General features: G+C 37.6%; 15 protein-coding genes and 1 long non-coding RNA gene across 29 annotated transcripts; 7 read left to right on the top strand and 9 right to left on the bottom strand.

Moving 5' to 3' along the window:
• Positions 1-15,302: 15,302 nt before the first annotated feature.
• On the bottom strand, positions 15,303-22,306 carry LOC106169839 (somatostatin receptor type 5-like). Its single transcript, XM_086994652.1, has one exon. The coding sequence runs from the start codon at positions 19,645-19,647 to the stop codon at positions 18,589-18,591; it is 1,059 nt and encodes a 352-aa protein (XP_086850778.1). The 5' UTR covers positions 19,648-22,306; the 3' UTR covers positions 15,303-18,588.
• Positions 22,307-36,898: 14,592 nt separating this feature from the next.
• LOC106169838 (equilibrative nucleobase transporter 1) lies at positions 36,899-46,786 on the top strand. 5 transcript variants are annotated; one of them, XM_086994262.1, is made up of 10 exons: positions 36,899-37,046; positions 37,652-37,938; positions 40,227-40,684; positions 41,611-41,657; positions 42,161-42,330; positions 42,630-43,209; positions 43,649-43,759; positions 44,740-44,908; positions 45,464-45,587; positions 46,191-46,786. In XM_086994262.1, the coding sequence occupies exons 3-10, from the start codon at positions 40,338-40,340 to the stop codon at positions 46,329-46,331; spliced, it is 1,689 nt and encodes a 562-aa protein (XP_086850388.1). In that variant the 5' UTR covers positions 36,899-37,046; positions 37,652-37,938; positions 40,227-40,337; the 3' UTR covers positions 46,332-46,786. The 5 variants fall into 5 exon arrangements, with proteins under 5 accessions (XP_086850388.1, XP_013404919.2, XP_086850389.1 ...); XM_013549465.2 differs by lacking the exon at positions 37,652-37,938 and having other exon boundaries at positions 36,957-37,046; XM_086994263.1 differs by lacking the exon at positions 36,899-37,046 and having other exon boundaries at positions 37,127-37,938.
• On the bottom strand, positions 46,537-59,297 carry LOC106169837 (uncharacterized). Its single transcript, XM_086994266.1, has 10 exons — positions 59,148-59,297; positions 57,806-57,944; positions 57,419-57,514; positions 51,117-51,367; positions 50,269-50,606; positions 49,677-49,785; positions 48,947-49,310; positions 48,545-48,715; positions 48,018-48,090; positions 46,537-47,187 (listed from the first exon to the last, which is right to left on the bottom strand). Exons 2-10 carry the CDS (start codon positions 57,921-57,923, stop codon positions 47,082-47,084), a joined length of 1,626 nt encoding a protein of 541 aa, XP_086850392.1. The 5' UTR covers positions 57,924-57,944; positions 59,148-59,297; the 3' UTR covers positions 46,537-47,081.
• Positions 59,298-60,711: 1,414 nt separating this feature from the next.
• LOC106169836 (uncharacterized) lies at positions 60,712-66,461 on the bottom strand. The gene is made up of 4 exons (XM_087018775.1): positions 66,126-66,461; positions 65,881-65,920; positions 62,171-62,374; positions 60,712-61,387 (listed from the first exon to the last, which is right to left on the bottom strand). The coding sequence occupies exons 1-4, from the start codon at positions 66,459-66,461 to the stop codon at positions 61,143-61,145; spliced, it is 825 nt and encodes a 274-aa protein (XP_086874901.1). The 3' UTR covers positions 60,712-61,142.
• Positions 66,462-67,951: 1,490 nt separating this feature from the next.
• Positions 67,952-83,362, bottom strand: LOC106169835 (replication factor C subunit 1). Its single transcript, XM_086993966.1, has 24 exons — positions 83,055-83,362; positions 81,912-82,403; positions 81,653-81,749; positions 79,761-79,853; positions 78,943-79,148; positions 78,520-78,615; positions 77,962-78,394; positions 77,579-77,739; positions 76,982-77,086; positions 76,315-76,494; positions 75,859-75,972; positions 75,223-75,523; positions 74,845-74,945; positions 74,154-74,265; positions 73,448-73,542; positions 72,979-73,116; positions 72,385-72,480; positions 71,850-71,948; positions 71,461-71,615; positions 71,020-71,137; positions 70,469-70,614; positions 69,825-70,038; positions 69,119-69,328; positions 67,952-68,778 (listed from the first exon to the last, which is right to left on the bottom strand). Exons 1-24 carry the CDS (start codon positions 83,055-83,057, stop codon positions 68,692-68,694), a joined length of 3,852 nt encoding a protein of 1,283 aa, XP_086850092.1. The 5' UTR covers positions 83,058-83,362; the 3' UTR covers positions 67,952-68,691.
• Positions 83,363-86,461: 3,099 nt separating this feature from the next.
• Positions 86,462-107,564, top strand: LOC106174146 (uncharacterized). 2 transcript variants are annotated; one of them, XM_013555567.3, is made up of 9 exons: positions 86,462-86,772; positions 88,817-89,678; positions 96,171-96,363; positions 96,688-96,841; positions 99,029-99,209; positions 102,161-102,223; positions 103,166-104,381; positions 105,072-105,262; positions 105,780-107,564. In XM_013555567.3, the coding sequence occupies exons 2-9, from the start codon at positions 89,097-89,099 to the stop codon at positions 105,969-105,971; spliced, it is 2,772 nt and encodes a 923-aa protein (XP_013411021.3). In that variant the 5' UTR covers positions 86,462-86,772; positions 88,817-89,096; the 3' UTR covers positions 105,972-107,564. The 2 variants fall into 2 exon arrangements, with proteins under 2 accessions (XP_013411021.3, XP_086875029.1); XM_087018903.1 differs by lacking the exons at positions 86,462-86,772; positions 88,817-89,678 and adding an exon at positions 90,823-90,950.
• A 3,551-nt stretch (positions 107,565-111,115) lies between these two features.
• LOC147760442 (uncharacterized) lies at positions 111,116-112,851 on the bottom strand. The gene is made up of 3 exons (XR_015335658.1): positions 112,670-112,851; positions 112,196-112,446; positions 111,116-112,036 (listed from the first exon to the last, which is right to left on the bottom strand). It is a non-coding gene; the product is annotated as an uncharacterized LOC147760442 (long non-coding RNA).
• Positions 112,852-112,893: 42 nt separating this feature from the next.
• On the top strand, positions 112,894-119,572 carry LOC106174144 (TLC domain-containing protein 2). The gene is made up of 5 exons (XM_013555561.3): positions 112,894-113,476; positions 114,119-114,186; positions 117,528-117,610; positions 117,953-118,127; positions 118,589-119,572. The coding sequence occupies exons 1-5, from the start codon at positions 113,262-113,264 to the stop codon at positions 118,834-118,836; spliced, it is 789 nt and encodes a 262-aa protein (XP_013411015.2). The 5' UTR covers positions 112,894-113,261; the 3' UTR covers positions 118,837-119,572.
• A 620-nt stretch (positions 119,573-120,192) lies between these two features.
• LOC106174160 (thioredoxin domain-containing protein 5) lies at positions 120,193-131,241 on the bottom strand. Its single transcript, XM_013555581.3, has 9 exons — positions 130,967-131,241; positions 129,072-129,224; positions 124,714-124,822; positions 123,872-124,069; positions 123,374-123,460; positions 122,589-122,729; positions 122,208-122,290; positions 121,831-121,957; positions 120,193-121,467 (listed from the first exon to the last, which is right to left on the bottom strand). Exons 1-9 carry the CDS (start codon positions 131,128-131,130, stop codon positions 121,342-121,344), a joined length of 1,188 nt encoding a protein of 395 aa, XP_013411035.2. The 5' UTR covers positions 131,131-131,241; the 3' UTR covers positions 120,193-121,341.
• Positions 131,242-131,372: 131 nt separating this feature from the next.
• On the top strand, positions 131,373-133,857 carry LOC106174161 (uncharacterized). Its single transcript, XM_013555582.3, has 4 exons — positions 131,373-131,573; positions 132,056-132,257; positions 133,335-133,388; positions 133,684-133,857. The coding sequence occupies exons 1-4, from the start codon at positions 131,502-131,504 to the stop codon at positions 133,695-133,697; spliced, it is 342 nt and encodes a 113-aa protein (XP_013411036.2). The 5' UTR covers positions 131,373-131,501; the 3' UTR covers positions 133,698-133,857.
• A 348-nt stretch (positions 133,858-134,205) lies between these two features.
• LOC106174145 (uncharacterized) lies at positions 134,206-140,719 on the bottom strand. 3 transcript variants are annotated; one of them, XM_087018902.1, is made up of 5 exons: positions 140,628-140,719; positions 139,087-139,246; positions 136,024-137,133; positions 135,144-135,239; positions 134,206-134,582 (listed from the first exon to the last, which is right to left on the bottom strand). In XM_087018902.1, exons 3-5 carry the CDS (start codon positions 136,915-136,917, stop codon positions 134,253-134,255), a joined length of 1,320 nt encoding a protein of 439 aa, XP_086875028.1. In that variant the 5' UTR covers positions 136,918-137,133; positions 139,087-139,246; positions 140,628-140,719; the 3' UTR covers positions 134,206-134,252. The 3 variants fall into 3 exon arrangements, with proteins under 3 accessions (XP_086875028.1, XP_013411017.2, XP_013411020.2); XM_013555563.2 differs by lacking the exon at positions 140,628-140,719 and adding an exon at positions 137,701-137,781 and having other exon boundaries at positions 139,087-139,474; XM_013555566.2 differs by lacking the exon at positions 140,628-140,719 and having other exon boundaries at positions 136,024-136,998; positions 139,087-139,474.
• Positions 140,720-140,838: 119 nt separating this feature from the next.
• On the top strand, positions 140,839-154,615 carry LOC106174142 (tRNA methyltransferase 10 homolog C). Of its 2 annotated transcripts, XR_015335691.1 has the most exons (4): positions 141,097-141,315; positions 141,970-143,050; positions 144,756-149,761; positions 152,714-154,615. XR_015335691.1 is itself a non-coding variant. In XM_087019192.1 (3 exons), exons 2-3 carry the CDS (start codon positions 142,008-142,010, stop codon positions 152,799-152,801), a joined length of 1,131 nt encoding a protein of 376 aa, XP_086875318.1. In that variant the 5' UTR covers positions 140,839-141,315; positions 141,970-142,007; the 3' UTR covers positions 152,802-154,615. The 2 variants fall into 2 exon arrangements, 1 of the variants encoding a protein (XP_086875318.1); XM_087019192.1 differs by lacking the exon at positions 144,756-149,761 and having other exon boundaries at positions 140,839-141,315.
• A 384-nt stretch (positions 154,616-154,999) lies between these two features.
• LOC106174153 (sialin) lies at positions 155,000-169,989 on the bottom strand. 2 transcript variants are annotated; one of them, XM_087019191.1, is made up of 12 exons: positions 169,842-169,989; positions 168,695-168,966; positions 167,436-167,641; positions 166,416-166,643; positions 165,770-165,857; positions 165,305-165,394; positions 164,805-164,932; positions 164,201-164,350; positions 163,824-163,956; positions 163,200-163,355; positions 158,483-158,568; positions 155,000-157,524 (listed from the first exon to the last, which is right to left on the bottom strand). In XM_087019191.1, the coding sequence occupies exons 2-12, from the start codon at positions 168,738-168,740 to the stop codon at positions 157,279-157,281; spliced, it is 1,557 nt and encodes a 518-aa protein (XP_086875317.1). In that variant the 5' UTR covers positions 168,741-168,966; positions 169,842-169,989; the 3' UTR covers positions 155,000-157,278. The 2 variants fall into 2 exon arrangements, with proteins under 2 accessions (XP_086875317.1, XP_086875316.1); XM_087019190.1 differs by lacking the exons at positions 168,695-168,966; positions 169,842-169,989 and adding an exon at positions 168,249-168,393 and having other exon boundaries at positions 155,002-157,524.
• Positions 169,990-171,622: 1,633 nt separating this feature from the next.
• LOC106174158 (uncharacterized) lies at positions 171,623-186,843 on the bottom strand. The gene is made up of 9 exons (XM_013555580.2): positions 186,496-186,843; positions 176,615-176,760; positions 176,201-176,264; positions 175,787-175,884; positions 175,369-175,456; positions 174,872-174,948; positions 174,455-174,520; positions 173,732-174,267; positions 171,623-173,535 (listed from the first exon to the last, which is right to left on the bottom strand). The coding sequence occupies exons 2-9, from the start codon at positions 176,693-176,695 to the stop codon at positions 173,145-173,147; spliced, it is 1,401 nt and encodes a 466-aa protein (XP_013411034.1). The 5' UTR covers positions 176,696-176,760; positions 186,496-186,843; the 3' UTR covers positions 171,623-173,144.
• A 1,484-nt stretch (positions 186,844-188,327) lies between these two features.
• LOC106174157 (neuroglian) lies at positions 188,328-227,229 on the top strand. Of its 4 annotated transcripts, none has more exons than XM_087019042.1 (16): positions 188,328-188,474; positions 208,650-208,712; positions 209,133-209,209; positions 211,018-211,135; positions 211,636-211,823; positions 212,151-212,363; positions 212,778-212,906; positions 213,214-213,337; positions 213,693-213,880; positions 214,014-214,151; positions 214,639-214,788; positions 215,203-215,335; positions 216,029-216,219; positions 218,959-219,099; positions 220,034-220,112; positions 222,699-227,229. In XM_087019042.1, the coding sequence occupies exons 3-16, from the start codon at positions 209,146-209,148 to the stop codon at positions 222,910-222,912; spliced, it is 2,070 nt and encodes a 689-aa protein (XP_086875168.1). In that variant the 5' UTR covers positions 188,328-188,474; positions 208,650-208,712; positions 209,133-209,145; the 3' UTR covers positions 222,913-227,229. The 4 variants fall into 4 exon arrangements, with proteins under 4 accessions (XP_086875168.1, XP_013411031.2, XP_086875170.1 ...); XM_013555577.2 differs by lacking the exon at positions 218,959-219,099 and adding an exon at positions 218,065-218,193 and having other exon boundaries at positions 188,329-188,474; XM_087019044.1 differs by lacking the exon at positions 188,328-188,474 and adding an exon at positions 194,927-195,080.
• A 1,145-nt stretch (positions 227,230-228,374) lies between these two features.
• LOC106174163 (organic cation transporter protein) lies at positions 228,375-244,102 on the top strand. 2 transcript variants are annotated; one of them, XM_013555585.2, is made up of 11 exons: positions 228,375-228,563; positions 235,482-235,733; positions 238,108-238,315; positions 238,720-238,826; positions 239,097-239,251; positions 239,779-239,947; positions 240,282-240,497; positions 241,231-241,454; positions 241,772-241,956; positions 242,298-242,452; positions 242,819-244,102. In XM_013555585.2, the coding sequence occupies exons 2-11, from the start codon at positions 235,591-235,593 to the stop codon at positions 242,931-242,933; spliced, it is 1,677 nt and encodes a 558-aa protein (XP_013411039.1). In that variant the 5' UTR covers positions 228,375-228,563; positions 235,482-235,590; the 3' UTR covers positions 242,934-244,102. The 2 variants fall into 2 exon arrangements, with proteins under 2 accessions (XP_013411039.1, XP_013411038.2); XM_013555584.2 differs by lacking the exon at positions 228,375-228,563 and adding an exon at positions 233,010-233,251.
• The last annotated feature ends 492 nt before the right edge of the window (positions 244,103-244,594 follow it).

Below are 244,594 nucleotides of genomic sequence, written 5' to 3'. Positions count from 1 at the left end.
TACAGGCCTTTGTAATTAGCCGATGCACACCTGGTTAAGAGATAAAATCGGCCTTAATATAACTGCCGATCGTTATCTGTGATCGGCAATTTTACAGCAGAAGATTTTGAAAAGGCAGTGCTTGACCTTTTGTGTCTGGCGGGTTGAATCATTTACCTGGACTAATGAGTAAGCAGGCCTTTGTAATAAGCTACTGTTTAACTTGTTACGGGATAAAATTGGTCTAAACTGCATACGCAAATGTCCACCCTAAGTATATACATGTACAATGTACATAAGTTGGTGAAATAGGAATGGCTTCTTAGAACGTGGATCGTAAGAAAGGCCTACAAAATGTGCAACACTGAGAAGTTATTAGAATAAGATTTCTACAAATTGTGATTAAATCACCTGCTGCTGCAATAGCCAGGGGGACGGGATAGGGGCAATGTCATCGGTCCCATGGCCTCTTTGGTCTGTATACAGTACATGAATATTAATGCAAGCCTGGAATGACAGCATAAACAGTTGCTTGCTAACTTTTTGGAAGAGAAGACACGTGGTGTTTCCTGTATTAATATTGGCAGCTACGCGTCTATGAGTGTTAACAATCTTATTGTGCACTTTTCTGGTACGAAAATTGGCGAAATATCATGGAAGACAGAACGCTAAGTTTCAAAACGTGCAAGGTTAAAATTAAATTGAATAACAAACACAGTAATAAAGCTGTATGTTATTTTACCAGTTAAGGTCGCTTTTTTTATGGCAACTTTTTTTATTTTACTTGATAACTTAAAGATATAGACATTAACTCACAGGTTTGTCAATATACTGACGTACATATTTTTTCTTATCTTTAAACTCAATCAACTTACAGCAAAAAAGTTCGACGTTATAGTCCATTAATTTTAACTAAAAGAATTGATATACCGTCACACATGCCAAAACAAGATGCAATCTCAATTTCTTGTAAATATTACTTATTAATTCCGGTAACAAATGACAAACATAAATACCAAACAAGGTACAATGACTTTCTCCCTCTCTATAATAAAATGAACTATACACACATACACAAATCTCGTAGTGCATGTATAGCTATGACCAAATCTTGTTTCGATCAACAATCCCGTATTTAGTCACGTCTGCACAACCTATAGCCTGCAACAGTCGTTTACTTTTCCGTTGATCTTTGAAATTTAACAAATCCCATTAGATTTTATCAATGTGTTGGTAGTGTCACCTGGTACACAGCAAGCTTCCACTATTTAACTTTTGTACGTGCCTGAGAGTTAAACGGTACCTGTGCAATTCAGTAGGCCTGCAAAATCTACTCGTATGTGTCAGCAATATGCAACGTCAACAGTTATAAGTACAATTGAAACCTTCCTTGATAATATCAGTTGCTTCCGTATGGTTTTCTTTTCAAAGAGATGTGAATATTATGCTCATCCAGGTAAGCAAATGAGTCTTTGCAATCTACCACTGTAAGATTCCCGATCACAGATAACGATCGGCAGTTAAGGCCGATTTTATCTCTTAACCAGGTGTGCAGCGGATATTTACAAAAGCCTGTAAAGGAAATCGACCAGGTAAATAACTCATCCTCACTGACACAAGTGGTCAGGAACTGTGAAGTATGATATCTTCGGACAAAGTCTGCCAACTTTTACATAGTAGTCAATGCGATCCGCCATGTTGCCCGATTTGTTTTACCCCAGATGCCGGTTGCTAAGGTAAAGTGCCCGGATGACCGACTGTCCCTATTCAGGTAGACACATCGTACTACATGTAGTTGGATGTGTCAAACTCTGCGGGGGTTCTTGCTTAGTGCAATCGGCTAAACTGAATGTTTCCCCTCCTCGTTCAGTTATGGGTAACCCTGTAATAAACTTTCGTGTGCCTTCGACTTAAATACCCCCTACCAGTAGCTGCTAGAGAAGGCAGGCAATTAAAATGATTCCACTGATTGCACTGAGCAAGAATCCCCACAAAGTTGGACCGACAAAGTTGGGCCCTAACTGAGTTTCCACTGCCAGCTGGTAGGGTTGGGCCGGAGTTTTTACTGCCACGAGGTCGCCACCGTCGCTCGTACGAAAGACAATCTCAAACGTTTCAATCATTCACTTTTGGTCACATTTGGCGCTATAATATCGCCAGGCTGAATGCAAAGCAGACCGAGACGGAAGGAATTTTCGACATTTCCAAACTGAGTAACAGTAGTATTTAATGATCGTCCTGAAAAAAAGTTATCATTAAACATATTTTGTTCATGTTCCCCATCGATTTTTCAAAGAATAATGAAAGGGTTCCCGGGTATATTTCTTCATTAAGTCTTGTAAAATATCACATAAATCCTGACAAACAAAGCAATTCACCTTAGGCATACGAGTAATGGGGTTCTTAACGTCGGCGGCAATGTCTGCATGCTGTTTGACCAAAAATTATTCCCTCCGGCAGAGAAAGATATTATTGGAACATCTGAACCATCACTAATTTTTTTTTTTTTTTTTTTTTTTTTTTTTTTTTTTTTTTTTTTTTTTTTTTTACTAAATGAGCTTCCATTTGGGCGTCTCTTGGGTTTCACGCCCCTCTCGGTAGTGTGCGACACTATTCCAAACTGAATCACCACCGCGAGGTCACCATGACCTCTCTTTTCGCAGTAAATGTGTATTTGTCCAGTGGATATCATTTGTGGTCTAATAAGTAAAATGGATTCTCCTTGCAGGTTATCTTATTAATGTATTTTATGTCATTTTATTGGGGAGATTTAATAAGGCATATTAGGAAAATGGCAATTTGGTAGAAATGCGCGATTTACGGTCTTCCTAAACATAGTAATTACTGATGTTATTCTAACTTGCCTCTGTACAAGTACGTTCGTTTGAGATCAGTCTGTGTTTAATATTTGTCTTATTTTCCCATGTGACGTACATGATGTCATTACTGTTCATTAAGTCATTTGGCATTACCGCTCAAACGAGTGCATTAATTTCCTAGTATTTGAATTAGTTCATGTATTTGATTTCGTGACTATTGGTAGAAATGCGCTATTTACGGTCTTCCTAAACATAGTAATTACTGATGTTATTCTAACTTGCCTCTGTACAAGTACGTTCGTTTGAGATCAGTCTGTGTTTAATATTTGTCTTATTTTCCCATGTGACGTACATGATGTCATTACTGTTCATTAAGTCATTTGGCATTACCGCTCAAACGAGTGCATTAATTTCCTAGTATTTGAATTAGTTCATGTATTTGATTTCGTGACTATATATATATATATATGTCCCACTATAGGGAGAAGCACAATACAGCGACTTGCAGCAACTCATGATCACCAGACAGGCTTATTTTAAGACTAAAACATTTATCACTTTGATCGAAAAACAGGGCTACTATCCTGCTATAGGTTAATATACCCTAAAGTGTAGCATTATGTGACCTAGTTTGAGTTATTTCTTTTGTGTCCATACATATTCATGTATCCATCAATCACGTATGGCATATCCTAAGGACCTAAGCTGATTGTCGCGTTATCATTGTGCTTAGTTGTCAGTTTTCCTGGTTAAAGTGCTGGTACCTGCAAAGAAGCGGTTTTTATTTATTTATTTATTTATTTATTTATTTATTTATTTATCACAGTAAAATGCGCATTGCCCATACCTCTCCATTGGGAATCAAAACTTTTTATACCGGTGTAACGTAACAACAAGTCCCCCATGATAGAAAGACCGCTTCCCATTTATTTGTAATTTTGACCCACTTAGGTCATTATTACATGGTCATTAACCATTATACCAGTACATGTCACTAAATGGAGAGCGGACTTTCTGTTACACGGACCTTCAGTTTCATTACATCGGTGCAATATACATGTTTCAATGTGTCTACCGCGCATTGTATGCCTAGAAGTATGTCTTTCAAGCGTTAGAATATGATGTGATGGTATACACCTGACGGACTTGACATTTCTAACCAACATGCAACTTAAATCACACTGTAATAATGTTGGCCTGGTTATACGCAATATAAAAAAACGAACTCTTCTTAACTCATCAATTCTGGCGAAGGACTCAGGGTAAAATTTAAATATCACCTTTAAATACTCTTTAAAGAGACCGTCAGGATGTTCCCAGGCTTCAATTCAGCGAACTTCCAAAGATCAGTGTTTGGCAGTAACAATCACAAAGGTGTCAAGATTTATGGATATCAATCTGGCATCCGTTAATAAGAACACGGTGAGAATTTGATTAATATTCTGTCTGTTGAATGTCTATGAATCTGACTGTGACATGCAATTAATCTTTCCTGTCAGTCTTTTCATCACCCCCTTCTCCTCTGGATATCAAGTTTGGCTGGTTGACTGTCTGTCTCTCTGTCTGTCTGTCTGTCTGCCTGTGTGCCCCTCTCTCTCTCTCTCATGTAGGTCTGTGTTCAAATAACTGAAAGTTTACTTGACGGTACATCATATGAGGAATTGGAAAAAAAGGGAATAAGAGAGAATGTATTAATATAGATTTGCAATTAATTTATAGATTTTAGAAATAACTTCTGTTCCGTATGTGCACATAAGGAGGCAAATAAGGTATAAATGCTATAATGTAAGGATAAATCAGTATTTGGTCTCAATAGGTTTCTAGTATATTAGAGTATTTAACATTTACATCCGTTATATAATGTAGGAATATTTACGTGCACCGCCAAAATGTAAATAAAAATTGCACTTTGTGGGGAACCTCTTTCAATTTTAGGTCATTCTTTCCACTAGGTCATCCTTTTCACTGGGTAGGTTTTTTTTTTCACTAAGTCATTCATTGCACTAGTTCATTCCTTTTCACTAGGTCATTCTTTTCACTGGGTCATTTTGTTCACTAGGTCATTCCTTTTCACTAGGTCATCCTTTTCACTGGGCCTTTTTTTTTTTTTTTTTTTTTTTTTTTTTTTTTTTTTTTTTTTTTCACTAAGTCATTCATTGCGCTAGTTCATTCCTTTGCACTAGGTCACTCTTTTCACTAAGTCATTCTTTTCACTGGGCCATTTTGTTAACTAGGTCATTTTTTTCACTAGGTTACACTGGGTCGTTCCTTTTAACTGGGTCATTCCTTTTCAACAGGTTTTTTTTCACCAGCCCATTCTTTTCACTAGGTCATTTATTTTACTAGGCCATTCCTTTTCCCTAAGTTTTTCCTTTTTACTGTAATCATTAAAACATAATTGCTTCAGACGGGCACTGATTGATGATGATTTGGGGACGCTGTAGGCGATCCATAATGTAGACACTCCAATTGGTCTTAGGGTGTGATCTATTTTTTTTTTTCTGTTCTCCAAATGAACGAAATCTTCAATGGTTTGTATAAAAGTTGGATATCATGATTAAAAGAATTTTATTTTATTTTATTTTATTTTATTTTATTTTATTTTATTTTATTTTATTTTTATAATAATGATAATTATTATTATTATTATTATTTTTTTTTTTTTTTTTTTTTTTTTTTTGCTAGAGCTAGTCAACAAAATTATTGTTAAGTTTTATCTCACTATGCAATTATCATACTTATTTTCCCCAATCAAAAGTATAAGTTATCTTGTCGCATATCCAGTCTGTTTAACGTCTATCCATTTATTTTATTTTTCATTAATTGCCTAAGTGCAGCCATTCAAGAAATATAACAATTTGATTATCCGGTTGTACGCCATCAATTGCGTTAGTTGGGACATGTGTAAAATGCGTCTCATCCAATCGCAAAGCGCAATCGATTGCGTCGTTTGAGAAACACTGTTTTATCAAAAGGTGGCGCCTAAGGTTAACAAAACGTTAACCAAACAGTACATTCCATACAAATTTTTTAAATCAAACAACGATATTCGTTTCCTTTCGCGCTTCACTATTTGCCTACTCGACAAAACGCTGTCGATTTTAAACAGGCATTCAACAATATATATATATATTATACATTGACTATATATAAGCGTCACAAAAAACTTTCTATTTCACGTGCAAACCCCATATGCATGTATAAGTATGTGCGTGTTGCTTGCGTCTATGCGCGTGTGTGTGAGAGAAATGTGTGCCAGAAGGAATATACTGTATGTGTGTCTGAGGGAGAGAGAGAGAGAGAGAGAGAGAGATTGAGATTCAGTGAGTGAGAGAGATTTTCACTGAGCGTGTAAATGTAGAATCAGTCAGACTGCTTCCATAATTGTTATTACTCACTGGCTATCTAATCCATCAATAATACCAGGCGCTATGTCTAGTCTATTTGATTGAAAGATTATTGAAAATTTATATTTGGATCATCTATTGTACCTAGATCCCTTAAGGCCTCGAGCCATCATTAAGATTTTTTATCTCCGAAAACAAACGCGCTTTGCATGTCATTCTTGTACACATGCATACAGGCGTGCTTTATGATACTAGCACCACTCACAACTGATACATCTACGTGTCTAGACTCAAATGTCCGTGAACAATATAGATGCATTTATAAAGACACAATTAAACAATGGTGTATACTTAAATAATGCAGATGCTTTGTGACTTGACCCCAATAACTCTTATTAACTATCAGCAGCTACAGCGTTGTCTTAAAGATTTTTTCTAATAATATGACATAAGGCTATAACGCAGGCAAGGCTTCGTTTCTTTCTCAATTATACATTTTTATATATTTTTATACAAGGGACCTAGAAGCAACGATGCGGTTACCACTACTAAGTCGCACGAAACAATTCTGTGCAGCTCCAGAATACACGCTTACCATTTCGGAATACGAGCTCGCGCTGAACCGTGCGGTACAGCCCACATTGCGCCAGACATTTGCTACTCTAAATGACATGAAATTGCAGTTGACAGATTTGCAACGCACAGCGCTATTTTTCCGATGGCAATATGTCTCCTAGACGTTAATTTTATTTGAGTTAGTATCACCTTAATTTAAAATCATTACTAGTAGGGATTTACAACCAATAAAAAACGTATTTTATGCTGCAGTATTGCCCCCCGGTCATTTTGATCTACTTGATCTTTATTTCTTTCTTTCTTTTTTTTCTGGCAGTTATTTGTTAAATTTTACTGGAAACTAATTACGTAACTTGGATAACGGCAGACAACGTCGATTTTCCTTTTAACTATTTACAAAGGACAACGCAGGAAAAAATTGATAATAGCACAGAAAATCAATCATGCTTCCGTATTGTCTGCTTAGTACGAAAGAAATATAATTTTCTCTCCAAGGCTTGGTCAGAAAAAAAAAATGACTGTTTAGTGATAATTGATTTCCAAGACAACATTGGAGGCACTTTCCCAAATGGCAAGATGGCACCAGTAGGACCACCTGCCTTCGAACATCAAAGTCATTCAGATCCTAGTATCCGAGCTCAACGTCTCTTTTTTTCATCTCCGTGACAGTTAATAATGCAGTAGTTCATTGACTTCGCTATAAAGCTAATCTGGTTGTGACATTAGCATCTGTGAGTACAGGAAAAAAAGTGGAACATGTGATTGCTTCATCCTTCTCCCTTCAACGTGGATGTAGAGATGAAATTACAGTCTCAGTGCTCATGAAGCCTGCATGACCGTAACATTATATGACATTAAAATTTACATAACACACATTACGCACATGCACTTTCATTAAACTGAAAATGAAACGCCGACAAAAGGAAGCCCTGTCGTTTTAACCTTTCAAGTAATCAAACATTGCTTGGCTTAGTCAGTCGCCTCCAAAACACTTCATCACAATTTTCAGAGACAAATGGAGCAATTTACTCAATTACGCAACACTTAACTTCAATTCAACGGCAAAATGGCTTTCTCTCCTGAACAAAAAATGTGAAAGAGCAACATCTGTTGATACAGTCACAAATGATGACAGTTTATCAGCTCTTGCTAAACTACGTCTAAGACCGCTTTCAGAACAGAAGACTAATTAGTCCGAGGATCAAATATGGCCGACCCACTTGAATACTTCCCCACGGGGACTCCTTTAGTGTCTAATAGCGGATTAGACGGCAAGCCCTTAGTGGGTCGCCATATTTGACCTGCGCACTAGTTACTCCGCTGTTCGGAATGCGGCCTAAGTGATCATAATCTCCAAATCCAAACAGGGCGGTACACGGGGCTGAAAACTGAAAGGTGCGGCACAATCTATCGACTGTGTACCCAAGGGGCAATTTAAGATGAATGACTTATTACACTTCAATACCCAATGACCCATACAGACCAGAGACTTTCTGTAGTAAACCGTCAACCCTAAAAGCTGATACAAGGTCATCATTAAGAAAATTATACGAAGTGTTTAGTAACAGTGCCAACAAAGATAAATAAGTCTTCTTTTAACGTCCCCTTTTTTTCTTCTCCGTGACAGTTAATAATGCAGTAGTTCATTGACTTCGCTATAAAGATAATCTAGTTGTGACATTAGCATCCGTGTATACAGGAAAAAAAAGTGGAACAAGTGATTGCTTCACCCTTTTCCCTTTAAAATGAATGTAGAAAGGAAATTACAGTCTCGATGCGCATGAAGCCTGCATTACTGTAACGTTATATAACATAAAATGTACGTAACGCCCATTACGCACATGCACTTTCATTAAACTGAAAATGAAACGCCGACAAAAGGAAGCCCTGTCTTTTTAACCTTTTCAAGTAATCAAACATTGCTTGGCTTAGTCAGTCGCCTCCAAAACACTTCATCACAATTTTCAGAGACAAATCGAGCAATTTACTCAATTACGCAACACTTAACTTCAATTCAACGGTAAAATGGCTTTCTCTCCTGAACAAAAAATGATGACAGTTTATCAGCCCTTGCTGAACTACGTCTAAAACCACATTCAGAACAGACGACTAATTAGAAGTGGAAGGAATTGCCTCTCCTGGTAACTCCTAGCATACATGTATAATTTGTAAAATTTTAATTACCCAATATTATGTTACATACAGGTACATACACTGCAACTGCACAGTGTAAATGTATGCTGAATGATTTATATTGATGAAAAATATTTGAACACACCAAAAAATTGAATATAACCATTAAGTTATACTATTCCATGAGTAATTTAACTAGTACATCTGCCAATTTTTAAGGCTATATTTGCTCATTCACATTATTTTGCTCTTTTTATTATAACATTATACTTTACAAGGCCATGCTAATCTACGTACAAGTAAATAAACTGAATTGAATTGAAATAATTGTTCCATAAAATGGCTTATGTGTTATAATTTACCCAGTACAATATCATAGAATAACTGGATAGCACGTACAGAACTGGGCTTTCTTTGCTCTGTTTACTGTGACAAGACAGATAACATAGGGACGATTCAGATCGAGAAGAGACGAGGTCTAGCTAGGCCGCGACCTTAATATGGCGGACCTACATGAAAGTAAGACCGCTTAATCCTGCAAAGGTCTCTCCGCCTCTCACACTCCTCCCCACGCGTCGTCCGCGCAGGGGCACATTAATTAAATCTCGGCTCAATTCAACCGGTCGAGGGATGACGCGTGGGGAGCCGTGTGAGAGGCGGAGAGACCATTACAGGATTAACCGGTCTTTCTTTCATGTAGGTCCGCCATATTTAGGTCGCGGCCTAGCCAAACCTCGTCTCTTCCCGATCTGAATGGTCCCATAGATACTGGAAAAGATCGACTGAGGGTTTTTAATCAGTTCTATCTTGAATTGCAGGCTTTGGTGAATTTGATGCCACAGCTTCTCTATAAAAATGCAAATATCACTTATCTTCTCATGTTTTTACAACAATCCCTATCGTATGTACAATCTCTGAAAATAGGATGGTTTTGGTGGTGAATGCAAAATACTTTATTATTGGTCCAAAAGCAACAAAAAAATGAACCAATTCCGTTCTGGCATAAACATTATATATATATATGTTATCGAATCTTTTTTAAAAGAAATGCTGAAATTGTATTGTGTTTCTTGTTGATTCACTGAGAGAGTTCCAGCGTTGATGGCAGTCGATTTCCCTCTCAGTTCTGGTTAGTTTCTCTGGTCCACTACGCCTATAGTGACGGCATAAAATCTTAGCTAGGCATTGGGGATATTTACGTCTCTAATAAATATCAATTAAGGATACTACTGCAGGATCTGTTTACGATGGAAAGCATTGGGTGGTTGTCATTTTATTCCATTTACAGTTGTATGTATAAATTGACTCTGCTTTGTCCAGTATTGCTGGCCTAAGACAAACAATGCCTGTTTGTTGCTTATATAATATTGATAACTTTTCACTTTTGCTGTCACGAGTGAAATTCGCTAACCCGCACCAAGGCCACAAATTGAATTTTTCACCAAGTATTGAGATTCATATCTCTGGCAAATTCTTAACATTTCTTTAACTCTCCAGCCAGAAATTTTGCTTAGAATTAATTTCCTCGCTCAGCTGTTTTCTGTGAAAGATTTGATAATTTCCTTTCTCTGTGATAGCTCCAGCACTAATGAAGGGAAAAATTTAATGCTGAATCTCACTTCAGTGAACAGTTCCTGGACATAGTATACCATATAGTGTCTGTGGGGAAATAGTGCCGAAATATCCAGACAACTGCATTTCTCCTATATTAATAAGCCAATTATGTTCCTCATGTTTCTTAAATATGTCACAGCCCTTCTACTAGTACATGTTAGGCATGGTCAGGACTTGCTTTTTACTCTTCCATTCGATATCACACTTCGGGGCGCTGCATATAGTGTGTATAGCTTCCAGTATCTTTTTTCAAAAAAGATTCTGGCAACCAAAAAGAAAAAAAAAGAAAGAAAGATTCCAGCGCTAAAAAATAAAAATAAAAAAAACTACTGGTAAGCTGGTGTCGTTTTTTCAAAACACGGTTCTGACAATCAGAAACTGGAATCGTATATTCGTGTGTGAAGGTGAATTGGTGGAAAGGATTGTACATACGTGTAATGGAAACCTCTGGGTGTCTCGACTTGCTCTGAGGAGGATTTTATGAAACAGTTCAAAAGAGTTCTTCTTCGAAAAAAAATAGCAAAGCATTTCATTATAATTTGGGCACAACAGACTTTAATTCTGCTACATCACACATAACGCCAAAAACATTGGCACTACATTAACCCCCCAATTTCATCCTGATTTTCCCGTACACCACATATCTCCAAGATTTCTTGGTAAACCAAGTAGGACCGGCGTGATAATTTCCTCGTAGGACACAGGGCAATTTGTTAGACGTAAATTGCGATCCGATGGCAAAACAAATTGACCGTTAGCGACGAGCCCCGAGTGGACATCGCCTGATTACCAACGTTAAGGGAAATTTGTCCGCAGCACGGATTTCGTGCATTGAGACCATACGGTTGAGCATTATAGCGGCTCCGTTGTGCCAAGTTGCGACGAAGCTTTGTAATTGATAATTCTAAGCACCACATTTGCGACCGCGTGGCTTTGATACACTAGCATATCGATGGTCTCCCGGGAGAGTGGAAATGGACATGGTAATAAAAGGTTCAATAAGATAGGCGTTTAGGCGAGGTCATCAGGTTTGGTACAGGGTAACAACGCTCCTACTTTTCACAGTTTCATTTTACAGGGGAAAAGATTGGCATCGCAATTATATTCATCATTTTTCTTCTTATAATATGTTCCTATTATTGCTATCCTTTGCTATACGTTTATCATCGTCGCCTTCTTCTTCGAATATTTTTTTAAAATTTGTTTTCTGTCACTATCATTATCCCTCCTTTTCTTTATTTATGTATTTTATGTGTTATACGTTCATTCAGGACAGACAGGACAGATATCTAGTGCAAGAAATCGAGTTATTACAATAAATATTACAATAGGATTATGTCAGAATCAAGTCAGATCATCCAATAACAATAAGATCTTATCACGCCAACCAATTTACAAAAAAAATTCAAATGCCCTACTACATTGCTATTATATTACTTATCAGAGTTGCAATAAGATTTTGTAATTCACACAGCATGTCAACAGACTTAAAACAGGATAAGATAAGAAAACAAATATCGGCTCAAATTTGAGTTTCTCTCTGCAGGGGTTTGGCGTCTTCTTCCACATGGTCGTCGCTTATGCATTGCACGTCCGTATTCCCGTTGCAATCTCGGGTTGTTTCTTGGTTAGCTCTAGTTTTAATCTTTGTAGAAAATAACCGAAGCGATTGTTCTGCAAAAAAAAGAAGCAGCACCAGCAAAATTCAAAACAACCAAACAGTGTGTTCAAGATGTTTTCTAGTAAATTTTCATGTAATGTGCATCGATTATATGTGAAAACAATGAGGGCTTCATGACGAGGTAATTGTGAGATGAAAGCCACCGAGATTTTGTTTGACTTCGTCGAGCAATTTGTATGGCTTAAGCACCCAAACAATGCTGAGCTTTTCCTGGATGTGATTTAATGACCACGTTTACCGCAGCTACCTGAAGCGAAGCAGGCAGTTGTATGGATTATTTGCAATATTAAACTAATGAGTGAGTGTGCATGTGTTTGGGTGGAAGAAAAAAAGCTACATATTCGAGACACAAGCATGACTTATTTAAACAACAACAAGAAAGGCCTGAGACAACAGAAACCCTATAGGACGACTGCAGCGAGCGCCCTTATGCAACTTACATGTATAAGTTACGCACGTTCCCCCGAATCTTCTTAATACCGGCATATCTCGGCTGCAATATGAATGAGCATAAAAAAGCAACAAAGTAATTTTTCCTGAGTATGTTTTCCAATTAACCTTTTTCTTGAATATGTTTGTCTATTAACCTAACAGTACATCCTCGGAAATGAAAACCAGCTTCCTTCTACATTGATTAGGAAGTTCCTTATAAATAATCAGTTTAGAGGAAATGAGGTAAACATGAAATCTACCTTTCCGTCTTTCACTGGCGTAATTCGCGAATGGTCAGTGGCACATTTCCTTGAACTGGCAATCTGTTCGAATTTCCCTAGATTGATTAAATGAAATCCCGCGTGGAATTATAACCAAGACCAGGTTCGAATGACAAGGAAACATAAGTCCGATCTCACTCTTAAATTTGAGTAACGTGTTAGTCAAATTAATTTTTAAATATATATAACGTTAGTCTGTCTTACTCCCCTGTCTCAATATGACCACGGAACCTTAGAGTGATTAAGATCAGTCATACTGACTAAGTTCCTTTTCCCACTTAGTTGATTATATGGCTCATATATTGAAAGAAGAAGACAACAGTCCAAGTGTAACGCAGATATTAGAGCGTATGCCTTATAACATGAAACGGCAGTTATGTATCAGCAGGAATTCTAAGAACTAATTTGAAATGAAGTTCAAGACTAAAGCCTAGGTCCCAACTACGTTTTGGACGCACGGTTTTTAGGTTCCTTGCGTCCGGCTAGGACGTAGCTAGATAGATCAAAGGGAAGGAATCAAGTAATTGGTGAAAAGTTTCTACGTGCTGTTTGCGTCCTCCAAAAGTCGCACGATGGACGTGCTCCTCAGGCACGAACTCCCACGTTTTCCCCATTTTTTTGGCCGTAGACCACACGTAATAGCCCGTACGTTCGGTTGGGACCTAGGCTAAACACATTATGTTGCGTGCAGGGAAATATGTGGTTCAGCACAACTGAACACATTAACAATGTGACGTTCGTGTTAATCCACCCATCACCCACACGGATCAACCACTAGAGACTAAATCAACCATCTTACAGCCATATTAGAGCTTTTTTAAAGTATCAATAACCATAGATAAACAGCGGGTTAATAGACAGAAGTACAATAATGCTTTGATCTGGAAATACCCATCACCTACACGAATCATCCATTAGCGACTAAATTAGCCAGCAATATAAGAGCTTTTTAAAGCATTAATAACCATAGATAAGCAGTGGGTTAATAGACAGAAGTACAATAATGCTTTTATCTGGAAATAAACCACGATGACCGCACGCAAGAAATGGCTACCGAAAACAAAAATGACTGCACTATTCATAATGACGGATGTTTCTAATAAGTAATCTTTGGGCTTTTTGTAAGCTATACGGTACTATGAGCATATCTTTTGAGTTGCACTTGCTGTCAAAAATAAAAGCAGAAGGCAGAAGCTGAGTACGATTAGAGCCGTAAATGGCGCCATATTTTTGTTTTGTATTTTGAGTTTTCCTGTGCGACGCATGCGTGAGTGTTCAAAACAGGAAGTTGAACCTGGAACTTTTCAACGTGGGATTTGGTTTCGCTTAGCGTGTGTGAACAAACCAGTGAATCGAATTAAGAAAAAAAAAGGTTTTTAAATGACAGTGTAAACGGGCTAAATGAGCATATGAACGGTATACATACCAGTAATCTACATGTAGTTGTCAGGTCACAGGTTGTTGTTACCTGTAGTCTGTCTTTCAACATATGTATCTCTTTAAGTGTATGTAAACATTAGTTTCTAAGGGTTGTATGGGGATGTTAAAACTGTTTTGAAAGCAATTAGATTTAAAGTTATGCTTCGAAAAGCATTTCGACCTAAAACTGTACATACATCGATTTCAAAAGGTATTCACTATCAAATTGAAAAAAATCAAAGGTTAAACCAGTGTAACTGTTATCTTTATTAGCATTATTAATGTTACAAATTCATGTAGCTGATAGCATATGGTCGCCGACAAATCCAGGTAATTACTGTAGCCCCCTTTGTTGCAGTTTTTTAGCAGATACCGTTTTCCTTGTGAGCCGCTCCCCCCCCCCCCACAACCCTCAAAATTGAGATTTTGCCTAATCATGGTTTTATAAAGGTTCTATATCTTTTATCTTTTACCCAACTTCTTTGCTAACGAAGGGGTAATAAATTCCCGTTATTGTATATTTATTGGCCAAACAAATATGTATGTGTATTGACTAAATAAATCTACATCTTATCTCTGGATTTCTTGATCCAGTCTGATCCCAATCACTGTCTGAAATGACTCCGGAAAACAAGAGCAATGATTGATACCATGAATTGCCAGCGTTTGCACATGCGCTAGAAGTTGAATTTAATTGTTCCTACATTTTCGTGGCATTTTACTTACACGCACATAATGACATTTAGAATGTTTGCAGTAAGATATGTGCCTTGTATTTAAATGCATTTAATGTGGTTGAGATGAACCGTCTTCATAAGGTAAAAATGATCAATACCAAATATGCATGATCTGCAGTATCTTTAACGTAAAATGACATTAACGTTACAATATGGTGTGTTCATTTCAAGTATATCAAGGGGTTGGTTTTATATCCGTTATGTGAATATATATATATATATATATATATATATATATATATATATACCGATATTATATATACCGATATTAGCTAATGTCAAAATCGCGTGCTTTCAGTGTTAACAAGATTAAAAAAACAGGAGTACCATAAATATTTCTCATTACATTCAGACACGCGTCGTTCTCTTTCCAGTTTTCATTTAACAAAGAGTAATCCTTATAAATGATCGTAAATTTCCTAATCAAGATTTATCTCAAGTGAATTACATTGGTATCTCAGACTTTTTGGGCAAATGTCCGATAGACGTGGTATATTATGAAGAGCCGAGACCTTACGAATGTGTTGCTTTTTTGTGCTTCCAAATATCAAAAACTTACTGGCAGTTGCATGGATATTGTTCAAATCAAAGTTCTACATGATATGAATTTTCACCATTAAAATATTGGAAAAGAATCTAGATAACCAACAGAAGAACTGCACAGGAAATTGATAAGAAGTTCAATCGGCGGATTTAAATTGATGACGCACTTCACCATGACTCCATGACTAATAATGCAGATACATATCAAACCACGCCAAATTCAATGCCGTTTGTTTCCTGTATGTCAAACTCACATATGTTTCAATGCCTCTTCATGTCTTTAAGGCGTTAATTAAAATCGGCTAGCGCTGATGGCTAGCAGACAAAATGAAGCTAAGTTGTTGATAGCCCTAGGACATGGTTTCATGCAAATCCACATTCATCAATAGGGGCTATAGGAATAAAGCAGTTCTGTTTTATTCATCATCTCATATTTCTTTGCAGAGCTAAGGTCCCTGGGCAATTTCGCCACAGGGATCCGAAGTCGAGGGTTCGCCTCATTTGAAGATTAATCCCGAACGTTGTTGCAATATAAATCTACTTTATAAACGTCTTACAAACAAAGCTACCGCCTGATTAAAACCGTTTAGAGCTTTGTAAAACGGATCTTATATTCCCATAGTCTGTCACTTGCCAAGTTTATTTTTGAGGCAATGTCGCATCGTGCTCGAGTTGTAAGCTAGAGACACTTTGTGACACTTTTGACTGCGGTAGACTTCTGGCCAAATATTTTACAGTGAAATGGCTGCTGCTTGCTTTGGCGTCTTGAAAATTGTGTGGATGTTTTCATTGAATTACAGGTTTTTTCTAATTCTAAACTATCAACTTTGCCTTCCAGGCAGTTATAAGCAAGCGTGAATGATCCTCTGGAATAACAAACGAGATAAAATGGTATCAAAACCTAAATAGATCGTTTCAAGGCAAACATATGTGCAATTACCGACAATATGCATTCATTGAAACTGGTAACTGGTATGAAATAGCTGCTTAAACGTGATAATGAGTACGAGATAAAGTACCAACATGTCATATCTATAGTACTTTATAGGCCACTCACGTCAGTCTGATCGCACTCAGGCGTCATAAAATGATCCCTTAATTATCAAATTAAGTCTTAAATGCACTGATGAATATGGTGTTATCATCACTTAAATACCTTCTTATATGCACAAATGATGCAGATTGAGTTTCAGTGCAATTTTCATAGAACTAAGGCAGTAATGGAGTCATTGGCATTGCTATGGTATGGCTGGGTTTCTGTTTCAGCAAGTAAATAGAAGGGGGGGGCTTTGAATTATTTAAAGGGATAATAACTCTTCGTATGAGATCTACATTTCACAATAAAAACATTGTGAACAACTCATAGAAATATAATATATTCTGTTGTACCACAAAAACGGCAGGTACAACTATTATTCTGATATCTGAGCTTGTTTTTAGACCACGTGACCTCCATTGATGGCTATACTCTGTTATAATCTCTCACGAGATTATTACAGAAAAAAAAAACTTTTCAGATAAAAAAACAGGGACTAACTTTGAATGTAAAAATTGGATTCATTAACCATTGGTAAGTATGGGACAATTGTTGTTTACTCCAGGAAAATTCATTTTTGGGCCAAAACGAAGAGTTATTATCCCTCTAATAACAATAAAGCTAGGATTGCTTTGGTTACCCATGATGTCACTTATCTCGTACCCTCTACCAGGTCCGCAGTTATTATTGTGGACATTTTTGGCTGAATCAGACCAAAACGACTGTCTATTTATCTAGAGACATATCTGTGAATATCTGTGGAAAATCAATCTGTCGCCCTAGTACAGGGTCATATGTAAAACGGTTGGATTACAGCAATCTTAGGTGCAAAATCTGTCATTCCATCAAACAAGAGTGGTACAGGACTATAGCATGCACTGCTAGCTGTAAGCCTATAACGCAGCAATTTTTCATTTGTCTGTTTAATTTTAGACTTATATTTAAATGCATGTCATAATTTTAAGTGAAAGAGTCGTTAATTAAAGGGACACGTTTTACAAGAGATACATGTTGCATCTATCATATCTTCCGGTACTGGTCCAATATTTCATTAGGTTTCAGTGTCATCTTATTTTATGTGTCTTCCTATCAATATATTAATATATTATAGCTCACGTACGCTGCGAGAAAGGAAACAGTGAATCTTCATTATATCAATTGAGTACCTGACTACATGGAAGTTTATGCCTTAATTAAGAAGTAGCTTCCATCCACTGCAGTGTATCGTAAATATTACAAACCATGCAGTACAAAAAAAATGAGAAGGGTGAGCGTGTATATCTCTAAGGGTGAACGTGTACCCGACTCTATTGGACCAAGAAACTGTTGTCTTACCACGGTCGTATACATAACTTACACAGCGACTCTGACATCTGCATGTACACACAATGGACAATAGAAGTGTCACCCTCCTGAATCAGAGTAATCAAATAATAATCAAGTAATCAATTATCAAAGTAGGCAGATCTTGAGTAGTTATAATGCCTGGTCTACATTTTTTTTTTTTTTTTTGTGAAATTTGATGTTAATAAAATGATACCAGGAGCATATTATTCCACAGTCATTTATCTCCCCCAAAGTATTGGTAAGGGTGACATTTCTATTGACCGTTTGTGTACCATGGTCATACATTGTCAACTAATAACAGCAATGTCTTTTAAATAACATCTAAATTTAAGCAATATATGCATGTAAATGTAAAAACATGTGCAGTCCAAAAATAACAAGTATTGCACGGTTTCATTACTAAAGGAAACTACTGCATTTATGATACAAGTTGTTGTAAGTAAAGATAGCGTTAATCACTTAGGATGAAACTACTTCAACAATCCTTATCCATCAAAGAGACAGTTACTGACAACTTCAAACAAAAGCGACGGTTTTCCATCTATATGCATGGTAAAACTGAACCCATGTTAATGCATTTTCAGGTAGGACAATTCCAATGTGACGTCATATGACGTCATTCTTAGGCTCGAACCAATCATATTTCACACTGGGCACGTGGTTGATGTTGGTGACCTACACGAGTATGACGTCACATTAGCATTATTCTGCCTGAATATGCCTGAAAGGGGCCTCAGCTCAAGCCCAGCCTCGTGGTCCGTCGGTGCTTGACCCATTGTTCGCATTGCCCTTAGCGTGTTCCAAAACGCCTGGCGGAACTCCAATGAAGCCAAGTGATACACGATTGGATTCAGGCACGTGTTTGAGAGGCCCAAAACCACGGCAAAATTAAACACAGCGGCGTTTTTAGGACACGCATTGTCATAAACTCGAAACATCGCAAGTAGGTAGGCGAGATGGAAGGGTCCCCACGTAAGAACGAACACGAGAAGGATGCTCAAAACAAGCCGAATGAAGCGTTTGTTAGTTCTCCTCAGTGCTGTACTGCCTTCGTGCACCTCCTGGCGGTGTACCTGAATAGCTATCCCCAAAGTGATGCAACAAATTGTCAACACCGGCAAGGCAAAGTCTAACCCAAAAGTCAAGCCTATGAAAATCAGGTACTGGTAGTCGTGTTCTGGGTTTAGGCGGCAGACGTCGCCATCCGCTTCTTTGTAGTACCACAATAGCGGTGCATTTGCCGAGCCTATGGTGGCCCATATGAAGAAGGCCAGAATAACTGCATGACGACTCGTTATCATACAGTCAACGGGATGTGTGATCGCAATGTACTTCAACAGGCATATTCCAACTAAGCAGTTCACGCTTACCCCAACGGCAACGTACGTTAAAAAGTGCACCAGTTTGCAGAGTGGGTCCGTGATGGCGACTTCGTAGGACGTGATGTAGCGCACGCAGAGCACGGGAATACATACCAACAGTAGAAGCAAGTGCGCCAATGCGATGTGAAAAAACAGAATATTAATGTGTTTGTTTTTCTGTACGATGTACAGCACCAGTGCATCTCCGAAGAGGCCGATTACGAAGATCAACCCGAGCAAGACCGGGAGACCGATAATAGAGGCCTCGGTCAGGCGGAATTCGGTTCCGTTGTCACAGCTGGGGATAAACTGAAGAGAGTAGTTGGCTTCGATATCGTCCATGGTGACCAATGTATCAATCAACGTAAATGTGCGAATTTATCATCATGTTTGCTTTTGGAACTCGGCACGGCGCTCCTTGTGTCCTATTCGTTCGGTTTTATATCCGTCCTTGTTCACCTTCAGTAATTCTTGGTGGCAAAATAACTAACACGTGCACGCGGTATCCAGATGTCATCCTTCGGTGTGATCACTGTTCTAATACAAGCGCTGTTTGCTCTGTGTATTTTTATCCACTTGCTCGCTGGCACTGGCTCTACGTAGCAAATGTTCGCAGTAATCGTTATTCTATTTCAATAAATCACGTTTCAGTGTCAATCCACTGTGGACATTCGCACTAAGAGTGGAGTAACACTGCAGTACAGTGCTCAGTTCCTCTGCCTAGAATCCGTCCATAATAATTAATGGGTTTTAATTAGAATAATAATGCAATGAATATAAATACCACCTATTTCATTGATTCCGTTACGATTCTGTTTCCTTTATTAGCATGTTTGTTGCCCAAAGGCGTGCATTTCCCCCCTTAATATGCGTCATCACCGACTTTTTCAAAACACGGGCCTAATGGGTTCACTGACACTAATAATAGTCACAGGTATAACACGAAACGATAATTACCTTCGTTGTTCTCCTCGTTATTCTTATAAAATCAGAACATGATTCTGTCACGATTGTTCCTTTTTAAGCCGCATACGTGACGCCGATTTCCCTCTCCTACTTGTTCCGCCCAGCTGTGGTGAATTGTTATTTTCGCACAAGGCGAATGAAACGTTACAAGGCAGTTTTTGGTCATCAAACTTGATCTCAGAAGTTGCTTTCAATCGTGGAAAGCTATTTACAAATGTATCTGAGCTTGATCTGCATATCAATAGAGTAACCAATGTTTCTAGAAATGAAGCGATTGCGTATACAAGCAGTGATTTCTACAACAATCAAATATGCATTAAGATAAGGGCAGAGAGTTATAACTATTTGGTTCATAGTCCGTCGGATTTAATAACCCAACACAATTCCTACATGTGACTAAACAAAAATATGCAACAGTATTTGTGGCCTTTTTTTCCGTAGAAAAATATATTCCCACTCTTTGCAATTCACAGAATCGTCGGTCCAGAGCGCTGTGTTCCCGTGACTGTTTTGATGAGTTTGGTTTTAATTGCTGTCTCCTTCATTAGATGCTGTATGTCTTATAGTTGCTGATGTTGCTGATGTCAGTGAAAGCGTTAGCTTGTTTGTATGCCTGTACCAGCATATGTATGTAGTTCTTCTCGCTCGATCCTTTTAAGTTATTAACCCATTTACTTCAGCGTCCGTGATATAAACGACTGCCAACAGAGAACGCCCCCGGCCCACTCCGCTGATTAAGTATTGAGACGTTCGAGATGCTGTGCATGCTGCTATGTGCCACGATATTAGCATCCCCTATATACTTACTGTATCATTTTACTGGTTGGCATAAGATACGAAAACGTGAGCGAGAATAAACAGCGACGCGCCTATCTTAGCCATTAATTCCAAATCACAGCTCTCAATGAAATCTTGAAGAACAAAAGCAAACCTTTCTAAACTACGTTGCTAACTTATTGATTACTACGGCTTCCGTTATCACATCTACCACGTCCAACAGTGGGCCAACACGAAATCACCTAAAAATAGTCTGTCAGTGATAAGTGGTGTATTCCACCACAAAGTATTGCTTTCAAACATTCTTCTCCTACCTCCTTGACAAATCCTAGAAACTTAGTCCTAGAAACTGGGCTATTGAATTCGTGTGTAAAGTCACCTCTGTAGGTTTTTTACCCATGTCAGTTAAGGTGCCAAATGTTTTCTGGTCATATTTTCCCCATCCACGACAGAAAAATAACTGAGTGAGTGCGTTCTATCGACTATTAGAGTGGCTCTGTCTTCTGCGGTCTAAATTTTAGTTTTGTTTCTTGGCAGCATCCCGGTACTCCAGTAGAAATCTTCAGATCGGCCATCAAAACATCAATACTCTTTATCCTCATGTGACAATCACAATTCCATGCCAGTATCTGATGCTATGATTTCCGCGAAAACTCTGCAAAGTGTAATGGTCTATTCGCAACGGTATTTTAGCATTTTTTTTTTTTTTTTGGAAAAGGATGCCAGAGGGGCAATTTCCTTTAAATTGGATATTTCCTTTTCATGAACTCACTTTCCTCGAGATTTAAGGAGGTATAAAGCTGCTTATGCCCCAAGACATGCATTTGTGCTATGAAGTATTCTTTGTATGCCTTGCAGTATTCCCTTGGGCGGGGTCTCCTTACTTAATTAATAAAAGATAGCTAAACGACAATTTACCAAATTGCTTTCACCGTTGATATTCTATCCAGAAGTCTGACACCCTTTAATTTTCAGATGGACTCTGCACCTTGCTTTAGTCCATTCCCACTTAACACAATTTCTTGGCGTTTCTAGTTTAAGTGTCACTAGATCGACATAATATTACCTGCCACTGTCGCTGAAACCATTTCATGGCAAGAATTCGTTCTAAGACTACTGCAGCATCATCTGCTAAGCTGCCTGTGTGTCCCGTTCATAATGGATGCACTGCGTTTTTCTTGGAAGAAATAAAACACTGCCGCCCTGTGAGTTCTTGCAGCGACGGATCAACCTTTCGTATGGAGGGTATTTCAATTACTGCAATATTAAGCAATAAAACGATGTTACGTATTATGCACCCCTCAGTATAAAATAGGTCCGGGGTTTAACGTGTAGTTAACCTCTCTGTGTATATAAATTCCTCTTAGTCAAACAATGCCGTCAGTATCCATGAAACACGTAACTGCAAGCATAAAATATGTTTTAAATTGCATCCAGTGGGCATCCTCATTGGTCATAACAGTTTTGACCATGCAATCTACTAAAATATGCCCTGCGCTGTATACACCGGAAAGTGTCTGGGTGAAGCAGAATGAGCAGTGTCTGTCTACGAGTATATACCGCCGGCCTAGCTGACATCCATTTATATACCGTATATACACACCTCCGACATGTACAGCCGACACCTCCTCACATCACCGATCACATGCTCTATACCTCAGTCCATTTATGTTTCATTATTGTTTAGCCAAATAATCAATTATCGTTACCCCTTGAGAAAAGGTGGGGGAATTTGGGTCGCATTTTCAACGTATTCCTTTAATGCTCTTATTCCCAGATTTGAGCAATTTGATGCTGAACAGTCGCGATTGATGTCATGTCCTTATCCTATTCCTGCTGTCTGGAACATTTGCATACAAACAGATTTTTTTCCTACTATGCATGTTCACTTCTTGTAGGCAAAACATTTTCATTGTCTCTCTACAGGTTAATAGGAAAGCCATCGCTAGACAAAAAGCGTAAATGTAAGTTCGCATGAGAGAAAGAAACAAACTAATGCTGCAGCATATCGTAAAACAGAACTGGAACTAAAAATGCTATAAAAAAAAACAAAGAAAAATATTAATTCAAAAATCGAACAGAAATCCCAGTCCAATAATGCAAAGGATCTTTGGGACCACATTGCTCTTGTCACTCAATATAAGGGATCCAGACGTGCCGTCGATGCAGAGGACTCCTCACTCCCTAACAAGTTGAATGGGTTTAACCCCCTTTTTTGAGAGGACCAACCACACCCCTGTTCCCACACCCACCCTAGAAGCGCACGAGCCATCATTTACATAATGGCAAGTTAAAGATGCATATGAAGTCAGTTTTTTGCCACAAAAGTCAACCAAATCCAGTTTCAAGTAGTGCCTGTATAACTTAGAAAATTACCAAAAGGTATTGTTTTATTTTACTCAAAAAACGATATTTGAACGGATTTTTCTGCTGGCATTCTATGCTGTATATCAATGGGGCAGAAAAGTAGGTCACGAAAGTAGGTTAAATTTCCAACCAAATAATTAAATAAAGGAGCAGTTTAAAGCTCCTTTATGGCTGACCGAGAGATTTATTCAGTTTATCCCTTGGCAAGTCTAATTTATTTGAGTCGTATAAGAAACTAGTAGGAGTGGTTTATATATGTTACTGGGAATCCACGGTTCATATGTACCTTAAAGTGTCATTCCTTGACCTTAAACATCCATAAAGCCCCAGGTCCGGACGGAATATCATAAAGACTATTCAAGGAAAGTGCAGGCCAGCTATCGGAGGTGTTCGCTGATATTTTTAACTGGCCAATAGAAATGTGCAAAGTGCCTGACATGTGAAAGACAGCTACCATTATACCTGTGCTAAAGACTAAAACTGAAGAGAATTTAAATGATCTACGTCCTGTTGCCCTTACACCGGTGACTGTGAAGATATTGGAAAAACATGTTCTGTCTGTTATTAAAATCCTAGTGCCAAACAGCTTTGAAAACATTCCAATTTGCCAACGGTGGTGACAGATGTGTAGATGGCGCTCTTTCCAAGTGTCTACACAAAGTTTTCCAGCATCTCAATTGTAAAAATGCCTATGATAGATTTTTCTTTGTTATAGCTCAGCATTTAATACCATGATATTCCAAACAAACTGTATTTAAATTTTTGAATGATTTGAGGGTTTTAAAATTTCCACCAGCACTCTGTGATTGGGTTTTAGGTGTTATTCTGAATAAAAAACAGTCAGTAAAGGTTGGTTTGAACTTTCCGGATACAACGAATTTAAAAACTGGCAGAACTGGTTCTTATTGCCTTGTTTATATACAGTACATTATTCACCCACGATTGTGTGGCAAGGGAAGAAAACACATTTCTAATGAAGTTCGCCGATGACACAACCGTAGTCAGCCTGATACATAACAATGATGAGACTTAATTCGTACAGGCAGTCGGTGACAACTTTAGTAAATTGGTGTACAGACAATGACTTGATACTGAATGTGAGCAAAACAATAGAAATTATTGTAGACTACAGAAGACATCAGAATTGTGAAAGCCCCATTGAAATTAACGGCAAAACTGTCAAACAGGTCTGTGAACATAAATTACTTGGTATCCAACTGAACAAGAGACTAACCTGGAGTGAGAACACCACGAAAGTATTGAAGAAGGACTTAGGAAATTGAAAGCTTTTGCCAGGAATGTGTCTATTTTAACGAACTTTTATAGGTGTTTTTTTACAGTATTTTAACCTTTGCAGTAACTGTTTGGTATGGGCGTGCAACTGTAGAGGATACAAATCAACTTGAAAAGACTGCCGAAACTGCAGGTAATGTAACTGGAACGGATCTTACCTCCATCAATTCCATTTCTCTCGATAGGGTTCAAAATAAAACAGCTTCCGTCATGACTGATCCACCTCACACCCTATTCAAATTTTAACCAGTATCTCGAAGCTTTTAGTTTCTAAGGGTAGTAAGCGATTTTATCTAGCTTTTATCCTTCAGCAGTGACTATTTTAGCACTAATACGTAATTTAATTTTATAACATTGTCAAAGTTTTTTCAACAATGGCGCAATCACAGGGCAAAATATCCCCGATTTTATGCATTTGTATTTTATTGTTTTAATAAATTATTATCTTATCTTAACAACACCCACTTGCCACATAAATTCGTTTACCTCAACCCTACCATTGGGACCTAATGCATCGGCACCATTATATAATCGACGTTCAACTGTACTCTACCTTAAGGTATCGCTACCATGGAACGTTTCAGAGAAAAACCACCGCCCACTCTTTCCATCATCAAGTTGACTTCCTCGGACCTTAAATCACGACATTTTCTAATAAACACAATTGTTGTATGAGTGTTATTAAAAACGTGCAGGCGAATGTCGGCTTCATAATTCTCTTTAGAGGGATACAATGGCATACTAACATAATTATCCTTAGTGCCATTTAGTCATGTAGTTACATCTGGGTATTGGCAGCAAGTGATAATGGCATTGTTGAGTGCGTTACGTCATTTATCATAAATTCATGTGTTCAAAGTTATGGTACAAGAAACAAAGCTATCAGCTTTTCGACACGTGTATCACAAACCAGTCGTTGGTCCGTAATGAAGTAAGGATCGTAAAAAAAGAGCTCTTGAAAAAGAGGCACCATTCAAACAACTTCAACGCAAAATGAAAGAACAGTTGCACTTCCTTTGTATACAATTAATGCAAAAAATGAATAATATCCTTCCTATCTACATCTGAAAAATTTACTACCTCCAGTTTTAAGGCTTTTTCTGCAATCTTGACGGCAATACCTGTACCTTATACACTGTAAGAGCCACGGTGAAAAAAGTCATTCGTGTTTTGCATACATGTAAATCCAAAAATAATTTTTATTGTAAATGACCTAAAGCGAGGCAAAGTTGTTAAGTTGGTTTAAAAAACGACATTTCTCTCAAGGCAAAGCCTGCAGTAAAATGTATTTAAATCATAAAAAAGCAGTTAAATGTTTTAAAAGGTTGATTGACCCCGTTGGATTTAGAACGTGGAAAAGAACAACAGTGAGGTTTTCTCTGGCGTCAGTTGTAAAATTCTACCACTTGACAACCTAATAGCCAATACATTTCAACAAATGCATGAATAAAAGATAGGTGCCTAAAAATCCGATATTTGTCTAGACAAAACGCCTCTTCAAATACGCGACCTTTGTCTAGTATACAAAGGTATAATAGCACTCCTGAAGCTTACTATACCAGCGTTCAGTATTTGTTGAAGTGATTTCACGCAACGTCATCATTAGTTTCAAAAACCATCTAAAATCATTCCTCAAGGGCAATATTACAGTCAGTATATGATTGAATGCTATCTGTGTCAAATAAAGGGGAACGGACTACGGTTCCTAGCGGACTACCATTCCTGCCAGACCGGCTCCTACTTCAAAGAGCAACTGCGTCTTTGAACACGGTAATATTGCGACTGAGTTGTTGACCGTGTTAAACAGGGCCCCGTAGCTGGAAAGCATCTCGAGTAGCGGTATCACATAGAGGTTACAGTGTATTATATGGGGCGCGTATGGGCGAGTTACGGAAACGAGACGCCTGCGCACGGTCGCAATACGAGATGCTTTCGAGTTACTGGTCCCAGAGCAACGACCTATGCTAACATCGTGGGGGCTGTTTTCATGCCATATGAAAGTACCATCAGTGGTATAATGTTAAGTTTGTACCAGAAGTAAACGAAAGGGCAGTTGAAAGCCGATATCAAATTACATAAAACCGATTCTAAAAACCTGTCCAGGGCCGTAGCCTGAGCAAATTGCCAGGGGGGGGGGCAGTAAGCGGACACGAGGGGGCGAAGCCCCCGAAGGGGGAGGGGGTGTCCCCCTACCAGTGTGGAAAATTCTAAATCCCAGGGGGGGCAACTGCCCCCCCTGCCCCCCCGGAGGCTACGGCCCTGCTGTCCCTTCCACCCTACTTTTTTAGTTGTCGATCGATAAAACGACGCCACCAAGTAAGAATCATTTGTTTAAAGGCCTTAGATCAATTTGATGAAGTATATTTTCCGTCTCCAAAACTAAAGAAACCAACGCTTTTGTTAAGTCTCAAGTTCATCCCTGATTTTCAAAAACGTAAAAAATATATAGATATGATTTAAGAATTATATAAAATGGTTTTCATTATAGTTCCCCATTTTCACAAAAGTCCTAAAATGAAATGGCTGGAAATGTATATTTATATCTATTAAAAGATTTGTGTTTAAACATGGGCGTGGTTTTCATGAATGCCCTTGTTACATGTACTATAACAAACTTAGCCAAATTGAATCTCATTTTATCTCATCATTTTTCCCTCAATATTTTCCTCTTAATAATTCTATCGCTATCTCTGGGGTGTACAGAGACAGAAACCGTAACCATCAGCAGCTACAAAGTACAAACTGGCAGCCAGAAAGATAGGCACTGCCAACCTCACCTAGTTCTATATTGATGAAGGGCCGGGGGTGTCACTGCTGGCACATACACTGTAGATCCAAGATTATCTATTTATTTTTGTGTGTGTGTGTGTGTGTGTGTGTGTGTGTGTGTGTGTGTGTATTGACAGGCCTTGGATGCAAAGCCGACCCTTGAAGTGGGGCTCGGGGTCGCTCAAGGGCCCCGAAAACTTTTGGTGTTTTGGAGGGCAAACGGCACCATTTCGTATGGTATGTAACTATGAATCAGCTAGTCAAAAGAGGAGAACATTAACCTTTGTATTAACCTTTAAATTACCCATGCAACCAATTATGTATGGAGAAGCAGGATGAAATAAACTAGTGCTACACAAAACTCTTAGAAATACGGTTGTTTCACTTGCTTTTTATACAGGCTTTTAACTTTTAGGGTTGTTTAGTATCTGCTAGTAGTCCTGTAGTGTTGTACATAGTTCTATGCCTTTTACTTTTCCAAACGAAGTGAGGCAAAATATGTTATCTTTGCCCCCTTTCCCTCTACAAAATATAGGATCTGCTAATGGAAAGGATACCGGTAGGATATGATAGGATAGGAAAGGATAGGATAAAATGTAAACTGACCAACACCTCCTTGGATACAAATAATAATATAAGTAATGGCTTTTTGGGGCTAAATCCCATTTCTTTTGTTTTATTGGTTACGGAAACGTCAACAAAACTTGACAGGTTTCAACTGGACTCATCACAGAAACCACTTCGCTGGTAACGACAATTATAATTATTTCCTTTCGCAATGGTCACAACGAGCGCCGAAAATGACTTATTATCGATTCCATTAATTGGAATTCAGCATAGTATGTTATGATATGGTCAATTTTCATCCAGGGCATTAGCGTCACATAGTGTCAGTCAGATCTGGGCACAGCCGTCCTTGTGTCTGGCTAATCACAGAAGAAAAAATTATCAGCAATTAATGGGTCGCAAATCGATTGTCCCATATGATTCTGATTATCAATAACGGCTGAATGCAAACCAAAGGACGTTTTGGCTGGTTATAGCCCCTAAGTTTATGCAGTTTTCAAAGCGTTCCCATGAAACCCTGACTATTGAACTGCGTCTATACATCCAGGTACTCAGCATAGAATGTATGTTTGGATATTTCTTAATGTAAATGCAGAACTTCAAACGACGAAATCGCCTGCTTTTCACAATTATCTGCCTCGACGGAATTTTTTTCACGCCTTAAGCTTCACCGTCGTGATTGATGATCTTAAACCCTTATTTATCATCTGCACACCTAAGCAAAAGAGTTCATTTTTCATATCGCTCAAGAGAGAGAGAGAGAGAGAGAGAGAGAGAGAGAGAGAGAGAGAGATAAGGAGAGAGAAAGAGAGAAATAAAAAGAGAGAGATAATGTGCGGAATTAAAAGATCAGACAAAGAGACACTACCAATCCATATCTTACAGAAATCTAGAAACCTGAGAACAAAGCATGATTAAAAACTCGTATTTGCTTACTGGGGTGTTATGCATCCATGTAAAATGGGTCTGCAATGGTCAATGGATGTATATATGATCAGACCAGAACGCAGTCAGATCAATCTGGCTTAAAACACGCCCTGACATGATGGATTACACATCGTAGCGTGCTAAGACTGTCCGCAATATTGCAGGCAAACGGGTATTCATCCAGGCGTTGATTGTTGGAATACACAAAATGGTGAAAATATGACAAATTATCTGCAAATGAAGATTTTTATTGTTCTCTAGGGTAGAAAAGATAAAACTTCAATCGAACTGATACAACATGTAGAACTCTTATCAATGGTCCATTTGGTATTAAAGCTGCCACTTATCTGCTAATCTTGATCGCACCATAGAACAAACTCACGACGCGTTATGATTGATAATTGTTTCATTTGTTTTCAGACCCGACATTCATTAATATCAGTCTTGTAAGACTGGGAAATAAGGGGAATGGGGCATCTCTTAATATTCTGATAAATTAGTCGGAATCTGTATGTGATTGAGATACCGATTTGTCAATTACGTAATGGAAAATGGATGCTTTATTTATTTATTTATTCATTCATTTATTTATTCATTTATTAAGATAAATGTGATTTATTTCTTACTTTCTTATTTGTCTGGATGTAGATTAGTTAGTTAATTAATTGATTAATTAATTTAAAGTAATTCATCTATGCAGGGGCGGATCCAGAATTATTTGAAGGGGGATCCGGGTATGCGAAGCCGACCCTCCCCCCCCCCCCCCTTGGCCTGGGGTTTGGGGCCCGCTGAAAGGCCCAGAAAATTCTTGGTCTTTTAGAGGGCGAACGGTACCATTTGGTACGGTTTAGAACTTTGATTCAGCTAGGCAATATTCGTATTTCAATATTTTTATACCATTGGTGTGAATTTTTTTTCAGAAATCGAGGGGGCAGGACCCCCCTGACACCCCCTAAATACGCCTTTGCTAGGCCCCTATTCCTCAGAATTTCTAGAGGGAGAGCGCTATGAGAACAGAGAAACGGTTAATTTAAAAGTCAGCACTGAGCCAGGAACCTTTTGTCATCTACGAGTAGTATGGAAAAATGTCAGTGGATGGCGTTGTCTCTTCTACGCTCTTATCTTACTGGTAGAACACAGCAGATATCCATCAACGGTGTATTTTCAGATCTTGAGCAAATGCTTTTTGGTGTTCCACAGGACAGCGTTCTTGGACCAATTAAATTTTGCATTTACACACTACCCTTGGGTGCTATACTACGATATCATCAAGTTGGCTACCACATATATATGCAGACGACACCCAGTTGTACCTTAACTGTGATATTCTTAAGCCTGGAGATGCAATAACTAGAATGACCTATGCCACTTCAGATTTGCAAGAATGGATGATCAAAGGTAAACTAAAATTAAATGATGAAAAAACAGACTTCATGGTCATCACTCAACCTCACTCAAAACACTTAGCTGAAGGACTACCTCTACAAATTAGATCTGCAATAGTTGGGGTTTCTCCTCATGCAAAAAACCTGGGGGTGTATTTTGATACTACTTTAAACATGGACAAGCAGATAGCCAACGTGAAAAAATCTTGTTTGTATCACATAAGAAACTTCAGTTCCCTACGAAATAATTTAACAGATTCTGCCACTGCCACGGTCATTCATGCCCTAGTAACATCAAGGCTTGATTACTGTAACTCCTTGCTTTATGGATGCGGCACAGAAAGAACAAAGAAAGTCCAACGCATTCAAAATATATCAGCACGTCTTCTTACCCGAACTTCTATGGAGAATCACATGACACCAATATTAAAACAACTTCACTGGCTACCTGTAAACGCCCGGATCTTATTCAAACATTAAACTCATGCTCATGCGGCTTTTTATGGACCTGCACCAGATTTTATCTTGTATCTCATTACACACCAAATCGTACCTTAAGATCTAAGGATCAATTATTACTAAAACCACAGAACGCAAGACTAAAATCTTTTGGCGAAAAATCATTCCAGTACGCGGCACCACATGAGTGGAATAAATTACCTGTAGACTTGAGAAGCATTAGCTCAGTGAAGGATTTTAAAAAAGCTTTAAAACATACCTTTTTAAGACATTTTATTAAAGAACATTTTATAACTCGGAAATATTAACTGGACATCATTATCTTAACTCAGACTATTAAGTCATAATTGTATTAATTCAATTCATCTTACTGTGTTTTAAGTTTTTAGTTTGTTAAGTCTACAGAACATATTTTATGGATTTTAGACTTTAAATAAATATATTATTAAATATATTTTTATTATTAAATTTATTATCAAATGTTGCCAAGTTTTATACTGTATTTTCCCATTACCTACTGTAAAATGCAATTACACTATTTATCTTTTAATGATTAATTGTAAGTAAATTAAATAAGCTCTAAGTGCATTCTATATAACTTCAATCTAAACATTATTTACACCAGCCAATTATTGGTTCCGTAAGTGTTTTCATTACTGTCTCTGGCTGTTAATTAGTACCATAACATGGTCTTATTTTGATGAATTTTTCGAGATAGGCCAGAAATGGACAAACTTACAATCGATACGAATTTGACGAGCATCCTATACTTAATTAATGTCTAATTACAAGTTAATTATTTAGCTTGACGGAAGTCAGTGCTCTCGGTTATCCTATAGTTAACTGATTGCATTGTCGTTTTTTTTTTTTTTTTTTTTTTTTTAATGAAAATGTAAACGCAGTAACAGAAAGACGTCGGACAGATATATTTTTTAATTATTTATTTTACTGCATATGTCTAATTTGCTCTTAATGCATGGAATTGAGACGTTAAGTGATCATTTGCTTTAATTGCTATAAATGTTCAAGAACAATTGTTATCGGCGCTGCCTTTTAGAAGCCGTTTTACCTGAAAGTTGCTCCTCGGTCCTTTGATAATACGATATTCAAATATGAATAGTACACGGTCAAATTGTTCAATATGCAGCATTTGCGGTGTGATTTTCTTTCACATACGAGACCTGCAACCGTTGATAAGAATGTTAAATAAAAACCGTCATGTCACATAACAGTCATCGCCACCAGACAAAGAAGGCAATTCTATGCAGAATGACACTAAATCTGAAAGGTTGCTCTAGTATGCGTTTCATTTCACTGAGCATTACGCCAGAACGGTTACCATATCTTGCATAGAAATCTGTTAGAGAACTGATTTATTCTACACGGTGTGTTGTGAGGTGTCCTATTTCCGTATTGCCGGTGGTAACGTGTGATAACACTCATACGTGAAATGCATTTTTTCAGTGCTTAGGCAAACACATAGAGTTAAATGAGTATATGCATGTGGGTCACATAATAAGGGATCCCGTAAGCATCCAGTTATAAATGGGTTAACTTACCTTTATGTAACTGCCTTTAAGGCAGCTAAGGTAATTGCATTGTTCTTCTTAAAGAGATGCTTGCAACGCGCTACAGAAATGAGCGATAATTTGTAATACAGGGATACGCTTAGAATGGGAATTAACAGAAATAAAGTAAAGACGAAGATATAATTGTACAGGTGACATTTGATTCTGCTCATATGTGTCACACGGTATGCATATGACACTATATAATGCATAGGTTTGACAACCATATTCACAGGGAGAATTTTTTCACTAGATATTCTGTGACTCGTGCCTTATAAATTTGTCTCTTCCTATGCTGACATAGTGTTTTCGATAGCTTATCAGTGAGTTTTTGCGTTGTTCTTGGTAAGGCATTTGGCTACGACCGTGTCATATATTTAAAAGCATTTTCTCTGTCTATTCGTCAGTTGTATGTATATGTCAAGTGAGAATTCTTCTACACGGCGTCATCGCTCAGACTTGACGTCATCACTCAGACATGACGTCATATGACGTCGTAACTGGCTTCCAGCACAGAGGTTAAACTTTCTTCGACAAAAGGAAGAATGTCGTCATAAACGATGAAGAAGAGTAAAACGGAATAAATGCGTGGTAAATTTGAAATGCTACGACATTATGACAAACTCATCAAAGATGTCGCTGCCAATATGACGCTCCACTTTGCTTTCACGGGTGTGCATGTGAACAATTATGTTTAGTTTTATCCTTTAATGGCCGAAATGTATATGTATTTTGAGCAATCATTACCTCTGCTCTGTTTTTTTTTTTTTTTTTCTGGTTTTATGCGCAAGACTTACCGAATTATCTAGCTCGAGACTGAACAAGATTTTGAAAAGACTTGACAGGGTTAAGGTGGAGTTGAATTCTGAATCCCATAGGATTTCGTTATGGAGTGAATAATTAGATTTGTTAGACGAAAGATATTCAACCAATATACCCCTGAAACCGTTGTTCTACGTTGACACAATAGCACAACATTTGTTATTCCGTACCCTTTCCAATAACACGCAGTAAAACTGTCATATCCCAATCTCCATTTTCTAATCGGTTTTCCCCTTATAATGTCGTTATACGGATTAAGCCGAAGGTGCGTTTTAGGTTTAAATATGTTATTATCTTTACCTATGAAGGTGGTGCATCGATAATGCATGCTTATACGCTATGTTATCAAACACCCAATATATTAGTGGACATACACATGTCGTGGGCTGAAAGACTGATGAACCATGAGTTTCCTTTATATTCAGATAATTTGATTTCGTACCTGAGGATCAGGTTTCCTTAAGCATTTGATTTCCAATTTGCTACATAACGCATGTTAAGTTTGGCTTCAAATTATTCTTTCAGTTTCATTGTACATGAGTAACAAAATGGTGCAAGGTAGCAATAACTCTGCTGGAAGTCTGCACGTACTGGGGTGGCTGCAGTCTACGATAAATCTATCGCTTGCTTAAATTCCCTGTAATTGCAACGGTATAGGAATGCATTTTTTTTATTTTATTTTAAAACAGGAGAGGAAATTTAAGTTGACGAAGATGCGGATGAAAAAGAGCTGATTTAATAATACATTTCCTACCAAAAGTTGGAACGTTTCACTCCTTGCAGGTGTTTTATTTTTATGACCACTCACCGCGTCATCTGAGCGGTTCTATTGAAAACGGCTCATTTGTATCACCACGGCTGGAATGAGAGCCAGTGAACAACATTATGCTCAGTATACTGTGCAGAAAATCAAGGGGAAATAACGCACTGCAATTACCATCGGACAAGCAGAGCAGGATATGGAATATTCGAAGACTACTCGTCGGTCTCTTTGGCACCAAAAGAGAGTCAAGCGCGAGGCAGTAATTTTAGCACTGAAAGCAATTTTTGCGTTGAGCAAATAAAGCTTTTCTTCAAAATATATTCGTCACCGTTACAGTTTATGAGGCATATACACGTACATGTATATATACACGCATTTCAAACCTTTATATTGGGTTTTTGAAGGGTTGAGCTGCTGTTCTGGAGGGATGGAGAAAAAGTGGACAAAAAAAGTATTATGATTGTTAGAAAAACAATAATAATTTAAGTTTTATAATAATAATTATTATTATTAATTAATTTTAATTAAATTATTAATTAATTTTATTAATTAATTATTATTATTATTATTATTATAAAAAATAAAAGACCTAACTTACGGACAAATTGATACACAGAATGAAATAATGAGTTCCCTCGCCCAGTGATTCATTATTTGTCAGTATAACTACCTTTTCCAATACTAGCATGGAAAACGAAAGGAAAAGTTATGCTGCCATATTAATTCAAGCCAGTTATGAAGGAAAATGCAAATAATGTTTTAGGCATGGAAGATATTCAGTGTTTTGCCCTGGTCATTAAAAGAAAGACACCTTTCACTTCAGTGTTCACCAGGTGCGGTAATGACCCATTACTTCTCAAACTGACCCACTGACATTGAGTCATGATAGGTCAACGGCCCACAGACCTGATTCCGTCAAATAAACCCGTATTCCCTTTGATGACGCTATTATCGAATGATCAATATGTGATTGGCAAATGACCCATTAAGCTGTTCATTATATTTAGAGTATTTACACCCTGGGCATATTCCTCATCCTACACACATGTTATATACTAGAATGCCATTCTAAGCTTTCTCCAACAGATGCTTTTTATTACCGCATTTTTTATCTTGGTTTGAAACATCATCTGCCCATTAACCCATTAACACCCGAGGTCTCTCGTCGCTGGCTGCAGATTGATCTATGATTCGATTCAATCCGCCAGCAGATTTCCATGAATGCTATCTTCTGCCGCACTGATTTGCTATCTAGATCAGCCTATGACATCACATGCCTATTATACTCCGTAACATATACTCTACGCTGACTTCACGCAATCTGAGTTGCGTAGAAAGCGTGCACTGATGACTGGATTTAGATCCATGAGGTCTTCAGCTCAAAAGCAATTATATAAAGTGATATCTCTGCTTAATTTAGTCTAAAGTGCATTATATAATGCCCATCGGTATTCGTTCTAGATCATTTTTCTGCATTTTTTAAACTTTCAAATGGTATGATTACTTTCCAAATTGTATCTTTGATTGTGTTTGTTGTGCTGCCAATATCATCTGACGCAATGAGGGTTGCACAATCAAATGAACGTGGCATTTGCATGATTGTTACTATCCAGATCAGCCTATGTCATCACATGTCTGTATACTCCATAACATAGAGCGCATAAAGAACAGCGGAACTAACAGATCCGCGGATCAAATATGGCGACCCACTAGAGGTTTGCCACTTAATTCCCGATTAGACAATAAAAAGGGGGGGGTCAGGGTAGGAAAAGTGTTTGCCAAACCTCGGTATATTTGATTTTGAAACTATCATCGAATACTACTAATGCTACCACACTTCATAATAATAATAATAATAATAATAATAATAATAATAATAATAATAATAATAATAATATTCGTTTGAATTACAGATTTCTTTTTATCTACCCTTTAAATGCAATTAATCTGTTTGCGTTTGTTGACCAAGATGGACTTTGAACTTTTTGAAGGCAGAGCCCAAAATGATTTCTGTCGGACATGTGACCCTGTGTTTTTTCAACCCAATTTAGCGATCGTGAAATAAAAAGATACAAAATCCACGCTGGTTGTGTTGGCAGGAATGTGTTGATAGACGTTTCAAGTAAACAGAGCAGACAGGGAAGAAGCAAGTGCCAACGTTTAAATTAGAATGTTTTCTTAACATGTCCATGCCACTTTCTTTAACCAGTTACGAAAAACCTGACCTTTTTACGTTTTATCTTCAGTAATTCCTTGTGTAACTTCGACTTCTTGGTTACTAGGTGCATGATTTCCATAAACTTATCATTAATATTTATATGTAGTAGTTGATACAGTAATTAAAATCAGTTTTGACACACTCTGATTTGCATTTATGTACATTATTAATATCATATCATTTATTCCACAGGTTGTCCTACTTTAGTAGAATATGCGGGTATTTGTGCTGTGTGTTGATATAAATATAATTTATGTCTGTATACTCATCCAGACGCTCGTCACATAGAAATCTTTGTTATCTTTGTAAGCGCGTTCAGACATAATCAGTTCGGTTTCGGTCTGAAACGAACCAGAAGAAAAATGCATTACTTGATCTCGATTTCTGGACAGTGTTAATACATGTCTACGACCAACTACAACTCTCCTTGGACTTCGCCTCACGCATGAAGCTATATCACTCTTTTTTTATTTATTTATTTATTTATTTATTTATTTATTTATTTATTTATTTTTTATTTATTTTTTTTTTTTTGTGTGTGTGTGTGTGTGTGTGTGGAAAACAAAAGACGTATTTGAACCACAGTGCAATCCTTTATCAATCAAACTCGTGGTAGAAAAGCTTTACGTGTAATCTCTGAACATTTATCTTGGCCTGGTTAAGTTGAAGTATTGGTGAGGTATGTTTCCACACATACAGTATTTGATAAACTTACCAGGACACGATCGATCGATGTGACCTAAATATATGCAGTGTACGGGGTACGTATACAACTGATATGTGCTGAACACTGGTACGTGAAAGTACTCCACGTCTTGCTTCCAGTCGTGAACCGTTTACGTCACTAAAGCCAGAAACAGGTTAAACAACAGCTTTTATTTAATTAATTTGTGCCTGCTGAATGGAAACGGATTCAAGTTAACTTGTGATCTTAACTCTAAATTTTGATGATCATTAGTGACTTATATTAAAATCTAAAACATACTAACGTGTCATTATGTCTAGGATAGAAATCAATTAAATGTATATTCTTATATTTCCTAATTAGGTTATAATTTCTGTTATTAATATTATTACAGTTCGCTTGTGTCGGTCTTCGTTCAGATGCTAAATTGCTTAAATGCTAAATACTAAAATGAACGACTCCTCGTTCCGTCTGGCTTTCAGCACATTCCAAGCGAAGACGTTTACATTTTCATTGAAAATATTTTCATTTTTCATGTGTATACTTTTTGTCTTCGAGTGGTATTTTGGTCTACGTTGTGCTTGGTCCCTCCGTGATGTAATGGAATCATAATTAAGTTCGCACATGCCTGTGTTAGAACACGCTGTATGTATCACGAATGGCCGACTTATTTGATCTAGTAACATCGAAAACCCGACAAACGCGACACTGTCATCATAATGAAATGAATTTAATTTCATTATATCTCATACTCTGACTGAAATGACAGTTTAAATTTAGATACATCACAGGCTGTGGTATATGCTTTGGGTAAAGCAATCAAGCATCTGTGTGAAGGCAGTATTTTAAGCTCCGATCACGGGGTCGTCCCCTTCTTCAGTGGACCGTGTGAACGTCACGTGACGCCAGTCTGTGTGTAACCTCTGGAAGACAATAGATTTTCAACAAGAACGTGCAGACACGCAGCAAGACTCTGGTTGTGCAAGCGCAGAGCGAGCCCCTTCAAGACTTCACGAATATCTCAATCCAAGGACGAGACAGTAAGAGGTATACGGATGCAGTTGCAGGTACGTCATCGGCTTTTAACCCGAGAGTCGACCTAAAACTTTTAAATTTTTTGAACTCGTAAGCCCTTATCATTATTAAAATCGTAGATGGCATTACACAGTTCCCGTCCAGGCATTGTTGTTCTTTGGACTTCCGGTAATCATGCTCACGGTTGAACCTGTTGTTTAATTGCCTCTTTCCTTTCCACTTTTGTCGGTTTAGGAGGCATAACGCATAGTAAAGATGTTTAAAATTAAGTGTATTCCATTTGCTTGGATTGTAAATCGTGCTTTTCCTTATTCTGGCCCCATAGGTAAAACAAATCGCATGGGGCTACACCTGCAAAATACCGATCTTCAAAGAAGCCGCATGGAAGGCGTTCGGTAACTGCTCAGAAACTGAAAGGGCTCTGCGCGATCACGTTTCCATTGAAATACCGATTTGCCCCTCGTGAACTCAAGGTCATGTCGGAAAAATGGCCCGGCACCCGCACTTCTTGTAAATATTCATTAAAAACTTGCCGTAGCCCGAAACTAATTGCGATGCGGCGCCCATGACTATTTCTAGAGGTAAAAAGAAGCTTATTATACAAAAAGGAGATGAATACAGCCCACTCTGCCTTCTCTGTTCCCCTTCACAGCCATCTAAATAGGGCACACGCGTTAGATTTGTTTTAAAACTTTGCCAAATAAATACTAGATACCAAAAGCCATGGGTGAATAACCGAAACGTTGGGGCCAACCTTATCATTCAGATGACGAACTCACCGGGCCATCCTCTAACCTTTCGAGACAGAAGATGTTGACAAAAGATAGCAAAAATGATAACTGGAACTTTGAGAGCCCTGCACGTTCGTGCGGGGTGAACTAGGCCTAAGGGACGTATTTTAATGTGCAGTGAAAAATTAGCAACACGCGTAACATGTTTTAACCCTATATAAAACAAAATCTTTGACAGACATCTGTTGCGGAGTGTGCAGGCTGCAGACCGACGTTGTTTTGATACGCGACGACTGCTGAATGTGATATGTACAGTCTTTACAACAGCGTGTAACGTAAGTGAAACCTGGGGTTGATTGTGGGGGGAAAGCGCTCTGGTGAACATTAAGAGATCTTGGACCTTAAAGGCATGTTCAGGAATGCGACTTAACTTGCTGCATGTATGGTGTCCAGAAAACGAGTAGGTATACAAGACATGCCGTCACACATACACGTGAATAGAATGAACCTTGCTAGAAAGCGCTCGATGAATGTTTAAAAGGATGGGGGTCCAAAAAAGCATGCGCTGGAAAGCCAATTAAATCGCTATCGGTATAGGTGTACGCAGTACGCAGTCATCTGTTTAGAAATAAGAAGGTAGGAATTACATCACTTGACCGCACGCACACACACACGTACACACGCACACACACACGCACATAAATAACCTAAATTTGAGCTTCAAGTCAGCTTGGTTTTGATAGTCCAAAGACCATTATTGCTGCATAAGCAAAGCATAATAAAGCTGCAGTTGTTAGCTTACGACCATCCTGCGTATACAGGTAGATATTACTAACTGACGGTCAGACGGTCAAGCGGTCATCACCACTTTAAATTATAGCTGCCCGGCAAATTATCCCATACCCCGTCTGCGCTTATTTGTAGAATGGGTCTTCGTTTCGAAATATTGATATTATTTATATCGTCTGCAGCAGTCTGAATATTAGTCGTTATCTACCCACGCAGACGTTCAATTGCATGGAGGCAGTGCAGCAGTGCAGTCTAAATGTAGCAGTGCAACTGACAAAGACGTGGCATGCGTGACCCTTACGTTAATATTTTACTATAATATGAAAACCAAGTGGCAGCGCTGTTATAAAACCCGGTTAAATGTTACCTCATCGCAGGCCCCTAGCCAGCAATTTCAAATGGGGGGTTCGTTTTCTGAAAAAGTGGACTTTTTACCATAAAACCTTCTTGTACCTAGATCAAATTTTATCCAGAGTGGACCTTTTCCCAGCAAAAAGTGCTGTTCTTTCGAAGCCCCCGAACCCCCCCCCCCCCCCCCCCCCCCCCCCCCCCCCCCCGTCGAATTAATAGCTTAGGCCAGCAACGTTAAGCATGCTCACGTACGACCCTTACAGTAAAACATACGCAAGTCAATGCCCACCCTGCTTGCTAGACTAAACTCATTAAAAACCCGTTGTATCATCTAAAGGGCGCTGCATTTTTTTATCAACTGCAAATTCTGTTACACCCTCATTAGAGTCATCACAGCGTGTTTTTCCAAGGTAAACAGAGCAATGTTTATATTTCATTTTTATTACCAGGGACTCGGTGAAACGAACTCAACAACACCACAACAACACCACTATTGATCGGCCTTCAGCGCAGTGGAAGGGTGATTTGAACCCGACGCTCAACGCAGTGAGAGAGAAAAAATGGAACGCATGCCTGAGCGCCTGTACAAGACGCTGACGGTGACCCTGGTCTTACTAGAAGGTACCCTGTATTGCGGGAGCCTCCAGGGATGGCCGGCGCTGGTGTATATCTTCAAAGACTCCCACTTATACTCCCACCTCTGCTCCAACTCGACAGCGGCGGTCATCAGCAGGTACAACCGCTCGTACGGGGAAGACTTCGACGTCAGGATCTCCCACGAGTGTCCAGAGCAGGAGGAGATGCTAAACTTGGTCTTCACGGTGGCTATCTTCATGCAGGTGCTGATGCCGCTGATGGGGTATATCTATGACCACTGTGGGACAGCGTGTGTTCGGGCCGTCAGTATGTAAGTGTATTGGTCCCCATGGTACATGTAGGTGTAGAATACATGGGTGTGCGAGATAGGAGGGAATCACACCACCACCACCACCACCACCCCCCCCTCACACACAGACGCGCGTGTGCGTGCACACACACATACATTTTAAAACTGGCTATCAAACACGTACAACTGTAACTTGTAAGCGCAGGAAGCAATGTCGTCTGCAGGATTCTCCCCTCACTCATTTCTGTAGACATGTACTACCCTCCTCCCCCCCCCTCCGTCACGTGCACACTCACGCACTAACACACAAACTCCCATGCGTCCGCGCTATGGCGGAGTCTACTGCGCTCTACCAGACATTTTACACCAGGTATGCACAGATATATCTCTGGCTAAGTCTGTGCTCATACATCTGTGTTGTGAGACTTGTTACTCAGAAATCACCCTCTAACCCCATTGCCATCTGTTAGAGAGTAGAAGACTACCATACGCTTTAAAGCTTGCTAGCTGGCCACAACTGTCGCAGTGCAATAGCTGATCAATATAGCTTTCTATATTTTACCGCCGTTAGTAACATCGATTAAATGTCAAATGTCGCAGTCAGATGGGCGTTCTGGTTCGAAAGACTTTCTATGAGATAGATTTACAACATGTCGTGCATTAATAATTGTTTTCAACTGTTATCTAACCTATAATGATAAATTGAAACTAAAGATGTCTCCAATTATTTTGTCTCATGTCAGGTAAGGCTGTAGATTGGCATTAGGCATTCAAAGCACAAAGCATGGCATAGGCATAAAGGGACTATTCAACGCCTCCAATGATATGAAGACTACGTATATAATACCCAGTCACCGTAGTCCTAGTAACAGTGAAACAATTCCCAGAGACACCTTTAATTTTCCGTTAGACAATGTATAACATGTTGTTTTATTTTAATTTTTCAGCGCATTCAGCGCAGGTGGGCTCATCTTGATGGCGCTGTCTAGACCAGGTAAGATATACTGCCGCAGGTAATATATTCTACACACGTATACGGGTCATGTTGACATCACGTGGAACATGTTCAAGATACATTTACAGCTCAAATGTCGGCGCATTAAAAGCTGACAATGTTAGCACAACTAAAATAACGCAGCCCAAGGTAAAAGTGGCATGTCGTCGGAAGGCATGCATACGCATTCTTCTGCTGACAAGCTCACAATGAAGAATCAATATAGCAAAAACAAATTAAGTATTATCTTTTTAGTTTTTTTTTTAACTTTTTTCATACACTGTAACAACCATTGAAAAAAGAACATTTTCTAAAACGATTTTTATAAGAGACAACACCTAATGGGCGCTTTAAATATCTCTTAAAAATCCTTAAAGGTAAAATGAGCGAATGGCTGGTGGACAATTCTACGCCTACATGTATTTCTCTGCCTGTTTCCATATCAGTGACATATCTTTCGTTCTTTCCACCTCCTTTCACTTAAAAGCTGTGCGTCTTCTCAGGCTTAGAATGGGTGCTCTTCCCGGGCGCCTCCTGCCACTTCGTTGGAGGTGCGATGTTACTGTCCACCGATATGACAATGCCTCTGCTGTTTCCAACAAGAAAATCCACTCTGCGGTCCTTGCTGAACGGGGTGGCCAACATGAGTGCCTTCAGTCTTCTGCTGGTCAAAGTAATGGGATTGATACGATGAAGAACACTTGATCCTTTATATTTTTATAGAGAATTAGAAACATAGAAAGGCTAATTCCCATAAAATAACAATAACAATAATAATAATAATAATAACAACTTTATTATTATTATTATTAATATTATTATTATTATTATTATTATAATTATTATTATTATTCTACGGTAATCATATAACGAGATTTTGTTTAGTTCTCATCAATGGCTTATTTACATAGAGTTAAAAGACTATAAAAATGCAAAGAACTAGAAAACAAAATATCCACATTACTGTTTCAGTTGGCCTATGACAATGGTATCCCGTATCGATGGTCACTCATATTTTTCGGCGCCTTGACGTGCCTGATTGCCGTTCCAACCACGCTAATTCTACCTCCACGTCACTACGTGCATGCCGGAAGTGACGTCACATTTGACGATAGTGACGTCAAACAAAATGGTGGTCACCACAAAAAAGACAGTGACAACAAATGGGATTTTTGCTTATCGTCAAGCAGTTTTTGCAGATGTCTGTCTACGGTAACGGTGGGGAGAGGAACAGAGAAAAAAGTTGGAAAAGGAGAAGGAGATAGAAGTCGTGATCTTAAAGCAATTGAGGGTTTGTTGACAGAGAAACGGTCCAGTGAAAACACAAACGGGGGTCACACAGACTGGAAAGAAAAAGACATGGAAGAAAAAATGACATTTGTTGAGAACTCGAAAAGTAACAAAACTACTATGTCGTTTGTATCCATTTTAAAACAGCCAATGTTCTGGTGGAGTGAACTTTGGTTTGCCGGTAACTTACTTCTCGTCATGATGTACTTTGGGAGTTTTAACTCTGTCGTAGACTACAGATCGAACCAAAATATTGAACAGGGTAGGTGGTTTAAACTGCAAAAGTTTTATCTTAGGAAATACCAAAGTTGTTTATCCTAAATATTCTAAATCAAATTTGCACTACCTTATAGACAGCCATTATGAAAGCATAAAATAAAATAGATTATCTTATTAAGATAATCTTAGATATAGATTATCTTAGTCTTAAGGCTCATTCCCAAAGAAATTATCGTTCTACGTAGATCGTAGTTCCAACGCTGAATGAACTCTCGTTGAATGCAATAAGATTAACAGATTAACACGCCTCCTCTTGTTTCAAACGTACTGGTATAATTAAAAGCTTTTCTTTATTCTATTCAATACCAGGAAGAGGCGTTTTGATCTGTTAATCGGCTTGCATTCAGAGAGATACGGACTTGGATCGATCTACGGAGTTTTATAGGAATGAGCCCTAAATCTATTCGTTACTTGTATTCCAGTTAGTCTGTATACTAACGCGGTTGGCTACGTTCAAGTCGCCATCAGCATTCCGTCCGCCGCCCTGGTGGGTTACCTGGTGGACAGACAGCAGGAGGTGGGGGATGGTCGAGGTATTTTGATGTTCTATCCCTATCTGTCCCTCTTCACCCTTCTCTCTCTCTCTCTCTCTCTCTCTCTCTCTCTCTCAGACACACACACACACACACACACACACACACACACACACACACACATCTTTCCACACACACGCAGGAACATACAGGGTCGCAAGCACACAGGCACACACACACACACACACACACGCAAATGGAGTATCGAAAGAAAACTTCTTGTAACGCTTTAATCGTTTAAGACCTGCTGTGTTTTGCCCTCTCTCTTCTTTTTTATTTCAATGTTCAGTGCGGGCGTGCTATTTGGGTTGCATTGCAATATTGCCTACATTTAACGTGCTTCTATAAGCCTAAGAGCAGTTGGAAAGAGACACCGGCTGTGTTCCCCGTTCTGTCTTCCAAAAGCGGGGATGACGTCACTAGTAGACACAGCATGGTAAAAAATAGTGTATCGTTACATAAGGGATTAAAACGCGCTTTTTCACCTGTGAGGCTTGATGAATCAATCCTTCACCAAAGGTTCTTGATTTTATAACCGAGTGGTCGCTATGCGGTCCGGAAATCTGTCAGACGTACTGCATGATGAATGCATTTCTGTTGTAGGCTGAAACACTAAGCGTCATAGGTAGAGTAAGAGTGCATTCCCAGAGATTTAGATCGATCCAATTAGATCGACCTAACTCCCTGGGGGTTCACGCTAAATAGCTGTCAGCCAAGCGCGCACTAATAGTTAATTACCCCCTTATAGCTTTTAGTAGGCGGGCCAGACATTTAAGCTGGCTAAGCTGACAGTAATCTAGTGAGACTCCCCACGGGGATAGTTCGATGTAAAATCTGTGGGAATGGGGTCTAACGCGTTCAGTCTCTTTACAAAAGACTAAAGCCTTAATGCCTTATTACGTTACCATATTCACACAAGAGGCCATTAAAACAAAACCTTACCATTAAAAACATATGAAAATGAACTGCACACTTTTCAGCGGACCCAAAGACGTTTGTGCCTTCGTTCTTAATCACCAGCGTCTCTGGACTGTTGGTGTGGATACTGTGTGCCATCCCGAACCTAGAGATCCAGTTTGCCGCCATGATGCTCCACTGTGTGTTGAGGTCGTCTGCTTTTGGGGTTTTCACAGCGTTCATCGCATACGCGTAAGTTGTTATATTCTTATTTGATACGTCACCTAGAAATATTTCAGTATTCATTTATCAATGAATTAACAGGGATGTAGACTGGGAAATGATACTGGAGGCAAGTATTGAAGACCAGCAATACAAGTAGAGTATGATTCTGATCTACATGAAGAAGGTGACTGGGAGAAAAGTGGGAAACTTCTGATGGACTTGAAGAAAAAAAAACTGCCAATTTATGTGGAAGAATAAATGATTCATCAGAAAAACACTGGCCCCTCCTCTCTTTGCAGTCTTCGGTGCTGATAAACTATTACACCCACGATATTGGTTATTTTTTTATCCATGCATACATCGAAAATGTATAGGCACATTATTCAAATCACTATTTTTACGTGCGGATTCTTTTTTAATAATAATATTTATAATATTTATACATTTGCAACTAAAAGTTGGAGGGATCATTTAAAACTCAAAAATGATAGACCCTAATTATCAGAAAGATATATTGGATATTCTTATTATTATTATTATTATTATTATTATTATTATTATTATTTTGTTTGTTTGTTTTAGATTCCCTATCAAGCATTTTGGCAAGGCATACACAGTACAGCGTGCTCTAATGGCGCTGTTCTGTGGCCTCCAGTTTCCATTGTTTTACTGGTTGAAGAACGATTTAGAAAGTGACCCTCTTTATGTAAGTATATAAATAATGATAAGAGAAAATAAATACGTTACGTTGAACAGAATCCATGTAGTTATAATGCACAAAATAAAACATTTCTTATTCAAGAAATGAAATATATCCAAAGAAGCTTTTCAAACAAATTCCTTTTTGTATAAAAAACGGATACAGTTTTGAAGTTAAAATAGTTATCTGACAATTACGTCTTGTTGATCAATACCATGCCATTTCTCTTCACTAATAAGTTAAGGTTGACTCGGGAGTGGCCCCGTATCTCTACCATTTTACCAGGGTCAGAGGGAAATTTCTGACATTTTTTACCAATATTTCCCCTGCCATACACAAACTGCACACATTTTTGTCCAGCGTGACGTCATCACTTACCTGATCCCTGATAGACAGTATTCGTACGTGATCTCAGGGCATCTGGCATCCAATTTTTTTTTTTTTTTTTTTTTTTTGCTTTTTGGGGGGAGGGGGGTCGCGTATGTGTATACTACACGATGCAGTTCTTACAAAATTTGATAGATAAGGGCGTACTCTTCCACTTCTTTAAATATTCATAGACTTGCATTCTTAACATTATATTTGATCCGTTTTTCTCGTCTTTTTCAGTTCAGTTTGGTGATGATTGGTATATCCTGCCTCACGTTCAGTCTACCTGCCTATGTTGTTTGGAGAAAAAATAATGTTAATACGGAAATGGACAGCCATAGCCAAAAACTGAAGGCGATGGGTCTGGACGTTGTTAAATGAACGGACATGGTTGTCTTCAACAGAAATCGTTGACTTCTACCAGTAAGCCATGTGGACGGACTAGTATTTTGAATGAAATAAAAAATACGAAAAACGCATTATTTCATTCAATACCATAACGCTATTTACAACTAGTCACTGGCAGAAACTATTGTAGACTTTTGTTGGAAAAGGTGTAAACTAACTACATGTTATAAGACAAGACTTAAACTGAAACAATCCTTTTATTATATAGTTTCCAATTATATGAATAACACTTGATTTGTTTCATTATCGGTATGATTTTGCCATATTAGTGCAAAAGACTCCAAGAATTAGGAATTCTTTGTACATTTTCGGGTCGCCTCTTTTCTTTGCGGATTTCACAACACGCATTTATGACCATCTCTAGCCAAACATCCCCCGTGTACTAGTAAACTGTTACCTTAATAAAGTTATTATGTATTATTATCATATGTTCCACTGTCCGTAAATTGATTGTTCCTGGTATCTTTATGACAAAGTGAACTAACGTGAATATGATTCTTTTTATATTTTTAATAACGTATCGTGCTGTACATGTATCTTAAAAAGAAACTAAGGGCATTTTATAGATTATCAGTTAATCAATACATTAGATAAATGCAATCTTACCATAAAACATTTTAATTAAAATCTCACGGAAATCAACCGTTATTTCAGCTCACGTAGATTTAAAACGAATCTCAGTTTTGGGATTCCGTATACAGCCGTAATTAATTGGTGGAACTTTTAGCCAATAATACTCTCAGGAACTTTCTCTGCTTCATCAGAGCCCACGCAGTGCAAGCAGGTAAACCGGTTGTTTGGATCCCACTTCTTCTTGATGGCTAGGAGTCTAAAATGAAGATCAAAATGGACAGGCTTGAATAAGGTTGAAGCTCTGTCTGTCCGGGGAATAATTTTACAATGCCTAACTTTAAAGGTACATACGAACCGAACATCGGTGGAGCGTGGATTCCCAGTAACACATGTAAACCACTTCTACTAGTTTCTTATACGACTCTAATAAATTCGACATGCCAAGGGATAAACTGAATAAATCACCCGATCAGCCATAAAAGAACTTTAGAGTGCTCCTCTCTTTAAATTTTTGGTTGTCAATTTAACCTACTTTCTTTTCTGCCCCATTGACATACAGCATAGAATGCTAGCAGAAAAATCTGTTCAAACATCACTTTCCGGTAAAATTAAACAATGCCTTTTGGTAATTCTCTTAGTTATACTACTTAAAAGTATATGCTGGCATTTGTTTGGTTTTTATGACAAAAAATTGACTTTGTATGTATCTTTAAGCTTCAATCCATTTCCCTACCATCCTATTCCTCCTACATGTATCTCTAGCCTCTATAATCTAGCTATCCCTAGTCTCCCTTGAGGTTCATGTCGTCATAGATAGATCGTTATATTTCCCTGTTTTCATTACCTTCCAACAAATATTTCAAATTGACTTACATTCAGTTTTCAATTAGTCGAGATGACTTTTTTCTTTTTTTTTATATCTTTTTTTATTTCATTTCATTATTTAATCTAGGCCTATTTTTTAAAAATTAACACAACCACAAGTCTTGGAGTCGTCTTATTATCAACCAGCTTTTTATTATTATTATTTTTATTTTATCATTATTATTATTATTATTATTATTATTATTATTAACTAGCCCATACCTGGGATATTTGTCTCCCCAGTAATCCACCTTCCAGTTGGCCAGCACGGACGACGGTTCATTGTAGTAGACACCTGAAGGGGACCAAATGTTTGGATTTAAATAGAGGAAGGAAGGAACAAAGAAAGAAAGAAAAAAGAAAGAAAGAAGTAACGGAAAAAGAAAGAAAAAGAAGGGGAGAATGAAATAGAGAAAAATAAATCAAAAAAGAAGAAAGAAGAAAGGAGGTTTACAACTGTACATGTAGGCGATGGATCTAAAAAATGCTAATGTAGTTGAGTGCATGGACCGTAAATAAATGAATGAATAGGTCACAGGCCCACTCCCAATCCAGACAGGTTCTAAATCCCACTATACAATCCAACTCATACTAGTACCTCCCATAACTTGAATTATGAAATCAAACTTGGAAACGGAGACATCTCTTTGGTCGTATCAGGAATATTGAGAACCCAGTCACTGTTTTTATATAGTTCACACAAATTTACCATATCATCTCTAACATATAACATACAACCCACTACATGCCTTGGCCGAGTTTTACGAGCTCCTGATTCCACTTCTGAAGCAGTGATATGATGATGTTGTCAAGGTAACTGAGACTGTTGGGCCAGGACACACCGCAGGAGAGAGCCATCAGGCCGTTCCTTAGGCCAGGGCCAACTGAGGAAGAGTCGGCCGGAAACTCCGTCACCTTGCCTTATAATAATAAAAATAATAATAATAATAATAATAAATAATGGGTTATAATATATTAATATCTAAGAACTCATTCAGCGGGCTTTGAAATGAAAGAACATCTACAAAAAAAAACTCAAAGTGAAACTCGAAAATGAAAATATTGCTTTTGCATATATTATTTAAAAACTTACTTCTATTTCTTTTACGACTAGTCCTGGGTCAAACCATCTTTTTTCTTAGAACACTCACCGCCAATTAAAGTCCCAGTACAGGTAGGCACCAGCCTATTCAGGTACGCAGTGCCCATCCCCTCGGTCATAACCCGAGTGAAGTTATCATTGAAGCTGTCCACCTGCAATAGCGAGTCCCATAAATAGGTGCGCCCAAAGCCGCCGCGGTCGTGAATATTCTGCCTGTAATCCCACCATTTCTTGTACACATTTGGTTGACAGGTGCCCGGCCACTTGATGTGCCACTCCGGGTGGAAGTCCATCACCTTCTGGAGGTACGGCTTAGCCTTCTCCAGCCCGCCCCAGATTTCAAAGGCGACCATGATCATACCTGGGGAGGCAGAGGTGTTGTAGGTTGGATTGGCCTGTGCCGGAGCCGTGGACTAGGGTGGACATTTTTAATTAAAATATCAATTTAAAACTTATCATTTCTTTTGTAATATATGGTGAATGATAATACAGGTTGGTTGCTGTAAAGGCAAAGATATGAACAACAAGTTGTTCAGCTTGAAAAACGGACAGAGAACGGGCAGGCAGATATGGAGGCAGACAAGGCAAGTGGAGCAACATACAGACAGACAGACAGAAAGGCAGACAAGCACACTGATTGATTAAAAGATACAAAATCTGCCTAATGAATCACTTAAAAATATAATTGGAGAGATGGATGGATTAGTCCACATGCGCATGTGAAAATAACTAAAATGAATGAATAACTGAAGGAATGAATGAAGAATGAATTAACTTACAATGACGTAGCCTCCAAACTCCGGGGGAAGGGTCACAAGGAAGTCGTTAAGTGCGTTGTAAATGTCATAGGCATGAACATGAGTCTCGTTAGCATAGTACATGGCGCACCTGAAACGTTATATATTTTATTAGATCAAAAAAATTTATGCTTTCCCTTTTTTGGTTTAAAAAATCATAAAGATATGTCATGGAGTACAATGGGCTTAGTCCAGCAATTTGGTTAAAACATTTTTTGTAGAATGACCCGTAAATAAGTGTTTTGAAACAAACTGCATTTTGTTATTCAAATACTGATACGTATACCTACAAATGTTACTGGTTACGCTTAAATAAATAAGAAGGCTTAAAAGTGACTACTTGTAATTGATCTGCAGTATTGGATTAAAAAATGTCATAAGAAAATCAGATTATGGTACAATACATTAAACAAACTAACAGCGCTAATTGTACAGAAACGGTATTAAAATTGCTACTATTTCATTTTCAATTCCAAACGTTTTGTAAAATGTTTTTCTGCAATGTGCTTCAAATATAATCCACGTAATTTAATGAGTTTATAATTTAATTAATCCCACAGACAGACACACTTACGAGAACTGGACAAAACCATCACTCGGCGGCTCATGGACTTTATACTTGAACCGTGTCACCACTGCGAAGGTGCTGCCGCCTCCTCCACGAAGAGCCCAAAACAAGTCTGTATCCGCCGTCAGAGACACGACCCCATCGGCGTTCACTGAGGTGGTCCCCGAAGGGGTGAGATGGACGATGTCCCCATTGGCAGTGACGGCGTCTATCTCTAGCACGTTGTCGACGGCGAGGCCAAGTTTTCTGCTCAGGGGACTGTGGCCCCCGCCCATCGTGTAACCGGCCGGGGAGACGGTTTCTGAGCTGCCCCCTACAATCAGTTTGTTGTATTTGCCGGCAACCTTTAAAATTTCATAGATAATTACACGTTTATTTATCTCGTCCAGCTAACGTATAAATACACATGCCTCCGTTGTACGCAATCAGTTTTTGTCTTGTACTACAATGAACATATATATTTTAGTTAAAAACTTCTCTCTCTCTCTCTCTCTCTCTCTCTCTTATATATATATAAATTGGCCTTCTGTACAAGATGATATTTTTCACTTCCTTGTAGAATGTTCAAAAATTTCAAAAATATGAAAATTAATAAACTGTATAAAACTTAGTAGAGAAGAAAAAAGCACAGTATGATAAAAACAACATAAGCACAGTATAATAAAAAAAATAATACTGACGATAGATAATGAGAGCAATGACGTATAAGATAAACGTCCATGATGTGGTACATTTCAGTCAAAATAAAGATGTCTAAAACCCAACACAAAATAAAAGTACTGTACCAGCACAGTAGCTTAATTGAACACGTAACAACTCTATACGTAAAAAATTCTACAAAACATGAAACCTACCTCCGCATATATTTTGCCCCATAAGTTCCCAACCTCGGTGGTAGCTGACATGCCTGTATCACTGGAGTTGTCCGCCAGGTTGACATTCAAATATTGCATTTGGGACATGTTGATTTGGAGGCTCCCCTTGGCTGTATTTCTACCAATGAAATCGTGCCCTGATGTCACAATGGAGACCCGGATGTTGAACTCATTGGCCAATAGAATGCTGTTCTGGACATCCTTCGGGCTATTAGCATAAACAATCATTCCTAAAGAAGATCATTATACTTACTGGACTAAATCTGCTTATTTATCAGCATTAATAACACAATTTCAATTATATTTATTGCAAATTATGACAAATCATTTGCTGTGTTATATGTTTTTCCTGCACATCACCAAGACAAAGCATTTCGTTTTATTTACACTGTTGCCCGGGGTACTGTATCACCACATTAACAGTCTTGAGAAGCAAGGGCCCAATATGGGGTTGGGGAATAAAAAACAAAACAAAACGTATATATGGGAAAAACAATATCAGCGACGTGACTTTTGAAAAAAAATCTTGCTGTTTTTTTTTTTCACTTATTCGCCAATTGTACAGATTAAAATAAAAGATAATGATGCACAAAAGTGCCTTGTTATCAGTTCTTTCATTTCTAAATTTATACAGATGAATGATGAATTCGGCAACCATTATTTTTGTACATTTCTCTTGATAAATACATGTATATGTTCACTTTTTTCTTCTCTACTAAGTTTTTTACAGTTTATTAATTTTCATATTTTTGAAATTTTGAACATTCTAAAAGGAAGTGAAAAATATCATCCTGTACAGAAGGCCAATTTCCTATGAGTTCCTACAGGAATTCTTATAGGAAATTATATTAAAAGCTATTAAAAGTTGATTGCCGCATTAAGTTAAGACGTCATAACACAATTAGGCCTACACATCTTCCAGCCCACTACAAACTAGCGATATCAAAACACTGGCTCAGCAACCACAATTTACAAATTGAAATGGGGAGACATACATCTCCTAAAACACCATTGGAAAAACTAAAATTCTTTGTCCACACTGCAAAAATGTAATTGAACACAAAAAGAAATTTCACCTGATCTGCACTCAACGTGAGCGTAAAAAAATGTTATATTTCTGGTCAGGATTCTCTGGTCTATTAGGCACTGGTGATAATAGCAAAATAATGCAAATCTCAATCCACAGTGTCGTGCCTTGTAACAGCCAGGAACGTTCCTAGTGAGATGACTTCGGATGCTTTTATTTTCATTTGGTTTTGCGCTGAGATAACGTTTGGTTTCACCTTTGACGTTGTAGAGCACGATGACGTCCACAGCTGTTCACACCTCGGCAGTTTAAATATCGAGTAGTCTTTACTCTTTCAAATGTCGACTGCAGACTTGCCCGGGGTACCGTATGAACACATGAACAGTCTTGAGAAGCAAGGGCCCAAGATAGAAAAGGAGGGGCATAAAAAGACAAAACGTGTGCACGCTACCGACTGCTCCGTGACAGACCCGCCAACCCTCAGTACGTTCGAGATCCCTCTTATAGTAATCAATCGCAATTTTTATAAAAGTAATTCTGGCAAAAAGAAATGACACAGTAGCTACTGGGACTCGAACCAACGTCCGAGTGCCTGCATGAATGCAAGACAGCAGAGTTACCACGCAGCCACGACAGCTTCGTTGACTGCAGATGGTCAGATGAAAACTTTCAACCTCGTCACGGGGAGCGCCAGATTGGATTTACATGTGTAGACCTGCTGTCCCCATCGGTAATCCGGGTGCTGCATTTCAGCCCACGCAACCCCAGTCCCCGACATGAACGGTAATGATCATGATGTACACGAACTGGTGTTTGACAACCCGACTCGGAGCTCGGAGTTTGTTTTATACTAAGATTGATTTTGGCTTAACCCAACATAATAAAGAGTACAATGGAAATTTTGATTAAAATATATTTGGCAAATGATTCCGCCGAGGAGATATCGTTTTTCTACCGAACACGGTTAAAAGCTGGTATGACGTGCTTTAATACCGGAAAAGCTACAGAATCAAAACAAGTTGGATCGTATTCATTGAAAGACCTGCTCTGTACGATGACTTCGGATGCTCTTATTTTCATTTGGTTTTGTGCTGAGATAACGTTTGGTTTCACCTTTGACGTTGTAGAGCACGATGACGTCCACAACTGTTCACACCTCGGCAGTTTAAATATCGAGTAGTCTTTACTCTTTCAAATGTCGACTGCAGACTTGTCCGGGGTACCGTATGAACACATGAACAGTCTTGAGAAGCAAGGGCCCAAGATAGAAAAGGAGGGGCATAAAAAGACAAAACGTGTGCCTAATAAAAAGAGTAGAGGCGACGCAACTTTTGTAGAAAAAATCAAAAGTTTTCTCTCTGATAATCCCTCCAAAAAGATAGCACATTTCGATGAAATACAGAACATACGGAATTAGCTTTGGCTCAATTTAAGTCCAAGATCGTGGCACCAATATAAGGACTTTTAACTGAAGAGAAAGGAAATAGAATTGTCGAAGCAGGTGTAAACTTTCTGAAGTATACCGTATTTTTATGCAAAAGGTAATTTGCTAAGTCCCACGAGAGCCCTCATTCGTTCTCGTCTCGTGGCATCCCGATTCAGGGGCCATGTCGTTGTCGTGACGTGCCTCATCCGGGACTCGAACTCGTGACTTTGCGTTACCAAGGTTGATGACGCTTTGGATGTCTCATTTGCATCCATGCGCGCTACCGACTGCTCCGTGACAGACCCGCCCACCCTCCGTACGTTCGAGATCCCTCTTACAGTAATCAATCGCAATTTTTATAAAAGTAATTCTGGCAAAAAGAAATGACACAGTAGCTACTGGGACTCGAACCAACGTCCAATGCCTGCATGAATGCAAGACAGCAGAGTTACCACGCAGCCACGACAGCTTCGTTGACTGCAGATGGTCAGATGAAAACTTTCAACCTCGTCACGGGGAGCGCCAGATTGGATTTACATGTGTAGACCTGCTGTCCCCATCGGTAATCCGGGTGCTGCATTTCAGCCCACGCAACCCCAGTCCCCGACATGAACGGTAATGATCATGATGTACACGAACTGGTGTTTGACAACCCGACTCGGAGCTGGGAGTTTGTTTTATACTAAGATTGATTTTGGCTTAACCCAACATATTAAAGAGTACAATGGGATCAGAGGCGGTTCACAACGGGCGTGTTTTACTTTAAGCGAGACCCAAAGAGGAGAGAATAAAAAATACATTCAAGTGTTTAATTACTGGTGGGATTGCAGCGATGGAAATTTTGATTAAAATATATTTGGCAAATGGTTCCGCCGAGGAGATATCGTTTTTCTACCGAACAAGGTTAACAGGTGGTGTGACGTGCTGTTATACCGGAAAAGCTACAGAATCAAATCAAGTTGGATCGTATTCATTGAAAGACCTGCTCTGTACGTTCCTAGTTAGATGACTTCGGATGCTCTTATTTTCATTTGGTTTTGCGATGAGATAACGTTTGGTTTCACCTTTGACGTTGTAGAGCACGATGACGTCCACAGCTGTTCACACCTCGGCAGTTTGAATATCGAGTAGTCTTTACTCTTTCAAATGTCGACTGCAGACTTGCCCCGGGTACCGTATGAGCACATGAACAGTCTTGAGAAGCAAGGGCCAAAGATAGAAAAGGAGGGGCATAAAAAGACAAAAAGTCTCCCTGATAAAAAGAGTAGAGGCGACGCAACTTTTGTAGAAAAAATCAAAAGTTTTCTCTCTGATAATCCCTCCAAAAAGATAGCACATTTCGATGAAATACAGAACATACGGAATTAGCTTTGGCTAAATTTAAGTTCAAGATCGTGGCACCAATATAAGGACTTTTAACTGAAGAGAAAGGAAATAGAATTGTCGAAGCAGGTGTAAACTTTCTGAAATATACCGTATTTTTATGCAAAAGGTAATTTGCTAAGGCCCACGAGAGCCCTCATTCGTTCTCGTCTCGTGGCATCCCGATTCAGGGGCCATGTCGTTGTTGTGACGTGCCTCATCCGGGACTCGAACCCGTGACTTTGCGTTACCAAGGTTGATGACGCTTTGGATGTCTCATTTGCATCCATGCACGCTACCGACTGCTCCGTGACAGACCCGCCCACCCTCCGTACGTTCGAGATCCCTCTTATAGTAATCAATCGCAATTTTTATAAAAGTAATTCTGGCAAAAAGAAATGACACAGTAGCTACTGGGACTCGAACCAACGTCCGAGTGCCTGCCTGAATGCAAGACAGCAGAGTTACCACGTAGCCACGACAGCTTCGTTGACAACAGATGGTCAGATGAAAACTTTCAACCTCGTCACGGGGAGCGCCAGATTGGATTTACATGTGTAGACCTGCTGTCCCCATCGGTAATCCGGGTGCTGCATTTCAGCCCACGCAACCGCAGTCCCCGACATGAACGGTAATGATCATGATGTACACGAACTGGTGTTTGACAACCCGACTCGGAGCTCGGAGTTTGTTTTATACTAAGATTGATTTTGGCTTTACCCATGGTATTGAACACTACAATGGGATCAGAGGCGGTTCACAACGGACGTGCTGTTATACCGGATAAGCTACAGAATCAAAACAAGTTGGATCGTATTCATTGTCGACTGCGGACTTGCCCCGGGTACCGTATTAACATGTGAAGAATCTTGAGGAGCAAGGTCCTAAGAAAAGAAAGGTCATGAAAAGACAAAATGTTTGTCTGTTGAAAGCAACAGAGGCGACGCGACTTTTGTAAAAAAATAAAAAATGTTCTCTCTGATAATGCCACCGAGAAGGTGGCACATTTGGATGAAATGCAGAACATACGGAGTTAGCTACAGCTTAATTGAAGTTCAAGATCTGTAGCACCAATATAAGGATTTTTCACTAAAAAGAAAGTAAATATTATTGACGACGCAGATTTCTGCTAATGATCAGCAATATGTGCGTTTTAAATTATGTGATTTTAAAACGATCACATAATGTAAATTTTCCAAAGTATACCGTATTTTTATGCAAAAGGTAATTTTGCTATGACCCACGAGAGCCCCATTCGTTCTCGAGCCATCCCGATTCAGGGGCCCGGTCGTTGTCGTGATGAACTGGTGTGTTTCATCCGGGATTTGAACTCGTGACATTGCGTTACTATGGTTGATGACGCTTTGGGTGCTTTATTTGCATCCATGCACGTTACCGATTGCGCCGTGCCTGTCCTGCCCACCTTTGCGAGTTTCCTCTTACAGTAACCAAAAGCAATTTTCAAAAATTAATTCTGGCAAAAAAAGGCACTCGTTCTGCTGGGACTCGAATCAGCGTACGAGTGTCTACATGTAAGACCGGAAAGTTACCACGGAGCTACGACGGCTTCGTTGATACCATATGATCAGATGGAAACTTTCATCCTTGTCACTGCGAGGGCCAGATTGGATGTACATCTATATATCTGCTATCCCAATCGATAATCCGGGTGCCGCATTTCACCCCATGCAACCCCTGTCACCGGCCATGGTTTATCATGAACGGTATCATGATGTATAGGAAGTCGTATTTGAGAACCCGAGACGGAGCTCGGATTTTTTTTCCCTTTTTTACTGGGATGAATTTTGGCTTTACCCAAAATATTAAGGAGCACAATGGGATCAAAGGCGGTTCATAACAGGCGTGTTTTAGTTTGAGCGAGCCTCTAAAAAGAGAGTATATAAATGTGTAATTAGCAAAAGCAGCGATGGAAATTTTGATTAAAATATGTTTGGCAAATAATTCTGCCGAGAAGATATAGTTTTTCTGCTTCATCCTGGATTCGAACTCGTGACATTGTGTTACCAAGGTTGATGACGCTTTGGGTGCTTCATTTGCATCCATGCTACCAACTGTGCCGTGCCTGACCACCCAGCCTCCGTACGTGCAAATTTCCTCTTATAGTAATCAATTGCAATTTTCAAAAATCGATTCTGACCCAAAATAAAATAAATTAATAAATGAAAACTTCATTTTGTATCTAGATCCTCAACCCACGTGTAAGTGTTTTCCTGTTTCCACGACAGCGGAGTTACCATGGAGCCGTAGAAGCTTCGTTGATTAATGTTTGATCAAACGGACAATTTCTACCTTATCACAGAGAGGGCCAGTTTCGATATACATGTTAATATTTGCTATGACAATCGATATCGGTAAGATATGATAATTTGTAGAATATAGAATGCCAGTATTTGTGCGGATTGTAAAAAAAAAATCAAAATACAATGACAGTGCTGGTTCACTTACCAGGGTTTGTGGTGTATCTCTCATTGTAGATCACTCCCTTGGTGGCGTTAACGAAGAATGCGTCGGTTGGAAGAACAAGCTTCCCTTTTAAAGTTCCTTTACAAAAAAAAATAATAATAATGATATAGTTTTAGACAAAAAAATTTTTGCAACTTTATACAAATGAACTTAAAGCACTCAAAAGTGCAATGATGAGATATTTTAACTCTGATTTTCAATTTTTGCAGTACAATGACAATGATCACTACACAGAAAAAATAATTCTAAAAAGGTAGCGTCGGTATTTAGAATGGATGAATTCCTTCTAATAGATATTCGGCTTAACGAACAAGCATAACTATCATCCGTGTTATTGTGTATTTGTAGGCACCAGTTCCCCTGCTTTACCTTTGAATTGAGCCAGTCGATCTGATGATGGCCAGCAGTTTTGTTCTGGCATGCAGTACTTCGCGAAACAGCCCCCAATGAAAGCCAATCCCACGAGTAGGACAATTGCTGCCCGCATCTTTATGTGTGAAAAACAATACTGAAAACAATATCAAAAGCAGATAATAAAAAATTGTGTATGGAAAACAATACTGACAATACTGAAAATTTTATATATTAAATAAAAAAAGTGTCATGTAACAGTGCTACCTGTTTTAATATCAGCCTTTCATGGAAGTCCAGGTACAAAGATTCGGATACTGTTCTTATCATTTTGGGGGATATAAACAGCCCCTGAATCATGAATGCCAGTGCATTCTTCACACAAATCAGATGACAAAAATTCACGAAAAATTTAAAAAGCACATATTTTTCTGTCTCGAAGGTGTCTCCCTTTTTCTTTTTCATGTATTGACGGTTGGGGTACGTAGAACTTTTAATTTTTATTTAATGTTCTCCCAAAAGGTCAGTTTTGCTTTAAAACCTGTCTTCCATAGATAAAAATGCACTTGGCCTCTCCGCAAATGCTATTGCAAAGACCCTCTTTTATGAAACACTGAATATACAGATGCCTGCATGCTTGTTGCCTTGCTGGAACACCGATCTACCCGACGACAGGCAGATACAAACATGGATGACAGATTACAGTTCATACGTTATCATTGAACAAATATCGATTCCTTCCCCAGGTGATGGGTCGATTTGATGGTGGTGCTCGCGGCGTTGTAACACCGATGTAACGTGACAGAGAGACCCCCATCACAGAGAGTCCGCTTGCCATTCATTTGTACAGGTAAGCCTTGCCTTAGATTTTAACCCACTTAGGTCAGGCTAACCCTAACCATTATAACTAAATGGATGGCGGGCTTTCTGTTACCCGGACCCTTAGTTCCGTTACGTCGGGACACAGCAGCCAACTCATAGTAGAAAACCATTGTCTCTTGAAATAAACGGTGCCAACAAGTATGCAATATACGGAAAGGGCATAATAGTCCATAACATTTCCTTCACATCCTTATTTCTAAGGGTAAAATGAGGTTTAATTTTTTCTTAACAAAAAGAAAAGGCAGTTCTATTTCTCTACCTCTTTTCGATTCCATGGGTAGAATGTGATTAAAATGCCACTTAAAAGAATAAATCCCAATTCTCCCATTTAAGTTCAAATAAAATGAAAAAAGGAACTTTCCCCTGTGTATTTTTTTTTACCTTTTTTAATATGTATATTATCTAACTACGAATATAATACATTATTTTCTAACAAACATCACTTTTCAAAACAGTACGCTGAAACATAAATACTTACACTTTTGGGGCACAGTCTATCTACGATGTGGTGATTTCAACATCAGAGACCTGTTTAAATACGATGACAGAGGGTGATCACCCCTTGGATTCCAGATAAAAATGTAAACACGGGCAAACAAATTAAGTATAGGCAGGATAAGAGGATAAGGTTACCATATTTCGCAATGGGGCTCATTTCCAATGAAGCTATCGATCTACTTGGTCGATTTAACTCCTCGGGGTCTCTCGATACAATAATTTTTGTAACAAACTATTAGCGGGCCCTGTGCTCAAAGAGTAATTCAACGCCAAGAGGAGCTGCTGTGTTTGTCTGTTAACCTGTTTGCATTCAGCGAGAATCCCCGTTGGATCGATCTACGCAGAGTGCTAGTTTTAATGAGGATGGACCCCTATTGGAGGTGTTTCGCAATATGCCGTGACATGCCCACGGTCGCGGTGACCTTGGTACATGTATTTCTGCACATTTTTAGAAACATCTATTGATTTTGAGGGCAGAAAAACTTCCCAGATCTCTTCAGCATTACTTAAGCACAAATCGAACATTTAACTGAAAGCCGCGAGCAGTGTGTGCGTGTGTATGCGCGTGCACGCACATTCACACGCACCAGCTTACACGTACTAGTCTATTTGGCGGTTTGGTGAACTGTTTTTTTCTTTACTTCAAAACCTTTGGAACCTATACATTTAAAATATGATTAAAATTGAACTGTTCAATTAAAATTAATGGCAGCATGCCCCTTCAATAAATTACTTTATAATACAGAGGCAACATAAGCCATGCCTATACAAGTGGGGGAACATTAAACGTGTTGATTGGAGTTCTTACTTACTACTGTAAATATTTATCGATGGCGAAGGTTGCCGGGTGTGATAAACACAGACTCCCCTTGTTCGAGTACATATACTGCCTTGTGTTGTTGTATCAGTGTACCACTAGAGTGGCTCCAGCAGTTATCAAATAACAGATATAGAGAAAGTTCGTGTTGCAATAACCACTGCAGACGTATTTAATCTTTGAAATTTGATTTGAATTGCAAATATTTGTTTGGTTGCTTGTTTGTTCTTATGGTATCTTTAAATATACAGTGATACATGATGGGACGGGACCAAGAAGCGGAAGACTATTGAGAGAGAGAGAGGGGGGGGATACGGGTTCACGTTAACTGTGTAACTCAAACAGCAGTTTTTCACTTTGTGGCACTTACTCAAACTCTATGTTATTTGTAACCAACCAAGTCAGAAATAAAGCAACTGAACTGAAGAAAATTTATTTATCATATTTGACTTAAATAAATACAATTAGGGATACAACATTTAATTAAAATAAATTTATTCAAATTATGTTGAATTTAAAAAATCAGCTATTTCATCTCATCATCAGAGACGGAAGGGTCAAGGCTGACCCGCCGTGGCACATGCAACGGTACGCCTCCAACAGTCCCGGTCCTGAGCAACCCTTGCAAAGTTCAGCCTTTGTCAAGCCCACTATCATCTTGCAGCCACCGTCGCGGTCTCCCTCTCCTTCTAGTTCCATTGACCATGCCTGTCAGGATAACCTTCTGGCTACATGCCCCATAAAGGACAGTTTCCGCTTATTGATGCTGTTCAAAAGAGTCATTTTTCCAATTTTATCCAAGACCCATTCATTTGTTTTCCGTTCTTTCCTATTTCATCTAGTCACTAAAAAAGTATTTAAAACTACCAGAGTCGTAAAATTTTGGATATATCTTTATTTTCAAAAAAATTGGTGTTTAATTTATTTAGAAACTTTCTAAAGAGGCTATATTTTGTAGAAAAGTGGAAGGCTAGGGAATGCCATTCATTTGGTGCAACAACTTTAAAAGAGTCGCTCCTACATGGTGCATGTGATAAGATTTGGTCGTTGTTAAAAGCAGATGGGAAGAGAAGCGTTGTGTTTGTGTATGAAAACGCCAATCTCTTTGATCTTCATGGCTGTTAATGTTGTATCAGTCAATCTCATCTTAGTTTCACATTATGGTACTGGTAATGGAATTTCGCACAAATACGGAAGGGGCGCATTACATGCTGTGTTTATCCAACCGCCTTGAACGGGAGAGTATGCCAAACAGAACGTGCTTGCCAAGGCTTCCGGCTGTCCTGCAACCCATGGTGGTGACCCCATACCGGAATGTGGGAGAGGCGTACTCGTGGCCAGCCACTGCCAGTCGTGATTGTTCCCCGCAACGTCCTTCCCTCCAAGAAACATAAGCGGTCTATCTGGTGAAAAAGTGATTGAATTAGTTTACAGAGTGTTTGAGTATGAATTGATTTTATTGCAATATGTAATTTGAAAGGGGGAAATATATTGGTTTTCATTTATGTTATGTAGAGCCCACCACGTGCATAAAATGCTGTTAGGTTTATAAGAATAAAGTGATTTTTGTCTTCGATCAGCAGCTCAATATTAGTTTGCCTCCAATGTTGCAAGGTCTCATAACATAACACAGCTGATGGATTCTTCTCTGACTTGTTATGATATAATTAGTAATGGTTCAGGCAAACAGCTTTAAGGTTCAACATCGAATACTTCAAATATCCAACAGGCTATTCTGCAATTAGTTTCGTCAATGAAATCCGCATTCGGCACGCCAATGGTATATTAGTTTCGGAAGAAGTATTTTCCATTTCTGTGAATTCACAAGAGCAGGCTACTATTATTGTAGTCACAGTATTCAATTAGATTTTTTTTCTGTATGTGGATATGATAAATAAAGAAGTCGTTTAGTACATTAAATTCGTGCAAACACCGACCATATTAGTGTGCCAGCAAATTTCATTTTTGTTTTCAACTGTGAATTTTGATTTTTGATAAATATTTATTTGATGAATGCTATTCATCATCCATTTTTTAACAGGTGAAAGTATCGAATATTAGCTGTGGTTTTAGACAAAGTCGAACATCTTTGCTTAAAAATCATAAGACCCCCCTTAACCCATCCTCCCCTCAGCATGCAGACTGGAACTTATCAAAGAACCACTTTTCCTTAACATGCCACCTACTTCTCAAATGAGGTTCAACCCACTCCCATTCTCGCATGGTCTCAAATCCCGCGAGATCTGACCGCCACGTTTGACCACTCGGTCTTAGGAAGTCGCAGTAAAAACGCCCATCGTCAAACGTCGCAGAGGCTGCCGAAAATATGTAGCAGGAACAATCTTGGAAGTTGTAGATGCAGTCAGAGGGATACTGTTGACTTGTCAGCACTGCAAAGTGAAAGCAATCTACCTTGTTTACCTGTGATAAAGGAAACGTAATTATTTTGAAGACAATATAGACGTATCGGCTCTTGGATTTAAGTGCAACGATTTTTTCTTGGGGGAAGTGGGACATGCAGACCAATGAAATATAAACAATGAGCAGTTTTAAAGTTTTTTCTGCTGATCAAATGGTGAATTCGGTTTATTCTTCGGCATAAGAGTTTATTTGAGTTGCCTATGAAACTATTAGCAGTGTTGTATATGCATTATAAGAAATTCATGATCGTTTCTACCCTGAGTGTCAGAGCAACGTGAAAGTTAGTTTGTTTAATATTTAATATACCTTGGAGTCACTTTCACTAGCTCGAGCCTGGTATTGCGATATGGGTTATATATGAAATCAAGATCGAGCTGGCAATACCGGAATCTAGAACCTAGGGTAGATCGCTAGAAGTTAGGAATGTGGTTTTCGACCTGCAAATTGAGAGGCGTTATATACTTTTTAATGTAATTTTTTTGGATGAACCTTGAACATTTTGAGGCGCAGTCTTAGTAAGCTGCTATTTTTAGCCACTGACTGGGTCCGATGTACAATTCTTGCTAAACGTAGCAAGAGCTGTACACAGGAGCTGTTTTTTAACTATTTACTCTGATTGGAATTTAATGACGACCATTTTATTATGTAAAACTTGTTGATATTATAATTTCATCTCGGACCTTTGTAAGCAAATTTTAATGACGATTATAAAAACTTGAAAACCCAAAGCAATGTTTACGAATTACTGCAATTTTTTAGTCTTAGTAAGCTGCTATTTTTAGCCACCGACTGGGTCCAATGTACAGTTTTTGTTTTCGTACATCAGCGACGTGGACAAATACTACCGCTCATCTGGTACAACAACAAAGACGTTGAACCGATGCTGGAAGCGGTGGAAAAAATGTTCGCCTTCTACCAAGAAAGAGGTATCGATATGTTTAAAGACGGTATCAGCGTGCCGGGTTTAACGTTGAAGTACCTCTTTCAAAATGTAGGTGACGCATTTTTTACCCTTTTCGACGATAAGCACAGCGATCTTTACTATCTTCTGAAAAACGCCATCGTGGGCGGTCCCAGCATCATCTTCCACCGCTATCACGAGAAGAATGTGACCTTTCTTAGAAAGGCGAATTCTGAAGCGCCCAAGCTGTGCAAAAAGATCGTTGGGTACGACGCCAACGCGCTATACCTGTGGTGCCTCATGCAACCTATGCCAACGGGCACGTTTATCCGCAGACGCGAAGAGTCCGACTATACGCGCGAATATTCTCACCCGCGAGGACGCGAGGCAACGATGTGGTTGGACTGGGTTGCACACTCCACAGGTCAGAAAATCCGGCATCAGTTCAACGGTACAGAAAAGCGCGTCGGGTGCCGTCGGCTACCGGTGGATGGGTTTTGTCGAGAAACGCAGACAGTGTATCAGTACCATGGGTGTTATTTCCACGGTCATCGGTGTCATTTGAACCGAAACAAAGATGGCACCTACAGGGAAATAAACGATACGAAAAAGGTCACTATGGAATCTTTACGCATCGAAACTGAAATTAATAGCGAGTACATTCGGGAGTGCGGCTACGACCTCGTCGAAATGTGGGAGTGCGATTGGAAAAAACTTCATAGCAAAAGCGATGAAGTGAAAACTTTCAGAAAGCGGTACACGCTCCCCACGGAGCATAGGTATCGGCTCACGTTCGACGAGATCCTAGACGCCGTCCTCGGGGACAAACTGTTTGGATTCGTCGAGTGCGACATAGAGGTCCCGTCCAACCTCAGACACAAATTCTCCGAAATGCCACCCGTTTTCAAAAACACGACTATTTCTCGCGACGACATCGGTCCTTACATGAAAAACTTTGCCGAGGAAAATAACATTATGAGTGTCCCGAGACGTTCGTTGATCGGGAGTTTATTCGGAGAAAAAATCGTTTTGGCGACCCCGCTTTTGAAATGGTACTTGGAACACGGTCTTTGCGTGACGCGCATCCACCAGGTAATCGAGTACACCCCGAAAGCCTGTTTCGAGCATTTCGGAAACGCCGTGAGTGACGCTCGCAGGGAGGGAGACAGAGACAAGACCAAAGCCATCGTCGCCAACACCATGAAGCTCATTGGCAACTCGGGCTACGGGAAAACGGTGACCAACAAAGAAAGGCACCGCGACACCGAGTATTGCGGTGAGGCAACAGCCTCTCGTAAAGTCAACAGTCACCGTTTTCGACGTTTAGATCGAATTACAGAAAACGTGTATGAGGTCGAGCTAAACAAAAAAATCATCAAATTAGACCTTCCTCTACACATAGGCGTGATGGTGTATCAGTACGCCAAGCTACGCATGTTGGAGTTTTACTACGACTTCATGCAAAAATTCGTGGATCCGTCCGATTTCCAATACTGCGAAATGGACACGGATTCCGCTTACATCGCCTTTTCGGCTGATAGCTTAGAAGACGTAGTAAAACCTCACATGAGAGCGCAGTACGAAGCCGAGAAACATCTGTGGTTTCCGCGTACTGATACCCCAGAGCACGAGGCGTACGACAAACGGACGCCCGGGTTGTTCAAAGCCGAGTGGGTTGGTGACGGTATCGTTGGCCTGTGTAGTAAAACCTACTACTGTTTTGGGGAAGACACCAAATCGAAATTTAGCTGCAAAGGAGTCAATAGAAATTCCAATGTTATAAATGAACAAAAGTATTTAGATGTACTTTTAAATAAACAAAGCGGCAGTGGTATAAATAGGGGGATACGTTTATTCAACAACACGATGTATTCCTACGTTCAACGCAGAGATGCCTTTAGTTATTTCTATTGTAAAAGAAAAGTGTTAGAAGACGGTGTGTCCACTGAACCCTTAGATATCTAGTGTCTTAAAATAAAGTATTCTTAATAGTTCAACGAAAAACAATTGATATGTTATGTAAATGTATCTAGTGCATTAATAAATAATTCGTAAACATTGCTTTGGGTTTTCAAGTTTTTATAATCGTCATTAAAATTTGCTTACAAAGGTCCGAGATGAAATTATAATATCAACAAGTTTTACATAATAAAATGGTCGTCATTAAAATTCCAATCAGAGTAAATAGTTAAAAAACAGCTCCTGTGTACAGCTCTTGCTACGTTTAGCAAGAATTGTACATCGGACCCAGTCAGTGGCTAAAAATAGCAGCTTACTAAGACTGCGCCTCAAAATGTTCAAGGTTCATCCAAAAAAATTACATTAAAAAGTATATAACGCCTCTCAATTTGCAGGTCGAAAACCACATTCCTAACTACTATCGCTTCATATGTAACTCTAAAATTTTGTATAATTTGAGAAATTATAGTACCTAGGCTACTGTCACCAACATAATTTAGGCTACCGGGTAATCTCGTACATGCAATCCGATTATCTTCATCCAAGGATTGAAACACAAAGAAGTGAAAATGCACTAGTAATCTAATAACACCTAGGCCTACATCACGCTCTTACCAAAATCAGTATCCCGACACTGGCTGTTGTCATGTCGCATCTGAAGTACACAAACATCAAACGCAATGTAATAAAATATCTGACACAATGTTGTTGCACGTTGAGTTTAATGCTATTAATGATGCCACAACATTAGACAACTTCAAGTGCTTCATTTTTTTTTTTTTTTTTTTTTTTGAAACGTGAAAACCTTTGAGAAAATTTTGAAAAAAACAAATCACAATTTTGAGTTGCTGTATACATACCCTTTCGTAATAGACAAAACCAGTGCGATTCACAACGCCGCCGTCCGGTTTACGAGCAGACAGGCGCATCACCTCGCAAGTTGAGAACTCGCCGTCTTGTACCCCGTACTCGTAATTAACAGAGAAACAACAATCATCCTTCGCACACAGACCAAGACAGGCATACTTCCCCCTCACCAAGAACTTCTGGCTCATGCAGAAGGTGGAGTAACTGCTGTCCAGCCCCTCGGGTTGACTGAAGTACCCGGATATGAATTTCTCCTCGGCATTGACAAAAGTGCCCATGATGGTTGCAACGAACGCCAGGATTACTACCGCTGCAGGGCTGGATGCCATGCTTAGAATTTGTATATATTTTTTTTATATATAAGAAAATCACTGGAAAGATTGCTTAAACGGTCTATGTTGTAAAATGAGTGGTTTGCTAACTTTCAATTTGAATCGCGTTAACTATAAACACTATGAACAATGATGTTTATACATGTAGTGCCCCTGCGGTTTCCTTGCGCAGAATTCATTAAAATGACAAACTAAATTGTTTTTATGCCTGATTTAAACATGGCCTGTAAAAAGAAGTGTCATAAATGATATAAGAGCTGTAATATTTTTTGATTTGTCAATTTTATGCCATTCGCTGTCACTGGAAAGAACCATTCGGTCTTTCACCATGAAAACGATTGACATTCACGCAGTAAATGGCACTCAATTTGTTCGATCCCGAATAATCACCACCCGTACAAGAATGAAGTATCTAACTGGTAAGCAAATACGTTCGTCGATGCCATAAAGTCCTAAAGAGTATTTCTAACGCGTCGGCCTTGGTAGTTTTACTTCGTGTTAAAGCACTTCTGGCCTAGCTGGGTCTGTTTGCGTCATCCATACAGTTGATTGCCATCCAGTTGATTTCTGCAAATCTTATCTTCAAAACGTGGAAATGTATTTGTAAGTATAATTCCTATGAACAAAGGCGTCTATACGGTCATATCCCAATCGTTTTCATCGTTTCCAGTCTGCAGGATAAATTGTAAAAGGTAATCTCAAGTTGAATTCGGCGTTGTGTCCTACGTTTCAATACATGTTAATGACGCAAAATCTAGAATTTAAAAAGTATCCAGCGTTATCAGTACATGTACTTGGTGGAAAAGAAGCCAAACCACCCTCTCCAGACTGCACATCGGAATCTAAACAGATTTAACAGAAGTTATTCGTTTTCTGGGCAGTAAGCCCATCCACAGCGTTTCATCTTTTCACGTCAAAATTACCCACGGCCATGCGGGTTCTAGTGCCAAATGTTTACGCGTTGGTGGCGCGCCTTATCTCAGTGTGCAGTTGTCTCAATGAAATCACAAAACAGATCACCCTGAGAATCAGACTGCGTTCAACGAAGTTACTCTGAACTAGGCAACTAGGGTCGTGACCATTTTGGCTTGTGGGACCCAGGTTGTAAAGGATTGACGGCTCGCCAAAAACGCAATCTAATCGTTATTTTAAGTGCAGTTGAGTGTCTTTGAGATGCCGGAGAGCGATTCTTGACAAAGCCGATCTAACACGCTCTATAATGTTCGAGTTGCGTGGTGGAAACTTGAGCGCCTTCCAGTCTGAGAGAAATCGCACGCTGGAACCACAATCGATGTCGTATCTCTGAACAAATGTTCAAATCACTGACAAATATTAGGCTGACATTTTTGTACAAGGCGACTTGACCGACATAATCGCTTCTCAATAATAAGTACAGATCTAGTTTTTCATCTAATTTCCACCTAAAATAATCAACACCCCCTCCCAAACACAGATCTTTTTAAAACTAAAACACAATATTCTCTCCATTATAGTACATATTTTTATTCTCTCTTGGTCACATTATCGAATAACATTGTTAATTGCATATATCTTGATACTTCAACAAGAAAACCCAGTGCTGTACAATTCATATGGTTAGCAGTTGCTTTTGCATGTCTTCATGTCTATTACAACACTGGTATAAGGCAATGCATTGGCCATAGCTGTTTTATTGGCCACAGATGTCCGTTTTATAGCATTAAACGTCCAATCTCTCCAGTGTCACTTAACCCCGACAGAAAATCAATATCCATCTCAACAAATCACTGCAAAAGTCCGTATTATTATCCTGGCCTTGCTCCTGTAACTCCAATGCTTTCAACTGGTATTACAATTAACGTGAACATCTATGGCGATCCAGGAAAGAGTTAGAGGGGAGGGGGCACAGTGGGCCTCCTCCCCCCACCCCCCCAAAAAAAAAAAAAGGATAGTTCCATCTCTATTTTCTACAACGTCATGTCTTATAAATTTGTAGGAAACATCAGTTGTTTTTAAGTATGCAAGGACGCCAGCAAAACGTGATCAAGTATCATTAATACTCGTTGTTTTCGTTGATTCTTCCTACTGAATCTCGCAGGAGGTTGTCCTCCTTTTGTATTTACCATCCATAAATTATCAAAATTGTTTGTCGCTTCTTCCTTGATTTTTTATACCAACTTTTTGAGGCGTCAATCATTGTATATATCTATATACATAACTCATTTGTTAATTACTTTGACCCTGGTTTTTATGACTTCTTTCCACGACCTTTGCCCTTTCCTTGACCTTTGCCCTCTCCCTTTCCTTTGCCTTTAGCCGCAGGTGGCTTTTTAACCTGAAATAATAATTGCATATTTGTATCAAAACAATTCTACAATATACAAATCTATGGATTGATTTTTCAAATCTAGGATCCTAGAGAAAGATAACACATGAAAAATTTTATGTTTTTTGTAATTGTTATCTAGGAGAGAGTGAAAGAAGGTTATTTAGTTTGTGTTTTTATTTTTGTTTAGGAAAAAAGTATTTAAATTAAAAAAAGAAAAGCGAACAAAACAAGCACACAATTGGGCAAAATTGTAAGTAAAGAAATCACCCCCAATTCTCCAATTGCCCTACAACACATAAATTGATCACCGTAAATAGACAAGAAGGCCAGCAAATAAAAACCATACCTTAATCATTGCATCAGCAGTCACTTCTTCCTCCTCTTCCTCATCCTCTCCTCCTCCTCCACCTCCATTCTCTCCATCTTCCTCCTCCCCCAGCCCAGGGTAATCCTCCGCACTGCTTACACTCTTCTTGCCCTTCTTCCCCATGTTAGACACAGCGTAGGGCGTCATGTGGGCTTCTTTATTGTAGGCTCGGGTGAAGGCAGACTTCACCTGGGTTATTGATTGAAAAAATATATAATAATTGAAAGTATTGTTTATGATTATTCTATAAAGGAAATAATATAAGCAACAGAGAGAGCAAGTCTGCGCAGTCAAATTAACACAGGAAGACAAACCATTTGAGTAACATGTGTGCCCTTTGGGCTTTACGGTACAGTGTACCAGTTTAATCCAATACTGTAATGAGGTACCATCTACGCCTGAGGCTCATCTTACAAGTGACTTTGAGGCAAATTTCACACACCTGGAGTCAAAGGCATATCAATCAACTAACACAGCACTGCTGCATTACACATGCAAATATTTATAGTTCTTGGTACTAGTATAAATAACTACAGTCTGGCAGTCCCAGGATAGCATCTTGGAAGGGACAAATGGGCAATGGTGTCCTCCCATCTACTCCACTGGGTCACTTCTAGTATATTTTATAGTATATTTATTTATTATTTATTATTATCCAGAACAACAAAGTATGGTAGTGGGGTACCTTGGAAGGAACAGAGGCCATGGGGTCCTTCCGTCCACTCCACTGCGTCACCTCCAGAATGTTATCAAAGTCTTCTCTCAGTAGACTGTACTCGTCCATCATATGGATGACATCGGGGACACCGTCCGCGTCTCCTTGTACCAGGGGCTGGGTGAGGGAGGACCGCAGGTGGGGGAGATAGTCCATGGCCAGACCCTCTTTGTTGGCAGAAACCCTGAAATGATTATTATTTTTTAAATTGATTTTTGTAATCAATTGGATGGTATTTATTTAAGTAAATGTGTTATACCCTGATTAGAATCATTCATAATTACGCTCTTCTTGAGGGAAAAAAACCTGAAACTTCTTTTTATTTTTAGTTTAAAATCAATCAATTTAATCAATTTGTTTGTAAATATTTTTAAAAATTTTAACGAGTATAAAATCCATAACAACTCGGAAGACACTCATGGTTTTAAAGAAAATTCCTTAAATTTTAGTTGAAAGTTAGTATGCAAATCCATTTTAACATGTCATACCATTCTGGTTGGAGAATAGCATTTAAATTCAGAATATAATTTTTCAATGGCACCTTATGATTTTGCAAACTTTTATTCAGTGTTTCAATTTATACGAGATTTTTTCACACTAAACTATAAACCTACTTGAGACACATGTGAGTCCTCAACTCCTGTAGAATTCTGTCCACTTTATTTTTGCTGGAGTTTTTACCCAACCAGCTTGGAAATGAGACCATCTGAGGGAGAGAACCCCTCATTAAATCACCAGGGATAACACTAGAGAAGATGGACTGAAAGGAAGAAATAATGGGGAAAAATTATACATTTTTATTCAAAAGCACTTTTTTGCCTCCCCCTCCCCACCCCACACCCCGTCATCAACAGTACATTACACATAGAGAGTTCATGGAAAAAAATTACAACTTAAACAATGATTCTGCAAATTGTGATGTTCTGTTAGTTTTGCAATATGGTTTGTTTTCTTTTATTTTCTTTTGGATAAGCAGATTAAACATGTTAAGAGCTACCCATATCAGTTTGGCAGACCTAAACTAAAGCGAATCATTTTTCTAAATGCAGCTGATAATCATACTGACATTGTTCTTTCAAAGTATTCAGTACATAACAATATTATCGATTAAAGAATATAACATTATCAAAACTCCGAGATTCACACCACTAATTTTTGACTTTACCTGACTTGTGAGCAGGCTCCACCTCTGTTGACCTCTGATGACCTTTGACACCATGTCACCGTCACACATGCTGTCAACAGCCTGGCTAATCAGTCGTAGGTGCTTCTTCATATTACCTCTGAAATAATTCACACCAATAATTTATCTTTCAACATCTCACTTATAAGGAATATGACAAAATATCTTTACTGGCAACAGTTAACTAAAAAGTCAAAATTTCAGGTACTTTAATTTCTTAAAATTCCCATCCCTGCACTATGGTAGCGATTTTTCAAAAATTAAACAGAAGTACATTGAGACCCAAAATGCTTGTGCCCACACAAATAAACATAAATATACAAAATTTTCAACTAATTCAGAGTTTTCCATTCACCAGGTGGCAGCAAATCACAAAATCCCACCACACTACCAGATGGCAGTTTACATCCAAGACAGACTTACTGTGCAGCCTGGGGAGTTGTCGACAGGTAGTTTTCATGGACAAACAGAGGGGTGAGGTCATAATCCTGGAAGAACAGGTCCTGTTTGTCTGCCAGAGTCATTCCAGCAGTCTCCGCTCCTCCCACCAACACCTTACGGCAGATGTCAAATGGACCCTGAACACAGAAAAATAAATAAATAACTACCTTAACGTCAATAAACATAAAAACTAAGGAAAGGAATAAATCAATGTATTAAATAAAAAAAAATAATAATTAAACTAAATAACTGTTTCTATTGTTTTGTCCTAATAAATAATTTACAAAATATCTTCAGGATATTAAAAACTTATCTATCAGTAAATTAGTCATAAATACTTCATTTTTTCTTTTACAGAAAATTTCCCTTACAATCTTCATGTCTTTCTTGGCTTGGTTGGCATCAGATTTTGCTTGCTCATATGTTAGGCTCTTGTCACTGGCACTCCACATGGCCAGATTGTGAATTATCTGAAATATGAGACACAATTTTATTGATGATCCTCTTTTCTTCCATTCTAATTTTTCAACACAACATTTTGTTTAGGAAAAGAAACAACCATCAATTTTCATCTACCACCACTAGCTTGGTACTGCCTGACACAAGTGGAAAGGAAATTACATGACAGGAAAAAATATGATTCTGATGTGCACTACTCAAAAAATTGAAATTGACCCACAAACAAATACAAAGGGTATGTCTGGCAAGGAACATGTTCCTGTTCATCACTAAAATTCCAACAGAGTTTGACCCAATTATTTTTAGACAGACTACCAGGGGACCCTGTGGTCAGAGGGGAGGATCTTCTCATGATGTATTTCACCATCACACATTCTACAGTTGTCTACTCGAAGCGTGATTTTAAAAGAAGACGCTGGAGAGAAGGACAACTGTCCTCACACACACCTGTCTGATATCGTGGTTTGCGCCAGCTATGATCTCATTCAATGCAGGAGGTGGCACTTTTATCTTCTCCTTGAAGCAAAGGGACAGCATGGGACCCTAGAATAAAGGAAGACATCTTAGGATTGCTCCAGATAACTTGCTAATGATGTGTGTGTGTGTGTGTGTGTGAGAGAGAGAGAGAGAGAGAGAGAGAGAGAGAGAGAGAGAGAGAGAGAGAGAGAGTCAGTCCTGTGTGTTTATGTGAGGCAGAGATGTGTGCGTGCGTGCATGTAAGAGTTAGTGATAGCAAGAGAAAACAGAAGCTTATATATGACAGAAATAAAGAAGACATCACACTTTATGTCCAAGAGAACATATTTTTCTGCTTGTATTCATCAATAGCACCGTCAACAAGATGAATGTCACAGACTCTTTAGGACTAGATACACTACAGACAAGCGATCAAATATGGATGCATCGTGTGCCTTTTCTACTTATAAATACTTGAAAATTTAAATGTTGTCAAAATAATGATAACTGACACAAATTAATGAAATAATTTACACAAAATAAATAAATATATAAAAGAAGTCGAGCCTTCCTGCCTTATCTCACCTTAATCTGTTCCAATCTTGGTTTATAAAATCTTAAGTCAAAGCAGTAATTGGCTAGGGTCCTAATCTTGGGGTGATTCCTGTCATTGCACATACATATTATAGGAATCTTGGTCTTCTTCAGCAGCTGAACCAGTTCCTGTTAAAATAAAAAAAAATCATATAAAAAGTTGCATTTCACTCTACTGCATATTGATAAGATAAGGAGACACCAAAATCTTAACAATGAGTTTTCACCCATGTTCTAATTTATTAAACAACTGTATAACAGTCACTACCATCATGTTCACCACAACAAACTGATCTAGATGGATTCTGTATGGTAAAAATGTCCCCCCAAAAAACAGAAGTCTGTTGAATACTATACATGTTAATTTCACATGGCAAAATTTCACTCCAGACCTAAAATCACATTTTTACAAGAAATGTTACGCTATGAAATAATAATGAAATGACAGAGGTTCTCCCACCTGTACTCCTCCCCTGTCCTCATTGCCGGCCATCCCGTCTACCTCGTCCATAATCAGGCAGTGCTTCTGACCACTGGAACTGCTCTGACCACTGCCTGTAGGACGGAGAACAAAGATATTTAATCACAATAATACTACGATACATAACTGGCAACATACAGTGCATAACCAAAATATCATCATACCACAGAATTTCCCTTCAGACCGAAAATCACATTTTTACAACAAATGTGACGATATGAAATGATAATGAAATGGCCGAGTGCTACTGACCACTGCCTGTAGCATGTATGACAAAGAAATTCAATCACAATACTATGGCCACATTCATAACAGCAGACCAACTAGTCCGTGGATCAAATATGGCTAACCTAATTGAATGTTTGTTGCGTAATCCGTGTGGAGAATCGATTCATTGTCAATTAGGGGATAAGACTGCAAGCTTTGAAGTGGGTCTCTATATTTGAATGCAGCATATGATACATAAAAGACAACATACAGTGCATAGCCAAAATGTTATCATTTGATATGTATATAAATGACATTTGAACGGATTTTTGTTTTAACACCTGACCTAAATATAAACATAAAATTGAAATATAGGACATAAAAAAACTAAAATCTATAATATTATAAAATAAAACACTTATCCAAGGATAAACCAGCATGTCATTTAAAGTGAATACAGTTTTTTTTTCAAACTTACCAAAGAAATCGACCAAAGTGTGGTTACTAAGTGCCTCCGCCACCTCCTGCTCCAGACTCTTCTTGTTCCTGGTGTCAGACGCATTCAGTTCTATGTACGAGAAACCTGCCTCCTGGAAGAAAAGAGCGCTGACATGTGGAAATTTTTCCTGGTCATAAACAAAACCGACTGTCTTCATCAAAGAAAACTTAAGCCTCAGAGAGCAATGTTTTTTAGGGATATGTTGATCAAATACACTGTACCAATGTTACCACATAACATATGAGACGCAGTATTTTTCGTTGTCAAATATTTCATTGAGTTAGCTTTGATACATAAAATGTGGCAAACATCATACAGATATTTGGCTGTAAGAAATCCAATTCAAGTGTAAATCCAGTAATAGATATACACAGTTACAGTAATCAAGCTGAAGAGGGGAATGGGGGGGAGGGGGGGAGTTTGACAAACACAAATTTGGTAACAGAGGTTTATTTGTCAAAGATACTATTGCCTCATAAGCTGATAATTTACAAAGAGGTTCCTGGAATAAACATTACTCAAATTTATGACAATTTTGCTGGTTCTATTAACATATTGAAATGTTAATTTACTTATGCGTGTTTGTGGGTGGAAAGGCAGGTCAGGGGTGGGGTGGGGGGCTTGGGGGGGGGGGAGAGGGCGAGGGGGGGCGGGGGGGGGCAAGCATTACCTGGCATACAACAGTGGCTGCTGAGGTCTTCCCCACTCCTGGTGGCCCTGATAACAATGCTGCTCTGTACCCAGCACCATCTGAGTCAAAACGACTGAATACTGAAAACAAGCAAAAGCATAGATTTCTGGTTTCATAAAGTCTATATAAAGGACCAAAAACGATTCTACTGAATTTTACAAAAGATTGATGTTTTCATGGAACAAAATTACATAAGTATTCAGTTCTAAATCATATAAAACAACTAATTATTTGTAGTATTTTCAAAGAATAAGAAAAAAATCCATAAAACAGGTTATTTTTCACTGGCTCATAAATAAACACATACCATGCCAGTAAACAATTATTAGAACAGTCAGAAAATTAATTCCAACACACCTGGCTTTTTCCCACTGGCAATATTCTTGTGCCAATTATTCAACCAATGAAACAACTTCTTAGCATTACTCTTGTCTCCTTGTTGACCAATCAGCTGCTTCATACTTGTAGGTTTGTACTTATCAACCCAAAGTAAGCTCTCTCCTGGTTTGTCAACACCAATTTTGGCTTCTGATTGGCCAGATTTTGTAGGGGTGGACTCTGATAAGCTGGTTTTTCCTGGTGTGGTAACAGAGGCTTCTTTTTTGAGAGATGTCTTTTTCCCTGAAGCTTCATTAACTGCCGATTTGTTTAAAGAATCCTGGAATAAACATTACATATAACATGAAACAGCAACGGCAAGCTTTTTAGTTCTATGAACATATAAAAATCTTAAGTTACTTCATTTTAATTAAAATCAAATTCGATCATCCACAATACAGTTGAAACTAATGATCTGTTTCAGTTGTAACAGCTACATTTATTTGTAATATTTCCATGTTAAGTGTTGGTTAACATTTGAAATGGACGTTGAGAGCTGTACAGTACTGTTTGAAGTTAATCAAACATTTCACTCTATCCTTTTTATAAAATAATGTCAGTGATATCAAAAGTACATTAAACATTTTAAATGATGATAAAACAATGAAAATAAACCTCTTTGACCATCTTCTCTGCTGCCACAGTGTATTTGGACTTCTTTCCAGGAAGAGTTTTGATTAAATCCAGTACACCATCTTCATCCAGCTGCTTGGTGCCTAACTGCCTTGCCTTCAACAGATTTGAAGGAAAAATATTAAAACCAGATTTACCAATCAAGTACATTAAGAAACTGCACATCATTCAATGTACCTGGAAACAGCAAGTGCAAGGAACACTCGAGTTGGCCATTCTCCACTTTTGCATAACATAAAGTGATATTATTTTCAAAACATTAAGGAGAGAGAGAGATGTTTGGATAAGGCAAGTTAAAAGATTCAACAAACTCCTAATTGGTGTAGGTGCATTCATACACGTAAATATCTCTATTTTATTACTTCTGTGAGAAGTGGAGTGGGATATAAATAGGATGACAAAATTATAAAGAATAAATAATGACAACTATATCCCTACCTTAGACAGCTTGCTTTCCCCTGCGTCTCTCCCCACCACCACATAACTTGTCCTCTTACTGATGCTTCCCGTCACCTTGCCGCCATACTTCTCTATGGCGCTCTTCATGTCATCGCGTTCAAACGACTCCAGGACACCCGTGATGACAAATGTCAACCCCTCCAAACAGTTGTCACCACCCTGAGAATGAAAACTTGTGTCATCTTCATGTTTAAATAAATAAATAAATACAAAAATAATATAAGTCACACACTCAAGACACACACACACACACACACACACACACACACACAGAGCTGAAACCTGAATAAGACACCCAGACTACAAGCCTCCATGAAAATGGAAAAATTGAGACATCTTCTTGATTGTATAAGCTAATAAATTGTATAAACTAATAAATAATTTAATTAATTAATTAACTGATATTTTTGAAATAATTAATGAAAAAACAAATCAACACATAATTAAATAATCTAATTAAATAATCAGTTAATAAACATCTGACTGGGCAAAATAGACAAATAAAATGATGCAATCATTTTCACATCTAACATATAAAAGAATTACCAAAATTAATGGAATCAGTTATCAAATATTACATTAATGAACAAAAGGCACGGGAAGGACCCCATGCCCTTCCCCAGGGTCTATCCCTCTAAATACACACCTCAGGTACTTCCTTGGCTCCCAAACTGCTGGGGCCGGCTCTGGTCAGGTAACTTTTATAACTGCTGCCCTTTCTCTCCAGTGTGGCAGGAGTACCGGGACTGGACTGGAAGAATGACGACTTGGGTTTAAAGAGATGTAACCAAAAAGCTGACTGGACTGTTTTTCCATTTATCATATACAAAATGTGATTTTGTTTTAAGGAGATGTGATCAAAAAGCTAAAATGAATGAGTTTCTCCATTTATCATATGCAAATATTTATCATAATGACATACACAGACTATATACTTATCATATATAGAAATGTACAAACACTAAAGTAAATATAATATGATTTAACAAACTTGACTAAAAAGCTGACAGGATCTAGTTTCTCACTTATCTTAAAACTTACATCTAGAATCACTAAAGTGATAAAAAATTGAAAAAGATATACATACTTTATTTTTGGTTAATCGCACAAACTGAAATACAGACATCCATATAATGACAAAGTTGGTAGTACAGTTTTTAAACTAATTTCACAATCTTGTCTATTAATCTTAATTGTCCCCAAACACCTGTGTTAAATTTGACATCAACATGACTTTACTTACCTCAGTTTTTTCTGGAGTAGCTTTCACTGGGGTTTTGGCTTTTGATGGGGTTTTCTTCTGAGGTGTTGATTTCTTTAATTCCTTTTCTTCTTCTTCTTTGGTGTTCATGAGTTCCCTTGACCTAGCTTTGGCAGCTAGTTTCTTGGCCAAGGACGAACTTTCTAAAAACAACATGTTCAGATAAATAACCATTACATACTAGAATATGAAGTACTGTATACTAAATGATGTCCTATTTTAATACACAGTAATGATATAACCATCCTCTTTAAAAGTAGAGCATGTTGACCCAATTAAAAATTTATCCAAGTTCTCTATGAAAGGTCACTGTAGTTTTTCTTTTTGGCTAGGTTCATATGAAAGAAAAGCTGTGGTCAACTTACCAGTTTTACTTTCATTTTCTTTCCTTCTAGGTGACTGTCGAACACTTTGCTCACTAGATGTATCCGATTTAGCTGGAGTACATGACCTTGACCTTGAACGTGTCCTTGGTGATGACCTCTCTGGTGTCTCTTCAACAACGCTGACCTCACTACGAGATCTCCCTTTAGAAGACGACCTACTTTTCTGGGGTGTTTGATCTGATGTCAATGTTTGTTTCTGAGGCGTCTTTGAACTTGACCTGGATTCTTCTTTGCGAGGTGTCCTTGAACTTGACCTAGATTCTTCTTTCTGGGGTGTTGTAGTTCTGGAACTTCTCCGAGGAGACTCTCTGACAGGTGTTTCTGCCACTGTTATTGATTTAGATGGCGTGCTGTCATGTCTTCTTGACTGACTAGATTTGCTTGGCGTGACCTTTGTGCTTTCTATCTTTGTCTATGTGGCAAAAAAATATGTATGATAAAAATAACAGTACCATGTAGGTAATACATATATATAAGAGAGAAAGCAACAAGACGTACTTAATGCACTGAATAAAAAATGAAGGAAGTCTTAATCACCTTCTTAGCCTGTTGTTCATCTAGTAATTCAAGTGTCCTTTGGAAGTCTACGTCATCGTGCTCTTCCTTGTCCATACTGGGGGTGTCCCCATCAGGCTGAAATCACATATACAGTAATGAATGACAAACTTAAAACTCCTTATATAAAACATTTTCCATAACTGTAAAACACTAAGAAAACCACACATTTTGACACAATCCCAACTTGCTTTCTGGTGCTAATTGCTGGTAATTAAAAAAATATTTCTAGGTATTACTTGTTAACAAAATGCTGTTGTGAGAAAAGCAACAAATCACTTTTTTCCTGAATTTAGCAAGTGATTCCTAAAATAATATTGTAAAAAAAAACATCTAAAGGATACTAAAGCCAAATCAAGAGCAACGATGAGACAGGCAAATTATCTTCCTCATGATCACACTCACAGCTTTTCTCTTCAACGCAGCCGTTTTCCTCTCAGATTTCTTGACACTGCCCCCTCCAAAGAAATCTGAAACACTGATTTGTTTTTTCTTCTCCTCTGTTGATTTAGCTGGAGTAGTTTTCTTTGGTGTCGGAGCTTTCTGGGCCTGTCGTTGAAAGGCGGCCTTGATGGGATCAACATCAGGACTCCTGTCTCTACTCTGATCATCTTAAAAATAAAATCAAACACAATTATTAAATGAGGAAATTTAATTCTAATCAATTTTTTTACCCTTTTAACCCCACTAATCAATTATACAGAATTCTGAAAATCTTAAAATCTACTAGCCCAAAGCAAAAATTGGGGCCTGTGACTGGAGGAATTACAGACATGATGAAACTGACTGCTTGAAATGCCAGTGGATTTTTGATATCACAGATCCTCTGGACTGGCAAGGATTATGTGGAAATATAATACATAATAATAAAAAATCACATGAAAACATAGGCTAAAAGAAATAAAATATTTAGTTTGAACCAGCACAGAATTGGGAGGACCTGCAGATTACATGTACTTGGAGTGCAGTTTCCACTGACCTTCAGTACCTCCAAAGTCCCCACCCCCCCACCCCCACCCCCCATGTCTGGAATTGAGGAAATTCCACTAACCTACTACCCACTTTACTACCAACTGGCATAGAACCAAAGGTTAGCATTTAACAAAAGTGTGTGCTAAAAGAGAGCCTCTCTGTGAAAAAGTTTGATCTGAAAACCAACCAATAAACCACCTTTACCATCATGAGGCTGAGGCCGGGAATGGTAGGTTAGTCTTCATACCCACCTGAATCTGAGTCAAGTGTCACAGGTTGTTTCTTGTGCTTTTTACGTCCTCTGCCTTCATATTTAGGTTTAACTGCAATATCTTCATCAGATTCTACAAAGCAGAAGTGTTAATGTTTAAAGTGATATAAGATTGTGCCGATATATATATATATATATATATATATATATATATATATATATATATATATATATATATATATATATAATAATAATAATAATTTATTTATTTCAAGTCTAAAATCCATAAAATGTTCAATAGACTGTCCAACATAAAATACAAAGAAGTTTATAGATAAAAATGGTTAAGATATATTTTATATAAATAAGAGCTAAACTAACTTAATTGTAATAAACAGTAATTAAAAGTAAAAAATCCAAGGTTTCTTTAAAATTATAAAATTTAAGATTCATGAATAAAATGTCTTAAAAATATGAGTTTTTAATTCCTTTTTAAAAGATTCTTGTGATTCTATTTGTCTAATAAAAATTGGCAACTTATTCCACTCTACTGGTGCAGCTACACAAAATGATATGTCACCATATGATTTTAACCTTGATTTTGGAACTTTCAGTAAAAGTTTGTCACCAGACCTCAGGGATCTTTGAGGGCTATAATGTTTGACTAAATCAGTTATATATGGTGGAGCTAGATTATAAAAAGCAGCATGTGTAAAAACTAAAACCTTAAATAAAATTCTGGCCCTAACTGGCAACCAGTGCAGATGCTTTAAAATTGGAGTGATATGGCAATCCCTAGGCTGTAGCATTAAAAGCCGTGCTGATATATTCTGGATGCGTTGTAATCTTTTGATCTTATCATCTGGACATCCATATAATATAGAATTGCAATAGTCTAGCCTGGAAGTTACCAATGAGTGTATAACAGTAGCAGCAGCAGATTGATTCAGATGTTTCCTTATGGTACCAATATTCCGAATGTTGAATAAACAAGACCTTGTGATGTTGGAGATCTGATTGTCCATTGAAAGTGTAGAATCAAAGTATACTCCAAAATTTTTTACATGGGGGGAGGAAAATGCCATACTAGCTCCAATTTTAAGTTGCAAGTTATGAGCAAGGCCCTTGTTGTGGGGTTGAGTAATGACTAAAAAATTCTGTTTTTCCATCATTTATCTTCAATTTGTTTGAAATGAGCCAACCTCTGAGGTCTGATATGCAATCAACAATTGTGTTCACAGACAATGCTGGATCATGGATGTTACAAGATGTGTACAACTGGGTATCATCGGCATAAAAGTGGTAACCTATCTTATGATAACGCAGAATTGCTCCAAGGGGTAAGGTGTAAACACAAAACTTAAGCGGGCCAAGCACGCTCCCCTGAGGAACACCAAATAAAAGCTGTGAGAGTTCAGAAAGCACACCATTTATATTAACTTGATGCATTCTCCCAACAAGATAGGATCGTAAAAGATCTAAGGCCTTATCTCTAACCCCTACACTCTGCTCTAGAAATGTCAATAAAATATTATGGTCTACTGTGTCAAACGCAGCAGACAAATCTAACAGTACCAATAACATAGCAGAATGTTTGTCAACACCACTTAACAAATCATTTTTAATTCTCAAAAGTGCAGATTCTGTGCTATGATTGAATTTGTAGGCTGACTGCATTTCCTCAACAAGATTGTTTGCTTCTAAATGCTTAAATAGTCTAACTGCTATAACCCTTTCTACTACCTTAGATAAAAATGACAAAATATATATATATATATTTGTATCTATTAAGAAATCTATTTTCTGACAAAAGAATTTTGCTTACCAAATGGTGCATGGCGTATTTTTGTCCTCTTTAAAACTTAACTGATTCTGAAATGAAAAAAAATATGGACCATCTACCATAAAAAAAATAGCCTGAACAATTCTTACCTGATTCAATCACATGGGTTTTCTTTGCCTTCGATTCCCGGCTTTTCTTGCTCTTTTTTACTATAATTTCCTCCTCCTCCTCACTGTTACTTGATATCTGAAGATTAGTAATAATAGTAAAAGATAATTCATCTTTCTCCAAAGATGTATGCAAAATATGATCAAAGAAGATATTGTGCTTATAGAGGTTTGAGTTTATTTTAAATCTACACAAAACTTTTGCATGTTTTGAATGATACACATGTATCCATTTCCAAACCTTTTTCCTTTTGGATCCAGACTTCTTTTCTTTTTTCTTTTCTTTTTCTTTCTCTCTATCACTTAAGTCACTGTCATCAACAATCATAACACTGTCTTCATCTTCCTCATCTTTTCCTTTCTTGTTCTTCTTGCCACTACTTTCCTTGCTGCCAGTCTTCTTTTCTTTCTTTTTCCCATTTTCTGAACTTCTACCATTTTCTACTACTGGTGTTTTTTCACTCTCAGACTTTTTAGAAGAAGTCTTTTCATCTGAGTGCTGCTTTAACTTTTTAGGGCTTTTGTAATCTTTAGTGTTATCATTGACATCTGGCTTAACAGATTTGTTACCACTGGTTTTCTTTTCTTTTGATCCAGGTTTTCTGTTCACTGATTTGTCTGAATGTTTTACTGGTTCTTTGCCATCTACTTTGGGCTTCTCTGGTTTTCTTTCATCCTTCTTTTCTTTTGGTTTAAATTTCCCAGCTGCAGGTCCAAAAAAGTTCCTGATATCCTGTAACGGGTAAAATGAAAAACTCATGCATCGAAAAAATTAATTGTTTTGGTTCTTTTTTAGATAAATCTTACAATTGGTTTCTTTCCCCAACAAAGTTGGATACCAAAGTTAAAGTATAGGGGATGCAAGGGGGCGGGGGGGGGGGGGGGGGGGGGGGCAAGTGTCATATTATTAAACAAAACTAAGGGTGACAAGGTTAAATTACCTTCCTGAAACATCTGCTTTAAACTCTGTTATTCAAAATCCAGTTCCGAAATCATTCAGTAATGGATCACAATGCCAGTAGACAAAGGGGTGGGTGGAGAGAGACAGAGAGAGAGAGAGAGAGAGAGAGAGAGAGAGAGAGACAGAGAGAGAGAATGAGGGAGGTACATGTAGCTATATATAGAATATTAATCCAATTAAAAGTGTGAGTTCAACAAAGTCTATCTATACACAACACAGGTCTGACATCTAGGATGAAGAATTTGTTTAAAGCTCACAAACAAGCAAAAGTTATCCAAATTATGACCGACGAACTAACACTAATACAAATAATTTTAGCTAGCAAGCATCGGCTGTGAAGAAAGGCCTGTGCCTCATCTCACAGAGTAAAGTTTTATGGTCTCAATAACCAGTACGATGCTCATACTTAATGCCCATACCTACCATGCTTGAATATGTCACCTGCTGCAAATCGTGGCGATTAAGCGGAAAAGACCATTTCAGTTCGCATCATGTTTCATTTCGCGCCACTTTAAGCAATGCGCATGTTCGATGACCTATTTGTAGTCTCGTCTCGTCATATTCTTTCACGGCAAACAATGGCTATGGTGACACATTATTTTGCTGTATTAAAGTGCATAATTTTTGGGTTGCTTAAACATGATTCCACACGTCCAAATTTCAAATTCAATCACCACAGAGCAGCAAAAATAAGGCTGTATACATCAGGGTCGTGTGCATGGATGGCAAGATAACACCGATTATACATCAAGTGACTTACTGGTTGGGAAAGACGAGAGCAATGCATTATCGATTAATTCACTTTTCGCAAGGTCAAACACACCAAATCTGGTCACTGATATTCGTATTATTTTATTTACAACTATGAAGACCTATCTAAGACCTATCATCAGATTCCCATTATTACCTTGTTCTAAATCAGTGCTGGCACAATATTCCATAATGTTAAAAGGCCGGTAGGCTAATACATTCCGTTTTCCATAAATCAACTATTTCTGTTTGTTTTGTAACAGAGACTTTGCGAGACGAACGGGATTTCCATTTCCGTATTTGAAAGTTTTACACGGTATAAGCCTAACATTCTCCATATATTTTAAACAAATTAATTTTTTTATCAAATAATTTTTCTTTTACCAGAACCCCAACAATATTGTATAGGCCCCTAATTTACCTTGTAATTTAACCCCAGAGGTCGCGCGCACTACAGGATATCGTCAGTGGGTGACCCAATCATTAAAACTTCTACAGAGATTCCCAAAATTTACCGAGTTTTAAGTACAGGTCGGCTATACTGATCACATAGCTAGCAGGCCTACCGGTACGTAGGCCTCGGGCTCAAACCCTGCACATGGAAAAGAATTTAACGACTACACGTTGTAACTTCAACAAAATGATATTTTACTGTACTAAATTAGTGGTTGCATCATGCAAACGTTGTCAAGTCTCCGATCCGGTCGATTAATCAAGATCTCCACTTTTCTGTAAGATTTTTATACACAATTATATGAATCAAAATGTCAATCAACCACGTTTCCATCAGAAACTGCATATGATTGGTTACTTGCACACAGTTCAACCCAGGCCCGCCCCAAGAAGATGGATACACAAGGGCTTAATTCACTTTATCGAAATTTAAAGGGTTAACAAGTCTAAAACAAAGGCCATAAAATTAATTTTGAACTCCATAGGTGTGAAATTTAACTGATCTATACACCGAAACAATATTATTTAGTCTACAAAGTACCTATACACTGAAACAAATAAAGACTAAGGCTTCGTTCACAAGGAAAGTCTATTTTCTAAAAAACTATTTTCTATTCGCGGTATATCTTGTGATCACGGTCTGTGCCCTGAATATCCCGCGGCGTAATTACTGGCTTTGTGTAAGTAACTGGCTCGCGCTGCCAGTAATTACGCCGCGGGATATTCAGGGCACAGACCGTGATCACAAGATATACCGCGAATAGAAAATAGATTTTTAGAAAATAGACTTTCCATGTGAACGAAGCCTAAAAGACGTTAGCTTCCATGCAATTACAAAAATATTATACCGATATTAACATTTTATTGACAAACAAATTTAAGTATACAAAGTAATCATCATTTTAAAAAACAACGTTAAAATTTCACTGTTAATTGTCGAAAATACAAAAAAAAAAAAAGCCACCAATATGGAGAAAATTCGAGATAACACGTGCTAGCTACATTTAGCACGATCATCATCGAGACAGATGAGAATGATTTAATTGGACAGGTGACAACAACAGCAACAAAAAGTATAATTGCATGAAAACCCTGTCAAAAATTGATTGATTGATGAAAGACCTACAAATGTACAGGTACCTGTACACTGCCTACACGTATATGATCACCTGATGCACAAGTAGCGCCGCAAGATTTTTTTCGTCATCTTGATCACTTAAAATGTTGGGATGACAAGTGATCGTTCAAGTAGTTATTAACGTTATCCACGTGAACAGTAATTCAACTGTGAGAATCATGTAGGCCATATATACCTTGTAGTATGAATACCTAGATGTGTGAATTGTAATGCTTCTTGTCATAGGGCCTATATACACGTACATATATGCATGCACTAGGTAGGCCCGTATGCGTTGCATATATACTCATGTATATCATAACAAAGGCGGGTCTAGGGAGCACACATACACGCACGCACCCACACATACACGCACGCACGCACACACACGTAGCACGCACAAACACACGAGCGCAAACACATACACACATGCACATCTATCTATAAATCTTTCTATCTATTCATCCATCCATTAATCAATCTATCAATCTAGCTATCATTTTTATTGATCGAATTATGCATTTAAGCATTATTCACCAAAATGCCTCATTACTATCAACGTTACTATGGAAATAGTGGTTACAGTGGAAACAGTACTATGCCACAAGTTTGCGGTTTATGTTAATTCTATACCGAGAAGCGTGAGATGTCCTCTTGGATTTGACTAGTGTCTTTGCAACATTATTTCGTTTACTAATTAAGGTACTAAGGAGCGGGATTCCAACAGTTTTTGTCACTTCCTCGTACGTTGATGTCAGATGATTGTGACCAATGACTCGTATCTTAATTAATTACCTCCTTCTCTCTCTCTCTCTCTCTCTCTCTCTCTCTCTCTCTCTCTCTCTCTCTCAAATGACCATAGATACATTCAAAGGAATTTCCCAGCAAACATATAACGTTGTAATAACCAATTACCATAACATTCATATTGCCAAGTAACGTTATGGTAACGTTATAATAACGCTGTATGTTGGCTGGGTTAACTGGTCCGTACAGGTATCATAACAGTTATAACTAACAACGCATGAGCCTTGCATGCTTTATACAGGGACGGATTTAGGCCGTCTTCTGAGTCTTCCGGAAGACGATCAGATTTTCCAGTTAACATTGACGGGTATTTAATTTTTTTTTCTGTCGGAAGACGGTCAAAACTGGCAGATCGATCGACAAAGATAATCCGGAAGACTGTCAGAAAATATTTCTGGATCCGCCCCTGTTATATGTCCGATAGGCCACGTGTGACGATTCTCCCTACCCCCCACTCTTCTATTATTTTCTCTCCATTGCAACCTTGCTACAGATGTATGCCAATTACTCTAATATTTTCCCTATAAATCACCTGAGATCGCAGTTCACCCCTGGGAGTAGTTAGCCGACTAATAATAACCTCAGGTTGCTGCTATAATTGCGCGTAGAAAAACGGTTTGCGCTATATTAAGCTTAGAAGGGGATTGGCAAAGACAAAAATCAATAGCTATTCTCGGAGATAGAAAGGTTAAGGAGAGACACGACAAGCTTTGGGCTACGACAGAAGGAGTCTTGTTTTATAGACAAAAATGTCTCCAGGTTAATTCTGCTGATGCTAACGAGACTGAGAGAATACTGGGTGTTTTCTGATCAGAAAGCGGATACCCGTTAAGATATTTATATCTCAGATAGCGACGTAAGATGTATATAACAAGATTTGGAAATCTCTTAGCAATCATTCTGATCCGATAATTGCCGTCATTCTGCCAACTGGTCGTCGTCGGAGAAGGCCACGTACGTCTATTTCGGAGAAAATAAAACGGCATTGTGATTTCACAGAAATTATCATATGCGGTACGTAATAATTTTACAATACTTGGGCATATTCTCTTTTTCACCTTTGGGCTAAATGCCCGTGCTATATCATTTTCTTTAGTTTCGGTTGAAAATTATCGCGGAGGTTCTATCATTGGTCATCCTTGAACTTCTCTATTTTCTCACACAGCTGTGACCTTTTTGCAATATTTATATTTGCTCTGTGAAATATTTTATTTTATTTCAGTCATTATAACAATATCATTATTATTATTATTATTATTATTATTATTATGTGAGTCATTCACCATTTAATTACTCCCTTTGTTTTTAAATAGCACAAGGCTAACCTTTAATCATTCGAACAATTTCCAATACAATCGGAACTGAAAAGTTGAATGAAATATAATCTTGAGCAAAACGCAATATTTAAAAATAAAACCAGAAAAGCACACATTGATCGCATACCTCCGCCAAGGCACCTTAATTCTCATGATCAATTTAATAATTTATGGATCACCGTCAAAAACTGATCACCTCTAGGCTAGACCATTTCTAATGCACCCTGATAATTTGTATTGATTTTTTCGTTGGACGTACAAACCAACAAAGGCAAAGGCACAACCTCTTTAGCAGAGATAAAAAAGAAGCACAGCTCAGCAACGCAATCTAAATTAGTTGTCTTCAACGTCGTATATAAAAAGGTCGTCTACAGCTGCTGTCACAGATGAAATTCGGCATGCGACATGTGAGGGTCCCATTGGGTATTTTCGTTACCCGTGAAAGACACCTTTTCTTTTCCGAGATGCATGAAACGGTCATTTTATTTAGCGTGCTTTGTGAGGTACCCCACCCCCGTGACTTGTGAATGCAGTTTTTTCCCGCCCTTTGTGAAACGAAGTCATGATACTCTGGGATTCGTAATTTTAAGGAATTTCGACACACATCAACTGTGAAATATATATAAAATATATATATATTATTTACTGCGATTTGTGAATTGACTATTTTATTTCCCTTGAACTGTAATCACTACCCCCCCCCTCTTTGGACCCTCATATGTGTCTTTGCTGCGTGGATTCAGCTATTGATTGCCATATTTCCTAGCTTCTCCGTGAATAGAAACCCGTTCATTGTAAGCTGTAGGGTATCTGTACCTACCCATTCTTCTATTCTATTCTTCTATATTCTTCTATTTGTACTCCGCATATCTCACCCAATGTCCATATACTGTCTGTCTGTCTATCTATCTATCTATAGGTATATGCTTATATATCTAGAAATGACTGCAGTGAAGATATAAGAGTATTGCTACTCCTTGGTTGTAAGCATATAGTATCAATACTCCACTGATTAGCTAAATCAAACCCATAACAAACTGGTGGTATGATTGACTATATAATTTGGTTCACCATGTGCGTATGCACTATATATCAGATACCTGTGGTTAATAATTGCTACATGTACGTGGCATTTGTCATCCATTTGGCGTTACGAGGCAATTAACTAACAGACCTTTCTATTTAACTGAAAGCTTCGTTCAAAGCGAATATATACAGGTTTTTGTTTAGCTTTAATAACGTTTTAGTTTTAATTACATATTATTCATTGTGACTTCGTTGATCGTTATCATCTAAAACATATTTAATATTTATAATCGTGGGAATTAATTTGGAATAAGAGAGAAAAAGTTCTTTCCCCCTTCAGTTATGATTACGTGAGAAATGAAGAAACTTCACACGTGGTTTCCCAAAATACGAAAAAAGAAAAACTGTTGTTCCTTTATCAATGGTGGAGGTCTCCCTTCTAACCCCCAGGGAAATATCTTTGCATAAACTTTGGAGAACCGTAAAAATAGAGACATCAAAGTGACATCACTCACCGTTTAAATTAATGATGTGCACGTTTTGAAATTATGAGGTAAAACCTGACATAGAATGCAGTAAATGTTTAGAGATTGCCGCGTATGATGTTTAGCGTTAAAAAAACATAAGATACTGTTTAGCATTGCACTCTAGTTGTCACAAGTCTATAATGAATCTTCAAAGCCTAAAGAAGTCGCTAATTTCTCTCTCCAATTAAGTTTCAGACAGCAATTCGTTGAGAAGGTAGATTTACAACGAAGCAGACAGCAAAAAAAAAACTTAAAGTAACTGAAGCCAGAATATCGTCTGTCAGCCAAGTCTCAAAATATGTTCGACGTAGGAAACTGCTTTGGTCATCGTGGCAGCGTGTCTGAGGAAAAATAGTTCGAGTCGTTTCTCTTACGCAAGGATTTCTGACTCACACACGTAGTATGCCAATGGGAAAGTTCTTTCGTTCACACCTGCGTACCTAACAGGCTCATTTAAATATATAGGAGTATGCATAAGGCTTATAATAGGTACATACTCAGGAAATCGACTCAGAGAAAAATGAACACAAGCAGCAGCTCGGAAACGCTGCCACAGGATTCCAACTCTGAACAAAATCCAACAAAGAAATCGTTTTGGTCTCGCGGTGGAGGCGGGAGCGGGGAAGTAGGCTTCAACGTTGTTGCATCGTCATCGCCAAAGGGAAACACTTCCAATGTGCGCCGAAGAGAGAAAGAGAGGAGACGCACGCTGCACGTGCAGGATATCTCGCAATCTTTCACGGAGCTGTCGACTAGCCAGTCTCCACGCAAGATCAGCTGTGACGATCCTCCCACCACCGTCAAACATGCATACGAGCCTTTCGGTACCACGAGCGTGAAGCCCTCACCTCTAAAAGATGACGCCGCACTCTTGTCAATCTCCGTGCACCCACCTGCGGATTCGGGTCATGTTATATGCGTGGGGGACAAGCCTACCAGTTACCAATACGGAGTTTTCGAGGATCCTACTTTCCCGCCAGACAAAACGTCCTTGACCTACGTCTACAGCGGGGACGATAGGTATGAGAGGATGACCTTCCAAAAACCCTCAGTAAGTACAGCACTCTGCATATATCCCTACCGGCTTCGGTAGAGTATACGCTTTAAAATATTCCTTCTATTATTGGTCTGTTAATTTATTTATTTGTTCGTTTCTTTATTTATTTGCTCCAAACAGCAATGAGAAACACTCGAGACGACCGAGTACCTTTAAAGATTATATAAAACTAGCAATTTTGGTGCTGTAAATAGTCCAACCAAATGAATGTCCTATAGTGTTGTCCTCCCAGACGGTATATCAAGATGTTACATTGATATGAACGGATATTATTTGATATAGACTGAATCGAGGCTGTAAGCACTTTGTGTCGTCATACGATCTAAGAAAACGCGCGAGACTCTGAGTTTGGTGGAGCGGACAATGTAATTGTTAACAATAAGGGTGAAACTCTGTTTATGATGTACCGGTAGTCTGAGATATGAAAGCAATACAAAGGTGATACGCAAAACTCAAACATGGTAAATTGACACTCTTTTGCAATAGCCTGTCAGCGATGTGAGAGAGCTTTAGAGAAAACAACTAATAATTATATCCTTGAATAAGTTTCGTCAGCTTTTATTCGTTCTCGCACTGCACTTGCTAGTCTGCCATTATTTCTGGTCCTACACTCCTTCAAATCCCGCGAAATCCCGCTTGATGTAACGCTAGAGTGCGAGACTGCAGGCTCTCCGGATCCCGTTTGGTGCCCTGTGTGTGCTGTAAAATCACAAGGCTGCTTACTGTATTTTACTGTTGATGTTGGAATTAAATTCAATTGTTATTTATTTATTTATTTATTTATTTATTTATTTATTTATTTATTTATTTATTTATTTATTCAGGGTTTTGTTATAATTTACCTTTTTATAACTTAAATCTTTGATTGCAAGTTACTGTTAACGTTGCCCTCGATGTTTCATCCTCGGGTTGGAATTGTTCCAATGTTTTTATTTCTTCCAAATAGTACAGAAGATACAACAATAACAAACCCCAAGTGCCATTTTGTAAAATTCAAAACTTGTCTTGTTCGCTTATATTATTAACCGAGGTGTATCATATTTCCACAGTACTTGCGTACAATCGGTGACATATATGCACAGTCGTTTAGACAGACAGACAGATAGATAGATAGATAGATAGATTAGACAGACAGACAGACAAATTTAAACAGAGAGAAAGACAGACAGATAGGGAGCAGCGTTGTGCGTGGTCTCTTTAAGGGTGTCACTATAAGAGTAGCTCAGCACTCGCTGGACAACCACAAAAATAGAACCAGGTTTAACGGTACGTACATTGTTTGAGAGAACCTGTTTGCTGTTTGTTTCTCGCATTTCTACCTGTAAACAACGTACATGTACACCGATCGAGTCTAGAGAGTATAAGATATGATAAATATGTCCAAAGTATCGAATTCAAAGACAAAAAAGAGTGACTAAAACACAGAGAAACAGGAAAATAAAAGAAAGAACCGTATTTTCGTTTCTAATTAATTTGAATCCCTTCAGCACGATAATCGCAGGGATTGGGGACTTACTTTAATCACGCAATGTTTTGCTGCCGGTAGAAATCTAATTTCCCGGCTTGATCTAATTTGTACATGTAACGGTAGTCATCGTTAATCTGTTGGTTATGATCTGGTTTTTGGGCACAGCATATCGCCAGTTTACCATCTACCAGGGACACGGATGGATTTTGCTGATTTTGCGGGTTTTGACATATGTGTCCCTGACTTTATACATCATATATGTATAATTTTAAAAAATTATTTACTATTATTACTATTATTCCATATATATATATATAATATATATTAGGCCACACTTTTTTAATTTTATGGATGACATCCTGCGCGCGCACGGATTTTCGCCCGTTCTCCAAAAAAAAAAAAAAAAAAAAAAAGCCCCCCCCCCCCAGCCCCCAACGAAGTCGGTTGTCGCAAACGTTGTTATTGAATTTGCAAGGAAATGAGCTTTCTGCGCATGCGTATTTTCGCCACGTGGAAATGCGGCCACTTTGCTGTCAAATTCATCTCTAGGATTACTTTCAAATTACACAACAATAAAAGTCATAAAGAGAACGGGCGCCATCGTTTTGGATTGGTATGCCATTGATATTGGGCATGGAGATATCACCTTTTTACAATTGTGCGAAAGGCTGGCGGCGGCCGAAACATTTCTGTGACATTCTGTATAAAGCAGCACATTAATACCAGGTTTTCTGTAGCGAAAGAAGGGTCGACAAGGGCGTCGAGGTATTTGGTGGGCTGAAGGTCGGACAGGCCACCTGACAGTTTAGCTGCTTCGTGTGAGTTGAAGTTGACAAAATGGCATCGTCTGAAATGACCTTTAATAGATTTGGTAGTATTAAGCATATCTTTGCATCATTTTTTAAACATTTCTGTGAAGTGATCAAAATGTTTTAATATTCTGAGAATACAAATAAAGACACACTGTTTGATTGATATTTGTTTTATTGATTGCTATACCAAATGAATGCATGAAATAACCTTAAATAGATTTGGTAATATGAAGTATATCAATTCATGACGTTTTTTACATTTCTACGAAGTATTCACAATGCTTTAATATTTTGAGAGGATGGATAAAGACATATTGTCAGTTTGATACGTGTTTCTGTGGTTAAATTTGTGTTTCCAGCTGTGTACTGACAGCATTCCTTTACTTAAGCAGTTTTTTTTTTGGACTGTTTTTTTTTTTTTTTCGCCCTCTCGCACCAATTTTGGGGTACTCAGAGGATGTCATCCATAAAAATAAAAAAGTGTGGCCTTAGTTAGAGAGCCTTTAAATGTAAAACATTTCTGTGCTCAAGAAATTATTATTATTATTTCCCTGGCTAATTTATATCCCAATACACCGCTGTGCCCTGGAGAACAGCACACATAATTAATCTTCTGCCCTGGCTAGAGTAAGCAGGGGGTTTATCACATACTTCAGGTACAGCGTTATATCTGAGCTGGCTAATTAAACACCAGTGATTTTCATCAATATTATAAGAGCATTACCGATGTTCAAACGTCTGTCAGTTTCATGCACCGCCCGCCGATATACCTCATTATTATGCCTAAATATAAATACATATGTATCTGCAGGATCCAGGACTCACACAAAATGCATCTAATTTGGGAGCTACATGTCCCTTAAGGGTTAAGGCGTCTTGATCTTCATGCCGTAGCGAAGCATTAACTAATGTGCATGTATTTTGGAGTTGGATTTTTAATAGATCTTTTGTTTATTGGAGGTGTGAAACTGGTATTTTCTATATATACAGGAGGCATATTCCTGCCACCTTTAATAATTATACCAAGTCCACGACACAAAATATATGAAGGGAGCCGGTAAGACTTTCCTCCAAAATTCAACCCAATAGCTTTCTTTGGTTGACTCCCGATTACGACACAACATGAAAAATAATTACACTGTATTAAACATGGCAAATGGTTTTTCTCAGAATTCGATGTATGAAGGAAAATGATAAAATCTCCTGCTAAAACCGCTTTGAATCAGTTAATACATCCTTTCAATTACCTAGATATATCAAAATTGCACGAACGGCCGTCTCGCACAGTTGCTGTCAACAGTTATCACTGTCACCGCCGTTTTCTTGCATAATTGTGACTTGCTTACAGCAGGATCTGTCTGTGTTCAGCTTTCACAGCTTCAGGGCATGACAGTGCTTAAAAGATTTATGGAAAAGACATGAACATGGCTCAGCTGTCTTTTTTTTCTTTTTTTTTTCTGTACATCATCTTCTTTCTTGAGCGGAAAGTCTTATCGGCGGTTTTGATGGCCCCTTGAGGAGACTGACAGAGAAAAAGAAAAGAAAGCAAAAAGAAAGAAAAAAAAGTAGGGAATTTTCAAATCTTAATTACTAACGAAAGGGAATCTCCTCTCCGCATAGCATTAAAGATTTAAAGGAGGAAAGATATGAAAAAAAATGTATGGAAGACCCTCATCGAAGCCTTACATAAAGTTATTATCAAAGACTTAAATAACCAAAATGGATAAGAGTAGAAATTGTCTTTTAAGCAAAGATATGAATAAATTGAGAAATAGAAAAAAATGCTTGGGCAAATAAATTAATAGACAATTAAACATAACATAAATAGGAAATTAAATAGAAAAACCAGCAAGCAAAAGAATTAATAAATAAATATATGTTGATGGAAAATTATTTTTATTCGTGAATCTCTAATTGTCTTGACTTATCTGTATTACTGATATAGCAGTGAAATAGGAACGGTTACGTAAACATTGTCGTCTAGCACGTCTGTCATTGCTTCATTATAGTATCAATATAGTATTCTTCACGAATTATGCATGAATCTTTTCTTTAAAATTCTATACGTGGGTATCCGTGTCAACATGATAGAAATAACTACATTGTACGTCACGAACGACTCACAGACCTTGATCTATTGTATCTCAAACACATTCTGCACCTGACCATCGTTTTGTAACAAGCCTGCTGCACAACATAAGCAACCAGTGGGCATTGAAATTACGCTTACATTACACGTGCAAGGTTTCACTTTATTTTGGCCTATCTGTAGTTGATGTGTAATACACTGTTGTGGGCACTGAAATTACGCTTGAAATCCTTATGCAAATCTCGCTTCCATTCCCGTTTGTACTGATGTATGTATAATAGGGTGATAAAGAAGCCAGTTACGTATACAACTTAGTGATTGCGTGTCCCGACGTAATTGAGATTTTTTAAATTATTTTTATTATTATTCACACTGCATGATTTCGGTAATGTCTACGGCAGTGTCTCAGTCTCTTCAGTGGGGATATTTTTAATTTTAAAGATACCGTGATTTTTAAGTCATAGATTATTAAAATTGAACATTCTTTTGAATGGTGGCGACAAAATTGAAAAACAAGCTATTCTGTAGTTCGATTCTATAGAGTATAAGCACCACAAACACTATACAGAAATGTAACTTTTTAATGATTCCAAAATCAGATATATCTGGAAGATGGATATTTTTTGCCCGTTGAAAATTTGAGTCATTACCGTATATTCAGTCACCTGTGATAAAAAAACGAGCAAACAAATTAAAATTTTTAAACAAAGTCGGACAGGCGATTTCGACGAAATACCTAAGCTGGCAAAAAAAAACTAAGGTCACCTATAATTAAGGTATTGGGTATTACCTATCCAAACCTGTTGAGAAAATTAAGATGTAAAACCTCGTTTTTGAGGAGTTCTAGAATTAAAAAAAAAAAAAAAAAAAAAAAAAAAAAAAAAAAAAAAAAAAAAAAAAAAACACCCATTTGTGAAACTCACCAATCTTTATCCGCATTTCTGAAGTGACTCATGTTACAGGAAACACAACTCAAAATCGGGTGCATGCATCATAATTCCGTGGACGGGTTTGAATAAGGCAGGTAATAGGGGTGGGAATAAAAAGTGAAAAGCGTCGAATTTCCCACGGGAGATCACTGCAGCACGATGTAGATACAGACGCTTGTAGACACGTGGCCTTTAAAGAGCACAAACTGATGCGAATTGTGTTTGAATTTGGTGACATTTGGCGGTTTCTTTTCAATTTCATGGGCATTTCTACCGCTATGGAAATTACCGTAGAACATTTAATTTGAGGGGGTGCGTTCTCTAAATTTGCATGAATGATATTACATAGGCATATCTTCGTCGTACGGCTTTTCACTACCATCAGTCGATATGGTATCTGGAAATATATATATATATATATATATATATATATATATATATATATATATATATATATATATATATATATTAAAATGGTTAACAGCTGTGATGGGATAATTTGTAAAAAAAAAAAAAGGAGATGTAACACATTGTTTTGTTCAAAAGTGAACAAAGAATTACACTTATTGTGCACCGTAGCTTAATTACGCTAAAACAGAAATAAGAAAAAGACAGAAAAAACATGATACGGGTTTTGATAGTCAACTTTTATCAACCAATTAAACCTGTGTGTCAACTACAGTTCCGGTAGGTTTTACAGGAATGATTTTTTTAATGAATCGTATGGTTGATTTTATGTCCCTTTAAGCTTTTTTTATTTCCATAAGTTTTAAATAAGTCTTAGTAAACGCAATAATTTTAGGGTACTATATAACAGTGATGAGAGCCCTGCGAACAATTTGTTTCATTTAACGTTCACTTACGTTTCTCAATCTTTTCTGGAACATTTTGTGTATTTTTACGGATCTAATGCTGATCTGTTATGAGTGTAACAGTTCGAGAACTGTTTTTGGGAAGCCCTTCAGAGTGTCCTAGAACATATTAAGAACATTTTTCATTAAAAGAGAAAAAAAAACAGTATGTTCTAGGACAGATTGAGAACCGTAAGTGAGCATTAAATGAGACAAATGTTCGCATGGGAGAAGCCCTGAGACCCTGATGGGGCTCGTTTTCAAAACTGAAAATTATTATTATTATTATTATTATTATTATTATTATTATTGTGTCAATTCTTTATTCCTACTTCAGGTTTTGACGTCTTCTCCCAGATTCGTCGGTGTCGGCGGGGTTTGTGATGTGAGGTTACCATGGCAACTGTGGAGTAAAGACTACTGGATCCAGTACGCCCTGGCAATCGTGTCTTTGAACAGTCAGTACATGGAAAAAGCCGTCCCAGGCTACACCAAGCTGGGCCAGACGTTTGGAGGAAGCGGAAACAGGGGTAAGGATTCGTCAGTGTTAAAGTGAAAATCTTCCTCTTTGTTTGCGTCTCTCTCTCTCTCTCTCTCTTTCTGTGTGTGTGTTTGTGAGTGTGTGTGTGTGTGCACGCGCGCACGTGTCCTATCAATATTAAAACAATATTGTCTCTCTCTGTTCTTATAATATTAAGACATAAATTCCTCTCTCTTTCCCTCTCTCTCTCTCTCTCTCTCTCTCGCTCTCGCTCTCTCTGATCTTTGTCGTTTACGCCGTCACACATCTGCACCAACAGTAAGCGCGTATGTCCCTGACTGTATGATCTCCCTATGTCTCCACTTCCTGCCAGGCTTGTTCCAGTTCAATATCTGGCAGTACGGAAAATGGATGGCCATCCTTGTCGACGACTACCTGCCCGTGTTGGACGGTCACTGGGCTTTCTGTCCCCCTCTTGGATGGCCTGGAGAGTTCTGGGGACCACTGATAGAAAAGGCATATGCAAAGTAAGTCCAGTTATATTAATGTTCAGGGTTTATTGTTCTCTCTCTGCAATACATACAATATATATTGAATGCATACATGGAAATACAATATGTACCAAAATGTATTTAGATTCCAGGCCCATAGCCAGGGGGCGGGGGGGGGGGGGGTCGAAAGGACCGCCGAGAAATGGTCTCTTTTGGGTAAAATTCTATCTACATGTACGTACACGAAGGTTTCATAGTAAAAAGTCCAATTTTTCAGAAAAAGAGCCCCCTTTTGAAATTGCCGGATTTGGACCTGGATTCAATCACTTATAAGAAACCTTTAAATTGAATACTAAAGAAAATGATAATAACATATAGGCCTACAGTGTACGTCATTGTGTAAAAAGCTAAAATTTTCATATATAGACAATATTAGTATAAGCAGTATGACATAATGGTGTTTCTACAGATCATCATTTAGCCCGACATTTAGTTAAAACATAACTGCAATGGTTCCTGAGGTCCTTTTTATTGATGCGGGTATTTGTCAAAAGATTATTTATTGATGCGGGTATTTGTCAAAAGATTATTTAATCTATGATCAGTTAATTGGTATCATCTTGATAGCCGCACTCGCTCAAAATTTTTAAAAAATTCCAGTTGTTAACACGCAAGATTTCGACATCCTGTACTGCTGACGTCATTTCAGCATCTGTATGGTAAATATTATTGTTTTTTAAGTTTTAATGGAAATGTGCTAAGTGGCGATAGGTCTGTTTAAAGTAAACAGTATTTAATTTGTTCAGTATTATAGGCCCCATTCAGAATGAATGATCCGAGTACTTACTGATCCGCCGACAAAATATGGCCGACCACAGTTCAAAAGCGATAACGCTGATTACTGATAGTCTCCCCAACTCCACACGCGCCTTTTAACGGATTAAATCTCTGCCCTGAGGTTTAATTGCTAGGCCCCTGCAACGACGGCGCATGTAGAGGCGGGGAGACCATCAGAAATCAGAGGCATCGCTTTTGAACTGTGGTCGGCCATATTTTGTCGGCGGATCAGTAAGTGCTGGGATCATTCATTCTAAATGGCCCCATATATAGATTTCACTTATGATTTGGCAATGTTCAGCCACGCTCATGTTATTGCACAGTTCCCGCATTTGAGGCTGTTTTGATCTCTGTTCTCCACCTCGGGGGTATTTTAATTCTCAGGACAGGCTGCTTTGGTTATTTTCGACCCTCAATCCACGTCATTTATCGCGCTTCTTTAACATAAAGGACCAACTTTGTGAAATTTTAACTACATTGGGAAGGTATTTGTTTGCCTAGCCATCATTTTGAGGACGGAGATCAACGTGGTGCTTTTATAATTAACTACTACGACGGTGATGATGTACCAGGGCGACAGATTGATTTTTCACAGCTCTCCACAGATAAGTCTCTAGATAAATAGACGGTCATTTGGCTCTGTGTCACCCTCTAATGAAATCTCATGGTTGGTCCAAGCTGACAGGTCCAAGCTAAGTCCCCTTGACAGCAATCAAGACAGTTAATTACTCTGGTCTTAATCACTTGCTCTTCTGTGACAGATAAAATAGCTTCTGTGACAGATAAAATACTTCAGATTGAGGTTAACTGAGGAATCTCCTGTAGTAGCTCCCTACAGAGCGGGAATAATGCATCTGTGCGAGCGCAGATTTAATTGCTTCTATCTGGCCAAAAGTCACAGGGTGGCTTTTTTCCATTTTTTTCCCATATAATCTGCCACCCTGGTAGAGGGTAGTGATGATGTAGGCTTGAAGGACGTCGGCACAGCCAGAAATCGTGAAAAGGAAATGACTTTTTCATGGTTATTTCTATGATAATAACAGTAGATGCTATATACCATACCGGTTGTTATCATGGGCCTGATATGTTAGGTGATTTACATGACCAATTTTGATTGCGTGTGAGAAATTTAAATTTATATCAGGCGTAGATCCGAGAGAAAAACGTTCATGCCTTGCCTTTGACTCGTTTTAATTAACTTAAGTAAAAAATAAAAGAAATTCAAGAAAAGAAGAAAGAGTAAGAGAGCGCACTTGTGCGTAATAAAGAAGAAAGAGACAATTCTTCATGTCATTTCCATTCTAAGCCAGATGGAGGTACAGTAACGGATACAAACCGCTCCCCAGGATTTGTCCCAGTACTTTTTTTCTCCAATTTTTCTTGCAGGTGCCACAAAGCTTATGAAGTGATAGAATCGGGAGACCCTTTAGATGCCTTAACAGATTTAACCGGCGCTATATGTGAACACTTCATGACGTCAGAACCGCCGGAAGTACTCTTCAATATCCTCCTGACGTCACATGAACACAAGTCCGTGACGTCATGTTACAGGAAGTCTGAAACGCAGGTAAGGGAGACAGTAAATCGAAAAAAGGGCATTTTTGCTTTGTATTTACTTGTAATGTTAAACCACTTTTGATGGCCTGTCGTCGGTGTAATGGAACTGAGGGTCCACGCAACTACAGAAAGTCCGCCCTCCATTTACTTATAATGGTTAGGGTTAGCCTGACCGAAGTGGGTCAAAATCTAGGGCTAGGCTTACCTGTACAAATGAATGGGAAGCGGACTCTCTACCATTGGGGACTAATTGGTGACAGAGATTCCCCCATGCTATTCCCCCATGTAGTTGAGTAGTTATAGAGCCACTTGGGCTCTGCCTAATATATTTTGCATTTTTCTTACAAGTAGACACGTCATATCACTATTTAATATTGTACATATTTATTTATAATAACATTCTTATTGTAAAATTTTCATCCAACCATGTAGATGCATACGATATAATGAATAGTGTATAAAGTGACATGTAACAGCAGCATGTTTTAGGGTAAAACTGCAATATTAATTTCAGGCAGATCTGCCTCATTGGAAAAGCTATATGTATCATGACCCTCTACCAGGGCCACTTTTCAAAGGATATTCAAAGATATGTCTTTAGATAAACAGGCGGCCATTTTACTATCTCTGGCTTTTTTGCTTTTTCCCTATAATATCTGCCATCCTGGTAGAGGGTTATGTATCAGAACTATTTTATTGCCTTTTCGATCACGGCAATAAGTGCTACAATCTGGTGCTAGGAAATCTTCTTGAATTATAGTTCTTTTTCAGTATCGGATATATGTACAGTCCTCCTCTTAGTTAGGGAACTTACTGGTGTAAAAAAAACGTGTCATAATACAGAGGTAAAATTCCAGTATGTACTCTACGTTTGGTCTCAAGGCCCTTTGCACTAATATCCATTCTTTCCAATTGAAAAACAACTTTAATATGTGAAATGTCCTTGTTGATTATCCAGGTGGTGACGTCAAAAGACGAAGGCCAATTAGCATTCAATTGCCCTGGCTTTAGGATAAATAAAATTTTCTAGGAAAGAAAATTTTCCAACCAAAATAGATTGTTTCCTTACCGGGTTGATTTGTTGAACAGTCCGTCGTTAAGGAAAATGTGAAATGTGGAAAAATTTCCAACCAAAAATAAATTGTTTCCTTACCGGGTTGATTTGTTGAACACGGCCAGTCTGTCGTTAAGGAAAAAGTGGAATGTGGAAAATTTTGAGTCGTATAAAATTTCGCAATACCTTAGGCCTAAGCATCGAGCCAACATTACAACTATATAGGAAAGCAAAATTTGATATAAAAGTTTGAACAAAATGTCCAGCAATATCGGCTGTGAATTCATTTAGTTCCGTCATCGTTAAAATATATAATTTTACGCCAGTGCAGGGATAAATGCCAATAAAAATAATAGTTAACATTTTAATAACAGCTCTTAAAATTGTGATTCCTCACCATAAATTTGTTTGATAGGCGCACGTTATGATTTCCATTATCCGTTTATATCATGTAATGCGGAAATGTACATTGTCATTTTGTGAGTTCATGGAGTTTCATCAGCAAAAACATCAGGATGAATTTGCAACATCGAGCGACGACGTACCACTAGTGTTTTGGGGTTAGACCTGTTAAAACGATTTCAGACAAACCCCCCTTGGGTCAACGCCTATTTAAATAGTTGGAATTGGTACCAGAAAGATTTCCTGAAAATATTACTTCTGGTTTTATCAGCGAAGAGGCAAAATAACGCTTTTATTTAATAGAATTTCGTAATTTTGGGCTCATATCTCCTGAAAAAGATTTGAAACCAAACGCTGGCACCACACTGTAGATCACTGTTAGAAGCAGCGTTACGTTGGATGTTGATCGTAATCTAACGCCAGTTTCCAAATCAGCTAAATTGACGATAAACGCTTGGTCAACCTGTGTGCACAAGCGCAAGCATGGCGTGTTCTTCGTGGTAAATTTTTGCTGCAAAAGCGTAAATTTTTTCATACCATTTCCGATTTTGTCTTCTCAAAGACTGCAGCTATCGGCAAAGATTGATTCCCCCCTAATTAAATCGAAACGTGCTAATACAAGGCGCACACACCTAGCAATCAGATTTCTGATTCAGTGGAATCTCTCCGAAAACCTTATATGTGGCAGCATGGGGTATAGCGTGACATTTGCTTCCAAGAAATAATACGTGCTCCAATAAAGCCTTTGTTCATGGAATATAATATGTGTGTCATTTGATACTTTGAAAAACATCGACAAAACAGTGTCACTTTTTTTTTTGCCCCGTAATAATATTCGGTTTCCACCTTATTCCGATTTCATTTATATTTTCTGGGCCGAAGCCATTTCAGGGGCATGGTTAAAACTGCATCACTTTCTTGTTCTATATAGATAGCTACATAGCGTAGTGACAAGGACTTTTTCATTACACAAAATAATCAATACTCCTGCTGTTCACGGCAACCATTAGCCAATTAAGGTGCGCATAGTAATCTTCTAGTAGTTTTGTCACCTACCACATAAGAGGCTCGGTTATTTCCAAAGCCAAAGCTTCTTGTAGGTATTAAGGGACGCCATATAACCGAGTTGGAAGCTCGCAAAACTCACCTACAAATATTAAAACATCATTGTCTGGTGTGTGCGGGTTGCCGGTGTGTATGGATTCGGTTCTCGGCTGGGTCACATTCAGAAAATAATAATAATTCAACTTCTAAGTATTCTATTTATCTGTTTGTTTGTCTGTCTGTCTGTCCATTCATTCATTTATTTATTTATTTAACTGCAGTATAGTGTATTTATCCATGCATTTATTATTTATTATCTGTCCATTCATAAATTCATTTATTTATTTATTTATTTATTTATTTATTTATTTATTTATTTATGTAACTGCAATATTTATCCATTCATTTGTTTATTTTTGTTTATCCATTCATTTGAAATTATTTTTTTCATTTCATTTCAGTCAGACAAATCCAGCAACAATAAGAATAGCCAGTATTTATACTTGGTCTGTGGTGTGACATCGGTGAGTAAGGGCGCATTCCCATAGATATTTAGATCGATCTATCCCCGTGGGGAGTCTCACTAGATTACTGTCAAATAATCCGGCTTAAATGTCTGTCCCCCCTACTACAAGCTGTAAGGGGGTAATTAACTTTCGTGCCCGCTCGGCTGACAGCTATTTAGCGTGAACCCCCAGGGAGTTAGGTCGGTCTAGTTGGATCGATCTAATCTCTGGGAATGGGGTCATATACAACAAAACCGAGGGTCACTTTCTTTTTAAGCATGCGTTCACAACAAATCTATCGCACTAGCTGCTGCACGCTAACTATACGTGGAGACTCTCGCTGAGTGCAATCGGGTTAAAAGACTAACACGCCTCCTCCTGGCGATGAGTACAATATAGAAAAGCTGGTGATTATACGAGTACACTGGAAAGAAGAGGAGGCGTGTTTTATGTGTTAAGCTATCAGCGAGATCCCCCGTGGAGTTGGTGCGCAGAAGCAAGTACGATAGATCCTTTGTGAATGCACCATAAAACCGCGTTCTCCATAAACCCATCGTACTAGCGGGATAGATCTACACGTAACTCTGCGGGGATTCTCGCTTAAGTATTTTCAGTGAAATCAGCTTAATTGTCTGGCATGCCTCTTTGACTAACTAGGGGGTAATTAATTGTCGTTAATTACCCCCTAGCAGCTTGAGCAGGCGTGCTAGACATTTAAGCCGCTTACACTGAATCTTTTTTTACTTTTTTATTCCTTAATCATTTCTCACTTTAACTCTTAAATGTAATTCTTATTATCTTTGTAATACACTATGTTATTTAACGTTTTATTTCCACATCTCAAACTTGGTGATTTATAATTATCATTACTTTTGTTATTTGATTTTTAGATCTTTTAAGAGGTCGACCAAATTCCAATTTCTGACGTATTTATATATATGTTATTATACTTATCATCAGGGCACAGACGCTGAGGGTAAGAAACAGGCCGCAATACAACTCTTCTGTCCCTACCTGTCAGAAATAGACCAAATGGCGGGGCTGACTATAACGCGCGTTCAAGCACCGCCCAAAAAGACTTCCAATTTTGGATTTTGGGTAACATTTGAGGAATTTTTGGAAAAATTTGCCGCCGTAATTATTTGCAGTAGCCAGAATCCTTTTGACATCTCAAAAGAGCACATCAATTACTCAAAGATCAGAACCTATAGCAACGGGCCTCGTTCCCAAGCATGTAAGTGGTTGGATGGCCTTGACGGCCTTGACGACGAAAGCGAGGTCGGAGTCACGCATACGGTGCTACAAGAGAATGCTGGTAATGCCATCAGAAGTGACCTCACTCAACAGTTGAGCTCCATGTCTCCTAAAAACAGCATTCCATTGACGACGTGTAAGAAAACTATTGGCTCGAAGAATTTGAAGGCAATAGTACCGTCGCCATTTTTGTCAGACCGTGATATTGAATCTGCATTTGATGCAGCTGGGAACAAAAGTGGCTGTAAAACTAAGATAGAGGTTGGCACTAAAAATAAAGCCGACGGTGACGGTAAAAGTTGTACTGTGCGTAATTTTCCGGTTTTGGTTCAAGAGTCCAGTAATAAACATTCACCAAGTGGTGACAAGGAAAGCCAACGTCTTCGACGCAAAGAAAAATCAAAAACTTTCACAGCACCATGCGAGACACGGATCCAAATTAAAGAGGAGCGGAGACATTCTTATCATGTTTACTATCATGGTGGCGGCGGTGGGACTAACGACTGCAGCGGTGGAGAGTTGATCCCCAAAGGTGAAAGAAAGGTGGAAAATGGCACCAACATTACCAACAGCAACAATAACAGTAAAGTGACGCGCTATCTGCGAGAGCCTTCAATACTGCAAAGCCGGAATGGTCTACGCCGAAACTCAGTCACGCCCAGCTCTAGTGAAGATTCGGACTTCTCACTAAACGGAAGCATCAAAAGTATTACGGACCTCACTTTGCGCATCGACGTGAGCAAGACGATCGAGTCTCACAAAGAAGAAGTAAAGACCCTTCCCCGCGTGCACAGCGCTTCGGACGCTATGGCCTTAATGGGAGCAAGGACCAGCACAAGCATAATTGATATGTTTACTACAAGTCAGGGCACTGCAGAAGAAAAATGCTGGAAAGTAGTTCTAACTCAGACAGTGTTGTTAGGTGAGTGGGGACTACTTTGTCACTCTTATTATGTATTCATACAGTAGGGCAGACCGTTCAGGCGACATTCCTTGATTTTGCTTTTGAAAGTGCACGTTTAAGTGAAGTTTGGGTTTTATGTTTCCTTTTATTACTTTTAATGCTCTTTTGTGACATCTGTCAGTTGTGGTTGATATATATATATATATATATATATATATATATATATATATATATATATATATATATATATATATATATATTTAAAAAAAAACAGTGACAGTATCAAAACTACTGTGGACCTTTCGCATTATTCAAGTTACGGAATCCTCCGCCCGTATCATTCACACACCAGGTGAATTTGGTTAAAAATATCTGATAGGTAATGCCACGGTGTTTGATGGTAAAATCGGTGTAAGAAAAGCCATTAGGCACGGCTAAAATACAAGCAGTTTACCTTCAACATATAGACAATGAGGCGCAGGCAACTCCAAATCATTGGGGCTAATTTTCCCAAAAAGTATTTTAACAGCTTAACATTTAAAAAAGGTTTGAAAATAAAGCTGACTTTTGTAACAAAAAATATAGCATAGTGGTTGTCCGAAAATGATAAACCTTGAGAAAATAAAATATAGAAAAAAGTTCGGCCTTCAAAAAACTTTACATAATTACCGTACGTTGGATACAGCAAAACACTTTTTCTATGAACAGGAAGCTCGGAATACGGCCCAGCAGGCCTCCAGAACGATCTCCCCAGGGTGCGATTCAGCGTGGGTGGAAAAGAGAAAAGCGGGAGCTTTTTAAACCGTCAGCGGAGTCACCATATCCTCTCTGTCATGCAGATACAGACGAGGACATCCCGCTATGCCATGCCGGTGTCTATGGGAATAGTGGTCTATAGGGTAAGTGGCTGTTTTCTGTAATTGATCCAGTATTATACTAGTAGGAATGGATACAAGCAGAAAGTCAGGGCACGAGGACGATTTTACTAAATACGTACTAGTAGAGTACAGGAATGGAAGTTTTTGCGTTTTTGTATCTTGTTTCCTTTAGTCTGGGAGAGCGTGGGGGGAGGGGGGGGGTCATGGATACCGTGCACCTACTGTAGGTTCTAGTAGGTCTATATATCATTATTTAAGAATAAGAGCGTTGTGCTACGTGGTATTATAGAATCACAGAGAGACTGCGTGTTAAGTTAATATGTCGATCGGGATATGTTAAATGTCACCTTTCCTTACTCATAGCTCGCCTCTTGCCGTACTAATGTATCGTATCGGTCGGCGCTTGAACTTAACAAGTCGGAACTTAACATCTGAATATGACTGTAAGAAATCTAACTGTATTAACAGTCTTCAAAAGAGTAACTTGCATATTTTATTCTATTCATTTATTTATTCATTTTTTGCTTTTTTTTATCAGGTAAAGCACATTGAGAAAGACGGCAAGCGAGATCTCTCGAAGTTACAGCTCGTTCATCAAGTCGAGGCCAAGCACAAGTCACGTGAGCTGATCACGAGGACAGAGCTGGATCCGGGGAGTTATTTTCTGGTTCCTTTCCCAGTGGAGCAAGCTTACAGTGGAAATGTTTTGATACGGATTTTGGGAGATTGAAAGAACATAATTTAGATTGAAGGAAATAGAATTTAGAATGCTATGGTTATAACTGATGTTGTTTTCATGGATATGGTTGAGGAAATTAAGGTTTTAAGGAACGATGTGATTAATTCGTCCAGGAATGGAAACCAAACAAGCGTTATTTTGCGAGACTGAGCGAGGACGCATTAACATGTCTGTGAATCTGGACTTTTTTTTCTTAGGACAGAAATGTGTTGCGACAGTGACAATGTCAACAGTTATCGGAGATTGAACAAAAAGCCGCGACTTCGAATTCCATAGTTTACCATTTACCTCGCGTCCAGACTTATCCACGTAGAACAAAGTGAATGACATTTGCGAAAAAGTTGAATAGGGCTTGTAGAATGTTTTCGTTAGATTTACCATTGAGGAATTAGGAAAGGTGCCATTTAAAGTATGATTTATACACCTGGCTAAGTCACTGTACGATTAATGATACGATTTTAAAAGCTGTGAAAGTTGCACAGTTAAGCACGATTTTTTTTCTGTGAGCAGATATACGAGTACCTGTAAGTAATAATAATGCAGGTACTGGTATCACATGATATATGTATTGTGATTATCCTTATAACATTCCACACATTGTAACGTCTGAGGTTTACTCAAGCCTTTAGTTCGGTTTGACTTTGTGATATGATCATATTTATCTCATTTTGTTGTTCATAAAAGTGTAAATGTATATGAAAAGGTGCTCCCCAACACTCCCAACGTACGCTCGTTGTTGAACGATTTATAAGCAATATAGGCAAACGAAGCCTTTCCAGTAAGCGTTTTAACATCATACATAGGATAGGTGCAGACAGTTTCCGTCATTTTCCGTGAATTCCCGACAGTTTTCGTCAAAATTTGGTCGGCCTATTTCGACCCGAGTTAAATGACTGAAAGGTCACTTGTGTGAATATCTTGCGCCTGTTTTATAAAACCTGAGAGCTAGATAATGCTGTAGAACTATGGTTAATTGCTTATTTTTGGCAGAATACTGGAACACAGGATTGAGATGGGTCTTATATACCCCGCCTTGTAATACAGACCGATTTTTGACTTGAGTAAAATAAGGTCCAGAGATGCTTTTCTATCGGGTTGTTTCCATCCACTTTGTACTATACTTCAATATTATTTTATTAACGTTTGTCGTATGTATATGCCTTATTAATCACCCCTGGTAAAACACTGGTGCCCTCGAATACAACATGGTGCGTCTTTAACTTAAACTTTTTAAAGTTTCAATTTTTTACTGATCGTAACTTATTTTAATCAGATTTTAGAGTGATTTTATTTTTATTCGTGATCTTATGTCCTGCACTTTTTATTTTGTTTCGTCCTTTAAGTGTTAATAAAATTAATGTAACAAATAGACATAACTGATGAAAAGAGTACCCGATGAAACTAACGAGTGTGTATTTTACATGTAGGGCCCAGCAATCTAAAAATGTGTCTTGTTTGAAGTGAAGTGCCTAGGACCCATTACATAGGGTAATCAAAGATATCGTGTTGAATGTTAACAATCTATATTTATATAGTTCATACAAACATGTCGAGCTAAGATGAATAAATTCTATATCTTGTTTATGTTGATGTCTTGTTTATAATCAGGATTATATATTTATTTATTAATTTATTTTTGTTGGGTATGCAACATATAATACATTACAAATTATGGAAACTTTTTCAGATAATCGGAGGTTAAAAATCTAAAATGCGCATGCTTTTTTGTCACCTGTAAGAAAGACACATGTAGGAAAGTTAACCATTTTAAAGACTTGTAAAAGTTTTTCTTAAATCTTTTCTCTAATCATGCCTTAAGCGGTGCCTTCTTTAAGTGATTAAATGACGTCAGGGAAATGGAAGAAATCTAAAAAAATCTAAAAAACAAATTTTAATTAAAACGTATATTTAAATACCCAGCTGCGAGTTAAGGCATTATTCTAGCTGACAAAAATATTACAGCTTAACTGGCAGCATAATCAAATAGAAACACCAATATCACCCAGTGAACTTAGCCCGAAAATAGAACTAAACTTTTGGACCACCTAGTGGAGGGCAATCCAGTTAAATGAGCTATTGTGCCTGCATAAAAACAAACAAACAAAGACCAAGACATAGCTAATGATTTGGACTAAAACTACTTCATTTTATTGGGATAATACAAATGTTATCCAACCTAAAATAGATAAAACTTTTGGCTTTAAAGTCAAGACCAATTTTCGGGCTAAAGTTGTATTGTGTAACCGACTCCAGCGTTACCAACACGACAGCGTTAATAATGTGTTAATATGTCATTTTACAATAGACTCACACCTGATGACGGATGACAGTAGTAATCGATATGATAGCTACGATATTACACACATATAAACTGCAATCTCTGAATGGGGGTTCCACGTGGGTCGCTATCGGTTGAAGTTGGCCGGTGTAACGAAACTGAGGGTCCGTGTAACAGAAAGTCCGCCCTCCATTTACTTATAATGGTTAGGGTTAGCCTGACCAAAGTGGGTCAAAATCTAGGGCGAGGCTTACCTGTGCGAATAAATGGGAAGCGAACTCTATCATGGGAGACTCTCTGTCACATTACACCGGTGTTAGAAGAATGGTAGTCTCCGCTAGGCACCGTAGTCCGTTCTCCGTTACTTTGTACAGGTGACATTCGTCCCATATCCCAACCCCAATACTCCGACTAACCCTAACTTGGCTAATCTTATGTAGGACCCCGGACTTCCATTCCTAGGACTACCATTAGATAAAGAAATAAAGAAACGAGAAAATAAAACAAATTAATAAACAAACATCGTTCAGGAGTTAGACAAAGATTTATGCGAAGACCATAAGTTGGTAAATAAACATGATTGAGAACAGAGGGAAGGTTAATCTAAACCTCTTGAATTGTGTTAGAGAAGATATTGGTTAAAATGTCTTGGAGAAGATGCCCAACACAATCTATTATGCAAAGAATAACACAAAGACCTTGACTCCAATTTTCGGGTTAATAGAGCTCTTCAGTTAAACGGCACCAAACTCCACGATACTAAGATCCTTTTAACATCGAGCTGTAAACGTTACCGATACTGTAGGTATAGATACACTTTGAGAGATACACATTTTTGTTAAAACGAATAAAAGTTTAGACCAATGCCCCATTAGAGAGTGGTGGGTGGACGAGGGAAGTAAGGCGTGGAGAGGGTACAGTTCGGTAGCGAATAACGAATGAAGAGTGATTGAACTATATTTTTATTGTATCTAAACTACTATCTAAGACTGACTACTTCTGCACGTGTAGCACAAATATATACATGGTATAGGCCTATATATTATATAGCACGTGATCCTAGTTGGGTGGGGTTAAAATATAAACTGTCTGCCAATCAACTGTCTGAGTGCAAATCTCAACATAAGGTAACTTCTCCGTTAGTCCCATGCCTCGCACAGGTATATTGAAGTATGAATTAAAAGAAAAACTCTGCAATATGCATCACTATGAGCAGACTATGACATCTCCTCGAGTGTACAGATAATTCCATTCCTCACGCAATAGGAAACATCGCACCATTACAAAATCCACGTTCTGGCCACAACCCGTTGTTACGTTTCACTGAATGCATGTAATAAACTCACTCATTTACATATCATGTTTATATAATCAGTCAGCCTATTATCATTCACTTTGCTTCAGTCTTGAACGAATAATTATCATCCTGTGTATAGGTATAGGCCTACCTGATAGTTAGAACTGATATAACTTATAAGTAGAAGCTCTCACTTGTCATCTATTGCATTGCAATTAGTATTTAAATCAGTTGCTGCCACTGTGGCATGCAGATATATGTAGATACCCTGTAGATAATGTATATAAATGCTGAATGCTTGGACTTAATAAAGGGACTTTTTAGAGTTGGAACTGTTGTTAACTTCCCTCTCCCATGCATCAGTGACAAGTGAAATTTAAGAAGAACCTGGGTAGGGAGGAACATGGACCCCTACACCGTATACCTTGATGTCCTAAGGACCTTGGTCCGTGTAATGAGGAATACCAGCCCGCTTGGCGCCAGGTGTCGCTAGTGTGAATTCAGTCCTTCCTAGGTCGCCATGTTGGATATTGTATACGTTGGACTGTGGTACTGGCCTTAATAAACATGCCTCAGTATTGTTGTGTACCTGAATGTCAAAGTCGGCAAGGTGGGAATAATTTTCTTGAGGATTCAGGGCTTCGTTTGAAGTGAAGGGTTGCCCATGTCAACACACCTTCCATGTTAAAGGGTCAGTTACAACTTGACCCAGGAACAGTAATTAGGCCCCTAAAGATAGACGAGTTGCCTCAAAAAGAATACACGTAAAAAGGTTAATTGATCTTGGCAAAACTTATAAAGTTTTGGAAAGAGAGCTCCATAGCAAGAAAGTGCCCCTAGGAAGTATGATTTATCAAAGTGCGTTTTCTTATGTCCGTAATTTCAGAAGAGTTGTCAGTAAATATATATAAGTCCCGGTAGCCTACTACCCTCATAAGCAGGGGCGGATCCAGAGATATTTTCTGACAGTCTTCTAAATTATTTTTGTTGATCCATGCTTCATTTTTGACCGTCTTCCGCCAGCAAAAATTAGATACCCGTCATTGTAAACTTGAAAATCTGACCGTCTTCCTGAAGACCCAGAAGACAGTCTCAATCCGCCCCTGATAAGGTTGTGTTATTAAGTAATATCCTTTTTTATTGATGTATTGAGCATGACCGGTAATGTTAATTAAATAATAATTTTTATTTAAAATCATTATTCAGTACCTCGTAAGAATCATAAAACTAGGTATAGTTAGATAATTTATTTGTTCATGTATAGATGCAATTTCTCAGCCAATGGAATAATGCATGTTTGGAAATCTTTTTGTAACAGTTTAAGAAATAAAATTTAAAGAAAGAAAACATTTTATAAATGAACAGTTTTTGTTCTTTTTTTACGAAATAGCACTTCTGAATTGTTTTACTTGTGTAGAAACACCATATTATTTCATCGCTCTGAAAATTCATTAAAAAGCAGCAAAACCAAATATTTTATTTAAACAAAATAATTATTCAGTCCATAGTAAAAACCATGAAACCATGTAATACTTAGATAATTCATTTGTGCTATAACTTTCCTGAATATATAGCTGCAATTTCTCAGCCAATGGATTACTGTAGGCATGGAAAACTTTTTGTAACAGTTTAAGAAATAAAAATTAAAGAAAGCAAACATTTTACAAATTAACACAGTTTTTTGTTCCTTTTTACAAAATAGTACTTATGAATTATTTTACTTGAATAGAACCACCACATTATGTCATCACTTTGAAAATTCTTTAAAAAGCAGAAAAACCAAATTATTTGCTGTAAATACAACTAGCAATTTATTTCATCCCACTAAAATACTTTACAAAATAGCATCATAGGTTTTTTTTTCATTACAGTTAAATATTATTAAAAACAGCATAAACACATAAGTACTTTTTGTAAAGAATATAGCATCACCAAATTATTTCATTTTAGTGAAAACATTTTTTAAAATTGCACTTCAAAATTATGATTGCAGCTAAAACCATCTCATACAGGGGTACTTTCTATAAACTGGTTGACACATACTTCCTATAGTGTTTTTCATTAAAAAAAGTTATCCTGGGCAAAATACATGTAGAAAAATATCCAGCGTCAGAATGAATCAACCCCACAAACAGATCTTTGAATGTAAACACAACAAAATAGCAGAATGGGCGATTTGTAATGAACATCTGGCCTTCTAACTTAGTATAGTATTCGCGGGTTTTCTTTAGGCCGATTCGTGCACGAGATACACATTCCAAAAAGGGGAAATCAGGTCCGGGTCCAACTGTCATGTGTCTGCAATGGTTTTGGACACAACAATTATTCATACAGTTTGTTCATATACTTCTTCTCTGTAGCTGACATTATCTCTCCAAATCTGGAAGCAGTGATCCGCCATTGTCTCTCCTTGTGTCAGATTGCGCTCTTTCCTTGTTATAACTTGCTATGCTCAGTGTCCTTTGCTGTTTGTTCCTCAACCTGAAATAGTCATATCCCATTAAAGCATGGTAGATGGTTACAGCATTAAATAGTTAAGATACAATTTTATATTTCTATGATGTCACACATCACCTAGTTTGATAATTCTTTCTCATATTTGGGCCTGATTCTTAATATTAGACCTCTGTTTTCACTTACATCATTCCCTCTATCCATGCATTATTGTTTTCATGGCACTTGGCAATAGTTGTTGTCCATCACAGCCGCCTGTAAGTCAGCTTTAGGGTAGGCATAACTGGTGGCTACATCAATCTTTGCCACTGATGTGAAGTGACGGGTAAGATTCCTGAAGTAATCATTTTATCCTGCTCTTGAAGTTGGCTGTCCTGGGGTCCTGAAATCGACAGTTTCAGGCTTTGCCCCCAATATATGGGCCTTCTTTGGGTAACCTTATAAAGAAAAAAATAAGTACATTTACTAAGTATAAAAAATCTTCGTCTTTCGTGCTACTAAAACAAAATATGAGCGTAGGCCTACTCGTACCTACAGTAGTCTACATGTACATAACATGTCAAATTTGACACACACACCTCGACTAATGTTCGATTTTTTTTCAAGGAAAATAGTTAGCATTCGTGTTTTTCAAGCACTAAATGAAAAGAAAACACATACCTTTCAGTCAATTCACATTTTCATCCAGATGTTATGGCACCACATTCAAGTAAATTGCGTTTGAGTTGGTTCACTGTCAGCGGCGCGTGCACACGCTCCATGTTAAACTCTGGTGTAAAGCCGTGAGCGAGATTCTGCGAGATTTAAGAAGGACTGCTTTCACACCCACGCCATCTAGCGGCAGACCCTTAAAGCGGGTATTCCCCATTGGGTGAGAAGAGTCGTTTGTGTTCAGCCAGCCCATTACGGGGGCGTGCAGTATCTTCAGCCGGTCACGTTATGCATATTGAGATGTTACTGCCGTGATAGATATAACAACCGGATATGCATCCATATAGATATGGGGCAAACTAAATGACTTGTTTTGGTGGACATGTCCTCATTATTCCTTAGCTCGGCCACCAAGCGAGACGTGTGTCAGCCGAGGGTTATTTCTTGTAAGGGAGAGACAGTGCCGCGTAATGAATGAGACACTGACCTAGCTTTATATTTATCTTAGGTTTGAAATGTTTATAGATGTATTGCTTAACGCTTTTCATATGATATTGCTGTGACATTTAAATAAGTAAGGACCTATCACTTGAATCACTATATGATGGACCAGACGTACGACTGGGAAGAGCTGAAGTGGAAAACCAAGGCAATAGCGGTCATTTGTCCGTCATCTTTCCTGTTCTTCTTCCTGGTCAAGCGACTGGTCAAGGCGTACGGCATTCCGCGTGCGTGTGCCGCCATTCCAAACCGCTGGAGTAACTACGCGACGTCATGTTTTCACGCGCTGGTTTGCGGGGTGGCCGCACTGGCGATGTAAGTATCATGAAGGTAACCTGAATTAGATTAAATGCAAAAGGAAAAAAATGAAAATCGGTAGTACAGCTATTCCGTTAAAAAGCAAGGAGTGGAACTGGGTCCATATTCCCCTTAATTGTTCAGTGTTTGCGTGTTTGAGAGAGAGAGAGAGAGAGATGTTGGGCTACATTTAAAGCAAAGTCACCAGATTTTCCATAGACAACGCTGATGTCAACACTTCTACACTACTGCTATTCCTTTTGTCAGGCAGAGAAAATTAAGTGGTTTTTCGTATAGGGGTCATCCATCTTTATCATCATTTTCACGAGTATACAAACCGTACGCTGGGTGGGGGAGGGGATGAGATAAAATGCCATCTTTAGGCCCTTTGAAAATAATAAAAAATAATGATCCAAATTGCCGACAAAGGTCCTCACTTTTAGCTTTTCATCTTGTTTTTCAATTTCCGTTTTATATGAATTTTATATTTATATATTAATGGCTGAATAAACTCTTATCTTATCTTATCTTATCTTGTTTTCTCTGAAGGGAGGGAGAGATCTCGAAAAAAGTCTACTCTGTCTTCATGGTGTAGGCTCAGAAAATAATGATAAAAGTAGCTGACTCTAAATTCATCATTTTCATTTATTTACTTTCCAGCGTTCTGACGGGGGATGGGTGGATGGAAAGCAGCCCGCAGTCTTTTTATCTACACTGCGTTGCCGCAGGTAAGAATATGACATCGTAATTAACATTGAGAGTAACTTTGAGAATGTAATGGCAGAATTAGGGATGTCCACAGCGTTTACGGAGATGACTAAAAATGCCTAGAGACAGCAATTTCAAAGTTGGGGGGGGGGGGTCTTAAAAGTAAATACTTATAAAAGTTATCTTTTTAAATTATTCATCTCCACGCGTTGGCCTTCCAATACAGGGTAAGTTATTAATTGTACCACCAGCGTTAGCGCTGGCGGTACACATGGTTTCGGTCCCGTCCGGATCGTTCCGCCGGCTCCGCCGGACGGCTACCGTTACCGCTTCTCCTCCTAGACGGTAAGGGCCCCCGTACCCATCTCATGGATTTAGGTCACCTATAATCTCAACTCGTTCCACGTAAAATTTGGGCTTTGTCGGTATTGGGGTCTGGGTGTGGCACTCATTACAATGCACCCTTGTCTAAAAATGGCAAAATTAAATGCTAATTATCTACCCTACGGAAGGAGTTATGGGAAAAATGTCTATAGACGGCTTTCCAAAAGTCATATGTGTAGATTTCAAATATACCCTTGGATTTGACCTTTGACCTTTACTTCAAGGTCAAATGGGCCAAAATTTTCAAAAAAAAATGAAATTTTTTACGAAAAAAATTTTTTTTTCCCTGTTATTCAGACACTACACAGACTTAACCAATAATATTATTGGAAAGTGTTACCCTTCCGGTCATCTTTCATCTCCATGAATTTGGGGTTAATCGGTGCATTTTCACGGGAGTAGCGGCCATAAGATACCGAAACTGAAAATGTCTCTAATTCGGGAACCGTTAATGCTAGAGACCCATTCTTTTTTGCATTTTGTAGAGCATGTAAAGCCCAACACTGAAGGTGGTCTCGGTTTTTTTGTATTCCATACGGTTTTCGAGTTACGCTGTATCAAAAAGTACATATTGGTGGTAAAAGCAAAATGTGCAGTACGGTAATGGATAATAAATTTTGAACTCTGGAAAAATAAAACATAAGGCTTGGCAAAGCAGACAACTTGTGTTCAAAAATGACATTATTTCATCAAATTTGAACTTCTGAAACTTCATAGCACCTCCTATTTCAAGAATTTTGACCAAAATGACATTTTCTTTATTTTAATTAATTTTTTCTGTACGAAATTCAAGGCACATTATGGTAACTCCAAAATTATAACATTTAGTCCCTTATATCTCCAAAACTGGCAGAGATAGGTCCATAGTTACTATTGAAGTTGAATAGGAAGTCATTTACTGGCATTCTTACTGTGACCTTGAAATTGACCTTTGACCTACTTTTCACCATGAACTGAACTTTGCAAATTTTGCTTCCCTTTTTTCTCCAAAACTGGCAGAGATAGGTCCATAGTTACTATTGAAGTTGAATAGGAAGTCATATACTGGCAATCTAAATGTGATCTTAAAATTGACCTTTGACCTACTTTTCACCATGAACTGAACTTTGCAAATTTTGCTTCCCTTTTATCTCCAAAACTGGCAGAGATAGGTCCGTAGTTACTCTTGAACTTGAATAGAAAGTCATATACTGGCAATCTAAATGTGACCTTGAAATTGACCTTTGACCTACTTTTCACCATGAATTGAACTTTGCAAATTTTGCTTTCCTTTTATCTCCAAAACTGGCAGAGATAGGTCCGTAGTTACTATTGAACTTGAATAGGAAGTCATATACTGGCAATCTATATGTGACCTTAAAATTGACCTTTGACCTACTTTTCACCATGAATTGAACTTTGCAAAATTTTCTTCCCTTTTATCTCCAAAACTGGCAAAGATAGGTCCATAGTTACTATTGAACTTGAATAGGAAGTCATATACCGGCAATCTAAATGTGACCTTAAAATTGACCTTTGACCTACTTTTCACCATGAATTGAACTTTGCAAATTTTCTTCCCTTTTATCTCCAAAACTGGCAGAGATAGGTCCGTAGTTACTATTGAACTTGAATAGGAAGTCATATACCGGCAATCTATATGTGACCTTAAAATTGACCTTTGACCTACTTTTCACCATGAATTGAACTTTGCAAATTTTGCTTTCCTTTTATCTCCAAAACTGGCAGAGATAGGTCCGTAGTTACTATTGAACTTGAGTAGGAAGTCATATACTGGCAATCTAAATGTGACCTTAAAATTGACCTTTGACCTACTTTTCACCATGAACTGAATTTTGCAAATTTTGCTTTCCTTTTATCTCCAAAACTGGCAGAGATAGGTCCGTAGTTACTATTGAACTTGAGTAGGAAGTCATATACTGGCAATTTAAATGTGACCTTAAAATTGACCTTTGACCTACTTTTCACCATGAACTGAACTTTGCAAATTTTGCTTTCCTTTTGTCTCCAAAACTGGCAGAGATAGGTCCATAGTTACTATTGAACTTGAGTAGGAAGTCATATACTGGCAATCTAAATGTGACCTTAAAATTGACCTTTGACCTACTTTACACTATGAACTGAATTTTGCAAATTTTGCTTTCCTTTTATCTCCAAAACTGGCAGAGATAGGTCCGTAGTTACTATTGAACTTGAATAGAAAGTCATATACTGGCAATCTAAATGTGACCTTAAAATTGACCTTTGACCTACTTTTCACCATAAACTGAACTTTGCAAATTTTGCTTCCCTTTTATCTCCAAAACTGGCAGAGATAGGTCCATAGTTACTATTGAACTTGAATAGGAAGTCATATACTGGCAATCTAAATGTGACCTTAAAATTTACCTTTGACCTACTTTTCACCATGAACTGAACTTTGCAAATTTTGCTTTCCTTTTGTCTCCAAAACTGGCAGAGATAGGTCCATAGTTACTCTTGAACTTGAATAGGAAGTCATATACTGGCAATTTACTGTGACCTTGAAATTGTGAAAATTATTTTGTGTATGTGGGGGTCTATACGAATGCGCTTGCTCCAGCTGGTGGTACAATATTCGGAGGCGGTATCGCCTCTCTGATCCTCTAGTTAATTGTATGTGTTCATTATTATTTATTACGCCTGACAGTTTGGTTCCCACATGCGTCGCACACGTATGTTTTGACTATTTACCTTCTAACGACCTTCAAAACAAGCAAAACTCCCAATACTACAATGGCTGTTTTAATTTTTAAAAAATACAGACAAAAAGTCGTTTTTTTTTTTAATCAGACCGCACATGACATTCTCCTTAATTTAGGCAAGCACCAAGAGTGGGAAGCAAGCTTAAGGCGGGTTTAAGATATTTAAATACTAAATGATAACCCCCATAATTGCTTCATAGCAATTACATGTAGGCCTAATTATGTTTTGTTTTTTGTTTTTTTCGGATTTCCAGGATATTTTGCTTACGATACCCTAGACATGTGGATTAGTGATGAACCAATAGGGAGCACTGATATGTACGCTCACCATGTGCTGGTAAGATTCAAATTCCCCCTCCTCCTCCTCTCTCTCTCTCTCTCTCTCTCTCACACACACACACACACACACACACACACTTAAAAACACCAGATTAATCAACGTTATAGGCCTATTTTAATATTTTCATGCGTGTTGATATCACAACCACCCGGTTATAAGTTAAGAACATTTAATTTCTCATGTGAGGTCTAAGTATGTCGAATTAAACGATTAAATTAATTTAAATTAAATGATAATACAATTTATAACTGTGACTTCACTGGATCTATATATTTGTCTTGCAAAGCAAATTACCAAAACGATAGCAGTTGCATTTTCTTCTTTCAATCTTTTTTCCAGATATTTTTCTTCATCACGATAACACAACTACCGCCATGCGGCAGAATAAACGTTTACTGTGCCATAGACTACCTAAGCGAGCTTTCCAATGTCTTCCTGCACGCCAGAAAACTACTGTCTCTTCTAGGGAAACGAGGAACGGCTGTTTATCTCAATATCAACATCTTATACTTTGGTAGGTACTTATGTCTATCACGTGTTTTTTTTCCTTGTTGTTTCCAATTAAAAATATTCGAAAAACGGAATGTGAAATGGTCGGTTAATTTCTTTTCTTCCGCGAACCCCATCTTCTCTCTCTCTTTTTTCTTAATTACCAACTTGATACATCTTGGGAAAAGGCCCAACCCTGTTTATTCAGGACCAAAACTTAAATGCCGATGATGATGATGATGATGATGTTCTCTAATGTAAACTTGGGGACGTGGAGCGTCTTTCTTGACAATCCGGTTAATTCCACCTTTACTGATAATGACAACCGCAGAATATTAAAAAATACTACCATCTGATATCAGCCCCCCTCCCCAAATATTATACAGAATCACACTGTGAAAATCCACGTTCATATAGCCTTGCCCTTTGTCATCTGTCATATTATATTCCCCGTCTTTTCCTAAATGTTCGTTTTTAATATTTCAGTGTCATTTTTCGTCTTCCGATTCATCCCGCAAATGCTGATGTTTGTAATGATGCACGTGGACCTGTGGAACTCCAAACTTTCTTTGTTCTGTTACCTCATCGTCATCCCCCAGCAGTCGTTGCTGGTCATCATCGGTTCCCACGTGGCCTACAAAATAACGATGAGGACAATTGGCGGGAAACACGCTGCCCGGAAACCGACTGGCGTGTCACGTGATGGAGATCCGTCTGTCGAGAAGCAAGAATGAGCCAAATTTGACAGTCAGACGAATAAAAACCTGCACCTTTACTGACAACTAATATGTCTCATTCAAAAACATTTTGAGTAATAATTTATCATACTGTGAAAATGTCTGTTGCATATTTGATTTTGCCCTTATAGAAAGAAAAGACAATACAGCTCGTAGTATAGGGGAGACCGGGGCTAGTTGGACCCCGGGTTAAGTTGGCCCCCCGTCATTTTATGAAAAAGTAACTACGAGGTTAAGAAATTGGCCACATACTCTTGTAAAGTAACCGTAGCCTACAATGCTAAGGAAGTGTCGGCCGTTAAAAAGTTTTAATTAAGCGGTGAGTCCAAATAAACTTTTTTTGCACCTAAAAGTAATTGGTGAAATTGACAAAGCTTGCCAGTGTTTACCGTCTGATTGATTTTTTTTTAATTTGCTCTCTGGTGTCTTTTCGAAAATTTATATTAGAAATGTTCTGTTGATTGTATGTATTAGAAAGTAAATCCATTGGACTTTCCTCAGAAAAACATTTATTTTGCCTTAATTCATTGTAAGGTGATTTTATTGTATTTATAATGTTATATGTGGCCCCAAGGGGATTTTCCACCGCTCCCATTGTTGAAACAAACTCAATGGTTTAAAACTGAATTTGTTACTTTCTTTTAAAACGAAAATTTATTATTCGTTTTCATTCATTAAAAACCTGCTTTATAACATTATTAATTTATTCTTAATTAAAGCAAAACAAATTTTATTGATAGATTTTTTGGTTCTTGCAACACATACCCCCCCCCCCCCACACACACACACACACACACACAACGTGACGTACGGAAACCTCAATAAATCTGCCTCATTTGAACTATTTATTCATCAAAGACTCTCAAAAATCAATTTAATAAATTAAAAATGTATAAAAATGTATTTCAAGGCGTTTACATGGGATATATACTTCATTTTTGTATAGGGGGGCCAACTTGCCCCGACCCTGGGGCCAACTTGCCCCGTGGCGGGGCAAGTTGGCCCCCTTGACATCAACTGCGCTTTTTGTCAAATTGTGACCCATCTGGCATTATATTTGAAAAATAATGGCGTTGCATACGTAGCTTAGTTCATGGGGCTTACTTTGAAACCGGTTTTGTTACTCTAACCCATTCCTAGTTGGCTCTACAAGGTCAAAAGTGTCTAACTGGGCCAACTAGCCCCGGTCTCCCCTATTGGCAAAAACGAATAATGTCAAGTTAACGTTACTATAGGCAGGATGCGTGCCTGCGTATCTGCTATGAAGGTGCAATCTGACAAACCTGGCTTTCATATCAAAATATGGACTGTCATTCGGCCAATCAAGCTGACATAAAATTACAAAAACGTAAACCTGATTGTAGTAATTTATTATAATTTGAACTAGATGCATTTATACATAAGGACAACTGTGTCACATTGGTCAGATTTCAGCAGACCATAGCGAGTGGATTGTAAAACATTGTAAAACAGATTGGAATTTCCTTGTGAAATATCAATATAAAGAGTATATATAGCGTTACTGAAATAAATCTACAAATTCTTAATGGGTACAAACTTTGGAAAGACTCGGTATTCTATTTTTGACACTCTACAGGCATCAAAAAGTTCGCATGAATGCCAAACTATTGAAAAACACATTTACAAAAGATGGCAGTCTTCCTTCATATCTCTTATGAACACTGCTGTTGCTATATCATAACCCATCTCTCTCTCTCTCTCTCTCTCTCACGCACACACACACACACACACACACGTTTAAGGCTTTCACAGACCTTAACTAACCCATTCTGCTACAAACGGACATGTAACACTGATAGACACAACAACACGCTACCCCCCTCCCCCATGACAAAAAAAAAAAAAAAAAAAAAAAAAAAAAGAAAAAAAAGAAATGCAGCTGTTCCTGAAAGTCCGACACATGTGGAAAGGCCAGTTCATTGACACCGGTCACCAAATCCAAACCAATTCTAAACTGGTTGTGAATTGCATACACCAGCTGACTTTCAGCTATATATATATATATATATATATATATATATATATATATATATATATATATATACTTCCTAGAGTTTGTTTTAAGATGATTTTAACCTAAATAGTTCTGGAAATGGTCACAGTCACTGAATCACTAGAGAACTAATTGTCACAACAAGTGGTCATGGTAACTGAATCAAGTCAACCCTTGTTGCCATAGTTACATAATTCAAAGTGGTTGTCACAGTAAATCAATTTGATAAGAGCTGGTGTCCATAGCAACTATATATTAAGTTCATAACTGGTGCCCATAGCAACTGAATCTTTTAAGAACTTTAAGCTGCTGTAACAGAGTTGGTTTACAACTGGTAGCCATAGTAACCGAGTCTGTTTACAACTGTTGGCCATAGCAACTACTTGGTATACATGACTTTAGAACTATTAGCCTTGGTAGCCTACAGTTTAGAACTGGTTTAATGTGTAACTGGTGTCTAGCAACCTGCCCACCATTATATGATAATTCTAGAGTTCATCATGTGGCTTGTTGTTGACAACAAAGGAATGTAAGGTCTCCAGATCTCTGGGTCCTGTGTGTTCTCCTTTCTTCTCTCCTTCATGAAACAGAGTCAGAGTAGGATAGCCGCGCACCTGAGGCATGAAAAGAAGAAAAAAACTCTCAAATTCATTGTGCTAAATGGTGGAATATCATCAATGCATTAATAACTTCATGTGAATCCATTACAATGATGATGTATTAATATACCTACAATTTTAGATTTGAAGTCATAAGTATAATTTTTACCAATAACACGAAGGCAAAAAGGGGTATATCAGGACTTTTAATATAAAAACATAAAAAAAAATATTCAGCTGTGCAATATGAAAAAAGCACCATAAAAATAAAGAAATATTGGAGGCACTAGTAAACAACAATTCAAGTTTACCGACTGACTGAAGTAAACCACTACTTTATTCTTAACAATCATGCAGTTTTCACAGTATTCATCTTACCCCATGCTTTAAACAAAGGTTCCCATATTGTGTACAATCTACTTTGACTATCTTTATATTGGGCTGATCAGAAAACTTCTTGGAAAGATCATCCCAGGTTGGGGCCAGGCGTTTACAGTGACCACACCTGAAGGAAAATGACAAATTTTATAAATTTATAAATATTATAAAGGTTCTGTATTTTCTAAATTTCTTTCTGTATTTTCTCTCTCTCTCACCCTCTTTCTCTCTCTTTCTCTCTCTCTCTCTCTCTCTGTCTCTCTCTCTGTCTACCTCTCTACCTGTCTGTCTATTCACTCTTACTCTCTCTCTTTTCTTTTCAAACCAGTTACCTTTGCCTTCACTTGATGAACAATATGACGGGTGCTTAGACTTACCACGGTGCATAAAATTTGACAAAAGTTGTTCCTGTTGCTATGGTTTCTTCAAAATTATCATCTCCCACTGCTTGTGCCACCACCTAGCATTCAAATAATAACAATGAAAACATAATGTAATGAAGCAAACAAAAAGAAATAAATTTTTATTCATATTTTTTAAAGCAATACAAAATTTTTGGGAAAAATCAAGAAATTTCATGAAAAACAAGTTTTGCAGACAAAAGTGAGAGTCTGAATTTAAAACATTTATAAGAAAATTTACTAAAAGTATTTTTGAAACAGCAAGTACTGCTTACTGTAACAGTTGTCAGATGACTTATCAGAAAAATACTTCAAAGTGAGAGAGAGAGAGAGAGAGAGAGAGAGAGAGAGACTCACATTGGGCTCAGTATGATCCGTAGGTACACTGTCTGGAATTTTGCCATCAACACTCCCATCCTTGTCAGCAGATTTCTCCTTCATTCTTGACACAAACTGTTTCAGATCTTTGTGTGTTCTGGCTCCATCATAGGTATCCAGCTAAATGATATAATATAGATGTCCATATATATATATTTTACATATTTTCAACTAAAAAAAAACAATGAAAAGGTACCCATCTGTTTTTTTTTTTTTTTTTAATTCAACAAACTAAGTAATCAGAAAACTTTTACACATTTTAAAATTGACAATAAATGATTGAAAGGTGTCCATCTTTTTTTGAACTAACACAGATATGATCAAATAAACACAACAAAAAACAATTCTCATTGATAAACAAGACATGCCAATATAATTTTACAAATAATTAAATATGGCAGGAAGGAGGGAGGAATAAAGAGCCAAACTCTCCACAGAGGTGTTGGAGATGATTTGTCATACAAATTGTGTTGGAGAAGATGTCCAGCTAACACACTTTTATCAAGGAGATGAGTTTTCATACAAATTGTGTTAGAGAAGATGTCCAGCTAACACACTTCATCAAGGAGATGAGTTTTCATACAAATTGTGTTAGAGGAGATGTCCAACTGACACACTCTATCAGGGAGATGATTTGTCACAAAAATTGTGTTAGAGAAGATGCCCAGCTAACACACTTCATCAGGGACATAAGTTTTCATACAAATTATGTTAGAGAAAATGCCCTGCTAACACATTCTATCAGGAAAGAAGCAACACAGTACCTTGACTCCATTGTGGTACCATAGCAATGTGGGATATCCCTTGATGTCTGCCTTCTGACACACAACATTGTGTGCTGTGCAGTCAACCTATAGCAAACAAATGAATATAAAACAAGTCAGATAAAGCTGATATATGGACAGACAATCTTTAATCAGGGATGAAGGAAGACCTTCAAAAAGAAAAAAATCTTGAGAAAATTCAAGAAACAAAGGCACACTGCTCTATTTGGTATTAGAAAGGAACCTGCCTCATTTATATTTAAAGATGCTCGGCAAATTTGAAGTAAGACAAAAATACACCACTTATAAGATGAACATGGCAAAAAACATGCAAAAAAAAATAATAAAGAAATAGATAAATTTTGAAAAGATTTGTAAAGGTTTGAAGAGACTAAATAATACTCCCTTTTACAAAATTGTTTCAACCTGTTTAAGTGCTTTAGAGAAATTCAACTACGTTCTTTTCCTTAGACAAAAAATAACACGTGTTCAGCATACCTTTGCTATGGTGACCGTTTCATCATGCTCAAACGTTCGCGCAAGCTCTTCCCAAACAGGTGCCAGACGCTTGCAATGGCCACACCATGGGGCATAAAATTTCACAAAATGGTGTCCTAGTCCAATCTTATCCTGGAAGTCATCTGTTGTTAATTCAACTAAACTTTTCTTTGGCTCTGGTGGTTTTGGGGCTTCAGCCTTTAAAATAAAACAAAATACTGTATAAGTTTAAGTATTCTATCCAGAAAAGAGAGTGTAGCAGCAATTAGTGCCAAAATCTGTTAAGAATGCCTTCAGTTCATTAGTACCAGTCTGTGCCATAATCATTTCAGCTTACAAGGCATTCCGACCACCACATTCCCAAAATCTACTGGTTTGAATCAGGATTCACTAGTCCAGATAAAAAAAATTTAACATTATAAGGTTGAACAATTCTAAAATCTACTGGCTTACAGCAGAAACAGAGGAGAGAAACTGAATAAATCCATAAATATGTTTTACTACAATGTACTGCAGCTTAAGTTTCACTGCCCTATACTGCTGGCTAATGTATATTAATGACTATCTTTTCAATGGGTAAAAATTCATTAAAACATCATATTTCTATGTAGCGTCTGTGGTGCTTAAATTTACCATATAGAATAAAACTTAAGGGTGGCTAGCTTTTTCGTTTGTATTGCTATCACTCAGTAGGAATGTTTTAACTTAAAATCAAAACTGTATAACTTCATAAAATGCAAAATTTGTAAAATCCACAATTTTCTCCAGTTGAAAAGCATGAATCATTACCGAAAACAGGCTAATAAAATAACGCAGTGTTGTATAATAATTAATAATCTTACTACTTCTCCAGCCAGCTGTTCTGTTATGAAGGCCTCCAGTTCTGACAGGTCCCTCTTCCCCTTGTATCGTACTGAAGATGTGGCGGAGGCAGAACCAAAAAACTTCAGTCTGCAAAGAAATATTGAGTTTCTTAGGCAGGTTATTGAGATGAAAATAAAATATTAGAAAACTTATTAAAACAAAACTGATACTTCTTCCCTCAGTGGGTCTATAACCAAGAAATAAAAATATGATAATCATTATAATACCTATTTCTTACAATAATAATAATAATTCAACTGATATATCTCCAACATCAGTAATGGGTCTAGACAAACATTTCCTTCACCTCTAAATTCCCCCATTTATTCATCAATTATATATTAAAACCAGCAGCTTTCTCAACATTCTACCATTAGTCTAGTGGGATTTCCACAAAAGATGAATAGTAGGGGCATTTTGGGGTAAAAGTTGGGAACTAGGCTTATTGGCATAATTTTGGGATGCTGAATCCGATTAACCCGGTTCCCAAGCGAAATTTTGCGTTTTTAACGGTCTAATTTGCAAAAAAACAAAATGGCCGCCAGATTTCCTATTTTCTGCAATATCTCTGGAACTAGACAGGCAAATATGACAAATGAAGTGTCTTTACCTATATTTTCGGGGTCGAGGAACATTATTAAGATGTTTCTGTTAAAATTAGATTTACGCAATTTTCCTAAATATGCAAATTAGGATCGCCATTACTGATAAACCGTTTTACTTCTGTATCTCTATAACTAGGCAAGCAAACATGACAAATGAAGTGTCTACACCTATGTTCTCAGGGTCAGGGAATGTGATAAATCAGATGTCTTGTCTGATGGGTAGCACTGACTTTGTGAATCGTGTCCGAGTAGCACCTTTTATTGTTTCTTCCCTGTATCTGTCAAACACAAGTCAATCTGGTGATAGTTAGAACCTGCCTTCAGAACTGCTCTTACGTTAACTAGGCAAGCAAACATGATATATGAAGTGCCCACACCTATGTTTTCAGCGTTAGGGAAAGTGGTTAAGACATTTTCACTATAATCAAATCAGCAATGAGTGCTACACTGTGACACTGTAGCAATTATTCGAATCTGAATTGAATTTCCCAATTAAATACTGCGCTGCCATTGGGATGTGAACATATTGGATCACACAACTGCCCCTTTTACCTAGATTTAAAAAAAGATTTCCTTATTAATGCAATGGAGGGATTTGCTGAATCAAGTAATTCATGTGATGCAATGTACGGACTTGACATTTAAATGGAGTTTTTTTTTCAAACATATTTTCTTTGATTTTTTCCCATATATTATTGATGGATGAAAAACACTTGTTATCATGTTCCATATGGCTTTAATAAATCAACCCGTGTGAATACATCATCAAAAATTTAATTTAAATACGTATTCAAATCAGCGTTATAAACAGCGCATGGATAATTTTACAGCTGATAACAACAAGGTATTAAATACTTATGAACTCGATATTATCAAGAATATCAGTTGGTAAGGATTTTCTCAACAGAGTCATCAAGACAAATGTGAAAAATGGGAACTGATAAGAACGCGTGCAGCCTCTTCTAGCTGCAACCAGAGCCCTCACTCGGCGAGGGATCCATGCAGAGAGGTTTCTGAGAGTTTGATCCAGTATTGTGTTACACGCATTAGTCAGAGCTTGCCTAAGCGTGTGCCGATTTGTTGGCTGGACGGGTAAGCTCTTGATTCTGCTAGCGATTTATGCCCACAGGTTTTCTATAGAATTCATGTCAGGGGAATTCCGTCGGCCAAAGCAACTGGTTTACCTCTTGGTTTTGCAGAAAAGCAGTTATTGCATGGGCACGGTGTGGTCGGGCATTGTCATCTTGCAGGATGAAGTTGTCCTGGAAGTACCTTCTTGCAAATTGCAAGCAAGTATTTTCTAAAATGTCCCTTTATTTTATCTGGTTAAGGTTTCCATCAATTGTCACCAATAGTGTTTTGGCTCCAGTGTGGAAACCGGCCCAGACACAGATACTGCCACGGCCACAAGTCACTGTAGTGTGACACAATCCTCGTGCAGTAACTCGTCTGAAAGCCTACTGACTGATTCAGCCATCACGGTGGTGGAACTAAAACCCTGCTTCATCTGTAAAAATCTACATGAACCCAGTGCTGTGCCTGGAACCGCAAATGGTGTCTAGCCCACCACAGACGCAGACGTTGGTGTTGCTCTGTTAATAGAGGTAACCAACTAAAAGTAGACTTGCATTCACTAGAGCTCTAGAAACATGCTTTTGAATGGTAATTTGCCACTCATTTTTTTACAGCAAGAGTTGTATTTGTCCGGTTGTTGCGACATAACCGCAGAAGCAAGCGGTCTTCCCTTCTGGTGGTGACTTTAGGACGTCCTGGCCGTGGTCTCTGTGTTAATGCACCAGTCTGGGCGTGTTTCTGTAAGACGTTAGAAACTGCTCCCTGGGACACATGCAGCTTTCTGGCAATAGCAGTTTGCTTCAGTCCATTCTGGCATAATGCAACAATGGTGTGGCAAGTTGCTGCCGTTAGTTCACATACCGTAAGGTCAGCTAACAGTCTGCAAAATATCAAACTATTTGACTGGATGTTGCCGAAATATAGAGACTTATTCCGCAGAACTGCTGCCCTTTTATACGCATTCTGTAACCAGCCAAAGAGGACTGCTCAGAGAAACTGCCACATATTACGTAATATAACCGCGCTTCAGAGAAAGCAGCCTAATGAACAATAACCAACACACCTGGCTACACATATACCTGATCACAATTGTCGTATATGATCAATTTTTCTCAAAAAGTTTACTTATTATCAACACTTTGCTTTTGAACTAAAATATTCCATATTAAATGTCAATATGTATGTGTATACTTTAAGTACACGATGACATCTCACCTCATCCATTTCAGTGATTTTTCCATTAGCTTATTACTAGGTTATCCGTTGGTATCGTTTCATTTTAATTAACAAAATTTCTTGAATTTTAACTTTAATCTTCTGATATTCTATTGATTCCAATTAAATGATTGACGATACGGAAAACATTTCTGTGTTAATAGCAAGTCTGAGCAGTTTCTCAAGCTTCTAAACGATTTCTTTGAGACCAAATCTGTAACAGAAAGGTTAACAGAAGACGTATTCTGCCCTGATGAAATTAAACTGATTGACTCCTAACCAAGTGGCGGATTTAGAGGGAGTGGGATCAAGGGGGCCCTGACCCCCCCCCCCCTTCCTTTGAATTCTGGTCCCCCTCTTGAAACTATAATTTTGACTAGCTGAATCATACAGTAGTTGTAAACCATACCAAATGGCACCGTTTGCCCTCTTAAATACCAAAATTGTTCGTGACCCTTCAACAGGCCCCTAACCCGTTGCCAAGTGTGTGTGTGTGGGGGGGGGGGGGGGGGGGGGGAGGCTTTGCATCCGCGGACTCCCCCCTTCAAATAATCCTGGATCCGCCTCTGCTCACCTTGCCTTATAATTGATTGGCAAGCACTGATGATTTCACTGGGAAAGCCTGACAATGCAGTGACCTTTGGTAGTTTGGCTGACACGTACGTAAGGTTCTAACTATCAGCAGATTGACTAGTGTTTGACAGATACAGGGAAGAAACAATAAAAGGTGCTACTCGGACACGATTCACAAAGTCAGTGCTACCCATCAGACAAGACATCTGATTTGTCACATTCCCTGACCCTGATAACATAGGTGTAGACACTTCATTTGTCAAGTTTGCTTACCTAGTTACAGAGATACAGAAGTAAAACGGTTTTTCAGTAATGGCGATCCTAATTTGCATATTTAGGAAAATTGCGTAAATCTAATTTTAACAGAAACATCTTAATAATGTTCCTCGACCCCGAAAATATAGGTAAAGACACTTCATTTGTCATATTTGCCTGTCTAGTTCCAGAGATATTGCAGAAAATAGGAAATCTGGCGGCCATTTTGTTTTTTTGCAAATTAGACCGTTAAAAACGCAAAATTTCGCTTGGGAACCGGGTTAAACGGATTCAGCATCCCAAAATTATGCTAATAAGCCTGGTTCCCAACTTTTACCCCAAAATGCCCCTTGCCTCTTATGCAGAGCCTTTTTTCAAAAATCTCGCTAGACTACATTTAACATTCTGATGGAAATTGATCTGCATAATAATGTTATTCATGATAGTGAAGTTTTAAAACTTCATGATGATGCTTTCAATCACAGTGTATACACTGAACAGTTTTAAAACTTCAATATCATGGACTACCACTCTATACTTAAAACAGGAGGAGGCTGTACAAAATGGAGAAATAACCCCACATAATAATAATGTAGCTATAATAATACACATACGTTGGATAAGCTTTGACTTCCTGGTCGGAGCAGAGGGCAGTCTCGGCAGTGCAGTCCACCTTGGCTATCAGTACCTCCGCACTGGACGGGTCAGTGTTGAACTTGACGGCCAGCTCGTCCCATACTGGACTGAGACGCTGGCAGTGACCGCACCTGTTAACGATTAATTAATGGATTCAATCAAAGGGATGACAGTCTGATATTGTAGACAGGCCTGTAGCCCGCAATTTCAAGGAAGAGTTCTTTTTTTTTTTTTTGTTACTGTGGACCGTTTACCATGAAACCTTTTTGTAATTAGATCAATTTTTATCTGGAGTGGGCCTTTTTGGCAAAAAGGGTGGTTCTTTTGAAACCTTGAAACAGGCTAAGGGCCTGGTAAATGACAAATATGTTCAAAATTTTTTTATTTTCTAACTAGCACCTGGTTAAGCATACTTGAAACTGATGAAATGACCTGTAGTCAGCAGTTTGACAGGGGTGGGGGGATATTTTTTACCCCCTAAGTTGACCCGACCTGAGAAATGGCATATAACCTTGATCAAATTATGATCCAATCTGATTTGAAATCTACACTGAAGATAAAACTAGTTCCTGTATGCAAGGCAGTTTACAAGTAATAAGAAGCTGAGCTGATAAAGTAGACTACATTATTTATAATCACCACAAATCATCACACTAATGCCCTCATAGTCCAGAATATGAATATAGCATGGAATCTAATGTTCACCAGTTGTACAATACACAACTTATCATAAGTGTGCCCTGAGTGTCAGGGCATTATAAAGCTGAAATCTAGAACTTAGGGTACTTATATGTGAAGCAATATATAATACATACTAGTAGTTTATTATCATCATCCACACATTAACATATTAAAATATTTTAAGAAAGCTGCAAGTCTATGAACATTCCATACTGAAGGTGAAAGATCACCATGACTGTGCTTACTGACCTCACAGTTTACAGTTGTCCATCTTTAATGTACTAGTACAGTTACTTTATTATGCTAATTTCTATTCTATTACTTGCACTCAATTTGCTTTTCATTTCCTCATCCATTACTTTTTTCTTCCTATAATTCGACTTTATCATGTCTATTTTTTTTTTTTTTACTTCAGTTGTTTGTCTTATTCCCTCAACAAAAAGTCAACAAAAAAACTTGTTGATTGAGACTGGAGATATGCAGCAGAGTGAAACACATCAAGTTACTAGACATGCCAATGTTGGTTAGCCAAGCTTTGAGTGAAAAATTAAGATTTTATCTACACTCTACAAAATATTTCATATAGCACTGTATTTTTTATAACTCAGGGGGATAATCCTTCAGTCATGAGGTTACCTTTCAGTAGTTTCAATGAAACTACTAGTAATGAGTTAAAGGCCAAATAAAGGCAAATCTGTGTTTGGGGGTGGTTGACTCATTTCTTGGTTTATATATATATAATCAAAATAACTTGATCCAAGGATGGGCCTCTAGGGACGTATGTTTTGGCAGCACCCCTAGCTCTTCAAGAAAAAAAAAATCCCCCAGCTTGCAGACCATTCAATGATCTATCCCTGCACTTGGATTGGATGTTTTAGATACTTCAAATGGAAAGAAAATCTAAATTATTCATAATTGTGTTCCAATATCAGGTAATGTTAATTGAACTTTTTATTTATTTATTTATTTTAATTTAAAGTTTGAATTGGGTGGGATCAGTAACTGTTAGATTTCAGTGTTATTTAATTAGATATAACAATATGACTTTAGGGCATTTTCAAAAAGGCTCAGTATATATTTGTGTGATATAACCAAGCATACGGTTGGTGAAAAAATACCTAACAGTATCACTACGTACAGGTCCATTTCGACTCGAGCAAGTCATGTATGAGCCACCTGTCGACCAACTTACCACGGCGCGAAGAACATTATAAAATGCGCTTTCTGAGGAACCTTATCGTCAAACATCTCTTTGTTGTACTTAAAAGCCTTTGTCCCATGGTCATCGTCGGCAGAATTACTGGAAATCGCCAACAAGAGGCACACTAAGATTCCTCGAGAGACCGCCAGCGTCATGGTTGTAAAGAGGGGAGGAACGTTTACAGCATTCAGTTAGGCAGTATCGTAATTTCCGATTCAATGTAGTTAGGCAACAACTTTGTTTTTATCTAAATTGTGTAAGTTCTCCCATAACATATGTATTAGAAGTTACAATATAAGTGAACTGTGTTTATTTTGTACATAACTTGACTATTTATGAATGATACACCATTAACGTGATATTGCATATCTCGGCTCCCTGACCTTCAAGATGTACTTCCGGGTCACGGCCTTTTCCACCATATTGGTTCGAGAAGTGTACTGTCCTCCAACGAGCTAAGGCCGAATCGGCGACATACACTGTCATTTCAAGCCATCCGACAGGATAACAAAAACACACTACAAGAATGTCTAGCAATGATGAATTAGCTTGCACTTACAGTGCTCTTATTCTTGCTGATGATGATGTACCGATCACGGTAAGTTGATGTGTTCACAACTAGCATTTCACATGCATGACATCCCTAAGTACCTACTGCGGCAGATATTTACTTAAGTTAGTGCCTAAATTTACCTTGCTCACATGGAAACCCGATGAAAACCGTCGTCTTCTATCCCCGTATGGCTTTGCCTGCCTTGCCACTTAAAATCTCAGCCAATAGGCCGTTGCCTTGATTTGACTCGAGACTTGACATAGTACATGGAAGTGGTATTACATAGCTCTTGTGCAATATGTCATTATACTCCAGTGCCTTAACTAAATCATGATTTTTTGTCAGTTTTACTTTGTATGTTGAAGATGGCGTATTAGAGCACTTTGCAGTTTGTGTGTTGCTATTCAGTATAGGCGCACCTCTCAGAGATGGCATGTGTATGGTGGGGGTGGGGTCTTGAGAAAGAGATAATAAAAGATGTTCCTCTTCCAGCTATCAAATTTTAAATCATGTAAACCTACTTCCAGGCAGAGAAGATCTCCACCATCCTGAAGGCAGCTGATTACTCAGTAGAGCCCTACTGGCCTGGTCTGTTCTCCAAGGCTCTGGAGGGGATCAACATCAAGGATCTGATCTCCAATGTTGGAAGCTCAGTGGGCGCTGCCCCCGCCGCTGGTGGTGCTGCCCCTGCTGCCGGTGATGCCGGTGCAGGTGCCTCCAAAGAGGAAGGTGAGGGGATGAGCAGTACAAGTCAAAGCGAGGTTTAACAGACATGATTTTTCCTTCGATTTAAATGGGAAATAGGATTTTTTTTCACTGTGGTTTGCTGTCTTGAGACCATCCCTTCCCCCCAAACCTTCAGTCTTGAGGCCACTGACCTATTTTTTTCCTACTTTATCCTTACAACCCAAATCATGTCTGGTTTAAATAAATGACCAAACAAGGATTGTGAAGTGCTTGTGGCAGCTTTCAGTCTCTCCCAGTAAAAACTTTCAAAAACAGCTAGACATTTGGACCAATGGTTATGAAAAATTTGCCTGACTAAAAGAATATTTTGCCCAGTTTAACTGAAATTTAAAAAAAAATTAAAGGGATAATAACTCTTCGTATGAAATCTGTATTTCACAATAAAAACATTGTGAATGGCTCATAAAAATATAATATATTCTGTTTTCCCACAAAAACGGCTGTTATAGCTATTATTCTGATATCTGAGCTTGTCTTTAGACCACGTGACCTCCATTGATGGCTATACTCTGTTAAAATCTCTTAAGAGATTTTAACAAAAAACCAAACTTTTTAGAAAAAAACCAGGGACTAACTTTGAATGTAAAAATGGATTCATTAACCATTGGTCAGTATGGGAAAATTGTTTTTTACTCCAGGAAAATTCATTTTTTGGTCGAAACGAAGAGTTATTATCACTTTAACAACTGCTCTTTAAATTGTTGGTGGTCCCTTGGATCAACTGAGCAGAATTTTTATGAAAATTTTACTGGTCGTGATCAGCAGGATTGCCAGGTACAACATGTCTGACCAGACAATCCAGGCTCTTCCCCTGAGAATGTACTAGATAGAATTTTAGAATCTGATGTAGTGCTAGCACTCCCCAATAAAGCCAAATTCTAAGTGGACTTAAAATTGCTAAACAAAATAGGGTTGATCTAATTTGTTTTAGTCAAATTTAAAGCATTTGGAGAAAAAAAAATGATGAAAATAAGTGATTTGGCTAAACAAAACAAAACAAAAACCCCAGAGAATAATTTATGAAGTCAACTGATGCTAACCCGATGGTTTGTTTTTCAGCTAAAGAAGAGAAGAAAGAGGAATCAGAGGAGTCTGATGATGATATGGGCTTTGGTGAGTATTCAGATGACACACCTGAGTTTCAATGTCTACTGGACACTTACAAACTTAGTAATCTTAAAAACTGGGGCTGCTATCTAGTCTGGTTAATTAGTAATGCAGTATTAGTTAAAGAGATTACTGGAAAGTAAGCTGGGCTCCGTAACTCCAAAGCATTGCGAATAGTGATATAACCTTTTATTTCGAAGCTATTATATGGGGTGAGTATATTTTTTTTTTAAGAATTGTTATTTATCACAAAGATTTAATTTGAGCTGTTTATTTATGTACTCAATTTTTTGTTTTCCAGGATTGTTCGACTAGACTGAATATCTTCAACTGGAAGTTTGTACAGAACTGGAAGAAATTGTACAGATTAAAACTGGGACTGAGTTAAGAACTTTTTAACCTTCAGGTGTATTTTCTGTACAAAGTTTTAAAGAAAAGAAAAACCCAGAAATAAAAAAAAATGTGAAAGAAAAAAGTTTAATGTCATTGATAAGCACAGAGAAATGTGCAAGTATTGTGAATGTTGGAGAACCCCCCTCCCCCCCCCCCAAAAAAAAAAATAAAAAATAAAAGTACTGCTAATTTGCAGGACTACACCCCACCCCACCCACCTCCCAATTAAAAAAATAATTTAATAACGTAGTACTTTTGATAACATTGTACATAACTGATGCACACAACTCAAAAATTGTGGGAGACTTTTGCCAGAACTGTCGGCCTTGTCCTTGACCCATTTACCTTGATTATGACTTAATTATTTGAATGTCACAATTAAGTTTCCACGGATGGTTTTAACTATTCAGAATTAACGAAACTATGAGACTGGTGTTGAAACTGAATTTTATTAAGACCACCTGCTCTCAGCTCCGTTCATTTCACAAAATTTGCATTTAAAACGTCGATCTTTTTCTTCTTCAAGGCATCTGCAATCACTTGGTTCTGGACTTCCGTGTAATCAAATATATTCACCATAGCCCGCAGATGCTGTAGTCTATCCTTAGAGTCGGTTAGAAAGTGAAACATGGCGTCCTTCATAAATCTGACCTTGACCTCCGCGTCTGTCACTGGCGCGCCGTTCTTGTAAATTTCATCCCGTTTCAAAGACTGCCATCTCTCGAGTTGTTTTTCAGTGCGCTTAAGCTTTCGCAGGATCTCTTGATCGGTCACTGTTTGGGGGGCCTCGGCGGCAAGTTTTTCAACCTAGTTTTAAAAATAAATAAATAAAATGTGACCAATTTAAATGATCACTGTATATTTAAATAAGGATATTCCGATAAGTAGAACAGGTTGATGTTGAGCCGTAAACAGAAAACAAATGCGATCCATCAATTTATGAGTTTTACGCACATACGGTTTTGAAATAGATGAGCAAAACTTCAGCCGGTCATGGTTTCAAATATGCGGCCTCTCTATCCAAAATGCATTTGCATATTTAATGACATGTTCACACATATACATAATCCTGACAGTTTATTTACGCATATACTCAACTGTACGGGCCGCTAGTAGTATAGAAGAACAACAGCTAGTGTGCAAGTTTTCCCGGTGTAACGTGACAGTGAGTTCCCCATAACAGAGAGTCCGCTTCCCATTCATTTGTACAGGTAAGCCTTGCCCAAGATTTTGTCCCACTTAGGTCAGGCTAACCCTAACCATTGTAACTATATGGAGGGCGGACTTTCTGTTACATGGACCCTCAGTTTCGTTACAAATGGCCAACGGTTTGCGCCAGGTTATATTGAATATGACTGCATATACTACCTCTTCCTGACGCTCAAATTCGGCACTAGCTTTCCCCTTCTCATACATCTTGAAGTACATCGCCTGCGTCTCTTCGTCATTTCTTTGCATCGTCTTCTACTCGAAAGAGAAACGCAGAGAAGCTGGTTAGATTATTATTCTAGGACCGTTTAATGGATCGTAAGATCATTTCAATTCACATTTCTTATCTAAGGAAGAGACTTTGACCCCATTCCCATACCTAGATCGATCTAGCGGGATTGGTCCTCCTCCAAGGCGATTCTCGCTAAATTGCTTTCAGCATAGATGTCTGACACGCCTACTGAAGCTGCTAAGCGATAGTTAATTACCCCCTAACAGCTTCAATAGACGTGCCAGACATCGCAGCCGCTAAATCTGAAAGCAATTAAGCGAGAATCCCCTCGATCGGAGATTGACCGATTCCGCTAGATCGATCTAGGTATGGGAATGGGGTCTAAAATTATCTTATTTCACCACTATATAAATTGAAAGTTGACGTCAGCATTCTATTTTATTTATTTATTTATTTTCCGGCTAATGGTGATTAAATGTACTAAAATTGGTATACCAGTCATATATTATATTATTTAGGAACAAATACGATATAAGTTGATACAAGTAATTCAATTCACCCAATACCTTTTTAATATAGCTTGGAGATTAATTTCTGCCACCTGCATACCAAGATCACGTGATTTTCTGTCAATATAGATTTTCCCGTATAGTGAACAATAGACGTTAGGGTCTAATTATGAGATGCCAAATATAAATATAGCTCTAAAATACGTTATCTATTATGCACGAACAGTCGCCACACTTAAAGGCGATGCTGTTTAAATCTTTCTTTCTTTCTTTCTTTTTTTAATACAAATAAAATCACCTTTAGATTCTGTATCATATCTTCCAGCTGAACCACCTTTTGGCTTAAGTCCACATTTTTCTTCATGTGCGCCGTTTTTTCCGATTCCGTCTGGTCAAGGCGCCATTTAAGGTCCTCAATCTCGCGATCTTTGGCGTCGACGATTGCTTTCCACGTGGCCTCCATCTCCTTGTCGCGTTTCTCTCTGTCCGCTTCCATGGCAGCGAGTTGGTTCTGTGCGCCCTTAAGATCCGCTTTCAAATCTTTGATCATTTGGTCCTTTTTCTGCAAGGGGGTCAAGTAGTCCATCGGTGGTGGACCTGGATCCGGCAGGGGTGTCCGCGCGTGCTCGAGGCGTATTCGGCTGGCGATGCTGTCCCGGTAGTGGCCATCTTTGTGAGCGTGATCCGACGCCGTGGTCGACTTACTTCGGACCATCTTTTGCTGAGGGCGGTTTCCAGTTTGTTTGTGGCCTGACGCCGCACTGGTGAAAGCGCCGACAAGCGAGGGCCTCCTAACTCCTGATTCAGAAGAAGAAGAAGAGGATTGTGTTCTCCGGTTACTGGCTGAAATCTTCGTGGCGTCTGCCGTCTCAAACGGACTGGGAGCCTCTCCAGATTGACTGCTTCCTGTCGACTGACGCTCAGCGTCGGCGAAAACACTGTCGGCACCATCGCTTTTTGCATCGTTTGCATTTGAAAAATCATTCTGCTTATCGGCATCGCCACAGCTTCCCGGTACTTCCGTACAGTATGGTGTGTAACCGCCATTAGTAACCGCAGAATAATCTGCCTCACTATCTGCCGACTCCACAGATAGATATGACGAAAGGTGCACCACTGTCTTTTCTCCTTCACGAGGTGTTGGACATCGTATAGGATCGGAGGCTCTCGGGTTTTCTGTCTCTTCAGACATGTCTATATCAATATGTTTTCCCGCAGTTATTTCGTCCTGCTTTGTACGATCGTCTGCTGCGAATCAACTGCCGTCTGCTATCTGTAAACAATGCTGGTTAATGTATGATTTCAGCAAACTTTCATCGTCTTTTTTTTTTTCGTTACAAAAGTGTACTCCTCGACATTATGCTGGCACACTCAGTGCTGTATCAGTGGTAACGCAGAATAGAAAAACCTGCAACGCAGACAGAAGCGAATCGAATTCATGTAACATTGAGCATCCTTGAAATTTAGGAACCTGGATGTTTTATTCATTTACGATCACACGATGTTAGCTAACAACATTTAATCATTCCATTCGTCAGATTCCATATTCTCTCCTGACATCATCAATGATGCATAAAGATGAACAATATAAGTTTAGTTCAGCGATCGATATTATAAATGATACTGACATTAATTAGCTATAGTCATGTTGTTGGGAAGTACGCAGTATTTGCCAACGTTTTTTTTTTTCTGATTTTCCAACCAGAATAAAACTCTACCACATCCTGCTGTGTCTCCCCGCGTTGAAGAGGTTACTGAAAACTTAAGCTATATCTTCCACCCCGCCTTGAAGAGGTTACTGAAAACTATAAGCTATATCTCCCACCCCGCCTTGAAGAGGTTACTGAAAACTAATCACTATCTTCAGCGTAGCGTGTCTGTTCATTTTTTGTCAGCACCCTGAGTTTCAGCGGCCAATGGCATACTGTACGCGTTTAAAAATGCCCCAAAAGTCATATTTAATATGTCTACATACATGTACTATATCCTGTAATCTGCAAGTTACTTTTCCCAATTAAATCTCGCAAATAAAAGCAGCTGATGTTGATAGTTCCTTCTGAAATGTAAAGGAGGACATGGCGGCTGAAAGGCCCAAGAATGGCTGGACAGTCATTTAGAACGACTCGTAACTTATTAAGTTAATTAGAGACTGTATAAGCCATTGAATGCAAGTGCAGGGATCGGTATTGGTGAGCTAGGGACCAAACAATGGTTTGTGAAGGGGAAGAAAATTAATGTTTTGGAGGAAAATTCGATTTTTCATAAAAAAATGTCTGACCGTATACCTTGTATTAAACAGCAGGAAGTAAACTGGCATAATTAATTGTCAAAGGGAGGGAAAACCTGTAGCGTAATTACATGTTAAATCCTGCCAAATGTACTTCATCACTAAAATTATTAGACCACTTGATGTCAAAATGAGTGCCTTAATTTTTATCTTTAGGAATTAATTACTTACCGACTTATGCCCTGATTCGACCGATTTTAGTGTGCATCGAAAGGCACATCAAATCGGGACATAAGTGGGCAAGTAAGCTTATTTTAAGTGTGTAAGAGACAAAATCACACGAACAAAATGCCAGAGTTTTCAACGAAAAAGGGCGCGGGAAGAGAGATGAAAAAGACGGATTCGGAATAGACCTCAAAACACAGGGTGTCCCAGTAAAACCACGAACTGTAAAATGAAGATACCGGTTCCTGTGTGATGTTTTCATAATAACACCCGGCTCGTATTTATAATATGGTTTGTATGCTATAATTAGCTTACGTTTATCTATATCCGCTATACGTGTATTGCTAAACGGTGGGAAAACGTACTGTGCTCCTTGTCCGGATTATTATTATTATTATTATTATTATTATTATTATTATTATTATTATAAAAGCAGACTGGCCTGTAGGCTAATTTCAAAAAGGGGGGGGGGGGTATTTCTGAAAGAGTGGACTTTTCACATGAACCCCTCGTGTACCTAGATAAAATTTTACCCAGAGCGTATACCTTTTCCAGGCAAAAAGGGGCGGTCCGTTAGAAACCTCTAAACTACGAGCATGCATGGTGAGGCTGGGTTTTGCAGGACCTTCGTCAGTCTCGGATCAGCCGTCTGAATAGGCCTATCTCAATCTGTTCAAGTTCTCTGCACGATACTAGTCTGACTAAAGTTAAATTTATGAAGGTTCACGTGACGCTATTCAATAGTTAAACATTAATTAAACCACCGGACTGAAAACGCAGCCCAAGACGAAACCAAGTGTTGTCTTTAAATTATTTTCCGGCTCTAGCATTATACAAAACTTCGGGACTCTGTTTAGTAGTTCACTTGATAAACAAGCGACATAGTCGTCCTTACATACTGTGACTTACCTCTCTCTCACCAGCTGGTTGCAATACTGTCACTCAAATAATGCGGGTGGTTAGGAGGACAATCCGCACCAGTATCTCGTTTACAGTATACACGTACACATACACAGGTACATGTAGGCCTACAATGTACCAGCAAATTGCTTTCCTCTTCAACAGTCCGCTACAACAAAAGTGAAAGAGAGACCCTTAATTGTTTGGAAAGTGTCCTAAACCAATGGGAATAGCGCGCGAATATGTTCACACTAGTACTGAGTGTACATGTAGTTATCATATCACAGCCAAGCTACCCTGCTGGTTTTTAATGTCTAATTCCCAAGTATTCCTTCATGACCCTTTTGCTTGATGTTTCAATGCACAGTTTGATAAGATTGATAAAATTCCTTTACCACTACAACCACCGACCGTATTACAGGTATTAATTAATATCTCCAGATCTTAAACTCACAGCGTGTAAATTAGAGGGCATTCCCACAGATTTAGGGCGTATTCCCAGAGCTTTTAGATCGATCTATCCCCGTGGGGAGTCTCACTAGATTATTGTTAGATAATCCGGCTTAAATGTCCGTCCCGCCTACTACAAGCTGTAAGGGGGTTATTAACTTCCGTGCGCGGTCGGCTGACTACAATTTAGTGTGATCCCCCAGGGAGTTAGGTCGATCTAGTAAGATCGATCTAAGACCCCATTCCCAGAGATTAGATCGATCTACTTTAGATCGACCTAACTCCCTGGGGGTTCACGCTAAATAGCTGTAAGCCGAGCGGGCACGAAAGTTAATTACCCCCTTACAGCTTGTGGTAGGCGGAACGGACATTTAAGCCGGATTATCTGACAGTAATCTAATGAGACTCCCCACGGGGATAGATCGATCTAAAATCTACGGGAATGCGCCCTTAGTCACGACTTTGCAATATTCATTAACTGTGAACAACCGTCTGATAACGACTGACTGATTGGGTATCGTTCTACCAGATAAGATTGTCTAAGACGTTTGTTTGATACGTTCTACAGCATGAAATTATGTAAAGCATATGGAACATATACGTATTACACCCTGTATGAGTTTCCGCAAATATTGTCGAAGGGACAGGGAAAGCCCTTCCGAAAAATTCCAGTTAGATGTCCCACATAGGACTATCGGACTCTATATATAGGATCTTGATTAAGGACTTTATGGGACATTAAACACTGCGGGATTTAACGTTATCAACGGCAACCATGCAGTTTCATTGGACACAAACCACTGGCCTGACGCCCATATATACTGTATATATGTCACTTAAATTATATCAGTAATATTTTCCTAGTATAAAGCGTCTGGTCCAACTGGACAAGCAGAATTAAATTTTGTAGAGACTTGATTAATTCCCATAAAGTTTTGAAAGTATGCTTAAATTACGTCCAGGTAACAAGTAGAAGGTCAGAAAGGGTTTTAAATTCCGTCTTTTGGCGTTGAATTTTGGACTCTGTTTGTTAAAACACTGGAGGGTGGATCGAGTTTTCTATAGCTGTCAGCTGGCTGAGCTTTCTTAAATACACCAACCTGCTGTTTTAGCTGTTTATTCATTCCTTGGATATCAGGGGATATCTTCCCATCAAACAGTTGTCTCCGGAAACCATGTGTGCAGGCTGTGCTGTAAGTTGTGTGTGTGTGGAGGGGGGGGGGGGGGGGGAGAGATCAACTTGACGTACATCGGGGGGGGGGGGGGGGGGGGGGAGAGAAATCAACTTGACGTACATCGGTCCCTATAAACGGGACTTTGCTGCATTCATGAAATGTTGTATCAAAAAGATCACCTATTTTCTTACTTCATTTCTTTCAAATCACACAATTCGCTTTAAATCACTTTGTTATCATGTTAATATTGACAGCACAGTTAATTAAAGCTATTAATAAAGGCGTTCCAGCATTTATTCGCTTTAATCTTTATATTGTTCAACCTTTTCTTTGATAATTGTGGGTAGCCATAGCATATCCCAGCACTTCCCCACATTGGAACTGATCGGTATGAGTAATTAACTCACATAAAACAGACAGATCACTATATTCGACTTAATAGATGGCCCCAGAGGGCGACTGAGGGTCTCAGTGGTCACCTCTGCGAGAAGAAGGTTTATTTCTAATACTACTTCCGGCGGTACTTCCGGTACAGACGTCATTTCCGCCCATTCGACTTGTTCAAACACGAGGCAGTGGATATTGACAGTGAACCACGTGTGAATGAATGAATGTGAGTATGTTAATTTTCCCGGAACGCTCACTTATTGTGCGAGTGTTTCACTCAAATTGTCAAGGCCAGGGTCTCCCACAGCCAGGCACTACAACTTTCAAAAAAGTATAAACTATCCCTGGTCTAAAGGGCAACGAAAGCTGCACATTTTTTCCATAGAAACTTGGAATTTCCACAGAGTAATATTTACGTTGATTTCCTTTACATGCCTTTGTAATTAGCTGCTGCACACCTGGTTAAGAGATAAAAGCTGCCTTAATATAACTGCAGATCGTTTTCTGTGATCGGGTACTTACAGCAGAAGATTGAAAGACAGTGCTTGACTTGTGTCAGCTATTACCTGGATGATTTCTTTTAACAGGCTTTTGTACTAGTAAATATGCCACTATATATCTGGTTTTGCATAAACTCCTGTTTCACCTAAATGTCTTGAAGGATATAGACAAATCAGGACAGATGAGGTGTAAATTAGAATTTTTAACGTAAAAATTATTAAGCATAATTTAAGCCAAACAAGAGTGTTAATTTTTAGTTGTTGGAAAAAAATATTAGGCATAATTGTACAATGATGTTGCTATAAACTTATATGTATAACAGTGCTTAAAAGCTTTGAGTATTACTAGTAATTTCCTTTCATTTATTATTTCTTTCCAGATAAATACAAACAGTGTGACTAAAAGTTTACCAGCAATATGATGAAGATGGTCAGCAGCTCACCAGGCACCTGGTCCCTGTGTGCCCTTGGTTTTCAAAATCAAGCTGTCCCTCGTCGTTGTGGATGGTTTTTGAATTTGGGTCAGCACAGAAGATTGACTTTTGTGAAAGGACAAAGACAGATAGATGGTATCTATCGCTCCTCCTTCTCACCCACTAACCCCCTCACACTCTCAGTCAGAGCATTCTATGGAGGACAGGATCATTTTTTGCCTGATGACCTTAGTTTGCACGTCAGGAGTCCACTAACAGAGGAAGAAGCAACAGAAGAACTATCGAAAATAGACCCAGAGTTACTTGGTATTGTTCGAGCTGAATACATTCTAATGAAAGGCTCTGGTTGGCTAGTTCCAGACAAGGTCACTGATAAGGTGTTGTTAGAAATGACAAAACTCTCAAAAAAGAAAAGACAGAAAAGATGGGAACACTTAGCAGTGCGTGCTTTAGCTAAAGAAGAAAAGGCAATGAAGAAGGAAGAACCCAAGAAACTTACTGAATACGATAGTTTATATGATTATCGTAATATCGTATGTAGAAAGTCGCTTTTGAACACCCTTGTCCATTATCAAAATATGCATCTCATGAATGCCATGATGTATCACCAACCCCTCCTGATTGACTTGGGCTATGATTCACTGATGACTCATGAAGAGAAAAAAGCCTTAAGTATTCAACTTGGTTATATTTATCATGATAACAGGGAGAGCAGGGACCCATTTAACTTAATGCTCTGCCATGCTTCATCAGACTCTGAGAGCACCTATTCTATAGGTGTACAGAAAGGAATACTGCAGCCATCTTGGATGTGGTCTGTCACTGGTCGGGATATGGTTGACCTGTACCCTCGAAAGAGCTTGGTTTACCTTTCTCCTGATGCTACAGACTATCTCACAGAGTTTGATCCCAATGCTGTGTATGTGATTGGTGGACTGGTTGACAAGAACGTCTCAAAGAAATTGTCTCAGCGAAAAGCTCAGAACAGAGGCGTGGCCAGTGTTAAACTGCCTATAGACCAGTACAAGTAAGTTGTATCACTTCGTCAGTGTACCATTGTTACCCTTTAACCAAGTTTTGATTCATCCAGTTAAGCCCCCTTTACACTGGACGGCGTCCTTTCTGCGTCCAGTAGTACGGCCCCATTTGAGAGTTAAAAAATTATAATGCTGTACGTCCCGACAACTGGCCGATCATTGAGCATTCATTCTGATACAAAATTGATGCCCGTGCCTCCTTATTTAGACCACAGCGATGCCAAATTTTATGGTCGCAGAAAGGACGCCGTCCAGTGTAAAGGGGGTATTATTATACTAAGGGAGATTGGTACACATTATTTTTGTCCTGGCCTATCTCGTCTGCTGGCTCTGCCGCTATGTACATCACCATTACAGCTCCTCCTCCTAGACTGGTGTAGATTTAGGTCACTTATAATCTGAACCCTAAATTTTGGGCTTTGTAGGTGCACTGGTGTAGGCTTGGCAAAATGTTATGGGCAAGTTTTCAAGTCTTAAACACTGAGGGTCATCTTTCACTTTCGTGAGTTTAGGGTCAATCGGTGCATCATCACAGAAAAAGCAGCCATTAATAGAGGCCGAAACTAAAAACTCTCTAATTCTAAAACCATAAAAGCTAGATAACTCTTCTTTGTTGCAGTTTATAGAGCTTGTCAAGCACAATACTGGAAGTGGTGACATTTTTTTTTTTTTGTTTGTTTGTTTTTGTTTTCCATACAGTTTAATAGTTGCGCTATATCAAAAAGTACAATGTCACAATATTCAGGGGTGAAAATAAAATGTCAAATACTCGTTACACCTATAGTAACCATTGAACTTGAATGGAAAGGCATATACCAGCAATCAAACTCTGACCTTGAAATTAGCCTTTGACCTACATGTCACCATAAACTGAACTTTGCAAATTTTCCTTCCATTATATCTCCAAAACTTACAGAAATATGCCCATAGTTACTATTGAACTTGAGTAGGAAGTCGTATACTGGCAATCTATTTGTGACCTTGAAATTGACATTTGACCTACTTTTCACCATGAGCCAGACTTTGCAAATTTCCAATGTCTAATATTTCTTATTGAACTTGGATGGGAGTCCTTCATTTATAATCTTAATGCAGCCTTAGATTTGACCTTTTCCCCACGAATTTGTCATAAATTGTAATTTCTTTAAAAAAATTGAAAACTCTTGTTTACTGTATTTTGTAGAACTTATGAAGCACAGCATTGGAGGTGGTGTCCCTTTTTTTTTCATATGAATGCGCTTACTCCAGTTAGTGGTACAATACCCAGAGGCAGTATCTCCTCTTTGATCCTCCAGTTATTTCATTATTTTTGATTAAAACCAACCAATAAGCTATTTAGTAATTACAGTAGAATCATATGTTGGTCACAGTATTAATGGCATTTGGACAGAATGATATTGTACGATAATTGCTAAATCTTTTAAATGGGAAAATATTTGTGAATTTTATAGAATGTGTATTTTTAGTGATTATTTCTTGATGTTAGAACATTCCTATAGATTGAATGGTAACAACAAAATTAAAAAAGCAGGCTACTCTTTTATTCTGAACAGTAAAAGCACCACAAATGCCATATATAGGAATATACTTTTTGTTATTATAGAATTATGTATCTAAATGTTTGATAATTTTTGCCTGTTGGAAGTTCTGGCTACATACCATGTGTTTGTTCAACATATCGGTATTTTCTTTCAGATTACGAAGTGGTCAAACCAGTATACTTCCTCTCAACAAAGTGCTTAAGTACCTTGTTGAACTACGTGACACTGGAAATGCTTATGAGGCTCTTAAAAGATCTGTACCGAGAAGAAAACTGGAGCAAAATGAAGAGAATTTGGTTGTCAAGGAGAAACGCAGGAGGAAGTTTTATTAGTACCACCAGCGGTACTCACGGTTTTAGTCCCGGCCCGTATCGTACTGCTCCGCCGGCTCCGTGAGCTCTACTGGCTCAGCAGGGTGGCATGGGATACAAGTCTTTGTTACTGTTTCTCTTCATAGATGGCAAGGGCCTGTGTGCCCATCTCTTGGATTTAGGTCACATATAATCTCAACTTGAGCCCTCTGGATTTTTTTGTCTCATTGAGTGCATTCACCTTGTTGTGATGCTCGTTGAAAGGCACCCTTGTCAAAATTTTTGAAAATTCAATGCTAAATATACTGAAGGAAATATGGGAAAAGTTACTACAGCAGTCTGACCAAAAGTCATGTGGAGATTCCAAAAATGCCCTTATATTTGACCCTTGACCTTTATTTGAAAGTCAAACAGGCCAAAATTTTCTAAAAGTGGGATTTTTCCCCCCAATAAATTTTTGTGCCAATTTTCAGAAACTACACAGGCCTAAGAACTCATATTCTCCCTTTTATTGAAGGGAAGCAATTAGGGTCTCCTTTCATTTTTGGGAGTTTGGGGGTCAATTGGTGAATTTTCATGGGAAAAGCAGCCATTAGATGTTTAGACTGAAAACTCCCTAATTTTGGAACCGTAAATGCTAGAGACCTCTTGTTTTTTGCATTTTGTAGAGCTTTTCAAGCGCAATACTAAAAGTAGTCCATTTTTATGTTTTCTATATGGTTTAAGAGTTGCGCTATATCAAAAAGTACAATGTAGCAATATTCAGTGGAGAAGATAAAATGTGAAATACTCCAAAAGTAGCAGTTACTATACTATACTATAGACACTATTAAACTGGAATGGGAAGTCACATACTGGCAATCTAACTGTGACCTTGAAATTGAACTTTGACCTACTTTTCACCATGAACTGAACTTTGCAAATTTTCTGCCCCTTATATCTCCAAAACTGGTATTACTATGCCCATAGTTATTATTAAACTTGAATAGGAAGTCATATAAAATTGGCAAAGAAATATCCATAGTTAGTATTGAACCTGAAAAGGAAGTCATAAACTGTGACTTTGAAATTGACCTTTGATCTACTTTTTTATCATGAACTGAACTTTGCATATTTTCTTGCCCCTCTTATCTTCAAAACTAAGAGAGATATGCCCAGTGTTGCCCCTAGGTTTTTTTCTTTTGTTAGCATATATGCAACACTGATAACACATTTCAAGGAAAACCATCAGGCCTATTGTCTAGAAAATCACAGGAGTGATCAATGTTAGGAAAATACAGGTCAGTTCATGAATTGGAAAAACCACTTGATTGGACCATTTTTACAGTTATGTTCTTTGTGCATTTTTGCATATTTTGAGAACTCTTGTTTATTGCATTTTATAGAGCTTGCCAAGCACAAGACTGATAGTGGTATCCCTTTTTTTTTTTTTGGTTTTCCATCCGAATGCGCTTACTCCAGCTGGTGGTACAATATCCAGAGGCGGTATCGCCCCTCTGATCCTCTAGTTGCTTCTATTTTTGAAAAAGAAGGCAATGAATAATAAATTAGACATCATTTTAGTTAACAACAGTGGGTTGTAGGGTAGACCAACATTGTCATGTGGTCTTGGTTCCCAGAAGAAATAGACCAGAATTTATTGTATCAGTCTCATTAGGCAGAAATAACAGGAGGCCTCAGATCTATAAGCAGGTTTATTTCTCTTCTCTAAAGTCCAAAATGTTCAATTAAAGGGATAATAACTCTTCATATGAGATCTATATTTCACAATAAAAACATTGTGAACAACTCATAGAAATATAATATATTCTGTTGTACAAGAAAAATGGCAGTTATAGCTATTATTCTGATATCTGAGCTTGTCATCAGACCACATGACCTCCATTGATGGCTATACTCTGTTATAATCTCTAAAGAGATTTTAACAAAAAACCAAACTTTTTAGAAAAAAAAACCAGGGACTAACTTTGAATGTAAAAATGGATTCATTAGCCATTGGTAAGTATGGGAAAATTGTTTACTCCAGGAAAATTCATTTTTTGGCCAAAATGAAGAGTTATTATCCCTTAAATATACAGGTCATAGTAAGGGTATGGTATGGAATTGTTGATAGATTACAGTTAACATAGAACACAGTTGTATTATAGGGAGCATTCAGATTCAGACATCATACCAGCTGGATTGATCTAACTCTGTGGAGATTTTTGTTAATGATGATGTGATCAGCTTTATTGTCTGACATGCCTCCTATTTCAGCTAAGAGAAATTACGTAAGCTGAGTGATCGTGAAAGTTGATTACCCCCTTGCTGCTGGAGGGGGGGGGGGGGGGGGCGTGGTGGATAATTAAGCTGAATACATTGCATTTTAGCAAGAATTCCGACAGAGTTGGATGCATTTAGCTGGTATGATATCTGAATCTGAGTGCCTTCATAGAACTACACTAGTACAGGAATTGCAATAGAAGGTGATCTAATTCATACTAACATGTTGAATAATACTGGGATAAAATAAATTACTTTCATGAGACTTGGACCCACAGTCTGGTGTTTAGATGATATTTTGTACATATTTGTACATATTTTGTACATATATACATGATAGACTTTATGCTGAACAGGAAAAAAAGGTCAATTTATTCTGGTAAATTGCTTTATTAACAAATGGTAAAAGTGTCATAGTGGTGATTTCACAGCCAAACTTCATTTTAGAAACTTCCACATTTAAATCAAATTAAATCAACATTTGGTAAAGATTATTCACATGTCTCCATTATAATGATGTTACATGAATCTTTCAATACATTTTATTCTTTGGAAAGAACTGTAACCAAGTTTTAAAGGATGTTTTCAGTTTAAAAGGATTGAAAAACTATTTACGGCTTCATCTCCAAGTTGAAGTTTAAAGCAGTCTGAATTTAACAATGTTAAAGGTCACTTGTAATATGTCTTAATTCTGTTAATTGGCTTTAATATCTCTGACTTGTTTTAGGATTCATTGTAATGTATTTTGTGTGTATTAGTTATATATAGAAGGAAAAGAACTTGAATTGTAATAAGAGATTGGAGATCACTTGACCATGTAGCTCATTAACTCACAGACCAAGCAAAAAGGAATTTTTTTAAGCCCAAAATTTACAAAATGAGCTTTCAATTTGTCTACTTTGATAAAGATATTGTTTGTTGGGCTTGTTTTCTGGAGAATGTCATCCGTTCAAGCCATTCTGACTGTCTGCTACAAATCCTTTTATTGTCATCTGCGTCTCAAGTGTGGCTAATGCCAAGCCTTGGCAAGGCCCTTTATACATTTGTAAATTGCAGATACTGGGTCGGTGTTCAATGCAATTTTTCGATTAATGATCTGTTTATAGAAAATAAAAAAAAAAAATAAAAACCTGCAGAACTAACCATAGCATTTCTTATTGATGCACATTAAGCAGGGATGGTATAATATTGAATTTTTTTTTTTTAATTGAAAAAAAATAAATAATTTTGTGGATTTCTACAAATGTAATGAAACCTTATTTATCATTCTGTACATCCTTTTCACATTTTGTTGTAATGGTGAAAAAAAAGAAAAAAAATGTTACATATGAAGGCTATAACAAACATTGGAATTGTTTTTAAACTGAAATTGTCTGTAATTCTCAAAAGTCATATAAATTGTTCTAAATTATTAAGTTGATTTGACTTACACATTGCGAGTTGGAAGAAAATTGCTTTCATCCCAACAACATTTTATTTTGGTCGGAAAACTCAGTGCAGTAACCAATGACATTCCTCCACAAGGGGGCACCATCTGTCCACTATGTGACCACATGGTGTCATATCAGTGTCATTTTTAAATTATAGACACATTTTAAATTGTCAAATTAATGCCACAGATTTTTACAGAGGGACATTATTAATAATCTGTGTAAAATTGTTAGAAAATGTGGACTGTATCTAAACCACTCCCAAAAATATGAAAATAGCAAAGTATGGAAATATCAGGAACATTTTACTTTTTAAAATTTTTGGGGGGGCCGTCTAACATCATTTATGTATATAGTGATATATGTTTGCATGCAGGCGCACCTAGCTGCATGTTCAGGTGATCAAGGCTGTCCTACATACTCAATATATATTGTGGCTGATTGAAATTTTAAAAATGTTTGCCAACATTGATCAGAAACTTTTTGAGAAAAATATAGATCACCTCTTGTATCTCATTTATTTATTATAATTTTCATTTTTTTATTATCTTAAAATAGTTATTTATTTATTATTATTTACTTATTATTATTTACATTAGTGCATTTTAAGGGATAATAACTCTTCGTTTTGGCCAAAAATGAATTTTCCTGGAGTAAACAACAATTTTCCCATACTTACCAATGGTTAATAATTCCATTTTTACATTCAAAGTTTGTCCCTTTTTTTTTTTTTTTTTTTTTCTAAAAAGTTTGGTTTTTTGTTAGCCATCAATGGTGGTCACGTGGTCTAAAGACAAGCTCAGATGTCAGAATAATAGCTATAACTGCCGTTTTTGTGGTTAAACAGTTATTCACAATGTTTTTATTGTGAAATATAGATCTCATACGAAGAGTTATTATCCCTTAAAGTATTTACTATGGTTGAGCCAGAGAGTTGAAATAGACAACAAAAGAGAGACACAACATATCTTATCTGTGTACAAAGAATGGGCAAATAAATTTTAATTAAAACTCTCACTGCTACAGCTTTACTTGCGAGTTGCTGCCACCTGGCGGATAGAGATTGCACATGTCAAGACACTCCTCGTTCAATCCTGTTGCACTTCCTGTGTAAGGAAAGCGTTTATTTCGGTGCACTGTGCCTGTGTCACTGCAAGGTTAGTGCCGTGTCAAAAATTAATCACTTTTTAATGAATTCTGTGGCAATTTTTTTATGCTGTATGGTCAGTGGAAAGCACGGAATCAGAACACTTCAAGGATTGTTTAACTGAAAGGCTGCGGTTGACTCAGCTCCACCGTCTGTTGTTACCCTCTACCAGGGTGAGTGATAGATTTTTTACAGATATTATTTTTTCACAAATATGTCTCTAGCTAGATAGATGGTCATTTTCAGCTAAACCCACCCTGTTGAGGAATCCCATGTGGGAGCAATTATCTCTGCCCGCGCGCCAAAGGCTTTGTACTTGCTCTAACATAACATAATTTATTTAACATAACATAATTTTATTTCACGTCAGTTTTCCAACAAGCACAACACTAGCCATAGCAGGCTAATATCACCGACAGAATGAAATAAATTAATGTGAAGTACTATAATAGTGATATAAAATTTAAATAAATAAATAATTTATTTTTATATGCAGTTGTTTTACCTGAGAAAATATTAAAAGTATTTAAGTGTTTAATACTATTGATTGTATAAAAGTGAGATGTTGCCTTAGAGGCTACCTGAGATTTAAAACCAGAATGCCTTTTAGGCTATACATTTGCACACAATTCACATTTCCAGTTTGACTGGGGTGTCCAGTTTTGGACCATACCTTTAAAAGTGTCCAGATCTTTACAATTTTTCATTGATACTGGCAACATATTCCATAGTTTAGCACCACTGTAGGCTAATGAATTTAATCCATAGCATTTTGTCCTGCAGTGCTTCTGAAGCAACTGATTTGAGTTCCTTAAGCTGTAAGGTACTTCTTTAACACTGAACAAATCCCACATGAAAGGTGGGGAGAGCTTATTTACTGATTTAAACACTTCAATTATTACAGCTCTATTCCTAGAAAGCTCTGCATGAGCTTCGCTCCACAACCATGTGATAACTGCTCGTTACGCAACCAGTCTAAGGCTTTTTTATCTGTCACAGAAGAGCAAGTGATTGAAGTCAGAGTAATTAACTGTCTTGATTGCTGTCACGCAGACTTAGACTGGACCTGCTAAGTGGCAGTGCCTGAGCAGTTATGCAAACGATTATCAGCCATGTAATCAGCCTTGAGATTCCTCAACAGGGTGAGTTCAGCTGTAAATGACTATCTATCTAGCTAGAGACATGTCTGTGAATATCTGTAAAAAAAAATCTATCACTCGCCCTGGTATAGGGTAGCCTGTTGTCACGTTCATCAAACTCCGTCAACTTATTACTGTAGGGTCAATACGCGACTTTGCAGCTAGATACTTGGGAGTTTTTTTATACACATAGCTACATTTCTGGGCATGAATACACCGTTTAGTTTTTGATCTATCTCATTTACATCAAAGGTTATTCAAATTTTAGTGACCATGACCAGGGCCACAGATTGATTTTCACTAGACATTCACAGATATGCATTTAAATATATAGACGGCCATTTTGTTCTCTGTGATCCTGTGACTTTTGGCCATATGATCTTGGAAGCAATTAAATCTGCACAGGTGGCATTGCACACGCTCTATAGGGAGCTAGTTCAGGAGATTCCTCAGTTAACTTCCATCTGACTTAACAGTACATAGATTAGTGGCAATCCTGAGTAGTGATGCAAATAGTCAACAGTCATGTAATCAACCTAGAGATTTCACCACAGGGTCACAGTTAGAAGATTGACCAAATTTAGCCAGAGACATTGGCTGTGAATGTCTAAAGAAAAATCAATCTGTGGTGCTGGTACTAGTAGAGGGTAGATTTTTTGCGCAATACAGTGCAACACAGCACAATACACTTGAAAAAACAATTCCAGTTGCAATTACACAATTAAAAAATTGCAATTGCAATAACCTAAGAAACGGTCTTTTCCAACAAGTAGGTTGATATAAATACAAACTATATTACAGGGTTATTAATTGCTGTTGTAACATAACAAATCGGCAAGATTTTTATAGCGTTAGATTGGCAGCCATGTTGGCAAATGGCTCTTCTTGGACACATTACCAGCCAAGAAGAGCCACTCTCCAACATGGGGGCCAACCTGACGAAAAAATCGAGCCAATTTGTTTAGTTGTATAAGCGATATTCAGTACTAAGTAATAAATTTGACCCTTTTTGGTTTGAAATTCCCCTCTCCTGTGTTAACTTGCAACTGCATTTGTTTTTTTTTTTGTTTTGTTTTGTTTTTTTTCATGTGTATTTCGCTGTGTTGCACTGTATTGCTGTGTACTGCCCAATTCAGCCAATTAATCAAAAATAATACATCATCACCCCCTACCCCCCCCCCCCCGCCCCCCCCCCCAAAAAAAAATAGTATATTGTTAAAAACAAATGTTATTACTAGTACAAGTAAATAACTAACCTGTATCAATATATTAAATAATTTGTGACAATATCACAGCTTATCTCAACCAGACAGAAATGTGCATAACTACCAAAAACTGGAATCTCATTAAAAGTTTTGAGCAATTGGCATGTTTGAGTAAAGTGCATTCAGAAAAATTCTAACATGTGCATATAAAAAAATCTTTATTCTTATATTATTATCATACTGATGTTAACAAGACATGTTAACAACAACAATCCTACAACAAGAAGATGCATTTTAAGGACACACAAGTGTTTTGGAAAATGCTGTAAATAAATATATATATATATATATATATATATATATATATATATATATATATATATATATATATATATATATATAACTCAGAGTTGGGGTTTACACGTCTCTTTTTTATTTATTTAATATTTTTTGTATATATTTAGTTTTTTTATTTATTTTTAATTATGTATAAATGCTCTGCATAGTTGAACACTCTGTTAACTATATGCATGCTTTATACATATATATATATATATACTAGTAGTTAAAATAACTTTGTGTGTTTTGGTAAACTCTGCATATTATTTTTTATTTCAGGTTGCAGAAAGGAACACCTGCACAATGGCTTGGAATAGCCTCAGTCAGGACAGAGGTCCAGAGTATCGAAGAGAAGAAGCCAGAGTGATGATGAATATGAAGCAATACCTAACACCAGAGGAGCTTGCTGTTCAAAGAGAGGCAGAAATGAAACTGCGAAGCAAAGGGCGTGCTAACTCTATTGTGGCAGCTTCCTTGCCCTTTCTCTATCGATATTTTAAATCTATACGTCCCGTACTTACAGTTGGCTCAGTGGCGGCCTCTGTAGGCTTGTATTCCCTAGCCCATATGTCCTCAGTAATAATTGGAATAGAACAGTTCAGAAAAGATGTCCTCAACTCTCCAGATTTACCTAGTGACAGCGCTCTTAGGGAAGCGATTCAACAAAATAAGTCCCTGTACACTGTCTTAATTGAACGTAACTTGGTTGCACCTCCCAGATCTAAATTTCAACGAGGTGTGGTGGACAATTCGGATGCAGGAACTCGACCAAAATTGCTAGATGAAGCCCCCTCTAATGTCTTTGGCCTTGATGACTCTCGTCGGCCCCATTTTTCAGGTTTGGATGATTCACAGAGGCCAAATATCGAAACCGGAACTACTTTTCTACAAGAGAATTCGGAAATGGATGCAGCACCCCTTAGTGAGAAAAATGTCACTTATGCTGAATTACGCGCAAGAAACCGGGACAGGCACAATAAATCCCCGAGACAAGAGCAGAGTTACATGTCCAAACCAACCAGGTATTTTTGGGATGAGGAGAAACCTAAACATGTGGAGCCAGAAGCCCGGGGAATGCCCATGCAACCCAGGGATAATTTCCCTCAACGTGAACATAAACAACAACCCTCAAGACATAAGAGGACCAATAAATATGGGGACTTATGGGAAGAGTGAGCTTTTTCGCTTCCAGTCAGGGTGTATCCAAGTAAAAGGTGTATCATATCTGTGTTAGGTTCTCATTAAAGCTGCCCTGTAATGCATATAAACCACTTATACTAGTTTCTTGTAAGACACAAATAAAGTGGACATGCCAAGGGATAAACCCAATCAGTCAGAAAAAAAAAAAGCTGAAGTATAGCACCCTCTGCAAAATTTAAGTAACTGTTGTAAATTGACCGACTCCTCTGACCTGCCTGTCTGCCCCAATTATGCAGCACAAAAAGTAAGCTGAACATATATGTTCCAATGTAATTTTTTAGGTAATATGAATTGATGTTCATGGTATTTCTCCCAGATATATATTCTTTTTGAAACTATACTAGTATGGTAGCATTTGGTCAGCTTTTGTGGCACAAAAAAAAAAAAAAAAAAAAAAATTACACCAAATGCACCTCTAAAGTGAAGCAAAATTGATGAAGCTTTTTATACAATTTAAATGTTTATACATGCTATACAAGTTAGATTTTGAGTGCGTTTTTTTTTCTTTGAAAGAGAGTGATCAAATAAAATAACATAAGTCTTGAAATGATGAAATATTGGAACAAGGTGTTAACATTGTTGATCCTGGGGAAGGTAACACTATGCTATTGGGGTATAGATTAAGGCAGATATTCATTCAAGTTGAATGATGAATTATTGAATATTTTTCAGCATAACTGTTTGCAGACACAGCAGTTATTTTAAAACAATGTTTTGTTTGTAAAAGTTGAACTTTTGAAGAACTGTCAATGTAAGTTGGGAAGTTGATATTTATTTTTGAAATTGATGCATACTATTAGCCAAAAAGTAAAATATTAGAATATGGCGACGCATTTGAAAACAAATTTGAAATTATTAAATTATCATAATTACCCTTTGCTGCAAGAAGTGCTTTGCATTTGACCAGGTTCATGTACAATGTACATATGTCGCAATTATTGCTCTGTGTCTGTGGTGAATAAATTCTTAATTTTATACCTACATGTACTAGTATGTGGTGTTATCACTCCACCCTGCTGGTGGTACATACCCAGTAAGCAATGTTGCCTCTCTGATGACCCAGATTTATATGTTATGATTAGTTGCACTAAATCTAATGATGTTCACAGAACTGAGATCAAGAAAAATTAATCAAAACTGAAGGAATGGATGTGGGAACGAAGTGCAAAACTAAGCCAGCAGTGGTTGAATTTTACTTCAGAATTTTGTCTGCAATGACTTATGGAGACAGCAACTCGAATATATTTGAGGGTTTTTATAAGAGGGGGGGGGGGGATTGATTTGATTTTGTACTCTCTGTATTCTTAATAAACCCATCTTGTTACCTTATGATGATGTTATTTGTACCTTTTACCCTATACCTCTAAATCTATCAGTCGAAAAATTTATCAAATCTGCATTTATGTGATAAATGATATGGCAGCACTATTAGAAATGGCATTGTTTCTTGGATGTTGTATGTTACACATAATTGACCACACTGAAGAACAGGGCAAAAGGCACCAAAATATGAACACACCTATGTTAATCATATTGCTTTATTTGTGGTCACATATATTGCACATTTGATACAATTATCAAATAAATTATCAAAAAAATATGTAATAAGTTCTTTTCACACTATTTGGATTTAGATTAGCTTTCAGAACTTGCATCTGATAACAATCAAACATTTAAAACATTTAAGGAAAAACTTTTGAATACTTTCAAAAATCGTCCTCAAAATATGACCAGAACTACAAGTAAGTAATCTACATGTATACAATGTCCAAAATAACTGTAACCATTTCACACAGGTGGAAGAAAATGCCTAGATGAGTGAGATTATCTTTCTACATTTGAATAGAGGCAGGCATAATTTCCTGAATATCACATTGCCCATTCTCAGTATGATATTCATAACAGGAAGAAGTGGGGGAATGCCCTGATATCGTAATTATATAAGTGATCTATATAATGTCCAAAACAACAGTACACATGGAAAAAAATGGCCACGTTATTTGTACCTCATCAAAGCACCGTAATTGATCAATACAATCTCTTATGCTGTGTTCAGAATAAAAGTTATCATACTAGCAGGATCAATCTATCTCACCAGCAATGCAATAAGCTTAACTGTCTGACATGCCCCCTTGTAACTTGAAGTTCTTGGGGAAAGTTGGGGAAAATTTTGTGATCCATGCTGTTGTTCATGTTGCTTTGCAACGGGGCATGTCTGACAACTTGGCTGATAACAATCACTAGTGGGCTTGATTTGGTCTTAAAGTGCAATTTAAGAACACAAATAGTCTTACATGATCTTAAAACATGAGTAAGACCATTTCTAGTCTGACAGCCAATTAAGATGTCTCCCCTTACACATTCTCCTATTGTGAGCAGAGGTGTCCTCTATTGTGAGGGGAGGAAACTGCTTGACCACTTAAGTAGATGTTAGATCATTTTTGATCTTAAAAGCAGATTCAGTCCATTTTAAGACTACTGCAGTAATGATTAAGATCGTTTAAGATCATTTGTGAACTTAAATTGCACTTAAAAACCAAATCTAGCCCACTAGTGAATGACACTGCCTAAGGGAGATCGCTCCTGCTAGTATGATAACTTCTATCCTAAGCACAGCCTTAAATTGTTAAATTTCACTTGCCCTGGAAAAGCACATCAAAACATAAAGGTACCCGTTTCTTCTGCACTACAAAGAGGGACATAAGAAAGATAAATCATATATTTTCCTTGTTTCACCCTCAATAAATAAAGTTTAATCAGTTGTAAGTATTAATTCAGTATTGTGTATAGCACACGCCACCAACGTGGTTTCAAATTATTAATATGGTTTCATTGTTTAAACACGTGCCAAGTAAAGAGGATTCCCAAGGGAATCATACAAGATAAACTAAAAAAAAGGTTATCAGCATGTGACGTGAAAATGTTTGAGAATTTGCATGATGTGGAGTTAACTTTCCACTGAGAATGGTGAATTTTTTGAGCCAGGAACATTGTCTTAGAAAGTTGAAATGAACAATTGTGCAATAACCTATGATTCGACAGAATTTGATAGAAAAAAAAAACAAAACAAAATAAATATGGTCAGCTTTTGCCCATTGCCACACTGCACTGGCAAGTCTGCCATTATTTCTGATCCCACTCTACTCCGGATCTCACTTGATTTTGTGCAAAGTCCGGAGACCTCGATTTTATGCCAAGCCTTTGAGATTTTGAGTGATCTCTAATGCCTCCCACTGGGACCAGCTATTTTTATCCATTACGTGGGAAGTTTGTTACAATTGTATGTCGTTCTTTGACATCAGACATTATCGGCAAGTGACCCATTTATCTCAGAAGGTCAAATGCCAGGGCTACTGTAATAATTTTTAAAGTGAGATTTTACACAAAATGGGATCCAGAAATTGCTCAACTGTTCCACAAGCACAGTCACAACTCTAGGTCTCCCTCCTTAGAGCACCGTCAGAACAGTACATGTGCTAACAGATTCCCAGATCAAATATGGCGACCCACTATAAAGATTTCCACTTAATTCAGGATTAGACACTGAAAAGATTTCCTGCAGGAATTACGCAACAAGCATTCAAGTGAGTCGGCCATATTCGATCCGCAGATCTGTTAGTCCCCTGTCCTGAATGAGCTCTTACTTAGTCATCATGCAGCATGGGCTTTGCATGTGGTGATGTATATGGTGGGACATGAAGGCTGTTGACCCCCTGAAAGTGGGTGCTGTCGTAGTGCGTCACGGACTCCTGCACATTCTTGGTTGCGTTGAATGGCTTTTTGGCCCAACCTTGTTCCACGCCAGATCCAAAGATCACATAGAAGATGGCACCAAATGCGTACACTGCAGACGATATGTAAAATGCCTTGTGCCACTGGACCATGGTATTCTGGGTAATAGAGAGATTGAAAAATGGAGGATAAAAACTCTCAGAGTGCATTCAGAAAAGTGGACTGACAGAATGGCAGAGCAAATATGGTGACCCACTTAAAAGCTTGCCGCTTAATTCAGGAATAGACTTCCTGCAAGGATTCCACAACAAGTATTCAAGTGGGTCGGTCATAGCTGATCTGCGGATTTGTTAGTCCCCTGTTCTGAATGAGGCCTTATTGTAGCTATATGGTAAGGGCTTGATCATTTCAACTGGGAAAATACAGAATTTTATGGATACTGTATTTTTTTAAGTTATAAATTTTTGAAAATATTCCTACTGAGTGATAGCAACACAGTTGAAAAGCAGACCTGATATCTATACAGTAAAAGCGCCAAAATGCTACATAAAAATATATTATTAATAATTCCAAAATAATGTATCTGAAAAATTGATAATTATGCCCGGTTGAAATGATCAAATCCTATATATAGGTGCTTGATCACTGTCGCTACTAACAAAAAATACCACATGGACACTGTAATGTGTCTGTGAGTATCATGCAAATATCAGTTTAAGATAAAAGAATACATATGATGTCTCTGTATATCTGTGTCTGAGTGTGTGTGTGTGTGTGTGTGTGTGTGTGCAGTGTAAGTTGGGTTTATACAATTGATATTTAACTACTCAAAACAGTTATGAAGTACTTGGTATAAATAAATTGCATGACTTAATACAAGTGCTTAATAAAATTTATCAATTTATGTGCATGTATTAAATTTTTTAACATAATTATATATTAAAATTTATATTAAGTTATGATTTTCATGTCCAACATTTTGAGATATCTGTGATGCAAGCAGAAGAACAAACTGAACAAAAGCGGAGCTGGGATGCAAGTATACTGAATGACAATAAATTTTCAAAGATTAAATAATGTTATGCAGTTATTTACAGCATACTGGCATTTGCTTACATTTTCATCTGTAAGAATACCAACAACCTGTGGTCCTAGAAAACCTGGGATTGTGGCTGCACAGTTGGTGAAACCAAGCAAGGTTCCTAAAAAAAAAAAAAAAAGAAAGAATGAAACTGGAATATTTATATTGCAAGCTTGTAGTAATATTGGGTTATATGCTGGATTATCTTTTACTTGCCCAATCATGGCTCCATAACTCGAAAGCATTGCGCATTGTGACCGAGCACAAGCTTCTCGATTCCATAACTTGCCCATACTTGCCCCATATAATACACTGTAGCCTCTATGTGATATCGCTATTCGCAATACGTGATGCTTTGGAGTTACAGAGCCCATGTCAAAATATTACGTACAGCTATTGTTTTGTGTTGTACCAAACTACCACAATTATCAGACTGTCACACTAAAAGCATCCTCTTCTTATGCATTCACACTGAACACTCTGGCTCAACTACCACACTGCCTCACCTGACACCTTGTCTCAACTAATGCATTCTCTTAACATATCAGGTAACATATTATATTGCACTGACTTAATTTACCCACTGACTCACCTTTGATCTGCAGTCTAAAGTGCCATAGTCTCAGTCAGCACTTTGTCTGGACTAACGGACCATTTTAGCAAACTCACTTAATGTTTACCTATTGCTTCAACAAACATATTCTTACAAATTGGCTCAACTAACACATTCCAAGCTTATAAATGCTGGCTCTGCAGCTTACAATTGTCCTTCAAAATGACACATATAGACACTTTCAAGTCCTGATTTTTTAACTTTGCATCAAGAAATATTTGTAATTTTATTGGAAACCTTTAATTATGAACTGTACAATCAGCTAAAACAATATTTTCTGAAATTTTTCATACAAATAAGAATACTGAGTGATTTTTTCTACTTAGATAACATGATGTCCTCTTGTTTTAAATAATTATGACACAATTAAAAGTCACCTTGAGACATACGAAACTTTTCAATACCTTTAATCAAAATTTAAAAAGTGGCCCAGAAATTTGATTCAATGATTTAGCATTTGGTTTAAAAGGACACAGATAATCTGATTATAGGTCATAAGCTGTTAGAGAAACATGCAATTCTATATTTTGAAATACTCCCTACTAGCCTTAAAATCCACCTTTAATTTTTTTGGGACTCCCAAAAAGTTGGAAATCTGCTGACAGTTAAACAATCTTATCCCTGATAGCTGGGCTTACAAAAAAATCAGTTTTTCACATCAAGCTTTAACTTATGTATTATGTACCAGTACATTAGGTGAGGTCCCAACACATTATTACAATATAGGAGTTTTTAGCTTGCTTTCACTAGTGACTCCCCTAGTTTGGGTGGAAGTTGATTATCTGACCATGTGACAAGCACAGGGCCTCCATTTGGTCCACTTATGTGACTTTTAAATGATAATTATTAATCGCAATCAATCTCTCAGAGCATGGGCGTAACTAGGCATACGCACGGATGCACTGTGCGTACAATTTTTTGGCCAACCATGAGATTATTTTATATAAATTTAGTGTATTTTTCACGGAATATAAAAGAAAATCCTCTGCTTATTAAAGTCACCTGTATGTACAAATCCTCTGTATCAATTGTATAGGCACAATTGTTCTGACCCCCCCCCCCCCCCCCCCCCCCCCCCGCCTTACAAACTGAGGTAAACAATGCCTGTAACCTTAACAAGTCCTATCTTAATAGTCCATCAAACTGAAACTTCCTTTACCTCTTAATTTGAGGGTTCAGTGGCCCTTAACTCTTCTGTAGCCTCTTTCTTAAGAATATCTGGCGATATTTATCTCAGGTAAAAATCTGCCTGAGTGTTATTTTCAAAGACCAGCTCCCGCAACCCTGGGGGCACTAGATAAAATCTGGACCTCAGGTTTAAGAAGGAGCTAGAGAAACAAAGGAAGAATTTTTCCTGCAAAGCTTCAAATTGACACGGACTTGACCCAGCTTACCCCTCCAAACTAACAGGGTGACATGGGCAATTTTTACAAACAAATAATTAAACTTAGATGTATCAGAGCTCTGTCGTGTCGTACAATTGGTTGTTTTTGGGAGCCATACATCCACATGTAAGGTGAATGAAACCGTATGTTAGTTCAACTCAGAGGTGGATCCAAGATTATTCGAAGGGGGTTCCACATATGCGAAGCTAGCCTCCTTTTAAATAAATATACCGTTCTGGGTAATAAGAATATTGAAACTTTTTTAATTGCGAGAATATTTCTGACTAAATGACGATTTTATCATTAATGGAAATTAAGCTGCGATGTGTGGTACATATGCTGTAATTACACTGTCCTTCATCTCTTGCGTTAGTCTACATTTTGCTGGGAATTTTAAAAATCTGTGCGTACAATTTGTAAAGGTCTGGTTACGCCCCTGCAGAGGGCACCAGTACAAACGTATATAGCTCTTAAGTACACGAATAACTCTAAAAAGAGCCCAATTTACATTCCAGCAATGCTCTTTTAGACATTGCCATAGTCTAGGAGTCCCTAATTGTGCTACCCCCTTAGGGCATGTTGTTTCGATGCAGTGACGAAAACGGTGGAACATGACCCCCGCCGGCCCTGTTGTCGTGGTTTGTCAATGTATCTTGAAGGTTCTTGGCTTGGTAGAGTGGCTTTTTGGCCCATCTCTGTTCTGCACCAGAACCAAAGATCGCATAGAAGATGGCTCCAAATGCATATATACCTGAGGCTATGTAAAGTGCCTTGTGCCACTGACACATGGTATTCTTGGTGGAGAAAAGATAAATAAGGACATTGGTTACTTGCGAGCAAAATGGGACAATTACACATGTACCGGTATATGTATAAACCGGTTAAGCCAGGTTTAAAACATATTGTGAAAACCTACATAAAACGTTTAAAATTATAGAAATGTACATGTTCACGAAATACAGAACAAATGTGAACAGAGATAGTGAATAAAGTGCAATGCAGTTAAAGAAGATTGATTAGTTAACATATACCAGTATAAGAGTAACACAAGATGAATTATTAATTTAATAATATTGCACTCCATACAGAAAGAAATGACATAGAACCCTTTAATAGGCTAGAAGATAATGTCCATTGTAGGGAAAAATAAAACAGGAACTGAGTGGGACAAGAGAGGGCCAAAGAAAGCAATGAGTGTGGTTAAAGGAGAAGATCAAAGTAACAGGCAATGAAGGCGGTAAGAGGTCCTGTGGATAAAACATATATATGAAAAAAATATAAAATGTAAAAAAAAATAGTAATATTAATTTCCAAGCAGTGACAATTGTTGGGAATGTTGCACTGAAATAAATGACACAACAGTAGTGCAAATAAGATAAAGATCTTACAGACCTTATGTTGTCACACATCAATTAGGATTTCTAATGACGTCTCCAAGATCTACGTTAAAGAATACAATGACAGAAATTCATCAAATTTACATTAAATAAAGATTTTGTCAGCTCCCAGGAGGACAGAAAGCTAGCAATGACAAAAAGGAAGAAAAATCCACAGGAAGTCAAGTAACAGATAGAGAGAGAAATCGCAAGTGACAGAGAGAGTTAAATATGCTGTTCACTGACCAGGTGAAGTACAGTCTCAAAAACAGCAGAAGATTTGCTTTATGAGGCTAGTAAATATGTACAGTCATAAAAAAAAAAAAAATTATGAAAAAAAATTTACAAAGCATGGCTATTTTTGCAGCAAGCTTATAAAGCCTTAGATACAAGTGGATGATAACCAGGCTGAGGACATGACACATGCTGCTCTGAACATTTTATTTGCTTGCATTATCATTTGTAAGAATACCAACAACCTGAAATTTGCTTTTAGGCCACTAAGTATGCACAGTGAAAAAAAAAAGGGGGGGGGGGGGGGGGGAACAAATCTTGGATATTTTTACTGCAAGCTTGTAAAGGTTTAGGAACAGGTTCAGTGTAACTACATGTAGGCCCAGTGCCTTCCATATGCTTACATTATTGTCTGTAAGTATACCAACAACCTGTGGCCCTAGAAAACCTGGAATTGTGGCTGCCAGATTGGTGAGGCCATACAAAGTTCCTGAAACAATCCCAGCTGATAAATGTAGCAGTGAAATGACTCTGTTATATGAACAGCAATATTATTACATAACAGCTTCTCCTTCTGTAATTTTTGCACAGCTGCTTTGATTAAAATGCTGTCTCAACTAACACATTATCAGTGAACATACTGGCTCAACAACCATACTGCCCCATTTTACACCTTGTCTCAACTAACACATTATCATACTGGCTCAACAACCACACTTTTTCCTTTTCTCCCTCCTTTCAACCTCCACATTTTCATCAAAGATACAATCACTAAACCTGATAGGGATAATAACATTGTTAACAGATGGTTAAAATGTTTAAGCATATCTATATATTTATACCATCTTAATACTTAAAACTGTTGAAATATTCCAACAAAACAACAACACACTTGACAAGTACATACTGTACAATGACAATAACTCCTGATCACTTTCACTACTTTCATATAATATAATAATACAAGTTATTGGGATGATGAAAATATTCTAGTACAATAAAACTTTTAACTTAAATTTTCATTTTTTACCAAGTATTATTTGCAAAATTTTCCATTACAACCGTAACCTGATTATTATTATTATTATTATTATTATTATTATTATTATTATTATTATTATTGTGGTTGCACTCTAGTCCTCACCTGCATATGCTGGAGCAATATCAAGGTGGTTGACATTAAACCCTGCATAGATCATGCCTTCTAACCCCACCGCCATGGAGAGGAACAAGACGGCCAGAACATGGTTGCATTTTATGATAGTTACACATATTAAGAAAACTGCTGGAAACATCAAACCTGAAGTAAATACAAAAAAACATGTAGGCAGCTGAGAGAGAGAGACAGGGAGAGAGAGAGAGGGAGAAAGAGAGACAGAGAGAGATTGAGAGAGAGATTTCACAGTATAAGGATCACTTGTATCCAATAAAAGACAAACAGACACACAGGCACTTGGCCTGTGGTCAGGGGGTTTGAGGGGAAAGAACAGTGACCAGAAAGAAAACTCTGACAGAGGTTCTATGCTTTTTCTCAAATTGGGAACACTAAGTAAAGAGATACAAATTAAGGTCATTAGGTCAGGAAAAGAACTTTCACTCCTTTTGAAATTGTTGACTACAGACCTTGATAAATAAATAGGTAGACAGGTCTATTGCTACAGGATGAAGTGAACATCTCACTTCCTCCACAATAACATTGGCACAAACAAACAAGCACGCACCCACCCACGCAGACATGCACACATAGGTAAATGAGTATAAATCTCACCTAAGCCATTGTAGAGTTTTCTCACTGCAGTTGTTGACAGTATTTTATTATGACGTAAATAATCAGCCGATATCCCTGATACATTTCCTATAATCCACATGCACAGATATGGCACAGCCGACAGGAAGCCATTCTGTTTAAAAAAAAATATTATTATATATATATATAAAGCTGATATTCATTTGAAAAAAAAAACACTAAATCTGAACAAGTTTTGCTTATAAACAAAATTAAAAAAAAAAAACTGCAATTTCCCCAAATTTCAAAACAAACTATGCCTATAGAAAATAATCTGCAGTGACTTGACTGAGAGTAGAAATGTCCTTGAGAAAGCAGAATAACCTGAAAACCAACACCAACACACATATGAACCTCACCTGTGCTATATCAAACTTGAGGATTTCTCTCATGTATTTGGGCAGGGTGGTCAGGAGTGTATAGAACCCCCAGTTATTGCACATGTGAGCCATCAGGATTGCCCAGAATGGCATGGAGGTTAAAATGGAGAACCAAGGTGTCTTTAAATCCTGAAAATGAAAATAAATATAAGGTTAATTACCATTAATGAGATAAATGTACTTAGTCAACTTAATAACTTGGCATGATCAATTTATTTATTTATTTATTTATTTATTTATTTATATATTTATTTTTTCTTTGAATGCCCTTTATGTTTACCTTTTTTTTCCAAACACAAGAAATAAGCTGTCTTCAATTTTCATTTTTTGATGCACTCATCCTGGATGATAATTATATTAAAGAATTCTCATGTGGTTGTATTCTCATAGTATGTTTTCCGACATTTTCCCTTATGTGTCTTTAACTCAACAACTCACTCATCCTAACGCCTCCATACCAATGTATTGGTTTCTATTCAGATAATTCTGTCTCCTCTCTGCTTATATTTGAGAAATTTTACTGGGCTGTGATTACCCCCCTCCTCCCCCTACCAACCCCCCCCCCCCCCCTTAACACACCCACCTTGTGTTTATCCACACCAATGCTGGTTTCCACATAGTCTTTCTCCTCTCTGCTTATCCTGGGGTGTTTTGCTGGGCTGTCAGAGACTATGAACATCCAGGCAACACACCAGACACAACCAACGCCACCTTTTGGCACAAATGATAATTAAACTAACATTTTAATATATTAAACTGATATCATCCAGGCAACACACCAGACACAACCAACGCCACCTTTTGGCAGGAAAGATAAACTAACATTTTAATATATTAAACTGATATCATCCAGGCAACATACCAGACACAGCCAACGCCACCTTTTGGCACAAAATGCAAATTTAAAATAACTAACAATTTTCAATGACATTTTACCAAGAAAAAAAAATCAATAGCATTTTGATCACGAAAAAATACTGTTATTTAGCATCACATAATACTATATTTAATACGTATAACAAACATATACTAGATAAGACTACTGTTATACTATATAAAGCATATTATAAAATGTCAATTCACCAAATACATAAAACACTGACTCCCATCCAAGTGATGACTGACACAGGTACCCTGAGATGGGGAGAGCTATAACAGTGCCCAGTTGAGCTCCTGAAACAATCAAATGAAATTATTTCTGTTACAATACATGCCACTAGAAACCTTCAGGTAACCTTTACTGTTGACATTTGAGTGAAACTCTAAACCACATATTCATATTTTTTCAACTTACAACTTAGTTATGAATTGTTAACATTCGATTTTATCTAAATCATGATTTATTTTTTGCTTTAATTACATTATACTTCTGTTAATTAAATTGACCAATATATAAAACTATCTAAATTAAAACTAGCTCTAAGCTTTAAATGACAATAACGGTCCACTAAATTATATTCTGCAATACCCTAACATGTTCATAACTGATTCATTTATTCTATCACAGAAAAATATTTTTGTACCAAAATTCAAGTGAGAAGTGTATACCTGCGTAGCTAAAAGAAACCAGTCGACTCCTCTCTAATGGTGGTGCCCACCGACCCCACATAGCATGCATGGCGGGAAATGTGACACCCTGGGATTAAAAAAAAAACTTCATATATATTGATACAGCAGAGATTGAAACAGCCTACTAGTACTTCGTATAATCAATTATCCAGTGACACTGTTAAATTCTTGTGATCAAAATAACTCAGAATATTCATCAAGCGATCAATATTATATAAATTATCAAAAAAATAATAGTTTATTCAATACTCAATTCTGTAATTCCAGAACCCCCTTACAATTACATATTAGAATCGATAGCATTTTGATCACAAAAAATAATCACATAATACTATGTTATGAAAAATAAAAAGATAGATCAATATCAACCAATTATAAAACCTGTACCAGCAATTCTTATCATTTCTCAGCATTTCTTTATTTCTTAAATAAATAATATCAACATATGCCAATTGTGACCAATTAAAATCACACCTTTAACCAATCAAACTGCCCGTTGCAACAAAGCAATCACATCAGTTTTCAATCAGGATGACAACTTCAAACACAGAAGTGACCAATCAAAATTCACAGAACAAAACATATGACTAATATCATCCAATCGTATTTCCTGTAACAACCTCACCTCTCCTATTCCCTGTACCACCCTGACAGCTATCAGTAAAGACACACTGGTTTTGGCACAGATTGGAATCACAATGCTCAGCAAAGCAGTTATAAATATTCCGCCCCCAAAGAGGACCTTCCCCCCCATCCAGTTGGCCAGCCAACCCCCAGGGATTTGGGTGGTGATGTAACCATAGAAGAAGGCACCCAGAATGAGACCCTGAAGGTTTTCATCCCAGTTAAAGTTCTGGAATTGAAAAAAAATTACTTACATTTCTGGAAAATTATGAACATTTATCATAAATGACTTCATCTCGTAACCTAACAGACAAATCTGAAACTAAATCAATCTATACTAGCACTTCGAAAACAAAGTTGCAGTTCCAATTACTGATAATAAAAAGGGTCTGGAGATTTCATAAAGGAAGTGTCTTAAAACTCCATAGAATACTGTAACAACTATTATTATTAATATATGTGCAGGAAAAGTAAAATTTAACATATTTGGTCATTATATAAAACGCCTATGAATTTTTATTAAGTTTGAGTATATAAGTCATCAAAATTATATTAATATATTCTAGAACAAGGCCTCTGTATGACTTTTAGGGCGCATTCCCATAGATTTTAGATCGATCTATCCTCATGGGAAGTCTCTAGATTACTGTCAGATAATCCGGCTTAAATGTCCGTCCCGCCTACTACAAGCTGTAAGGGGGTAATTAACTTTTGTGCCTGCTCGGCTGACAGCCATTTAGCCTGAACCCCTAGGGAGTTAGGCCGGTCTAGTTGGATCGATCTAATCTCTGGGAATGGGGTCTTAGATACAGATTGCAAATAAAACCCACATATAACGTACCCTCTACCAGGGCTACAGTTTCTATGTGGATTTTTCTTGCAGTGCAGAGAAAAACCATGAATTAACCCAGAGACATACAACTGTATCTGTGGATATCTAGTGAACAATAAATCCATGTCCCTGGTAGAAGGTACAGTACATAAAACCCACATAAACATCTGTACCATCCTCTAGACTTACTCCATTCTTTTTAAAAGGTGATGTTGAATTCACTTCTGTCACTGGACATTGTCCATCAGTTGAGTTCAGGGACTTGGAGTCCGTCTCGTTGACCATGGCGATAAGGGCAACGCTGAGGTTGACGCGGAGTGCGTAGACATTCACAAAGCCCATGAATGCCATCAGTGCCAACACATTGCGGCATGAGAAAAATCCTCCTGTACTCTCTAAAAAGATATATGTATATAGATAAATGTTCATATATATATATATATTTTCAAATCAATCAATTGATTAATTTATTATTATTTAATTAAAGAAATTAAGAAAATAATAATAAATCATGATATGTATGGACAGAAACAATTGAGGTATATAGTATGCAGGCAAGATAGGGGGTGTATAGAGAAGTACCATGACTTACCCCCCCAGCCTCCTCCTTTCCTTATGCAGCAATACAATATGGCATGACAAAACGTCATTTACAAAGTGCAGGTTCATGTTTGTATGTACATATGTACAGGTAGGTCATTGCTTGAAGCAAAATGCGCCTGTGAGAAGAAACTTACATGAATCAAATAAAAGAATTGCAGCAGCCAGAAAGAAGAACATGAATTGGGGGATGGGGCACACTGTTCGTGTGTGTGTGTGTGTGTGTGTGTGTGTGTGTATGTATGCCACGGGGCGTGGGGGAGGGGTTGTTGCTACCTGCTTCGCAGTATAAATATCAACGGCTTCGTTCAAGGCATGATCAGCTGTCAGCACACAGCTACAATCGATATAGTTGCTTCACTGATCTTATTCGACATCAAAAGTGAACAGAACAAACGATACCTATCTGTCTAACTGGAGGAGATATTAATGGACTAATATCTTCGTCGACTTCACTGTCGCTGTCTGTCTCGCTCTCCTCTCTATCTGCCATGTCTTCACACACTCCACATATCAGCCTCGTTATCACCATCAGGTCATCCGTTATCGGATTTTGCACATAACATGAATCGTTTAATTCATAGGGGCATAATTTTCCATATATTAAGAAAAAGGAATGGGAAAGGACTTCTAAGTGAAGAATTGAAAATAAATAAAAAAAATAAATAAATAAAACAGGACTTTTGGATGATCTTACACAAACCCTACGTCAGATCTCCACCAGGGACACAAATTAACAGCAATAACAGGTCTAGCTAATTTCTTCAATATTGCACTCCCATTCCAAACCCGAGAAGTACGTGAATACATATATAATTACGAAATGTTGTTGAAGGCCTTCGACTCACCTCTCTTTGCCGACCTGAAGTCCAAGATGGGCTCACTCTCATCCATGTTGTAGGGCCTCGACGAGTACGTGCAGTAGGCTACGTTAATTTCTAAGGTTTCCCCGAGGAGAAGGATACTTCAGCTACTGAAGACTGCTGATTCCTTTGTTATTAAATTATGAAACCTTCCCAACGTCTCGATCCCTTTTATCACAATGAGATTAATTTCTGATTGAACCTCAAGTCCAAAATAAGGCTGCGTTTCTTTATTGAGGTCCAGTCCATAGAAAAATCTGAAAAACAACACTTTCAGGTTATAGGCCTAATGCCGTTTTCCGCTTGGCACAAAATAATTTAACTGATTTCAAATGAATTATATGTCACAAAAACGTATACAGTTTAATATTAAGGTTTACATATAGCCTAGGCCTTATTCACAACCAAAGTTGATCCGCGAACTAACAGATCAAATATGGCCGATCCATTTGAAAGCTTGCCTCATAACCCCTACAGGGTATCTATTCAGTGTCTATTGTTTAAGGGATTATGTGCCAAGCTTAATTTTCAAGCGGGTCGGCCATATTTGATCGGGGAATCAGTTAGTCCGCGGATCAACTGGTTGTGAATGCTGCCATAGTCAGCTCTGTACCTTAGGCACCGGTTAGTCCTCTATGGTTTATACATGTTCCTGGGGCGGCAATTGAAGGGTATTCACTTATGTATTTATTAATTCGTTTCATTATTATTATTAATAATATTTTGATAAGTACCTCTATAACTTGTACCGCTACAGTTTATATGTGCTCTTCACAAGAGTGCGCGCCTCCAGCTGTGAAGCTGATCGAGTTTTAATTTCCTGGCCGTGTTGAGAAAGATGGCTCCGTTTGGGTGGCACTCTATATATAATAGCCACTCTACTGAGTGATTAGTCTCTCAAAGTGTACACGGACTATATCGCCAAAGTGTACCGATACAGGCTGCATCACCAAAGTATACCGCTCCTTGTGAAAAAGGCCCCTTTGTTGTCAGATTACAAGACAGTGGCACCAATTCAATATTTGCCTAATTTTCGTCGATAGGGTATAAACCCTTTAACTTACCGTGATCCTAGCTAGAGTACGTTTAAACGTCGAATCTTTACGTTAATTTATACTAATACTATACTTACAGCGAGCTCCTTATTTCAGGTTGATTTTTACGGGTGGGGCAGTCCTAATGTCGTCATCACCTTGGTGCTCTTAAAAGGTCCCCCGTGTTACAGTAACGTTTTTCAGAATTGTTAGGTAGTAAGTGTGGAGGCTCCACTGATGTCGTATACCGCAGTCTGAATTATGAACTTGGCTACCTCTCACGTGCCTATCAAATTAGGCCATAGTTAATTTATTGCTATCACAAAACTGGGCCCTCCGTCGCGTTATCATTTTGGTCTCAGCTGTATTATACAACATGGCATGGTTTGATAGTTCATACTATTAGTTCATACTAATATTATAATTAGTATGATAATTAATATTATAATTAGTATAATAATTAATATTAACATTATGTTTTCAAAATTCTAATATGATGAATATTAAGTTTAAGACTCTTTGAGAAAGTTCATTATTAATTTGCGACTTACCAGTTAAAAATGGTGGAAATGAAACAAAAAATTGTCACATAACATCTAAATTGAAATATAATGGTTTAAACCTGAAGTTCGCAAAATTTCTAACCATTTTAAGAATCTCATTTAGAGCAAAGTAAAATATCTTTATCGTTTGGCGAAAGATTGCCGTAATGGAGGGAGACTAAGTATATATATATATATATATAGAAGCTGCGCACAACAAGTGCGGATCGTTACATCGATTTATTGATCATGGAAGGATTAAAGGTTATCAGTATTTATCCTCTGTTAATTATTACCTCATGGTTGACCAAGTTAATGTGTGGCATATACTGTAAACCTGCTATCAGTGGATGTGTGGACCGCACTATGGTAGGCCTATCACGTGTAGTTCAAATAACTTCAAGTGGGCGACTTCATGTGTAATGTTTAATCTACTTAAGATAAAACAGGCGAAATGTTGGTTGCTAAAGAACCACTGAAAAAAAAAAAAATTGGTTTACAGGTTTCGGGATTATCTTCCTGAGGACCAAAGTACGCTGTCCACATACATTTCCCATCTATAACCATAATATTTCCATGCAGTGCCTGTTAAGGTTTAGTATGCCCGATTGAAAGGTTCAGTGTCTTCATATCCAACAAAGCTGCTAATCGCACCCAATTCAGACCTTAAGAAAGATAGAATCCCTCAAATAAGAGTACCAGACGAGCCGACACTTAAAACTAAACCATAAGATAAAAGTGATATTAAATATCGAATACAAGTACAGGGACGGGACGGAAGTAGGAGAAAATGACTTTTCTCGATATATATATATATATATATATATATATATATATATATATATATATATATATATATATATATTTATTTATTTATTTATTTTATTTTTTTTTTTTGTGTAAAAAAAGGGAACTTCGGATTGCCCATTCAGTATAAACGTTATCATAAGAAGGGATCCAAATTAATAAATAAATGCATGGTGGTCATAGAAAATATCAATTAATTCAGTTAGATATAATTATCACTTTCACAATTCACAAACATTTCAGATTAAATTTTTAATACATATGAATCATTTATGTATATATACAGTATGTACATGCATTGTAGAGCAAATACGAAACATATATCAAAAAGCAAAATATGAAGTTGAGAGGTGTACATATATAAAATTGCGCTACTATTGTTCCCAGCTTTGCAGTACTCTAAACCAGCAATGGTGTTTCTGTCCACATTTTCTCATATGAAAATTATGTTAAAGGCTCTAGTCGCATGCTGCAATTGATTTACATAGTCGGCGCCTTTTTGGCAGCAATAGAGCTTTTGACCAGATCAGTCACGAGCAAATGTTTATTTTCGGCTGAAACTGATGCCCAGTGAATAGCACTCAGAGAGTGCAGCCTTCAACTAAGACAAGCCAGTCCATATATATAAATATTATTTTAATTATTCTAATAGATATATTAACAAAAATATCATTTCTACGATATATACTTCTTAAGAGAAATTGTTGAGAAATGTGCCTATAGTTATGCTGTTTGTATAAAACAGTTTTAAACTAACTATATAAATTTATGTGTCAGTACTTTGTCTATAAATGACAGGCATTAAAAGCACAGCAATAAATAATAATACATTCCCAACACAGCCTTAATTTGTTTTATATCAATTTTTGTTTGAGAGAGTTTCTGTTTTTACTAATAGTAAGTTAGATATTAAGCCAGTAATCACATGGTCTAAAGACAGGCCTATCCAACTACCAGACTCGGCACCGAATGATCCTGAATTCACCGGTAGATCGGACCACACTACCCGTTTCCAAGGTGTGCGTCAGTACGTATACGCGCTTCAAAGGAACAGACGCGACACCGCTCTTGCCTATAGCTAGTAGGCCTACGCGATGTGATACAGTGATGATTCTGAGCGGGGTTGGAAAGTAGTGTATCTCATCTCAGATTTTCTTCCGAGGGATGATTCTAAGAAATGCGTACTGACGCACACCTTAAAAACGGGTAGTGTGGTCCGATCTACCGGTGAATTCGGAATCAATCAGTGGCGAGTCTGGTAGTTGGGTAGGCCTGAAAGAGAGAGCTACGCGTAGGTTGTAGAAAAATACATCGCTTCAGTGAATTCAACAGCAAATAGCCACACTTAAATACGGACTCAAAGTCATGGTCCTTTATCAAGAATAATTAAACATCTTGGTTATTGCAAACTTTAATCTCAGTCTGTTAAATCCTGAGCGGATATAGTCGGCGCCATATTGGAAACCCTGAATGCGTCACGGCAATGAAAGAAATGGGCCACATGGTATAGTTAATTAGTGGTAGGTATACAGCCTGACTGATTTTAATAGGTGTGATCATTTGTATCTGCAAATGGACAGGTGGCCTTTCACTTAGGAACACGTACATATACAGCTTTGCCAAACAAGTGAATAACTGGATTAGAAATAAATCTCGCTGAATTTTTTTGTTTAAAATTTGCAGCGTGGCGTCTGCTTTTTTTCCTCGGTGACAAAAACACAGTGGCGTGTTAGCGCTGATAGTGCAGATAGTGAAGAGGCGAACTTCAAGAGTTCACTTTCAAAACGCGTGGTGGTTTAACCACGCCAGACAGGAGAAAGGAGACACCAGGTTACGGTTTCACTGAATAATGTCAATGAATCCAGTATATAATCTGGTAAATAATTTTGTGAACACCGCGTAACAAAAAAAAAAAAACTTGTGCATCATGAACGACTTAACGTAGCCTTTAAAGAAACAAATATGTTTCCTTCAATCGAAATTTTCTTCAAAAGGTGCATCTCCCTAAGTACGCGGTCTGTGGTAGCCCTACAGTCATATTTAATACACAACTCAGATGTAAGTTTCTGCAAAATTCTTTGAGGGCGTGTCAGGGGTGTAGGCCGTATTTACAAATCCTCCATCATCCTCGTCTTCATATAATCTCCTTCTACTATCTGCCGCTTGCCTCGGCGCATGCAGCGCCGCCCTGTCGTCTGACCGAGGTGTGCGAGAGTCATACGGCCTTTGGTAATAGGGGGCGCTGCCAGAGCCACGGGAATAGTCACGTGGGGCACCTCGTGATCCTCCCGATGACGGCGTGTCGTAACCACGTGGTGGTTGACCCTGACCTTGTGGCGACCTATAACCACGTGGTTCGTAAGTATCTCTGTTCTGATAAGACTGGGCTCCAGACAGGGAGGCATACTGGTCACGCATGCGTGGATCTGTTTCTTGAGAAGATCTGACAACGAAACCATTGTTACAATTAACCAGAATAAATAAATAAATAAATAAATAAATAAATAAATAAATAAAGCAATTTTGCTCATGACGAAACTTCTGTTGCAACATGTACAGTTTTTCATCTTTTTATCCTCATCGTTTCCTTTTTATTTATTGAAGCAAAATGCCAATTTGAATATTAAAGAGCAAATTACCTCTGAAGACCTTGGTACGCGTTAGGCGAAGCTGGAGAACGCTGATCTCCAAAATAACCTCTGGATTGTGGCTGCACCGAGGCCGCGTTATAACCACCATATTGATCCCGGGGTTCGGCAGGAGATCGGGAATATCTCACATCCAAATTAGCAGGGGACATGACAATCTGGTTACCCCTTTCGGGCCTCATATTCTGACGGCTGACGTCGGTGTACGAAGGCGGGGCATACGAATCCTCAGTTGGAGAACGGGCGGCGACGCCATTGGCCACAACTTCATCTCGCGTAGCTGAACCTGGGGGGCGAGAGGGACCGTTCATCGACCTCGGGGTTCGGTTTCTCGGCGTTCTTGAGTTTGGTGTTCCATCAGCATTCGCCCCTTCCCCTTCTTTTTTCATCCAGTTGCGCGGTTTTCGCATGCTGATGCGGCGCGCTTGATTGCGACCCCACTTTTTGGAGCGACGGAAACTTTTCCTTATCAACGTGTCTGCGTCTTTGAACCCACCGACGAGGACTGAAGCAAGAGGGGCCATGTTCTGAAATAAATAAATAAATAGATAAATAAATGCAACGTAAAAGCGCCAGCACGTATATAGCCAGAGTAGGGCCAATTAAATGGGTGATTCTCTTTATGACATCTCGACTCAGCTGATGGAGAAAAAACCAACACATGTACAATATTTACATTTTTTTATTATTCCTTTTTCAATTTTGTTTAAGTACCTTTGCGTTGGCTGGCTCCTTGGACAGTTCCCAGTAGAAGAAACAGACACAAATAAGAGCGTATATCTGGAAATAAACGATCATGGGGTCAACAAAACCTACAGCATAATAGCACAGAAGGGGTTACTCCAAAGAAACTGGGCACAATTCTTGGTAATTTATCTGTTATTCAGTTTGTAACTATAACAGATGGCCCATTTCCTTATTTCTGAACTAAAATGACGGACGGTGCTTAAAATTTAAATTATGCTGTTTGTGTAAGAATGAAGCTGTAAGTCATGTCCAATTTATACTGGATTAATATCACGTAAACGACAATCATAATGTTTAAAAAAACTAAAAACATCTACAACTTTAATCGTCTATTTCGTAGCTTTCACCTTTAAATTAAGGTCAACAATCTAAAAGAACACTCACGTTCAATAGACACATAAACACAACGCCAACAATGGACGGGGTTAAGTCTTCTGGATTACCAACTTCTGTTGGGTATACTAAAAGACAGATAAACAGTAATACAGGTGAGAATAAATATAAAAAATCATCTGTTTCATAATATATCTGAAACATCCACTATGATTATTTTAGAAAAACAACATTTACTTTAAAATACTTTACTTATAAATTGAAAAAAAGAGATCTTTATTTTATAAAGTTCATATCAAAGCACTTTGCATATGTAGGCCCTAACTGAAGGATGAAAAGAGGTGATTTTTATACCCTCCCCCCCATTAAAATTAGTGACACGACATCTGGTGATTCAGCAGCCATATTAGATAAACATGTACAAGAACAATGTTTTCGTCCATAATAAATCAACAGGGCCTCCGTTGAGATTTATTATTATCATACAAGCACACGCAATGCAGCCGCGTAGATTTTTTTTTTTTAATTTGAATTGCATAAATACTCACGTGATGGCAGCACCACGGCCGCACAAAGTGCCAAGACAGTCCATATCGGTTCGAATAATATCCAAGGTATCAAGAAGTATTTACTTTTCTACAAAAATAAAAGTAAATTAACACAAAAACTCTTACAATATATAATACATATAGCATATCATAGTTTATAGAATACACGCCAGTGAAATGCAAGTACACCAATCTACATACGTAAATGCTTCAGTTTTTTTTTTTTTTTTTCAACTAAAGGCATATTTTCTTTATTAAAAACTTATGATGGTTCTTTCAACTGCTCAAAATTATGTTTATTTATGATATGCTCAGCAGAGAAAAACTTGACAAAAAGAGAAAAAGAGAGGGGGGGTAAGAGGAGAGGCGGAGAGAGGACAGAGGGGGGTGGGGGTGAAAATTAAGGGGGATAACTCACCCTGGACACTCCGTTGGCCAACATAACACACCCAACCAACATCACAATGGACAAACACAGGACCGCGGTGTAAAACCCGATGTGGACGTGTGGAAACCCTGCATTAACGGTAACAGTAAAGTATACAGAAATGTCGATATGTCCGGTAGATTTTACATTTACATTTAATTTCTGTTTTAATCTTTATTTCATTATGTTTTTTTTACCATTTCTGGACAACATAAGTGCATAGAAGCATGTTCGCGTGATGTAAGAATATCAGACAGGCATTTTGCGTCTTTGTTTTTAACATAATCGTTTTTCTTTGTTGACAGAGGTTTTCCTGTTAATTTATTGGTAAATTCGTGATCTACAAGTTGTGCCATTCTTAGGACTAATCTATCATTCTACTAAAAAATAATAATGCCCACTTACTCCATCGGCTGTGATATGAACCCAGTTTTTCTCCAGAAATTCCGATGAACACTAAACACACAAGCTGAAAAATGGTAATAACGTGTATTATATAATGAACTAATACATTAAGATTCTGAATAGTATAAAAGATGGGAAAAGAGTACTAGTTTCAGTGATAAACAAAGGGACCTAAAAGAGATGACAACGTAGAAACAATACAGTTGAAACGAAGAGAGAGAGAGAGATGAACGAGAAGGTCGACTAAGAACAAAGAGGACGAAGAATAATGAAGATGAATGAATAAAACGACAAAGAAAAAGACCCTGAAGAAGACAAGGATGGCAAAGATAACTGACTAGGAAAGAATGAAAGGCGGAAGGGAAAAAAGAGAGGTAAAAACGAGAACAATTATGATCTGAAGAAAACCCTTACCGCTGTGTACAAGGCGCTGATAAGACTCCCCTGTGTCAAGTTCCAACAAAAGCAACATTTCTTCATCCTTTCTAAACCCATTTTTATGAATTCCTCCTATACCGAGGACAAGTACTGATATCTTTGGTAATTATTCTATGGCTAACCTAAAATTAAATACATAAATGTACAAACAATTAAACTCATAAAGATTTTTACTTCAAGAATTAAATTACTGGAATATTTCTACAATGTGCAAACGATGACATAGTCCACAACTTTCATTCATTCGGTCTCTCTATCGGTTGGGAAGGACATCATTCTCAGGTCGCCGTCCAACAGAACGAGATTTTAAGAGGCACAAATTATTTGCCATAGCACTGCGTAGATTTTTCACACCGGCAAATTTCCCATGAAGACCATAAAAAATAATATTTTTTCTATTACATCATTAGAGCAAGATACTCTGTTTGCCAAGAAATAGCGCTATCGCTCATGTATATCTACAAGAATTTATTGCCATTCTCGATATCTAATTTGTAATAAAGAGGTAAAGCCTTCTGTGTTTTTGCTCTGAACGATGATTTAGTGCCGTCAAGGAGATCGTTGACTGCATATGACCTATAAACTGCCTGTTCAAACGTTTAAGTTATAAAGCCCCTCCAAAACACAAACGAAGAAAACGTTATGAGTACGGGTTTAATTCTATCGTTTAATGGACTACATGCTTGTGAAACTTGTCATAAAAACACTCTGAATACAATCTGGTTAGTCGGCTACAGAACTGTCATACTTGTAATTTAATGCCTTAAGTGAATTTTCAGTTTTCTCAACTTTTCATTGAAATAGCAACTATAAATATGATCAACTCCATTTAGTTCAATCTAATTTCTAGAAGTTTATTAGGTTGTTATATAACATTAATTATATAGATGTGCGGGTTAAATGTTTTCAGGATGTGTACTTACATAATCAGTTTACAGGTCATGTTTAAATAAGTCTGTTTAGAGTCACACTAGGTAACTCAATTAAACAAGAAGCAATGTCTTTGATTAACAAATACATTCACCTCAAATGTATTTAGGAATGGTCCTCTGCCTTGTAACTATATTATTCACCTTGATCAATCAGTTTAAGTTATCAACCTATTGTCCACTAGTAGAAGCCATTTAGGACTCAGTCTGGAAGTCTTCTCTGTCACATGTGTAATTGAATTAAAGTGACCACTCTGGCAACCCACCTGGCTGGGAAGCCAATGTAATGTAATTATATATGTGAAGGTATATAAACAGAAATAAAGGTAGAAGTCAGTAGTCAGTACTCGCAGAGAGAATACTATACTCTGATCTCTAGAAAGCAAAACATGACGTTATGTTAGGTGGTGGAGATACCTGCTATCCCCAAGTTCCTCTCACTAAAATGCCAAGCGAATGAAAATCTACAGCAACAGCTAGATACCCCAGCATTCAGAATTACAAGTACCAACAAAAATGGAACACTCAGCTAGAGAAGGACCTCAACCAGAAGCTGATCCCCAAGTACACAACCTCCAAAGGTTAAATGACCAACAAAACAGCATGAGGGTGCCAGCAATACCACAAGGAGTGAGCATACAACATTTTACAGGAAAAGAAGATCCAGCGAGGTGGATAACACGGTACAACAGATTCTGCAAAGCAAGGCTATGGGATGAGCAAACAAAACTCAACCACTTCCCACTGTTTTTACAAGGAATAGCAGAAGAATGGTATGAACAATTGTTACATGATATTCAAAACAATTATCAGGATTTAGAAAAAGCATTCCTGACAAGATTCTCGTCACACCCTTTTGCTTATGACAAACATTCAACAGTATTTAGAATAAAGCAAGAACCACATGAAAAAGTCTTGGACTTTATTACCAGGAAAAGAACTTTAGCCACACAAGCCAATATGACAGAAATAGAAACTATATCTGCTGTAGTGAATACCTTACTACCGGAAATCAGAACATTTGTTATGCAGAAACAGCCCAACTCACTACAGGCACTTGAAGAGGCAGCTGCACTAGTAGAAGCATCTCTAATGGCCACAAACTCGTATGAAAACCCAGTGGGCAAAGAAACAACAATGGGAACCATTCCCTACCACCCAGTCCAGCGGTCTCATCAAACAATTCAGCTGTACCCAACTGAGCACTACATAAACCCAGCCCCAAAGTTTATATACTCAGCCCAGCAGTTCACGAACCCAATCCAACAGTTCTGGAATCCAGCCCAGCAGTTCACGGACCCAACCCAACAGTTCAGGGATCCAGCCCAACAGTTTATAGACCCAAGTGTTCAACAGTTCCATTCTGCACCTCAGCATGAGTACCAGCATCGTGGACGACAGCGGTATAGGAAACAGCCCTGCATGCCATACAGCCGTCAACAAAGAGACAAAGCACCAACGAAACACAAACTGAACCAGTGTGAAAATTGTGGTAAGTGGGAACCAACTAAACATAAGTGTCCAGCAATAGGTAGACAATGTCACAAATGTGGCAAATTCAATCATTTACAAGTTGTGTGTAAAAGCAAAGTACAATAGGGGTACGCGCACAGTAGTAAACAATCAGTGAACTCAAAATTTATTTCGGAAAAAAATTTAAATATATCAGCCTTATTAAAAGCAAATCCATTGCATCACAATTTGGTGCAGGTGGTAATTAACAAAGTCCAAACATTGGCTCTTGTAGATACTGGTGCATCTGTTTCTGTTGTCTCAAAACATTTTCTATCCAAATTCCTCCCTGAGCTTAAAGTGTATCAACCCTCTACCTTAAGGGTTATCAGTGGTGTGGGCGGAGAAAAATATAGGATACTGGGCTCAGTCACTCTTTCTCTCTCAATAGATGGTCAAAGTTTCAATCACACGTTTCACATTTTTGAAACATTGCCAAGAAATATTATCCTAGGTGTTGATTTCTTAAGTGCCAACTCTGCCGTTTTAGACTTAGACTCAAATCTTTTAATCTTCAAAGGGAAATCTTCTGTCCACACTCACCAGCCAAACCACTTTGGTCTGGCTAGAACCATTTCTGATGTCACTATACCTCCTAGAACCATAACAACAATAAACCTCAAAATGTCCAGACATAAGCAGGTGAAGTGTCAGTCAGTATTACTGGAACCTGTAGGGAACAAGTATTTTATATCAAGATGCATCTCCACAATGGATGATGGTAAAGTCAAATGCTCAGTTTACAACCCAACAAATACGACAATGAAAATTTCAGGTAATACTGTACTAGCAAAGGGGTTCACAATAGAAAATGATAACATTTTGAATTTTGAGGAAACAGAAAAGCTAGACAGAGAGTTAGAAGAAAAGACTCTAGCTAACTCAAAATCAAAACTCACAGAAAATCATAGTTCGTTAAAAAGTACTGGAAAGAATGCCAAAGCTGATGAAAAGGCAGAAATAGAAAGGTTGGATAAAATACTGGTTAATGTAGCAGACTTCATGGGAACAGAAATGGGTAAAAACCACCAAACTCAACAAAATAGGCACATGGATGAAGGGAAAGTAAAAATAGCAGAAAGCATGGGAATCAACTTAGAAGAAGCAGATTTAGATGACTACCAGAAGCAACAGCTTTTAGCCCTGATAGGTGAATATCGCTCTGTCTTTGCAACAGACCTCTCTGAGCTAGGTAAAGCAGTCAATATACATCCGCACAAAATCATAACAGGTGATGCACTTCCACAACGCCAAAGGTTCTACCGACAAACTCAAGACAAGAGAGATGAGACGGTTAAGCAAACAAAACTCATGCTTGAAAATGATATCATAGAGCCATCAACATCACAGTGGGCTGCACCAGTAGTTTTAGTTCAGAAGAAGGACGGTACATACAGGTTTGCTGTGGATTACAGAAAGTTGAACAATGTCACACACCCTATAAATTGGCCACTACCCCGTATGGAAGATATTCACGAGACAGTTGGAGAAGCTCAAGCAAAATTCTATTCCTCTCTTGATATGGCCTCAGGCTACTGGCAAATACCACTCGATCCGGAAACTAAGGAGAAAACATCGTTTGTCACACACCACGGTCAATTTCAATTTAAACGCATGCCGTTTGGGCTTCGGAACGCCGGTACTACCTATCAACAAATTATGTCCCAAGTGTTACAAGATCTAAACTGGAAAATTGCTTTAGTCTACATCGACGACATCCTGGTATATAGCAAAACATTTACTGAACACCTTCACCATTTAGAGCTTATATTCAAAAAGCTTCAGACTGCAAATTTGACCCTAAAACCAACAAAATGCAAATTTGCCTGCAAGAAAATACACTTTTTGGGCCATGTTCTATCAAAGGAGGGCATAGAAGTAGATCAACAGAAAATTCAAGCAGTCAAATCATTTTCAACCCCTAAAACAGCCACTCAAGTTCGCAGTTTTTTAGGTCTTACAAATTACTACAGAAAATTTGTTAAAAATTATTCCAAATTAGCAGCACCTCTCCATGCATTAACCCACAAAGGCAAACGTTTCCAGTGGACAAATGAATGTGAAGTTGCATTTCAGTTTCTAAAACAAGCGCTCATGTCTACTCCAATCCTTGCATTTCCTGACTTGTCAAAGTCATTTATATTAACCACTGATGCTTCAAAAACAGCAATCGGCTATATGCTAAGTCAAAAGGATGAAAACAACAAAGAACATGCCATTTCTTATGGAGGCCGTGCTCTCACGAGGAAAGAAAAAGAAAGTTCCTACTGTCCCTCAGAACTAGAATGCCTAGCCTTGATAGAAGGAATAAAAGCATACAGCCATTTTTTATCAAACCACAAATTTACAGTCTATACAGATCATCAACCTCTAACATGGTTAAACAGCAAAAAGTCATCAAATGAAAAACTAAAAAGATGGAGTCTTTACCTTCAACCCTATGATTTCAAGATTGAGTACACCAAGGGAAAAACAAATCCAACAGACTGTCTCTCAAGGCAAGAGTATCAGGAAAACATCAATGAAGAGGACATCGAAGACAAATTTCATGAAGCAGACATAGCAGTTGCAGAAACAAGTAATGATCTCCGAAAGACGAAAGAAACAACATTTATTTATCAGTATGATGTTCCCCTAGTTGCAGCACAGGTTGGTGACAAACTCAGACAGGCACAGCGTAACTGCCCAGAGATAAGAAAAATTATAGAGGATGTCAAATCAACAGAGTACCCTAGAAGTGATAATCAAAGTAAAAACAAAATGAACTATTTTCTGGACGAAGGAGGAACACTACATTTCATTCATCAAGACAGAGCAGAAAGAAGAAAAGGTGGAAACAGAACAAGGCACCTTCTAGTAGTGCCACCAGAATATCGCAATGAGCTTTTACAAGCCTATCACAACTCGCCATCAGGTGGAGCACATCAGGGTTTTAACAGAACTCATAGTGCTGTTCGTCTAAAATACTATTGGCCATGTATGTACAAAGACATACAGCAGTATATACAATCATGTGACACCTGTCAGAAGTCAAAGAGACAATATCACGCACACCCTGCACCACTGCAACCTCTACCTGTAACAGAAGTAATGGAAAGATGGCACATTGACATCTTAGGGCCTCTCCCCAAAACAGAAGAAGGATATCAGTACATCCTTCTTGCAGTAGAATCTTTTTCCAAATATCCAGAAGCCTTTCCATTGCGCACTCAATCTGCAAAAGAGGTTGCCGAAGTCCTTTACAGTCAGGTATTCACTCGATATGGTGCTCCAAGGTCTTTAATTTCAGACAGAGGTCAAAACTTTCGGTCAAGATTGGTTCAGGCGATTTGTGATCTTTTTCAAGTTAAACAGGTATTCACAAGCAGTTATCACCCTCAAACAAATGCTGTTTGTGAAAGGACAAATGGTTTTATTGGCCAAGCTCTTCGATCTTATGCTGATAAGAAACAAACAAACTGGCCAATGGTACTCCCTGCAATTCTCATGGCATATCGAAAAACACCAGGAATAGCGACAGGCTTTTCACCATACTTTCTATTGCATGGCAGAGAGATGAGAACACCTTTTGATGTGAAAATGGCGCCGAAAGATAAGCTCCCAAACTCTATCAGAGAATACGTGCAAGACCACCTAGAAACACTAGAATGGGGTAGAGATCAAGCAAAGAAAAACAAAGAAATGGCAAGTACAGCAAACAAAAAGCACTACGATAAGAAAGCTAAAAACCCAACATTTCAAGTAGGTGATGAAGTTCTCCTCCATGTACCAAAGCCTCCCCCGGGTCTCAGTTCCAAGCTTCACAAAAAGTGGCAAGGACCATATCGAATACATCAAAAAGTAGGGCCTGTCACATACAGAATCAGAAAATGTGAGAATAATGAAATGCACAGAAGCCCTGTCCATGCAAATAACCTGAGACAGTACCATGAACCTATCATCCCTCAACAAAATAGACCTAATTGGCAACGTCAAACAACCATGCCTGTTACATCAAGACAGCAAGGTTTGGTGAATGAAGAAGAGGATGACCCAGTCCGACAAATAGAAAAGCTTATCAAATGCTCATGGAATGCCAAATATAAACAGTATCAGTATAATGTGAAGTTTGCAAATGAAAAATCAATTGTGAAAGGTGTACTGGCTGATGACATACCAGAAAGATTCAAGAAAGAATTCCATAGCACAAAAACCCATGCGGGAAGGAAAAGAAAAAGACCACCAATAGTAAGATATCAGAATTAAAATGTGGTTACAGAGAAATGACATAAAAAGTGTTGAATTAGATGTGCATAGTGTTTGAAGATACAGCAAAATAATAATAAAAAAACTAAAAAGGGCAATGCAAAAATGCACAAGATGCGCACTTGTGCAAACTTCAAGACTAGAACCTAACCTAACAACAACAAACTAAGGTACCATCTATACCCTCTTCTTTACATCTTTTGCTGAATGCAATCAGAGGTGCAGGCACTTTCTGTATTGTATTAGGCTGTGCACAATCTATCCTTCCATCTTTAATTTCTTGGGTACCAAAGTAAGTAGTTGTGAAGTTGGGAAATAGTCCATCCAATAACAACACATAGTAAAATTTAACAAATACTGTTGTACACAGCCTGCTGGTAAGCAACACAAAATATGACGTTAATGTCTGTGAAAGCTACACAGTGCATTGGATGAATGAAGTTATTTTAGAAAATCACAAACGTAAAATATCAGTATCAGCACCAAGGAACAAATTGAATGAATTACCATAACTGGAAGAAATATGGAGGAAGCAAATGCTAAATAAAAAAAAAACAGGCAGGAAAAATATATTCCCGTCATAAAATGCAAATCAAAAGCTTCAAAAGTGAAATAATAACAAAAAAAAACCCCTACAACTGTATACATTGTATGCCAGCACTTTGAATAAAGAAACAGTTCATAGTAAATATTGTTGTTTTCTAATGTTTATTTTTATGGTCATACCTTTCAGCAAACCCCCCAATTCTCATTTGTGCATAATACAAAAAGTTCAGTTTATTTTTGTACTTATAGCACCAACTTTTGCTTTTCCTTGACCTTCTTAGTCTTTACGTGATTTGTCAGTTTTTGCCAACGTGGCTTAAGTCTTACATTTACCATAAACACAATGTCTGTACCTTCCTACTTTGTCATCGCACTTAATTGTGGATGCTTTTAATGGATGATCAAAGTAAAGATGTTAGAAAGTCTTCCAGAGTCTTGGTCTGACAGGGATCAGTCCAACAAGTTTAAAAGAGTAATGCACATGATGCATCGATCATAAAGCCCTAATGGATATTGCTAGAGAAATACGTCTCAACAAATAGTAAAACTAAAACATACATGGAAACAAAAAAACGAGTTCATTGATATTATTACTGTGCACCCTATGAGTATTAATGGTAGTAGCTGGACAAATAAGGTTCCCACTTTACCAAAAGAACTGTACTTACATAAAGGAAAAATGTAAAATCAAATAGAATGTAGCTGTTTAGAATTATCTTTTGTGTAAACATAAATGTGTTGTCATACTGATAGAGAAATATAGTTATTAATATTTATTTCAATTTGAAGTGAGAAAATACCATGTCATATCATGTCTTTATAATTATTGCTTGTGTTTAATGTAAATTTACTTGTACATAGTCAAAACAAATAAATAATGTGTACATGTAGTTGGTGTGTATAAAACCTAGAGTACTTGTAATTTAATGATAAATATGAGGACATATTTAGAAGGGCCCCAGGGATGTGTCATACTTGTAATTTAATGCCTTAAGTGAATTTTCAGTTTTCTCAACTTTTCATTGAAATAGCAACTATAAATATGATCAACTCCATTTAGTTCAATCTAATTTCTAGAAGTTTATTAGGTTGTTATATAACATTAATTATATAGATGTGCGGGTTAAATGTTTTCAGGATGTGTACTTACATAATCAGTTTACAGGTCATGTTTAAATAAGTCTGTTTAGAGTCACACTAGGTAACTCAATTAAACAAGAAGCAATGTCTTTGATTAACAAATACATTCACCTCAAATGTATTTAGGAATGGTCCTCTGCCTTGTAACTATATTATTCACCTTGATCAATCAGTTTAAGTTATCAACCTATTGTCCACTAGTAGAAGCCATTTAGGACTCAGTCTGGAAGTCTTCTCTGTCACATGTGTAATTGAATTAAAGTGACCACTCTGGCAACCCACCTGGCTGGGAAGCCAATGTAATGTAATTATATATGTGAAGGTATATAAACAGAAATAAAGGTAGAAGTCAGTAGTCAGTACTCGCAGAGAGAATACTATACTCTGATCTCTAGAAAGCAAAACATGACGTTATGTTAGAACAATGAAGACTGTTCTTTCAATATGTGAAAGTTTAATATCTGCTCTACTCACGGAAGGACAATCATATTTGATATAATAATACCCCTATTGTCATACACTATTTAATCTATCAGTGCAATCAAGCTCGAGAAGAAGACTTAATTAATAACTGCATAATTAATCAGTTAATGAACAGGTGGAATAATTATCCCCTCTCTCTCTCTCTCTCTCTCTCTCTCTCTCTCTCTCTCTGTGTGTGAAAGAGAGAGAGAGAGAGAGAGAGAGAGAGGGGGGGATAGAGGGGGGATGGACCACGAGAAAAATCCCCCAGTATACGTCCCCAAATAAGGCCACTTTATAATCATTAACGGTGGTCAAGTAATAACCCAGTCTCCTCTCTGAGACTGCGGTACATCATTTAAGCCGACGCGGACTTAACGGTGACTTCACATTATTGAATTATTTATGGCACAGTAGTCAACAAATAGCGTTTCGTCAGCTGCAGTAGCCTATGTAATGTCTACAGTGGCAGACTTACTGACAGTCTGGAACCGTAATATTCAATTATTGTACACACTTCAAATCGTTAATAGATTAGACTGGCGACTTCAAAACATCAAGAGGGGGGTGTGGGGGAGGCAAGTGAACAAGCAACCCCCCCCCCCCCCCCATATTATGGATTTGTTGCGGTTCTTGTTTAAACTCCTTAAATCCTCTTCTTGATCTTTCTCGTGAGGGTGCTAGGCATGGGAGATGAATCCGCCATTTTGTTAAAAAAACTGTGTGTGTGTGTGTGTGTGTGTGTGTGTGTAGGGGGGGGGGTACAGTTTGGCCATTAACCAGAGTGGATCTGGGGAACGAAACGTAATTAGTCCGCCGAATTATTTAACATAATATTTAACGTTATAAGAACTGCATGAAGCCAACTATGTTCACTGTAATTACCTTCACTTGATGAAAAAACTGCTTGTACGACGAAATTATAAAATGGACGGATTCGTTACAAATATTATACCAGAACATATGGAATATCCATATTCAAAGTCATAAATTACCCAAATTACAAATGCTCAGATATCTCACCTGTAAACTTGAAATGTGATCCCTTCAATGCTTACATTGTAAACCCTCGTTTTCTTTCTTTCTTTCTACAAATGACTCAATCCAAATTAGTCACATTTGAATTCATGAAAACATTGTCACGTACTAGACCATAAAAAGAACAGAGAAGCTGTATTTTCAGTACGGTGTCGTCAAGCCGACGCTTCAACCGGTGATGAATATCTCAGTCTGTTAAAACCCCCTCTTATCGCTTTCTCGGTCGCTTTAACGGCTTCTGTACGTGTTGTTGTGAACCGTCCTCCATTAACATTAAGTCTCCAGCTTTAAGTCTACCTGGTGACCCCCTGGTGACCTCGATGACGTCAGTTCCGTCAGTCTCACCTGTATACACCGGCCTTTGTTAACGAAGTTATCTTCTGCGCATGCTCAAAGGTGCTTCTGTTGATAATATTATCTTTTTGTTCTCTCGATTTATCGGAAATTCTTCGCCAGGGTTAGCTAGTGAAAGGGAAATCAACATGAGTAATCAGCTGATATTGTATGTGTAGGCCTACATGTGTTTGAGTTTGTGTGCGTGAGTTGATAGTTGGGGGGGGGGGGGGGGGGGGGGGGGGGGAGGAGGGGGTCTGTGTCTGCAAATACTGCAAGGAGGGAAAGATAACGAAAAAATGATAAGTGAAGAAAATGTTCCGGATGTGAATGTATTTATTTTTATTTCATTTATTTATTTATTTATTTATTTATTTATTTATTTATTTATTGTAATTCGATTTTTGGGAAAAGCCTTTCAATGTTTGTCATTTTTAAATAACCGCTAATACCATTAAGCTACTGCCAGCATCGATCGAATTCTAGAAGACTTTGCAAGTCTTGTGAACAGGTGTAAGACAGGGGTATAAAGAAGGCGCGTGCCAAAATCTGACTTGAGGTCCTGCTCTTTAACACCCCTCTACCCAGAAACCAACATCAACAAAGTAAATATCATATCTCCCTTATAACATTGCATTGCTTTATAATCTTTTTTATTGTATGAAGCGAAACGGGGAAAAAAACTGAGTTAAAACGTATGACCATAAGAAATTTGAGACTGTGTCACGACTTTGACGAATAAGAAAATATTAAAAAGAAACACAACTGATTATTTATGTCTCTTCTCCCTTTTACTTCCCTTACATGAGTTTAAATGAATTTGTAGTATATAATAAGATTTATAAACAGCGCTCTGTCTTTCGTGTAGCGCGGTTTAAAAGTAGATTATTTTAATAGTACTTAAAAGTATTACAAAAATTTAAGAGATTTGTGACAAAGATAACTTAATAACATGCGTTTGTAAATAAACCTCTAACTATTTGTCTTCCAACACAAAAGTCAGCTTTTCAGAAGGCACCCCCTTTTTTCTTACTCTTACATGAAGTTTTGCGGACATTCTGTACATTTGTCTTCTTTTTCTGTAGGCCTACATGTGAAGCAGTTGTTACAGATAGCTGACATAGCGAAACTAATTTATTTATGTGAAAAGCAAACATTGCAACTGAATGCAGTTATTTGAAATATGTATATCGTCACTGAAGTGATTGATTAAAAATACGTTGAGTTTGACCAAATTTGGTCTTTTTGATGTTTGGTACTGATGGCCAATTTTTCAATGCTCGCGTATTTATTTTTGCAGTGTAGAACCAAAAAGGTATAATAAAATTAAAAAGAAAAAAATTTATATAATGAGAAAAAAAAAGAAATGTCTTCAGCTACATATTTTCAGAATAATTAACCGTTGGGGTTTACTTTGAAAAGATTTTCATCCTTTTTAAGCACGCCACAACGTCATTGTATTGGCAGAGCTCAACTATCGCATTCAGAAGATAAGGAATGCAGGTGAGAATAATGACGTCATTACGAGGAAGCGACCAAGGTCCCGGATGTCTGATTGCCATTTTGAAAAACAACCACCTGCAACACGAGGGGCGAGGGTGAAGATATCAAGCCAACCGATTGAAAAAGAGGTAAGCGTTCCTTAAACAATTTGAATACACAGCAGATACTATTTTACGAAGCACAAGAATGTCGCTGTGAAAATTGGACCGTGTGTGACGCCTGCTGGACTTAAATTGTAATGCGATACTCGCTCATTAAATTATTCAAGTTTTTTTCCCGGTTGCCGGTTAGGTATGTTTGGGTGTTGCTTAGATGTCCGTGTATTTCAAGTCCATCACATCACATAAAACCCAGGTGCAAACTTGGTATGACAAATGCCATTTGGGTTGAATTTTATCAACGTCTGTCTGTCTGTATCTATAGCCTATTTAAAATGATTATAGGTTGCAAGATTGATTGTATTATTCATAGACAGGGTTCAGAAGAGGACGAGGAGCTTATTTTTGGCCTGGATAATTTTCCGACTGTGACCGTCTATTTAAATCCGCGTGCCGTTAATTTTAACACATTATTCTGAGTTTATTATGGGTATATGTATGAAATCGTGGCCATATTGTAGAATGGCATATGTTTATTTTTGTATATGATTAATTTTCTTTGTATAATTTTTGTGGCCCACCAATGAATCATCGTATAATGGCCACTTTACACTCACTTCCTGGCTACTCGTCAGTTTTGTGGACAGCATTTGTGCTTTAGGCAGCTCGTACTTTCTTTAAATATAAATAAGTTACATGTTATAATTATAATACAAGTGACATTTCCTTGATTATTTTGAGTTGACAGCAATTAAAATGTTGATTGCACTTTTCATATCTTAAAAAAGAAAGAAAGAAAGAGAAAGAAAAACAAAAAATAGTAAAAGTATAAATTATTAAAAACTACTAAAAATTCTGTCTTGAAGTACCAGTAACTATTTCTCTTGATGTTAGGACACTATAGAAAACTGATCATATAGCAATAAGTAGTTTTTGTATTTTTTTTTTAGCATGGACGTGTTACTAAATTATCTCAGTATAGCAAACTTGGTGTAAAGCTATATGCTTTTGCACTTAACCAATAAAGTATGCCTCCCCCCTGGCTAAAGAAAATATATTGACACATTCTATGACCAATAATAATTAGTGCTCTTCTTTTTCTGTTTTTGAATGTTTCTCGAAGACGGTGCTTCACTGACCAAAAAACATTGTCTAGATTAACAGTTGAAATGATTTTAAAAAATCATGCCTTTTGTTTTATTTAGAGAGAAAATAAGATGGACTGTATCACTACCATAGTCTCTATTTAAGCAAAGTACGGCAATGCTGCCTAAGAGCTCACATATCCAGGAAAAGTGGGATAATCAATAAAGATGTCGTATATATTTATGCCAAGCTGGGAGGGGGCAGATAATGAGGGGAAACTCAATAAAAACACACTGCTTCATTTGTCCTAGCAGCAGGGCAGACTTCACAGTGTAATGGATACAGAGAGAGGTTGTGGCGGATTGAGGTGGGGGGGGGGGGGGGAGACAGGAAGAGATCATTGACCCCCATTAGGGATTGGGGTGATTATGATACAAAGCTCAGTAAAAGCAATGCTTCATTTCTCTCAGGAGCAGGCCCAATTTCACAGCATTAGGGAGATATATGTCATTTTAGACTGTTTTTGGTGGTAGTTGGTTTGTTTGTGTATGTGTGTGTGTTTGACCTTCATTTGGGATCGGAAAGATAACGGAAAGGTAACGATAGAAATTTCAATAAAAACACAGTGCCTCATTGGCTCTGCCAGCAGGAGAGAATACACCATTTACAGCAGATAATTTTTGAGCTCTCATGAAATGCAACTAAATTTAAATGCCTGCTTTAATTTTTATTGAATAAGGAAAATAAGTTGAAATGAAAGTATGGCTGGTAATAGTAAAATTAAATGTTTTAACTTGATTGCAGACCAAAAAAAGTAAATTTATAGTTTTAGCTTTTTCATAAAAAAAAAGAAGTGGTAAAATGAAAATTTTATCAAAATCCAGTAAACTATGAATATGAGCTGTGTTCTATAAATCCATATTTTATGAGGATTTGAACTTGTTCACCCATTTATTTGTGGGAACAGAAGAAACATTTTGTCTCTTGACTGCAAGGCATAAGTACTGATTGTTATTTTGAGTCTTTCACTTATTTGGTCACAAGCAATCTTCTACCCTGGATGCAAGCTCTATAAAAAGACAATCACCTATTTATCCTTTTCTTTTTTTTTTTACTTGACTGTCAGCTGAAAATTACAAGGTTATACGAGAAAACAAGAACAAGACTACATTCAGCTAAAACAAAACTAATCTTCACATTTTTCAAAACAGAAAGCCGACTCCTCTGATGTCCAAGCAAAACAAGGCACTGCCACTGTAACCAGAGCTGCTATTATTTCTCCTGCCGTCCATTTCGCATGTATTAGTATTGTTATCGTGTTTTGTTAAGCATTCCCTGTGGCGATGAGCTGACCACCTGACTCTGTTAGTGGCCTTTGCTGAACCCTGCCTTCTTACCTGTTTTCAGCTGGACCCTGGACCTCTACTGGGCTCTTACCTGTCTTCAGCTTTTGTTGATGTTGTTGTTGAAATAGAAGTAATGTGAGAATCATGATGGAATAAAAGCATGAGACGTGGCTTGATGCACAATGGGGAGTGGTTAAAGGGACTTGTTCTTTAAGGCTTGGTGGTTATAGCCTCGCTGATGGCTTTCCTGTTTTGTCTTACACCCCATTTCCATAGATTTTTAGATCGACCTATCCCTGTGGGGAGTCTCACTAGATTACTGTCAGCTTGGCCGGCTTAAGCGTCTGTCTTTAGATCGATCTAAATCTCTGGGAAAGCACCCTTAATGTTGGCATTCTTTCTTACGATGGTCATGCTTTAAAACCTTGACAGAAATCTTCTAGACGGCTCTGGGATGTGCTTGGAGGATGGTATGCTTTATCTGTGGTCATTTTGGTTTTAGAAATTGTTTGTGAATGTCTCATATATGTCAAAATACTATTCATTATTTTAACTCTCTCTCTCCTCTTCTCCTTCCCTCCCTCTCTCTCTCTCTTGCTCCCTGAGCTTACCTCTTCCCTGGCTTTTTTTAGTACAGTAAATTATTTAAGAAGCCTTTCCCCCTTTTTTTCACCCACAGCAATCACCCATAGGATGGCATTAACTTGAACTGAAAATATTTTAAGGGAGAGTGTTTTACATGTGATAAATTCAACTGGCCATTTTAACCCTTTGTTTTGCCTGAGGTGACCCATCACAGTGAAGTGGGCAGCAATTACAATTAATAACTTACCTTGATAACAGGGATTAATTGACAGTGAGTTAAGTGTGAACACTGTTATCTGAAAAGACCAAATGCTGGAAGTGAAAATTACTAGTGTGGTCACTGTAATCTGTTATGGGTGAAGGCGGTCACTCTGTGGTCAGTTGAGGCCTGCTACAGCTATGATAACAAATGTTTTAACGTCATGATTCAATATTTTCAATATGAAAAAATATCAGTCCTTCAGATACATTATTTTAGAGTTGTAAAAAAGAAAAAAATTCTGTGAAGCATTTGTTGTCCCTTTTCTGTAAAGAAAAGAACTAAAAGGTCGCCTGTTTTTCGGTTTTCTTGCTACTGCTCAATAGAAATGTTCTAATTTTAATAGTTTGTGATTTTTTTGGAAAACACGATAAATTCACAATATTCTCTATTGAAAAGATCCAGTTGTCTCCATCATTGTAGAGCACTGTGATGTAGAGGAGAAGTCACTAAGTGGACAAGGAAACAGCTGATTGACATCTCATCTTGATATAATATCACAAAATAATTGTTCAGATAGATTAAACTGCATTTGTATATTTTGAGACGAACACATGTCGCTGTTATGACATGAAGATAAAATTCCTAGGCCTATTTGAATGGGAAGTCACCAGGCTGTAGCTGAAATTCCTAGAATTGCATATTAGTAAGTGAGAGGGCATGTTTCTGTGGAAAGCTTTCCTTAAATGTGGACATGGTGCATGAAGCTAAAACTTTTGAGTTGTACTGAAATGGGCGCACATGTCCTGTTGATAAAGCTTGAAGATGAGGAGGAAATTATGTACACCTGAAGATAAATACTAGTACACTACACAGGAAAGAACAGGAATGAAAGTTAATGATAAACATGAACTATAACTAGATAAGAAATTAATGTGAGCAGACTGCCTAGTGTTATCAGGGCAGGTGCTTTGTATTTGAAATCAAGCAGGATATCTCCAGGTGATAGGTTTCCTGTGGCAGCTACACCTGATACCTGTGCTCCAGGTATGCAGTCCCAAAGCCACATTTATGATATAATCTCTCTCTCTCTCTTCCTTCCCCTCCCTCCCTCCCCTGTCTCTCTGTCTCTCTCTCTCTTTCTCCTTCTTTCTCTCTCTTTGTCATTTTAAAATAGTCATCCACATGAATCTTCACTTAAAATAACTGACAAATTGCCCATAGTTCACCTGTATCAGGACAAGGTCCAGCCCTGTCTTTAAGGTGGTCACTCTTACCTGACCACTGGCGGTGTGTGAAGTCATATGTCTCTAATTGTTTAGCATTATCTCTCATTGTGCGATGGCTTATTTCATTACTTCACAGTATCTCTAATTAGCATATTTACATTGTTAGGTTAGCGCTTTTATGTGTAATTATGTACATATTGCCGGCAATTATCATTTGTGAAACGTGCATATTTGTACACTGCTTGAGGATTATGTTTGAAGTTGGAGTGGTTACATACTGAATTGGTTGAAATAACTATCTTGGCATGATTTAGAATATGTTAACCTTTTGCTCTTCAAAGACTCAAGGCAGTATGTGTGTATGTTTGGGGGGGGGGGGGGGGGTATCATTACCAGTATCTAAGCAGATATAGTTCTAAATAAACCTCAAGTCTAAGAATGGTTGTAAGGCACCGAGTCTTGTTCGCAGACACATTGTAGGCTTTCTTAGTTGGAATCCTTTGTTCCATTGTCTCGTATGATGCCATTATACCTCCTTCAATATTAATGACAATATCAAGACTTAATTTATTGATTGGATAGCCTAGAAATGCACAGACCTGACTGTAGTAGATGGTGGATAGGCAGATCATTTTAGACTAGGTTCCTATACCTAGAAAGATCTAACAGGTTCGATCCATCTCCTAGGGGTTTCTTGCTAAACTGCAATCAACTTCAGCATCTTAAATGTATGGCACGCCTACTGGAGCTGCTAAATGATAATAACTTACCCCTTAGCAGTTCTAAGGATTGGGGGTTTCTGAAGCTTTTTATTCTCTCTGTTTTTTGAAAATAAACTTTTGAAAATCCCATGTTTCTGTTCTTTTTTCTGCAACAGAAAGCCTGTTTAATCTCAATGTGTTAATTAAAATTATTTATTTATTTATTTATTTATTATTATTATTATTATTTATTTTTTTTTTTTTGAAAATAAGACTTGCCCCAGTAAATTTTGGTTCAGGCCAGTAGATTGCCATACTCTGGTGACCCTGATGGACTATGAGTTGAAAAGTATTTAGCACAGACCTTTATAATTTGCAAGAAAAGAGTTGTTTATGTTTTGATCGAGTTACTTCTTATTCTGTGTTCAATCTGTGGAAGTTTTTATTGAGCCTAAGTGTAAAATGCTATTCATTGTTATTCGTATAAAAAACAAAAGAATGGTAAGTGATATTTTGATTTAGAGGAAATGACTTGGTGAAGTAAAAAATGCTGTTGATGTATCGTTTTGCACTGGAATTAATCTGGGTAGCTTTTTTGTTGTTACATTTAGCAAATTGCCTCTTGACAAAGTTTTGTTTTTTAGGCGTTTAAACAAAACGGAAATGTGAGAAGTGATACATAACACTTGGCCGTGTTACCAGAATACATGAAGTGACCTCAGGACAGAGATTCTTACAAATTTATTTCTCAAGATGGCCTCAAGTATGTTTTCTGCTTTGTTACCTCATGGCTGTTAATTATTGAATATTTATCTTGTGGAATAATTAGCTCCGTTTTCCTGATCATGACTGCTCTCAGGCAGTTGTCACTTAATATTGTGTGTGTGTGTGTGTGTAGTTTTCTAATACAACAGGCTATATTTGACTTGAAAAATTGCACTGCTGTACTCAATCATTGAGATTGCTATAAATGACAAAGCCACTAATGCATTTTGAAAAAAGATATTTTACATTTTTACAGGGGAGATTTTTATGGCTATTTAACAAAATATTTTTACGAAAGTGGGACCTAATAAAATGACACAGTGTACATGTAATATATTGGACTTGGGCATAAAAACAATTTAGTCCAGATTAACCCTCATTTGTCATTATATAATTATTCAGTATTGTTTGCCATTTATGGGCTGCTTACTCACTGTGGCCAGTCTTTGTTGAACAAGGTATATCAGGCACAAAAGATATCATAGAGTTGATATTACTCACTGTTGGATCACCTTTATCTCCTCTGTGGTCCCCTGTTATAACTACATATATATCCTGAAACTGGATTACTCATGTAGATGAATATCAATATAGATGTCTGGTGGGAGACAGTGGGTGAAATATGGTTGGTGCAGTCTCAATATTTTATGGTCTGTTTATGGAATGGAGGAGAGGGATATTTCACAAGAGCAGCGGGGCAGTTATTTCTTGTTGTTTAGAGTGAGGTATGATATTCGTGTACTGATGGATTTATGAAATGCGCATTACTGGGGTTTGAAGTTGATACATTGTTGCACGTATGGAAACATTGTATGAAGTAAAACTTTTGTATATGTTGAGACTGTTGTGAAAACTGGCACTGCTGAAAGTCCAGGTTCACAAATGATTTTAAAAAGACAAAAATAATGATGTTAATTATTAAATAATGCAAACATCTAAACAAATTATTTATTCATTTATTTATTTATTTATTTATTTATTCGGTTGGGGTGATAAAGAGGTGACAAACAAAATGTGATGACCCGCGATAATCCAGGTGAAGACATTTATAATGGAGGTATTGTGGTCAATCTGGTCATGTCGTACATGTCGCAACCTAGGTGTTATGTTCTAGCGTGGCACGCAGGTCACACATTTCCAAACCTTTTCACATGCATTTTGTTCCAAATGGAGTGCTTGAAGTGCCTCAGTCTGCTATGGAAATTAAACATAACACATTTGTCAGTGCATGATTGAATATGGATTGAACATGACACTTGATTTCCTGCATGGAATATTTAGAGACAATATGACAAAATATTGCTTTTCTAATTACGTTGTCTAATCTGCAGTAAGAATTTAAGTAAGGATTAAGAGAGACATAAAGTTAATAATAAATGATGAAAAGAAGTATATAATATATAAGTATACAATGCAATTCTCTGTATGATACAACATAAAAAATATCAAAAACTAAATCTAGAGAAAAAGAACACCCTCTCACTGTAATGACACAAAACCTGCAGATCAATGTTTGATTCAGAATAGACATTTTTTCAGCCACAAGGACTGTTCATTGCCCTTTTAATTGTGACTTCGCTCAGCAGGTTTGCCATAAATTCCGTGATCTCTTTATAAGGCCAAGGATATCAGTCACAGTACTAGTACTTTGCCAATATATATCCATTTCTTCCTTCTTACAGTTGATTGTTTCTGTGCCAAATGACTGTGCTTATAATGGAAGATTAGTCTCCAGGTTACGTAATACGGCAGGTATATCAACAGAAGGGGTGTGTTAGTTTTAAGCCATTTTAAAAGATGCCACTATGCAAGTGCAAACAACCCTGTATAATAGGCAAACAATCAATATTATTAGCAGTGCTTATAACAGTATCGGCAGGTTTGCAAGATTGGATTCATTCTTGCTTGTTTTGGGTAGGTAAACATTTAATGTAAATACCTGTGCTTATATATATATACAGTAAACTCGTTAGCGTATGAGAGTGCGTAATTACGCGTTGTTTTGCTGTTTTTACGCATTTGCTGGAGCCCCAGCGCGTACGAATACGCACACCTTTGGCTTTGAAGATCGGCGAAGTTGACCAGTCCGTTGACTGTTGACGGTCAGACTCATGTTGAAAATGTCATAATTGATTCCCAAGTGTCTCATTTTTTTCTTAAGATATTTGAATTACCCGACTAAAACATGCTTCTTTTTTCACTGACCCGCAGAGGATGACGTAATCTTCTCTGATTGGTCATAATATGCAAGTTTTAGGTCAAAGCACGTGTGCCTCTCTTTAGTATAAACAAGGTATGAACAACGATGAAATGATCGTTTTTTTATTCACATAATTGTTCAACATTTTAATTAAGCAACCATACGTTTAGGACCAATTTAAATCACTCGCCCAGACCAAATACTTTAGGCCAGTAACCCTTGTGACTTTTGTAGTTTTAGTCGTCAGAATAAATTTTTAGTCGCATTTGACGAGCGGGCGACCGGGAATTTCCAGCTCTGCTGATTACCAGTGATGACAAAATGACGAGAAAAAGGAAAAGCAAAGGAAAAAAACAACAGTCAATTAAAAGGTTTTGTCATGCAAGGTAGGCAAAGTTATTTACTTTAGATTTCAGAGTCCGACATACCTACTTGCGATGGTTGCGTTTCGCAACTAGTTTTATCAGCCGGGCAACTAAAATTTAGCTGGTAGTTGCCCGGAAACGCAAGTGACTTTCGGCTGTTCACTTGCCCGGAAAATTTGAAGTGTAAAATTTATTATCACAGACAAAATAGATCGTTTATTATTGGCAGTCATTTGCCGGTTGGAAACAAAGTGGTTTGCAGCAACCGGCTAGCTCCAAATTTGGCCAGCTTAGAAAACAGTTGAACTTGAAGTGCTGCGCTAACAAACATAAATAAAAATTATCTTTCAACAAACTGTGAAATAATATTTCTAGTAATTATTTACAAATTGAAAGCAAAGGTTTAATTTTTATAAACAATTTAGTAAAACTTAAAAACGACGGGTGCCTAATGTTCCCGACTTGACCTACTGAGTACTTTTTGTCGGCATCAATTTTAGGGAGAAACACTAGGAAGAGTAAGAAGTATGAACATTTTGATTGATTAGAATGGCTACATATGTAAATTTTGTGTCCCTTCTCAAATAGTATACTAAAAAATGCTTGTTTGACAGAGACGGATACTGGGTGACTACTTGTCAGTGTCCAGACATTTTGGCGCCGTTCTCTATCTCTCCCTCTCCCAACTATTACAGAGCGCTTGTTTGACCTAGTTTTTTTAAAAACTTTACTAAGGAAGCAGTTAGGCCAGGAGCATTTTTAAATCTCAGTCAAGAATAGATTGTAAATTTTTGGCTATGAAGTGCAGTCGTACTTGTTGTATTTTGATTGTTTCTGTGGTAATTTAAAAGCAATGTAAAATCTCTAATAAATTACATGTTATATTTTCACCCCCCCCCCCCCCCCCCCCCCCCGATTTTTGGAGAAAAAGCCAAAGAAACAACACTATAAGGCGACATAGTAATTACACCTTGATGAGCATTTTTTAATTTCACCCCTTGATTTTGAAAATTACCCCTTCTTTTTTTGGGCAAGGGGTACGGTACTCCCTTAGAAAAATCCTACCGAGTGCACTGTATATAGGTTGTTATTAAAAAGTCTGAATTCTTATAATTAGCTTCTATATATAGTCACAGGGGAAATGTTTTTAATGTCAATCAATAAAATTAGCTGTTATCATGTGCAATTTAGTAGGATAATAATAATAATAATAATAATAATAATGTCCCAAATGCATATGATACTGTGGCATTCATGAATGTACTGCAATATATACTAAGATACATGACAATTTCATGTTGTTATGGCAGTTTTTGCTCATAACTCAGTTCAGTTGCCTTGCAAGCTTCTATATAGAGACAATGGACAATTTAAGTAGTGGCAGTGGTGGAGGATCTTTCTTTCCAGTAACCTGCATACTTTCTTATTTGTGACAACATAGGTGAAGTATTGACACTTCTAATATTATCCCAGCAGCTGGCTTGATGAAGGGATTTTTCTCATGTTATACTGGTAACAACACTGTTAAACTGAAAGTAATGACAGTCACTGCCTGTGTCATGCATTTCAGGTGACTGACAAATTTCACACTATGACAACTATCAAACTTCAAGAAATGACAGTCAGTACATAAATATATATCACTTTTCACTTTTAAAAGTAGCCTCAGATTCCAGTCCAGTCAAACTTCAAGTACTGGCAGTTGGTGCAATATCTCACCCTAGCAGCTGTACCAATGGCTCCCCCACTTCCTACCTGTGGTGACAGCATTCAATGGGGTGACTAATGCACCCTCAGCACCCAAACGGAAGTGGGTCACTGACGCTTATCAGTTGTCACTGTGCTAAATCCTAGCTGTGACACATTTAACAGTTATGTGCTGTGGAGGGGAGGCTGTGATTAAATTTTAACCCGAGTGTCGGTTTGATTTTGAAAGTTACAGGCCAGGTGGTGCAAGTATAGTTAAGTACAGATTACAGTGGATGTTTTTAAATTTATGTGCCAGTTTTGTGGATATTTTGATGAAGTTTGAAAGGGTATATTTATACAGACAGGTGAGGAGAAATTCTACGCTCAGGATTGATTGGGGAGATTTTTTTAAATGGGACCTGTGACAAGAGCCAAGGTCTGAGGTAACAGAAGAGAAAAGTGGACACCTAAGCTTTACCTCACAGTGGGGGAATTATTGTTATTATCACAAATTTTTTAACAGCACGATACAACCAGCTACTTGGAGGATCCAACATTGAGGACAGCTAGCACACAGAAAGTGATAATTAATTCATTGTGTAAGTAGAATTTCATGTTCAGTCAATTTGATAAGGTTATCAGTGAAAGAAGATTCTTTTGCTTTTACTTCAGAGGGTAGAAAGATGAATTCTAAAACGAGCAAATACATATATTTGCAATTTTTTTCGCACTTCACAATTCCTTCACAGCTGTAGCAAATTCTTCCTAAGGAGAGGACATTTTTGTGTGACATGTTGAATGGTGTTTGCAATATTTACAAGTAGACATTAAGGCAGAGGCCAGTATGTCCATCTTCAAGAATATCAAGTGGCCATTAACTGACCCTAGTCCAGTGTAGAATATTAAAGACCATTGTCCAGTGAGTGATTGGGCACATTTTATTGTTGGTCAATATATAGCGGAATTATCTGGGAGGACAGGTTCAAAATATACTTCATTGACCACTTTCCTTAATGACCTCTGTCCTATAGTGAATGCCAGGGTCTGTACATTGAAGTGGTCATTTAAGGGATATATGGATGGTCAGTTGTCATTCAGACCAGGTTCAGTGGGCTATTGATCTGCTATTGAGCACTTGTATGAATATGCAGCTTTGTGCTGCATTGTTCGTTAGGAATACTGTGTGGTAAAACACTGTCACTGGAGCTATATATTATTATTATTATATGGGAGAACACCTCTTATGTTCGTGAGATGTTTTCAAGGCATGCATATTAATTGTGACTTTGATGTGGCAGTGTACTATTTGACATGCATACTCAGAGAAAACACCCACATATGAATGGTGGAAAATTGTGAATTTTACAGATACTGTATTTTTAAAGTCATGATTTCTTAAAAGTAGAACACTTCTATTGAGTGGTAGCAACAAAATTAAAAAGACAAATTAAAATGCGCCACATATGCTACATAGAAATATGAACTTTGTGATTACATATATGTACAGTAGGTATTAGAAAATTAGATAATTTTGACCCATTGAAAAGATCGAGTAAGTACTGTACTTTCTGATATGTGCTCTTCATGATTTATAATGAGTGTTTTCACATAAGACAAAGTATGGTGCAGGAGTCATCTATATTTGAAAAGATCCTGAGCACTGTGGGATATCAGGGCCATTCATTGATCCATCCTGGTTCCAGTGCTTCAGAAGAAGTGTTCATTCACTTCAATACAAACTAAAATCATTTTAGGTTTGACTTGTCGAGAAGGCAATATATACTTTTATGGACACCAAGTCTTTTCCCTATAGCAGGTGAACTGTCCAGCTGTCATGTGGATGGCCACCGGCGTCATCATTTGACATATACTTTCAAGGATGGCTGGAAGGCTTACAATTTTTTTTTAAATGACAACTTGGTTTGCCAAACAACCATGGACACGTATCCTTAGAAATTCTCATAAAGTAATTTGACCTGCCCAGCTTGTATGATGCATCCCAGTTGAATAAAACTACTGTACTTTCTAGTGCATGCTGTATTTCAGTCATGACATAATTACTACCAAAACTCATAAAAAACAATAAAAAACAATAATATGTTTCAATTAACTGTTATAAACCTAATGCATGCTGAATGCATTTTGGCCCTCAGTGAAGTCTGAGCAATTTCAACGCCATATTATGAAAGCAGACACCTTCCAGACTATCATACATATGTCACCTGTCAGCACTGAAAGACGAGAAGGCAGTTTTCATATCTTCAGGATGAAATGGAATCTGTTCAGCTTTGGATCAAATAGGCTGGAAATTTTTTGGTGTAAGTTGGAGTGTGACATGATTTTCACTTTCACATCGGATAATTTCCCAACAGGAAGGATTTGGTTTTGATTAAAACTCTTGTATATGTGACATAAGCCATGGTCTCACTCAGTGAAAGCTCTCCTGTCAGGATGAAATGGAATCTGTTTCCACTTGGGACCAGTAGGCTTGAAAGTTTTTGGTGAAAGTTGGTGTGTGACATAATTCACACTGGGTGATTTCCCAACAGGAAGGATTTGAAACGTGGTTTTTGTTGCTTTCTCCAAGTCATTCTGACATTGCTCATCTGTGCTATTGAGGAAGGTGCTGCTATATGCTGCTTCAGTGATAGAATAGAGTCTTAGTATATATATAAGGATTGACTTGGCAGTTTTTATTTCAGATCTTTCAGTGAAAGTAATTTTGATGACTTGTTTGTTTCATTTTTACTGCAGTATTAAACCTAGCACTGGAATATTGCTCATCATTATAGTGCAGAAAGATAGTATTTTAAACCATTTCTGAATCAGTAATAGGACATTTAACACATGTGTTTGCAGTGTAAGGACACTGGTGTTTCAGAACTCTACATTTACATTTACATTACAAGCATTACGAGCAACAGGAATTTTAATCTCTGTTTCGTTTGTGACTCAGGCCTTTACTTTGAGGACCCTTACTTGGCTTATCTTGGCTGCCTGATAAGGTAAGGGCGCACATGATTTTGTGTATTTTTTTTCTGTATATGTGACAAGGTGATATACCAGGTTGGTGTTGGATGTTATTCAAAGATTGTTACGAAATTATTGATTGATGCTTTTCTCTGGAGCAAATATTTTTGAATTACTCAGTCTTGATTTGCTGTTACGTCCCTTTGGAATAGGTGCATTGATTTAGAAGGCAAATGGTTGTTTCTAATCATAGTAAGCAATAGATTTCTGCAGAAACTTTTGAAAAACATGGGTTAATTCTTTGAAAAAAAATCAAAATTGGCTGGAATGTGTGATGTGTAGAAGCAATGTTACAAACATATATCACTTAATAACAAGAGGCATGATGGGGCTACTGAACATAAAAGTGACACACTTTCAAGTCCTGTGTTAAACTGAGACATTTACTGTAGTGCTCCGAGGTGACATTGCGTTAAGTGTCAGATTAAAATCTCAGGTGTAAAATAACTGGTTTGCTTATTTTTGTAAGTCAGTGGATTATCCAGGATGAGGCTTTTCACAGGATTCAGGGTACAGGCTATCCAAAGTGATCACCTATACAGAATTTCAGGGAGTCCAAGCCGTCATTAAAAACAAAATAGTAAGCCATCCAGCTGTCTGATCCAGAATATGGATAAAGAACACTTCTTAACTATCACTAGTTAATACACATGGGGAGTACACCTGGAGGCTCATTTACCATACTTTATTTTTCTGTATTGCTCTGCTAAAGTCAAATTATTTCAAACTCTTCCATCTCTCTCTCTCTCTCTCTCTCTCAATAGATAGATCTATAGACAATACATCCATTCGTTTCTAACTCAGGTGTTTTATCACCAGCTGTTTATTGGCCTACCAAATATGGCGGACGACGCGGATGACTCATCCATCAATCGTCCATTACTTTACCTGCATCTTTTGTGTTATGCCAGTGGGCGTCATAAATAAGGAATCTATGGAAACTGGACACAGTTTTTACTGGTGCTTATCAGTGGTTTAGTGCAAAGTGGTACCTTAACCAAAGGAGTTTCATTTATGCCTATTGAGGAGAGTCCGAAATGAATTAGATTCCCCTTAGTAGTCTCAATGTGGTTGATCATAATAGCTGAAGAGTCTTCAAAATGAGTCTAAATAATCAATGTTCATGTGTGTCAAGTTGAAGAAAGTATCTTTGAGATTTTCACAGGGTGGTCCCCACTGTCTCATGAGAAGTCTTGGGGTCAGATCTATTTTCTAAAAATCTGAAAATCTATTTGCGGTATGTTGTGATCACGGTCTGTGCCCTGAATACCCCATGGCATAATTGCGGGCAGTGCGAGCCAGTTACTTCCAAAGCTGTAATTAATTCTCAGCGCTGCCAGTAATTACGCCGCGGGGTATTCAGGGCACCGACAGTGATCACAAGATACAGCAAATAGATTTTTAGAAAATAGATTTTTCATGTGAATGCAGCCTTGATCTGTTCCATTGTAGCCTCCAACAGTTCCTAGTCTGAGAAGTTTGCTTGCCTCATGTTAAAGAACTGTCATGTTGTATTACTAGACTTAAAAGTGTTTGGTCTCCAGGTAAATAGTTTTAAGTCTCCCTCACAGATATAAAATTTCAAATACCTTTTCATATCATTTTGGAGACTATGAAAATACCACAACAAGACCCTTATTATAGAAAATAAGCATTTTACTTGATGATTGTCTTTATTAAAGAATCTTTATTAAAGAAAAAAGGAATGAAAAGGAGCGATTTGGCTGAGCAAGAAAAAAATTGCTAGGTCTACCCCAGTCGTAACAGTCATATAAGACTACAGATACTACATGTGTGCAAAACATGCTTCCCTTTTGAAAAATAAAGGTGAAAAATATTCCAAAAGTTTGTACCTATCATATGATGCCATGTGCATCTGTAGATAATGTTACCTTAGTCGAGACATAATTAAAGGGCCAACATGCGCCCGCCATGTGACTTGGGATGCTGGTAGCAATTCATTTGAAATGGAAGGCACTCAGGTACATCCAAACTTGTCTGGAAAGATACTAGTAATTTATTTTTATATCTGGGTCATTTAAGAATTGACATTTTTTCCAAAGATAAAAAGAAATCGGTCCCACAGAGCCATGCATTTCAATGGACAATCTCACCTGACCCTAGCTGGGATACTAAGAGAAATATGTTGTCAGTGCAAAGGCAGAGAAATGTTTAGAGAAATATGTTGTAAATGCAAAGATACCATAAAGAAATATTCAGAGAAATATGTTGTAAATGCAAAGATAGAAAAACATTAGGAGAAATCTGTTGTAAATGCAATATAGAAATCTTCAGAGAAATTTGCACCAAAGCAAAGATAGAGAAATATTTGGAAAAATTGTATACTAGTCAATTCAAATGGGGGGGAGGGGGGGCATGGAATGTCCTCTCTGTGGAAACATCTTACCATAGCCTCTTAAAGCGCGAGTATAGAAACAAATGGCCTCAGTTTGACAGAATGTAATCACACAAAATCAATATAAGATTGAGATAGTGAAAACTGACTGTAGTCCCAGGGAGTCAGAGGTCAGCGTGCCTTCGTGGGTGTCTTCTCGCGTCGTTTGAATGTTGTCCCAAAAAGCAGGTTACATAGCTGATGATTTGTGGGAGTATGCAGGGGAGCAGAGTTTTGAAAAGATTTATTTAAAAATCATTAATAGGGAGAAAAGAAAAAAAGACGAGATTTATTATAAATGTGGTCTTTAAGGATAGTGTCAGCTTGTGGATAATTTATGTGACGCGTTTAATTTTTAAAAAAATAATTGTCTTCCAGTGAACATCCATTCTGTACTAGTAATCATTTCAAAGTCAAAGTGCACTTTTCAGTTTGTGCAAGCTAAGTGCACTGATAAAGGAATGAGACTTACATTCACAAAATTCATGATAGGTTGACACAGTAAAATTGACCTCCCAAGGTTCAGTTACTACTTGAGTTAACTAGGTCGAGGCGTGTTGTCTGTATACACCTGCAACTTTACATAAAATTACAGTTGAACTGTTTGAAAGAATTGAGTGGGTGGATTGGGCCTTGTAGGGCGTCTATGCTAGACGTGATATGCATAATAAAGTAGTCCTGTTACCTTGTAATTTTTTGGGAGGAATTGACGAAATACTTTTGAAAAATTGTTGTATAATTTGATATGACACAATGCAAAGTATGTGTGTAACCGTGTATTGTTTTTTAATAGACTTGGCAAGATACTTTTTCACCTTTAATCTGATTACACTTAACTGTTACTTGTATGGGTGCCAAGTTTGCATGGATCACTTTCACGAAGCTATGCCACCCCAATTTTTCATTTTAGTTATTCATACAAAAAGTTTTTAGTGGAAGCTTTACCCAGCTGGCTTTGTGACACCTTCAAATCAAAGTATAACCAACAAAATAGTATTTTGCCAAGAAGAAATACAGAATGAAATAAAATATTATGAAATTCAAATGCTGACCAGTCCTAAATGGCATACACAAGTGGTACAGTCCACGCAGATTGTCGCCCAATGAAGAGAGGGGGCATATTGTCCAAGTTTTCATGTTTGAGAACCAATCTGTAAGACGTCCAAGCAGTGTCAGCAAGTGCAGTTATTAAACTTAAGATATTTGAATAAAATTAATACAGAGTATTTTACAAAATACTATTTTGTTGGTTATACTTGACAAGGCTGATTTAAAGGTGCTACAAAGCCAGTTGGTTCCAGCTTGGATTAAACATTTTTTATGTGAATAACTAAAATGAAAAATTGAGAATTCAAAGTGAAATATTGAGGTGTTTCAATTTTGTGACCAATTACCATAATGTCTCAAATGTATTACCTGTGGGGAAAAAATGCACATCTGAAGTGCTGCTGGCATTCCACGGCTCTTGCTCTTTGTTGCTGTGCCACCAAATTTCTTTTGAACCCAAACATAGCCTCTTTGAAGTGTATGCAATAGGCAAAGTTATTTATGAGTTGTTTTTGTTTTAATGGTGACAGAGACGAGATAGATCAGACCTTGGTTGACAATTCAAACATTAGCGTTAGGCTTGATCATATGCATGAAGGGCTTATAAATGATTAGAATTTGGTTCAGGCATGATTGGGGATTTCTTCTAGTTAGAAAATCAGTTATTCGTTAAGACTTCTGATAAGGGTGTAGCCTACATTTGCTCCATTAAAACCGCTGAAGTCATAGATAAGATTGAACCTCTCTCCTTCAGTGTTTGTTTATGTGTGTGCATGTATGTGTGCAAAGAAAGCATGTGGAAAGCAATAACAGCCAGACAGTAAACAGCTTAATGCTGCTGACGAGCCGTTTTGATATATACGAGGGACCATGAAGTTGGGTGACTTTAAGCTTGATGCTTTCTTGCATGCAATATGTAACATGAACCACATAACCTGTGCTTTGAGTAATTCTGTATGGCCTTTTTTTATTTTTATACAGAGGATGAGCAAATGTAAATGTGAGAATAATGACAAGAATGGCATTTGATGTGATGAGAATTTTGCCATTTTCGGGGTCGTACTGCATAGAGTTTGCCATATGCAGAGATGGCTGTACTAGTACATAAAGCTGTCATACAGACATTAGCGTGGTCATTTTAAACCTGTTGCCATGGCTACTTTACAGTGATTCACACGGTTGGTGACTTAATAAGCATGGTCTGCGGAGCATGAACAATTAATGTAGAAATTATGATTTATATGTGTATTTGTCCAATAATGTTGGTAAAGATGCCCTTCTATTTGTTTCCCATTGAGGTTCATAGCATGAGGTAATGCAGTTGTCTTTTGCCTATTGATTGGTTTTTCATTAAAGTTTTGACAAGACAAAAGGCCAGAAAAAATTTGGTGTCTTGCTTTGCTTTGCCTCCTTAAAGTCATTCTCAATACTGTCCATCCCCAGAAAGAATGGCCAAGTCACAATGGATGTTTATTGAGGGAACATGGGTTTAAGGGTGGTGGTGGTGATGGTGGTGATGAAGCACCATTCTTTCTAAGTCCAGGAAATATTTTCATCATTATCTTCTGAATGTTCTTTTATGAAACAACTGCCAAGGGCTACTTGAGAAGTTGCTCCCAAGTGATTCAAAACTGAGCTCTAATGTGGAATAATTTATTGATTTCTTCAGTTTTTCATTTGTACACTGTGTTTGGAGAGGGACCTAGATTACAGTGGTCTGTAAGATAAGTGTGATTCCGTCAAGAGGTATTGGCTGCATTCAAGCTTAAAATCTACTGGCCTCTATTGGTAACCAGAATTTTGAAAGGAGGAAAGGAGTCTTTGGTTTAAAAGGAGTTTTTGAGAAGACAATTTGCTGCTTTTGATACATTTTACTCAGGATGATATTGATGTGCAAATTTTGTAAACTTTCAAATACATTGATGTGCAAATTTTATATTCTATGATTTGTTATTGTCCTTGTCATCATGGGCCCAAATTGAATCAGTTTGAGATAAATGAATTGTGATGGTTTTATACAAAGAGCAATGTGCCTCATCTTTTGGACCAATTGTTACCATATTTTAATAGATTAGTCAGGAATTATTTTGGGTTAAAATACACCAGTATTTAAGACAAGACCAACTGTTATAAAGGTTATTGAACACAAGCTAAAATTTTCTCACCATTGGTAGCTTATGCAAGTATATGTTCTTACTCATTGACAGCTACTGCCATCACCAACCATGAACAGGGATATTGGGTGGGGGAGGAGGGGCAATCTACTTGATATTTATGATACCAGGGCTCCGTATCTCAAAAAGTTCGCTATGTTGCGCACGTGCGCAAGCGTCTCAATTCCATAGCCCCGTATCTTGAAATAATCGGTTATGGAATCGAGACACTTGTGTACGTGCCCAAGCGTCTCGATTCCATGGCCCTGTATCTCGAAAGAATCGGTTATGGAATTAAGACACTTGCGCACGTGCGTAACATAGCAAACCTTTCAAGATACGGAGCCCTGGTTGTTGGCTGCTATACCACTTAGCAGTCAGTGAGTGACAACATCAACTAACAGCAGTTTGATGAGGGCCTTCAACCAGGATAATAAAAAATCCAATTTGTGTTCATTAAGATTATTATATGATCTAGAAACCAAGCTGATGAGCATTTTTGTTCAAGACCAACTGTAGTTCTCCAGTTATGTTGTGAAAATTGGTCCCTGGATTTGAGATGCGCCTCATGGTATCCCATGTTTGCTTACTGAGCTACTAATGGGATCCTCACTGATATTGCCAGCCATTATTGATGGTTAACATACAATTTCCATTCACTAATAGTAGCCGAGGCACAGTTTGCATACAGATGAGGCCGAGGCTTCGAGTGGCTGACAGGTTACTGAGTCTGTGACCCCATTACCTGGGGTAACACTTGCCAATTTATCCAAATGCTACAACTGACTTAAATGGACTAAGCAAAATAAAGTTGACTTGTTTTAGTCAAATTTTAAACAATTCAGAGAAAAAAGTAATGAAAAAGCACGTAATTTGGCTAAATGAAAAAATTGCTGGCACCTCCCAAGCATTACCATAACACCATCAGTCTGTGGGAATCATCTCAACTCTGCAATTGACTTAACCGAAGGACAGGCCTCTCTGTGAAATGGATCCCAATGAAAAGCACTAAAATTACTCCCATTTTAAACATGTTTAAGATAACTTTGCCCCTTCCTCCCCACCCCTCTAAAAAAAGGCACTAAGTTAATTTTAGAATTGTTAAAAAGTAAATGAAGAAAATGTGTCACACCACACCTTACACCCTTCCCACACCCTCTATGTGGTGTCAAGTGCAGGGTGTGGTTAGGGGTTTTTCTAAACCCTCCCCTCTCTCCTGATTCTGCCAAGGATTTTTAAAATTACTAACAGGGGCTTGGCTGGCAAAATCTGCCATTGTGTACCTTTATATTGAATTGTATTTATTATTTTCAATTTATTACTGTTTATCTTAATAGTATTTTGTGTTGAAAGATTAGCCATCATGCATTTTTGTATGGAATTAAGTTATTTAATTTAATTTATTACATTTTTAGGGTGCTCATGAAACCAGGTGGTTGGTGAAGATAGAAGAAGATAATTTATCCTAGAATTTTAGGGTAAAGTCCTTCTTTTGATACAATATTTTATTGTCAACATGATTGACTCGTGTTTTTGGTTTTATAGTCAATTGGATCATCTGTTTGTCAGAAATAAGTCTCATTGTATAAGTTTCATTGTTTAAATTCACTGTTTATAATTGGTCTAGTTTCTGTTTTATGTGTATTTTCTTTGATGTCTGTTTCACAGTTGACTTTTTGTCAACAATGCAATATGCATTTAACTTAAATGTGGTCAAGGGTAATGCATGCCAAAGAAAATGGTAAGTGCAGTCATTCTGCTTGAATCAAGTTTTTTTTACCATTTCATTTTCAAATTGGCCAAATGATAATTAAGTTCTTTTCTGTGTGTGTGTGTGTAGGTGTGATTTCACACACTGTTTATATTTATTTTATTATATTGAATATTTTATTTTACAGGCTAGAACAGAGAATGACCATGATGAAGGCAGCAGCTGTGGTGATAGCAGCTTTCTTCACTACAGTGATAGCACAAGGTAAACATACTGAACTCTGCATTGTGTTAGGTTGTGACAGCAAAAGAGACCAATTGCATCAGGTGTGCCAATTGTGACAGCAATGGGGTGCCATTGTGTTGGTTGAGACAGCATTGGGGAGCCATTGTGTTAGTTGTGACAACAATGGCGAGCCATTGTGTTGGTTGTGACAGCATTTTGGAGCCAATGTGTTGGTTGTGACAGCATTCTGGAACCATTGCGTTGATTGTGACAGCATTTTGGAGCCATTGTGTTGGTTGTGACAGCAATGAGGAGTCACTGTTTTGGTTGTGACTGAATGATAAAACAGTATGAGCTATAAGAATGCTATTTTGGTGAAAACTCATTGGGTTCCTAAGGAAAAAATGTGCATGTGGCCGGTTTTATTTTATTGTATTTTTCAACAGATATGAAATTGACTCAAATGTTTCTGCTGAACAAAAGTTCATAAAGGATTGGGTTAAGTTTGTGATTCTATATTGATATGCTATCACAGAAAATGGGACTGTAGCAGATGAGGAAGCAGTTGGGGGTAAGTCCACATTGTTGTCATCAGAACAACTCTGGCATGAGAGAATATCTTTTTTTGTTACCAAACATGCGTTAATTGTCTCCATGTGGGTCATTATTGATGTTGTCATCGTTAGTTGTAAGATTGTTCAGATGATAAATAATAGGCAAATGTATTTATGTTGACTATATGAAATCTTCCCCTTTACCAAATAAGACACTGACAATAGATATTAAGAATTAAAAAAAAAAGAATTACACAATTAGTTACAGTTACCTTGTGTTGTGTTTTTTGTCACTATATACATGTGTGCATGGTAGCCTTGCATGTAACTGAAATTAAGGTATACATAGCCAGCATACATTATTTTGTCAAGACAACTGTTTGGTGTTATTGCAACCCCCTGAGTTTTTTCTTTGTGAAAAACTAGAATTAAAACTTGCTGATTCCTGGCTAGAGCTAGGGCTGGCCTCAGAGAAGCCATCAAATGGAAACATGGTTTTAAATTGGTCTTATTTTTGACTGAAAATTGATCTTAACTTTGACTGAAAATTTCATTGAACTTTGACCTTAAATTAAGCAGAGACACTCCACCTCCTTGAAAATATTGCACCTTCTTTACACAAAAGCATGGCTAATAGTTAAGATTTATAGTAATTTTTTCTCAGTGTACTAGTCTAGAAGTTGGTACTGAATAAAAATTGCATGTGACCTGATGTTTTAAACTTTTAAGTTAAAACTGCTGTTGTAAATGTTGAATGGCATAATAATTATCGCATTTCAGAAAGGGATTTTTGGTGTTCGGGAACAGTGAGTCCTCTGTTTTCTCATGACGTAAAAAAAAAAAAAGAAACAAAAATTTCAGAAATCAATAGAACATAGCTTGATTTTAATGCTGTATTTATGGGAAAGGCTACTGAATGAAGTGTGGCATGTGGAGCCTAGAAAGGCAGTGTTTGATGTTATAATAAGCTCATTATGCTGGCCCTGAACCAGCATATACTTTGTTGCCTGACATTTTTGACTTATGTTTTATAAAGTAAAATGTATAAATACATGACATTGATTGTGTTGTGAATGGTGAAAGATTTGTTGGATTTTTTTTAGCCTTCAGAAAAAAGTCCTTAGCTCATCAGAGAGGAAGGGATGAGAGATTTGCTTACTTGCATGGAAACCTTTAACTATAAGTTGATTAAATGTTACTAGCTAGTTGATAAAATGTTACTAGGTTAAAATTTGGCTGGCAAATATTTCTGCCTCTTTCACTGATTTTTGAAAAAAATTTAATCTCTTTCAGACATGAAGCTGCCTCCAAGATTTATAGTTCAGCCAAATAGACAATACTACTTTAAGATAGATGATGCCACTTTTACACAGGAATTACCTTGTCGCGCCGAAGGAATCCCTGAGCCTTAGTAAGTGTATACCATAGCAAATAAATACATTTTCGCTGCTACCAAATACTGACTTTCTTTTAAAACAAAAATAATTTAAAATGAAAATACATGAAAAATATTAGGAGATTGTTTTTCAGTTGAATTGGTTATTGCTCATTTACCTTCTAAACAACTGAACTTACTGAGATACCTTGTCCTCAGACAAGCCAATTTTAGTAATCATATTACATCCTTTGGCAAAAATTATTTAAAAAAAGCCTCATTTATTTTTTGGCTAAATTGAAATATGACATGACAATTTAGCATGGCTTGCTGACATGGAAGATTTTTGAAGAAGTTGCCATTTTGATATTGTATATTTTTTTCATAACTGCTAGTCAGAATTGCTTTTTTTTTTTTTTTTTTTTTTTTTTTTTTTTTTTTCAGTTAAATTTATTTAGTTTTCAGCATGTAGGTAAAATTAACCATACAAAACTATGAATCTGAAATGATGAATATTTATTTCAAATACTCCACAGTTATGAGTGGAAGAAAAACGGTGAGTTATTGTCAGTGGGTACTAGAGGCTGGAATTACAAACCAAACAGCGGCGGCACCATCAGCATCAACGGCCCAAGTTTCGGTGACGAGGGGTATTACCAGTGCCTGGCCAAAAATACTGACGGAATGGTGGCAGTGTCCACAATTGCCTTCTTCCAAAGATCAAGTAAGTATACAAACTGCTGGCCTTTGATGGTTTGACTCGTGAAATATGAAAAGTTTAAAGCACAGATATTTGTAATGATATTTTCCATACCCATCCCAACTGTCCAATGTTTTAAAGATCATAATTTTGGAAATGTAATGGATATGTTGAATGAAAAATTAAAGTGGATGATTACATGAAAAGTATTGAAAGTTCAGAAAAAAATTAAAACTTTGCTGTATTATACTCATCTTATACTTATAAACTTGGACGTCTGTTATGGATGATCATCAATATTATTAACATCTTTTAAAAAATGTGTAACTTGCTTATTTTCTTTGTGTTAAGGGGCCGGAGCTTTTCCCTACAACCAGACAGTAGAGACTAAGGTGGTCCGAGAGGGCGAGAATGTCACCATGGTGTGTTCAGGAAAACCGCAATTCCCCTATGCGGCCCCCAATCCCACCATTCAGTGGGAACTATACACGCCTGCCTCGGGGTCCGTGAAAGAAACCCAGGCCATTCTGCCTGATGATAAGAGGAGACAGGTGGATGAGAGTGGTAAGACTGGCACTGAGGGGATTGTGATTTTAACAGGAGAGAGAGAGAGGGAGGGAGAGAGAGAGGGGGGAGGGAGAGGAAGGAGGGTTAGAAAGAAGGAAGGAGAGAGAGAGAAACTGGAAAATATTTAAAATATGCTTTTTGTATTATTGTAATGAGATATTTTGGCACAGTATGTTACATGCATGGTACTGTATTACAGGTAACATGCTGTTGTTAAGGATGAAATGGGATGTTGTAAATAGATATTGAGCACCCAATTTATAATTTCACCTGAAAATGGGTCACAAATGGTATATGTGGACTGGCTTTAAGTGAAGGGTTGAGACGGCTATGTTCTTATTATCTGAAAGTTTTAAACCCAAATATTTGTCAAATGGGATCACTTTGGATGTGACTTTTATTTTGTTTCAGGAGCTCTGAGGTTTGCGTTTGTTACTAGAGATGACTCTCAACCCAATCAACAGTATAGATGTTCTGCGTACAATTCATTTCTGAAATTATCCGTTTTTGGAAGTCCAATTAAACTTGATGTTGACACTAGTAAGTGGTAGTTATTTTTAAAAAAGCTTATTGCAAAGGAGGATCAAATTTTAGCATTGATGGTTTTGAAATAGTTGATGTATTGCTTCTTTTCAATTACAGAATTTTATTTTATTGTAATTATTTTAAAACTTTGTTCCAAGTTTGATCTTTTATTTATATTTTTTGTTTTTACTGGAAGATTTAAAAAAATCATTGTCTTTTTGAATACATTTTTTACAAAAAACATTATTTAAACTGTGAGCTTACCTTAGATCCATGTTAAAGTTCATCATTATCATTGTCATCTTCATAATTATCATTCCAGCTAATCCCTTGGACAACAATGCCCCAAAGCTGATGTACAAAACTGCACCATCGCCCTCATCAGGACAATCTGTTGTCTTCTTAAAGGGACAGAACAGAACTCTGAGCTGTATTTTTGCTGGAAAGTAAGTAACAGGAGATGGCACATCACTCTAGAAAGGTTGGATTTTAGAAAACAACTGAAGGCTCAATTATTGCCACTATTATATATTTAATAGCTTGCCACCTGAGCCATACTTTGTAGTCACATTTGGGATGAAAAAAGCCAATTAAGATATATATTTCCTCTGTGTCCATATTATTTTTATTGAACTTCTTGTTTTGTACATATAAAATACTCCCTTTGCTATTGGTGTGAAAAAGGGTATTGGTGTGAAAAAGGGTATTCCCTAGGATTTATTCATGGGTTACCTTGAATTCTTGGACCATTTGGTACAAACATTTTTGGCACAGGTGGTTGAAATGCCTCTTTATTTTCAGACCTGTCCCCACTGTTCGCTGGTACAAACTGGATGCCAATGGCAGGGAAATGAATCCAGATGGCATTGTAGACAAAACCCAAAATCTGGCCATTCAAGGTGTGACCTTTGACCACGAGGGCACTTATCGCTGCACTGGGTCCAATACGGGTGGTTCTCAGAGCGCAGAAATTCAGGTTGTTGTGGAAGGTAAGGCAATTTAATTTATGTGCCTTTTCTCTTTCTTGTTTCCTTCCATCCTCCCCTCTCTCTTTCTCTCTCTCTCATGCACTATACAGCATTTGTTATCACTGACATATTGGTTTCATCTTGTCTTGCTTAGCTGCCCCCTATTGGACAAAAACTGGGCTACCTAAGAACACCAATGTTACAGCCGGGGATGACTTCACCTTTGAATGTGGCACAGAGGGGATTCCAGCACCTGAAAAACCCAAGTTTTATTCCAATGGTGTGGAATTGGGTAAGGTTTCTCATTTTTAATATATCAAACATCAGTCTATGGGGCTTTGCAGCAATGAAATATATATTAATTCAAAAAGAGAGTGTCATTGTTTCAATAATGTAAAAATTCCAGAGGTATTATTTTTTGTATGGTAAGGTTCACTTAATTTGTGTCAATTTACCCCCCCCCCCAACCACCACCTGAAAAGTCAAAACCGAATAAATACAACATTCAAAGTAGATATAAGCTACATATATATATATATATAAAGAAAATACAACAACTCTGTAACGAAATTAACAAAATTGTGGTTAAAAGAAGATATTAAACATTAATTTTACATTTTGTCCCCACATCAAATTTCAATGTAATATGATCACATGACTGGATGTCAGTCCTCAGCAGTACAAATACATTCAGTCTTTGAGAAAACAGCTGACTTTCTGACCCTCAGTAAACAAGTGTTATAATTTCGTTATAACCAGTCCCATGTTTGATTTGATAGATCTCAGTCAGCCTAGGATTGTGTATGATGAGCAGGAGCCGACCAAGTTTACTCTGAAGAATGTCAGCAAAGCTGATCTACAGGTGTTCCAGTGCAACGTTAGCAACAAGCACGACTACCTCTACGCCAGCGTGTACCTGAATGTTTTATGTAAGTTGAAATGGCCCGCTTTTTGCACTCTCTAACTCTGAAATGTCTTACCTGGGGCTGGTTTCATATCTGAGTGTTGACAGAGTTGGTTTCACCTCATCTTGCTTAACTGCCCCCTATTGGACAAAAAGGAGGAGATAAGTAATCTTGGTGATGCTGCAAACAGCTCATTGGTCACAGTGCACAAGTATGAATATGTGCTGTATAGCACATGCATGCGTACACATACATACACACATCACAGTCATTGCTATTCTGTTGCCTCCATCACAAGATTCAGATTCAGAATGTCATATGCAATTTGATTATATGCATTGAAACTGAATTTCAAGCTGTCTCTGTTGTCCTTCTTATATTTTCTCATTCATTTTAAATCAGTGGTTTATTTATTTATTTATTTATTTATTTTTCTAGTGAGGACTCAGTTGCTGGTCGATCCTGAACAAAATATTGTCTATGAAACAGAAGATAAGCCAACCAACGTTAGGTTCAACTGCTCGGCCAAGGGTGACCCGATCACACCGCTGACCTTCACCTGGATGTACAAGTAAGTGTCACATCGTAATACCATAGGCCAGTAATAGATGTGAAACTTAACTTCAAGAGCACCCACTATATTTACGTGGTGATTGGTGCAAAAGATATAGGTCTGAGATGGCACATGGCTGTGATTATCAGCAGATAGCCAATGTATTTCAAGATTCTGCATGTAATAATGTAGTAAATAATGCACTGTCCACGAGCCCGATATCACGATAGCATGCCGAGCGACAGCAAGGCATGCTATCGTGTATATCGGGCGAGGGGGTAACAGTGCATTATTTGTCACACATACAAAGGGAAATTGTGCATGTTCCCCACCCAAACCCCCTAACTTTGAATAGAACACGTTGATATCACCGCGCATGGGGTGATATCAAAGAATGGACTTACCCCGCGTTTACTTCCTAATTGCGGTCACCGTCCAATCATTTTCATTTGCGTGAATGGTTTGTGGCTGCGTGTGTATTAACAGGGACATGGGTCATTGGTTTTCTGTGAGTAGTTGGCTGATTTCCTGCCCATCTTTCGCACGCGGCAGTCACTCCGTCTTATTCATTGAATCGGTCCCTGCAATCCTTTTGTTTTGATATCAGCCCCGTGGTATGTATGTATATATACACTTGTCCTCTCAGCCTGTTTTGATGTTCAATTCTTACGTGACATGTGCTAACACCAGACTGTACACTGATATTTCCAGGACATTAGACACTGCAAAATGGGTGCCTCTCCCTGCGGGAGGTCCATACACCTTCATCATGGACGATGACCATGTGGTGGACCTGGACATAAGCCTAGAGAAGGGGTCTGTCCATGTGGAGTACAAATGTGTGGTGGACAATGGCTATGTGCCAGTGGAGGTGCTTGCTTCCTTGAGGAATAAGGATGCAGGTAGGAAGACGGGATTCTTTTGATTTGAATTTCTTTTTAATCTTTGTAATGTTAAAAGTTGCCAGTTTTTTACATTATTCAGATTTAAAATCTATATATAAGAAATCAAGAATTTTATATTAAAAAAATGCATGTTTTATGGGCATCCATTCACATAAATATTTGATGAATCATATATTATTGTGATATTAAGAAATTGTTTATATAGTCAATGACATCTAGTTTTCATAGATTTCACTTACATTTCAATGCAGAAATGAGATTTAAGTCCTGTTAATGTGTAATTTAATCATTCTATTTAACTCCTTTACTAACATAGTTGTCAAACCAACAGGAGGTTAGTTGATCTGTGTTGTATGTGTCACACCTATCAGGGGCGGTATCAGGGGGATGGGTCTGGTGTAATTAAAGATCTAAATTTGATGGATTTTTTTATATTTAATTTCTCTGTTGTAGTTTTGAAAAAAATAATTCTTTTTTAAAGAGACTTAATGTTTTAAATGGTGAGGCATGACTTTTTGGCCAATAGCTGCCAGAGTCAGTCATATGATCACTGTTGTGATGAAGGGTTTAAATGCCATGCCTCATAGGTAAAAAACACCTGTAGTCTCTTCAAGAGCTTTTTTTACTACCTGCTAAATTTTTGAAGTAATATCCATTCTTTAAGTAGCCAGGGTAACCCTACATTGGCTATGAAGTTACATCAGCCCCCTTCCTCTTCTTAATATCCCAGATCCGCCCCTGCCTTAATGTCAGCTAGATTGTTTTTTCAGAGCCTTTGTCAGTACATGTGTTATTTTAAGTGTTGAATGCCATGAAAAGTGCATTTAGTTTTCTCCCAAGATCTCAGTATAAAAATGCATTGCCTTTTAGTTTAGTTACTGGGTAATAACCTTATTTAGAAGTAAATTCATACCTGAGCCTGGCTTTAAAATCTGTTATGCTGATTATATGATGTGCCAGCTATTTGTGATAGGAGACAGTTAAAGTGCATGCAGAGTTTTTGAATGGTAAATTGGCTAATTTGTATCGTTTTATGCTAGGTCCCGCCATATCTGTCATACTCTTTTCATAATTTCTAAATAATATTCATTAATGTGCCTTGTTTTTAATCCAGTCTGTTTAGATGTGTGTGCCTGCATGCATGTGTGTGTGTGTGAGAAAGACATGGAGAGGGTACTTGTCTGTGGGTGCATGCATGCTTATGTGTTTGCATGTAGTATTGAACAGGTCTCCATGAAATTTCACCAATTTATTCTAGGCTCTACGAAGTAAGCGTTTGATTGGTTGGACCTCATAATTAGTATCTATAAGAAATGATTACAATAAACACTTTCAATAAACACTTTTAACAAACATTGTGATTGATTTTATTACTGAGGTATGCATGTGGAGAAATATTAAGTGAACTTTTTGTGGAATTTTGCTCCTATATAAAAAAATACATTGTTTTTTTTTTCATTAGAAATTACCCACCTTCATTCTTTGACAGTAAGATCATAACAACAGATATTGATTTATATTTTACATTTTAGTATGCAAAATGTCTTCATAACAAGAAAGAAATCTAAAAGAAGTCCACTATTTACATCTCACTGTTTTGCTGAATTGATACAAACAAATAACCACACTGCTAACCACATATCTTAGTTATACTTTTGTTTATTATATCAGTCTGCTCAAATTGTGATATATATTGGTATTGATTATATGATTGTATTAAATTTCAGTACTGTCACAGTGGTAATGTTCCAAAGTGACATACGACTCGGATGTTCATAATTGTAACCTTTCCAAAATGCTGCCAGTAATCATAATATATAACTATGTCATTTTTTATTGCAGCGGTTATCGTCCAAACTGCAGAATTTCCTTACTGGATCATAGCTGTCATTTTGGCTATCTTAGTCATAATTATTGCTATCATCATCATCATTTGCTTGATCCAGCGCAATAAGGGGGAGACGTATCCAGGTAGGATTAAGTGAGGGAGTTCGGAAGTATTACTAACACGACTGAAGATGGCGCTGATGCCCAAAGCCAGTTTTACTAATTGACTGAAGATGACAATAGTGCATGCTGCCACTGGGAAAACTTGGGATTTTATTGATTTATTCTCTTTCATTTTGTTTTGTTTCAATACTCACTGAAAAGGTCGCTGGTTTGTGCTGATGCATGATGGGATATCCCCATGGGTGCTATTATTTTAGCGGGGCATTCCTCCACATTTATTGTTTGTTTTTTTTTTCTTTTTGAATGCATTTCAGGTGGTGTTTCAAAATTTTTTCACTGTTCTCTTGCACACAGGGTTGTTGTAATATTGGCTTCATTTGAATGTTGCGCGTTTCTTCTTTGCAAGAACAGCACATTTCGGCTTTTCATATTGTATGTGGCTTGCTTTCCATGTTGCTTTTTCAATTGATGTACACGTTTTTTTTTTTTTTTTTTTTTTTTTTTTTTTTTTTTTTTTTTTTTTTTTTTTTTACAAATCGGCAGAGAATTCATCCCTTTTTCACAGGGTAACAATCCCTGAACCTTTTTCTCTGCTCGTTTCTATGTGGTACCAGTACCCCCTACCCACCTTTCCCAGCCTAACCCCTGTATATTAATGGCTGTTTCCCAATTTACTTTTGAATAGGGGATGCTCTGTGCATTCGTTGATATGTTCATTCATTAATGGGCATCTTTAATATGTTGCATGTTTGAGTGGCTAACTGTCTTCCTCTACATGGTGACTAGATCCCATCATTAGAGCAGCCGCAGCCCAGTTTCCGGTTCCCGCCATTGTCGCCATCAGCCTTGTGGCACTCGTAATACTAATCGTGGTGTTGTTGTTCACTTTGTGTTACATCTCTAAGAATAGAGAAATCAAATATCCGGGTATGTAGAGATAGTGCTTGATTGTTGTCATAATTACTTATTATAATCATACTAACCTATGTGCCTTGTACTTATACTCGTGTTTGGCAGTATTTTTATTTCTTTTTCTAAAGAAAAATGATTGCTATAATGTCAATTGCTATTTAGAGGAAGCATGCATTTTGACTCCTTGGTGTTGTTGTTGTTTTTTTTTTCCATTTGTTTTAACAATTTTAATATTGTTTCCTACTGACTTGTGTTTGACATGACTGACTGGACTAACAGGGACTTGGAGAAAACATGGCCATACATTGTATTGACCCTTTTTTATTGAAGACTCATTACTTTTGGTCTGTTATTGTTGTTACAATCTTTGGTTTAAAGTTAGTTTTTAATCAGATTGAATTGTGTATACTGTAATAAAATACAATTATACTGTAGCAGTAGAAAAGCCCTCGAATGTCATTTTAATTGTTAAATCTTGAAACGATTATAATTAAAAAAAAAAGAATGATGTTGAAAACTTCAGACATGTTTTTTCCCTTTTCTTATTTTTCAATTTTGATTGGATATCCTATTGTTTCTTGGTAGTTTTCAACCTGAAATGCCCCCTGTCAAAACTACCAAACCACTCCTTCCTTACTTTTCCATAACTACCCAAAATAATGTCTGAATCTTGTGAGTGGCCAAGTACACTGAGCACAAAATATAAATGATCCATGTGTATTTTATAGGGCACAAGTAATGGGTGACTCCAAATGTGCTGATATTAATCTATAACACATTGAACAACAAAATTCATTTTGTAAGGTATAATATAAATATAATTATAACCCATAATGTTGATAATTTTTTAAAACTTTTTAAAAAGATTGCATGGGACATTTATATTTTTGCTCAGTGTTTAGTTTATAATATATTTTGTGGTATTAATGTGGTATAACCTGTGTTTCAGTGGACGAGAAAGAGAGAGCAGCGGGTCGTGATCCAGAGAAAGAGCTGGCCGACAGTGGCTTCTCTGACTACAAAAGGCCGTAAGTTCAATTTATAATTTAAAAAGTGCTTTGATGTGTTAGAACCAGAGAATAAGGATGTTTAGTTTTACAATTGAACATGTTTCGCACTAGCTTGAAGCTTATGTTTTAATTATTACAAAGTACCTGTTTTTTCTTCTAGCCAAGTAAAATATTAAATCAATGTGTTTATTTTCTGTCTTTAGAATAATATTTGTCAAATGATAGTACCTTTAAACTTCATCTTTTTTTCTACTCTACATAAGAGTAGAAGATTGCCCCATAACAAAAACTTTGAAATCCTTACCTTGCTGGTATATCAGGTTGCTTAGCAACATTGTTGTCACAGTAAATTACTAATTGTCATGGTAATATCCCAATTGTCTTGGTATTGTTTTTTGCTTGTCCATACATACAACAGTAACCCCCCTTGTTTTAAACAGTCATTCATTTGATACAAGAAATACCTTGCCATAGTAACCTACCACTTATGAACATGAAATATTATACTATATGTCCAAGAAAAGAGGTGTCATAGCAAGTTTTGGTTTTCTTTTTCTTTTGAAATGGGAAAAAAAACTGTCAAATTTGTTAATATTGTAGACAACTGATATCTGCAGATTAATAATGAGGCTTTAACAGTCCAAAAGGGGTGACACCTTATTTTTATCTTAAAAAAAAAACTTGCTAAATTATATAAAATACTAGCTTTATAAAGCCTTTTTCACAAGTTACATTTTTTTGTACAGTTAAAGTTAATATGCACTTATGTCATGTCTGCTAAATTATCTTATTGGCATGCATTATATGTATGGCCACTGCCTCCGTCTGAAGTTTTATTTTTAATTGCCTTGGTCTGAAGAGTCAATTTTTTAGTCTGAAGTTTTATTGTCTCAGTATGGGATGTTCGTTTTATGCCTCGATCTGAAATTTTATTGTCTCAGTATGAAGTTTTATTGCCTCAGTCTGAAGTGTCAATTTTTTGCCTCAGTCTGAAATGTTATTGCCTCAGTCTGAGGTTGTATTGCCTCAGTATGGGGTGTTCATTTGATGCCTCGATCTGAGGTTTTATTGCCTCAGACTAGAGTGTCATACTGTTGCTTATTTGTTTAGCTTGCCTAGTGAAGTGCAGGTAACACAATAAAAAAGTACGTCATGTTGTAACTGTAACATGGCTCTGAGGGGCCAGGTTTTGATTTGGGGGGAGGAAATGAACTGATACATGTGCTTTTTGTGAGAATAATACATGAAAAAAAATTAATTCACAGATTTGAAAGAGAAGTATTCTTTATTGTCCTCTAAAGTTCTGACATCTTTGTTGCTGGATGTCTTCTTTGGATATGGTATCTGACAGCACCATTCACTTTACAACAGGCATGATCAAGTTTAAAGCTGTTAACGCTTAATATTTTACACATTGCCATTCCTTCTCTTTTACATAAGTTCTGGAAATATAACCTCAAGAATACATTGAAATTTGTGTGCCAGAAAACAACAAAAATTGTCTTGTTTGCAAACTTTTTGTATTGCAAGATGTGTCAAAAAGTGAATTCATGAGATTATATAATATTTAACTGTCACCAAAATTTCATATTAAAAATTTGCATCTGTAAAGGCACAGCAATGAATTTACAGAAAAAACTTGTAAACTATTTCTATTCTGCTACCTGTGATCACATGCAGTACAAGTGACGCCATCTTTTGTTGCATTTATCACCCACCATGCAGTGCCTTAGTCACGTGTCATTGTTATTTTCAGTGACGCGAAAATCTTTTCTTGTAATACTTATGAGCATGCCCAGTGCTGCCCCCTAGTGTAGTGTTTTATTGCTTGAAGTCATTCCTTTGGTCCCCCATATTGCACTTTGAAATTGTCATCATTTGTGGCATTAATAGTGATACCTAAGTTTCCAAATATTTCAAAATGAAAACACCTCAAGAGTGGCGATATATCAGGTTGTTTAGCTTAATTTTTATCATGGTTATCCCTTTATAAATGATGCTTATAGGCATTTTGATTAAGAACTGTGCCGTCATGTCACTGTTTTCAGTTGCCGACACATTGCCATTGCTGTGCTTCTTTCGCTGATTGCTGACACTGCTTACAGTTTCACTATCCCCCAGTCTGGTCTTTATAGTATTTTTGATATTATTGATTGCTGATCAGGGTCACCCAGCATGTCACCCATTTATGTTGTCAAGCTGCATGTTTTCAGTGATCACAACTTCGTCCTCTCTTCGTTTCATTGCTCTCTAATTTAAATGTTTGACTGTATAAAGATTATGCCGTTATGCCTATTATGTGTATTGTTTGCTGACCCTAATTTATCCCATGGCCCTTGACCTAGATGTGTTGTGGCCCTGTTTAATGTCAGTGATATTAGAGCTATAGTCTTGCCAAAGCATCCTTGGTCTGTTACATTATCTACCTTAACCCAAAGTTAACAGTATGTCAGTCCCTTTCATTTTTATTTAATCAGAACTGTCCTAGTTCATATAATGGTTACCTAACCAAATGGCCTTGAGCTATCTGATATGACCTTGACCTTTTACTAATGGCCTTGACATTTTTTTTTTAAATGACCTTGACCTGTTTTCCATTTTCAGTGATGCTGAGCCAGTGGCTGGCAGCAGGGCATCGTTGACAGATGTGGACAGAGACAGCATCAAGCCTTTGGACAGTGATAACGACAGCATGGCAGAGTACGGAGACATCGACACTGGGAAATTTAACGAGGACGGCTCCTTCATTGGCCAGTATGGTACAGATCGCAAGAAAGCACCCACCGGATACCAGAATGCTGCAATGTCAGAGGTTTAGTTGGTCAGACAAGAGTCGAGGACTTGGACTCCTTGTCACACATTGCCAAAACTTTTGTTTTTTTAAACTATTAGTTTATGACTGTACCAATAATGATAAGAACATGTAGGTATGCTGATGTCACTGCTGGCACATCTGATGCGTTTGACACAATGGGACGTCACAGCTAACGCAATTTAGAATGCTGCTGCTGCTTGCCACTGTTAGCCAGTGGAACTCACTTTGCATTTGGCCAGAAAGTACTGTTTGCCTTGATGAGAAGATTTTATATGGTAATGTCTATGAAGTGTATTGGATTTTTTTTTTTTAGTCGTTTGAAAGGTTGGAGCAAATAGAGGATAATGTGCTTGTGCAAATGGGACTTTTTTTTTTTTTTTTTTTTTTTGTAGAAAAACATGCTTGTCTGGTTGTAGTTATGATGTGATGACTGCTCTTAGAAATTAATTTTAGACATGTATGTTATGGGTGTACAATATTTCCCAATATTTGGAGCCAGGTTGAAGTGTGCTGAGTTGGGGAAGCAAGGAGGGGAGGGTCGAGCAAGTCACACTGGCTTGGGGTAGTATGGTGCTGATTGCAATTCACCAAGTGGCAGAGGCAAGTCCTTGCCAGAAAAAATTGTTCTGTATTTGGTGGCTGACGATGAGACCCTACTCTCCTAACAGAGAACAACCCCCACCCCTCCCTGGCGTCCGGCTCTGACACTTGGGCACCTGCTTGTTTCTTATATTCATTCCCATAACTATATTATCTGCAGTGCCAGAAGCCTGTAGTTAAAGAAAACAAACAATCCATTTTTATTAATATTGATAATGGTGATTTTGTATCACACAAGAAAAAAAATAATCAATAATTTTCTTCGTCATAACTGTGCCTCTTTTTTTTAAAGTGATTACTAGTTTTAGTAATGGCCTTGAAAAGGTGAATGTTCATATATTGAATTTTAAGGTAACCAATTTTATGTGTTGTATTTTACACTTTATGTGCCGTCAAGCATGGGCACCATTTACAAAAGATGATTTTAAATGTACAGAAAAATTAATGTTGTGGTTTGTCACTATGCCAGACTTCATCGTAATCATCAATGCTGCTGTTGTCAGTCAACAAGTTGCAGAGGTTGCTGGTTGTATGTCCAAAAAGTTTTTTAATATAGTGCAAGTAATTATTATGTATAATTCTGATATATGTCATATTATGGTAGTATATTACAGGGAGTGTATAGATTAGACAGCTGATGAGCTTGTATATCAAATAGTACTGCCTTGAAAACATCAAAGATATTTGGGGTATATAAAAATTCATTTTCTGAAAATTTAAACAAACTTGAACATATTTTGGCTCATGTTGTAAACATGGTGTTTGGTAAATATGGAATTAATAGATTAGCTTTATATTTGGTCATTTTATGACAGCATCTTTAGCAGTGCACTTTTTAAAGACAATTATTCGCAAAGGACATTATAGTAATGCATTGAGACACTGCACAGCCCTTTTTCAACTTGAATGAATTCATTGAATCGTGTCCCAGTGAATAACAGTGAATCCAGCATCAGTCATGTGACAGACATGTGACTGGGTAGTCAACAGTTAGAAAGTCTCATGATAGTCATGTGACTGTTATTCCAGCTTCACACATGTTTGTTAGTGCTTGTAAATAGGCTTTCTGTGTATGTATGTACGTATGTATGTATTATTATAATTATGAAGTGTTATCCTAAGCAGTGTCATATATGCGAGAATGATTAGCAGGGTTTTTAGCATTTGATGATTCCGAACAGCAACAGAAACAACTGGGCTCACATCATAGTGATTTTTGTATTAGCCAGACTTCAAGGGAAGAAAAATGAACTCCCAAACTATTTTTTCAAAAGATTTGGTGCTTAATTCTCTAATGAAATAGTTGATTTTTTTTTCTAATTTTAATGAAAATGAAATTAAGGTAATTGTTGCCAATGGCTATAATAATTTATTGGATAGAAATACAAATGTGTATTATTGGGAAATTTCACAGTTTTACACTTCTTGGTCTGAAATATGGTTTGGTTAAAAGTTTGTAGTTTATCCACTGTGACAAAAACTGCTATGCCGATGTGAGCCCGGGATAGTCACAACAGGTTTGAAAGATGTGGTTTATGTTGTGTTGCCATGGTTATTGACATGCCCCTCATGTACATAGTGTATATTTTTTCCGACCATCGGTTGCCATGTACATGTATGAAAGGTGTAACCAGGTGGACGCCCTATATTTTTGTATGTCATTTTTTGCTAAGTGCGATGTTTAACATGTAGCGCCCCCGAGTTTGAGAGGGCCCATTTTATGTCTTCTGTAATACAGATATGTGAAGGAGAAGTGCCGTGGACATGACGTTGGGCACCCTAAAACTTGGGGTGTTATGTGATACATTGTATGGACAAATCCAACCCGAATAGGAGTCTCGGCCCATGAGGCAGGAGGTTTGAATGGATCAAGTTAGTTGCGATAGTATATATGTATATGCACCTTTACTGCCATCTTTGCTTCTGTTGAATGAAGTGATTGAATAATTTTGCTAGATTTTGATCCATTCCGATTAGTTCTGTAGGGTTGCAAGCTTATCTTTTTTATTTTCACAAAATATTTTAAATTTTGATTTTCTTTATTGCTATTATTCTTAAAATTATTATATTATAAAATGCTGGCTATCTATTGCCAGAAAATGTGTACAGTAGACAAATGCAATATCTCTATTTCTTTCAGCTTTTATGTGATTGTTCATTGATTGAATTTTATTTTCAATGTGAAAGAAACTGCCATTAGTAATGCATGCGCTTTTAGGTGAATTCAGTAGTTCTTGCAGTATGTGTTGAGAGTTTAAGAGTGGTTTATTAGCTGTTTAAAGTTTTTAGGTTTTGCTGGAAGTGTGGTGATGTAGGCTGGAAAGTGTATAATAAGGAAAGAACAGATATGTCGAATATTGGCTAGAACGGCTAGCTTTGAATTTTTTTACCTGATGTCTTTTTATCTTTACCTTATATGTAATGGTATCGGTCTTTCTTGCTCAGAAACAGACAAAAAGTATACATAAATTCGCCATTCCTATCTCAATAAAATTGCCAGTCTCAGAAGTCACCAGAAACTTGCCTTCGCCAACAGCATGCTGGGGAATTTCCACTGACTTCTGACACTCGTGGTGCGCCTAGGCCTCGTTTCCAATCAACTTTAATTGACTTAAGTTAGCACGTGGTTTCTTGATACCTTGCGCTTTGGTTTACTAAGCGCAAAGTCTTTTTACTGAAAGCAGCTCGTCTCTAATCACCACCCCATTGAGTGGAACACCATGGGGCGTTAGAATGGCTCCCTGCGGTTAGAAATGGCAGTCACGTGGTCTGCCCAAAAGGTCACGTGCTAACTTGGAAAATAAGTTGATTCGTGGACTAAATGATCCGCAGATCAAATATGGCCGACCCACTTAAAAGCGAGCCGCTTAATCCTTTGATGGCCTCCACACGTGCCATCCCTGCAAGGGCTTGGCAATTAAACCTCTGAGTCAAGGTTTTATCTGTTTAACGGCATGGATGTAGGTGGCGAGACCATCAGGGGATTTAGCAGGTTGCTTTTAAGGTCGGCCATATTTAGTCTGCCGATAAGTGAGTCCGTGGATGATCTGTTGTGAATGCACATTTTGGTCACCCAAAAAGTGGGTCTTTATACGTATAGGTACATTCCTTACTTCTGTACTTACAATATTTCATTCCTACCGTCTCTTGAGACAGATATTTCAGGTAAATTTAAACGGTTATCGTTATGAAATAATATTTCTTATATGAGGGTTTTAAAGTCACCTTTATTGTATGGGAAATGATATTTGTATAAAAGTCACATTTTTGTATTTTGATGAAACAAGTTGATGTTAATAAGATCATTAATGTGGATATAACCTGCTTATTATCTGTGTTGTGGTGACCTATTTTCTCCAGGTCCGACTCGGAATTTAGACTCACGTATTTTATTTATATCGGGTGTGAGTGACGTTATTTTCTGGTTAACGGACGACATTGGCATGACAACGTAATTATATCAGAAATACGGTTTCCAAGGAACTTTCAATGTTGTATTGCATTAACTAGCTAATTATGTTAATCAGGTAATCATTTATGCTTATTAGATACAGAGAAAGAGTCGCCTATACTGTGTCGTAAGATTTACTATTATTGGCAAGCATTGTAGCATTTAATGGCAGTGCTTATTTTTTGTGCAACATTTTTTACTTCATTATTGCGCTTTTATTTGTCAATGAGTGATCATAGTCTGCTCGGATAATAAACGCTTAAATTGTACCAGGGTTTTGTTTTAATTGGATATTATTTATCAACTCTTTGGGCTGTTGTTTGAGCAACAAATTTAGATGAAGGATAAATTTAAGAAAACCTCGCCTACCAGTAGCTTTCTTCAAGTAACAGTTACTTCAGAATTTAAACTGTCGCTGGAGTTAACGTAAGAACCAATACGTAAACTTTAACCTTTTGATTGTAAATTTTAAATGAAAAATTATCATTATAGCGAACACGTCTGACATTTTCATCAATCAAATGTTGAAACGAGGACATCTTGAATATTCTGACCGGTCCTAGAAGTGGTAACGCTGCTCTTGTTTTCATGCGCAGAGATGCTAGGTTGTTTCCTAATTTATGTAGAATTTCTCCACTCTTTTTAGTTAAAATGAAGTAAAGAGTAAATTTCGCACTAAATACTTGAAGAATTATTTCTGATCCCACTCACCTCCAAGTCCCGCGAAATCTCGCTCGATTCCACTACGGTGAGAAGCGTGGGTTATCTCGAATGATCCCCATTAGTACATCTCTTGAAGAAGTTCAATAAGATAAGGTCGTTTATTACTTAAAGGCACACCTATTGTCCTTTGAGAGACGAGGGTTCACAGTGGGTCCAGACCCGAGAGTTTTTCTACCCAGAGCAAAACTATATACACATTTCTGAAAAAGTTTATCAACATTATGGATTACTATATCTAATTGTGTATATATTAAATCATTCAAAGTGGATTTTGTTGTTCAATGGGACACAGATTACTGTACAGTTATAAGGCAACATCAACGCATTTGTAGTCTCCCATTACACGTTACATAAATAATTCACATGGGGTGTTTTATTTTCAGAAAAATCAATCAGTTTCTCTTACAGAACAAAATCGTTAAGGTGTAGCTGAGGTCAATTTCAACTTAAATCTCAACTTAAATCTGTCGCATTAAAAAAATGCACCACACGGCGTCTTTACCTTTGGTATCCTCATTAGTTTAAGTCACATCACATATCTCGGCCTGGGGTACAAGGTCGCGCGTGAACGGTCCGATCACTTTGTCATCATCGGTGACGGGAGACAGTCCACGGCCGCGGGAACAGGAGAGGGGGCAGATTCCCGGAAAGCTTGGAAAGAATTCAATCGCAACCGACTGAGTGGGGGAAAAGCTTAAGACAAACAGAGATTAGCAAAAACTATAAAAGTCAAAAAGTAAATTAAATAATCAGAGGATTTGGTTTTGCTGTTTTAAGCCGATTTTTTGCCAATTGAGTACCGCCAAGACTGTCAACAGTTTTGTACCGATTTCTCTCTTGTTTGCAGCATCGCCGGCACCTGAAGGTGAGGCATATTTTGGTAAGTTTTCAACATCTTTTTCATGTTTTTCTTGGTTTTAACTTTAGCAGAAGTATAGCCCCAGTAAGACACACAAAACAATTCTGACAAAAGAAAAGAGATATATACAATAGAATCTATCACATATAGAAGATTAAAATTAAGTCTACCTACAAACTGGTATACGCGTTACGAATTATTATTTCTGCCTTATATTTAGCGCTATTCTTGGTGCATATCATATTTTCTTTTTCAAAGTTGAAAAGCAAGGTAATTTGCAATACTATATACGTCATTCTTTAGCATTTCTCGTGTTTTAGTTTATTGTACACGTTTTCTAGGGTCTATCTGTACTTCTCATTGCTTTTATATTTGAAGGCAATACTAGGAGAGAATTTGTAGCAAGGTTCTTTTCAGCTTCAAATTTTCCAAAGTGTTAACATAATTATTTTCATACTTGATTCGAATTTGGTCGTTTTCAATATATTAATTAAACCTTAAACAAAACCAGTGTTGATCCAACTGCGTGGAGAATGCCAGCGCGCACACACACACACACACACGTACGCACGCACGCACACACACAAATGATAGAGAGAAAGTAAGATGCAACCAATTTGACAATTTTAGTCGTCTTATTCATGTTTCAGTTATCACATTGGCTAATTTTACCAGTTGTATTTACCTATTCCCTATCTTACATGTACTATATGTTACGTAGAACTATGTAGCATCCTATCAGATAGGACACTTCTGTCCATACGAGGGCGTAAACATCAAACTGTGAAGAATCCAGTTATCTGTCAAGTACCCGTTATATGTGATAAAGTGCGGGTTCAGGGCTACCGACTGAGAAGAATGCTTGATAGGGGCCGGGGGAGGGCTAGAATTCGTAAAAGTACGTACCGAAGCAAGAGATAAACGCTGCGTCTGGAAGCTGACGTAAGGAAAAATAAGCTATATCAGACTGACTGGGAGAATTAAAGGCGAGTGCACATTTAGAATCAGTTGATCTGCGGCCTAAGTAGTACGTGTCGTCCCAGCAATTAAATCTCGGCACGCTTTCAAGTGGATGGCCCCATGTTTGATCCACGGACCAGTAAGTCAACTGGTTATGATTGCGCCCTAACACTTGGTAATAGACCCTCTTCCTTCAGATTTATTTTTGATGCCCCTCCCCCCCCCCCCCCCCCCCCAGTTTTCGGTCTAGATATATACAGACTCAAGTTGCGTTTACTCAGTGTTTCATGTTGACCTCCCCTCAGGGCTTACATTGCTGGTAAGTGTATTAAAATGAAGGTAAACACTGGATTTGAAGTGTGAAGTCGTGTCAACAGATTAACTGACTTATCCAGGAGAAATTTTGAACTAATCCACGAGCATTGCTTCGAACTACCGCAACACAGGCCCATGCGACGTCTCTACGGTAAAAAGAGCGCTTATCCCAATGTTAAACATTGACAGTACGAATGATAAGGTAAAATTAAAAATTGAATGAAAATATAGTGTACATAGTAACAGTTATGGTCAATAATCTGTATGACAATGAAATTAAATCACCTAAAAAGTATATGGTTATGTGATGATGGTATGTGATATAGACCTTGTAAAGAACGCATTGCAAGTGTTAATTTATACAAAATATACAAATATGAGAATAAAATGTATAGGAACAACAGAAAATTAATCAGATGTGCTGTCCAAAAAACTTTCTTTCTCGCTAATACTGTCACCACATGATGTTGGTAAATGTGAGGCATCCAAATAGCCTTCTCCACAGCATAATTTTCTATTGTATCCCTGCCTCATGGCAAACCCCATATACCACAGGACTGAAGTGATATGTGCAAAAGTTAACTGTCTGGCCACCTTCTTTTACACTGACAGTACCAGCCACTGATGGGTCGAGTTTTGCTACGGGAGGCCTGAATCCATAGGCTGTACCGGTGGCTAGATGTGTGACTTGACTGTATTTAGCCTATTTGGCTCTGATTAAATCAGGTGCCTCCTTGCATACGCTGGTTTCAAACTGGCCATCTAGCAGATGCTCATCACTTTTTGTATAAATAAAAGTTAACATAAAATGCAAAACATTGTTGACATTGTTGCACAATTCAATGACAGATTATCAGGGTCCCTTTCCTTTTGGTTGATAACACTGACATGAAAAATATTTCCATACTTTTAATGATGCAATGCAACATGTACATGAGCATATTAAGTCAAATCAAGTCACCATAATCTGTAAAACCTGTTTGGTATATTTTTATCTATGTCTAGAGAAATGCTTGATTGAAGACTCACAATTGATATGTGCTGTGTGCAATAATTGTGTGTAGGTATGTACATATAAGTCCTTAGATGGTGTTACTAAGCAGTTTGTAATTTCATTTAGGAGAATTCCACAACTGGTGGTCAAAATTTAAAAAATGCGCAACCTAGAAGAGCTAAATCTTTTCTTGATACAGGACAGCCATCTGTTTCTTCATATCAGACCATCTGTGAGAAGTGCAGCATACAAAGTATTATATTTCTTGCAAACTTTTCCATTTAGCCTTTAAAAATATGAGGAAGAAAAAGTGTTTTCATTTCTTCTTGTGCTTCTGTTCACAATTCTAAATAAATAGAATACCTATCCTTGTTGTTTGCAAGCTATCAGGATAACAACTTTAAAACGACAAATGAACAATTAAATAAAAAAACAAATCCAATTAAATAACTCTTGTCATGCACTGAATTTCACTCTCCTGATGTTCAGATCCTGTCTCCTCAGCTGGTCACAAAGATATAAGAATATTCTTTTGCTGCTTCTACCTTGTGTGCCATCTAGCTGCCTTTTGTACCTATCACCTGTTTTTTTTTTTTTTTTTTTTGATAATCAAGATTTACTTGCACCCAATCATTCAGTGTGGCTTGGTGGGAAAATGCCAGATCAATTGCCTAAATGTAAATTAACAAGAAAAGGTAACAATAGTTATTTTTATTCATATTGTAACTTGAAATACAGTAGGAAAACACAGAATTTAACATTTTTCAAATTCATTTCATTAAGTTATATTTCAATTAAATGATACCTGAGCTAGAATATATACTTTCAAAACAGATTTACTCTTAACACTACACCAAATCTAAAATCAAGCCACTGTAACTTCTAAATACACATGACACAGGTAATTGATTTAATTGGGCCAGCTGAGCTGTGTACAAATGTACATTGTACTGTAGCCTTGACACTAATTGACAATAATGCTAACCAGGTATTAAAGAGGTAGATGACAGCAGATAAAATCCAAAGAGCACCATAACTGATAACAAATTACACCCAAGCCAATGAAGAGAGCCTTTATAATGTAAGTCGAAACCTTGCCTGGGTATTTCCACACGTTTTTACAAGACACTCTCCACCCAAACATTTTGGGCACTAGTAACATGCAGTGTACGTGCGCTCCAAACTTCTACCCCCCGGTCTTTGGTTTTCTACTTTTTTTACTTTTATGGTAAAGGCTGCACTGCTGGGTCTCCATTCTTTGCTGTAAAATAAATTAGTTTTATCCTTTACTTGTCCGATGAGTCTTGATTCAAAGCCACTCCTCGGTCTCTCCTCTGTTTACGATTTTCGTCCCTACACCTTGGATTGTTACCACTGCAGGCAGTCTGTGAACGCTTGTTAAGTTAGTTATCTTCTCTCTATCATATACCCTGCAGTAATTCATCATTTTACTCGGTTTAATATCAAAGAAAACACAAAAATAAAATACTGAATTGTACATGTAGACATGATCATGCGCAGCAGACGATTCCGGTCTCCCTCCAGCATGGCTGCCGTTTGTTTTGATGACGAGGGCTACAATGGGTTAATAGGCCCCTACTGGCTAGCTTACTCTATCTGGTGAACGCCTGATAATTAATTAAAGGTATAAGCTGATGGCCTCTCGTTTGGAGTATTTACCAAGTCAATGGGTTTTCACTGATATCCTTGACGACAGAAGCTATTCAAAGCATTTTGAAAAAAAAAAAAAACAACTCTAAATGCAGTACTATTACGGTTAGTGCTGGTGTGGAAGGATTAGTCATAAGTAACAGAACTAGGGTGTGTGATATACTAGAGCCTTTTATATTACTTTTATGCAAAACAGACGTAAAAGGGGTTATTTACACAACAATTAATTTTTTAAAATAAAAAAAATTTAAAGCCTCCCGCACACGGTGAGCGCCACTTGCGTTGCGCCGTTTTCTCAACGTCTGAGGGGTATTTTGGTGAGATTTTTACTGTTTAATCTGACCAACGAGAAATATAAAATATAACTTTCTTCTCGTGTACGTTACTGCTATATGTGAGTTATTAAGTGGATTATTCATCAAATATTCAGTTCAGATTATTTTCTTTAAATGATAGTTTTGCGGTGTCTTATTTATACGTTGCTAGAGTTGCGTTAGACAAAGTTTGCGTGGTCTCGTCTTGCTCTTTACTAAAAAAGGTTTGAATTGAGCGCACACGTACACGGAAACAGAGCCTTCACAGGGAAATAAAACAGGACTTGATAAAAAAGACGATCATGTAGGGCCAATGTGCAATATTCCTGTAACTTTGTAGCATATGGATATGATTATGAATAATACTCTTGGGAGAAGTTAATATAGTAGGAAATGGCGGCAAGAAGAAGAGGGGTAAACCGACCCCTTTTGGAGGAGAACGATGGAGAGGGAAGGTAAGGAGACATTGAAGATATGTTAAGCCGTGTATGTTCGTGTGTCAGATTTAACAGTAAATTTATTTGTAAAAACAAGATTTCGATTATCTTATTTTCCCATGCCAGTCCCCCCCTTCAAAAAGGGGAGAACAATTATCACTAAGTAAAAATAAAATGAATAAAATAAATTGTAATATAAATCTTACTAGATTAAACAAGATATGTATGTTGAAGTAAGTATATATAATGACTATAGTGATAAATATTCCACACGGGTCTAAAGCTTACACAAACTGTTAACTCAGTTCTTTGGAATTTCCCCAAACTTGACTGATAAGGTTAAAACTTTTGAAGGAGGGAGGCCTGGATATGGTGGTTGGAGAGGGGGGGGGGTAAACCCTGCTTTGTAACCTCTGTGCAATTTATATTTCTTCTTTTTCTATTTATTTTTTTGTATTTTCAATTTTTTTTTCAATTTTATGGTTTATTACTGAATGACTCGATAATATATAAATAAATTGTTTAATATGCTGTTGATCATGGTTTCAGTAGGAGCTTTATCATAGAGGTATTTTAGATAAATACACCACTTTGCAGTGATTAAGTAGACTGATGGGTGTACCCAGTGTATAATATCTACCCTTTCAATTAATCACATACATATAGCTTATTAGTATTAGTAGGCTTTTAAGTCGGGAAGTTTATTTCTGATTTTAAAAATTAGCATGTGTTTTCTCATCATGCATTTTCTAACCTCTCACCTTATCTATATTATTGTTCTAAAATTTTATTTATATTGAAATATTTAACATAAGCACATTGTCATGTAGTACTAGTATACTGAATTTTTTTAAATAATTTGAGTTTGTAAGGGGTGCATCACGGAAGGGGCAGCAATGTGAAACATCCTCTGTGAATAAAATTTGCAGTTTGTGACAAAAGAGTGTTTTTACTATTTGGGTTTGTACTTTGAGAAGTTGGAGGTCTCTGTTGTTGATCTATAGCTCCTTTAAAGGGCAATGTACAAATATCTTGGACTTCTATTACTTATCTTACATCTAGGGTATCTCATCTTTAATAAACTCATAACACACTGTGACAAGGCTATACACATGTATATCATCTCCTTTAAGTTACTTAAACACTGATATTACCACAACTTCACAAAATGATTAGATTGTATTTATCTTGCTTATATGTGTACGGTATTTACATTAACATTTCAAATGCCTCAGTCATTCTAAAGTTTTTCTTTTTTTTTTTTAGATTTTTGGACACTTGTTAAATGTGCTATTTGCCAACCAGCTTTTTAAGACTTTTGAATCAATGTATTTAAGTATTTCCACAAAACTGTTTATAATTATGAGTATAATAATAATAACAATTCTTTTTTTTTTGGGGGGGGGGGGGGGGGGGGAGGTGCATTCTTAATTTTGTTATGTGAATTTCTTGAAGAATTACCATATATATGATGCATTTTGATTATCATCCTGTGTGTCCTCTCCACCATGTAAACCCTCTTTGAGGTGGAAAGGTCCAGCATTTTCTCACACGAGTGGCTGTATAATTTTACACCCTGGATGTTAATCCTTGTCACGGCCAAAATTCTGGACAGAGTGGCAAATACACGAGCTGTTGAGATAAGACGTACCTTATGAGGTTAAGCCCTGATGTATATAGGCTCAATTATACAACTGGCCAAAGACCTAGGTACTAGTAAATTTCCTTAAGTGCTGATGGTCTTGACTGTTATTTTATAAATCAAAGATAAAAACATTTTTCAGTCAATAACTGAAAATTGAGTTAATACTTGTCATGTTATGCTTAAAATTTAAGATTTGTTCTAATACGTATGCATTTTAATCACTGTGGCTTTCAAACTCAACAGCATACAATACATAGGTTTTTCCAGAGCTATACACAATTGTGTGCTACAACAGTGGTACAATGTTTCATATATGATACATTGAACCCAGTATCAGTTGCATAAGACATTGTATAAACATGTAAACTCTTCATATACAGCAGTTATCATTGGTACAATAGTGCAGAAATAGTCACTTGTATTCAAGGCATCAGCATATATGCCCCCTACAATTACAATATAGTTTGGTCTCTTTTGCAGACTCAATCGTCATTTTGTAACTTGTGTAATTAAATGTTAAGACTTGCTGTGCGTCATTGGACATTGTTTTGATGGTCTTGTTTCAAGAGTATTTTATGCGAGAACATCGATGTGTAATTTCAGTGGCACAGACCTCTCAGAGGAGGAGGAAGAGGTTATTTTCAACAAAAATCAAGAACGCCAACCGCTCGTCAAGGACTCTGACAGCTCCGATACAGAAATATCGAACGGGATGCATTTTGACGATATCCTCCGCCATATAGGCGAGTTCGGCAAGTTTCAGATCATCAAGTACTTGATTTTGTGTATATCTTCCATCTCTGCAGGATGTCATATGATGGTTGCCGTCTTTATACAGGTTCTTCCAAAACACAGGTAAGGAAATTTTTCTTTTTAATTATTATAGCTATTTTATGGAAGCCATGCAAATGAGATATATGAGTTATATTTAATTTTATATTGCCAGTAATAATTATGGTAATATTAATAATAGTAATGATAATAATTATTATAATTACAATAGTAATAGTCATTCAAACCAGGTTCTTGAGTAAAACCAATGTTATATTGTCAATAATAATAATAATAATAATAATAATAATAATAATAATAATAACAACAACAACAATAAAAACAATAACAATGAAAAATTCGATCTCTTTCTAATAGCAATACTTTGCTACTTTTACCCATTGGTTAAATTGAATGCTTTGCCCACTTAATTTCAAATTTCATATGTCACAGAGCATCTCCCAAATTAGGATACTGTGTTATCAGCCATTGTTGGTGTGATGGGAATTTCCATCCCAAATCCCGTCCTCTGTCCTTGGGGGTCAGGCAGAGGGTGTGGCTTATCAAGACAAGCCAGGGGAGCGTGGCAACTCTGTTTGCTGTGGTTATACATATATTTACTGAGGACAATAAATTACCCTGGTCAAACATGGACCACTGCATTTGATGTTGAGTTTAAGGGTCACCTATTTTTATCATCATTTTCAGAAGTCTGCAAACTGTGTGTTGGGTTGGGGGGGGGGGGGGGGGCTTCTGCCCTCTGTACCCTTTTGAAAAACAATAAAAATAATAATAGCCCAAATTGCTGTCAAAGATAACCATTTTTAGCTTTTCACCCTGTACTCTCTGAAGGAGGGGTGGGGGGATCTGGAAAAATGTTACTCTTGGTTGACATGTGAAAATGATGATATAATAGATGATCCCTTTGAAGCCTTGGATATGCATGTTTTGATGTGTGACAGTGTGTTTGTATGTGTTTGTGTATGTGTGAGTTTCTAGGTGTGTGTCTGTTTGTGTATGTATAGGACTGTGTGTACAGATGTGTGACTGGGTACGTATTTGTATGTGTGTACATACATAATGCATGCTATCTTTGCATTGTTAGCATGTGTTTGCATGACTACTAGTACATGCCTGCTGTTTATCCTTGAAGTATACTATTACAATAAAATTGTCCTCGTTTCTTCCACCCCCCCCTCTCCCTACCTCACCCCCTTTACATGATCAGCCAGTGTTACATGCATGTGTGTACATATATGTATACAGTGACCATGTCCTTGCATTGCTGTTTGCTAATTACTTGAATAAGCCAGGACACCTTAGACTAGTTCCAAAGATTCCTGCCCTCTGCCCCCCCCTCGCTGTCACACCCTTTCTTTTGCTTTAGTGCTCTGATATGGTTTCATTTTGGACTGAAGCTGGACAGAAATTTTGATGACAAACTTTCATGTTTAAAAGGTCTTACAAGAACAACTTATTGTTTCAACATCCATTATGTAACTGGCACATGCAGCCTGTTTCACAAACAGACTGTGGTCTACTTCAGTTTCAGTTCAGTTTTGGTCTGAGTTTGACAACTGGTGAACACTTATCAACTGTGAACTGTACACAATACTTAGTGGATCGCTGTGTTCAGCTTACAAACTCCATTTGTCTCTGGTCTATATAATATATAATTAACTCTTGCTAGCTCTTAACCCATGATTGATTATGTGTAAAGTACTTTGAATGTGTATTTGAATGGCTGTATTCTCTGATCCGTATAATCTTAGCTAGCACTTCTGATTTAATCAAACCTGTAAACTACGTCCACTGTGAGTAAACATTTAAATCTTTATGAACCTTCAAAGGTGAATGACCACTGTAAAAAACAAACAATGGACCAGGTAATATATATGCGCTCCTTATCTTGAGGTAAATATTTAGAATTGTGTGACATTTGGAGCAGAGCTCAGCTAGGGTATAAAAGGGGGGTGGGGTGGGGGGGAGGGGGTGTTGGAGGGTGCTGGAAAAGTTCCATAAATTTTTCTGAGATTGCATTGCATTTTGTTTCATGACTTAAAGCAACATTGTATTGGGTATGACACAGCAGCATTGTGACAGTTGTGGAGAGGAACCATGACCATTGTGTTAGATGTGCTTAAATACATTTCTATTTAAAATGTGGTCCAAGTTGTATTGTGTTAGTTGTGACAGATAGCATTGTGTAAGGAGTCACTATTATATAAAAAAATTAACCTTTGGATTGTGATTGATAAATTAATACATTATTATTATTATTATTATTATTATTATTATTATTATTATTATTATTATTATTATTATATTCCAATAATTGTATATAAGGGGCCAAACTTAATTTATGGATTGTGATTGTTGAATGAATTATTATTATTATTATTATTGATATTATTGTTATAATTAATATAAGTAGTAGTATAATAATTATATATTTCAGGTGCATGATCCCAGGTCTTCCCAATGACACGTATGCAATCCAGGGAGCCTGGCATGAACTCCTGATTAACGAGACCATCCCGTTGGGCTCCAAGGGCGACTACTTTGAGTGTTCCCTCTACTCCAACTTCTCCTACACTAACGCCACCTATAGCTGTGACAAATGGGTGTACGACAAGTCTGTGTTCACTGCAACCTTTGCCACTGATGTAAGTGACTGCAGAGGCTTTGTATTGCTGCTAGATGTTGTAGTGATTACAGTGAATGATGTTTTCATGAATTAGGGTTTTCATACATAGAACACTTGTGGTGGTTTGAAATGAGCAAAGAAAATGTGTATAGAAAAGACGAGAACTAAGATGGAAAATATGAAAGAAAGGAATTAAAATACACTAAATGTTCTGACCAATGATTTCCAATATTAGAGGGCCTCTTTCTAAACTCAGTGAATGGTTCTTTCAGATATTGAATTCTGAGTAAATGCATCACTTTTATAAGACAGCCTATATATTTTCAGTCAGTTTTACATTCAATTTGATTTTATTTGTAAGAGAAATGACCAAGTTTCTTCTCTTAAATAAATCACTGATTTGAGCATGGTTGTTTCTCTCAGTTTGGCCTGGCTAACTGTGGAGAGAAGTGGAAGATTGCTACGGCCCAGATTGTCTTCATGGCAGGAGTGCTGGTGGGGGCCTTCGTCATGGGGGCTCTGTCAGATGCGTACGTATTTCACTGATGATAAGTTTCTATTGACTATAAGACACCCAAAAGACTTAATAATTTCATGGTTCCACTGCAGTAATAATGAAAGAAATGCATACATTTATGGAACACCATTCTTTGCGCTATGACCATTTTATGCAGTCATTTACCTTATTTGATCGTGTCTTACTCATATGGAAGTGATAGAAAAAATGAGTGTGTGTAACGCAATGTAAACAATACTTTGTGCATGTTTTATATTATATCAATCTTTTCGATTCATTTCAGCATTGGTCGTAAGCCCACCTTGATTATCTCTGTGTTGCTACAAGGTGTTTGTGGCACAGCAGCAGCCTTTGCTCCAGAATACTACAGTTTTATTGTCCTCAGGTTCTTTGTGGGCTCAGCCACTGCCGGGCTGTTCATGACCACTTTTGTACTAGGTAAGGTATACAGGGAATACACTGCCATACCTAACACACTGTCACATCTAACACACTATCTCACCTAACACCTTGTCACACCTAATACACTGTCACATCTAACACACTGTCTCACCTAACACCTTGTCACACCTAATACACTGTCACATCTAACACACTGTCTCACCTAACACCTTGTCACACCTAATACACTGTCACATCTAACACACTGTCTCACCTAACACCTTGTCACACCTAATACACTGTCACATCTAACACACTGTCTCACCTAACACACTGTCACATCTAGCACTTTGGCACATCTAACACATTGGCATATCTAACACAGTCACAGCCAAGACACTGTCACACCTAATTAACTGTCACAACTAACACACTTACTATAAGTGCACTGTCATATTTGATTTGATTATCCTTTGTATGTAATTTAAGAAATCTGGTAAGGTCAAACCTGCTGTGAACAAAGAAAAAATAAGACAGTTGCCCTTATTAAAAATCTTCAGGCTAGGTGTTGATCTTATCTTTAGGCATGGAGTTGGTTGGTCCTTCCAAGCGTATGATAGCAGGCATATCAATAGAATACTTCTTTGCGGGAGGTCTGATCATACTTACCATGGTTGGGTACTTCTTGCGTGACTGGAGGCATATAGAATTGGCAGTTTCTGTTCCAAGTTTTGCCTATATTCTTTACTGGTGGTAAGTAAGGGGAAAATTATTGTTTTCTGTTATTTTAATCATTGTAATGATAACTATTGTTGTAAGTAGAATGATATTTGGTAAAGATTTTATTGATTATGTGGAAATGTTAAATTAATCTCCATGTACTTTTACATACCCAACTTGATGAAAAAAAATTTCTGATTGTAATGTATATAAGGGGGTAACCTTGAAAATGAGGTCACACAAGGCAATTTATATAACAACTTGTGACTGTAAGGTCATTAGTAGCTATTAATATGAAAACTTGTGACGTTAAGGTATGAGGTCACAAAAAGCTGTGTAGATTACCACCTGTGACTTCACTTTTCAGGTTTGTCCCTGAATCAGCACGATGGTTGCTGGCCAATGGGAAGGAAGATAAGGCAGAGGAAATATTACGCCAGGCAGCCAAGGTGAATGGCAAGGTCCTCCCAGAGAAACTGTTTGAGCAGGTGGCCGAGGACGAGGAGGAGCATCATGGGAGCATTCTGCAGATCTTCAGGTCGCCAAGGACCCTGGTCAGAACGCTCATCATCTTCCTGAACTGGTAAGGAGACACACTTTACAGTGTAATGAACTTGTGAGTGATACTCATTCAGCCACCCACTGTCTCCAACACCTGCCCTCCAATTCACCCACCAGCCCATTCTCCATCTATCACCCACACACCCACCATCTCCATCACCCACTCACCCGCCCTCTTACCCACTCACTCACCCAATCTGTCCACCACCACCATCTCTATCACCCACCCTCTTACCCACTCATTCACCCAATCTGTCCACCACCACCATCTCTATCACCCACCCTCTTACCCACTCATTCACCCAATCTGTCCACCACCACCATCTTTATCACCCACCCTCTTACCCACTCATTCACCCAATCTGTCCACCACCACCATCCACCCACCATCTCCATCACCCACTAACCTGCCCTCTAACCCACTCTGTCCAACACCACCAACACCATCACCCAATCTCCACCTTCTTACCCCACTCACCCACCTTTCCTACCCACCAACCACCCATCATCCACCCACCCACCCACCTGTCAGGACGCTTATCACCTTCCTTGATTTGTTTCCAAAGACACAATTAAATTTTGAGAGATTTGCAACTGATACAGGTGTGATCATATAGTAAATTTAAAGAAAACTTCCCTGATATCATTGAGAGAGAAATCATACCAAAGTCTTTCAAATCTTTAACAGTGCTTATCTTGATGATGCTCGTCTCTGCCTCAGATCTAACTTCTCTGCATTTTGGTCTCATTTTCAGGTGTGTGGTCAGCATGGTCTACTATGGCCTCAGTTTGAACAGTGGTAATCTTGGAGGAGATATCTTCCTCAATTTTTTCCTCTCAGGGCTGGTGGAGTTTCCTGCCTACTGCTTCTGTTTTTGTATAGACAAAGTGGGCCGCAAGGGACCTCATGTGTTTGGCATGCTCTTGGGTGGTAGTGCGTGTCTTTGCACCATTTTCGTGGCTCTTTACGCTGATCCTGGTAAGTGTGTGACCGTGGCACGCTGCAGTTCAGAAGTTATTGGGAAGTCAACTCGGTTATTAATTTGTTGAGATGAATTTCAGAAGGTTCTGGATTTGCTTTAAAATTTGGTGCTACTACTTAAATGTGTTAGGTGTGATAATGGTTGTGAAAGTATTGTGTTTTCATATTATCCTAACACCAAGTGGTACTACATAATGCGTAAGATGTGAAAACATCTATCACAATAGTGTGCCTTCACACCATCCTAACACCAAGTAGTACTACATAAATGTGTTAGGTGTGATAACAGTTGTGACAACATTGTGTTTTTTCAGGTGATCCTAACACCAGGTGGTTCTACATAGCTCTCAGTATCGTAGGGAAGCTGGGGGCCACTATGGGGTTTGCCATCATCTATGTGTGGTCTGCAGAACTCTATCCCACTGTGTTGAGGAACAGTCTGATGGGCTTCAGCTCCACATTTGCCAGGGTTGGGGGCATGCTGGCACCTGTCATTGCTGTAAGTGATTGTGTTAGGTGTGACTTTTGAATTGTGTTGGATGTGACTTTTGAATTGTGTTGAGTGTGGCTTTTGAATTGTGTTAGATGTGTCTTTTGAATGTTACCATTGAATTGTTTTGAACTATTGCACTGATTCATTCACTCTTCCTCTTTGATATCCACTAACACATCCACTGACTTACCCATTTGCATACTCAATCACTTACCCACTTACTCAAAATTTCATTCATCCACTCTTTTATCCATTACACTTATGCATGCTCTCACACCCTCATTTAATGTTTTTGTGTTCATCAAGCAAAAAAAAAGAAGGTAATAATTGATACCATTTTTCAACAGAACATGGTGACCTTCCCAGGTGCTATAGGCAGAAGTGCTGCTCTGATAGTGTTTGGTGCAGCCACGGTATTTGTAGCCTTGCTGTCTATCCTACTGCCTGAAACTGCAGGGAGAGAATTGCCAGAAACTATTGATGATGCTGAGAAAGTGCCTTTGTAAGTATTACAATAGTGGTGACTTCTTTATTTAATCAATTCATTTATTCATTTATTTATTTATTTATATGTATATTTGTTTGTTTACTACAATTGTTCCATATGTTTAAATGAAAAAGTAAATAAATGATTAAGGCTGGAAATTCATCAGTAAATATCCTCCAGTAGATATCTGTCCCAGACTCAGCAACCACCATCCTCCACCCCCTTTCCCTCAGACTTTAGTTGACAACCCTGGTGTAAAACTCTTCTTATGTGAGGAATAATTCCTCAAGAAGTATTTTTACCATACCAGTGCCATTCTTTATTTTAGCATATTCCATTCCATTCAGTTTTCTTTTTACACTTAACCGATCTTTGTTTTAGCTTCTCCAGTGCCCCCAAGGCAGGCGAGGACACAGAGAAGAGTCTTCCAGTGGAGCCGAAATACACCAAGAAGGACTTTGCCTACAACAATCCTGTCATGGAGGATAAAGTTTAAAATTGCTTCATCACTTCAAGCAATTCTGTGGTGAACTCTGCATCATTTACATTCTTTACTTTCTTATTTTGAAAATTTAGGATTTGTTATGGGTTTGGGCGTGTAGGTATTTATTTTTTTCTGCAAAAAGCATTTTGTGTTTCTTAAATTTTATTTTTGTTAGATTAGAATGGTGTTAAGTGACTAAATATTATTGATAAAATGATCTACTATTAACAAGTGATTGCTCAGTTACATTTCATGCATTTCATAACTTTAAAAGGGAAATTTTGAGTCGCAATAAAAGTTGATAGACTGATATTTTTGATTATGTGACAAGTGAGACTTCCAAGGAAGTATACTTTACAATAAAGTTGTCATCACTATTTTCTATTTTTCTATTTTATAACAGAAAATATTATGTCCAATGTAAAAAAATATGGTTTTTATTTCTGATCATCATCAAGCATTGTGTCAGGACAAGAGTAGATATTACATCGAGAAAGGTGATGGGTAATGTGTTGAAAGATATTAAAGAGACCAGACCATCAGTCTAAGACCTTTTTTGCACAATATAAATCAGGGTAACTGTATTAGTATCATCAGAGATTTATTGTGAAATTTGTAAATATAATATGTCAGATATTTAAAGTGTTAAGTTGCATGAACCACTTCTGCAAGAATTTAATGATTTGATATTTCTTTTTTCTTTATTATTTTTATTATTAATATTATTATTATTATTATATTTATTTTGGCAATCAAATTTTAAAGCACCAGAACAATTGAAAAATGGTGCTACAAAAATACCTCATTCAGTCACCGTAAACTTCTCCTGAAGTTTTGTGAGACTGTTTTGTACTTGTTGATTCTTTTCAAGGATTTTGGCCGTCACACCTTAAAATTGCCCTGTCAATTAGCCTATAGAATGTGATATAGTATTATAGTATATAATGTATATATATATATTATTTGTATACACTGGCAGTAGCTTTGCGGGATTTTTTGACATTTTAATGATTTAAGGGCATTTTCAAACTATAGAATACTTTATCAGTTTATTTAAGATAATAGAAAACTGATCTCATGTATACTTTTTCATGTATTTCGGTGAATTGGGATTGTCAGATTATTAACACCGATATGTATAGACAATTCTAGTCAATAAAAGTGGAAGTTTCGATTAACAACTTTTTGCTTCATTAACCATTAACAAACCATATGCAGAAAATTCTGACATTTTACTGGTGTAAAGAAACGGAGGCAACAGTGTAGTTCAGTAAGCAATGGGTCAGGGTCGGGTTCTTGTGCTCAAGGGTGGGTTGACAAGAGCTGTTGGACGGTGGGGAGTGTTCTTCCAGAGCAGGATTTTTAAAAATATCTGAATTTGACGGCCTAGAGTGCCTCCCTCGGAAGAAAGCTGTCAATCCAGAGGGCAGTTTTCGTATTTTCGACCTCTGCTGTAGGAAGACCGTGCGCTGCCAGTATTTCACAAAATGAATAAGAAAATACGTAAAAGAGAAGAAAAGAAGAAATACTAGAATGACATTTAAGAAAGAGAAAAGGAGAAGGTATAATTCCCAGCACTGGGTCTAATATCGCCGTTATGTGACCTCAACCAAGTTAGTTATTGTATAATAATAATGATAAGAAGAAGAATACTTTTCTGCACTGAAGCCCAA

Source organism: Lingula anatina, chromosome 8 (genome assembly GCF_051362555.1).
Source record: "Lingula anatina isolate TDL-2025a chromosome 8, LinAna3.0, whole genome shotgun sequence".
In the NCBI taxonomy this organism is placed as follows: domain Eukaryota; kingdom Metazoa; phylum Brachiopoda; class Lingulata; order Lingulida; family Lingulidae; genus Lingula; species Lingula anatina.
The sequence above is the reverse complement of the archived record's forward strand: the minus strand, read 5'-3'. Positions and strand labels throughout refer to the sequence as shown.

What these genes read in the sequence shown, in the direction of transcription:
- LOC106169839 (XM_086994652.1), bottom strand. Translation starts at nt 19,647, where the DNA reads ATGGACGATATCGAAGCCAACTACTCTCTTCAGTTTATCCCCAGCTGT.
- LOC106169838 (XM_086994262.1), top strand. Translation starts at nt 40,338, where the DNA reads ATGGAACGCATGCCTGAGCGCCTGTACAAGACGCTGACGGTGACCCTG. An exon ending in GATGGCGCTGTCTAGACCAG is followed by an intron (nt 41,658 to 42,160) that starts GTAAGATATACT and finishes GCGTCTTCTCAG; the next exon opens with GCTTAGAATGGGTGCTCTTC. An exon ending in GAACCAAAATATTGAACAGG is followed by an intron (nt 43,210 to 43,648) that starts GTAGGTGGTTTA and finishes CTTGTATTCCAG; the next exon opens with TTAGTCTGTATACTAACGCG.
- LOC106169837 (XM_086994266.1), bottom strand. Translation starts at nt 57,923, where the DNA reads ATGCGGGCAGCAATTGTCCTACTCGTGGGATTGGCTTTCATTGGGGGC. An exon ending in GATGGTTTTGTCCAGTTCTC is followed by an intron (nt 49,786 to 50,268) that starts GTAAGTGTGTCT and finishes ATAACGTTTCAG; the next exon opens with GTGCGCCATGTACTATGCTA. An exon ending in AGTTTGGAGGCTACGTCATT is followed by an intron (nt 49,311 to 49,676) that starts GTAAGTTAATTC and finishes TGTCCACCCTAG; the next exon opens with TCCACGGCTCCGGCACAGGC.
- LOC106169836 (XM_087018775.1), bottom strand. Translation starts at nt 66,461, where the DNA reads ATGGCATCCAGCCCTGCAGCGGTAGTAATCCTGGCGTTCGTTGCAACC. An exon ending in GTGTCGGGATACTGATTTTG is followed by an intron (nt 62,375 to 65,880) that starts GTAAGAGCGTGA and finishes TTCACTTTGCAG; the next exon opens with TGCTGACAAGTCAACAGTAT. An exon ending in GGTTGAACCTCATTTGAGAA is followed by an intron (nt 61,388 to 62,170) that starts GTAGGTGGCATG and finishes CTTTTTCACCAG; the next exon opens with ATAGACCGCTTATGTTTCTT.
- LOC106169835 (XM_086993966.1), bottom strand. An exon ending in ATGAACAACAGGCTAAGAAG is followed by an intron (nt 78,395 to 78,519) that starts GTGATTAAGACT and finishes TTTGCCACATAG; the next exon opens with ACAAAGATAGAAAGCACAAA. An exon ending in TGCCAGTGGGAAAAAGCCAG is followed by an intron (nt 74,946 to 75,222) that starts GTGTGTTGGAAT and finishes GCTTGTTTTCAG; the next exon opens with TATTCAGTCGTTTTGACTCA.
- LOC106174146 (XM_013555567.3), top strand. Translation starts at nt 89,097, where the DNA reads ATGCATAAGGCTTATAATAGGTACATACTCAGGAAATCGACTCAGAGA. An exon ending in ATAGAAAAGGCATATGCAAA is followed by an intron (nt 96,842 to 99,028) that starts GTAAGTCCAGTT and finishes TTTTTCTTGCAG; the next exon opens with GTGCCACAAAGCTTATGAAG. An exon ending in TGGGAATAGTGGTCTATAGG is followed by an intron (nt 105,263 to 105,779) that starts GTAAGTGGCTGT and finishes TTTTTTTATCAG; the next exon opens with GTAAAGCACATTGAGAAAGA.
- LOC106174144 (XM_013555561.3), top strand. Translation starts at nt 113,262, where the DNA reads ATGATGGACCAGACGTACGACTGGGAAGAGCTGAAGTGGAAAACCAAG. An exon ending in TCTACACTGCGTTGCCGCAG is followed by an intron (nt 114,187 to 117,527) that starts GTAAGAATATGA and finishes TCGGATTTCCAG; the next exon opens with GATATTTTGCTTACGATACC. An exon ending in TATCAACATCTTATACTTTG is followed by an intron (nt 118,128 to 118,588) that starts GTAGGTACTTAT and finishes TTAATATTTCAG; the next exon opens with TGTCATTTTTCGTCTTCCGA.
- LOC106174160 (XM_013555581.3), bottom strand. Translation starts at nt 131,130, where the DNA reads ATGACGCTGGCGGTCTCTCGAGGAATCTTAGTGTGCCTCTTGTTGGCG. An exon ending in AACAGCTGGCTGGAGAAGTA is followed by an intron (nt 124,070 to 124,713) that starts GTAAGATTATTA and finishes TTTATTTTAAAG; the next exon opens with GCTGAAGCCCCAAAACCACC. An exon ending in ACCTTTGTTTAAAGCATGGG is followed by an intron (nt 121,468 to 121,830) that starts GTAAGATGAATA and finishes TTCATGCCTCAG; the next exon opens with GTGCGCGGCTATCCTACTCT.
- LOC106174161 (XM_013555582.3), top strand. Translation starts at nt 131,502, where the DNA reads ATGTCTAGCAATGATGAATTAGCTTGCACTTACAGTGCTCTTATTCTT. An exon ending in ATGATGATGTACCGATCACG is followed by an intron (nt 131,574 to 132,055) that starts GTAAGTTGATGT and finishes ACCTACTTCCAG; the next exon opens with GCAGAGAAGATCTCCACCAT. An exon ending in AGGTGCCTCCAAAGAGGAAG is followed by an intron (nt 132,258 to 133,334) that starts GTGAGGGGATGA and finishes TTTGTTTTTCAG; the next exon opens with CTAAAGAAGAGAAGAAAGAG.
- LOC106174145 (XM_087018902.1), bottom strand. Translation starts at nt 136,917, where the DNA reads ATGTCTGAAGAGACAGAAAACCCGAGAGCCTCCGATCCTATACGATGT. An exon ending in ATATGATACAGAATCTAAAG is followed by an intron (nt 135,240 to 136,023) that starts GTGATTTTATTT and finishes TCTTTCGAGTAG; the next exon opens with AAGACGATGCAAAGAAATGA. An exon ending in AATTTGAGCGTCAGGAAGAG is followed by an intron (nt 134,583 to 135,143) that starts GTAGTATATGCA and finishes TTTTAAAACTAG; the next exon opens with GTTGAAAAACTTGCCGCCGA.
- LOC106174142 (XM_087019192.1), top strand. Translation starts at nt 142,008, where the DNA reads ATGATGAAGATGGTCAGCAGCTCACCAGGCACCTGGTCCCTGTGTGCC. An exon ending in CTGCCTATAGACCAGTACAA is followed by an intron (nt 143,051 to 152,713) that starts GTAAGTTGTATC and finishes TTTTTATTTCAG; the next exon opens with GTTGCAGAAAGGAACACCTG.
- LOC106174153 (XM_087019190.1), bottom strand. Translation starts at nt 168,378, where the DNA reads ATGGTGATAACGAGGCTGATATGTGGAGTGTGTGAAGACATGGCAGAT. An exon ending in TCCTCCAGTTAGACAGATAG is followed by an intron (nt 167,642 to 168,248) that starts GTATCGTTTGTT and finishes ATATCTTTTTAG; the next exon opens with AGAGTACAGGAGGATTTTTC. An exon ending in GTCAGTGTTTTATGTATTTG is followed by an intron (nt 164,933 to 165,304) that starts GTGAATTGACAT and finishes TTGTGCCAAAAG; the next exon opens with GTGGCGTTGGTTGTGTCTGG.
- LOC106174158 (XM_013555580.2), bottom strand. Translation starts at nt 176,695, where the DNA reads ATGGGTTTAGAAAGGATGAAGAAATGTTGCTTTTGTTGGAACTTGACA. An exon ending in TGGCCAACGGAGTGTCCAGG is followed by an intron (nt 175,457 to 175,786) that starts GTGAGTTATCCC and finishes TTATTTTTGTAG; the next exon opens with AAAAGTAAATACTTCTTGAT. An exon ending in GCGTACCAAGGTCTTCAGAG is followed by an intron (nt 173,536 to 173,731) that starts GTAATTTGCTCT and finishes TTTCGTTGTCAG; the next exon opens with ATCTTCTCAAGAAACAGATC.
- LOC106174157 (XM_087019042.1), top strand. Translation starts at nt 209,146, where the DNA reads ATGACCATGATGAAGGCAGCAGCTGTGGTGATAGCAGCTTTCTTCACT. An exon ending in GAAGGAATCCCTGAGCCTTA is followed by an intron (nt 211,136 to 211,635) that starts GTAAGTGTATAC and finishes AATACTCCACAG; the next exon opens with TTATGAGTGGAAGAAAAACG. An exon ending in TTCTCTGACTACAAAAGGCC is followed by an intron (nt 220,113 to 222,698) that starts GTAAGTTCAATT and finishes TTCCATTTTCAG; the next exon opens with TGATGCTGAGCCAGTGGCTG.
- LOC106174163 (XM_013555584.2), top strand. Translation starts at nt 233,190, where the DNA reads ATGGCGGCAAGAAGAAGAGGGGTAAACCGACCCCTTTTGGAGGAGAAC. An exon ending in CTGCAACCTTTGCCACTGAT is followed by an intron (nt 238,316 to 238,719) that starts GTAAGTGACTGC and finishes TGTTTCTCTCAG; the next exon opens with TTTGGCCTGGCTAACTGTGG. An exon ending in ATGGGGGCTCTGTCAGATGC is followed by an intron (nt 238,827 to 239,096) that starts GTACGTATTTCA and finishes GATTCATTTCAG; the next exon opens with CATTGGTCGTAAGCCCACCT.